The following is a 288,358-nucleotide window of genomic DNA, read 5'->3' on the forward strand; positions in this document are numbered from 1 at the left end:
TCTAAATAAAAGCATAGGTAGAAAAGGTAAAGATCACGCAGATAGATTTATTTTTAATGATTGTAAGTCTGTGTGTACCGAGCTAGCTATACGAGTAGAACATTACATGCTTCATCATTTGAAGCTGACTTCAGTATGCTACGCTCCTTAGTGTTGACCTTAAACAATTGACAGGGATGTCACGTTACCACCAAGTGTTAGCATTCCTGAGGCTAAGGCAATAGGGCCACGAACCCACAGGCTTCAAACAACAGAGCTTGTACTCCCATAGAATTGAAAGTCATGAGCCACACTCCCTCCGAAGTGTCAAGTGAAAACTCTTGCCTCTGCTGGAGGTTGCCATTTGCCTGAGTTCCTGGACTTGTGCAGTGATGCCTCAGTCTCTGCCTGCCTGTGTTTCTCCCAATCTCTTCCCCTGGGAACAACAGTTCAGGACCGACACACATTGAGGAAGACCTAAAATCACCGCAAAATGTACAGTGTTTCAGGTCAGAGTATGAATTCTGATGTCGGTTCCTCTCTATTAGGGACTCTCTCTCTCTCATCTCTCTCTCTGGGATAAATACAAACTCAATTAAAATCTTAAGAGTTTTGTAGGTATTGCCAAGGTGAATCGAAATTCTGTGAGAAAATGCAAAGATTTTAAAGTGGTGAAACTCTTGAAAGGAGATCCTAGAATCATTTTTGATCAGTATCAGATTTAAAACAACTCTGTAGCTATAGTAGTCAGGACTGTCTGATTTGGGTTTAAACAAAGACAAACAGGGCAACAGAACAAGGCAGTACTCAAAAGTGAACTTATTTGTCATGTTGATTTTTGACAGAGATTATAAGGATGTTCCAATTAAGCTCGATTGTTCTTCATAGCAAATGGTGCTGGAAAATTTTGATGCTGATGTATAGGAGTTTAATTTTAAGAAATTATTTAAAAGAAATCATAGACCTAAATATAAAGCCTGAAACTAAAATTGCTAGAAGAAAACATAAAATATATTTTTGGTGACATCAATTTAGGCTGATTACCTAGCATTGACGTGGGTTTGTAAAACCGTTAAAGATCAAACCAGAAAACGCTCTTTGATAGATAAGAAAATGAAAATGGAGATTTTTCAAACTGAAAGAAAACACATTGTAAATCATATATGATAAAAGTCTTATATGCTGGATGTAGAATCTTTCAAACTCAGAAATAATAAAATTGACACTCCAATATAAATGGACACCTCACCAAAGTACATATACAGATGAGTAAGTTCCTGGAAACACAGTCATTAGTCATTATGAGCTGGGATAAGAAACAGTAAAACTATTTTGTAAAACAATTCTGTAATTTCTCAAGAAATTAAGCATACTCTTTCATTTTTATTCAGCTATTCTATTTCTATTTGTCCAAAGTAATGAAAGCTTACATCCACAGAAGAATTACATACTACTGTTCCTGGCAATTTTATACATAATAGCCCAAACGTAGGAACAAGCACATTGTCCGTCAAGGTGGATGGCTCACCACTTTGTCTTTAAAAGTGGAAGATTACTCCCTATTGATGCACACAGCATTGTGGATAGACCTGGAAAGAATTTTACAGAGTGAAAGGGATCAGATTAAAAATGGAGCATGCCGTGTTTTGTGGTTTTAAATTAAAAATGGAGTGTTGTTTTTAATGTTGGGAGGAGGGATTGATTACAAAAGAGACATAAGAAACTTTTTTTTGAAGTGCGGGAATGGCTTATTATTTTGATACGGTGACAGCGTCAGAGGTCAACACTGATCAAAATCCATCACAGGGCACACTTTAAGTACCTGCATGTTATTGTACATATAAATAAATGCATTAACACACACACACATATGTATGGACACACACACGGACCCGATAAGGTGGGAAATTAGGAAGAGGCCTATGGGTTGAGCACTAAAACTCTTACCTCTTATTTCTTCAACAGGCACCTACAAAATAAAATTCTGGTCCGCTTAAAAAAGCATCTAGACCTCCTTCACCCAATCAATTTCGGGCAGCAATAAAAGAATTTGAGGGAAAGGTTTAGTCATAAAGCGCACTTCAGTTTGTGATAGGGGAAACAGAAAGAAAACCAGAACTTCTGGGCTTAAGGGGTTACGAGAAGAAGGTGGGGTCAGCCAGAGAAAGAAAACAAGACTAAAAAGTGCCGCAAGCTCTTGAGGCAGGAAGGAGCAGTAAGCACCCACATCCCATCTCCTGCAACGACACGAATTCTTTAGCCATGTGGCTCCCAGTGGGTTAAAATGCCACAAGGGAGGCTCAATGTAAGCCCTCGCTTCTCCAGGTGAGCCCAGGGAGGCTGGCACTGCCCCCTAGCACCAGCCACCCTCCCTCCCCAGGCGAGGTGGTTTGCTCTCCATCGCCCCCTTGTGGCCATCACCAGAGAACCCGCAGTGACGCCTGGGGTCAGGTGTGCGCAGTAAAGTGGGGGTGCCGAGCAAGCTGCTGCAGCTTCCGCGTCCTGCCCATCCCCAGTCGTGCCGCCCAGAATCTATTTGCCAAACGCCCCGGTCACCCGGGCTGCGCACCTAGTTTACACTACCTTGCTTCCAGGTTTGAAGGACCAGACTTGGGGAGAGGGAGCTAGATTACAAGGTTACGACGTCCCCTTACCCCCATTCCCGGGCCCTAGGGCAGAAACCATCGTTTGGAAAGGAAGAACTGACCTCCCTTAAGGGACCCTCACCTATAGGGACCCAACCCTCAAGTTACAGGGGACGGCAGACGCAGTGCAGCCTCCTCCCTTATAACGCAGCGATTGTCCCAACAGCGTCCACTCTGCCCCAGCTTGCTCCAATATATCGACACGCCCCTCTGCACCCGCTGTCAAAGGCTGGAGGCCATCCCTGGTCCCACCACCCCATCAGTCCAGTAGCCCCAAGTAGGGAAGCCATCAGCTGGGGGCGGGCGCATGTGCCCGGGTCACAGGATGCCGTTCAGTGGGGTGGCCTCTAGCCCACACCTCTGACTTCCATCCTAGAGGAAACGGAGTGACTGGCAGGGGTACAGACAGCCACGGCCCTGGAGAGTATGGGTGTGCGGAGGCTGCACCTGGGGCTCTCCCACTAGACGGCGCGGTGTCCGTCCGGGTCACCCACCGTCTCTGCGCTCAACCCTCAGCTCCTGCTCCGGTGGGTGGGTTGGGGGAGCAGACCCAGTCCCCGCCCGGCGGCTGCCCCGGGGCTGCATGCAGCCCCCAGAGAGCCACTTGCGAGACACAGTAGCGGCTTTGCCAGGACTGGCACGGTCCCCGGATTCGCGAGGAGGTCCGCCTCCTCCCTCCCCTTCCCGCGCCGCCGCCTCCGCCTCCTTCCTCTGCCTCCACCCTCACCCCTTCCCGTCGGTGCGGAGCTCGGCTCCCGAGCAGCGCTCAGCTGGCCGCAGCTTGGTTGTGGGCTCGGGACAAGTGCTCCGCGCCTCCGCTCGAGATGGACAGCCGCTACACCAGCGCCGCGGGCATCGGGGACTTGAACCAGCTGAGTGCGGCCATCCCCGCCACGCGCGTGGAGGTGTCAGTGTCCTGCAGGTGAGGACGCGGCTCCTTTCCCTTCCTTTCATCCGGGGCTTGGTGGCACTTGGCTAGCGCTCCCGGTACCACGAGGCTTGGCGCCGGGATGAGAAGTTGCTTGATGAGCGGGGACAGACACCCCAGTTGTGAGACTGACGCTCCCCGCCTCCCGCCCAGGTCAAGTGACATAGAGTTGGGGGGACTAGAGTGGTGGGCTTTGGGACGGAGTCTTGTTGGTTTCTTTCTGGGAAATGCATTGAAAGTTGGCAGAGCTGTGACTCAGCTACGGGAACCCCAGCCGCCGCCCACTTTACAACCTTTATTTATTTATTTTTTAAACAACCGAAATCAGGGCCAGTAGTTCAGTGATGACGGGAACCCAAGGGTCAGTACTGCCAAAAGCGCGCGTGACTGCTGCGCACATTGGCCTGGGACTCCCGCCCGCCACCCTCCCGGTGGGATCAGCTCCAGTTCTGCGGCTTCTTCCTCTCCACCTACTTCCTGGAACCATCCAACTTCCTCACCCTACACCCTTCCGGGACGTTTGCCCTAAGCCTGTAGCGGTTCCAGGCTCAGTCTTCCTGGCCGAGGCTTCCCTAAGAATTGAGAAGTCACGACTGATTTTCTGCCCGCCAGTAGATAAACATGTGAATGCTTGCAGCAACTCTTAACTCTGGGACTGCCAGTGATGCTCAGTGGACCAGATCCTCCCGTAAGTCAAATAGAGTAGCCGCGCTGCCCCAGTTTTGCAGAATTAAGGATTCTGGAGTTACTGCATATACCCGGGTGCCCACTCCTCGTTTGAATACTTCCACCTTTCACGGAGGAAAACTCCACACATATCCCTCTCTTCCCCGGTATTTTTAAATACCCTCAAACGTTCTCAGTTTTTCTGTAGGGAAGCTTGTCTTAAATGTCTCTAATAAGCATGGGAGATTTTTGTTGTAAACAAACCCTGAAGTTTGAACACCTTCAGCCTCTGAAACAGTGATTCTCAACCTTCCTAACGCTGCGACCCTTTAATACAGTTCCACATGTTGTGGTGACCCCCAACCATAAAATTATTTTCGTTACTACGTCATAACTGTTATTTTGCTACTGTTATGAATCATAATTTAAATATTTGTGTTTTCCGATGGCCTTAAGCGAGCCCTGTGAAAGGATTGTTCGACTCCTCAAAGGGGTCGCGACCCACATGTTGAGAACTGCTGCTCCTAAACTAAAGGATCTTGGAAATTCACATTTCAGCACTCTAACCCTTCCCCCACGCCGCTCCCCCCCCTCCCCCCCCCCCCCCCCGTAGCCACGTTCTTTGGGTAAGGGATAGCCCTGAGACTACATAAGATGATTTGATTAGTCTCGAGGATGACTGACCTCAGACTGTGAAAACGGTAATGGTGTTCGCCACAGCTGACACAGACCCTTGGCTTATTAGGGTCATCCGCCTGTAGTGCTCCCCTAGGCTCCTTTCAGTTAACAGCTGCCTGGCAGACTCTTGCTGCAATTCCTAGGTGCTTTTGTTCTCCCTGGAGCTGGCCTTGGGACTTAGGTGGTTACTGCTACCTCACACAGTAACCCAGTGGGTGGTCAGGAATTCTCCCTTATCAGCATTTTCTAGTGTTCCCTCCTCTGTTCACCCTCCTGCAGGCTTGGGGGGGGGGCACTAAACAGACAAGAACACTGCACACTAATCGTGAAAGCCCTGTAGTTCCTCAGGGTGATGTGGAATAGCACTGGCCTCAGGTGCCAAGCATCCACATGCTTATTTGCTGTAGGGACGCTGGGGATCCTGAAGCGCACTGGCTCATGCAGGTTTGTTTCAGGTTTCTGTTTCAGGTTCCTGCTCCAGGTCCTGGAGACTTTCTTCTCCACTGGGTTATGTTTTAGTACTTAAAAGAAGTTTCAAATAAGAAAAAAAAATTCTAAAAGAGAAGTAAGTGCTTAATGTCCAATATTTCTTCTACGGCTGTTCAGGCCTACTTATTATTCGAGTTGTCTAGAATCAATCGTTTACTTCTTGCTAAACGACATAGAAACTACTTTTGGGCAAGTGTACTTGGCAAGTCCGTAGCTTAAGGCAGCTCCATTTCATTTTTTGTGGGGTTGAGAACTTTGTCTTGCCACCTTGGGAGGTGGTATGGTTTGAACTTCAACACCAGAGTCCTGGGTGCAAATACTGGCCCTGTGACTTTTATTACCTAAGAGTTGGTTCTTATTTAGTTTGTCTAAGCTTGTTCATATCTGATAACGAAGCATATTGTGGCATTTTCTTTCAAGCATTACGAGGGTTTTATGGAAGGATCTGGGGAATGGGCTTGTACAATTCATGGCACTGTTCTCTATGGAATACACACTGTGAGCTATTATTGGGATACAGCATCTTAGTTAGGGCTGCTATTGCTATGATAAAACACCACCACCAAATCAACTTGGGGTGGAAAGTGTTTCTTTGGCTCAAGCAAGGCAGGAACCTGAAGGCAGGAGCTGATGCAGAGGCCATGGAGGAGTGCTGCTTACTGTCTTGCTCTCCATGACTTGCTCAGCCTGCTTTCTTATACAGCCCAGGACCAGCCGACCAGGGATGGCACCACCCACAGTGGGCTGGGCCCTCCCCGTGATTCACTAATTAAGAAAATGTCCTACAGGCCTGCCTACAGCCAGATCGTATGGAGGAATTTTCTCAGTTGAGGCTCCCTTCTTTTAGATTACTCTAACTTGTGTCAAATTGACATAAGATTAGCCAGCACATGCAGAAAATGGCACTTAGAGCCCTGCTAACGGGGTTCTGTAACTACTCTCTATTTGGACTTTAGTAAGCAAGGCCGTGAAAACAGACATAGCTGTTCCCAGAGCACAGCTGTCCCAGGATGCTTGTGGGGAGTTCACTTAGCAAGAAGGTACAAGTCAGCCTTCCTATTGCTGCATTGTCTGAGAGAGCTCTAATCGCTGTTGCTTCAAAAGCAGCTTACAATGGAAGCCCTTTTGATAACCTCTTTCTTTTGCCCCCCATAATCAAACGACTCCTTGTCACTTTGGGAAGGAGAGAAAAATAACAATTGAAGCCAGAAGCTGAAGATAGCTCTTTTTACTGATCAAGTATCTGTATGTGTGTGTGTGTGTGTGTGTGTGTGTGTGTGTGTGTGTGTGTGTGTGTGTGTGTTTTATATATCCAGGAATTAAACTGTGCTCTGTGAGCAGTGCAAATAAGCTGTCTGAAAACATGAAACGTGACTGGTAGATAAACATTATAGGAGCTAGCAACCTGGGATAAGGCCTAGCAAGAGGCTTTTGCATGATCAGGGCTAGGACACTGTGGAGCTGAGGACTCAGCATGCATGACAGGGAGATGGGGCGTGACTAATCAAGGCAGGTGTGCATGGACTGGAGAGATGCCAGCATCAGTTCTAGTGGCTGTGAACTTGTAGTGTTAGTGAAGAAAACCACACTCTGGTTACGATTACCTAAAGGCAGATTCGCAATCCCTGGTTTCTCTTCCACTCACTACCTTATTATTTATGCATTCATGGTTCTTTCTTAAAAGTCATTTGTAGATTTTTTAAAAACTTAAGTTCCCCAATTAACTGAACTTCTCTCTACAGCCGAAATGATGCAGCTTTAGCTAAGCTTTCAATTTCATTCTGAAAACACAGCAAAATAAACTGATACTAAAGCTAATAAAAAAAATAATTTGCAGTAACTAATCGTTTTCTCCAGAGCCTTTGGTTTCACTATTTGAGTGATTTTTGTCATTTTCCCTGACTGAGGGGTTAGTTAACAGTCAGAGCATGGAGTACTTCTGGCCTTCCCATGCTAGCTCTCAAGGGCCGATCCGTTCAATTACTCCTGGAATGTGGAAGGAAGTGGAAATGGTTTGAGTGTGCACATCCTGGTAAACATTCCAAAAGCTGGACCTGATGTGGTTTCCTCGTCTTGTCTCGCACCAATTCTCCCATGAGCTGTCTGAATGTAGCGTGACAAACACGTGCTTACCATCCATCAAGACACTTGGCAAATAAATATGGCGACCAAATATGATCCAGAGGTAGAGTTCCAAAGCACATGGGGTGATCATCCTGGTCTGGGCCAGGGAGGCTGTGCCATGCTGCTCTGTTTTCAGGCTCCCTCCCTTTCTGTACTCCCTCTTCTTGATTAGATTTTTTTTTTTTTTTATCTGTTTTCAAGACTTAGGTCAACTGTCATCTTCTTTCATGACCTCTTCTTTAAACTGGGGTTTTCTTGACTCCTCAAACAGCTGGTGCACACTACTACCAAGCAGGTATAATGTAATTCTTGGACACAATGTAAGGACCATTGTGACTTTCATGAAGATGTATTCTGAGTGGCCAGTAAACATGCAGTGCTAAATGAAATCATCTGGTGTTTGTGAAGTAGAGAGGGTTCCTGTTACAGACTTCTGGGCTCCAGAGCAGATCTCCTGAGACAAAATCTCTGGGAATGTGCTGCTGGATTCCGTGCCTCCACAAGTTCCCGTATGCTGGTTATGTACTCTACTAAACCTGCAGGCTTGAAGATCAAATGACTCGAGAGTCTAGCATGTTGATTGCAACTGATTTTTATGCTGGAATTTCTATCCAAAGTCTCTATAGCCTTTGGGAAATGGAGGTATATGTAATCAGTTTAAGTCTTAGTGAGTTTGTCTTTTAAATTAGAAAGTTATCTTAGAGAATTGAAAAGTTTTGAGAGAAATTTGAAGTGCATTACTTAAAAGATGATTGGTTTTCAAGTCAAGATGAGTCTTATAGTTGAGTGGGTTCAATTTCTTTGCTTCATATATAGCATTTTGCTGTGGGCATGTCACTTGGGAGGTTTATTGCTTCCTTGTGCATGGCATCCCCAGTCCTCAGCTTCTCATCTTTCTCTGACATTATTTCTGTGACTTTTGATGAGACCTTGTAATATACTGAAGTGAAATAGGAGGAAATCTCACGATTGGCATTTGCAAAGTTACTAAGTCACAATTTATGTTTCATAAAATAAAGAATAGTTTTAAGTAGGCAATTATACTGGTATAAAACAATGATATTATATAATTTTTAATAATTTAATCTAACACATGTGTGGAAACAATGAGATATGGTATTATTTGATTTATCTTGAAGAGATTTTTGTTTCTAATTTTATTTTAGATAGGATCTCCCTATGTGACTATCTAGTTGAGGCGGGCCTGAAACTTGTGATCCTCCTGCCTCAGCTCTGAATGCTGGGATTATAGACATGAAGCACCAGGCCTGACCTGGATTTTTTTTCAATAACAATGAAGAAGAAATAATGGGGTAAAGTACAGTATTATAATATGTTTATAAACTGTTATATCTTCCTGCTCAGTGCAACTTTGTTGATACAACACACATTGCCGTCTAGATGGTCTGACCTAATTCTAGAGTCTGAGATTTAAAAATTTATTATTATTATTATTATTATTATTATTATTAGGCATGAGAGGCATGAGCATTCCATGGCACATGTGTGGAAGTCAGAGGACAATGCGTGAATGTAGGGTTTCTCATTTCATGGTGGGTTCTGAGACTCGAACTTGGGTTGTATAGCTTGTGTGGCAAGTGCTTTTACCTGCTAAGCTTTCTTCCTATCCCTGTCTGAGAATTTTTTAGAAGAATTTTATGGTAGGTTATTTCTAGAACCAAGCCCTTGCTATTTCCAAGTCCTTATTTTACTCAATCTTCTCCCCAAACAATGTGAAATTCTGCTGTGGCTGATCTAGATTTTCCTCTCAACAGGAATCTAGCTGGTTTTGTTCATCTTCGAAATGAACAATGTTCTATATTAATAAATAACTGTGCTTTTTCCTGCAGTTTACTTCTGAATTTGCTTGTAATATTTCTGGTAAATAGAGCTTCCAGTGGAGATGGCAAATGGATTCAATCTCGTGTGCTAACTCTGCTCACGTGTTACTGAGTGCTGGGAAGGGAGTGTCGGAAAGGGGGGACCAGAAGGCTTTGTGGAAAACAGTTGGCTTTAGAAATGAAGTGAATCAACACTATCTGGTGTGCACGCTGTCGCTTGTCTATCTTGGGGTCCTTGACATGCTGTGTTTCATAAGCTTTACAAACAGTTTGGGCACATTATATTTAAATTAGCTTACCATGCACCAGGACTCCAGGGCCTGTTATCGCCTTTCTATTTCTACTTCTGTTACTCTGGCTCAGGAAATAGTCATTTGCTCTCAGCATTGGGCATGGTAGGGTGACGAGTTGGTGGCTAAGCCTGGGAAGGATGACTAGTTCTGTTTGTTGAATGATGACCAGGGTTCTTCCTCATTCCACCCAGCCATCGCTCTCCGATCTCATTTGGATTTAGAGACTCCAGCTTTCTGAGTGCCTGAAAACCTTGCCCCGTGGCTGGCTGTAAAGGCTAACTTTACATATAGTTGTCCATGATGTTTAGGTAGGTTCACAGAGGGTGGTGATTAATTGCGCCTTTCTTTGAGTTCTCATATTACTTCACATTTTATTTTTTATGACTTATGGTAATTTGGATTTTTGCATGTATTTCTCTATAACCAATTCTAAAAGCACTTGGTTACCATTGATTATTGTAAAGTCTGACTTTGTGCTTTGTGTATCAACATTTTCAATACAGTCGATGTTTGTTGCTTGATGGACAGGTTGGAGAAATGAACCTACATGTCCGTGAATTTAAGTACTTTTATAATCTTAAAATGTTAATATAAACAATAAAAACATGAAAACAAACCCATTTTACCAGTATAATTAATGAAAGAATAATTTTTTATCTAGTTAATACAACATTCTACAAGTATTTTTTTTATGTGAAGGGTCAAGAAACAGATAATTTTGGTTACATTGTCTCTAAGAACAACACAATTAGTTTTAGAAGTGGACACTATTTCTATATACTGACAGATAATTTGCTTCTTTAATTGGGAATCTTGAGCAAAAATAGGCAATCAATAGAACTTGCATGGGGAACTGGGCAGACAGCTCCTTTGGTAAAAGGTTAAATGCAGTGGTGTGCCTATTGGGAAAGCTGACAAGAGAGTTCCTCGAGCCCCCTGGCTGGGCAGTCTACTGAGTAGCCAAGCTTCAGGTTCAGTGAGAGTCTCCGTCTCAGAACACAAGGTAGAAAATGACTGAGAAATATTCCTGATGTGGACCTCTGGCTTCTACACACACACACACACACACACACACACACTCGCACACACGAACACACATACATACACGAACATACACACACACACACACACACACACACACACCAATGAACTTGTATGTGTGATATCCTACATAATGTATCTAAATAGGAAAACAGATGAATATGACTTAATCTTTGACTCAAGATGGATTTTGTATTGAAGGAAAATATTTCTACTAATTTATTTGGTGAACCAATCAAGTGAGAGACTCATGGTGTTTCAAAGGAATATGGCCAGTCTCTTGAGAGAACAATTGGCTAACGCACTTTCTTACAGACTTTGTTCAATTTTTTTTGTTCAATTGATTTTAAATTTTGTTAATCAATGTTTCAATAGTTGTTCAATTTTAATTTTGTGCCACAAAAATGCAAAGAAAACTTTTTGAAAAGTCAAAAGTCACAACATAAAGCCTCAAGAATAGAACAATAGAAGGAAACAATGTCTAGAGATGAAAGAGGAAAGCAGGGCTGATCTTTACGTAGGCTCTTGATGATATTTATGTATGACAGCTATGTTAAAATAAGCCGACTTCCTTGTGAAGCCACTGTCTGTACATTATGGCCCTTCTTCCATTTGACTGGCTAAGACACTTGGCTGAGTTGTCTGAGAAATGCCCAAAGTGTCCCTGACACAGTAGAAGTGAGCGAACGCTCCATTGATTTTATTTAACGCAAACTCCTGCCATGCTTGATTGTCTGAGGTCTTTCCAAAGACACAGACCTCATGAATGGTTGTAACTGTAAAGTTCAGAGAAACAAAAACTTAACGTCACTTTTCTTCAATGAGGGCAGTACACAAGTGTCTAGTTTCGTGCTTGACGGCGTGCCCAGCAGCTCCCAGGGCAGAAGGAATGCTATGATTTTGCAAGGGAATTATTGCCTGCTCATGTCATTTACTTCTCATTTGGAGAAAATGGCCAAACCTGCTGTTTTCAACAGAATTGTCAGCAGCATCTCCTTAGAGATTTTTTAGACAGCATACAAGCCCACTAGAAAACGCTAATTTACATCTTCATAGGGGACTAAGTCCTTTCCTTTTTTTAAATTTTATTTTAATATATCCTCAGTACATTAGTAAAATTTCTGTCATCTGATATTTAAGCCTCACCTCCTGCTGCTTCTGATTCCAGAGCTACCCTTTGACATGGCTGACTTTGATGCTGATTAGCTCCAGGCCAGTCTGACCAGGGTACAAGTGTTTCTGGAGGTTTTAAGCCTTGAGACTGGTGCTGGCAATCCTAACCAACCAGGCTCAGCTACCCACTCAACACGCCAGTTTAAAGAGACAAGCAATACTGTGAAGCAGAGAAAAGTGATGTGTTAAGTTGGTGAGGGAACACATAAAGACTCCAGTGACATCGTCCCCCCTAGCCACACACACACACACACACACACACACACACACACACACACACTCCCACCCTAGACCTATCTTTGGGGTCCTGATGAGGTTCAGGTTCAAATACAGAGCAAGAGATATGTAACTGAGTAGTCCTCTTCAAAATGTGGTTCTTTCTGCCCATCATTGACTCATCTGAGTTCTGTGAAATCTCCTCCTGGGGTGGGGGCACGAAAGGGCAGACACTTATACTATTACATATTTGTATACAACTCCTCAACTGCCAGTGCATTAAGAATCTTTAAATATTCTGATTATTGGTTCCGGTTTTGGTTGTTTTCATTTAGCACAGATTGCTTGTTAATTCACTGTGTAGCCCAGGATGACCTTGAAACCCTGATTCTCTTGCCTTCACATCTCAAGTGTTGGGGTCTTGACCTAACTGGTGAGTTTCCTGTCTTCTTCTTCCCTCCTCTGCACTGCCCTTATCCCAAGTCTCCCTAGTTCCAAGCCACTTCAGATCAGCTCAATCAGGAGCAAACTGGGAGAAGTTCCTCATAGCGTCCGTCCCTCCTGTTGGGAGTGTGTTGACAGTTGACACCTCCCTGTCACTGTGGAGAATTTCAAATAGAATTGATTGAAACTTTCATTCTCAAATCTATAATGAGTTTGTTGTACGGGTTCCACATTTCACTGGACTGCTTACAAATCTCTTCCTTTAATCAAAAACAAATTATCTAGAGGCAGGAACATAGGGGTTTATATATATATATATATATATATAGTCTCTTACACTACATCCTTTTTCTGGCTCCCAATGACTTAGTGCTTATTGAAGAAACATTTGTAAGACTATCAGATAACCAAGAAATTGTAAGTTCTCATCAAACACCAACTGAATCTTATCTACCATTGTGCCACATCTATCTGATAGTCTAATATCTTGCATAGGAAGTGCTTAATGATTGCTTACACAAGGTCATTGAAGAAAGGAGTGCATTTCATATTATTGGGAACTGTGACTGGAAGACAGAAGGCAGGAACAAATACAGTCTTAGCTGAGTTTTTAAAAAGTCAGTTATATAAAGACAAGATGGAGGAGGCAGGGCTGGGTAAAGGCCTTGGATGAGTAAACCCATTTATGTTTTAGGATTTGTAGAACTAGATTCACAATGGGTTTGTAGATGCTGGGACTGAGTTTATCTGCTTGTTTTAACGAGGTGAGTCCCTGTGATTCAGGAGTGCATTTTTACTCTGGCCACCCATGATGGAGATGATGTCACCTTAGGAAGTCATCTTCAGTCTCTGTGTTGGCTGGTCACGTGTGCCAATGCTCAAACTTTGATTCTGTCTGCTGTTTAAACTCTCTTGGAGAGTCTGCAAAGCTCAGATTGCTGTGAAGTACAATTTGAATTATTCATTGATTTAAGCAGATTTCTGAAAATAGTTTAGAACCTGGAGGGAACCATGAATTTGAAAGAGAGCAGGGAGGACTATATGGGAGGGCTTTGAGGGAAGAAAGAAAAGGGGGAAATAATGTAATTACGTTATAATCTCAAAAACTAAATTTAAAAAGATGAAAGAAAAAGCATAACCTGATATTATAGCTCTGCCTTTCTAGGCTTTTTGTTGTTGTTTTTTGGGTTTTGAGACAGGGTTTCTCTGTGTAGTTTTGGTGCCTGTCCTGGATCTTGCTCTGTAGATCAGGCTGGCCTCGAACTCACAGAGATCCGCTTGGCTCTGCCTCCCAAGTGCTGGCATTAAAGTTGTGTGCCACTGCCACCTGGCAGGCTTGCTTTTATTGGTAAAGGATGTATGCTGGCTAAGGAAACTTGAAGATAATCTAAGCAAAATGACCCACATATACAGGTCCTCTTTTGTAATGTGAAGATACTGAGCTTGCAGTGGTTGAAATGGCAACAGATTTCCCAACAGCTAATGGAGAAAGAAACAAAAAGCTGGGAAGTGCAGTCACGCACTTAACACGTCTTTAGAGTGTCTGGAAGGCGGAGTCAGTGGAAGTGATGCTGGGGCAAGCAGTGTTTGCCTTCAGTTTTCTCGTGTACGGTGGTTTGGGGACCAGCCACGGTCATCAGCGTTCAGTTCTTGGAACAGACATGCTCCATGCCTTGGCTCTGGGAGGGGCAGTCATCTCACAGACTACCAATTTAACAAATTATGTAAAATGCACAGCAGCTCATTGCCACTTAGCTGTTGGTGAGCTCCAATATGGTGACTGCATTTAAAGTAGGCACGAAGAGAGCTTGATCACATGACATCCCAGTGTTGTACCATAATAAGGGAAACATGTAAGAAGCAGAGAAAGAGTTCAGAGCTGGACAGGCATGGCTTTGATTACAGCTCACGAATTCAACTCAGAGAATTCAGTAAGCTTTCTGAACTCTGCTTTTGCGTGTAAATGGGGCAGAAAGTCTTTCTCATATAGTCACTATTTGGACTGTGTGATGTAATATCAATGAAATGTTGTGAAAGCACCTGCTACTTAGCTCAGAACTCATTTGTGTTACCATTCAACCGAGGTAGGAGAACAGTGACTCACAACATAAAGATAGTGAAGACTCAAAGATCAGCCATTTTTTTAGAAAAGTTCTACATAATCGCTGTAAAAAATACATAGAAAACCCAAACCAAATTGTGTTGAAAAGAATGGAACACGCACGCACGCACGCACGCACGCACGGTGTGTTTTCATTCAAATTCATGTTCTGATGGCTTAGATAAGATGAACTTCGCTTTTGTTGCTGCGTTAATTCCACTCCTCTTAGCAGGTTTGTGATCCTTCACCTGGGGAGTCATAGCTGTGATCTAAGCAAACCTACTTCCAGGAAGGGGGTCCTTGGGGAGTCCTTTACCACTGCTGTTGCCATGTTTCTGTGGATGCTGCCACTGAGAAGGAGCAGTGATGCCCTGTTGTGTGGAGTCTGACACATGTGGCTGTGTTGCCTGGGCTCCCACAGTGACTCCAGACATTGTGGTGCATGGCTCTTCATTTCCCAGATCCCGTGGTTCTCTGGGCCCCATGGGGGTCATTTTCAACTCAGCAGCTCCTTTTATCAAGATCTTTCCATCCATATGTTCACAGGTTTTAGTTGTCTGCTCACCTTGCACAGTTCCAGGCTGCAGGTTCAGGTTGTGTGGGTCGGGTCAGGACTTGTCTTGGAGCCTGGCTTTCCAGAATGAGCTCCACTTTCTAGGGGAAGGTTCCACTTCAGTTTCTCTCATGTTCTACCTGCGGGCCAATTATGGCATCTCACAGAGAACCTATGAGCTTTCCTTGTGATGTTTCCAGGAAGCTTCCTGGGCTTTTAAAATTTAACATGGGCACACAGGAATTGGGAGGGCAGTGTGCTGAGCATGGGAACTCTACCTCATAGTGACTGTCTCTTCCCAGTGCTTTTATGTTCTACTATGTGCTGGGTGATGGTCTAGATACTTGGTGTTTACTCCAAGAATTCCCTGTGTGGAACATTCGAGCACTATCCTATGTTTTCTAACACATCCCTTTTGTTTTCTAACAGAGGATGGGTGAAACACAGAGGATTTAGGATGAACAGCCAGGAAATGCCCACGCTGGTGCTTCCCAAGTCTGTGACACCATGAGAGTACTAGGCGGTTTCTTTGATGCTAAAATTTCACTTAAAATCATTCATTAATTTGATTGGAATCTCATCTCTTTAATCAGTCGCTTGATGATTCTTTAGTTTCCACCAAGTGCTCTTAATTATAAGCAACAGTTATGATTATGTTGTAATCGGCATTGTACATAATATATAGTTATATAATTGAGAAGGATGCTAATGTGTGCACATTTTTTAAATTCTGTTTTGCATTATAGACTGTATTTCTAGTTTAGGTATAGGTTGGAATATCAAAAGGAATGCACATTTTTTTTCAACTGTGTGATGTAATGCCAATGAAAGGCTTTGAAAGCTCCTTCGCCTTGGCACACAACTCATTTTTGTATCACAATTCAACTGAGGTAGAACAGTGGCTCCCAGTGTGAAGATAGTGAAGACTAAAAGATCTGCCATGTTTAGAAATGACATCACATTTTCAACTCTGGAAGAGATACTCTGGTCTGTCTCCATTTGTTTTGTAAACCATATCAGTTTCCTCACACTATTTTCTTTGAAAATACACAAGCCTCCCTCTCCCAGACATTATTTTTTTTTTCATAACGCTAACAAGATTTCACCATGAAATTGTGTTACCATGGCCACAAGAGTGAGCACTCTCCCTCACCACTTGATTTCATGTAACTTTCACTGTCCGCTCCGGGCTCAGGGCGTTTGTGCTTCTTGCATTTTCTGCCTCCGACACTGTGTAGCTGGGCCTCTCCATACTTGCCTCCTTTTCCTCAATTCTCCGTTCAAACGGTTCCTTCTCAGACAGCCTTTCTCTGAACCACATCTGCAAGCACGTTCCCATGCTCAATTTGATAGTTTCACTCTGCCCCCTCCTCCTTCCTCCTCCTGTTTCTCTTCTTTATCTCCTCCCTTCCTTCCTGTGGTGCTGAGGATAGACCCCAGGGACTTGCATATCGTGAACAATCACTCTACTGTTGAGCTATGTGTCCTCCACAGCCCTGTCCTCTCTCCTTAATGCTACCTGAAAGGTATACCTCCATCTGTTTGCAGATGGCATCCCTCCCTTCCTCTGTAAAATCAACTCCTTGAAATAAGGACTTCTCTGTTTCTGTATACTACTCTTACAGTATACTTCTGTATAGTGCCCAGACACTGGCTGGCACTTAACACATGTTCAATAAGTACAGGTTGAAAGGAAGAATGAATGTAACCTTCTCCCTTGATTACAAGACTTTAGCTTAATGACATTCGGCTATGAAAATTCAGAGGCTGGAAAGAGTGGCAGAGAGTCATAGGTGCCAGGATTATAAAGTACAGTGCTGAAGGACTCCAGGCAGTTGCTTCCCACCATGTGCAAAGCACAGCCAACATGGAGAGGTAGCTTATGATCGGAGCTGGTAGCTGAGCTATGGGCAGCATTGCTGGTCTTTGTTTCTTTGAGGCAGCCTTGGCCTTGTAGCCGAGGCTGGTCTTCAGTGCACTTATTACTTCTCTTTCAGCCTCCCGAGGGCTGGCATTGCTTGCACAAGCTGCCACCGATGGCTGTCTTGTCATTTCTGTCCTTGCTTTAGTCAGAGTCTGCCGACTGCCCGAGTCTGGAATCCATAAGGCACCCCTGCATTTCATCGTGCCCTTCTTTGTTTTCTGTGACAACAAGAGAAACATTTAATATGTTATTTATTCAAGGGTAGCTAATATTTGACCATTTTACAGGAGAACAGCAGCTCATTATGTACCTCATTTGAATCTCAGTGACCATTATTGATGGTGAACTTTATTTACTATACACATGGAGATGTTGATATTTCTTCTTTTATAAAATATTTCTTTTTCTTTTTTTAAAAAATAAAATGCTTAATAGATCCTTTAGCTTAGAAGCAGGAAGATCTCTATGAGTTTGAGGCTAGCCTGGTCTATAGAGTGAGTTCCAGGGCAACTAGGGCTTCATAGTGAAATGCTGTTCCAAAAGAAAGAAAAAATCGTTAGCCTATGTTTTCTTTGGGATACTTTTATATATTTTCATTAATGCAGATCAATCTTTATATTTTTACATTTTTATAGTCAGATATATTTTACATGTTACATATATATATAACAACTTTTATATTTTAAATTTGATTATTCTATAATTTTCTGGGACAGGACTCTCTGCTTTGAGTGTGGTGACAGGGCTTATCATGTGTAACCAGATGTCCACATTCTGGGGTGGTGATAATCTATATCATCTATAGTTAGTCAGCATCAGAGGAATTGATCTTATTAAATGTTATAAATGACTGCCTTCCTTCTTACTGGTAAAATGTATGACAATCAGGTACATTAGTGGATTGACCATTTTTCACTATTACCTGGTTATCGTACAAAAAGACAGGATTAGGATAAATGGGTACCCTCCTACACGGATGATAGAAACGTAAAATAGTGCAGCCACTTAAGAAAATGGTTGGATGGGTTCATAGGACTCATCAGTTCTACTGCTAGCTATGTGTCCACTAGAAATGCAGCCATATGTCTACCTAAAACACGTGTTCATATAAAAAGAAACTCACGCATTGCACCCAGAACAGCCGAAGTATCCATCAACTACTGGTATGTGGAGCATCTGTATGGCAGGATAGTGTATGGCAGTAGAGAGGAATGAAGTCCTGATTGATACCGCAAAATGTGTGAAAGTCAAACTGTGATGGGCACACATTGTATGATTCCATTTACACGCAATATCTAGACCAGCAAAACAGATGAAAATAGAAAGACTGATGTTACCAAGGGCTGGAAAGAGTAGGGTAGGACGGACTGTTAAAGGATAGGGACATTTTGGTAGGAAAGACATGTTCTAAAATTAGATCGTGGTGATGTTTGTCACACAGTTCTGTGGATAAACTGTAAAATAAATGTCAGTGTTAGAAGGCAGAGTTCATGCTCCATGAATTATATCTGAATATAGCGTCGACCAAAAAGGATAGGTGTAGAGTATTAAAGGGAGTCATGGAGATGTTCTGAGAGATGCACCCTCAGGAAAAATCACCATTGTATGAATACCATATGCAGAATTTACTTACATGAGCTTAGATGGACTAGCCTGGGCTATAATGGTGTATGTATGTATGTGATGTAGCCTATTGCTCCCAGGGTTATGATGAACAAGACAGCATAAAATTGATTCAAGTTCAAGAGAAAATAATGCAGACCTAGAGAGGGCACAAACATGGCATTCATGAGTCTGCTGTTACCCTAAGTGCAGCACCCTGTTTTTAATATAAGTAGACTCTACAGCTCAGGGCAAGAAGTGTAGTGAGTATCCAAACCAGTAAGAGTTCTTTATTATCAACTATTAGACATGTTTATACAGCTGGCTGCACCACCACATTGCCACAAACAATTGAGTAGCTTGTGCCTTTGCAATGTGAGGATGACAGTGGTGTCACTAGAAGATAGGAGAGTTTCAGCTCTGTTAAACTTCATAGGACAATGGTTGCATATATATCCCATAGTTGATGTGATGTATTATGTGGTACCTAACTGTACTTCCAGAGGCTGTGGCTACTTCATAGAACATCTCTGAGTTTTGTGATTTCATCTGGAGAATGAGTCTTGCTAATAATTTCTACTTGTTGGGATCATGTTGAGGGTTAAGGAAACGGCTTATGTAAGTGCTGAGCACAGCGCCAGGCTTGGGGAATAGAGTAGGAGTGGAATTTGTGCTTTGGATTCCTGATCTGTGCTGGCCACATAGGAGGGAGTGGGCAGTGTTGAGAACAGCAGCAGGTAGGAGAGAAAGTTCCAGAAAAACAGAGTGTTGTGGGACAATGTGAACACAGAGCATGAGATAGGAGTAGTTTGGAATCAAACCCATGGTTCTCAACCTTCCCAATGCTGTGACCCTTCAGTACACTTCCTCATGTTGTGGTGGCCATAAAATTATTTTCATCGCTGCTTCATAACTGTAATGTTGCTACTGTTATGAATCATCATGTAAATACCTGACCTTCAGGATGTGTGACCCCTGTGAAAGATTCTTTCAATCCCAACAGGAGTTGCAACTCACAGGTTGAGAACTGCTGAGCGAGATGGACAGAGATGTGAAGACAGAATGTGGTGGGTGATGAGTGCTAGGACAAATGCTGTAGATTTCTGTAGGTAATTGGGTTCCTCCTGGAGGCATCTTGGTGACTGCATTTGTGAGATGGGAGGCAGTAAATTCAATGAAAAGATGCAACATTGGGAAAGTAGCTGAGCTATGGCCAAGGTGGTGGATGCTCCAGGGCTGGGGGAAAAAACACAGGCTGGGCAGCTTTTCTGTGTCAGTAATAAGAAATTTTCACACATTTGTTGCATTCGAGGAACAGACTTTATTTTTTTTGGCAGTTCTGGAACCCAAGAGCCTCAAATCAATATGGCTGGGATGAAGTTCTTCTGTGAGGAATGTCACCCTCCTCCTGCAGACTCTCTCATAGTTTCTGTTCTTGGGCTTCTACTGTCTCAGCAAGCCATTTTACCAAGCTTAACTTGTGGCCCATCTAATGTTCAAGACCAGGATTTACAAACCTGTCTACATAGAGGTCATATGGCCTTTTGAACTCCCTGCCAGTGTCCATACTTCCTGTTCCTTCCTCTTAGGAGGATACATGTGATAGTATTTCTATCCCACCTAAGAACCCAGAATAATCTCGGCAATCCAGTGCATGGCTTAGTCACATCTGTAAAGAGTGCCTCTCTCCTCTCAGATAAGGCTAAATTCATGGGTTCCAGGAACAAGAACCAGACATCTTCAGGAGAGTTCTTACAGTTGTCTTTCGCTGAGATGGGAAGACAGAAACTATGTAATTTCAGAAGGATAATGAATCCCTAGTTGATTATTGTAACCCCGAGATTTAGGGTTTTAAGGAGACCCATTAATTGGTGATTTTTTTCGTCAATTTCACACAAACTAAAGTCACCTGGGAAGAGGGAACTTTGGTTGAGGAATTGCTTCCATCAAATGGGCCTGGGGGCATGCGTGTCTGGGGGTATTTTTTTTCTTTTTTTGATTAATGATTGATGTGAGAATGTCCAGCCCACTGTGAGTGGGGCCATCTCTGGATAGGTGGTCCAGAGTTGTATAACGAGCAGACTGAGCAAGCCATGAGGAGCAAACCGGTAAGCAACATTCTTCCATGGCCTCTGCTTCAGTTTCTAACTCTAGCTTCCTTCCTTGATTCCCCTCAGTAGTGGCCTGTAGGTTGAAATAAACGCTTCTTCCCAAGTTGCTTTTGGTCATCATGGCTTTAGCCCAGCAACAGAAACCAGACTAGAGCCCACACATTCTTGTGTCAATCTGCTGTATTATTATTGTTTCTTTTTTTCTTATATTCACCTTAAAGACTGGTTATGTTTCTCTTCTGTACCTGAAATCAGACTTATGTCCTCCACCATTTCTCCTGACACGTTGCATGCCTCTGAATTAACCCTTTGCTTCTTCAGATCTGTAGTGGTTCTTATTATCTCAAGTTTACCAGACTTTGGATATGTAAATTTCTTTGTGACATGTAAATTTCTTTGTGACACGTACATTTCTTTGTTATTTCCAAGAGTGTCATTTGTAGTATAGTGCTTTAGAAGAAATATTAAAATATTTTGAATATTTTCATTACTAGTTCTCTTCTTAAATATCTTTGGGAATCTGAAGCAAATCTCCCATGCAGAGCTGAAACTATACATCACTGGCCTTTTCCTCTCGAGGATCCTAATAAATAAATACTTGGAATAGCCCAAATTCAGCATCAACTGAAAAGATAAAGTCTTTTCTGTGTGTTTCATTGATTGTTGTGAGGTGCATGAGGTTTATAGTGGTGAGGTTCCCCAAGAGCCTGCTTTTCCTGTGTTGAAAGTCAGGCAGTCTTGGGGAGGGCTGCCCAGGGAGCCTGCTTTTCAGAATTCCTTGTTGATTTAGATTCAAGCTGACTTCGACTTTTTTTTTGTAATTTCAACCTCAGAATATTTTTTTTATTTACATATTTACTTTTTCCTTTTTGAACCTACCCTTTTGCCTGTCTCCAATCTGTCTCTGTTTGCTATAACAGTTATAGTTTGGAGAAAAAATAGATTTTCCTTAAATGTGCATGTAAAATTTCCAGAGATATTTTCCAACCAGTGAAAGAATAAGTGAATCAAATATTACAATCAGATCACTTCCAATGGTGAGTAAGTTTTTTTCCCCTTGCCTTTATAAAAAAGAATCCTGAAAAAAAAAAAAGCATGTTTTTAGATTTAAGAAAATGTGTATGTAAAAACGACTCCCTGATTCTGCTCTGTGGGATACTGTGATGGCAAACCCAAAGGCCCAGACCTGGCCCAGTGAATCTCTGTCACCTCACATCCCCCTGCCTCTGTTCCGCTGCCTGTGGTGAAGCAGCTAACCACAGCTAACAGGAGGGCAGTCAACGCCTCAGATTAAACAATAAAGCACTTGTGTGAGTCCGTGTTTGTCTGCCCTGCTTTGTACGAGCTTGAGCCAGCTCCTGGAGCTGTCTGCCCAGTGTTTGTAGCAGCCTGGCAGGCCACCAGTGCTCCAGAACCCAAGGTGAACGACAGGCAAATATAAGACTCAACAACCAGTGAATTAAGACAGGACCTCTTCTCTGGCAGAAGCAGGACGGTTTTGGGGCAAGGCCCTGTGAAGCAGAGATTCTATCACATGTGGAACGTTTATGCTGTGAGACAGTGTCCAGCTCTTCCTTTACCATTGTCCCCAAGGGAAATTATGTATTTACATAGATCCGTTCTATTGTTTTAGCCATTTCTATTGAAAGCTAACAGAACTGATCCACTCGTGCAGCAGTAGAGGCTTTATTATTGGAGAGAGTCTCCCGGGGACGCTTAGTAATAATGCATCTTCCAGTCCACCCCATGTGTTCCATGATGTATTCCCTAAAACAAGCATGTCATATGCTGTATTAAATTAGCACTTTCAGAACTTACAAGAACTCAAAGTGCTAAGTCTTTGAAACTATCAACTTTGAAATTCATATAAATGCATAGTAGTCTTTTTTTTCCAAGTTGCATCTGTGATAGGATAGATAATGAAATTTGTTTCCTTTTAAAAAATCCTTATTAGTTGAGGCCAGCCTGGTCTACAGAGTGAGATCCAGGAAAGGAGCAAAGCTACACAGAGAAACCCTGTCTGGAAAAACCAAAAAAAAAAAAAAAAAAAAAAAAAAAAAAAAAAAAAAAAAAAATCCTTATTAGTGTGGTATCAGTAGTTGAGGAAGAAAGAATGAGCAATGGAAGTTATTCTCTTAACTTTTAATTACTGTGTGTATGATGTGTGTGTGAGTGTGGGTGTGCACATGGAGTTTGTTCACTCCTTTCACCTTTATGAGGGTTCTAGGCCTAGAACTCAGGCCGCCAGGCTTGTATGTCAAACACTTTTGCTTGCTAAGTCATCTCTGTCTCTACGGAAACCTCTTGTTATGATGTGTGTGTGTGTGTGTGTGTGTGTGTGTGTGTGTGTGTGTGTGTGTTATTTTACTTACGTATGTATACTTCTCCATTGTATTTTTTTTCCTCGTACATTTCTTAAAATAGCTGGAATCCGAGCTGAGAATTAGTTGGATTTTTAATATCTGAATGAGTGTGGCTCTTTTGGTTATAATCTATTATACCGTTACTTTACATAACACTGTATACGGCTGGTTAATTGTCTTGTGCATTCCCGGCAGTACTCGAGGTTCATGCGTTTCAGAACACGTCTGTCCTGTTTGCTGCACAGTTGCTGGTGCACAAGTAGGAGCTGATGTTCCTTATCTGCTTGGAAGCTGCTTGCAGAATTGCACCAAAGTTTAAAGAAATTTGCTAATTTTTCATTTGGAAAAAAACGACCTCAGCTGTGGTTTCCAGAGGCCGGGTCTCGGGATGGCCGTGGACAGTGAAAAATGCAGGAGGCGTGAAAGCTGCTGTCCACGTTGCCTTTCAGCACATCTTTCTGGCTAATAACTCTGGAAGGTGTGCTACAGTCACCAAGTGCTTTTGAGCATGAAGTCAGAGCAGGCAGGGAGAGGCTCTTAGATGTCTGTTTGTTGTCTTCGTTAGAGCCTATGCCTCTACTCACAAGGACTGGGTAGTGAAGGCCCCACGGTGACCTCTGCCCCATGTTAGGGAGGTGTTGGCGACTTCCTTATTATCTACTGTCCTGTTTTGTTTTGTTTTGGAATGAGAGAACATTTACTGAGTGCTGACCCGTGCTAGGCACGGTGCCGTGTGATTCCACCCACACATGTTTTCAGGTTTTAGTGGGATTCCTGTGCTCTGGAAGTTCAGGCTTGTTCATTTCTTTCTTTCCTTTTTATTTAAGAAGTTTTTTTTTTAAATTCATTTTACATACCAACCACAGATGCTCCTCTCATCCATCCTCTCCTCCAAAGGGTAAGGCCTCCCATGGGGAGTCAGCAAAACTTGGTACATTTAGTTCAGGCAGGACCAAGACCCTCCCCCCCTGCATTAAGGCTGAGCAAGGCGTCCCACCACAGGTAAATGGGCTCCAAAAAGCCAGCTCATGCACCAGGGATGGATCCTGATCCCACTGCCAGGGGACTCTCAAACAGACCAAGCTACAGAACTGTTTCCCATATGCAGAGGGCCTGGTCCAGTCCCATGCAGGCCCCACAGCTGTCACTCTAAAGTTTGTGAATTCCTATGGGCTTGGTTCAGTTGTCTCTGTAAAGTTCCCCGTCATGATCTTGACCCCCCTTGCTCATAAAGTCCCTCTTCTCTCTTCGACTGGACTCCCGGAGCTCAGCCTGGTGCTTGACTGTGGATCTCAACATCTTCTTCCATCAGCTACTGGATGAAGGTTCTATGATGACAGGGTATTCACTGTTCTGATTACTGGGGTAAACCAATTCAGGCACCTTCTCCACTATTGCTAGTAGTCTAAGCTGGGGTCATCCTTGTGGATTTCTGGAAATTTCCCTCATACCAGGTTTCTCCTTAACCCCATAATGTTTCCCTCTATCAAGGTATCTCTTTTATTGCTCTCCTACTCCATTCCTCCCCTAGCTTGACCATCCTGTTCCCTCATGTTCTCATCCCCCATCTCCTCCCCTCTATTGCCCCACCTCATACCCAGTTTACTCTGGAGATCTCATCTATTTCTCCTTCCCAGGGTGTCCATGCATCCCTCTTAGAGTTCTTCTTGTTAGCTAGCTTCTCTGGAGCTGTGGGTTACAGTCTGGTTATCCTTTGCTTTTTACATCTAGCATCTACTTATGAGTGAGTACATACCATGTTTGTCTTTTTGAGTCTGGGTTGCCTCACTCAGGATGATATTTTCTAGTTATACTCCATTGTGTATATGCACCATATTTTTTTTTTATCCATTCTTTGGTTGAGGGGCATCTAGGTTGTTTCCAGGTTCTGGCTATTATGAATAATACTGCTATGAACACAGTTGAACAGTGTCCTTGTGGTATGATTGAGCATGTCTTGGATATATGCCCAAGAGTGGTATCATTGGATCTTGAGGTAGACTGATGCCCAATTTTCTGAGAAACCACCATACTGATTTCAAATGTGGCTGTACCAGTTTGCACTCCCATCAACAGTGGAGGAGTGTTCCCCTTGCTCCACATCCTCTCCAACATAAACTGTCATCAGTGTTTTTGATCTTAGTCATTCTGACAGGTGTAAGATGGTATCTCAGAGTTGTTTTAATTTGCATTTCCCTGATGACTAAGGATGTTGAGCAATTCCTTAAATGTCTTTCAGCCATTTAAGATTTTTCTGTTGAGAATTCTCTGCTTAGATCTGTGGGATGAGGTAGCCAAGTGGTTAAGGTGATGGACTGCTACTGTCCTGTTTTAAGTATGTAAAACACACCTCCTCTGTGAATCCAGTCCGATCTCATAAGGGCTGTAACTTTTAGGCTGACCCTAGGCTTAGCTGTGCTATTATTAGTCACCTTCTTTCAAGTTTAGAGACCAGTATTTTAATTGAAACTTAAAGAAGAGAGATCATTAGAATAACTTGGGTACTTCTTTGTACAGTTTACACAAGGTATTTCTTCAGGCTCAAACACACACACATATAAGTGCACATATATAAACATAAAGCATCAATGTTCTTCATGTAATATCAATGTATGCATGAGTATTGCTTGACTGTATAATGTAAATATTTGCAGTGCTGGGGGTGAAACCCAGAGCCTTACTTGTGCTAGGGAAGTTCTCTACAACTGAACTATATCATAGTCCTTCAGACAATATTTCTACAGTGCACCTTTTTTCCTCGACCGCTCTTCAAGAATTTGCCTTCTTCCTTGTTTTGGTTGTATCTAAGTTTCCAAAATGGAGACAGAACATTCAGCAGTTTTAGACTAATGCTGCAGTTCAACATCATAAAACTATTGGCATGAGTTTTTGTTACTCTAGTTCAAGCTAATGACATGCCATGGGAGAGAGTAGCCTTCCCACCTCAAATCCAGAAGGGTACATGTGCATGTGTGTGTGCATATATGTGTATGCATGCATGTGTGTGTTTGTGTGGTGCGTGCATATGTATGTGTGTATATGTGTGTGTATGTATGTATGAGTGTATGTGTGTCTGTGCATGTGTGTGTTTGTGTGTGCATGTGTGTATGGGTCTTTGTGTTCAAGAAGTACCTTGCATAGGAAACAAAGGTGCTTTTGTGTGACGAATGCAGTCTTCTTTGGCCTCTTGCTCTGTTCTCTCATTCTGCAAACAGGGCCCTTCCAATGTCCCTATTGACAGGAGCTTATTTTGTTTTACACTATTTGGCTCAAGTTGCACATTCCTAACACTTCTAAAATAATAAGGCATTTCTTCTGAAATTCTCCAGTGTTTTATTCCATAAAGAAAGAGGACTGGAGTGGGAAGAGTTGGCACCACAAGGCTGTTTGTTATTGGAACTGTGTCTTGTTTATTAACTTACTTTTTTTCTGGGCCTCTGCTGAGTTTCCTTATTTATAAAATGAATTTTAAAAATAATTTCTTTTATTTTTGGATTATAATTCAACCATTTCCCATGTTCCTTTTCCTCCCTCCAAAACCTGCATCACATCCCTTCATGCTCTCTTTCAAATCCATGGCCTTTTCTTCATTAATTGTTGTTACATATATATATATATATATATATATATGCATATATAAAGTATTTATATATATTATATAATATCTTATACATATAATAAGTATAACTTGCTCAGTCTGTCTAATGTTACTTGTATGTATGTATGTTTTCAGGGCTGATCTTTTGGTATTGAATAACCAACTGGTATGCTCTTCCCTGATGTGGAAGACTATTTCCTCTACTCTTGGTGTTTCTCAGTGGTCTGCAGTTCTTTGTGTAGGGTTGATGCCTCATGGGCTTCCCAACTTCCAATTTGACCTGTCCATTGTTGTCCTGGTTCAACTCATGTTTTGACAGTGATGCTGGCGAGACTTTAATAAGCCTGTAGCCTCTGACATTAGTCGGAGACACAGTCTCACAGGAGACTTCCTGATTCTCTGGCTCTTACAGTCTTTTAGTCTCTCCTCAGTGTCCCCTGAGCCTTAGGGGCAAGAGTTGTTCTATAGCTGTAGCCATTGAGACTAGCTAGGTTCCACAACTCTGCTTAGAATTGGTTATGCTTTTTTGTAATGGTCTCAGCTTGTTGCAAAGAAACTTTTTGATGAGGGGTGGGTGAGGTCCACACTTACCTGTGGATATAAGGACAAATATTTAGATGTAGTTAGAGATTATGCTGTTTTAATAAACTGGTGGTTATATGTTCTTCTCCAAGTTCCCTGACTTCACCAAGTCTAGGTAGTTGGCTAGGTTTCCAGTACCAGGCATGATTTCCCTCTTGTTGAACAGGTCTTAAGTCTAACTAGAGAACTGTTGGTGATCACCAAGGTATGTGTGTTACAACTGTACCTTTTGGGTTATTGTTCTATTCTTCTCATTGTTGTGGTTCATAGGCATCATAGCCAGATAGGGCTACCGGTTGCTTCCCTTTGCTTGGAAGTTTTCATGGTGCCTTCTGGTACTATTAAATCTGGGAAGCAGCATTCAAATCAGTTACAGCTCAGTGGTCTCTGGGCCCTGTTTCGGAAGTGTATAGTGTTTTCAATACTAGGGGCTTTCCTTCTACCTCTGAGGGTGGGACCAAGGACAATAGCAATAATCTGTAATGTTTGGGAGTCTCTTCAACAATCCTGACCAATAACTCAAAAGAGGGCTTCTCATAGCTGTTTTATTTTTGTTTTTGTTTTTACTTTTATTTTTTGCTAGATGGTCTTTGGTTCTAGGTGGGAGCATTATCATCTCAGATGAGATAATTTCATTTAAACTATATATGTCTATTTATACACAGACTTCTGTGTATTACATATTTTCCTTTCAGGTAGATAATTAATAATATGATTCCTAATGACTTTTTCAGACATCCTTTACTGTTGCTTTGTCCTTTCTCTATCTTCTGTATTTATCTCCATCCCCCCCTCTCTAATTAGAGACCCCTGTTTTCCATTTCCCCAGTCAAGTCCCTTGTACCCTGCTATTTCCCTTCCCTTCCCCCCTACTGACCACCCAGGCGATGGTCCCAATTTACTTTCCTGGTTTCTGCAGTTCCTCTTGGATATGTACTCACATCTGAAGTTTTGGAGTCAGGAACCTTCAATGTAAAAGAATGCAGTCTGGGTTACCACACTTAATTTGATCTTTTCTAGTCCCACATATTAACACGAGTATACTTTCATTTTAATAAAATATTTGTATAGTAAAATATTTTGTACCTATCTCGAGTAGGCTGTGGGCGGGTACAGTTTGACAATTGTTGATCATTTGCTCTCTATATATAATTAAAAGGATTTGACTTTTCTAAACTTTCAAAATGTGTGAGCATAATAGCCTTCCAGGAACTCAAAGTCAGATGTTCTCTTTTGTATTCTATTCATATGACCACAATAGAGAAGAATTTATTTTTAGAAAGAATTGGAAAATTAAATTTTAGTTGTCAAGACCATATTGAAGAAGTTCTGGAGTTTTATTCTTCATCATGTAAAAACTTTTAGTTTGCTGTGTTCTTTCTTTTTTTTTTTTTTTGTTTTTTTCAAGACAGGGTTTCTCTGTGTAGCTTTGCGCCTTTCCTGGAACTCACTTGGTAGCCCAGGCTGGCCTCGAACTCACAGAGATCTGCCTGCCTCTGCCTCCCGAGTGCTGGGATTAAAGGTGTGTGCCACCACCGCCTGGCTGCTGTGTTCTTTTTTAAAATATATTTTTTAGATTGTATTATAATTACATCATTTCCTCCTTTCCTTTCCTCCTTCTAGATCTTCATATGTATACCAGCCCTTTGTTTTCTTTCAAACTCATGCCCTCTTTTCTTTTTTCTTTCATTATTACACACACACACATACACACACAGATACAAACACGTACACATACTTCCATAAATACAACCTGCGTGGTCTACGTAATGTTACTTATATGTATTTTTTTCAGGCCTGACAATTCGGTTTTGGATAATCAATTGGTGTGCTCTTCCCTGGGGATGTAGGTGGAGTTTTTTTCTTGGGATCACCAGCTCCCAAATTTCTACACAGAGACTTATTATTAATTATAAATGCTCGGCTGATAGCTTAGGCTTGTTACTAACTAGCTCTTACATTTTAAATTAACCCCACTTCTATTCTTTTACTTGCTGTCACATGGTTCATGGCTTAATACTTCATTTTGTACACACTCTGCTTACTCTGCATCTGGCTGGTGCCTCACGAGACTCCCCCTTCTTCTTCCTGGTGTCTGGGTTCTTCCTAGACTTCCTCCTAGTCTGGCTTTCTTGCCCAATCTCTTCATGCCTAGCTATAGACCAGTAATCTGTTTATTAACCAATGACAGTCATCCATATTTACAGTGTACAAAGATTGTTCCACAGCATGGGAAGGACTATTTCTCTTGCTCTCAGAATTCCTTAGTTACCTATACTTAGTTCTTTGTCTAGAGTTTAGGCCTCCTGGACCTTTCCCACCTGTGTCAGCATGCCTATTGGTGTCATCATTGTTTAGCTCATGTGTTAGGCAGTCATGTTGGTGAGAGGCTTTATGAGTGTAGCTTCTGACATTCCTAAGAGACACAGTCTCATAGCAAAACTTCCCATTTCTCTTGCTTTTATAATCTTTCTACAAAATGATTCATTTGCAGAATTTGTGTCATAGATGTATCAGTTGGTTGTGGTTGTTGTTGTTGTTGTTGTTTTGTTTGGTTTTTTTTGGTCACGGTGTTCATCTGTTGCAAAGAGAAATTTCCTTCATGAGAGGTGAGGACTATACTTACTGTGGGAATAAGGATAAATATTTAGGATGTGGTTAGAAATTTCACTGGTTTAGTAAGATGGAGGCTGTATGTTGTCCTCCAAGACCCATGACTTCGCTAGCCCTGATAACCTAGGCAGGTTTCTAGTACCAGGAATGATTTCCCACCTGTTGGTCTTATATCTAATTATAGAGCTCTTGTTTACCCCCAAGGTATGCATGCTAATGCCACTAATGCACTCTTAAGGTAGTTGTGCCATGCTGGTAGTTGTGGTTCTTGATGTATTTTTAACCTTAGCATTATGTTTTAGGATTAGAATGGCTGGAAGACACAGTGTTGAGTAGTCACTGATTGACCACATTAATCTTGCTGGTGAAAATCTTTATTTTATATTTTAAATTTAAGATTGTAGTTAGTCTTATATGAGCAAGGCACTGGAACTGCTTTATCGTCTTCAAGATAAATATCTAGCATACTCTTGAGTCTCAACCACACTGGTGCTTTGGACTCTCTTGTTTCCATGAACTCTGAAAAAAAGAGCTTAATTAACATTATTTTAGAATCTTAATGAGCAGAAATTGGAGCCACTGGAAGCCCAGAGAATTATTTCTAAGTGGAAAACTACCTTCGCAAATGTAATAGCACAGTACCTCCTCAAATGGAAATGTTTTGAATTACAATTTGCCAACCACTGCTGGAGTCTGGGAGTCTGGATAAGGGACAGAAAGGATTGTTTTTCATTTGATTTCTGTGTAACATAGACCTTTTAAAATCTGACTTACTTCCGAATCCAAGTATGTCTGCTGCTTTGTTTCTAGGGCTACTTCACTGTGTGGCTTCAGGTTGCCGCCTGTGCTACATGGTTCAGTCCATGATGAGCATGGAAATGATAGCTTTTGGGAACTGAAATAAGAGGATATATCAGACTAGTGTGGACAAAAGGATTGCTTGGATATAGATCCCATCCGAAATGGAAAAGGAGGTTTCAAAGTACTCTGAGGCTTGAGGGACTGTGAAATAGATTCCAAGTATAATTGTAATGCTGATGACAACACAGTTGGTGTCCAATAGAAGAGTGAAACAGCTTGAACACGGAGTTTTCACTTAAGTGATAAACAGATATGTTAGTGATTTCAAATGCTTACCAAAAAATGGAAGCCGGATCTAAAGTAAAAATTTGAGCTTTGGAACTTTCAGATTATCACCATTGATATCTTGGTTTTCATAAAGAGCTACAGATTAAAATGATCACTTTGAGACTAGTTCGAGATGTAATTTTCCTAGTACTTGCCTACCTTATTAATCAGAGAAGATTGAACTCAACTCTTGTGTGTTGGTGTGTGTTTTGGTGTGTGTGTGTGTGTGTGTGTGTGTGTGTGTGTGTGTGTGTAGGTGCACATGCCTGCTTGTGAGTGTGTGTGTAAGCCACAGGTCAACACTGATGTACTCCTCCGTTGTTCTTCACTTTACTCTTGGAGACAGGGTCTCTCACAGAACTAGGAACTTGTTGATTCAGCAAAACTCCCTGGTCCTGGAGCTTCAGGGACCCACCCACCTGTCTCTGCTTCTGGGCTCGGCACATAGGCACATGGTGCACTACCTGGCTTTTGACATGTGTGATGATGGGGCTCTGATCTCAGGTCCTTAGGTTTGTACAGGAAGCACTTACTGCACCTGTACTTAATTTTTTAATGAAATCCAGTATTATTTTTAGAGAATAATGTATATGATAATATTATAGCTGTTGAAGATAACAGGATACTTCATTGCCCATTTTCTGGTTTCACATTATTCTGTTATAGATATGCAAATACATGCAAAAATTAAATCAGTAGTTGTATCAACTTTGTCTAGTTGTCTGATATTTCCCCCTACTAGAAAGAATGCTTACACAAGGTTTATGTGTTCATCAGAAATTCCTAGACTAAAAGGTTGTTTGCAACAACCCTTCAGGGCTGAGAAGTGTCACTAGAAAGGGCTTCCTACTGGATGCTGTTATATGCACCCACGTGGTCACAAGTTCTGAATCCCAAAGTTTGTCTTAGCAACTGTCTCACATTTCATTTTGGGAAGTGTCCAAGCACCTGCAGGATGAGTTAAAAGGTGACCTGGTGACAAATGCATAGACATTCCAGTTCCACAACATGGAGAGTCATGTCAACGGTCATACAGGACTAGGACATGAATCACCTCATTTCTAGTCTGCTGATAGCCAATCGAATGAAAGAAACAAGACTTTACAAAGTTCACATTTAGTTCTGTGTATATGTTTGCATATTTATGTTTTGTGAAGTTATATGAATCTAAGGATTGGTTTTGTAATTAGTATTCTCTGTTTTATTTAACAGGAATCTTCTTGATAGAGACACGTTTTCTAAGTCTGATCCAAGTAAGTGAAATATTGTTTATTTTACTCAATTTTGCAAAAATTATGTGAAATTTACTATTTCTATTTGTATGCTTGCTTTTTAAATGAAGAAAGACATGGGCATTTATGGACAAAAAATCCTTGTGCCTCATTTGATAAGTGTTAAGATTCTTCTTAATCCATAATTATTAATGTAAATTTCTTAGTCTTTATTTTTTTAGACTTTCTTTATCAATTAATAGAATACTTTACCTGTTTATAAACAGTGACAATGGGTTGTAGATATAAATGCAAAATATGTTTGTCTCAAGTTGTCACTTCCGAGGTTGCTCTGAGCAATTTAAGTATCTTCAAAACCTGATAATTTTTTAAACCCTGATATTTGAAATTATCAAAGTATGGTTTTAAATTTTGTCTACATCTATAGTGTAATTTAAAGGCATTATCAAACAATGGTAATATTCTCTGTATGCTAAAATATGTTCATAATAAAATTAGAAGGTTGACATAATTTGTTTTCTAATTCTTTGAAATAAATTTTAACCTTGAATGATTTTTTGGTGATTTCCTTGCAAGGATAGAACAGGGAATTAAGTATGTTGTTTTGATGTAACCTGTGGACAGTTGAAATAGAAATCATGTACATTCATACCAGACATTTACCTATGTGTGTGTTTTTTTCATCTTTTGTAGTTTGTGTCTTATATACACAAGCAGTTGGAAATAAAGAATGGAGAGAGGTAAGAGAAAAATGTTTTCAAAATCACTGTGCAGAGGCCACAGCATTTTTATCTTAGAGAAGCTGACCTGTTTTCAGTGAGTTTAAGTCTTTCTTAACCTAAAGACTGAATTTCTCATTGTTTGATTTCATTGAATTTTCACTCATGAGTTGCTCATTGCTGTGGGATGGTCTGTATGTCAAATGTGTTGCTGATTGGTCAATAAATAAATCAGTGATTGGCCAGTGGCCAGGCAGGAAGTATAGGCGGGACTAACAGAGAGGAGAATTGAGAGAACAGGAAGCTGGGCGAGGGAGACATTGCCAGCCGCCACCATGACAAGCCACATGTGAAGATCCCGGTAAGCCATGAGCCATGTGGCAAGGTATAGATTTATAGAAATGGATTAATTTAAGATGTAAGAACAGTTAGCAAGAAGCCTGCCATGGCCATACAGTTTGTAAGCAATATAAGTCTCTGTGTTTATTTGGTTGGGTCTGAGTGGCTGTGGGACTGGCGGGTGAGAGAGATTTGTCCTGATTGTGGGCCAGGCAGGAAAACTCTAGCTACAGCTCATGAAGTATTCCAGAGCTGAGACTTGCCCAGTTGACTTGATCCCTTCTGTACATGATGTTTGTAGAGTTAATCTCACTTTCAGAAGTCAATGGTTAAATTTTCATGAAGTGCCACACAAAAGGATCTTAAGTGGGTTACTTATTATCAAATATCATCTGCCTTTTTTTTTTTTATAAGTAGGTAACTTGCTGTTTGGAAATAAAATAGAAACCCAATTTCCTCACACAAATAGGCTTTGTTCAATGAACAAAAGCAAAGAGGGTGAAAGATTTCAATGATCTTATTTTCTAGAGCGTCTCCACATTTAGAGAGAAGATGAGCAGAGGTGGGGCCTTTCACTTTCCTGGTCTTTGCTGGTTTTTGTTTGTTTGTTTGTTTGTTTGTTTGTTTTTTTAGAAAGGCAGCAGATCGTTTTAATGGGGTCACAGTATATGACTAGAGTTCCCTAAAGCAGTTTTCCTACTTGTCATCACAGACTGATTTGCATTAGTTTCCTGATCAATTGTCTCAATGGTCAGGTAGCCAGTTAAGAATAGATCATTGTAGTTTATGCTCAACAGGGGGATAAGCAACTCAAATGTTATAACTATTGGTAATGATGGATTGTTAGTATGATGCTGAACAGCGTTTTTTTTTTTTAATGTGTGTTTTAATAAGCTTTTCATTATTATAATAATTACCCAACACAACTTACCTATAAAGAAAAACAGTTTATTATGAGTTGTGGTTTTAGAAGTTCAGTCCATGCTTGGTTAGCGCTCCTGCTTTGGTTGAGGTAACACACAGTAGGAGATCAAATTTCCCCATTACCAGGAAGTAAGGAGAGTGGAGAGGGACTGGTGCCATTGAATGTTACACCTCCAGAGACTTCAGGACCTCCAGGCTGCACATCTTCCCAATAGTGACACTTTAGAAATCAACTGTTTAATGCATGGTTTTTGGGTAATATTAAACTTATAGGATTCAGCCCCTGACTCCCCCTACTCCCAAATTTCACAGCTGTCTCAGAATGTACAACCCATTTACTCCACACATGAGAGTCATAGAACCTTAATTATTGCAGTGTTGCTTGAAAGAGTCTGTGACACAGGCAAACTGAAGTGTGAGCCCTGTAAAGACAAGAGTCAGCACACATCCCAGACATAGTGGCCAACAGACATGGGGAGAATTCAGGCCATAGAAAGAAATTAGAGCAAAGCAAGGATGAAAGTCAGCAGGGAAGAATCCGTAACATCCTGGTGTGACACCTTGTAGCACACTGTCACCAGATGTGGCCTTAAGGGCTTGTGCAACCCCCCACTCTGTGGTCTCCTTGGTTGCAGTCCATATGACCAGTCCCGTGCACCACCTTTCCTTCTTGCCTGCGGTATTCCCAAGGAACCCTGCATTTCTGCCTTCTAGAATCTCCATGGAAACTTCAGCTCCACGCATTCACCTGTCAGGGGCTGCTTGCCAGGTATTCCTTTGAAATCTGCATGGGGACATTTATGACCCACTTTCAGGGCTTATATTTTGCCTACCTGTAAGAATAGGATCATATAGAGGACACTGACTTTTACTTACAGCCTAAGCTACCTGGTCCCATTCAAACAGTGCAATGAGCTCTTCATGAATGGCTAAACTTGGGGAAATGATTCTCTAATACATCCTGGGTGAATGAAGCATCCAAGAGCTCTCTCTCTTTTCTGACATAAGTGTTCAAACCAAACTTACGCTCAGCCCTCCGGAGCTGTGATTGGTGGGAGCTGAGGTGCTCACAGCATGTCTCTTCTCTTCTGTGTGAAGGGAATTTGCTTCCTTCCTGCTTCTGCTGATCTCACTTACCTGGACTGTGCGTGTAGCTCTTTTTCTAGGCACGCTGCAAAATTTCCCAGTCTTGCTGCTTCCTTTTCTTTGATCCAGATTCTTTCCTGAAATTTGACTAAAAGCAGCCAGTGATACACTGAGAACTGCGTGCTTTGTTTTCTTGAAATTGACTCTGCCAGACAAACAAATCTATTACCTTCAAGTTCAAAGCACCATGATGTCTTATAACATGGGCAAAAAGCCTCAAATTGGTTGGTTGGTATGGTGTAAGAGGGAAGGCCTTTGGTCCATTTCCTGGCGGGATTCTACTTTCCACGTGAAACGTCACCAGAAAAATGTTACTGTCCATGTTCCTGGCTGCACTCAAACCCAGCACCAACCGTAACAGCTCTGCTTATAGAATTTCAGGCTTTTTCTAACTTGTTCCTTCAGGCCCTCTGAATGGCTCCTGTGAGTTCCATAGGCTTGGCCAGGTTGTTAGCATACAACAGCAGCAAAGATCACTCCACTTCCTGGTGCCAACATTCTATATTACCAACATCCTACTAGGAAAAATACATGTTTGAGATAATCATCATAGCAATACAAAAGTTTCATCTGACAGTTGGGGAGATTTGAGTTCATCACTGCTTAACATTACTTCCTTGGCTGAAGCAGTATCCATTGGCAGAAGTGTGTAGTAATGCAGAGCTTTCCTGGTGATGGCTTGAATGAGATGACCCCCCATAGGCTCATATGGTCTTTCATATTTACCTCAAAATTACTCATATCTAGATGTCAAGTTATTAACATTTTTCCATGCCTGCTTTATAGTTTCTGTAATATGCCTAATAACATTTTTTTTCAATTGTCCTGATTTCTTCCCTAGAATCGCATCATCTAATCAGTCACCCAGAGGTGTGAATTCTCTTTCACAAAGTAAAGCAGAGCAATGACTTACTTATCGCTTCACTACTTTTTTAATTCTAATCGTGTGTGTGTGTGTGTGTGTGTGTGTGTGTGTGTGTGTGTGTGTGTGCAGGCATATATGCCTATGCATGAGGAGGCCACAAGTGGCCATCAGGTGTATTTCTTTATTGTTCTGACTGATCCAGAAGCTTGCTACTTTGTCTAGACTAGTGAGCCCCTGGGACCTACCTCTTTGCTCGTAGTTCTGGGGTTAGGGGCATGTGGGCACACCTGCTTTTTTTCTGTGTTTTCTGGGGACTGGCGCTAGGCTCTTTATGCTTGCACAAGTTCTTTTACCCAGAAAACCATCTCCCCAACCTGACAAGTTGTCTTTTGTTTTCCTTGTTGCAATGTTCTCTCAAGTCTGGCTCTACTGTCTCACATTCTTTTATTTGGTTATGCATTTGATCTTTCTGAGAAATCCATGCAGTCCCCAATCATTTGCTCTCAGTTCCCCTTTCCATGTCCAGCTCAATGAAGCATAGAACTCTTAACAGAACATAGGTGCCGGGCTCCATAGGGCTGAAGAGTGCTGTGCTTCAGTAACCAATAAAGCATGGTAAATGCAGAACCAGACACTTAACCAGTGCAAGTTCGTAACGATGACACAGTCAGAATTCATTAGATAAGGGGAATTTGAGGAATGACGTTGTAAAATGCTCAGAACGGTACCAGAGTGTTCTTGTTGGATATTAATAAGCTAAATTCAAAGTTTCCCTTGGTTAAAAACAATCTCATGATTTTTTAATTGCCTAATTAGTGAAGTGAAATATTTTTATATAATTTGCTAGCTCTTTTACCATAACAATGGATCATGACTATATTAAGCCATTCCCACTTATTGGCTAATTTGATTTTTACAACAAACAAGAGGTATGGGCTATTATAATCATTGTAATAGGAAACAGAAGAACAAATGGATAAGAAACTTGACCAGTGGCACTTGGTTATTAATCTAGAGTGGTGTTTTGAATCCTGGCTGTATGGAATTGTTGGTATTAGATTACTTTTGTGGGCACAATTCTTATCCACTTCTAGCTATTATGTTCTGATTTTATAAAGATAAAGAAATTTTCATGTCATTGGGGGTGGGTTGTAATTATTTTTTAAGTGTGATTCTAAATAAACAAAAAACAACAAAAACCGAAAATCATATAGGAAACCAAGTCTTACTATTTAGGAAAGGTGGCATATTATTAAGATAAAATGCTGAGACATAATAGAATATTCTGCTATTCTATTGTTTGTTTTTCAGAGAATAGAAAATGGTGGTTATAAAGACCACATTCAAAGGCAATGTGAAAACCATGACGAAATTGAGAAGGTATTGAAAGGCAGGACCCAGAGCTGTCCTGAAGGGGTAGAAGCCATAGATGAAGACTGGGGGTACACTGGTTGTCTTAGCTTGCTTGTCTTTCCACAAAAGAACACCAAAGTTTAGATAAATTATGAGGAGAGTATCTGTCTCTCCCTATTTTGGAGGCTGTGAAGTTTAGTACTGACACTGAGGGGCCCATGTCTTGTGAAGCCTTGTTATCTCATTCAGCGGTGGAACGCTGAAGGGAAGGTGAGCCCTGTGCCAGGCTGGGGCTGGGCTGAACTCACAAAAGCATCCTTATCCCAGCGACCCATTTCCTCCATCAGGATCCTGCTCCCCTGGAAGTGCCATGACTTCATTAGGAGAGCAGCACACAGTAACCTGTTCAAAACCCTCACTCCGCACTACTATATGGGGATGAGGTGTCCAACACGTGAAGTCCACTCCACTATAGACAGGCCTGAGAAGGTACTTTCAAGTCAATCTCAAAAGAGTTGACCGTGCTAACAGATGAGAGGGTGACATGGAAGAGTAGGGAGGAAGTGCAGATGGAGGAACTAAGTATGCTGGAGCACTTAGCAACGGAAGGGACTTGCTGGGTGGAAAAAACAAAAAACAAAAAAACCAAAACGACAGAATAAACCCTATTTGATACTTAATCCCCCTAGCAATTCTTATGGAAGACGGTTTCCTTAGCTTGAGAGGAAGATAAATGTATCCTTTACATTTTCCAGTGTAATGAGGTGCTTTAAGGCAGGTGCCTGGTTTCCTGGTGACTCTACGCATGTGTGACATGAGGAAGGATTCCAGCTCCTACAATTATTCCAGTAATGAAATATTAGTTGCTAGTTTAAGTATCTGGCATACAACAAGTACTGTACAATTAGGGAAACCCTGGGATTCTAAGAGGGAAAGCAACTTTCGTAAACAAAACAAAACAAAAACGCACGAAGTATCAAGTAATAACTTCCTACACTAAAAAATCCTGTCCTTGGTGCTTGCTCAGCAATTGATGGGAAATGGCATATGGAGTTACCTTGGCCTCAAACCCAATCTGAAAGTGTGGTGCCGCACAGCCACCAAAAGTCTATGCAATCCGAGGTCACACGGATGCATGTGCAATGCTTACATGAAGAAAAATGATGCATTTCTATTGGACCCCATAAAATTGTCCTTTTAATAAGTAAAAGATGATTGTGGGTAGGTAATTTCAGGTGACTCGGCTTAGTGCTATTGCTCTTTACTCCTCTGGGAGCAATTTTGAAATGTTGCCTTTTGATTTATATGCTTTAGTATACAGAAGAGCAAGTATGTGTGTGAGGAGGGCGTCTGTCTTGAAGTGAGAGCCAGCCTCCGTGTGCCATGTGAATAAAGGAAGGTTTGTTCTGAAGACAGTGCAGCGCCTGGATTGTCATGACTGTCCTCGGATTCTTCAAATATTTTCATTTAGAAGTGGGTACCAGTAGAGTAGCCCACTCTAAGGGAGAGCTTTGAAGCAGTAGAGATTGTCACACGGGATTGAGTTTCTGGGGACTGTGCAGAGGCCTCTTGTATGTCTGTAATGGGAAACATCCAATCAGGGCTATGCTGACTCACTAGCGAGAGCTTATTCTCAGTGCTACTATTCTTGCAAGTTTGTGGTTTCACATTGCTAGGGAGTTCAAAACCAAACTTTTAGTAATTTTATCAGTTCTTCCAAATGCGTAGTAGGTATCAACTATTATTTTATCAGGATGAGACACAGCTACCTATCTATTTCAGACTGGACTAAGAAAATGTAGGTATATTCTTAATAACTCCACAAATACTTAATCATTTATTAATCTCACCAGCATTTAGCGAATACTGGTTGTGTAGCTGGAATGGAGGTCAAATTTAAAAACAGAGTATTTTTACCTCAAGAACTGTTTGGGACAGTTAGTTTTCTCAGCAACTTTGGCTTGTTTGTATAAATAACCAAGTTTCCTGGCTTAGATATCAGCTTCACCCCACTGGTATAGTGGTTGTACTTTTATTTCAATTAAGGTGATTTATCAAAAGCTTTAGCTCACTGTGATTTATGTTCTGAGATTTATTACATTTAGTTATCAAGTAATAACTGGCAAAATGCTTAAATCAGAAGCAAAATAGTTCCGATAAATACAAGGTTTTCTTAAAACAATCCATAGTTGAAACCCCAATTTTAAATTGTGTCTGACAATATCCTAGTTATCTTTTCTTCAATATTTTTTCTAATGACCATGAGTTATGAAAAACTCTTGAAATAATGGATCTTTTGATAATTTCAGAGCTATAAATGATATAAATTGTCATATTTAATGGAAGTTCAAAAACAGTATAATGGACAGAGTGAAGGAATCTCCCAAGGAGCTGCATATCAATAGAGAGTTGGAAAATGCTGTTGACATCTGTGAGTTAGAATTTAGTGCTCCAGAATGAATCCATTTTTTTAAATTACTCTTAAACATATAAATTGCAGGGTTGAGTCTGGATTCCTTAAGTTTCAGTGTGAGGAGAGGAAGCAGCTGAAGTTGCTTATAAATTTGAAATATTGTTGCTTGAAATGATTGGCATCGTTGCCATTGTCTCTGGCAGGCTTCCTTTCACCCACGCTTGGTGGTTCAACTTTTACTCATCCCCCTCACTGAGCAATACCCACTCGGAAAGCACTGGGAGATTCTTCGAAGCTCAGCTTTCTCAACCTCACAAATAGGCTGTCTGCCATGAAACAAATGCTGTTTATCTTGTAAGGAGAATTTCCAACACAAACCTTTGAAATCCTGTAATTTTGTTATGAGCCTTGTTACTTTTCACTTCATACAATAAATATCAGACTTTTATTTTATTGGTACTTGTATTAGTCAGGGTTCTCTAGAGAAACAGAACCCATAAAAACATATATACATACTACAGATATATTCATTTATAGACACCCGTACACACACACATAAAACAGCTTAGGAAATAATATCCAGAGAGTACAACAACAGCTGTCACACATCTGAAAGGCTGAGCATCTGGTAGTCACTTGGTCCTTATGGCTGAGTATCACAGGAATTGGAGTAGTACGACAATGGCTGCTCACACCAGAGAGGCCCAGACCCCAATAGTTGCTTAGTCCAGGAAAGTTGGTACCTTAGCAGACTCAATCTAGCACAGCAGGCCTGGAGTGTTCCTGGAGAGATACTGCTCCTCAGTCCACACTGGAATCCTAGGAAAGCTGGTTCTAATGTTAGCCAAGGAATCAGGAGCAGCGGCATTGAGGGAAATTACCCCAATGACAGGAGGGAAGACCAAGCTAGCCAAAAGTGAATAAGTTCTCGCTCCTGTGTCATGATCCCAGACCCTGTGGCCACCACATGTGGAACAGACCCAGGTAAGTTACTCACATGGTAGACACTGCCCTTCTATTGCATGTAATCAAGTCTCATAGGGGCTTTCCAGGAGCAGCTTCCTACTCTTGGCTTGTCTTCCTCCTTTGGTGACTCTGCAGATCCCTGCTGGATCCTTACCAGGTCCTCCAACCATCACATATGACTCAGGGTCCAAGAGCCCTGCCAGCTGCCTGACTGGGATGTTCCAATTGCAAGGGAAACTTGTTCCAGGCTTCTTGACCAAACTGTTGAAAGCACCAGACTATGGCAGAGAAAGACCTGAATAGAGGATGCATCCCCCAAACTAGAAAAACAGAGCAAGTCAAGATCCCAACTGCTACAAATTAGCCCCATCCTGAACATTGTAAATACTCCACTGAAAGAAGAAAGGCAACTTCAACAACAAAAAGAGAAACTAAAGAATGAAAAAAAAAATCTCAACCAACATACTAATTCCAGATGCAGAGATCAAATGCAGAAATAAAAACAATGTGAAACAAACAAAATAGCACGTCTCTTCCAGAGAGTCCAAATCCCACAATAATGGCCCCTAATGAAAGTGACCTGAGAGAATGTATAGAAACCAACGGAGAAAGATTCTAACTATGGTCAACAACTCAAAGAAGACAAAGGCAAAGATAAATGGTATAAGGAAGTTAATCCAAGACATAAAGCTTAATTTTTTTTTGTGACAACCCAAACTGAAATAATGCCAGAAATAAGAAACTCAACAAGTCAATGAAAAACTTCAGTGGCAAGCTTTTTCAACAGAATGGACCATGCCAAAAATAGAGTCAGGGATTAAAGACAAAGCAAAGAAGTTACATTACCCAGGAAATGTCAACAAAAAATTAAAACACACACACACACTGCATGAACAGAACATGAGAAACTTCTTGGATATCATTAACCTTTATCATCAGTAAAATCACCTGGAAAGCGAGATGCCTATCCAGTACACGAGGTTAACAGATCAAATAAAATAGACTAGACCAGAAAAGAAATCATCAATGACATACTAGTTAAAACATTAAAAACATAAACTAAAAAAAGAGTATTAAAAGCTGCAAGGGAGAAAGGTCATATCACTTATGAAGGCAGCTTTATGAGATAGCACCTGATTTCCCCACAGAAACCTTTAAAGCCAGAAGGGCCTGGAAAGATGGACTCCAAATTCTGGAAGAATTTATAATTGTATATGCCACACTTGATATCTTTCTCTTCTGCTGTCTTGAATACTGACTGAGGTATTTTAAATTGTGTGTTGGCTTTTTGTTAACATGAAAAATACATCAGAAGTGAAATATATGTGCTTCAGCTCATAGTTTCTGAGGTTTCACTCTATGGTCATCTGGCTTTATTTCTTTGGATCATGTATGTTGGATGGGAATGTGTGGCACAGTAAGCATGCTCACCTCATGGTGGCAAGAAAGAGAAACAGTAGGGGCATGGGCCCAATAATCCCTTCATGGGCATGCTCCCAAAGACTTAGCTTCCTTCTATAAGGTCCCCAACAGTGCCACAGGCTGCATACCTTCAGCATATGGACCTTGAAGACTGCTCTTTTTTGTCTCTATGTACTGATATGCAGCTTTCCCGCCCTGTTCACAGCAGTAGAACTTTCTGAATTTGTAGTTACTCAAGTCTCCTCACTTGCTAGCATGTATTTCAGTTTTAATGATTTCCTTCAAAGTTTCTTTTGGACCGGCCTTATGGAGGCATGTGATCTCTGCTTTTGTTTTCTGTCCTGTATTTCTAAAGGATAGGACTGCTAGGATTCTCAGCTGGCAGTTAATTTTCCTTTCATTATTTTCATGTTTCTCTCTTATGCTTTGAAAGCTTCCTACTGAGAAAGAAGTCTGCTGTCATGAGTTGGGGCAGGCTTACCTGTTCTGTCTTTATTGCCCGGAGGATATTTCTTTTACATTTGAATGCTTGATTATAATATGTTTTGGGGAAGACTTGATCGAGTTAAAATGTGATGACCTTTAACATTCTGTAACCTGGATATTTGCATCCTTCTCTTGTTTTGGAAAGATTTCTGTTAACATCTCTTTGGAAAATCTTCCTTCTCTCTCCCATGCTTCCATCCCTCTGGAACCCCCAACTACCGGAATATCTTCTACTTTCTGATGCTTTCACCATGTTCCCATATTTTTGTAAATTCTTTCTCCTCTTTTCTCTTTATTCCTCTGTGTATTTTCATATAGCCTGCCTTTGAATTCACTAATTTTCTCTCTATTTAATCTGTGCTAGCAATATCTTCTATTAGAGTTTACTTTCACTCCATCTACTTTTCAGCTCAGTAATTTGGTAGCTTTTTTTCTTTTAATTACTTCCACCTCTCTAAGTTTCTTGGTTGGTGCATTGAGTCATTCCTTTGTTTTGCCTTGGACCATGTGGTGTTTCCTTAAAATGGCTGATTAAACTCTTTTAGATTTTGCCCATACAGCTATTGTTTGGTTCTTTCTTTCGCCTTGTTTTAACTGATGTGATTCTCTGAAAGTTCCTGAATATTGTAGTGGGGTGCATTTTCTGCACATTCAAGAATTAGGGGTTTATTCTGGTCATTGTAGTCTGGTTATCTGTGCCTATTTTTCCATGAATGTAAGCATTCCACTCTCATCTGATATTTTTCTGAGACCCTTCAAATGTCAGCTTTTCTGAAAGTCCATGTGATGGTTGTTTTAGCATTGCAGAGTGACCTAAGCTCAGACTTGTCCCAGATATGTGGTTGGCTCTTGTTCACTATGCATTGGGTTACTAGGGTAGAACCTAAAATGAGTAGACCTTAGGAGCTTCTCCTTGGGCCCAGGGTAGGCCCTCATGCCTTATAAAGTTTCAATTCTGCTGTAATAACTTTAAATATCCAGATAGTGGTGAGATCAGCTGCAGAATTCTATGCCACACTTACAGCCACAAATTTACCACAGCCTGCAATATAGCCCACTGAGGACTATACAGCACCAGGTTTGGCCAAGGCCCATTCTACTATTGGATGTCTAATGCTGACATAGATTTATGACCCACAATCACTGTAGCCACAAAGTGTGACTAGAAGAGGAGTCTGATGGCCTGGAGTGCCATCTCCTAGTGATGTTGGTCCTCTCCCAAAGGTTCCAACTGTGGACACTGGCCTGTGAATGGGTCTACTCAGTTTTAGGTTTCTGTGGCCCATCATAGGTTCCTAGGCAAAAGCCGATGCTGCTACCCTGCCCTACGGTGAGTGAGTAGCCTTCCTTGCTCTTACCCTGCCTTGCAAGTTTGAGGTGGTGTGGAGAAGCTTGGCTCTTACCTGCCGGAGGACACACCCAACTGGGTCATATCCTAATTCCACTGTTACAAGGATCTGTGTAGTGCCCAAGCTACAGCTGGATGTAATATGGGACAAAATGTAAGTGTGTCTTACTAGAACATTTAAGTATCAGCCTGGTGTGGCAAATGTACAACTTCGTTGTGAACACACTTGAGGATAGCTGTAATAACCTGAGGTTGAAGAAGGGTAAGATAGATATAAAACTTGGTCACATCTGAATCTCACAGCATCAAGTCCTGCAGTTTAGACAGGAAAGTGTGTCACAAGCCCACTCTAGAACTGGCAATGATGTGAGCTGGAACTGGAGTCTGCCCCACCAGCACACAGGTCTCTCATGGACGCTGCAGCAGGTCTGGAGGCTCCATCTGCCAGCTCTGTCCTGGACATGGAGCCTAGTGTTGGTTCTCCCTGTGGTGATCCTGCCACTGAATTCTTGCTACTCTTCTTGCTGCCTAGGACTGGGGGTGAGGATGGGAGTCAAGGAAGCCAGTTATTAGATAATGAGGTTTCCTTACTCAGTCCATAATCATTGGTAGAGGAAGAGAGAGATGGGGCTCTGCATAGCTGTAGACGTCAGAGTGGTGGGTCTGATGCTGGATTTTAATTTTATGGACTGTGTGTAAGTCATTCTTCCTCCTCCAAGTCAGAAGCATCTTGCCTTTTACTATTTGGAATTATGGAAGGAGACACAGTGGCCAGTTCTTTCCTTCTTACTTCCTCCATGTTTTCTGAGTCTTTTCTTTTCCTTACACTAAAGCCATTCACTGTATGTAGTTCCTCATCTGGTGTCATTAGCTCTTGGGAAGGTAGTTTGGTAAGTGAACAGCCATTTAAACTTGTGTGTTTGTAGGGGGTAAATACAGCAGGACCTTAGCCATCATTTTGCTTTGCCTCTCCATATTTCATGTTTTTCAAATTTATCATCAACTCAATTTAGATAATAACCTCTTTCCAATAATATATTTTAATATCATGAGCTCATTTCTGCACATTTTGTTTTGCCATAATAACATTTCCCCAAACACTGCATTTCAGGAAAAAAGGCAGCTTTATTTGATTGGCGATTCTGTTGGTTGGATGGTCCAGTCGTGTGAACCTCAGAACTCACAATTCACTGAAAAACATGCATCACATATAAATTAAGATTTAACTGATCCTTCATAAATGTAACTTGTATTCTCCAATAAAAGCTCCTGTGCAAATCTAGTCAATTATTTTCCCCTAGGTGCTAAATTATAACACTAATCCTAATATTGATAGCTAGAAATGACATGTGAAAAGCAATCTTAGGAAATATTATTATTCTTAAGAATATGTTTCACTTTAAAAACATTGTTTTAGGTAAACTTTTAAAATAATGGAACCTGAAAATTGATGGGGTTTCGTCTTTTCTGTATTTTATGTATGAAACTTAAAGAGAGATGATGAAGGTTGAATTTTTTGATGGCTAATGTTTTAATTCCTAAAAATAAAATGTCCTAAAAAACCCAAAGACTGTCCCATATGTAAAACACTGATTTTAGCAATAGTATTACAAGGAAGCCACATGGCTTCTCCTTTTGCATCTCTGTATCCACACCTCACTGATCAATAATAATGTAAGTTCTGAGCAAAGGCTCAGATCTTCCATTTGTCATTTCAGAAGTAAATGAACTTGAGGTTGTTGATTTGTGGAAAAATAAATGCATTGGGTAATGAGCCACAGGACCCACTTTATCTCTTTCCCTCAGAGGAAGAGGGCCATGCATTCTCTGATGAGGCCAGAGTTTGACTTTCCAGAGCAAGAGTATGAGGGTGTAAGCTGAGAGAGAGAGAGCAAGAGCGAGAGTGAGAGCGAGAGAGAGCGAGAGCGAGAGCGAGAGAGAGAGAGAGAGAGAGAGAGAGAGAGAGAGAATGCATGTGCATGTGTGTGTGTTTGTGTGAATGCTTGTGCATGTGTGTCTGTATAAGCATGTGTGTATATGTGTTTGTGTGTAATCAACATTTTCTACATTGCCTGAAAGCTTATAGTCTTAAATGGAATTTTCTGACTGAATGCATCTGACTAGTCTGTCCTAAGTCATTCTGTCCTACAGAGTTTATTGTCAGATAGGCTGTCCTCTGAAGATCACTAAGAATAAAAGTTTCCTATCACGTAGTAGTTGGTATGAGATGCATATGAGTTCTGGTGAATTTTCTATGTGTCACTGTTACTCACCTGACCCAGGCTGCACCTTGACAACATTTCTCTCAGAACAGAGCAGATCTGCCTGATGTCAAGAAAGGGAGCTACTGAATATTACTTCCAATTCTTCTCCTCTGAAGCACTTTAATGATTAGTCATTTTAGAAGTCAAGAGGGAGTATTTTCTTTCCTCCGGTTCCTGCAGCACTTATTTCTAAATAGAAAAAGTAGGTCTTTATTCGATAGTATAATTGTCAAAGAAAGGAAAACTTTCAAAACTTGATTATGAATTGTCTTTCACTTTTTGCTTTAAGTTTTAGAAGAATGGTGTTTTATTTCAATAATTTTTTTAAAAATTTCATTTAAATAACTGACAGAATTTGCAGTTGATAAATAAAAGACAGTTTCCTAGTGGTTATATAATGAAAATTTAATACTGTATTATTATGGCAAAGGCTGAACAAGACACACCTGTACATATTTATTCTGCCTTAGATTATTTTAAGCAGCCATATACACCCTATTTTTAAAATTGTATTTTAATTACAATGTTTCACTGTTCCCTTTCCTCTCTTCAAACCCTCCCATATACCCCTTCCCACTCTCCTTCAAACTCATTGGCTCCTTTTTCATGAATTATCATTACATGCATATATGCATTGCATATACATATATATTCTCAAATATAATCTTTGAGTCCATATGATGTCACTTGTATGCATGTTTTATTGTTCCATAGATCATTATGAGCAGGTGTATACATCTTTGGATAATGTAGAATAGCTGATGTTCAGAATAAGATTTTTTTTCTCCAACACTCCTCCATCTTTCTATCCCCTCATTTTCTCTCTCTCTGAAAGCCTATATATATATTATATATATAAGTATATATAATATATATTATATATAGCCTATATATATATATATATATATATTCCAAATAAACAAAAAGAATAAGACAAAAAATACCAAAGCAAAACAAAAAGCACCAAAAAAAACCTATGAAGTCTGTTTTGTGTTGGCCAACTACTTACTCCTGGGCAGGGCCTTCCCTGCATGTACCCTGTGACGCTGCATTGGAGAAAACTGTTTTTCCCATTCCTAGCAGGTATCAATGGCTTCTTGGGAAGGGGGGAGCTTTGTGTCCACTTCCTCTTCTCAGTGCCGGGCTTTTGTTTTGTTTGAACCTGCGCAGGTGCTGTGCATGTTGTTACTTCTGTGGGAATTCATATGTGGATCTACCCTGTTGTGTCTGGAAGACACTGTTTCCTTCAAGTCATCCATCACCTCTGGCTCTTACAATCTTTCTGCCAGCTCTTCTATGTCAATATCTGAGCTTTGAGGGGAGGGGTTTGGGCTGTGTGCCCCAAAGTCTTTCACTCTCTGCACATCCAGCTGTCAGTCCCTGTTATGATCACCATCTCCTACAAGAAGAAGCCTCTGTGATGAGGGTTGAGAAATGCACTGATCCTTTTTCCATCCTTTTTAGGTCACATATTATAAGTCTTTCAAATGTTGTATCAGAACTTATTAATACTTACCTTTCCTCAAAAATTTAAATACCTCTTATCTGCATAGATAGGCAATTATGTAGTTTCCAGAGATTTAAAACTTTTTATTTAGTAATATTACATTAACTAAGCTCTAAATTTTTCTCTAAGTCAAAACTATTAATAACTTGGTGGCCAGCTGGTATATTCTATCCAAAAAGTAGCAAATTTCAGATGTGCTGAAGTAGTCATAATATATTTGTGAATTCGTATTGTTGTTGGCTTTCAGTTCTTGTAATATGTTGGATGGAAAACAGAACACCAATTTAAAGTTATTTCTGCATTTTAAAGTAAAGCATACTCATTGTAAGGAATTAAGATGGCTGTATTCTGGAGATGCAGGGATGGTTCATGATATGTAGAGTTATAAATGTAACTCGTTGCATAAGTGTTACTCAAAGATAGAAACCAAAAGATCATCTCAATAGATGAAATAAAGACTTTTGGTAATATCTACCATCTCTTGATTATAAAGGCCTTGTAGATATGAGAATTAGAAAGGAAATATCTCAGCATAGGTAATAAATCCATAACGAACATAATACTAAATGGTGAAAAACATAAAACACTCCCAATAATATCATGGGCAAATCTAAAGTATTTACTCCTACTTCTAGTGCTAGAAGTCTTAGCTAGAAAAATATGACATGAGAACACAATTAAATTGATATAATTAAGGGAAAGATGTCAAAGTATCCCCATTTGCGTAAGATATGGTTCTGTACATAAAAGACCATAAAGATTCTACCATAAGACTAGAGGTAATGAATGGTCCACAGAGTGGTTAGACACACAATTAATGTGCAAAAATCAGTACCCTACTTTACACTACATGACTAATATATGGAGAAAGAAATCAGCGAAACAATCCCATTCACAATATTCTAAAATGTGTGTGTGTATGCATGTATATATTCATGTATAGATAAGTAAGCACAACCAAGGAAGTTAACTAACTCTACAATGAAAACTTTAAAATACAAAAGAAAGAAATTGAAGGAGACATTAGAAGATGTAAAGATGATCTTGGTTTGGTGGGATTAATATTGTGAATACGGCCATCCCACTAAAAGCAACCTACAGATTCAATACAATCAAAGTTGGAATGACATTCTTCACAGACATAGAGAAAAACAATTTTAAAATTAGTATGGAAGCACAGAAGACCTCAGATAGTCAAAGCAATTCTGAGTCCAGACAGTGCTACCACCACCATCCTTGAATTATTAGTCATACTAATAAAAACAGCATGAGACTGGCATAAAAACAGAAGTGTGGATCTGTTGGATAGAAGAAAGAAGCCAAACATGAGTCCACGCAACTATAGCCACCTGATTTTGAGAAAGATGCCCAAAATAAATTGAAGACAATACAGCACTATCAACAAATGGTGCTGGAAAAACTGAATATCTAAACACTGGAATAAAACTAGATTATTACCTCTAACCATGTACAACATCAACTCCAGAAGGATCAGTGGCATCAGTGTAAGAACCAAAACCCTGAAACTTCTTGAGGAAAATTAGGTAGATCCTTCAAGATATAGCCATTGAAAAGGGCTTTCTGAAAAAGACAAAGAAACAAATGAAACTTCATGAAAATATAAAGTTTCTATCATCAAAAGAAATTATCTCGTGAAGAGACAGCCCTTAGGATGGAAGAAAAATCCTTGCCAAATGTCCATCTGACTGAGGGTTAACATGTAGAATAGACAATGAGATAAAAATACTGAACATCAAGAAACCAAACAATCTAGTCAATAAATGCACCGTGAAACTAAACAATGAGCTCTTGAAAGAAAAAATACAAATGGCTAGTAAATATCTTAAAAGCTTTCGACATCCTCAATTATACGGGGAAGTTCAGATGAAAACAACTTTGAAGCTGTGTCTCACATCAGTCAGAAATGGCTATCATCAGAACCCAAATTATGCTGGCAAGGATATGGGGAAAGGGAGCTCTTATTCTTATTGGTGGGAGTATAAACTGACACAGCACTTCTGGAAATCAACATGGAAGTTTCTCAGAAACGTAAAAATTGATCTGCTGTGGGAGCCATCTATATCACTCCTGGTAACATACTCAGAGGGCTCTGTGTCCTCGTATATAGATACTTGCCCATCAATGTTCGTTAATGCTCTATTACAATTGCCGGGAAATGAAACTAGTTCAGATATCCCATCAGTTGATGACTGGATAATGAAAATGAGATCACTATACTTATTAATGAATATTTCAGAAAAATAGAGAGAACTGAATAAAATCACACTGAGTGAGGTGATGAGGGCCAGATAGACAAATAAATTAAATAAAATACATCTAAAAATGTACTAATTATCACTGAGAGGAGCCAAGTCCTATAGACCAAAAAGAGTTTATCTTGTGTGCTCTGTGAACCCCTCGGCTATCTTAGTCTGCTGGCATAATGACATAGTATTTATTTTATTTGACAGCTCTGGTTGGATGGGGATAATTTCCAGTGAAAACAGAAGTAAAGGTAGAGATGGGAATTCAAAACCGTTGAGATAGTCCATGATAAAACCTGAATTTAAATTGAAAGTAGGAAATATGGAGAGCAGTAGACCATTGTGTGTAAGCGTCCATGTTTACTTGCCAGGCCGAGGTCCCCTGATATGGCTGCAAAGAATTAAATCAGGCTGGTTAGAGGGGCCACAGCACAACTGGAGCTGTGACAGTTTTATTGAGAGCAATCAGACATTTTATACCTTTATCAGAAACAGAATAAAATGGCAATTGCCAGGATTAATACAATTGTAGTGGCCAGGATACAGTGAAGTTTGCAAGTCATACAAGGTACACAAGATTAATGTCTAAGACCAATGGTCCTATCAAGTTTCCTTACTTCCTTGACTACTAAGGGGTCAAACAGAGAAACACAAAACAATCTGAACACTTTACTGCCTGAGGGAGTGCATCAGTCTCTCAGGAACTGGAAGGTACATTGTGACCCAGGAGCCATGGACTCTAACCTGAGAAAACCTATGACACGTGGCTCTCAAGGCAGCTAGGCTAGGCCAACTCCATGGTTCCCTGCAATTGTAGGAATATGTTTTGGAGTTAAAATTGATAATTTAGGAAGCAGTGATAAAAGAGGCATTGTAGTTTAAAAAGGAAGTTGTTATAGATTACTTTCCTTTATGGTTGGATCATAGTGGAGTATAAAATTACTTATTGGCAGGAGGTAGGTCAAAGTGCCAAGATTAGAGAGGGCACAGGGTAATGTTTACTATTGGGTGATAATTCTGAAGAGCCTGTAAGACTATCAGATGTGTAACTCAAGAGAACAGCTGTCTGCATTAAGGTGACTATGAGCTGGTCACATAGATTTAGAAGTTACCATTAAGTAGGCAGGTTGTAAAGCCCAATGTACAGTCAGTCTGTTTTGTGATGCTACAAAGGAGTACCAGTGATAGTATAATGTATAAAATACTGAAATTTATTTTCTCACTGGAGGCTGGGAAATCCAAGGTCAAAATACCTTTTAATGAGGGCCTTCTTGGTGTATTTTCTCATAGCTAAGGTGGAAGTAGGCAAGTGACGGGCCTTAGTCCCATTTTCAGGGGGAGGAGACTTCATGACCCTTATACCATCACAAGACAACACTTGACTTTTAGAGAGAACACATTTGAATACAACAAGGACAAATGGCACCATCTATCTCCCTTTAGGGAGATGAGAACCTAGAAGTATGCTCTGTGAAGAAGGGATTGAATGCCTAAGGATGTAAGTGCAAGGAAAATGTAGTCAAGTATGGAGGCAAAAAGCTGGGAAAGCATGCTTCAGGAAGGATGGAGTGATCAGCTATTCCAGATAGGCTGAGAGGCCTAGTGAGGTGAGGGCCCCAATGGGCACTGAGTCTAGCCACATGAAGGCTGTGGCTGACATCTCCCCAAAGCAATTTTCAGGGCCATATGTCCGAACATGTATTGAGATAGATATAGTAATGATTTATAGATGATTAGCTGAAACCAGGATTTTAAGATCTACACATTAATCTTCAGTAGAGCAAGCAGACTATACCCAGCCTCCACTGCTCCTCACAAAAACCAGACCTGGAAGGGTGTTAGTGGCTGCTGAGTTGAGGGATTGTGGGCTGCCAATTCAGTGGAAACTCTGCTTGGAAATTTCAGTCTTATCTTCCAGTTTCCTTCTCAGTATAGATTTGGGTTGAAGTCCAAATGAGGGATGGGCATTGGGGAACATGGTTAATGGTGGAGTTCTGTTGGAATGTCATAGTTTTTCTAGCTCAAGACTTTCCACTTTAGTTTGGAAACTGTTTTGTCTCCCTAAGTGGGAAACTGTGTGGGTCCAGATTCCCTTGGACCATGGTTACAGCTGTTTCTGAGCCTGTGGGTGTCTGAACACAGGAGGAACCTGTTCAGATGGCCCTGTAAGGACAGTGCACCCACCCCGGGGACTCTCTCTTCTCAAGGAAACAGGTTTCAAGTTAATTTACAATTATGCATCATGGAGCCTACAGCAAGCAGCTTCTGAGATGCACTCAGGGCATCATTTCAATTGTGCTCACACAAAGTGAATGGCTTGCCATTTTGTTTGGTTTATTTTGTTTTTGCTTTTGTTTTGAAACAGGGTCTCACTCTGTCGTTCTGGCTGGCATGGAACTCGCAGAGATCGTCGGTCTCTCTGCCTCCTGGGTGTTCCACCACACCTGAGTACTCAGCTTCTTTTGAATGATGCTCCTCTCTTTAGCAACCATATTCTGCCCGATCTGAGCTTCCAGCTCACCTCTTTTCTCATAAGAGAAATCCAAATACCAAATCTCTTTGCTCTACTTTTTTCCCACCCTTGGCTCCCAAATAGCCATCAAAGACCATGCTATAGCACAAATGCACAATGTCTTGGGATTTTAGCCACCCAATCAATTAGCTCACTATTTTGAAATTCAGTTTCATTTATGGCATGGGCAAATTATAGATTAATCCTTTTCTAGAATGTAGCAGGAATGACCTCAGGTCCAATTTCCAATGTAAATCTCACAAGAACTTCTACTGTCCACATTTCTGTCAGTGTTCTGGTCTTCTGAGTTCCCACCAGGACTACCTACTAAGCTTTGTTTACAATACTCAAAAGCTTCTCTTCTTGTATATGTCTCCAAACTCTTCCGTGTTCTCCCCACAAACTGGTTCTAAAGGTCTATGCACCCTGTATCAGGCTTAGTTACAGCAAGAGCCCCATTCTCTGGTCACTGTGACCAAAATTCCTTACGTAATCGGCCTAAGGCAGAATTTTTTTCCTAGGGTAGCTGTTCATTGTGGTCGGAAGACATGCAGAGCAGGTAGTTCACATCATGGCAGCCAGTCAGCAGATAAAAAGGACACAGGAAGGAAGGAAGGAAGGGAGGAAAGAAGGAAGGGAGGGAGGGAGGGAGGAAGGGAGGGAGGGAGGGAGGGAGGGAGAAAGGAAGGGAGGAAAGAAGGAAGGGAGGGAGGGAGAAAGGAAGGGAGGGAGGGAGGGAGGGAGAAAGGAAGGAAAGAAGGGATGAGGAAGAAAGGAAGGAAGGAAGGAAGGAAGGAAGGAAGGAAGGAAGGAAGGAAGGAAGGAAGGAAGGAAGGGACCGGGAATAAACTATCCCCAAGGTCTTGTCTCCAGTGACTTGATTTGTCCAATTGATTCACCTCCTGAATTTTCTAGAACCTTTAAAATGGTCCCACGAGCTGGAGAACCTGTAACCATATAAGCCTTTTGCAGGGTCACACTTCATATACAAGCAATAATGGTTGGATTACAGTTTGTCCATGTGATATTGGTCCATGATATAAAATATTGTCCAGGGGCAAATTATTTCTTTGTGAGGGAGTGTTTAGTTGGCATAAGTATTTTATATAATCATTTTAACACACAGTTGAAAGAAAGCCCCTGGCCTTTCATATTAAATGGGTGAGCTTGATTCTTCATTTTCCTATTAAAAAGATAACACTTCCTGGAACTTTAATAAAAATAAGTTCTCTAGCAAGACAGCCTGCCTGCTTGATTGCATAATAGATTCACAGCTAAGGTTAAAATCCCCTCATTAAAATGACAGCTGGAGGTAAAGACTCTTAGCGGAGGGTAAAAGCAATTGTGATGTGTGTGTTTGTGCTGTCTTTAGGAGTACTGTCTAGTGGCTTGCTTTCAGATGTAAAGGAGACAGGCCTAGAGTGAACTTTTGTTTCCTGATTTCTACTTACTCAAAATGGGGAAACGTATTTTTCTAAGCTGAAGAAGTATTACCCAATTTTTAGAAGCATACAAGATTGGTAGATGTCATTCTAACTTGTTGATCTGAATGGGATTAAGTAATGTTTGTGCTGTGAAGTGTAGAATAGATTACCAGAAACTTCTTCCTAAAACAGGGCTAATAGGCCTTGCTGTGTGAAAGGATTGTTTCCTATAAAAGGTGAGGCTTCGAACTATGAATATTTGGCTTCTCTAAGAATACACGTTATCTGTCTGACTTTCTGAAAGTATTTTATTTTAAAAAGTAAATTTAGTGTATACATGGCTTCTTTAGATTAGGAAGGAATTTGGTTTTCCACTTAGTAGAAGGGAGGGTGATGTACTATGACTTGTCTAATGCAGGGTAGCTGAGTTTGGAAGGAACTCAAGTTCATGCTTATTTCGTTGGAGTGGTGGCTTGACCTTTAGGTACTTCTCTCTGGGGCGGTAGCTGATCAAGTCAACTGGGTATTTATTGCTCATTTTTTTAAAAAGGAACTGAGTACTATACTTTGAAATAAATCACCATGTAAAGTTTGGTTTTAACCTCTGTGACTTCTCTGTTTTTATCTATAGTTTGGAAGAACTGAAGTGATTGATAATACTTTGAATCCTGATTTCGTAAGAAAATTTATTCTGGACTATTTCTTTGAAGAAAGAGAGAATCTCCGCTTTGACTTGTAAGTTCAACTAAAACATGACATTATACATGTGATTTTTAGAGACAGCTCTTGAGTAGTATAGTCTGGACTGAGTAGATTGTCCTGAGTACCTGGCTCTTCCTTTGGAAGGCAGCTTTTCTCTTCATCCAGAGGGTGAAGCACAGCAAAGTACCGAACTGTTTTGAAATGTGATTTGTTTAAGTGAGTGGGCAGCTTCGTCATGCTGGGAAGTACAGGTGGGCTTTCTCTCAAACCTACCCCAGTGGGTTCCTTCAAGGTCAGAGTATTCTAAGAACATGTCCAGCTTAATGACTAATGGCAGATGGCTCACTTCCCCCCATGGCATGCTAGCCTAGCACTGTGTATATCTCTGTCTCATGATGGCTTTCCTTTATCACTTGATGCTTCATGTTTATATATATAAACATATATGCATGTTATATATCTCTCTCTCTATATAAAACTATAACTTTTTTCTTTTAATTTATGTGCATTGCTGTTTCACCTGAATGACGGTGTCAGGTACCCTGGAACTGGAACCACAGACAGTCGTGAGCTGCCATGTGGGTGCTGGGAATTGAACCCTGGTCCTCTGGAAGAACATCCAGTACTTGCAACCACTGAACCATCCAGCCTGATGCTTCATGTTTTTAAGGCCCAGGGTGCTGGAGCTAGCTTATATATATATTTATATATATTGCATATTTTTCTATTTTGACACTGGATCAACCATATTACAGTAGAGAACATTACCAAATTCAACCTCGTGTCCACAGAAAACATGGAAGCAGTTTTTTACTTACTTGTTGTCAGTTATAAATGAGCCATTGTTCCACAAAGGTGGTCTTTGGGGACTTGGAGGGTCTAGACATGGGTAAAAAGAAACCCTGGGGGCAGGAAAAAATGTGTACTTATATTTAAGATGCTCTGTGTAATATAATAGAGCCTTTGCCTTGTGTATCAAAATAATGAATACTTATGAACATCAAAAGCATTTTAAAAGGTTAATGCTTTGTTTAAATCATTGAAAACATTATGCCAGCCTATCAGTACTTAGGAATAATTTTAATAACTAAAGATGACATCTTGTTTGAAAGAGTCCTAATTTCCTTCCTAATACAAAATAAGTTCCATTAGCAATTGTATTTTATTTTACTCTAAATATATATGTAATCAAAGAATCTGTAATGCTTTCTTTAAAAGGTATCAAATATTCATCGGATTTAGCAGACAAAATTTATGATGTTCACCTTAGGCTTTTATTTCCACAAGACTTCTTTCCAAATAATCAAATGCAGGTAATGAGAGATGAAAGTGGAGTGTAACAATGGCTTCTGCTCACCCTTGACCATGGAGGCTGCAGTGCCGTTACCTAACATCTAGTGAAGACCCATGAACGTGGCTCCCTGCCCCACTTGCTCAGAGCTCACAGCAACTGCTTTTGACATGTTGCTTCTCCCACAGCATCATGGCAACCCCCTAACTTTTCCACTTTGATTTTGTCCTAAAACCAGTCACCATTTCATGATTCTTTGTTCTGTTTCCCTTTTCTTTGTCCTTTCCACATCTATATGCATTACTTTCTTTTATTTAAACATACTAAGTATTTATTATAAATGTAAAATGATATAACTCTTTGAAAAATAAGAATTTCATTATTCCAATTTAAAAAATCTATAAGTGGTGTAGAGGGAATCTTAGAAGGTCTTATTAATAAAATCAAACCCAGGCAGGTATTGGGGTGAACACTAGAAAATCAGAGAACCAGAACAAGCCACAGCTACTTCACCTCGCCGGATCCTCAGCTGGTCTTATTTCCTCAGACTGGAGGCCTCTGAGTCCTCATCCAGAATGGGTCTCAGCTGAACTGCTGCTTAGAAGCCTGAAAGCTTAACCAGCCAAATGCTTAACCAGGCCAAATGCTTCTAGTTTCTGGTCCTCACGCCTTATATACCTTTCTGCTTTTTACCATCACTCCCTGGGATTAAAGGCTCACTTTCTGGGATTAAAGGCGTGTGTCACCATGCCTGGCTGTTTCCAATGTGGCCTTGAACTCACAGAGATCCAGAGGGATTTCTACCTCTGGAGTGCTAGGATTAAAGATGTGAGTGCCACCATTTTCTAGCCTTTGTATCTAGTGGCTGTTCTGTCTCTGACCCCAGTTAAGTTTATAAGGGTGCACAATATTTTGGGGAACACAATACCACCACAAAGTGGTTCACTCTGTCAATCATCAGAGCTTCTTTAAACATTGATAAGCATGTGGGAATTGAAGTCAATGTATTTTCCTATTTCTTTAAGGTTTCCCTAATTTTTCTATGGCACAGAGTAGCTGTATACTTCATTTCTTTTTAGGGCTACATGATTTTTATTGCAAGAAGAAAATGTATTTTACTGTTTATTGATGCTCATTTCCACCAACTATACTCTTCTGCTGTAGGTAACCTGGAGCAGTATCTCTGTTTGCAAAGTGGTGGGATTTATTATTACTCTAATTTGCAGTTTTGAGGGTCAAATTTCAGGATGAAAGGAAGCACTCAAGACCAACTATTATGTGTTCTGACTTGTTGACACTACCCTGGAGATGTCCAGTCGTTGTTATTTCTGTGAAATCTCATTTTTTAGATCTGATTGTTTGAGTTATTTCCCTGGGATTTTGGTTGCCATCAATTGACAGGCACCCATCACTCTTGCAGGTGACAGCTTACACATTTTCTTCTCCACTGTCACCCTTTGTCCCCTTTGCTGGCATTTGGGTTCATGTCCTGTTCATGAACCTTACCTGGTACCCATTGCTCTGCTCTTTCAGAAAACAGTTACAGCAGTGTGACAGGAAATAGGAAGTAACTAAGGCCGGCTGACTGATTCACTGTCACTTCAACTTCCTGGAGATTACAGGTCTTACAGAAACCAAATAATCCTTGAACCATGAAGGTGTTCTACAAGATTGAATTAATAGCACTTCATTAAAAGCTCAGAATTTTAATTGAAATAACATCTCAATTTTATATATTTGAATAACTAAAACAAGTAGGGCTGGAAAGGGTTAACTGCAGATCTCAAGGAAAGCAACACACACCTTCTCTCTGTTCCTGTGGATCTCTGATGACATTTAATTCTGTTGATTCATTTTATTGAAATGTCTCATATAATACTTTCAATTTGATAGCAGGCTTTTTTTTTTTATACTGTGGTCTTTTTCAAGTAAAATAAGTAAGGGAAGACTTCATTACTTCAAATTAGTTACATATAATACATGTGATTGGCTTTTAAAATTTCTCATATCTATATATTGCTTGTAAAAATGTATGCTAATTTTAGACAATTAGAAAATAATGAATAGACTAAAGTGTCCAATGAAAAATCAAGTGTGATCCCCAACTCCATCACCCAGAGAGCTGAGAATATTGCATCCAATGCAATGATACTGATAACTATTTGAAGGATGCCCATTCTGGGCAAACTAGTGTGTGGTGGCCAGAAAATGGTTGCAAGGATCCTCCCTCCACAGCACACCAGTGTAAAGTGGCCAGCCATCATCCATCCATAGCACACCAGTGTTAAGTAACCAGCTAATAGCTGCATATGACTTTCTGAATGGTTTTGGATTTAGAGGATTTCTACTGATGTATCCTTATTGCTGTGACAAAATATCTTAGAAGGCAACTATGGGAGGAATGGTTGTTTTTGGCTCACCTTTCAGAGGAATGCTGTCTGTCTCGGTGTGGATGGCATGTTGGCACAGGCAACTCAGTCTGCAATAATGACTAGGAAGCAGAGTGAGGAAGTGATTGTCTGTAGTTTCTCTTTTACTCTTACATCTAGTTCAGGGCCCCATGCCATGGAATCAGGCCACCCACATTCAGAAAGGGTCTTCTTCCCTCCTCAGTTAAGCCTGGTTAGACACTCTTAGAAGTGCAAGCAGAGATGTGTCTCCTAGGTGATTGCAAGTTGAGAATGAAGATTAACCAACACAGCTGACTGTGCAGAATCAGAGAAACATAAGTAAAACACAGCCCTGAGCATCTGTTCTCTAGGGCTCTATGGCAGAACTCCTGCTTGTGTGATGGAGTTTCTGGGTTCAGTGTCCAGCACCTCAAAAGAAAGCGTATTATCGTAGCAACTGAATGTTATGAAAGATGGTTCCATTTTTCAGTTCACAGAGAAAATTTTGGGAAGAAGGGAAGGAGGGATGGATAAACATAGAGATAGATAAATGATAGATAGATAGGTAGATAGACAGATAGATAGTTCCTGAATTCCTGATGCCACTGACCAATATTGTTGCCATTCTGACTATACCATGTACCTTTTGCTGTTCTGATTGTGACTGACCTTTTGTATGCGCTTAATATTTATCATTTTGCATCATAGAATCCCCTTGTCTCATGGATTTAGTGTGTAAAGCTTTGATGTTTCCTTTTATTATTCCCAGCACTCTAGTAATAGTTGACTCATAAATACCCTACTAGTGTGGTTGAAAACTTTTATTATCAATAGAATAATATTGATGAGCATGAGGCTGCATGCATCACAGTGACTCTGAGCAAGGCATGCAAGTGTCTAGTCACTGTGTGAGATATGCCAGAGTGCAGGAAAGAGGAGATAGGATCCTTTCTATCCTTTCCTTTCCATGGATCCTGAACCCCCGAGAGAGATGCATGAATCCAGATTTGACTGACCCAGTAAAATATTTCTTGATCTGTCAGATGGTGATAATCTAATCATGAAATGTGAAACATTAACACACCCTTACTTTGAAGGATCTCAACATTTTTGTGGGGCAAATCAATTATTTTATTTGTTACAATTGTTCCACTGTGTTCATTCCAACCTTCTCCCTTGGGTAATGACAAAGTGATGTTCTAATTTCATGGACCTTCAACTCCTTTTGTTTAGTAAACCATCTTGCTCATTTGTCAGGGACCATTGCCTTTGAAACATTCTTTGTTTTCTCTCCTCTGACTTGTTTCAGAATTTCCAGGGTAGAAGGAAATACAGGAAGAGAGAGGGTGTTGGTAGGTAGAGATGTGGCCTTTAATCCTCCAAAAAATCCTGAGTTTACCTAAGCATCAGCCTAGGGACACTGAAAGCCTCTTGCTCTTCCCCTAGTGAGTGACCCAGAATGAAACTGCCTCAGCTCACAGAAAATATTTCCTAGAACTTTCCTTGTTCTCCTTCACTGGTGCCCTAAGGGTGGGTATGCTATCTCTAGCTAGGCAAGATTTGACTTCCACTTGTCACCGGTAGCCCAGATTCTGAAGCCAACTCCATCCCATGATCTTGGAGAGTAGAAGGAAACTCCCCTTCAACCCTGCACAGGAGGGAATGGCCTGTCCCTTTAGGAATACTGGACTGGTCACTGGGTACTAGACTGGTCATTGGACTGTGTACTGGTTTGTCTCCAAGGCCATTGGTAGCTCTTGAGCTGTGCATCCTGGAATACTTAGAATAAGATTTCACTTTGGATGATAGTTGTAGTTCTACAAATATAGAAATAACTATAGCCAACATCTGTTCCTCTTTGTTAGAAATATAACTTTTAAGATTCACTCAAATGAGAGACTGTCAGTTAAAGTTTTCTCTCTCACCTAAGTAAAATCTTTTTACACAAAAAAGCATCACAATCAATGATAGGAAAAAAGAGAAAAAAGAAAAGGGAAATTAGTTCATTTCACTAACGTGCCTTGTACACCTGGTGTGCCCAGTATAAGCATTATGCCCAATATGCCCAGTGTGCCCAGTATACCCTGCATGCCCAATGTACCCAGTGTGCCCAGTATGCCCTGGATGCCTGAAAGTTCATGACTCTCATGGGTATTCTGGGATTAGTAAGTACACTGGACACACTGGGTATATTGGACTCTATATTGGCTCTACTGGGTACACTGAGCACTCAAGGCACATTGCTACACTCAATGAACTCTGGTTTTCTTATCCTTTTTCTTGTTTATTCCTATCATTAACTGAGATGTTTTGTTTTGTGAAAAGATTCTATTAAGATTAGAGAGAAAACTTTAACCTTAAAAGGTGGCCTTGAGCTTGGTTAAGGAGTTTTATGCATGAGTGTGAAAGGGTTTGGTTTCAAGAAAGACTAGTGTCAGTATTAACTTATTCAAGAGCCTGGCACACTGAGGTTGTTTTGGCCATGTCCATAAACTCCAGGCTGTGGAGTCATCCTGGATTCTCTCTTGGAGATCATCTTTGTCCAGTAGCAACTGGTTAAAACCAAAGTTTATCATATTCCCATGTAAATTCCTGTGTACAAAATCCATTTTTGTTTACATAAAACACAGTTTCCCTAAGTTCTGTGATTGGGAAAAGCTGGTTTCTGTTACTCCAGTGAGTTTCCAACCTTTAACAATAGCATTTAAGCTATTAGGTAAGAATTGTAATGTGTATAATGTGCATAGCTTGTTAACAAGACCTGCTTATTTTTGATATTTAGTGAAGAATTTTCCATTTTAAAGAGATTTTTGAAGTCACTTGAGTGGCACTTAGATACCATTGATTCAAAGAAAAGATAAATTTGCATCTTCTGAAACAGTGGAGTTCATACTTGGGTTATGTAGCTTTCAAGTGACCCAAAAGTGTCAATTCTATCATTGGATTATGTATAAATTAAAAATGTGTTACTTTTAATGTCTCACTGGTTATTGTTCAAATTAATTTCTATGTTTGTGTGTTCTAGGAAACATTATTTTCAGCTATATTTTATAGAAATAATTTGAATTTTACACTTTAATTTTTCAGATATGATGTTGATTCAAAGAGTCCCAATTTGTCCAAACATGTAAGTTCATATTTTTATTATTACATATGTTTTATGATTATTTGTTACTATGTTTATGCTCCTTTGACAATTTAAAAGTTATAATGTCCATGACTTTGGATGTGATTTTCATAGAAAAGTAATACTTTTAAGGAATGCCAGAATCCCATTTAGAAGGAGCTTGTTGAAAGAAAGTACCTTCAATAGATAGAATGGATCAGTATTTCCATTTTGTTATGTACTGTATATCTGGTTGAACAGACTGAGACAGTGAACCAGATTGTCTTAATAGGCTCCACTTCAGAGACATTGGGAAGTACATGGGTTCCAGGCAGAGCCATGCCCTGCTTCCCTGGAGTGCAGCTGTTCACCAGAATTTCCTCACATGCCAGTTTCTTCAGAGTGTGAGACATACTTGTTCTCAGGTCAAGCCATGCCCATTTCTTCAGTCTCCATTCTCCAGACCATAACTGTTACCTCCATCGTGGCATGCGGTCTGGGAGCTGTAGAGAGCCAGAGCTTGGCATGTCCAGCAGGATAAACAGAGAAGAGGAGAGTGAGGTACTTGGGCAAAATACTAATTTATCTGCTTGTTACTGACATAAGAGACTGAAATTAAATCAAACCAAGTAACAAGGTCTGTTGGCTATGTTGTAGCAAGGTCTGTTGGCTGTGTGTTTCTGCTGCTGTGGTAAATAGAATGCCTTGACAAACAGCAGCTTAGAGTCTAAAGGGTCTTGTTTTGACTTACAATAGGGAATGGCAGAGAAGTCATGGTAACAGGAGCCTGAAGCAGGCTGAGCAGCCAGAAAGCAGAGTGATTGATGACATTTCACCCACAATACACGAAAGGGAGTTGGGGGCGGGGGGGGGGGGAGTCGGAAGATACACAGGAAATAGGACCAAGCTGTGAAACCCTGGGAAGATGGCCCCAGTGACATACTCTTCAACAAGGCTCCACTTCCCTAAAGATTCCATCACCCTTCCCAAGCAAAGCCACCAACTGGGGACCGATTGTTCAAATATATGAGCATATGAGGGGCATTTAACATTCAAACCATAATATGAGGGCAAAGTGAGGATGGGGTACAGCAACATTCTGGAAAGGGTTCAGCGGGGCTCAAAGGGAAATCTGAGTGCACAGCTGTAGAATTAGGCATTGGGAGGGCAGCTAGAGCATCCTTTGTTGAGTGCTGTAAATAGAGTAGTTGGGCATATAACAACCATTGTAGCTTAGAGAGAGTGCTGTTGTGATTGAAAGGAGAGAGAAACTTCAGAGCTAATCACAATCTAGGCGATGGATTTGGGTAGTTAAAAAATCACTTTTTCTCTAGTTCACTAAAAGAAGTATAACATTTAATTATGTAATAAAGAACAGGGTAAAATCATGTGAAGAAATACAAAAAGAACCATCCAAGTGGTAACTTTTCTATAAATTAGAAAAAAAATGCTCTAATATGCTGTTTGCTCCCCCATTAGTGGAAGTCAGTGTGGTGGCTATACCATCGGCTCTTTCTGATGGGTGTGTAGCATTGTGACTGGGCATTGAAGATGTGTTGCTCTTGGTGATAAATTCGTTGTGTTGTACCTTTGTATTGAGAATGTGTTGTTCTCTATTAACGTTTATAGCATTGTGCCTGGACACTGTGAATGTTTTTGGTCTATGATAGGTTCACAGCATCATGACTGGATATTGAGAATGCGTTGCTCTCTATGATGGGTTCATAGCATTAAGACTGGACACTGAGAATGTTTCTTTTCTGCAAGAGGCTCATAGCATTGTGACTGGGCATTGTGAATATGTTTGTATAGCTTGCTATTGGAAATTTTCTAAATGTTCTTGGAAGAACCAGGAAAAGAAACATGGCTTCTAGGCATGATTGTTGTGTTAGAAAGAAAGAGTAGAATCTACTCATTCACAGGGACGAGGAGAATCTCAAAGATATGAGGCAAGACTTGGATATCTGGCTAGAAGGTGGGAACTGGAGAGTGGGATGGGACAAGAGCTGTTTTCTCTCTTCTTCCTTGTCTATCTAAGGACATGTGATTGCTCTATTCAGCACCTTTTCTATGCGTCTATTCTCCAAAGACCATGTCTGCGTTTACCTAGTATCATATACCTGGGAAAGAGGCCTCCCTCCCTTTTATTGGGCATAAGAATGAGTTACCTTTTACTTGGGAAATAATTTCTGTGTTTCTTGATTGTTTGTTTGTTTTAGTTGAAACTGCTCTTCAGAGAGTGTAATACCTGAGTAGTTAGAGACATTTCCATGGAGATGAATGTTCAAAGTTAGAGACATTTCCATGGTGATGAATGTTCAACGATGTGTTCAAAGATGCTAAAATGTAGTCCCTATCATGGTAGTTGCCTTGCATTCAAAGAAGAAAGTATATGTGCTTCAGACATGACAATATATCTTTCTTCAATCAAAAGGGATTGTTAGACTTTATGATATAAAATATATGCCTTCTGAAACGTGTGATTGAATATATTTTTTTCAAATGTTTCTTTGTATAAAAGGTTTTTTTTTTCCTCTTCACAAAATAGTTTCATGCTTCTCTCATCCTAAAATGCTTTGTGGGATTGAAAAGATGACTTTTCAATCAGCAGTTAAGAGTGTACACTGCTCTTGCAGAGGACCTGAGTTCTGTTCCCAGCACCCACATTAAGTGGCTCACAACCCATTGTAAGTCCAGCTCCTTGGTGATCAAGATCCTCTGTTCTCTGTGGCACCTGTACTCATACACACATACCTCCACACAGATACATGCATGCACACATACATACATACATACACATGTAATTAAAAATAATCCCTAAAATTCACATTTTCAATTTGATACTTCTTTACCCTTATAGTTCCTCTTCTACCCTCTGCTTCTCATTATTTATCTTTACTGGCTATCCTGGACTCCATCCGGATTTCTTTCTTTATTTCCGCTCTTTTCAACTAACTGGATTCTAGTTTTTATTTGTAAAACTACTCTGATGTGATCAAGATAGTGACCACGCCTCAGTTGTCATCATACACATCCTCATCCTGTTGGACAGAACTAATCCTTATATACTGTAAATGTTTATTTTCCCTAAATTGCACGGGAACCTTCCTCTCTAGACTCACCATAACCTTAAGTTTCTCTTCTGCCTCCCAGGTCTTAATGTTAATGTCTTTCATTAGTTTTCTTTTTAATTTTTATCTCAGCTCACTGTGTAAAAGTTTCTTCAGGATAGCTCTCACATTTCTATGACTTATGAGATTTTTGGAGTGTCTGATTTTGAACTCCCAAACAAACTCAATTTTCAATGGCTTGTTAAATATTTTCCGGTAGATATCCTGCTGAAACCTACAATTAAATTCCTAGGGTTCATTATCTTTCTAGTGTTGTCGCTGTTCCTGGAACCTAATTCCTCCTCAATTTCCTTACAATATTTAATGCACTGTTGAGCACTTTCCAACTCATACGTGTTTGGTAGATGGTCAGTCTTGGTCATGCTAGAAGAAATTCTTCTGTCTTCTTGCTTTTTTTTCTGGTTCTCTTTACATTTCTCCTTTAGTATTATATAGCTTCTTGTATTCCCCACAGTTCATATTATCTAAATACTCTTCATTTTTTTAATAATATATTTAAAATATATTCTGGAGCCAGCTGATGGCTCAGTAGGTAAAGGTGCTTGCTATTGGCCTGATACCCTGAGTTTGGTTCCTAGGACCCACATTGTGAAGGAAAGAACCAACTCCCGTAGATTGTCCTTGAACCTCCAACCCATGACCTCCACACATGCACATCCAAGCACATACACATGTGCGCACCTCTCTCTCTCTCTCTCTCTCTCTCTCTCTCTCTCTCTCTCTCTCACACACACACACACACACACACACACACACACACACACACAATAAGTCCAATAAAAAATTTAAAAACTGTATATTCCATAGATAACACAAATGAGTTAATAAAGATAAATGCCTGAGCTTCCCAGTGTGTAAAGCATGTCCAAAGCAGAAAGATATGTGGGTTTGAATTATTATAAGAATTGCTGTAGATGATTACTTTGGGTTTCTTAGAAAAACAAAAAAACAAAAACAAAAACTCTTTCCTATTTGAAAGCACTGAAGTACAGATTACAGGTAAAAAGCACATAGTTCGTTGAACCCCAAGCAATTTATGATGCATTTCGAAGATCAGAGGAGCCAATCAGCAAGCTAGGTCTATCCCCAGGGAGATGATCCCTTAATAGCAGAACTGTCTCCCTGCCAACTGCGCAGAGTAAATAAAACCAGAGTCATTTAGAAAACATGTCTAAGTGCACAAATCCCTAAGTGGAGTGAATTCACTTATTGGTTTTTGCAAAAGAGATTTGATAGCAAATCATTTCTTGAAAACAGATTTTAAAGTCTTTGGTTTTTCAGTTTTAATTTTTGATAATTTTGGAAGAACCTCCTTAGGATGATTTTGTTTAGCATCTGATAGTTAAGGATCTTAGGTTGTAAGTCTTTTTTAGCATGTTGTGGTGGCACATGCCTTTAATTCTAGCCCTCAAGAAGTAGAATTAGGTGGGTCTATCTGAATTTAAAGCCAGTTTGTTTTACATAGCAAGTTCCAGGCTATCCAGCCCCCCCAACCAGTGAGATACTGACCCTAAAAACAATAAAGTCATAATAATATCAGGGAAAATGGAGATAGAAAGTAGACCTGTAGCTTTGGAATATTGTTACATAAAACACCAGCAGAATCTTAATGAGTCTCTCTGGCAGTTGAAAAGCTTTCAGTGGAAATAACTGGTTCCAGGTGAAGGGTGATGAAATCCAGGGTCTCATTTCATCATGTGATTGATTCTCATTATGGTTCTCTGGATAAATACCTTTGCTAAAGTATTTTCTTCCACAGGTGTTAGGTAATGAGAATAAAACATAACATCCTCTGAGGCACTACAAGCCGAGTCATCTTAATGTCGTTTGCAGAGCTACATCCCACACTTTCATTTGCATAATTTAATTTCAGCAGCTCGGCCATCCACAAAAGGGTTAAGAATAGGCCCATAGTTGGTGTGTCTAGGATTCCTGTTGGTGTTCCTGACCATATGACACTAAAACTATACAGTGTGGAGCATTGCATAACAAAGGGGCAAGCCAAAATGATTTGTTCTCTTCCTGGACTTCGAAGGGACCATTGAATTTCTTGTTTCAGATGTGGTGACAGTTCACTGGTCTCCTTTGGCTGTCCATCACTAACCTTCATTGTAGTCATCTGTGGTCTTTATTGCATTCCCTAACTACTATGCATATAAACTTCTTCCTGTAGGTTAATTTTATTTCATAATTTTATTTGAAAATAAGTGCTTGGGCCATGAAATGTCCTTTCTCTTAGGAGTGAGTTCATAGAGGGGATAAGGTTCTTTTGGTAGAATGTGAGGCTAAGTGCAGTGGTTACTTTTCTCAACTCTGAGACTAAATATCTTCCAAAAGTAAACAAATACCAGAAGAAAGTAACATAAGGAGCAGAGTTGTTAGGGGCTCATGTTTGGTAGGAAGCAGTAGCAGTTAGTTACATCTTGACAACTGACCTGGATTCAGACAGCCTGAAGAGAAACAGGAACAGGATATAACTCTCCAAAGCTCATTCCCAGGAAAACTTCAGGGACCTCCCACCACCCCCTCAAAGGTTCCATAACCTTGCAAATCAGAGCCACTATGTGGGGACCAGTGTTCAGACATGTGAGACCTTGGGGAGCATTAAAACCACAACACTAAACTAATCTACATACAACTTAACTGAATTTAATGTGTGCACCCATAAGTCATTTCAGCAGTAAATGTGTTTGAGTCAACACATTTGTGAGAGCAGAGAGAGCTCTGAAGAGTGCAAAGATAGCCCATCCCCAACAGCTGACACTGTCACGGTGGAGGAAGAGTGGGCAGATTGATCCAGTGAACACAGATGCAAACAAACAATTAACATGAGTTCGTTTCCTTATAGCACATATACTGATGGATAGTGGTGGCATAACAAACACACACACACACACACACAGAGAGAGAGAGAGAGAGAGAGAGAGAGAGAAGCAGCAATCTGAGATTGCCCTCTACCAGGCAGTATGGCTATGCTATCATTCTCATGACTATGTACTTGCTGAGTGTATAGTTTATGAGAAAGAGGAAAGGAGCTACTGAAAATTTCAGCAAGACAGCATTCTAGTTCAAAAAGGAAGCAGCAATACAAAGTCACTGAGGCAGGAAGGGTTGTAGTATAGTGCTGTGGCCGTCTGTAAATGTTGATGACAGCCTGAAGATTCCATCTGAAGGGGGCATCTGGATATGGGATGCAGAGATTCATAGGCCATGCTTCTGAAGGTTTCGGGTTTTTGTTGTTGTCTGCTCCCGGAGGGTGATGTGATTTGATTTATGCATTTAGATGATGTGTGCCTGCTGAAGTGAAGAATGAGGTCAGAGAAGCAAGATTGGAATTAAGGATAACAGTTATGAATCTGTTGTAATTTGACTGCATGAGTCACATTTGACAATTAAAGCCACTGAAGTGGTAAAAGCCATCCCATCTGGGATGTATTATGGCTGTTTGATTACAGATGGATTCCCTATTAGATGTGAAATAAGAGACATTGTGTAGCTCTCTTGGGTATTGATGAGAGTGCCTGGGTACACAGTGAAGTCAGCTGCAGAAGTGGCTGAGGCTAAGGCTGAGGAATGAAGGACAGACACGTGGTAGAGATTTTGAGTTGAGAGCACCCAGTAGGCTTCCACATGCAGATACTGGCTAGGTGCTGCTCAAAGACTAGAGGCAGGGGTCTGGAAAACACCAACCAAGAGACTTAGGACTTTGGGTACTTTAAAGAGAATGTAAGTGGAGAAAAAAGATAACAGGTTCTTGAGGAACGTGAGGCCTTTAGAGACTCTGCAGAGGGAGCTTAGCCAGAATCACCATTTTCAAAGCCTGTTACTACATGCCACTGCTAGCTGCAGCCCAGCCAACGCTTTACCCTGCCCTCAGGCTGGAGATCAATCCACTTCCTTGTTTGCTCGCTCCAACCCCCAGCATCCCTGCTTTCCTTCCCTTGAGTAACCATATACATTGAGTCTCATATACATCGTTGTCTTAGGAACAATGATGTTGCTCTTGTTTTTTTTTACATACCAATCCCGGTTCCCCCTCCCTCCCCTCCTCCCACCCCCACATTTCCCCCAATCCCACTCCCCATCCACTCCTCAGAGAGGATAAGGCCTCCCTTGGGGAGTCAGCTAAGTCTGGCATACCAAGTTCTTGATCTATGTGTGAGACATGGTCAGATTTCCCCAATTCAAGTTGGCACGTCATCCCATGTTGTCATTTTTCGGGTTTGCAATTGGAGAGGTAGCTGTACTGTTGAGATTTCATAGGCGTGGCTTCCCCGTCGTCTACAGAAGACACAGTCTCACAGCAGACTTCCTGCTCTGTTGGCTCTCACAATCTCTCTCCCGTCTTCTGCAATGTTCCCTGAGCCTTAGCTGTAGGAGTTGGGAGATGCACTTGGGGTGGGGCACCCCAGGATCAGTTGGCCCCTGCATTTTGACCAGTTGTGGCTTTCTGTCATGGTCTCCATCTGCTGGGGGTGGGTGGGGAGGAAACTTCCGTGATGAGCTTCGGGAGCAAACACATAACTGCCACTTTCCTAAACCAGCATAACACCTAACTCCATTTTAGTTTCTTACCTTACACCCACAGATGAGTGTAGCTCTCGGATACTTTCTTTATGGTCACCGTTAAGAGTCCTTGTCTAACTGTCCCCTGTGTTATCCTCTGATGCCTGCAGGATAAAAACTTTCTGATTCATGTTAGATGATGAGATCTAGCCTTATAAACATACTTCAAGTATTTGCTGTTGATTTGTGGGTTAGGTTTCCTATCCCCATATCTAGAACCTGCCCTAGACTCTTGAATCATACATAGAATTACCTTCTACCTGATCTCAGCTTCATGATTGTTACTTGATTACTTATTAATGTGCATGAGATGGGATGGTTTATGTGGAAAATTGGCTCTTATTCAGGACTTAGTATCAATAGAGGTTCTGATAATATTACATAATTAATATTATTACTTAGTAGCACTAAAGTTTTCATACTTAACCTTTATTAGTATTTCATAGTATTCTTATTCTTCTAGTTATTTGCATGTCAACTGTCTACATGTTATATTTCCAACAGCCTTGTTGAGAACTAGTGTTTTACTGAAGATAATATGTTTCTAGGAGTTATCATTTTACACATGAAGTTTCTTCTATTTGTGAATTGTGTTGTTTTTAAAATTGGTATTATATATGTCTGATGATTTTAGAAATGATTTGGCTTTAATCAGTTATTGCCAATTTGTTGAAACCTTAATTTTCATTCAGTGACTTAATTAATTGCCTTAATTTGCACTCTTAGAATGACAAAAATATGTTGAAATCATCAGTAGCCCTAAAAGAAAATAGATAAAGTTAGTTGAGGAAATTTTTCAAACTTTTCTTTGTTAGTTTAGAAGGTTTTATTAGAGCATTGGAAAGAAGATTAACTTCTGTGGTTCATCAATGTTCTTCTACTATTTGTAAAAACCAAGTGGTTGAAGAAAAAAAAAAAAGCTATCTTGCTCTATCGTTAAACTGTGACCAATTATTTCTACTGAAATATTGACTCTATGTGTTCAGTGTTGAGTTTTCTCATTTCCAAAATGATATGACTGTGCCAATAATCATTTAAAAATTAAGAGGCACTAACTGAAATGATGGAATACTTGGTTTGGTTATTAAAAGTTGTTTGCCATGCTGAATGCAGTGTATGATATAACTAACACATCATTCTTCATAGTAATTGATGTGATTTCTAAAAGTTAAATAAATAGAAACAAAGTCTGAACTATTAGGGAGACATTGCAGCAATAGATGTTATCAGGGAATGACAGTGATATAATCTTTATGGACAGGAGTTTTCATTTCCTCAATTTTACCACATTAAGTTAAAATACTACAAATTCAAGACCTTTCTATCATTCATTTTTTTCTTTCTTTGACTATTTGTAGAGATGTGTTAAAAATTAGCTAAATGAGCTCAGAAATGGATAAAAGCAAATCATGACTCATGTGAAGAAATCTAATGGTTAAGTCATGAACGGATGACTAGTCCCAGTTATTTGGTTGAATTAAAGTGGATTATCAACACAATTGAATGTCTTTTAAACTAAATTACCTATTAATTAGGGAAATTATGTATTCAGATATGCATCAATCATTGGTAAAGTAGGAAAACCATTTCCAAGTTATCTTTAGTAGAACTTTTGAGAGAAAGATGTCATTCTGTGAGATGCTTATGAAGTTGCTTATTATTAGGTTCGTGATATGTTATGTGTGTTAGTAGTGTAAAAATCAGAAACTTTTCTTTCAGGTAGTACTTCTGTGTTCATTGTCCTACTGTGCTCAAAATGTCCTTCCTCTCATTCCTGCCTATATGTACACTATGGGGTGAGTTGGTGTGTAAGACACATCTGCATTGCATCATAGCACTTACTGTGACCTTCCATGTCTGCAGAGTGGAACTGGAAGTGAAACTATTTTATTTAGATAGTTATAGTAGCCTAGTGTTGGATTCTTGTGGCAAGTAATACATTATGAGTATATAATAATGTTTTATTCCCAGGGATAAGAAAGTTATGTTTCAGACAGCTATTCCAAGTGCTTTGCATATATTATCTACAGATATTTTCTTAAATAATCCTCCTAGGAATCCATGAAGTAGGAATTATTATGTCCATTTTGTAGATTGAACTACTGAGGTATAGAAACATGGTTCAGTTGCAATATGAGTGCAGACAACAAAGACCTTCATGATTCTATTTGATAGTAGTATGTTATCCATTATAAACTCATTGTGTGTGTGTGTGTGTGTGTGTGTGTGTGTGTGTGTGTGAGAGAGAGAGAGAGAGGGGGGGGGAGAGAGACAGAGAAAGTGTAACAAGCTTTGTTGTTGGTTACCAGCTCACAAATAACAACATGAAGACTTCTTTTTAATTTTGAAAGCTGAGCCTTAGATTAGGCTTGTCTCACTAGCTCTTATAACTTAAATTAACCCATTTATATTAATCTATGTTTTGTCTCGTGGCTTTTTACCTTTCTTTCATTCTGTATGTCCAACTCCCTCCATGTCTCATTGGCATCTGACAGGGACCTGGATTCATCTTCTGTTTTCTCTCTTGCTTTCTCTCTGCCCAGAAGTCCCACGTATACCTTCTGTCTAGCTATTGGCCGTTCAGCTTTTTATTACACTATTCACAGCGATATATTGTCACACAGTGTACAAATATCCCACAACGAGAGAGAGAGAGAGAGAGAGAGAGAGAGAGGGGATTCAAATAAATCACGCATAGGAACCATTAGTATTTGTACCTGAAAAGACAAAAATCAGCTCTTTTACTGCCAAGTGAGTTTCTCTTTAACATTTAAAAATTTATGTATTTATTTATTTATTGTGTGCATGCGTGCCATAGAGTGCACGTCGAGCTTGGAGGAGAGCTGACAAGAGTCATTTCCCTCTTACTACTACGTGAGTCTCAGGGATTTATTGGCAACAACCATCCTCTGAGCCATTTCATTGTCTCCCAAGCTTCTTTCTCCTATTTGTAGAATTCCTAAAGCTCAGGGCAGTAATGTAATAAATGTAGAATGTAGACAAGTATGAAGGTATAATACAAAATAAAATTTAGGCGAACAGATCAGCCAATATTCATACTTCAGAAATAATTAAAATAATAAATCTAAAGAAATAAGAATGTTATGCTGTGTCTAGACCTTAGAAAGAAGAGAGAAACCAATATGTTTGTGTATAATCAGCAGGACCTTGGTTGCAGGGACTTGGGATCTTTTCGGTGTAACAAATCTAGATGCAAATTGCTGTGGGAATAATCTGAGCATGCCCACGGGCTATCTGCTACTTTTTATTCTTATTGGTATTTAATCCCTCCTGCTCTCTCCCCCCTGCTTCTCTTTTTATCGCTCTTTTAGCTTTGGCACCAGCCACATTGAGTGTAATAGCTGGATACACTTTAAGTTTCAATGAATCCTAGGTATGAACAGAATGGTTTTCCTACATTATGAGACTGTGATTTAAACTATAAAGAAGAATTTAACAGACATTGACTGTTTTCATGGCCATTTGGGGGAGAAAGCAGTAGCCATTATTATATTAGATATTAAAGCGTTTCTCAGCTGCCTGAGATTCTCTAGGCTGGATTTGGTCTGTAGGGGGGCAGAGTGGTAGAGGGACTGCATTTATTCCTAGAAATATCATCACAACCTAATTATAATGATTCCACAACTGGGTCACAGCACCAGCACAAAAAGCAGTGAGGAAGTTTATGGCGTAGTTTGTTTGTATTCCTATCTCTACATACAGCCCCCAATACCTAAAAATACCCACTGAAAGACACTAATTATTTACACATGAGTGTACTGTAAAATGCATAGCAGACGTGAGCCATTAAGTCAGCTAAAACACAAACTGAATAGAACTTTCCCACCTCGTGACTGCTTAGTAAATACCATGCACTGATTTTGTGCTGTGAGTAGTGAATGTGTTGCTTGGTACAAACTGTACATACCCAGAAATGCAGAGCAAACCCAGGGATGCTGTGAATACGGGGCAAGATAAGGAAACAGGGAGGATTCTGATAGATTCATGTTGTAGCGCACATTTTACTGATTTGACTATTTTAACTTTCTGTGAAGCAATAATGGTGCCTCTGTGTTTGCTAGTAGATGTGTAGGATGGTACACAGTTATATTCTGTTCTTTTGTGCAATGGTATACAGCTTTTACTGAACCTAAGTATTCCATTGACAAAATCCATTTAACATGTTTTTGCAGCAGCTCACTGGCATATTTTTAGTAAACAGTTCTAGAATGCTGCATAAAGGTTTTTCTGCAGCTATTCAGTAGAGCAATGATTTTTCCAAATACCAAGCATTTGGAAGGCCAAGTATTAAGCTCTAGGTAGTTTGGGGTTTGTTTAAGTCCCATATTTTAAATATATATGCTAATGACTTACAATTTAAATATGGATTTAACTCAATAATTGCAATAAGGATTTAAGTTGTTTTGCATGCTTAGAAATCAATTCCAAAGGACCCGCATTTTAAAAAGAGTACAGCCCTCTGTCAGTTACCAAGTTCTAGATATAGAGTGAGCTTTGGAGTATCTGGGCGGCTCCCCGCTGCCACCAGCTCCACCTACCATACACAGCAACAGTTCACCAGCTCTGTTTCCCACCGCACACTGCAACCTTGCCTTGGGTCTTCACACTTTGCTTAATCTTAGCCACTGTCGTCTCCTGAATGCAAATTCTTTCCTGTCACGAGCTCGTTGAGGCAAGCTGGTACTGGAGCAGATGCTCCTCTCTGATTGTGCCCATGGATGACCAAAGCTGTCTGGTTGCTTCCAGTTGTTGAGCCAAGAGAGTTCCTCAAGGTCCTGGCTCTTCATCTACACTTCCTCCCTTTACTTGACTTTCTTTGCTCACTTCCTGCTTCCTGATAGTCTGATATTTTCTCTAGAACTAGCAGTTCAGTCTGTTCCCAGCTACCTCTCAAGGCTTACTTCCTAGTCTACATAGGGCTTTTTCTCCTGTTTGCGCTTAGGGCACTATCCACCTCACTTTCCCTGTGTTGAATAATGAGGGATTTTATTTCTTGGCTAGCTGGCCTCGTGTGTATCTGAGTCCAGCTCCTCTCACTGGCTAGAAGTAGAGGCAGCATGGCTGGACCTAGTACCTCAGTGAGCCTTGGATTCATCTTCCGGGTTTTCATTATGGTTCTGAGCAAGTTGCTTTCTTCAAGCCTCAGTCCTCTTATCTATAAAGTGGGGCCAATAGTAAGTAGCTCCCAAGCATGAGTTGGCTTTTTTTTTATTTGAGAAGTCATTTTTCTGAAACTCTAGTGAACTCGGTAACGCACCTTGTACATTTAACAAGTAGATTTATTGACTCTTCTTTTCATAAAAATGAAGCATCATGTTTGATGTCTGTACATCATTCACTGGGCTTCCCTTGGGCTATTCAATGCACGGAGCTCCTCCCTGCAGAGCTTTTAGGATAACACAGACTTCTGAAGCATCTGGGCTATCCTGGAGCACAGGGCTTCTTCCTGATAACCATTCTGCTTTCTCAGGGCATGTATCCAGATGGTGGCAGAGCTCTTGTTTTATGGTCTTGGGACATTGCAGTGTCTGGAAGTTCAAAATAACAAACTGGTTCTGTGACTAAAGTGTGAAAGTACATGTGAACTTGGAGGAAAGCAGCGTGGTAAAATTGATTCACATTGGGCTTATTTTTGGAATTGGGAATTCTGTATTTTGGGAATGAAAAATTGCAAAAGTGATGCATAAGATATCTACTGCACAGTAGTATGGGAACTTATGAGCTTTAATCCTTTTATCTATTTTAGGACTTTCTGGGACAAGTGTTTTGTACATTGGGGGAGATTGTTGGTTCACAGGGAAGTCGTCTGGAAAAGCCAATAGTGTAAGTACTTTTTCATTCAGACAGTGACACGTCAACTCTGGTGTTTCTATGTTAGCACTTTGAAACGTGTGAATATATGCTTGTAGAACAAAAATGAGTTTTAAAATTTTTACTGGGATTTTCTCTTCCAGTAGCTAGTTTTGACAGTTTAATAGAATCTATTTCAGCTGTCTTATGCTATGCAAAAAAAAATGTTCAAAAGACAAATTGATCAGCTTTGAAAGGAAATGTATTGTATTCTTTTTGTTTATGTTGTTAGGTTTAATAGTTTATAGAAAATAAATTTACTTCAAATCAGGACATAGGTGTAGCACTACTTTCAAGTCCTTTGGTCAATAAATGTACTTTCGTTTATTGAAATTGTAATAGCTAATTGCTGCATTACTTTCCCAGGGTGGGGGAGATGCAAACAAGTATGGAGGGATCCAGTAGAGGATCAATGACTAACCAAAGGAGTGGTCGCATCTACATGCACTATGGTGAACCAAGGAGTTTATTGAATGTATAGAATCATGGCTAGGGGTTACTTACAGATTGTCAGTGAGCCTGAAACAGCTGCACCACTTTGAAAATTGTAACTGCTCTAATTTCCTCCATAAAAAGCATTCATAATTCTAATTTTAGAAAACCTTTTAATTGCAAAAAGTTTCCTCTAGTAAAAGAATTCTGCTTTTATTAATTTTTAGGCATCTTTTAAAAGTGGAGATTATTATATTCATTGGGGTGGGTGTGATAACTATAGCATAAGATAAGACTGTGCCCTTGACTCAGCTGATTCAGAATTTCCTTGGAAAAGGCAAAAAAAAAAATGTCAGCTCATGCTAAGAGGTAACAGTATCTAGGGTAATGATGGGAAGACTATACCTACATTAGGAGAATTTAGTAGTTACTGAGTTGGACTGGTTTTGCACAACTGTCCTTTGGGTTTATCCAGTGGTGCTGAGGCTAGGCAGCTAATGAGACAGAGCCTTAAAAACCATTGACATGATAAGTATGGATTCCAAGTATTGTGTTTTATCTATAGGGTGTTTTGAAAATCTAGACGACTTTGTGGTTTTGATATTGTATGTATGTATGTCATAGAAAACGATACACTTCACTCAGATGTCTAAGTATGCGTGTGTCGTTACTGAAGAGTTTTCTCAGGCAAATAAACACTAAGAAAATGTAACCCCGTAGGCTGCTTCTTCTTTGAGAGTGAGATTTTTGAGAGCACCTTAGGAAAGCGTGCTAGGCGACAAGGCCCAGCGGAAGTGGGTAATGAAATGCAGAATTGGAATATCACAGAGACTAGTCACGAAAGAAAGAAGACATCACCTACAGAGATTGCAGGAAGGTAGTGTCTGAGGTGAAAATGTTAAGTGCTTGAGACAAACGGAACAGAAGAAAGGCAAGGGAAGTCATGGTTAAGAGAGTAAAGCCAAATGTGATTAGCTTGCTAGTGGAAAGATACTTTGGTTTTGTTAGAGAAGTACCAAGTACCACACCCACATTCTGTGAGCTCAGTAATTGCTTCAACTCCAGTGTAGGGGATTGAAACAATCCCAAGTAGTCATCAGTCCTCCTGCTCAAACGCAGGCTGTCTTTCATGAAAAACTCCATCTTTGAGAGAAGCATGTGCCTGGAGGACACAAATGGACTGAAAAATAAGGCCCACAGGCTAAGAGTGAAGTTCAGGTGATGATGCAATTTCTAGGCAGACAGCAATTTACTCCATTACCTCAGCCTCAAATGAAAATGTTTCTTGTTTGAAAAAGTGCGGTTGTGTTGAGAAAGCCAGGGAAACACTTTCCCGAAACGCTCTCTTGGGGTGCCTGCCTTGTCAAGGCAGTTCTCCAAAGGAGCTGGCCTTTCCATAGAGTCTCCCAGCTTCAGACCCAGCCCTGCTGATCCCCTGACATCATTTCCACATATTTTATCATTTCCCAAGAGTCCATCTAACAGGAAAGCAGTGGGGAGAAGAAAAAGGGTGGGGCATGTAGACATGCTCCTTTCAGTAGAAGAGAGAATGGCTGTGGATGAAAGGATGAAGGCAAGAAAATCTTAGTAATGCAGAATCAGAAAGCTGCTTCCCTGATGGGAAGTTCAGTGACGCACAGAGACTCCTGAGACTTGAAGTGTGTATCTGTTCTCCACAGTGCCCTCTCTCTTGGCCCACCTTCCCACAAGCGGACCAGGCATCCACTCATGGAAAATCTTGCAGGCTGTTCCCCAAGGCTAGGGATGGAGATGGGAGCTGCACGTTCTCCTGCTTGCAGGCAGTACCCTTGCAATGGTGTTAAGGACTCTGGCAATCTTCCCCCAGCCTGCTGAGCATGCACTTCTGAAATGCAGCCTGAGGTACCTCCTGGGGTAGGAAACACACCCACAGTAAACAAAATTGATTCATCTTGAATTTTAAAATCCTTCCTGTGTCCCATATGTTATTTATCTTAAATGGCATTCCTGACTGATTTAACATTTATTTACTAATTCATTTAGATCAGAGACTTATTTTCTAATTAGTTTCCCTCTTACATTCTAAGTTATTCAAAGTAACCCCTTGTTCCCTTCCCTCTAAATGGCCTGGTTCATATTCTGGTAAGATGTTCAGAGGCCTCTTTCCCGGCTTCCTAATTGCAGCTGAGTTATCATATCTCATCTGCATAAGCTTTTAAATGAGTAATGGTTGTAAAATTTGGGGATTTAGAGAAAACAAAGTAGCAGCATCCTAAATTATTCATTAATCAAACCTTGGACAACTATACCAGGTCTGTCACAAAAAAAAAAAAAAAAAAAAAGGCTTCTCGTCTGTAGCCATGTCTATTAAATAACCATAATTTGAATTTAAACGTAACTAGTGTATGTCTGGGTTTCAAGGATAGCTGTTATTTAAAGACTTAGGTTTCTATTTTCTTATAAAAGCGATTATTTAAAAAATGGTCTACAGGAACTAAAGTGAAGCAATTTGAAGTGGTATCCAAAACTTGGTTTTTCATTTTATCAGCATTTCAACATTTTTGCAGTTTCCTGCAAGTCCATTTTGTTGGATATGATCTATTTACCAAATATTTATCACCATGCATTTTTTTGGTGTTACGCTGCTTGCTTTGTTGGTAGCTTCAGCTGGATCCCTGCGACTCCTGGCCCCTCTCTTTAGAGGTCCCATCATTCTTTAGCATGGCTCCCACTCAGCCCTGTTTTCTCATACTGTGAGATGCGATGCAGTTTTTTGTCATACGTTCAGAGCCTTCCTTCATCTACCTTTAAAAGAGTTCACTCTTGGATTCAGCAGAGTCTCAAGGATATGAGATTCAGGTCCAGTTTCAGAAAGACTGCCGTGGTCTTCCATAGGGGAAATTAGGATTATGTTCCTCAAGCAATAGGCTTTCTGGTTTTGTCCCTTTCAGCCAAACACAAGGACATCTGTATAAGAACTTGGGGCCGGAATGCAGGGGTCAGTGACTAGAAAACAGGTCCTCAATCTAGAGAGGAGCAGGAGCCCTTATGGTAATGTACCAACTGCTGTTTAGCTGAAGGAAAGGGAGGGGAAAGGTCATGGAAAGCAGTAGCTCATGATGTCGGCAGTTGATTTGGGGTGGGGGATAAAGGGAGGTTCTGAGAACGGCTAGTGGGCTGTGGAGGGCACAGGGATGTAGACACAGAGGTGAGCAATACTTGAAGACCGGACTAGGGTGTCAGTTGGACACAGCACTCCTAGTTGTATCATACATAGGACTCAAGGCAGCGAGTGGCACATGGGTGCTGAGGTTCACCAGCAGGAATATGGGGAGAAGGACAGAGCTGAAGGGAAGCCGAGGGATGAGAAAACCAAGACAAAGAGGGTCTGATGGCACTTGTAGTTCAGCTTGTCAGTGTTGGCGTATTGATGACTCATCCATGTGTTGTTTGTGAATGCCTATGGAGAGCACCTATCACTGTGGAAGGAGGCGGGGTGGCTCAAACAAGAAGAGCTTGTCTAGAAGGTAAAAAATATGAGAAATTTAGGATTTCTCCTAAAGACCACACTTGTACTGTGCAGTTTTCTGCAGATTAAAATATAGCTAGCTTCAACATAGTTTGGGCTGTAAAATTATCTCAAAAATGTCTGGGACTATATTATCTGATGGTAGTGGTTTGAATGAGAATGGGCACTATAGACTCATGTATTTGAATGCTTGGTCCACAGTTGATGGAACTGTTTGGGAAGGATTAGGAGGTGTGGCCTTGTAGGAGTAGGTATGTCACTGGGGGTGGGGTTTGAGTTTCAAAATTCTATGATATCTCCAGTGTATCCCCAGTCTCTCTCTCTCTCTCTTCCCACCCCTCTCTCTGTGTCCCTCTTTCTCTGCCTTTTACACTTTTGGATAAGATTTAAGCTCTCAGCTACTGCTCCAACTCCATGCCTGCCTGTCAGCTGCCATGATGGTCATAAACTCTACTACCCTCTGGAACCATGAGATGCAAATTAAAGACTTCCCTTTATAAATTACCTTGGTCATGGGTGTCTTATAAGAGCACTAAAGTAAACAAGACACTGACTATGAAAAACAATTTCATTCAATGTTTTAGATTCTATAATTTACTCCAGTGATATGTATTCTAGAATCACGTTTGACTACATGTACTAGTGGCATATACTAGAATCAGAGCTGTTTTGTCTCAGCTCTGCTCCTAACGTGATGTGTCACATGGTGTCTTTATGATGTAGCATGAATCTTAGAGGTCTTATTAATAAAAACAAACCTGAAGCCAGGTATTGGGGTGAATGCTGGAAGATCAGAGAAGCAGAACAAGCCATAGCTACCTCACTTCACAAGTTCCTCAGCTGATCCCATTTCCTCAGACTGGAAGCCTCTCAGTCCTCATCCAGAATGAATCTCAGCTGAACTGTGCTGCTCAAAGCCTAAAAGCTTAACCGGCCAAATGCTTCTAGTTTCTGGTCCTCACGCCTTATATATCTTTCTGTTTTCTGCCTCACTCCCTGGGATTAAAGGCTCACTTTCTGGATTAAAGGCATGAGTCACCATGCCTGGCTGTTTCCAATGTGGCCTTGAACTCACAGAGATCCAGAGGGATTTATGCCTCTGGAATGCTAGGATTAAAGGCATGTGCTACCACTGCCTATCCTCTATGTTTAATATTGTGGTTGTTCTCTTCTCTGACCCCAGATAAGTTTATTAGCATGCACAATATTTTGGGGAACACAATACCACCACATTACATCACTACCATTAGCTTTGCATCGCCACAGCAAGCAGCCGAGGAAACACGGGGCTCCTCTGCCAAAGTTCCATTCTGTGATGGATTGGCTGAATTGCTTTGGTTTGTGTGAAGGCAGAAGGTCATGGCAGTAACACAGAGCCCTTCACTGTAGAGCTGACAAATGAAAGAAAAAGAGGAAGGTTCCAAGACTCTACTGTCCTCCTGAGGGCACACAATAATAACCTAAAGACCCTTAGTTGGTCCCACTTTCTAAATAGTGTTCCCTAGAAACCAAGCCTTTTCAATTAGTGGACTTTGCGCAGACGAGAGCTCAACTGTAACATATTATATTTTTACAGCTGTGGGTTATATTAGTGGCAGGAGCAATTAATTTGCTGTAGAGGAAAAAATACAGCTATTGTAATAGAGAGGATATGCTTAAGCTTTGGAGATAATCAGAACTTGGTTTCTCCATTTGCCAGGTTTGTGTATTGGAGCAAACTGCTTTAAATTCTTCAGCTCCAGTCCTTTTTTAGGAACACTCTAATAATACACTTTTAACAGAGTTTTAAGAAATAGCAATGCTTTGTATGACAAATTTGTCTTGAAGAACACTGTGTTCAATAAACACTAGAATAGTGGCTATTGTTAATACCATTGTTAAAAGTATCCGTAACTTTTAGGAGAAACTTCTGAAGTCAATCACTTAATCTCCTCTCTCTGCCTCCCTCCCTCCTTACTTTCTTCTCTTCCTTGGTTTTGTCTCTTTCTGTGTGTTAAGGTAGATATACTCAGCAAACTTAGGAAAAGGACAGCCAGAAACCAAACTTGATTTTAATATGTAAATTGTTATCTAAATATAAGTTGTTGTTGTTGCTGTTTTTTTGGTTTGTTTGTTTTGGTTTTTTTTTTTTTTTTTTGGTTTTTCGAGATGGGGTTTCTCTGTGTAGCTTTGCGCCTTTCCCAGAACTCACTTTGGAGACTAGGCTGGCCTCGAACTCACAGAGATCGGCCTGCCTCTGCCTCTCGAGTGCTGGGATTAAAGGCATATGCTAGGTATTAAAATTATTTCATCTGTACATATGTGTATGTACCTGAATACCAGATTGGAGTAAGGAGAGGAGTTCCACTTTTTATGACGTGTGTTTTATATGACAATGTGGTTACTGTTAAGTGTCCTAAATTTCTGTACGTCAGATGTATGTATGTTCTTACATAATTGCAAGGCAACCAATCTCAAGTTCAGTGTCAATTGAGAACCCTGGTGTTTGTAAAGAGCCCGTGGATGCATATACATATTAGTGACATTCGTGTGTGACACAGTCTAGGGTCACCTGGGAGGAGGGCCTCTAAGAATGACCGAGAAGTTATCTCTATCATAGTACTTGATGTGGAAGGGCCTGTACACTCTGGACAGCACTGTACTTTGTGCTTGAGGTCTTGGGTTGTATAAGTGTAGAGAGGGGAATGAGGAATGCTCACAGGCATGCATTAATTCATTATTCTTTTAGTGTAATGTGATTAGTGGCTTCAAGTGCCTGCTGCTTTGACTTCTGCAAAATGGTAGACTGTAATCTTATCCGTGAGCCAAACAGACACTTCCTGCCTTCAGTTGCTTTGGTTGGTATATTTATAGAGGCAACGGAAGTAACTAACACAATGCTATTCAATATATCAAAAATTAATGCATTTCAGAGGGACATCAAGTATTTGAATAACATAGAATAAACAGAAAATTTGTCTCCTTCCATGGGCTGGGGGGCAGTATCCCCAAACCTGCACATCCTGTAAAGGCCAAGGGTAGTAAATTCTACTGCTAATCCTGTATGTGTCTGCCACAAGCTTGTGAACTTCGTGAATGACAGAATTGAATACTTAGCTGAAGCAGTTTCTTCTGCTCGTTTTTGTGCATAAACTCTGGAAAGAGCTCCAGAAATATAATTGTTTATTTCCAAAAGGGAAGGTCTTTACAGCAGGCTATTCACAGCAGCATTTGACTCTGTGCTGTTCAGAAATTCTAGCAGCTACAGCTAGTGTCATGTAGATGAGTTCTTCTGGATGGAAGGGTGTAGAAGAGACAAGGCGAGTCATGCAAAAATTGGACTAAATGAATTTATTTTCATCAAAATATCTTTGAATGCTGCCAACAGACACAAATCCCAGAATGGTGAGCCTGTCATTCTGCAGAGAGCTGACATTTCCTAATTCATATGAGGCTTACGTGTAAGTCCTGTAAACATTCTAATATGAGAAAAATGAAGTAATCTTCACTGTCCTGAGCAAATAATACACTGGTGAGAGTTCTTATTTCTCTATCAGATAAAATATGGGTTTAATAGATGTCTCGGGGATTTTTTTATTAAATACTAGTTTACCTGAAAAAATATTTATTGGAAATTGATTATGGTCAAGAAAGTGTTAGAGTCATGTATTAAAGGTGAAAATGCATAGTTGTTTCTGATCTTGCTAAGTTCCCCATTTACCCTTTAAATGAACAGCTACAATTCTCTATTTATATGAATGGGGATTAGATTAGCTGAGACTGTTAGGCCAGTTTTATTATAATGAAGTTTATCATGAATGTGGAAGAGAATTCAGGAATTTTTTTTCCCCCAAAGAGATTCATTCACTTTGGTTTGGAAACTGATTACAGGTTGTTAACAGAAGCATAGTACAAACCATAGAAATGAAAAGGAATATTTAACATTGTGTTCCTGAGGTTGGCAGATTGATAATGGGAGTCGAAGATGACTTTGAAAATGACCTTCAAATTTCTTGTGTGAATAACTGGATAAAGCCAACATAAATGAAGGTAGTTTGGATAAGAGGAAGGTATCCCCTTGGGCTTGCCATACTGTTCAGCAAGCTGTGGAAGCAGGTAGAAATTTGTGTGTTCTCCTAACCTCCTTACTTTTGAAGTCTTGCTGCCAATGTTGTGGCTGAAGACAACAAATAAGACATGATCTGTAACATTGGAAGACAAATTATGAGTTAATCTTTGTGTACTGAATAAAGATCAGAGGTATCGGCTGGGCGGTGGTGGTGCATGCCTTTAATCCCAGCACTCGGGAGGCAGAGCCAGGCGGATCTCTGTGAGTTCGAGGCCAGCCTGGACTACCAAGTGAGTTCCAGGAAAGGCACAAAGCTACACAGAGAAAAACCAAAAAAAAAAAAAACCAAAAAAAAAAAAAAAAAAAAAAAAAAGGTTGGAGGTATCAACTGGCTTTAATATCATGACTGTCTTAAAGGCTACTGTTTTACCAGTGTTTGGCAATCTAAGCGGAAAAACATTTCCTAGACTATAGTTTCCTTCCTGTAGGCACCCACAGCTTCTTCCCTCAGCCCTGCCCTTGTATGTGTGACGGAACTTGAAGATTTTTAAATTCAATATACAGGTAGAACCATCTTAGTTCTGTGGTTAAGCAAACTAGTAGGTGAGGAAGTTTTTATGTTTTGGTTTGGTTTGGTTTTGGTTTTGGTTTTCGAGACAGGGTTTTTCTGTGTAGCCCTGGCTGTCCTGGAACTCACTCTATAGACTAGGCTGGCCTCGAACTCACAGAAATCCGCCTGCCTCTGCCTCCTGAGTGCTGTAATTAAAGGTGTGCACCACCACGGCTCGGCAGTGAGGAAAGGTCTTTATGGGGCAACCTTGGAACCTAAGCCACTCTGTCCTGTAGTAGGGGACACAGACAAAGAAACCTGTCACTCCTTAGTATGTTAGGAAGCAAGTCGGTAGAGCAAACTGGACCTGCCAGAAGAACTCCCAGGCCCTGTTCGGTAGCAGTGGCACAATTTTACAGGGGGGAGAGAGATGCCAGGTGTATAAACTGACAGTATCACTGCTCGAAGGTCTGGTGGAAGGGAAGGTTTTTATCGCAGAGATGAGGGAGAGGACAGCCGGAGGCATCTGGAAGATTCCGGAGCAGGGAGGGAAAGGAGTAGACTGAACCTGGCCAGCCATCTGGACCAGGTCACCAGAGGAGAGAGGAAGAGAGCGAGAGAGAAAGACAAAGAGAGTGTGGGCAAAGGAGACCAAGGGAGGGCATAACCAAAATAGCAGGGTCAGAAGGACAATGAGAAGCTGGGGGTAGGGAAGCCCATGGTCTGGAAGGAGTTTAGGGCAAGGAGCATGGTGTGAGCAGAGCCCACATGCAAGCATGGACTCTGAAATGTGTAAAGGGCACTTGCGATGCTGAGAGAGCCTGGAGGCCAGCATGTGCTTTGGTATGTTGATAGTCACCACAGACACCCATTTGTCCTTTCTGCCAGCCATACGGAAATGGCTCCTTCGGAAGAGGGCAACAGGGTTTCACAAGCTCCCAAGGGATGCTAGCTTTTGTCTAACTGCCAGAATTTGGACTTGACACCAGGAAATACACATGTTAATTTGTCAGAATTGTGTGAAATCTGTCCCTAGCATCGAACTTTCTGCCTTCCCGGTCTCCCAGTGTGGAATGCCTGGGGGCAATTTATAATTATTTGGAGTCCGTTGTTTTAGAAGAAAGAGGCAGGAGATTCTCGTAGAGTGATCTCCAGCAGGGATTCCTACAGCCACAGTCTGAGCCAGAGGTACCTGAAGAAGGGAATGTTTGCAACAGGCAGCAGAGATCACCTCTCTCGCTCTGATACAGTCAGCAGATGGAGTGAAAGGGAGCCATGAGTATTTCTACCTCAGTTGTTGAGTGAAGGGAGTTCTTACAATGTCTGCTGTTGCCTTTACCTCCCTCACACTTAGGAGCATCTTTAACTGCCAACACCCCATGGGCCAGGTAACAACTGTCATCATTCTGTGTATCAGGAAGCAGCCAAGAGGGGGATTCTAAAGGACCGAAATGTAAATGGATGCCTTTGGCTTCCGAGCTCATGCACTTAACCATGACACTCTACCGTCTCCAACAAACCGTGTTTGTTTACAGCTTTGAAAGAAGTTATAAAGCCCCATTTTATTTTGGTGATAATAAAAAATTTCATTAGAAAACCAAGGGCTTCTGCTGTGTAAGAAGAGCTTTCAAGGAACCCCGATTCTAACTCCCAAGGATGAGCCTCACTCCCCTCCCATATCTCTGCTCTCTCTTCTTCAAGCCCAGTCCATTGCCCCATCTTTCCTTAAGGTGAACAGGGCTCACCTGTGGTACACGGAGCCACCGCAGCATATGGAAGACAAAACCTAGGGAAAAAAAAAATCCTTCCAGTTTGGGAATGAATCAGACGAGGAGTCAGGATCTTCCTGTTAGAAAATTATCACTTCAATTTTCAGTGTGATGCCACAAAAGGTGACACTTTATCATTCTGGTACTGTGGGGGTCCTTACTTCAACTTTTTGTTTTTGTCTTTCTTTTGTGATCCCTCTATGCCTGAAATAAGGTGAAATTTATGGCTTTCCTCAGTGTCAAAATATATTGAACAACAATAATTCACAAAGTTCAGTGGTTTCAGTGGAAGCAGTTTGTTAGATAATTCCACCTATTCCAATATCCTGGCTGAGGCAAATGCAGGTTCTTTTATCCCAATCTTAATTATTAATATTAACTCTAATGTTAATAACTAATATTAACTCACAGCACACTGTAAATATGTCTGTGCACCTCCATGCATCTATATGCCTTTTACAGAATGAAAACAAATTAGAGAGGGCTGCTTCAGAATTTAAAAGGCTTCCGAGCTGGGCTGAGACAGAGCCTTATGGATAAGAAGGAACCAGCCCAGTGCCTGGAGGAGCCATTGCTGGAGCTACTGAGGTGACATTAGACAGCAAATCTCTAGAGTCCAGCCCCAGGGTGGAAGGTTGAACTGGTGTCTGAGAACAGGAAACAGTGGGTTCAAGTCCAGACAGGTGAAAATATACACGGGCTGTCTGTCGAACAGGCTGCATCAACGGCTAGGGACTGAGCAGAGCTGAAGCTTTAAGGACAGCCTGTAGATGAATCTTTAAAGGTCTTATTAATAAAATCAAACCTGGAGCCAGGTATTGGGGTGAACGCTGGAAGATCAGAGAAACAGAACAAGCCACAGCTACCTCGCCTTGCCAATTCCTCAGCTGATCCTGTTTCCTCAGACTGGAAGCCTCTGTGTTCTCATCCAAATGGGTCTCAGCTGAACTGCTTCTCGAAAGCTTGAAAGTTTAACCAGCCCTAGTTCCTGGTCCTCACGCCTTACATACCTTTCTGCTTCCTGCCATTACTTCCTGGGATTAAAGGCATGAGTCACCATGCTTGGCTGTATCCTTGAACACACAGAGATCCAGGCAGATATCTGCCTCTGGAATGCTAGGATTAAAGGCGTGTGTGCCACCATTTTCTGGCCTCTATATTTAGTGGCTGTTCTGTTCTCTGACCCCAGATAAGTTTATCAGGGTGCACAATATTTTGGGGAACACAATACCACCACAACAGCCAGGGACTCTTCTGCTTATTAGTACTTGATGCCCACGCCAGGTATCAGAGGACAGTTTGGTGTGGAGCCACGACACCACAGTGGTAGACATGTGTACTTCAAGAGGTCCACGCAGGAGAGTTGTACCCTTTCCTGGGTCTGTGTGTCTGATAAATTTTGGGGCTTGGTTTCCCTGATTTGATCTTAACATGCCCGTGTGCCCCTACAGTCTCAGTTCACCCCAATAAGCTGATAGGGTGACTTCCTTTCTATTCCCCCAAATAAGTCATTTGTAGCTTGTGGGTTCACATAGGGGCTGCAGTCATCCTCCTGCCGAAAATGTAGTCAAACTGCTTATAAAGTGGAGTTTCCTTAGACAAGGCAAAACCTGAAAATCCACCATTTAATACAGTATTGAGTAACTTCTAGTAAGGAATGCCTGATCTCAATCTCATCCTTCGGAAGCTTTGGTCAAAGTTTCCACTACATGGCTCATATAGTCCTTGGAGGAGGAGACTCAGATATGGTGTTAGTTTTTGTTCATTTCTTTAGTGGCCTTTGTGGATTTAGCCTTCACTGGGGCACAGTGTCATTCTAGGACTAGGTAGAGTCAAGGGATGTCAGTCTCCCAGAATATGCTGCGGTAAATGAAAACCTTCAGTGTTCCAGAAAACCCACTGTCTGCTTTGAGAGTGGTGTCGATCCCACGCTCTGTAATCACAAAAGCAGAGCGATTGGATCTTAATTCAGACAGAGTCAGTCCAAGGCAGGATTCCAAACACAGATAACTGCTCATCAACTGGTGTTTCCAAAGAAAGTCCCTTCCCATGTATGCTTCCAGTCCTTTGAGTAAACGTATTCAGTTGTGGTTAAAAAAATAAGCATGCAGTTTGTACTGTGACAGCATCAGCTTTTCCAAGCATCATATTAAAGTCTGCTCCCTGCCTCATACACCATCTTTGATTGTTTGTTTGCTTGTTTTTAAATTCTCTATTGTCTTTTTTTAAGCACAAAAACCCAAATGTTGAATAAAATAGGACAACAGAGAAATGGTTATGGTTCTCAATATTCTTCATTCTTTTGTAAAGGAGGACACACATAGACCACTGGGGCAAAATGAGAGCATCCTTTTAGCACAGGCTAGAGGCTGAACTCCTTCCTATCCCATCCCCAAATAATAATTGCCAAAAGCCTTTAAAGGAGAAAAATCACACCCCTGTTATTACACAGACCTGTTGTGTCTTATGAAGAATAATAGTTCAATATATATTTATTAAAATAAATAATGTGGAGTGAAAGTCATATTTATATGCATTTCTTGTTACGAATTTTACATTTTCTGGTGGTGGGGATTGTTGTGGACTATTATTTTAAGGTGTGTTACTTTGGTTTATGTTGCATTTGTTTAACTCCGTGAACCTGTATTAATGTGCCTGTCTAAAACACCTGATTGGTGGAATAAAGAACTGAACAGCCAATAGCAAGGCAGGAGAGAGAGATAGGTGGGGCTGACAGGCAGAGAGATTAAATAGAAGGAGAAATCTGGGAGGAGGAGAAAAAAAAGAGATGGCATTAAAAGAAAAGAAAGAAGTAACCAGAGAAGGAAGAGGACTCCATGAGTCAGCCACCCAGCTTCACAGCAAGCCATGGAAGAAGAGTAAGATTTACAGAAGTAAGAGAATGAGAAAAGCCTGGGGCAAAAGATAGATGGGACTAATTTAAAGTTAAGGAAATACTAAGCTAAGGCTGGGCATTTAAGTAAGAATAAGCCTCTGTGTGTGATTTATTTGAGAGCTGGGTGGTGGACCCCCAAAAGAGTAAAATACCAACAACGACAGGGGATCAAACTCAGGACCTTGTGCCTGCTGGGAAAATTCAGTACCAGTGAACCACACCTCCAATGTCTCTTCTGCATGTAAAAGCCTTACCTTTGTTTCTCAGGGGTTGGGATGCAATTTGTAGGTCATAAAACCCTTGCTATAAATGGAATCACTACAATACTAAAACAGGGAGTAGGTTCCAGTAGTATTTGCTTAATATTTCTATAAATAAGTAGGTAGTCTAGCTCACCAAAGCCACATAAAATAACGTCTTAAGTACTTTTGACATAGGAGGTGTTTAAGGATTGCCGTTTTGTGCTACTGCGCTGGCTGCCCACTTCTCTTTTCAGTGACACTGTGTCTATAAAACATCACATTTAGTTCCAATGTTAAATTTGCAGGGTGACAAATGAATTTCTTGATGAAGACAGTAGTGTAAATTTTAAACAAATGTTTTAGTTTCAGTTGTCTGGCATATGATATATTTTAAGAGAGAAAAATTTTCATTCTGATAACCAATTTACCACAATTTTGGAAATGAAATTTTGTTAGTAATACAGCATATCACAGGGAAAGATAAACACATCACAAATTCAATCCATCACTAGTTTTAAAATGCTGTACTTACTTGTATGGCTCTTTTATTTAGAAATGATGTGCCTCGCTCTATAATTATACTTATGAAGAATACAGCAATACATAATAAGTAAGTTTCTTTTCACGCAAGTGTTTTCATCTGTTAGACTTTTATCTGAATGTGCTTTTGTGTTGGTTTAGAAAGGTGTCAGAGGTCTCTGGACCACAAGAAGCTGTGCTGCTGGTCAGTCTGGCATATCTCATAAGTAAGGACTTGTCGTGAGCAGTATATATTTTGGATCCTCTGTGTTCTGGCCTAAAGTGCAGGTGCACCGAGCATAGCAGCATCTTTTTTTTTTTTTTTTTTTTTTAGTGTTTCAAGACAGGGTTTCTCTGTGTAGCTTTGGCACCTGTCCTGGAACTCACTCTGTAGCCTAGGCTGGCCTCGAACTCACAGAGATCTGCCTGCCTCTGCCTCGGCCTCCTGAGTGCTGGGATTAAAGGCATGCACCACCACCACCCAGCTATGCAGCAGCATTTCTTATCCAGTGTCCTTTATAAACCTCGGCACAGTCACACTGAGCTCAAAGGAGGCAATCTGGTTTTACCAGGAATTGTAACAAATTTGCGTTTGCATGTATTAATCTCTTTAGGCACACTGGTATCAAGTTGGAGGCCACTTAGTTTCCATGTAGCCTAAAAGAAAGTAGGAAATAGAAATTGGATTTGTTACAGTTTTTCCAAACTGGGTCTCCCCCCACTCCCCCACCTCCATTTTGCTTGTAGAGTGCTATAATTTTCTAGAAGAGAGAAGACAAGAGACAGGGAATGTACCAGGGTAGGTGATCAGTCATAAGCTCTAGGAACTGTGGAAAGGCTTTTTATATGAGGCAGGCCACTCTTCTGGCTGGTGCCCTGATACTGGGGACTTTTAGTCCCTTCTCCAAGCCTGGGGCTCCTGGAGGAAGTTTTATTTTTAAGAACAAACCAATGTTGTATGTGTGCCTGAACATACGTGGTCATCCTTGCATGTGTGTGTGCGTGATGTATGTGCATGTGTCTGCAGATGCACGTGTCTGTGTGCACATTTGGAGACCACAGAAGGTCAGTATTTTATTCCATCTTTGCCTTATTCACTTGAGAAAGGGTCTCTCACTGGAACTTGAGTTAGGTTGGCAAAGGGCAATTCTCCCGTCTCCATAGCAGGTACAAGAGGCCAAACTCTGGTTTTTACCTGGGTGCTGACATTTGAACTCAGGCTCAGGCTTGCCCTGAAAGTACTCTTTCCTGATGAACCATCTCTCCAGCCTGGAAAGTTTTAATCATATGGGATTCTTGGTTTTACTGTCCCTGGTTTGGTAATGTGACAGCCACGGAATCACAGTCACATGGCAGGAAAGGGCTGAAGTACCTGTCTAGAATGTTGAAACTCCTACCAGGGCTTCAACAGAGGGTCAAAGTGACAACATGAGGTTTACCATACCTATGACTCACTCTGCCCTGCCTTTTTTACCTTCAATCTAGTTAGAAACCCATTTTGTTTTTCTTTTACCCCTAACTACACCATCCATGGGGCACCATGAGCCTCATCCAGTTACCATCTCTATTCCTACAACAGCATGTGGTCTGGACACAGTGTATCCCTGGGGCAAATCCAATCAGGTTTTGCCTACATCAAATTACATCCTTACCTCAAAAAAGAATAAGCTAGTTTATTCTGGATCCAAGTATGAATAGCTGTGCCCCAAGAATATAGATTTGTGTCACCCCAAGACCCCAAATTCCATGTTCCAACATGGTTAAGAGTTTCATTCAGTTTTTATAGTAACAGAACAGAGCTATAACATCAAGGCACTTTTAAAATCCTTCGGTGGGAGCATCAGATAGGCAGGTTACAGCTAGACAGGAAGATCTGTTAGAGGCCTCCAATGTTATCTGACAGAATTCTCAGCCTTAGGGTAGGTGGAAGTTCATTTCAGAAGGATTTATCTGATAATCACAGGATGATAGGTAAGACTCTGAGGTGGGTAAGGAATGGAATGGCTATAAAGGGACCTGATGAGCTGGAGATAATTTGGCTCCAGGCCTGAAATAGTCCAAGGCTTCTTAATCACTAAGTTCTAATCAGTTTATGGCCCTTGTAGAATCCTTCAGTTTCAAGGCTACCATTGACCCTTGGTGTCCAACCCCAGGGCTGTGACTATCATGAGCGTATTTGACCCTTCTGTCATAAATATTCTTTCACTGCATATCTTTTCCACTTCTCACTCATTCCTAGCTTCAGAGAAAATAACTCTGTAATAAACACTAGCTCCTGCTGATACTTATTGCTTAGCACTGCCACACTGTGCTAAGAGCTTTTCATGCTTTGAATCACCCAACGTTGCTTCCTTCAATCTAGCACAGTGCAGACTTCTGTATCTAATAATCACTTTAAAAATTCATTGTATGTATTTACCATGCATAGTATTTTGTTGCAGAAAGATAGTTTATTACAAATATGTAATGTACATTGAGTGTGTATATCTTCCTCACAACGCAGATTTTCACTGGATGACATGAGTGAGCCCATAGATAACTCAGTGTCATGACCTAAATTAAAAAGAAGTGAATTTCGCACTTCAGCTTTCCATTATTTGGAGTTAACATTTCCCACTTCAATCCTACAGTTGGAATTAACAGACAATTTTAAACAACATATGTGAACACACAATACAACTATTATGTATTGAACATTTGGCCCGTGCTTTGTTTGATTTGGTTTGGCTTTCATTGCTTGACAGTACTGACAAAGGTTTGAACTCAGGCCCTTGCACATGATAGGCAAGCACTTACCATTGAGCTGTACAGCCTATTCTGCACCATTACTAATATACATATGATTTTTAAAATTATATCATTACTTTGAGTTGTCAAGTGAAGAAACACTAAGTTTCAAAGTGATTAGGTAGCTTGCTTAAGGTAGCAGTCAGTTGATTTAAACTGAATTGCTTAAATAACAATAATACAATGCATGTGAATGAAATTATGGAGTCATAGAGCATGTTCAGTATGGGATGGAGAATTTTGTCTGTGACTTTTGTAGTGTGGCGTTATGTCCAGAGCTTTGTGTATACTATATACTATGTAGTATGGGTGTAGCATGAGTGTAATAACTGTATAGAATGCGTGTACTATGCATGTAACATGTGTATAGCCCACATTTATGTGTTTAACATGTGTGTAGTATATGTAGCATATGGAATAGAGGATTTTGTCTCCTGTGACTTTGTGGTATGGTATCACATCCATAGTGATGCTACTTTACATATGGCAAAAGGGGCATTTTCATACCGAGTCAACATCACAATATACTGCTGAGGGTAGGTTATAAATTGACGACATTGAATGTCATCGCATGGACCCTTGAAAGCAGGAGAGAAAGGCAGAAGATGAAATCAGTGATACACAGTCATGGAGGTCGGCTATTCCAGGCTTGAGGGTCATGCCCAGCCTGCTGGCTTGATGTTCCAGTTCAGCTATGAGGAACTGTAGGCAGAGTGCCTACCCAACCCTGCTGAGAATTGGATCTGCAGAGTTAATCAACAGTGAATGTTATTTTAACTATTTATGTTGATGAGAATTCATTATAAAAGCATGAGGAAACTAAAGCATATTATAACTAGCTAAAAGTGGGTGTTAGTATAATAAGTTAGTTGTCTGAAAGTAGCTTTTAACTCTAGGATTGCTTGAAGAATAGAGGGATTTTAAGGAGCTTGTTTAAAAACAAATAAACAAAAAAACAATGTAGACTGTTTTGAACAGATTTGGTGAGTTGAGAAATTCATTCTGCTCAATCATAGGAAATACTGAGAAAAGGCTCGGTGTCAGGCAAGTGTGGGCAAGAAGAAGACTTGCCATGTACCTCTCGATAATCCTCAGCATGTGATCCAGATATCACAAAATACATTTCAAGGCCATCATTGATGCCTGGTGTCTGGTTCCAGGGCTGTGACTATCCTGAGCACATTTTACCATTCTGCTGTAAATATTCTTTCATTGTGCATCTTCCTCACTTCTCACCACACAAAAGCCTCCTGGAAAACAGTCTGTGACTGTTAGGTCACTCACTTATCTCAGCTGGAGCCAAAATATAAATGTGACTCATCCAGGAAGGATCTGGGTAGGAGCCTTATGCCTGCAACATAGCAGGATAGCCACCAAGGTTTTCAGCAAATTGAAACACCACTGGTGAGAAGGAAAGACATTGCCTACAATGAGAGACTGGTAGGCTTCTAAGTCCTGCTGGTGAGATGCAGGTGCACTCAGACGCCTTTGTTGGAAGAAGCTGGAGTAGTCTATCCGTAAAATTTTTCCTAATAGAAAGAAGGCACAGTTTCAGAGCAAATATAACTTATATTGATATTTGCACAACTCCTAAGATTTTAACTGCCCATTTCCTCACATTTTCCCCCCATGAAGATAGTAAGACTCCAATTGGTTGCACATATACCAGATTATCGAGAATGATTTGTTCTTTCTAGGGCATAAACCATCCTTGGGCTGAGTCTACCTGTGTCGTCCTTAGGATGCACAGAAGGATCTTGACTGTATGGTTTGTCATAGGATACATGTTTAGAGCACCAGGATGGCTTTCTGGAGGATTGGCAAGGATTCCTCTCTTTTTCCTTGCAGGCAGAGAACTGTGTAGTTCAGCTGCATCTCAAAATAGCTGATGCAATTACTTTGTAAAAAGACAAAGTTTCTTTTGGCATGCAGCTCTGGAGATTCCAATCTAAGACCTTGGTACTGGGCTTTTTGGCAACAGGAGACAATGAAGGTGGGTTGTCTTGTCAAGGAAGCCTCTACTTCCAACCTATATCTCACCAGCTAGGAGGCAAGGAACTGGAGGGATTTTGGTCCCACTATCCTTTTTGAGAATGAACTCTCTATGACCTTTACTCTCTCCACATCCCAGCTCTAAAAACTCCTCCCAGTAGTGTATGGATCAAGCCTATAACAATTGGAATTCAGGGGAACATTTCTCCAAAGCATAGCAGGAGCCACGTATACATCCCATATATTCCTAGTTGGCATTGCTCTTGGTGTCCTTTAAAAGTATATGAACATAAATAAAATGGAGAACTGTAGAGAGACAGTTTGAGTAGAGATTTTATTTTGCTGAATTGAGCCTATGCATTTTATCCTTGATTATGTATATTGAATGCCTGGTACATATAGCTCTTAAACTGTGGGTTGACCAAAACTTTGTGTCAAGTTTTGCTTTTATAGAACCTAGCAGTTTGAAAGAAAAAGCATAAAAATTGTTTTTAAAAATAATTTAAGGATGATTATATGCTAATCCACATGGTTCAGACTTTAATAGTACACAGCAGTAACTCTGACCTTGCAATAAATGTAATAAATGGAACTTCACTGAAAGGTGTAGGCAGTTCGAAGCAAAAGAGTCACAACAGACAAGCTGTAATCTGTTGAACTGGGAATGGGCAGGCAGAGGAGACAAGGACAAATGAATAACCATTTGATGAACGGAGGGGAAAATGCTGGGAATCAGGCTTTCTGATGGATGGAAGCATAGACTTTGCAAGAGAAAGCTTTGTTGTATTACATTATGTTACTTGTATGTTAGACAACAAGAGGGACGTGAAGATTCTGAGACAGACGCCTGACCTATTACCTATGACATTAGGGGAAGTGTGGATCTGAGGACAAACTAAACGGTGAGGCTAGGACTGCATTCTGTAGGGAAGAACTCAATAATAGTGGGCTCTTTATGCGATTATATGAAATAAAGATATAGTAATTTATATAATTCCTTACTATAAATCTAAATGGGCTAACTGTGATTTTTTTGTTGTAGAGGAATTCCAGGCAGGAAATGTGGCACAATCATACTAACAGCAGAGGAGCTAAATTGCTGCAGGGTAAGTAAATATTTTTTTTATTTAAAAATATCTTACTAGTTTTTGAGAATTCCATGCAATGTATTTTGATCATATTCACTCCCTTACTGATCCACATCCTATTCTTTACACACCCAATTCTATGTCCACTTTAAAAAGAAAAAAACAAAAATCAAACCAAAAAAGCATCCAGTCTGATTGGTGCTGCCCTTATACTTTCAGTTCCGTGGCCACCCACTGGAGGGTGGTGGACATACCAACAGTCGCATCATTTAAAAAAATAAGATTGTTGGTGTCTCAGGAGCTATCAATTGCTCTAGCTCCTCAACGAAGAGTTGAGACTTTGTGCCAGTTTTCCATGTTTAAGCTGGGATTTTGTCTGGCTTGAGCTTGAGCAAGCCTTGTGCATGCTGCCACACTACTGTGAGTTCATAGGTGAAACTAGCCTGTTTTGTCCAGAAAATAGTTTCCTTGTAGTCTTCTATCACCTCTGGCTCTTATAATTTTTTGTCCTATCTTCCATGGTGATCCCTGAGCCTCGGGGAGGAGAGGTTATGATGCAGATGTTCCATTTAGGGCTGAGAACTCTATAATCTCTCATTCTCTCTACCTTGATCATGTGTAGTTTCTATATTAGTCTCCATATCCTTCAGAAGGGAACTTTTCATGAGATTTGAGAGATGAAGTAATCTATGGTTCTAATAATAAGTTGTTAGAAGTTAAATACTATGATTATATAGCAGAATCATAGTGGTTCTGTCACCCCCAAGGCCTATACCTGTCTAGCTATGGGTTTTGGGCCCCAGTAACAGTGCCAGGAATGGGTTTCTCCTTGTGGAGCAGGCCTTAAAGCCAGACATATAGTGGTTGGTTTTTCCCACGATATTCTTACTACTATTGCACTGGAGGACATGTCTTGATAGGCTGATCATTATTGTAGCTTTAGAGTTCATAGCTAGGTAAGGCTGATGATTACATCCATAGTACCTTCCATCACTATGAAAGCTAGCCAATAGGGATGAAGTCTCCAGGAGAGCACCAGCTTCGTTACTCCATGTATAACTTTAGTGGGTGGCATTTTTGCAGTAGGGTGTTACTGTCAAGTTCCGGGGCATAACCAAAAGCCCTAGCAATACCTTGCAATGTACATGGGTCTATGGGACCTCACTAGATAAGCACTCCAAAAGAGGCAACCCTTTTCTTTATTTTTTATATTTATTTATTTAGTTTTGGTGATGGGCTTTTTATTTGTTATCCTGTTGTGTCTAGTGTGATAATCTCATTTGAAGTTTTTTATGCATGTGTATGTGTACATTTTAAGAAAGTTTAAGTATGACTGTTATAAGAGGACTTTAGTGTTGATTGTCTTTTCCCACGTTCCCTTCTCTACCTTCACCCCATTTAACCCTTCCTGTGCCATTTTCCCTGCTACCCCTTTATACAACACATTCTGTCTCTCATCCCTTGAAAGCTCCTCCTCATGGCCTCTTAGTAATTCCCTGACCTAGATGAGTATTCCAGATAAAACACACATATCTGAAGATTCAGTGTTAACATCCTCAGATGAGAGAAAGCACATGACATCTGTCTTCCTGGGCCTCTGTTACCTCATTCAGAATGACCATTTCTAATTCCATTCATTTGCCTGCAGATTTAATGGTTTCATTTTCCCTAACACCTGAATAATATTTCATGTTGTAAGTATACTACATTCTCATATCTATTCAATAGTTGATGGTCATTTAGAGTGTTTCAATTTCTGGATTATTATAAATAGAAAACTCCATGCCCTTTCTTTCTCTCTTCTCTTTAAAAACAAAAACAAGCAAACAAAACCAAGAAACCCAAACACACACACACACACACACACACACACACACACACACATACACACACATACTCCCAAAACCACAAAAACACAAAATTGGAAACCAAATGCACAAACAATGACCAAAAGACAAAAAATGCCCCAAACAAAGAAATAGAGACAAAAAGTCCACACAAATGCCATTGGGTTCATTTTGTATTGACCATCTACTGCTGCGCATGGGGTCTGGCCTTACGTGTAGTTAGTATACCCAGCAGAGACCACATTGTCCAGTTGTGGGTCTCTGTTAGTTCCCATCTACTGCAGGAGGGGGCATCTCTGTTGATGGCTGAGCAAGGCACTGAACTATGGGTATAGAAGAACATCACTAGGAGTCATATTGTTGCTGTGCTCCTTTAGCAGAAAAATAGTATTTGTTTTCCTCCGAGGGTTATGGCCCAACATGTCTCAGGTTCTTGTGTATGCTAACAGTATCAGGGATGGGTTCTATATGAATGGGCCTTAAATCTAATCAGAGAATGGTTGGTTACTCCCATAACATTTATGGCACTCTTGGCCCCAGCATATCTCACAGGCAGGTCACCATTGTACATCACAGCATTTGTAGCTGGGTTGATGGTTACCTTTGTTATCTGGTAGCTTGAAGAGTACATTCCAGTACCATGAATGCCAGTCAGTAGGGGGTGAAGCCTTTAGTTAGGTACCAGCTCAATTTCTCCATGTTCAAATGTTATTTTCAGTAGTAGGGCCTTGTCATTAGTTTCTAGATGGCAACCAATAACCTTGGCAGTAGTCTGTGATTTTGGGGAGTTTCCACAGGGCCCTTTGGCCAACAACTCAATTAGATGTAATCCATTCCTGGCACTGGAGATTTTACTTGGTGGCATAAGATGTTGAGTTTGGGCATTCTCTCTCTCCCATTATTTGGTGATTCCATTTACATTTCTTTCACATACATATGTATGTTAGGAAGCTTCTTCAGTCTCAGATTTTATATGGCCCCTCAAATAGCCTTAACTGTTAGTTGTTTCTCCCCATATTCTCTCCCTTATTCCTCTCTTCTATCCCCTTCTAAATCTTCCCACTCCAGTTACTTGCCTGTCCATTCATAACAATATATTCTGTTTCTCCTTCCAGAGGAGATCTCCTCCTTCCTAGTCCCCTAATATGCACCTAACCTCATGGATTGTAGCACAAATATTGATGGCTTAGAAGCTAACATCTACATATGAGAGAAAACAGACCATATTTTTCTCTTTGAGCTTGTGTTACTTTACTCAGGATGACATTTTTTTTTTTGGCTCCATCCATTTACCTGTCAATTTCATAATTTCACTTTTAAGTTTTAATTCCATTGTATAAATGTAGTATGTTTTCATTATCCATGTATCAGTTGATGGACATCTAGACTGTTTCCGATTTCTGGCTATTATGAATAGAGCAACAGTGAACATTTATGAGCAAGTATCTAGATTTATTTTTATACATTTTAGATACTAAGCCTCTATCAGACATAAAATTTGTAAAGATCTTTTTCTATTTCCTAGCCTGCTGCTTTGCTTGAATGATAGTGTTCTTTGCCTACAGCAAGTTTTTTCAATTTCATGAAGTCCATTTATTAACTGTTAGTGCCTGGGCTATCATTGTCCTGTTCAGAAAATTTTCTCCTGTGTAAATGAGTTCAAGGCTACATCCCATGTTCTCTTCTATCAGATTCAGTATATCTGGCCTTTGATTGATTTGGAGTTGAATTATGTGCAGGGTGGTAGGTATGAATCTATTGGCTTTCTTCTACATTCAGTCATCCAGTTACACCAGCATTTGTTAATTATGCCCTTTTTATCCAGTGTGTATTTCTGGCTTCTTTATAAAAAAAAAATCAGGTGTTTGTAGGTTTGTGGACTCATGTCTGGGTCTTAGTTCAATTCCATTGATCAACATGTCTGTTTTTATGCCAACAGCATGTTGTTTTTATTGCTATATCTTTGTAGTAATCTTGAAATCTGGGTTGGTGATACCTCCAGGAATCCTTGTATCATTCAGAATTGTGTTAGCTGTCCTGTAATATGTATTTTTTAATGTATATATTTCCTTATGAATCTGAAAAGCATCCTTTCAACTTCTGTGGATAATTGTGTTGGAATTTTGATGGAGATTGCATTGAACCTGTATTTGCTTTTGCTAGGACAGCCATTTCCACAGTATTAATCCTACTGATCCTTGAGCATGGGTATGTTTTCATATTCTGATGGCTCCTTCAATATTTTTTAATATCTCAAAGTGTTTGTTTGTTTGTTTGTGTGTTTGTTTTTAATATGAGTCATTTACTTGCTGGGTTAGAATTATCCCAAAATATATTTTTTTTCTTTTTGAGACAATTGTGAAAGGTACTGCTTTTTTGTTGCAAGTTTGTATCAGCTGTAGAAGTTTCCTGGTGGAATTTTAGGGTCACTTATGTGTACTATCATATCATCAAATAATGATACTTTGACTTCTTCCTCTGCTGTTTGAATCTCTTTGATCTCTTCCTTCAGTTGTCCTTATGCTCTAGCTAAGACTTCAAGTACTATGTTGAATATGTATGGAGAGAGTGGAATTCTTATCTTGTTCCTGATTTGGTGAAATGCTTCTAGTTTCTTTTGTTTCAGGTTGATGTTAGCTGTAGGTTTGCTATAAGTTGTCTTTATTAGGTTGAGGCCTGTCCCCTGTATTCCTAGTCTTTCCAGGACTTTTATCATGAAGGTATGTTAGATTTTTTTCAAAAGCTTCTTTTTGTTCTGTACATTTAATGTCTTTTTTGTTTTTGTCTTTCAGTCCGTTTATGTGGCAAACTGCATCTAGTGATTACGTATGTTGAATAATCCCTGCATCTCTGAGATTTAGCCAACTTCATCCTTGTGAATAATCTTTTCGATGCATTCTTGGATTTTTGTTTACCAGTATTTATTGAGATTTTTTTCCATTTATGTTCACTATGGATATAGATCTATAATATTCTTTCTTTCTTTCTTTTTTATTTCCTTTTTGATGGGTCTTTGCATAGTTTAAGTATCAGGTTAATAGTGGCCTCATAAAAAGAATTAGGAAATGTTCCTTCAGTTTATATTTTGTGGAATGATTTGAGCAGTATTGGTGTGAATTCTTCTTTGAAGATCTGCTAGAATTCTCACTGAATCCATCTGATCTTGGGCTTTGTTGGAAACTTCCAATAACTGCTTCTATTTCACTAGCAGTTATGGGTGTGTTTAAATTGCTTATATGATCTTGACTGACTATGACAAGTTGTACATATCAAGAAATTCAGCTATTTCTCTTTGATTTTCCAATTAGGTTGAGTACAGAGTTTTAAAAATGTTCTCATGATTCTCCGGATTTCTTCAATGTCTATTATGACATTTCACTTGTCATCTCTAATTTTTCTAATTTAAATCTTCTCTCTGTGACTTTTAGTTCTTTTGACTAAGGATTTGTCAGTATTGTTGATTTTCACAAAGAACCAACTCTTCATTGATTTTTGTTGTTTGTTTGCTTGCTTGTTTTGTTTCTATTTTATTGATTTCAGCCCCTAGTTTGCCATCTACTTCTTTGGGTTGTTATTTCTTCTCATCTTTCTAGAGCTTTCTGGTGGACTACTAAATTACTAATATGACATCTCCCAATTTTTTCTTTGACATAGACATTCAGTGCTAAGAACTCGCTTCTTTGAACTGCCTTAACCGTGTCCCATAGGTTCGGGTATACTGTGTTTTCAATTCTAAAATGCTTTAAATTTTCTACATGAGTTTTGCTTTGGTCCATTCTTCAGTCAGTAATGAGTTATTCAGTTTCCCTGAATTTGTAAAATTTTGTTGTTTCTGTTGTTGTTGATATCCAGACATAATGTATGGTGGTCAGATAGGATGCAGGGTATTATTTCAATTTTAATGAATCTCTTGAGACTTGCTTTCTTTCCCAATATGTGGTGAATTCTGGAGAAAGTTCCATGAGGTGCTAAGAAGATAAATTCTTTTTGTGTTTCAGTGAAATGTTCTATAAATATCTGCTAAATCCATTTGATTTATGACATCATATAGTTTCAGCATTTCTCTATGTAGTTTCTGTCTGGATGACCCATCTATTGGCAAGAGTAGGATGTTGAAGTCACCTACTACCATTGTGTGAGGTTTCATATGTAATTTTAGCTGTAGTGGTGTTTCTTTTATGAACTTGGTGCCCTTGTGTTTGGTGCATATATATTTATAATTGTAATATCCTCTTTGTGAATTTTAGTTTGATGAGATGTTGTGTCCTTCTCTATCTTTTTTTGACTTGTTTTGGTTTTAAGTCTACTTTGTCAAATATTAAAATGGCGACACCTGCTTGTTTCTTGGGTCAATTAGCTTGGAATACCCTTTTCCATTCTTTTACCCTGAGCTGATGTCTATCCTTGATGGTAAGCTGTGTTTCTTGGATGCAGCAGAAAAATAGATTCTGTTTCTTAATCCAATCTGTTAGATTGAGTTTTTTATTGAGGAATTGAAACCATTAATATTAGGAGTTGTCAATGAGCGGTGTTTATTGATTCCTGTTATTTTGTTTTTATGGTGTTTCACCCCCTCTTTTGTTTTACTGTTCTGGGATTATTTATTCCTTGTATCTTCTTGGGTGTGATTAATGTCTTCATAGTGAAGTTTTGTTCCTAGAGGCTTCAGTAGAGCTGTACAGGTAGTTAGACATTGCTCTGGTTTTATCTTTGAAAGTTTATCTTTTTTGGTCTATTTTGATGGGTAGTTTTGGTGGATTTAGTAGTCTGGGCTGACATTTTTGGTCTCTCAGTGTTTGTAGACTATCCATTCAGGTCCTTCTGGCTTTCAGAGTCTCCACTGAGATATCAACTGTTATCTCAATTGACCTGCCTTTATATATTACTTGGTCTTTTCCCCTTACAGTTTTTCACATCTTTTCTTGGTTCCATACAGTTAGTGTTTTGATTAGTATGTGTCGTGGGGAATTTCTTTCTAGTCCTGTGTATTTGGTGTTCTGTCTGCTTATTGTTCCTTGACAGCTACCTCTATATTTGGATTGGGAAAATTTTATTCTTATGATTTTATTGAAAATATTTTTGTGCCTTTGACCTGGATTTCTTCTCATTTCTCTTATGATTCATAGATTTGGTCTTTACTTAGTGCTCCAGATTTACTACATTGTTTGTGCCTGCATATTTTTAGATTTAATACTCTTCTAACTGAAATATCCATTTTATCTACCCTGTCTTCAACACCTCAGATTACGACCTCTGTGCCTACTGTAGTATGTTGGCAAGGCTTACTTCTGGGGTGTTTGTGTGACTTCATAACTTTTTAAAAAATTTTTACTTATTTATTTATTTATTTATTTTTGGTTTTTCAAGATAGGGTTTCTCTGTGCAGCTTTGCAACTTTTCTGGAACTCACTTTGTAGCCCAGGGGGGCCTCGAACTCACAGAGATCCACCTGCCTCTGCCTCCCGAGTGCTAGAATTAAAGGCACCACCACTGCCCAGCTACTTCATAACTTTTATTTCAGGTTTTATTTCAGTTTGAGTTTTCTTTAGTGATTCTGTTTCTTTGTTAAATTCTACTTTTATGTCTTGAACGACATTCATTATTTCCTTCAGCTATTTCTTTGTGCTTTTGTGGTCCTCATTAAGGGGTTGGTTCATATCCTTGTTAAGGTCTTTGGGCATATATTAATTGCTATTTTGAAGTTCTTGTCTCGGGCTTCACTTATATTGCATTTCTCAGGGTGTACTGTGATGAGGTGTCTGGGTTCTTGTCAGGCATATTGTCATGCCTGTTCATGTGCATGTTTTGGTGTGGGGGTCTAGGTTTCTGGAGCTTTTGTTATTGAGGTGTTTCTAGTTGTTGATATTTGGTCTTGTCTTATTGGTTGGGTATTCCATTCTTTGGTTCTTGATGCCCTTTCTGGATCCTAGGCAAGTGCAAAGATTTTGGGTTTCTATAGAGAGTACTTTCACAGGTCTGTAGATGGCATAGAAGAATGGAGATGGGTTAGGCGGAAAAGGTGAGATGGGCTATGGGAATGAGATAGAGATAATGGGTCCATATACTAAGTGGTCAGTTCCCCAGGGATTAGAGGTGTGATGGGAGGAGGGACTCCTACATGCAAGGTGCTGTAGGACAAGGAGTAAGTTTGGTGAGACAGGAAAGAAAGGACCATGGAGACTCACTCTAGGTCTCCAGCAAGAGCCAGAGGCTCTAGGGAATTCAGTTGGGGTAGGAGGAGGGGCTCCTGAAATCAGGCTGCTGTAGGACCAAGAGTAAGTCTGGTCAGAGTGTAATGCAGAAACTGAAGAATGGTTAGAATCACCCACACAAGTCCCAGCCCAGTGTGACCTCTGTGAGTCCTTGGTAGAATGTGTTTCTGGGTATTGGTGGTTGAGATAACAGAATGAGGATGGGCTAGAAGGGAGGGCTGAGAGGGTCAGCAGGACAGAGCTAAGCTGTATCTGCACCAAGAGGTGGAATCTCTGGGGAATGGAGGTATGGTGTGAGGAGGGACAACTGAAAGCAAGTATAGACTTCTGCAAGACTTAAGGTGAGACTGGAGAAATAGTAATGAGTGGCAGGAAGGATGGGGAGTATTACCTACCTGTGTCCCAGTCCAGTATGACCACTGGGCAACCAGGTAGAAGGTGTGCCTGGGGATTAGCAGCTGATACAAAGGGAAGGAAATAGCCTGCAAGGGGAAGCTAAGAGGATCAGTCAATGCAACATTTTTTTTCTGCTGTTCATGAGACTGTGTTTAGTCAAACTACTGAAATGCCTAAAATTGCTTGCCTTAATTTGAACGTCTCATAATTTCATTCTCATCAGTACCCTGTTATAGATGTGAAGCTTTTCTTCAACTAGCTGATTTTCACCTTGAAAAGACTCATGTTTAATTCATCTAAATAAGTGGTTGCTCTACTGAAGATGTAAGCCACTGTAAACTGGTTTTCATCGTCAAGTTCTGGCAATAAAATAAATTTTGGTTTTGGAACCTCAAATGATTTGTTAACTTGTCACAAATCTTAATTATTTTTCACATGTGATCCCCACCTAGGCATTTTTCAGCCCCCAAATGTATGACATTATCATTGTTAGCATCAACACTTTTAAAGAATTTCTGGAATTGGTGAGGGTTTAATCTGATGGTTCTTATGGAATTCAGTGTTGATGATTTACATACTCCTGTACATTTTTAAGACGTTTCTGCATAAAGGTTTTTTATATACTATGCAAGGATGCTCCATTAAGCTTGAGTTTTGTACAGCAATTGAATCATCTTCTATCAGTTTTACAAGCCCCTTTCTTTTACCTGCCATCACTGAAGCAGCATCAGAAACTACACCAGATATGTTAACAATGAAAAAATAAATAGCTTTACCATGATTTTACTACTTTATGTAAATCTTTTGATTTAGTTGTGTCTTCTAACAATACTAAAAAAGTCATTTCTTCAGAGACATCATATTCACCATCAACACTCTAATAAAAATAGCAAAATTAGTCATTTTTGCAGCATCAGACCTCTGTTTACACAAAAGTATAAAATTTGACAAAATGGCTCTGCTCTCCAAACATCTTTCAGTAGATTTTCCAATATACTTGACTCACTTGCTATGGTCTAGTGAAACAAACTGGTTTTAGAAATAGTCTCCCCCCGCCCTTTTTTTTAAATCAAGACTTGAAGATAAAAAAGAGGATTTAGACCACTCAGGCAAACAAAATAAAAAATTACATAAAAGAATATTCAAGAACTTTGGGACACCACGAAAATACCAGATCTATGAATTACATGTATAGCTAAAAGAAATTAGTTATGCACCAACGGAATAGACCAAATCTTCAATAGGATCGTAGAAGCAAACTTCCCCAAATTAAGGAAGGATGCAAGAAACATTCAGAATATACATCAAACACTACCAGAAAAGAAACTCCCCATGTCATATTGTAGTTAAAATGCCAAATATACAGAACAAACAGTAAAGACTGAAAGTTATAAGAGATATAAGTCACATACATTGAAAAAATTAGCAGACTAACAGATGACTTCTTAATGGAAACTTTAACAGCTAGAAGAACTTATAGTAATTTATACTCCAAGTGCTTAAAACAATCTATCATTTTATTATCTCCAAGATGTCCACCTTCCCTCTAAGGATAGACACAAGCTTAGTGTGAACAGAACAGTGAAGAAGTAATTCAAGCAAACGGGACCAGGAAACAAGCAGGTGTTACCATCTTAATGTCAGACATAATGGATTTCAAAAAAAAAATTAACCAGATGTGATTAAGACAGGCATTTCACTGTGATCAGGGCCCAGTTAACCAAGAAAAAATTACAATCTCGAACATATATGAACCAAAATTATGCATGTTCAAGTTCATAAAAAGCATACCAATAATGACAAAACATATATTAATCCCAATTCAGTATTAGTTGATGATTTCAATACCCCAGACAGGCCTTCTAGAAAACAAAACAAAACAAAACAAAAAACCCAGAAATGTTGGCATTACGTGGCATCATTTATCAAATGTTCCTAACGGAAATCTACAGACTATTCTATCCAAACACCAAAGAATATACATTCTACTCACCAGTCAGGGTGTTTCTCAAAAATAAACACAGACTGAAATGTGAAACAAATCTCAACAAATAAAAAATAATTTAAAATAATTCCATGCATTCTCTCTGACCATAATGCTATAAAGCTTAAATCAAAAGCAAAAGTATCTTTAGTAATTACGTGAACTCATGGAGATAAGCAACACATTTCTGAAAGGTGAGTAGATCAATAAAGAAATTGAGCCAGGTGGTGGTGGTGGTGGTGGCGGCGGCGGCGGCGGCGGCGGCGGCGGCGGCGGCAGCGGCGGCGCACGCCTTTAATCCCAGCACTCTGGAGGCAGAGGCAGGCGGATCTCTGTGAGTTCGAGGCCAGCCTGGGCTACCAAGTGAGTCCCAGGAAAAGGCGCAAAGCTACACAGAGGAACCCTGTCTCGAAAAAAACAAAACAAACAAACAAAAAAAACAAAAAAAAAACCAAAAACAAAAACAAAAAAAGAAATTGAGAAAGAAAAAAATATCCTGAAACTGAACAAAAATGAAAACAAAACACCCCTCCCCCTCCTCTCTCTCTCTCTCTCTCTCTCTCTCTCTCTCTCTCTCTCTCTGTCTCTGTCTCTCTCTCTCTCTCACACACACACACACACACACACACACACACACAAACACACATGGGACACATTGAATGCAATCATTAGACAGAAATTTGCAGCTCTAAAAGCCTATAAAAAAGATTTACGGGGGCTGGAGAGATGGCTCAGAAGTTAAGAGCACTGTCTGCTCTTCCAGAGGTCCTGAGTTCAATTCCCAGCAACCACATGGTAACAACCATCTGTAACGAGAGCTGGTGCACTCTTCTAGCCTGCAGTCATACATGCTGTATACATAATAAATCTTAAAAAAAAAGTCACTTCAAAAAAGATTTACTGACTTATTTAATGATACAACCAATATGACTTCTAGCTGTATTCTAAATATGTATCTTTATGCCTTTGGATAAGTGTAATTCTTAAATCTCATCAAAGAAGCTTCCTTTTACAGCAGACAGAGACTATTAAAGAGACAGACACCTCATCAAATGCAGAGAACCAGTGGCTGTGTGGTGCTCAGCCCCAAGTGATACATCAGAAACACAACCCCTAGACTTAATTAAGCTCAAGGAAAATTGAAGCAGAGTGGGTGGAAATATTGTAAGAGGTAGAGGGTCTGGTCACCTGACACTAAATAGTCTTCCTTAGATGTGACAGGAAAAATGCTAACATAAAATTTCAACAATATGGTAGCCTGAGCAAGACTGGCATACTGATAACATCAGTTGACATGCCACATGGACAGTGGAAATTCCACATGGTCCCACTGCTAGAAGAAGAGGTACAGATGGTCAATGACTGCTGAGAGAAGGAGAATCATTTTCTCCTCAGGATGAGCTCCCACATAGTTTGTCTATTCTCAAGTGGTCAGCCCTGGACATATGTGCATATGCTAAATAGATTCAGTAAGTTATACATACACATGAGCATATATATATATATATACACATATACATATATATTTATACATATATGCATGTGTATACACTTGTAACAATAATTAAAGAAGAGATCATAAATTTGGGAGGGGGAGGTGGGACACAGGAGAGGTTGGAAGAGGAACAGGAGTTATGTAGATTCACTGCTCATGTATGAAGTTCACACACCATAAATTCCCAAAGTATTGATTTGAATTTTAAATAACTATGCATTTTCTGCCATTAAACATACTTAGTCTACTCAATTTAATAACTTCCTTGGTATGATAGCCAGGTAGCACCTTGAAATTACTCAGAGTGTAAGTGCCTAGGTAAACAAATCAATTGCAATGATTAGTCTGGAATAGTTATAGATGTATAATTATGTTGCACACACAAAGGAACCCAAGCACCAAAGAAATGATTTAGTTTTCAGACATTGTTCTCCACTTCTTAATAATAACAGACTTCTCCCAACTAGATTGTAATAAAGCCTTACCAAAAAAAAATCCTGTGTAATAGATGATCATTAAATATACCCCAAATAATCAGAAATTGTAATAATGTATGTGACTGAAGATACTGTTGTGTGACATTAAAAATCCAGAGTCATCTGGCTCATTATCATTTGGGGGATAAGAGCAGGTACAGCTTTTTGAATACTAGTCGTCTGGCATTTGAATGAAAATTTCCAGGACATTTTAAAGCCTCATAATCCTCCAATAAGTAATGGCCTTTTGTCTGCAGCTCCCAACACTTGGCCTGTGGCATCAAAATAACAAACGTGTTTTTCTTGTCAAATCTTGTTTGTGATCTGTAGTTTCTAGTTATTCCTGTTCCAGATTTTGAGCTGTATTATTAATTTTGTTTTCAGGATGCTGTCTTGATGCAGTTTTGTGCAAATAAATTGGATAAGAAGGATTTCTTCGGAAAGTCAGATCCTTTCCTTGTATTTTATAGAAGTAATGAGGATGGAAGGTGGGTATGTCTTCTACTCTGCTCAGGACTATGGTAATGCTGATGTTTGTGTTATTTTTTCTTTCAGACATCAAGTTAGTAAATGGAATAAAATATAAGATATTCTAAAGATGATGTGATCATTTCCATTTCCATTACTAGTTTCATAAGCATTTATGTTTAACACATAAAGTAGTTTCTTTTTTATAAAGTTTGCTTTCTTTTAGCAATGTAGAATGATGCTTTTTGTAGAAACCTGAATTAGCAAATGTGTTTTCCATAGAATTGGATGGAAACCATTTGTTGTGGAGGGGGGGGGGGCATGTATTATTCTGTGCTACAGTGATTTTCCTAGAAATCTTAGAATATAAAGTTCAGTGAAGTGTTTCAGTGTGGTGTAGTGTTTACCAGTCTTGACTAGGTGAGTGTGTACCGAGTTCACTGTGCCTGGCTCTACCTCCGATTATTCATTCCTGTGGTTCATATCATGCTGTTCATACTTATGAAAAAGTTAGTAGCTAAAAGTATGACTGAGAGTCTGTTGCCAAGAAGCAACTCATGTCTGATACTTAATGACTCTGGTAACATGTACTTAGAGTTTTCTGTTCTATAAGTGGGTTGACCTACCTCACAGAAGTAAGGATTAATCAGTTACTATACAAAGTCACGTCAAAGTCTCCAACACATCATAGTACAACCATTATCTATTATTAATATTGTTTATACATTTTTGTTTGTCTTAACAATGCATAATGAAATATTATCTAAAGAGAAAATGTTGCTTAGAAGATGAAAGTGGAGGAAATGGAGTTTAAGGCTAGCTCTTCCCCACCTAGGAAGAAGTTAGCAGGCAGACAGAATTTCTTCAGTCTTAGTGTTCTGTGTCCTGATTGAATTGTGTGTTCCTTGAGTTCTCTTACTTATTTTCCTAAAAATGTTATACTCATATGATTTCAGCTTATCACACATTTAATGAAGTTTTTGTTATGAAAATATATTATGCTTATTAAGTCATATTTTTTAATCAAATGAAATCTATTTTTTTTAAAAGTGAAACTATTCCAAATTTCCAAATCATTGAAACTGAGTTCTTAAAATTGATACATCTTATTTCAGACATATTTTCACATTTATAGAAAACTAGTTTACCATCTGTATCAAAACATATATTAGTGAATATATATTAAAGCATTTATATATGATTTTTGTTTTTTATGAAATTTGAGTGAAAAGTAATTTTAATACTGCTCATTTTTACATGTATTTTTTCAGTGCAAGATCTTTTCCTTTGTTTTTAACATTATTTAAATATGAAGCTACTTCTAAATTTGCCTTTCAGCTAACAGATTAAAACAATCTGTGCTGGAAACAGTGATTAATATTCTAAATTTAAAATTCTAAATATAAATTCCAATTTTCTGGATTTCCTATTGATTTTATCACACTCCATTTCATAACTAGGTAATAATTTTTCCTTTACAAGTAGCGTGTTTGGTAAGGAGCTTCACATAAAGGTTACTTATTAAGAATGTTTTTGTGTGACTCTGTCAGTAGTATACACATATACACAGCCCTATATTTACACACCAAGACTCCAGACTAGTAGGGAAGTTGCATCAGAATCCAGTCCAAACTTCTACTGGTCACCCTAGCAGTGGGATTCTTACTAGTGAGAGTTTTATGTCTACAACTTCACATAGTGTGCTAGACACGAGAATGACTAATAAAGGGAAAAAACAATTCCTGGCTTATGAACGTCTCCTTGAGCAGAGGAGTCACTTCCTTAGGAGGAAAAATTCCTAATGTGAAACTGTTTAATTCCACATCTGGTGACTCCAAGATTGTAACATAAATTTTGACTTTACCTTAAACAAATTTGACAAACCCAATGACTATTGAGTACCTCAGGTTTTTATAAAATAGCATTAAGGTTTATTGACTTTGCAGAAAATTATTTGGGGTAACTATTGCCATATCTCATTTTTTTATATTCTAAGGGGCAGATCTCACAAGTTTACAAATCTATGTTTGTATATAAACTCAGGCGGTGGTAGCAGCCAGGGATGCACACCACTAACTCTGCCCTTGGAGAGGAATGGCTGATAAAATAATGCATCACAAGTGGATCATTGATATAATTTTATGTCATTATATCTATCTATCTATCTATCTATCTATCTATCTATCTATCACTTCATAATTGAAAACTCTTTTCACAGTTTTACAATTTGTCACAAGACAGAAGTTGTCAAAAACACTCTGAATCCTGTGTGGCAAGCCTTCAAGATCTCAGTCAGAGCATTGTGCAATGGGGATTATGACAGGTAAGACAGGTCAGACTTTCAAACTGAGGATGCAGAACATTCATGGTCCATGGAACTGGGATCTAGTCCACATTGTGTTTTTATGAAGGTGGCTTCTTCACCTTAGTAAACATCTATATTTTCTACAAAAGCATGGATGAATTATTCAACAAAATATCAAGCAACTTGGCTTTAATACAATGCTTTGGAAAATAGATATAATTTTAGCTAGTTAAAGCTTGATTAATTGGACTGTTTTTTTTACCCAAGATAAACATGTGTCAAGTGCTAAAAATACATTGAATGTTAGTTAGCTTTTAATGTACTATTTAAATGCAGTTCCTAAATTCTCATTGCCCTAAGCTGCCATTGCCTCAGCACTTAGGTGCTGCACTTAGGTGCCCACCATGAACAGGACATTGGCTAGAGTGCTGTCACTCCTTGAAATTGGGTGTAACTGTGCTCATGGGCTCATAAAGGTCCTAAAGCTACAGAGAAGGCATTTTAACAAGGTCCACCCAATGATGCTGATCCTTCAGCTTACTTGAAAGTTCATAAGACTGAAGTTTTCCTTTATTGGAAGCTTATGGTAGACTATTGTGTAAAAACCTCTACAGAATCCAAACTAAAAGTATATAAATAAAAATAAAATTTCAGTCTGTTTGTTATTTTACAAGTCTTACTACTTGTGTATTAGCAAACAAACAGAACATTGTCTTTTAGGGCGTGTTGAGACAGGGCCTTGCTGTGTAGCTCAGGCTGACCATGACTGCCTGATTCCAATGACTCAGCATCAAGTACACCACTGCATTCCAGGGTGGTTTATTCTATTAACCAATCTCATGCTAAGAACTGGAAGTAGTGTGCCATCATGTTTACTTTTAAACGTATGATATTATTTGGTGGATGGGGCTACTTTATTTAATGGGTTCATTCTTACCCTAAGAAAGCAGTTCTTGTATGTTTTCTGATTAGCAATGTTAACACTACCTGGTCACCTCCTAAAATTAAGGTTCCCAAACCCCAACTCAGATCTGTTGAACCAGAAGCTCTGTGGAAGTGGTCTAATAAGCTACATTGTGATAGCTTAAGGTGACTCTAATAGATGTAAATTTGAGAAACATGTGCCAAGACACTGGTCTCCAAGAGGGGAGATGTGGGTCTATCATCTACTGAGGAGATACGTTGTCCACATACTTTCTCCACATACTGAAGAATTAATATAGATTCTTGAAGCTGACTTTAAGATGTAAATTTAATTGTAGTAATGAAATTAGCTAAATCAACTTCAATTTACTTTGTGAAACTTATAAGCCTATGTTCTCTAAGAACAACTGACTGAATTTTGTTTTATAAATTCAGATCATATTATTTTAATATTATATTATTGGATCATATTATTTAAACCATTTTCATGTGTGTGTTTTTCCCCTGGCAGAACCATCAAGGTAGAAGTGTATGACTGGGACCGAGATGGGAGGTAAGGTTTGTGTTTGTATTGATCCTGCTATTCAGACTCAATGCAACCTAAGCAGACTGCGTGGAAATGACTATGATGTTTTCTCTAGTTTCATGTTTTTCTGCTTTAAAAATACGTTACTGATAGGTTTATATGTGATTTTAAAAGAAGTATATATTCTTCAACTTTGAGATTACAATGAAGTGTTTCTTCATTTACAGTAAAAACTTCATGATTGGCTTTGATGCTTTGATAATGTGTTCAACATACAGGCATCTATTTTTCATGGTTGTAGAGGAGAGATTTCCATTGCTCCAGCTTGGAGTTTCTGTGAAGGATGCTATAAACCTTTTGACATGCTACTCAAGGGAGTGCAAACACACACACACACACACACACACACACACACACACACACAATCTAAAAAAATAGTTTAAAAAAACCACACTATTCTTTTTATGATGGCGGCAGTAAGACCAGACCCTTACACATGACGAGCACTGTTGAACTACATCCTCAGTAACTACTGACTTTTGAAGATCAGATTTAAAATCAAAGAAAATATTTGATCCCAAGAAGACTGGAAATAAAAGCACTGAGGTTAGAAGAAGAAAAGATCTTTAGGGAAAATTTTAAATATTCCTTGGAAATGAATTATGTGAACAGACTGGTAAAAAATATTGCAATCTTTTGAGGATTCCCTTTCAGTTCTAGGACAAAGCGTCTTTACCTTCATTTAAAATACAGTTCAATATTTTGAAATAAAATGTTAATGCATATTTCTATATCATATATGTACCCAGAAGCAACTGCTTAAATTTTAACTGAATATTCAATTTGTGGATGAATTTCAAAAGGCTTAATAAAATTCTCAGTAATACTCTCAATTAAATAACTAATGAGATTTGAAAAGCATTTAGGTTTGAGCAGAAAATAATACAGATAATATAACTCAGATGTTAATTTTATAATTTAATAATAATCACCATACAGGCCATTATGCCAGTCAATAGCCTGTGTTCTGTGTGCAGTGATAACATTGGTACTACATGTGTGTTTATTTATCCCACAGATTCCAAATATGACATGTACTCCTTAGAACACAGTATAATTAATGATCAAAAAGAGACTGTTGTGTTTCCTCTCTGCCATCTTTGATGTGTGAAATTCTGTGCCTCTCTCATTTTGTACTTCCTGCAATGCCAGAAATTTTGATGCTTCTTTTTACAAAAGGATGATAATAAGTGGTTTTGTTGTTGTTATTTTTCTTTGTTTTTGAGACAGTATATAGTTCTGGCTGATCTGGAACTTGCTATGTAGGCTTCTCTGGCCCCAAACTCACAGAACTCTCCTTGCCTCTGCCTCCTGAGTACTAAGATTAAAGGTTTGTGTCACCTTGCTCAGCCCAGTGGACCATCTTTTACTTTGAACAGTCTGTACTAGCACTGTTCAAAGAAAATAATTCAAGGGTCTTAGTCTGGGTTTCATTCGCTATGAAGAGACACCATGACCACAGCAACTCTCATAAAGGAAACATTTAATTGGGGCTGGTTTACAGTTTCAGAGGTTTAGTCCTTTATTGTCAAGCAGGGCATGGTGGTTTGCAGGCAGACATGGTGCTGGAGAGTTAGCTGGGATTTCTACATCTTGATCAGCATGCAGCAGAGGAGACTGTATGCCAGTCTCCTGAGCATAGCTTGAGCATATAATACCTCAAAGTTCACCTCCACAGTGACACACCTCCTCCAACAAGGCTGCACACCTCCTAATAGGGCCACTTCCTATGGGCCAAGCATTCAAACACATGAGTCTAGGGGGGCCATACCTATTCAAACCGCCATACCAAGTCACATGGATAATTTTAAATTTTCTTTTGTCAACACTAGTAAGTAAATATAAACCAGCAACATCTATGTGATAATGATTCAATCTTAGGTACATAAAATGCTACCTTTTAATACAGTTACTATAACAATGGTTAAAATAGGAAGTGCACCTTTTATTTATTTATTTATTTGAATTTTTTTCATTTTACATACCAACCCCTGTTCCCCCTCCCTTCCCTTCTTCCATTCCCTGCCACATCCCCCTATTCCACTCTCATCCCCTCGTCATAGTGGGTAAAGCCTCCCTTGGGTAGCCAACACAGACTGGCATACCAAGTTGGGGCAGGACCCGTCCCCCTGTATCACAGCTGAGTAAGGCATTGCGCCATAAGGAATGGGCTCTAAAAAGCCAGTTCACATACCTCAGATACGTCCTTGTCTCGTTGCCAGGGAACCCACAAACACATCAAGCCACACAACTGTCACTCACATTCAGAGGGCCTGGTGGGGTCCCATGCAGACTCCCCAGCTGTCAGTCCAGAGTCCATGCGTTCCCAACTGTACTCAGATTGGTGTCGACCCTAATTGTCACCATAGAACTTACATCCAGTGACTGGTGGCAGCAGATGCAGAGACCCACAGCCAAGCACTTGGCCAAGCTCCTGGAGTTCAGTTGCAGAGAAGGAGGAGGGATTATAGGAGCAAGGGGGTTCAGGGTCATGATGGGAAAGTGCACTTTTGAACACCTTCTTTAAAGTCTGACATGCTTGCAGTGCAGCTCAGTTCAGACTCATTGTGTTTCAAGTGCCTTACAGATCCACATACTGGGGCCGCCTCATTGCACAGCATTGTTTTGGCTGCGAGGTCATCTATAGGATGTGAATTGTAAGAAATATTATACCACTTGGGCATGGCATCCGTTTCTATAATCCCAACTACTCAGGAGGCTGAGACAGGAAGATGCCAAGTTAGATGCCTGTCTGGGCTATACAGTTATTTTCAAAGCCAGCTTTGGGCAATTAAAGAGATCCTGTCTCAGAATAAAAAATAAAAATAAATAATGTGCTTGGGATTCGCTTAGAAATAGAGCAATAGCCTAGTCTTAAGACCCTGAGTCTAATCCCCAGTACAAACAAGGATATCTGGGAACTCTCTGTCTGTATTAGTTTGTGTGGACATTTAACCATTTAAGCCTAGTGCATATAGTCTAGAAGGAATACTTCGATTAAAGGCTTTCATGGAGGACGCTTGATCAATTGGTTGCTCACAATCACATGTTTCAAGGGAGCTACAGGTGACTGATGCTATAATAATGTCCCCAGAATGGGAACTTCAAGTAATCCTGTGACCTGGGATTTCCTTCTGTGAGAAATGCCTTGTGGGTATGAAGCGTATGAAAGAATATTGTAATGCTGTTTAACAGTTAACTACTTCACATTGAATCTGCTGTCCTGGACCAGACTAGAATAGGAGAAATGTATGTACGTGAGTATTTTTATTTAAACCCAGTGACCTGAGAGGGCAAGAGTATTATGTCACCTCATTATGAGGAATCAGTTCAGATGTACTCAATTTTCAACAAGTTAAATCACCTCAATGTAGTGCTTCTTTCAGTCTCCTAAATGTCATGCCTTTCAGGGATGTGGAAGAATATTTAAACTTCATTTTGAAAAGTGAAAGTTAAAATGCTAAGAACAGGCTTGTCTGGCTCATAAAACCACCAGTGGCGATGTCCTTGAAAAGCCTCACTTTTCTAGAAATTACTTCAGCTGAATTTAGTTTGACTCAGAATCGGGACCCACTAATGGAATAGTTCTGCATAAACTCCGCGGGGCTGTAGTGCGGGACTGATTGCCATAGGTGACTAAGTAGGCAGTTGCTACCTCAGTGTGATGGTTTGATGAAAAGACCGAGCCAGTGATCTGCCAATCATCACATCCCAGCTTCAGACTGTTAAATAGGGGGTGTTGAGTGCCATTGTGGCCACCGCATTCTATCAAACGCCCTCATGTCACATCACGACAAGTACAAACTTTATCTGTGAAATGCTAGAGAAATGCCAGGTCTTCTAGTCTGTTCCCTTTAGGGAGTTTTGTTAAGCCTGCTGAAGGTTGCAGTTCTGGGATTCTGTGTCAACTTAAGCCCAGGGCTTAAGAATTTACTTGTGCTTAACATGAGATGTGAGACTTCATTTAGGAGATCATTTTATAAGCCTTTCATGTTTTCCTCATTTATTTTCAATTTCCTCACTCACTGTCGCTAATCTTCCCCTAAAATTAGCCCATTATTTGCTTGTGGTTAATCCTACTATCCTGTGTATGCAGGCCACAAGCTTCGAGGTCTTTTTTTTTTTTAATGTTGGTAAATCGAATTTCATAAACTGAATGTTACTCAGGCATATCTATTTTTTAATTCTATCTACTTAGGTCTTTTTTTTCCTTTCAAATGTAGCATGTGACTTCCTGTCCCCCGACCTTTTAATTTGTAATTATCATGCTCAAGATGAGTCATTTTAATTAGGAGTGCATTAGATTCTTAATCAATTTTTAACTCTCGAACATCTCCACATATTTAGATGAGTCAATAAAAAAATCTGTTCAATTAATCTTGGAATAAATTGCCATTGAGTACTTACATTGACCTGGCATAGTGACTTAACTGAAGACTTTAATCTTTATGTAGAATGTTTTAATTATACTTAATTTGCTTTTCAATCTTTCTGTCTACCTCGAAAGACTTTGGAGTCTGTAGATTTTAATGAATTTTTTTCAGAAAAGTACATAAACACATCACACTGGTGTTCTGCTAAGATGTGTTAGCAGATTCCTCGGCCATTTTCCACTACATGGTGCCCTGATTTGCTGTGCCTCGCTGCCATCTTTCCTAGTGTCTTCCCCATCAGGAAAGGCTTGCTCAGCTCATGCATAGGTTTTCCATCTGGCCCGGCTGAAATGTCATTAACCACAGGAAAGCTTCCCTTGGACATCTAGAGTCACTTGTTTCTCTGTTTATTAGCACATTTAGTGAATTCCTTCTGCTGGGTCTTGCATGCTAACTGCAAGCTCACTGGGTTCAGGGAACTTTTTTATCTCACTGCTCACACAGGTCTTTACAGTCAACTGCCTCAGCATGCTTACACCTAGTGGTTGTGTCAATTTCACACCTGCAAGGAACATCTGTATCAGCTGAGACCCTTCCTGATGAATGCTCAAACTTCCTGGATGTTTGTGCATCCCCTCATTCTCCTCTTCACTTCCAAGTGTGAAATTATCTCATATAACTTTAACAGGTTGAAGTTTTAGCTCTGGAGAAGCTTCAGCCATGATTAACTTGGCTGTCACATCCCCATTCAGGAATTTTGTAAGCATTTCTTTCTTGATTTCTTCTTGGACCCATTCATTATTCTGTGTCGTGCATTGTTTAATCTCCCTGAGTTTATGTGACTTCTAGAGATTCTTTTGCCACTGACATCCAGCTTTGTTTCACTGTGGTCAGACAGCATCCATGGAAGTATTTCAGTTCTTCTGTACTTGTTGAGATTTATTAGTACTTAGTGTGTAGTCTGTTTTAGAGAATCTTCTGTGGGCTTTGGAGTAGAATGTACATTCTCTGGTGCTGGGGTGGAATGCTCTATAGATACCTGAACATTCATTAGAAATGTGATGTCATTTAATCTGGTTGTTTCTCTATTTTTTTCCTAATGATCTGTCTGTTGGAAAAAGGGTGGAATTGAACTTGCCTATTATGAGCTGTGTCCATCTGTGTCTTGAAGTCCAGAAATATGCTTTTTATAAAACTGCGTGTTCAAGATTTTGGTGCATATCTATTTCAGATTGTAGTATCTTCTTGGTTAACTGCTCTCTTGATTGGAACAGAGTGTCCTTTATCTCTTCTGATTAATTTAGGTTTAAAGTCAGATAATATGATGGTGCACCTGCTTGTTGACTATTCTCCTTTCTTGGGATGCTTTTCTCCACCCCTTCACTTTAAGATGCGTCCTTGTCCTGGAAGATAATATGAGCATCCTGTAGACAATAAAATGATTGGTTTTATTTTTCTTAAATCATTTAAGCAACCCATGTCTTTTGATGGGTGACTGAGGCCACTAATATTTAAAGTCATCGTGGAAAGGTGTGCACAGATTGGTGTCATTGTTATTGTCTTTGATTTTTTTGTTGTTTGTGTTCTTAGTCCTATTTTGTGTTTCGGGATTTACAGTTTGATTTAGTTTCCTTCCTTCTCTCTTGGCTGTGCCCATTCCTCTCTCACTCCATTTATTGCTCCCAGTAATCTCAAGAACGGTGATTTAGTGGACATGAATTCTTTCAGCTTGTTTATATCATAGAGAGAGTTTATTCCTCCTTCTTCTACGGCAAGTGGTTTAGCTGGGTATGGTAGTCTGGGTTTGCCTCCACAGTCTTCTAGAACTTGTAGTACTTTATTCCAGTTTCTTAGGGCTTTTAAAGTTTTGATCAAGAAATCAGTTATTATTCTGATAGCTTCATATCCTTTGTATATGGCTTGTGTATTTTTTCTTGCAGCTTACATTATTATTCTCTGTTTTTTGTTCTCAATAGTGAGTATTTTCACTGTAATATGCTACTGGGAATTACTTTTCTGTTTTTAGTTGGTGTTCATTGTGCTTCTTATATCTCTATCGGTGTGTTTTTCTTAGTACAAGAAGTTTTCTTCCATGATACCATTAAGGATCTGGTCTATGACACTGACCTGGGATTATTCTTCTATAGCTAGAATTCATTGATTTGATGACTTAATAGTGTTACAAATTTCCTGCATATTTGTTTTGTATGTTTTTAATTTCTTTTCATATTCTTTGTTTAAATGGTCCAGTTCCTTTCTTCCTTCAGGATACGAATGATGTGTTGTGTAAGTTTGGAATGGGGATTGAAGACGGTATGTTTTATTCTTGGTACATTTTCATCCTTTCTCTTTTATTTTCTTATCAAAATATAAACATTGGTTCTAAAAGTTATGGACTACTTGATTCTACATTTAATCACTATGAAAAAAATAAACTCAAACAATATTATTATCTTTTAATGGCATACTGGTAGTGAATTTTGACAAAAAAGATAAAACTAGAAATATAATGTAACATTCATATAGATTACTACATATAACTTTATAAAGTCGCACAAATTTGATCACACAAAATAAAAAGTAAAGATGTGTGAATTTGTATTCCACAGTAGCTCAGAATTATTCTGGTGCATAAAATGCACAAGGCAGAGCTAAGGTGAAAACGACTAAGTGTTGAATCATATTTATCCTTTTATGATGAAAGAAAGTTTATTTATTCTTGAACAAATATATTACTTGCAAATATCTGAGAAAGGAACTGACGTCCTAGAGTTGAATTCCTACAGCTATGCACTAGTGATGGACAGAAAGGAAAAAACTCTGGAGCAGGGGCTCCACAGTTGGCTTCGTTTGTTTTTGGTTTCCTTATTTTTTTTCAGTCCTTTGGTTAGCATCAAAGTTGACATTTTATAATAAAGCTACTGGTAGCATTTTGTTTTATGCTTTATAAAATAGTAATTACTACTGGCTGATATTTTCAACTTTTGTAACCATGTACCGAATCATAGAAATTTACCTTTCTGTGTACTAATGCTCAAGCTTAAATCCTGAATTCAATTACTTTATAGCAAAAAAAAAAGTAGGTGAAACACACAGTATTAATATTTTAATGTCCTTGAAATTGGTGAAGATTTTAAGTTCAGATATGAGCTCCATAAGTTTCCAATCCACGTAATCCAAGATAAATATCCAGAGTCCCGGGCGGGATGAACACAAAACAAACCCTCTCTGTTCTACCTTCTGATGGAGGCTATTGCTAGGTCTATGTCATTATCACCTTGACTGGATGCCATCTCTGTAAGTCCGGGAGGGCATCTTCAGAGGTTTCAACGAGGACACCACTGACAGAATCCATTGACTAGGTACTTAGTCTGTATAAAATGGGGAAAAGGAGAAAGCTGAGGGTTGACAGCGTCCTCTTCTTCCTACTCCTCTGCGATGTGAGGTGAGGAAATGCTCCCACCATAGCCCTCGGCTGCCATGTCTTCCTCGCCTTAGTAGACTAACCATGTAAGTGAGGAGTCCAAAACAAATGCTTCTCTTGTTCTTCTTTTAGGTATTTTGTCAATAGCAATCAGAAAAGCGATAGACTGGGTGAAGTCTATTTATCAAAGGTTTTATTTTTTAATCTTAAAATATAATAGGATTGTTATTGAGGAAGGAATTTTTGATGTGGGATGTTTTTGCTTGATTTAATGATTTTAGATAGAGACCATTGGCGAAGAATTAAAGGTAATTCACAGAGGAACAAAGACAAGAGGTATGCTAGAATCACTTAGTGTTTGCCCAAGGTTGCTTATATCCTAAATATATGTATATACATTATTTATACACATACACATTATATATGCACATATGCTGTATGTACATATATACTATATATACTATATACATACATAGTAATTATATATTACTAGGTAAAATATAGCTTGTGAAGAAAATTTTACTTCTGTCAGAATATGCTTATAATCTAAGAACTGCATTGTGGGCTAAGGTTGGGGCTCTGTGGCAGAGTGCTTGACAAGTACACAGATTTGGGTTTGATCTCTGACATCTCCAAGAAAAATAATCATGCTTACTTAGCAGATTACAACACAGAGCACCATATAGCCTGGGAGTGCTCAAAAGCCACAGTGGAACTTTTTTTTTGGCGGGGGGGTTAGAGAGTCTTTACCAGACTTTCATAAAGTTGCAAAAAACAATCAAACAAACAAAAACATTAGATTTTAAATAGAACTTTAAAAAAAAAAAGTCAGTGTTTCTATTGCTGTGATAAAACACCATGACCAAGTCAACTTATAGAACAAACAGTTTATGTGGTGTGGTGCTGTGGGATGGTCTGTATGTCAAGTGTGTTGCTGATTGGTCAATAAATAAATCACTGATTGGCCAGTGGCCAGACAGGAAGTATAGGCGGGACAAGGAGGAGAATAAAGCTGGGAAGTGGAAGGCTGAGGCAGAGACACTGCCAGCCACCACGATGACAAACAGCATGTGAAGATGCCGGTAAGCCACGAGCCACGTGGCAAGGTATAGATTTATAGAAATGGATTAATTTAAGCTGTAAGAAAAGTTAGCAAGCAGCCTGCCACAGCCATACAGTTTGTAACCAATATAAGTCTCTGTGTTTACTTGGTTGGGTCTGAGTGGCTGTGGGACTGGCTGGTGATAAAGATTTGTCCTGACTGTGGGCCAGGCAGGAAAACTCTAGCTACAGTGTGGCCTATGGTTCCAAATGGTGGGAGTTCATGATGGTGGAGCATGAGCATAGCAGCTGGAACAACAAGCTGAGAGCTCACATCTTGAGTCTAAAGCATAAAGCAAAGAATGCACTGAAAATGCCATAAGGCTTTGAACTATCAAAGCCTTCCCCTAGTGACAGACTTCCTCCATCAAGACCACCCCTTCTAAACGTACCCAAAAAGCACCAGCAATTGGAGACCAAGTATTCAAGCACTGAAGCCTTCAAGCACTGAAGCCTACTTACATTACCACAGTCAGTGAAAGTGGGAGTTATCTCATTTACAAACATTCTTAAACACTCAAAGGAGTGTTCAAGTTAATAAATTATGATTATAAGAAAAACAAAATCAGCAGAATGGGGAACAAGCTAGGAAAGATTATTGTCTGAACTTACTAAGACAGGTCTTTGCTACAGTCATTGCCAAGCAAGAGTCCAGTGTGCATGTGACTTGCCATCGTGGAACTGGTTGTACGGTTTTATTCACCTGGGAATAAAGACAACTGCCATCCAATAAATATGGGTTTATCTGGGAGGAGGACTGTCTGCAGCTGTGGATCTACTTCCCTACTTGAGTGGGAAATGTCCACCGTTGCTGTGGCTGCTCACTTTTCAAGCCCTTGTTGTTTTCAAAGTCTATACAGTGCTTGCTGGCACTGGTAGAAATTAAATGAGACAGAAAACCATGGGAAATATAAATGGAGGAAGAAGAACGTTAGACAGAGGCTACCCTCCTAGGAAAGATGACTTAGTGACCGAAATACCAAACAAAAACAAGGAAGGAAGCATTTATTTGGGCTCAGGGTTTTAGAGAATTTCCATCCACTAGTCAGGGAGGGCACAAAGGGACAGCTCCCTGCTCACAAGAGGATGTGGGAACACAATTCTTCATGTCACAGGGGGCCAGCTCACAAGGCTGCTGGAACTGGGGACTGAATTGTGATTTATCTCTGCCAGCCAGGCCACAGTTCACCTCCTAAAAGTCCCACAGTATCCCAAATAGGAACCCCAGGATGGAAATAAGCAAACATGAGTGTGTGTGTGTGTGGGGGGCATTTTATATTCAAACTGTAACAAGTTGTAACAGGTTTTGTTTTTTTTTTTTGCTGAATTCAACATGTAGACATGTTATTTTCTTTATATGAAATTCACATACAAGCCTTCATTTGAAATTCCCTTCCATACACACCTGAAGCCAACACACTTTGCTACACCCTAAAGGGAATGTTTGCAGATTCCCTTCCACACACACCTGAAGCCATCATAGTGTGACATACCCCAAAGAGAAGGACTCCCGAAGTAAGTATCCTGGAATTGATGCAGACTTCATTTGTATATATAACTTCAAAATGTCATGCTGTATTATATAGTACTTCAAATTCGTAAGCTTAAGATGTCTCTATAAATGATTTTGATTAAACCTTTTTCCTGGCTACATGAATAGGTGTTTTGAACTACATTGCTAAAAAGTAGAATGCAATGTATTAAAGTATTTTAAAAATAAATACCTTTGATAGAAAGAATCTCGTTATCTGAATTTAATTTGGAAATAAGAAATAGGCATTGCTTTCAACATTTAGGTGAAAACACACACACACACACACACGAATCCTGATGTTGACAGTGACTCAGGACCACAGCATGGTAAAGAAATGAATGGGGTGGTTTGGGGTATATCTACCAGCTGTTATATCTGTACAAAGTTCTTAAGTAACAATTATGAAACTAAGCATGAAAAACACCCAAACTGCCAGCAGAAGGCAGTACTTCAGTATGATCACATAGGCACATAACATGTGGGGCAGTAACAGTCAGAGATATGTTTAAATTGTAGGGCTTTGAAGATTAACACAATTGACACTTTTGCTGTTATGCTGAACTCAATATAATCCCTATGAGGCAGAAAACACTAATAATCTTGCAAAGTAATATCACAGATCAGCTGTGTCAGTAATTTGAACACTGACATATTTGAACACTGAACCCTGAGCTACTCATGGTACCCACTGTGTGCCAGGCACTGACAGAGATGTAATCTGAGTACCCTGTGCCATTCATGGTATCCACTGTGTGCTGGGCACTGATGTAGATGTATGGGACTACCGAGGTGGGATTTTAACCTTCTTGTTTTCTAGACTAATTCAGGCTCAGAGAGGAAGCATATAAACACACATGTGTACTCTGTGTTGGGGAATGTAATGACAGGGTCACACTGGGTTCCTTGAGCCTTCCTTTTGTTTCTGAGAGCTAAGTGTGAGAGTATGAAGCAAGAAAGACTTCTTGGAGGAAACAATACGTGATGTCAATACGTGATGCCAAGGAGAACATTCTAAAGTACATGTAGGGAGGTGATGTCTGTATTCATGGACATGTGTAAACATAAATCACATGTGCAGCATGGCGCTATCTGCTGGAAATGGAACATAGATATGTTTGTGATGTGTGAATTCCCTTCCACACTTGACTCAAAACTAGTTTCTACAGTGAAACTGAAAGTGAACGTAAGTCATCAATTTGTTCTAAATATCTCTTACTTTATTGACCTCAAACTTCCCCTGTGTATTATAAAAATGTGAACAATCAGCATGTAGAGAGATATAACTCATACAAAAGGCGCCGAACTATACTTAGAAAATGCATTCAGAGAACAAAATATTTAGTTACATTTAAATGAATAGAAAGTATTGAAAACATTATTGTTAAAATCACAAGGAAATTGTTGCTTGTGATTTAATTTCAAATACCTTCCACCATATTCCTATATGTAACAATGTTTTTTTTCAATATTATATTGAGCACAATGAACAGATAAATTATTAAAGCAAGTTTCATTTTCTTTTACTCTGATAGAGTTCAGTGATAGTAGATAGAAAAAAGGTAGAGAACACTAAATATATGCACATGGGAGGCGAGCAGACGGCTCAGCAGTTACAAGGGCATGCATAATCACGAGGAGCAGACTTTGGATGCCAGTGTCTAGGTCACAGTCCAGGCTTTCCTGGAATCCCTGGAATCCCAGCCTTGATGAGTAGAGACTGGGGATGGGTGAAGAGGGCGTTAGCCTTTCAGTCTAATGCAGGAAACAGAAGCCTTGGGCCCAAAGAGAGGCATCATCTCAAAGGACTAGGCAGAGAGTGATATGATGGACACCCCACACCCTTGTATGGCCTCTACGAGCACACAGGCATGTGCACCCAGGCACATGTGCATACAGACACACATACACACCAACATTTCAAAAGTAAATTTAAAACAATTTAAATATTTTTAAAGTGTTTGTAGTTTAACATGCAGTTTGAAATAGGACAGTATGTAAAAGCTGGGAGTGAGAAAAACCTATCTATGCATTTAAACTAAGAATATTCTGGTATATTCTTCAGGATTAGTCTTGAGACAAGCTGTGCTTGTATCTAGGTTTGGCAATTTTACAGCTATTTTTTTTTATGAAGTGTGACAAGTCTTCTATTCTTATTCAGTCATTTCTCTGGAGTAAAATGATGTGTTGTCTCTATCATGTAGATACATTGTCTTGGGGGCTGCCATGAAATTTCTGCTTAAATGTGTGTTATCTACTATAATAAAAGGATATTTCAGTTACACATGAATTTGGTATTTCTAAAGTAACTATCTTGAATCATGTTGAGATGGGGAACAATATTTTATTCATTATTTCATTTCCTTATGGTCTATTTTGTTCTGAACAAATATGAGGCATCCTAGAGAGGTGCATATAAAACAACAGATTGAGTCAGGACACTGGAGTCAAGCAGGAGGAGTAGGCAACAGGATTCTGTAGAGGACAGCATAGGCTTCATTTTGCTAGAAATAAACCACGAATTTGGCTCTACCTTCTCTAGTAAGTAATGCAAAGGAGAAAATTTTCTCTTCATTTCAGAATGTATGGGCATCATTCAGAACAGGTCACCCAGTTCAGCAGCTTCAAAGATACATTTCCATCACTAAGAACAAACGGGGTACCCCCCATTGTAACACTCCTCAGTTTTGTAAAGTATTGGTGAAATTATTAAGGCCACTCCACGTAGTTAAAAGGGAGGTTTATTTTGTGGGGTAACTCACAAATGAAGGGATAGGCTACAGGGTCTGGGGAAGACGTAGTGCAGTCCGGCGGTGTTCTCTGGAGAACTCTGTTCGGTCTACCTCTAGCGTCCAGGGTCCGGAAACCAAGTGAAGGTGGCGCATCTGGATCTTGGGTCTTCAGGGCCCTCTCTTGGCCCCGCCTTGTAGGTGTGACAGTTACCGAAGCCTCAATGGGGGTTGAAACTTCCAGACCAAAGCTGGAATGGCTACCCACTATAGTAAAGAGTAACAAATATGTGTAGCTCAAAACACCCAAGTATTAGAAACACCCTTGTTAGGAAGTTCTACAGTGAGTTCAGTATAGTTGTATCAGAGTGAGCTCAGATAACCGGACCCTGTGGTTGGATCCAAATGTCCCACTCTGTCAGAATGACTCTATGCAGGTAGATGCTCCTGAATTTGATTCTGGATTACCTAATTTATGTTGTGTGATATTGTGTTTGTGTTCTGACAAATAAAGCTTGTCTGGAGATCGGAGGGCAGAGCTAGCAATTAATTAACCATAGAGGCTGGGTGGTGGTGGCTCATGCCTTTAATCCCAGCACTCAGGAAGCTGAAATGGGAAGTGATAAGGTGGAGCAGAGACAGGATCTCAGCCCCTTTCGGTCTGAGGATCCAGAGAGGTAAGAGTCACGGGTGGCTGCTCTTCTGCTTCTCTGATCTTTCAGGTTATTATGCCAATATTTGACTCCTGGTTTTTATTAATAAGACTAATTAGGTTCACACTTCATCTTTCATTTGCTTGCAACTAGTAGACATTGCTTCTCCCTGTCAAGTGTGTGATAAATGTTGGATGGCAGAAATCAAGATCTGAATACTGAATTTTAAGCATTTGACCAAATGCAGATAGACCCACACGGTCGGCCTTAGGTCTCTATTCTCCATTCCCACCACATCAGGGAGAGCTCAGTATTACAGGTGGGATTGCACTTATCAGTATGACAGCATTGGAGGTGCTTCGGGGCATCTCCATGGTTACTGTTTAAGATGCCTGAAAGTTGCATGAGGAAGAGGCTGGGTTCTCAACAGAAACACTAGGTCTCAGGAGAACTGCAAGGTTTTTGAAAAAGACATTGTGAAAATGAGACTGCAGTTCTCGTGGTCAAAAGAATTGTTGCATTTATCCAAATAACACTCTTGTGTACTTTTTCAAGTGTAACTGGAAAGACTGAGTTCTAGGGACCTGGCATCATAATGATAACATACGACTAACTCCAACATTCCCCTTTGACATCTGCATGTCTGTACATCCAAATCTGAACATTCATCACAGAAGTGAAGATTGGAGTCTCTAAAAAGGAGATACCATATAAAACATTGGGTTGTTTGTGCAGGAAGGACCTTTCAGATAAGGGGAACTGGGACACTGGATATCAGAATGAGTTACACCTCAAATAATTGCAAAGGAAACATTTTCCTGTGATAAAAATGTTATGTAATTGATAGTAGTTAATTGTTTTTTATTCAGAAATTTTACATTCTAAAATTAAATTTTTGGTTTGTTAAACACAGCTTATACATTGCTTATTACTGGTCACCAGGGAAGGTTCGTGACTTTTTAAGAGATTCACAGCTAAACATTAAACTCGGATAGGGTTTATGGGACATCCATTTATGACAATGAACAGCTTGGGAGTTCTGTGACAGAAAACCAAAAACTACTTTTTGTTTGTATTTTAGCTCCTGTCTTAGATTCCTTTCCTGTTACCATGATAAAATACTCTGATGGAAGCCACTTAAGGGAGAAGGGGCTGATTTTAGCTTGTGGTGATATTGTGTTCCCCAATATATTGTGCATCCTTATAAACTTATCTGGGGTCAGAGGACAGAACAGCCACTAGATAGACATAGAGGCCAGACAATGGTGGCACACACGCCTTTAATCCTAGCATTCCAGAGGCAGAGATCCATTTGGATCTCTGTGAGTTCAAAGCCACACTGGAAACAACCAGGCATGGTGATTCACACCTTCAATCCCAGGAAGTGATGGCAGAAAGCAGAAAGGTATTTAAGGCATGAGGACTAGGAACTAGAGCTGGTTAAACTTTAAAGATTTTGAGCAGCACAGTTCAGCTGAGATTCATTCTGGATGAGGAGTCAGAGGCTTCTGAGGAAACAGGATCAGCTGAGGAATTGGCAAGGTGAGGTGGCTGTGGCTTGTTCTGCTTCTCTGATCTTTCAGCGTTCACCCTAATATCTGGCTCCTGAGTTTGTTTTCGTTAATAAGACTCTTTAAGATTCATGCTACATTAGCTCATAGTTTAAGGTATAGTCCATCATGGCTGGGAAGTCAAGGTGTCAGGGGTTGGAAGCAGCTGGTTACATGACCTCATCAGTCAGAAGTATTGAGCAGTGAATGCATGCTGCTGCACAGCTCCCTCTCCCTACTTACAACTCCAGGACATGCCTAGGGAATGGTTCCCCCCACAGTGGATGAGTCTTCCCACTGCAATCTGCACAATCAAGATAATCCTCCTTAGGTGTGCTCAGAGGGCTGTCTTCAGGTGTTTCTAAATTCCATCAAGTTGACCACACTCTCCAGTTCCTCTAATGTACGTGTTCTTCCTTTGGTAAATTACAGTTGCCTGAGGACCAAATGTCAGTAACTAATTTCTCAGCAGTATATTTTATACTTAGTAAAATAATTAATCATTTAGATAACACAGGATTGTCATTTGCTAAAGATATGAATATCATTAAAACTATTATTCCTGTTTCAAGTACTAATTTTGGTGGATAGGTTAAATATTTGAATATTAATGAAATATGATTGTTGATTATGAATTTTAGATTAAGGGACAAAAAGTTATCAGTTTCTCAAAAAATTGTCTGAATTGTAAAGTTGTGTTCATAAAGATATTTAACACTTTTCATAACCAATAAATAATTCCTATGTAAAATGTTTTGAAATATGAATGAGAATTGAGCAAGGCTAATGCCATGTACTTTTTTCACCTCTCAATTTCAGTCATGATTTCATTGGGGAATTTACAACAAGCTATCGAGAACTTTCTAGAGGACAGTCACAGTTCAACGTCTATGAGGTAAGAAGCATTTGTCTTTACTACTGACCTCCTGTGGTAAGTGGTTTTTACTTTACACTGCTTTCAAAAGATAATCACCAAAGATTAAATGAGAATGTGCAAGTGCATGTGTATGTGAGAAAGCATATACAAACGTTCATTTATAATCTTTAAATTCATTGAGTCAACTTGTTCCCTTAATTAATATCATTTGACTTATTTCTTTAATTAAATGATTGTTTTAGATGACCTATCATATTAAATGAAAGTATTTGTGGAGAGCAGATTCAGCCCTGAGTGAATATGTATTGTGGAGGGGTGGCAAAGCCTTCCTCTTGGCCTAGTGCAAATGTTGACAGTGTGTGTAGAAACTTTCAACCACAGCTTCCTTCTCCAAGATGACTGCAGCCAGGGACAGCTCCCTCCAGAGACCTTCTCCCAAGATCAGCTACAGCTGCCTCCTTGTTCAGTTCATACCATGAACCTGTCTCCTCGATTCTCATGTGTAAAACAAACGTGCTGAAGCTTTTGGGTTACTGCTGCAGTTGGTGTCCTCTATCAGAGCAAGCACAACCCACCTCATCCCACCCTTCTGTATGCCTGTCTGTGTGTCTGTCCTTCCTTCCTTCGCTGTTCCAGTTAGGTTAATCCCCAAAGCCCTGTAGTGCTGCAGACAATTGGTTTTGTTTTATTCTTGCTCTTAAGTCACATGGTCTATTTATTTTGAGCTTTTAAGATTTTACTTATTTTGAATTTCTATGTAAGCATTTGCCTCTGTCTGTGTGTGCATGTGTGTGTGGGGTGTGTGTGTGTGTGTGTGTGTGTGTGTGTGTGTGTGTGTGTGTGTGTGCATGTGCCTGCAGAGGCCAGAAAGGGCTGTCAGATTCCCGGGAACTGGGACTACAGGTGGTTGGGAGCTGCCTGATGTGAGCGCTTGGAACAGAACCTGGATCCTCTGGAAGAGCAGCAATGCTCTTAACCACTAAGCCGTCCATAGGAAACATTTTTCCTTTTCTCTTTTGAAGTTAAAATATAATTAACATCATCCGCTTCCTCACTCTAATATCTACCGTATGCCCTCACCCTTACTCTCTCCCAAATTTGTAATGTCTGGCCTCTTTTTCTTTACTTTTTGGTGTGTGTGTGTGTGTGTGTGTGTGTGTGTGTGTGTGTTCCTAAATATATAAACACAATCTTCACAATCATCTGTATATTGTTACTTGTATGTAGCTATGTTTGGGGTTGACTGTGTGGTATTGCAGAACCCATTGGTGCCCTCTTCTCTGGGGAAGACGATTTCTCCTGCTCTCTGCATTCCCACACTGCATGCAGTTCTTTCCGTAGGGCCGAGGCTTTGGGAGCTCTCTCCACTTTGTGTCAGCATGTCCGCTAGTGTCATCCTGTTTAGGTCTTGGGAAATGTTTCCTTGTTTTATACACAAATCCTAACCTGCTGTGTTTCGGCGGCCAGGCTTTGCTCCCCTGCCCACCACTAATCAACCAGTTCCTAATCAGAGAAAGAAAATGATTCATTATTCTCCTATTGGCGTAGTATTATGTAAGTGAATACGTTCGGCATAGTGTTCCTGATCACCTTCACTTTCATTTAGGTAGAGACTGAAGGGAATGCCAGGGCACTGTGCAGTCAACGAAAAAGCCCAGATTTACCACACAGACTGAAATTGCATCTGCCCTCAACCACCTAATCTGGGATTAGCACTGCTGGCCCTCCATCCATCGCTATCATGTGAACATTCTCTATACTTTTTAAAAAAAATTCATATATGTGAGTATGAAAAGAGTGTATATCAGTATATAGTGGATGATGGTACCTCTTCTCCACCAGGATACCTCTAAAGCTGACTTCTTTTGAGAGTGGAGGATTTATATAGGATTGTATCCCACTCCTACTTAGTTCATTCATTCATTCATTCATTGGCTGATTAAAATAGTTCCATTATTCTGCATCCCATGTTCTTTACTAGGCTCTGCATCTCTCTGGGCACACAGAGATGAGATGAATGAAAATTTCAGTGTGTGATAGCAAGACAGGCAGGGTGTTTGCAATGGTCATTCATTCATATGTGCTCTGGACAGACAGTGTGCTGACTGACCTATGAAATTATAGAGAGGCTAAACTTAGCCCAAGAAAGATTCTAGCTGTAGACAAAGATGGAGTAATAATCTTTTCTACTTAAATCTTTCAAAGAAAGGATATTAAGACTATATGGGTAATGAAAACAGCATCAGATAGTCTGTGCACATATAAATGCTTAGCCTGGGTGTGACAGTTGATGATATGACAAGGAAGCTGAATTGGGTTTTTTCTTATTCAATGTCCTGGAGGGATATTGGTGCCATTAGTTCAATGTTAATATTTTCTTATTTATAAACATTATCAATAGAAAACAGGCTGGAGGAAGTTAAACACAATGTATTGTACACAGTTTTAAGATGTCAGGGGACATCTGGGCATGGTGACATATAGCTGTAATCCCCACACTCAAAAGGCTGACAGAGAAGAATCATAAGTTCAAGTCCAATGTGTGCTGTATAGTGAGGCTGTATCGTGAGATGTCCTCAGTGGTAAAGGATGGCCTAGCATGTAAAAACTTTAAATTCTGCCAGGTGGTAGTGATGGCACACACCTATAATCCCAGCACTTGGGAGGCAGAGGCAGGTAGAGCTCTGTGAGTCCAAGGCCAGGCTGGTCTACAAAGCAAGTTCCAAGACACACACACACACACACACACACACACACACACACACACACACACGGGAGGGGGGAAGTGATCCCAGAGTTTGTCTTTACTTATTTAGTGACTGATGAATTAGATCTATAAAGCATGAATTCTTTGTGTGGGCTATGGACATCTTGGTTTTGCTGGCTTATCGATCAGTAGATAGTTTTGTGTACCTCAGGACATACATTACATGATCTAACAGTGTAAAATACTTCTTTAGCTTTCTCTTGCTTTCTGAGTAGAGACTTCTATCAGCTCTTTCTGGATTTTCCTGTACGTGTAAATACCTATATACCCCTCTTGAGCATATACCTGATAATAGCATAATTTTTCCTTTGGAGGTTGGTGGGTTTGTGTTCTCTCTATCTCTCTCTGTCTCTGTCTCTGTCTCTTTCTCTCTCTCTCTCTTTCTCTCTCTCTCTCTCTCTCTCTCTCTCTCTCTCTCTCTCTCTCTCTCTCTCTCTCTCTCTCTCTCTCTCTCTCTCTCCTGCTTAGGCTGACCTGGCATTTTGGCAATCCTCCTGCCTCAGCCTTCCAACAGCTAGGATTGTAAGTGTTCCAACCCATCCAGCTTGAGCTCTCTGAGATTTTATTGGTTGAACATTGGTACACAGATGTTTCAGTTCATACACCATTCTTAACACATGTACCAAAATTCTAAAGTCATGCATTGTGCTCAGGTACCAAAACTCTCCTGAAGAGCCACATATTGTGACATTTTGAAGTTATCCCAGTGATGGTTTAGCCTCAAACTTGGCAGCAGATTTTCCTTAAGAAGACCTCACTCAGCAGAATCAAAGCCTCATGCTTTTCCACTGATTCCTAAATTTTATGCCCTATATAGCAATACTCAGATTTCCCATCTTTCACAGCACATTATTATAATTGTTAGGAAAATGGACTACTATGACCAAAGACATTACAGTCCTGACAAGGCAAGAACCAAGGAGCGGATTTGTAGGGAACTGTTCTGCTAGAAACAGGAGGCTGGATGTAACTGAAAATATTCCAGACATCAATGCACTCCTGAGACTCCAAACAACAGTTAAGTATACTCTATATTGTAGGATATAAAACTAGCCCCCTATATGGGTTGTTACACTAAACCCCTAGACAGCCACAGCCTTTCCTAATTCAGTATCCTCCTGTTTTCTGGTTGTATCACAAAATAAACAACCAGTGAATGATTTCACCTCTTTAAAAATATCATCTACACTTAAAAGAAAAGTGGGATGAGGTAGGACCTGCCCCCATTTAAAAATGTTTCTAAAGTTACTAAAAAACTCCTACTTACTGAATAGTTGATAAAAAAAAGAAAAATGTTCCTCTGGATACTAGAAGAGAGACAGACTCCATGCATGGTTAGTCCTGTGTGTCTTCTTTCACTTCTACGTCCGAGGCTGGACTCTGGTTCTCCATCTCTCTGTCTTCCGCAGGCAGGTCTGTAGTTCAGCTGCATCAGCTTACTTACCCTTTGCTCCCCTCCTCCCTTTTGCCTGCACTTTTTCTGTCTAATGGATTATCCTTTCCCATGGCCTTATCACACTTGCCTCCACCTTGGCCTATTCGGGCGGCTCCTTCCCTGCCTTTCCTCTTCAGCATCCTGGCAGGCACAGCGGGAGATGCATGTGATGCCTAGAGGGGGGGGGGGGTCAGAGAGCTGTACTGCCTGGCTGCTTCTTGGTCTGCTCTAGCTTGAGCTTTTTAGAACCTTCTGGGGCTAGAGAGATAACTGGGCAGTTCAGAGCATACTCAGTTTTTGCAGAGGATCTACCTTCAGTTACCAGCACCCACATCATGCAGCTCACGACTGCTTTCAACTCCAGCTCTAGGGTCGAACTCCAAAGGTACCAGCACTCACATGTGCATGCATACACATAGACACACATTAGTATGCATAGTGAAATTAATAAATTTTGCAACTTAAAAAAAAATCCCTCTATAGTAGTGGTTCTCAACCTTCCTAATGCCGCAACCCTGTCATACAGTTCCTCATCTTGTGGTGACCCCCCAACCATAAAATTATTTTGCTGCTACTTCATAACTGTAATTTTGTTACTGTTGTGAATCATAATGGAGATATCTGATATGCAGATGGTCTTTGGCGACTCCTGTGAAAGGACCATTTGACCCCTCAAAGGAGTCTTGACCTAAAACAGCAGTTGAGAAGCCTGCTCTAATGCCATCTCATATCCCAGATCTTCCCCCTTGGTTTCTATGTCAGCTCTGCTTTTCACCTTTGGCAGAGGTCCAGGTGCCAACGGTCACTACTGACTATTCTCTGTTCTTTCTTTTTTATAATTTTTTTTGGTTTTTTGTTTATTTATTTACTTACTTTTTTTTATTTACTTTTGTTTATTTATTTTATATCCCAGCTGCAGGTTTCCCTCCCTCCTCTCTTCCCAGTCCCCCCCCCCAGCAACACACACTCCCTCTGTCCCACCACTGACTGTTTTCAGTAAATGTCCTGGAGATAAGTCTTTTCCCAGCTCCCACGCTTCGAATTAGGTCAAAGGAAGACGAGCCTAACAGTGTTGAACCAAGCTTTTGTGGAGAGCTCCTAGACACGTCAGTTGATGCTAATTCTTTGTAAGTGACATCTTTTCAGGAGCCAGTGTCTGTTCTGTCAGTGGCTTTTAGACTTCGGTTTTTTCCTTCTGTTCTGATTGCATGACTGATGTTTCTGTGCTTCTGAGCTGTGAAAGATGAGCTTTAGTAGGGCTGTGCAGTGAGATTCACTGTTGTGGTTTTTTTTTTCTTGAATGAATGAATGAGCCTCAATTTTGGACCAAGTCTTAGTTTTTCCAGAGTCTTTAAAAAAAAAATGTTTCTGATTTTTTCCCCAGCTTCTTGTTCCACATTTTAAATAAGTTTCTGGTCCATTTAAGTGTCTGAAGTAATAAATGTGATCATATTTATATATGATACCAGGTGTTTTCTTGATTGTTGAACCTGCCATATGTGGCTACATGACCAATCTAGTAACTTAATCCCTAAATCACATTACTCCCCTGAACTAATCCCTCTATATCTGCAGTTCATCATGATGTCCTAGGAGCCAGAGAGATGGAGGTGACTGAAATAACACTAAGGTTAACTGAGGCTTCTAATACGCTTCCCAAAATCTAGGGAAATGCTTTTCTCCTAAATGCTGAGTGCTAGATGGATGGGTTTAGACACAACAGTGCCGATGTACCAGTTTTCAAAATGTTTCAAATTATTTATTTTTGTTTGATTTCAACAATTTTTTGATTTCACATTATTCTGGTTTCCCATATACTGCATAGTCCTGTTTGCTCTAAATAATTTTGAGGAACTGCAGCATACTTGAAGCCTTGAGATGAAACCTGACCTCCTCAGACTTGAAAACTGTTGAGTTCATAATGGTGGCTTGTGCCCTTATTAGTGAATTCTTGTTTATGTAAAACCTGATCAACCAAGGGATTTATAAAATATGTGATAAAACAAAAAAACACATCAAATGAATAAATAAGCCAATTCTCATTTTATGATCTCTACCAAATCCAGACTGTTCTGAGTTTCATTGTGAACCCCTACATTGGCAACAACTCATTCAGCGTTTCTTGTTTCTTGTCTTGTTACTTTAAAATAGAATACTGATTGGTGATTTCACTCCCCCCCCACCTGAAATCCTATGCTATAGACAGAGTCATGATAGAAAGACAATGATGGAGCCCTGGGAAAAGAAATGATTCCCACACTCCTGAATCTGATGTTTCTAGGCAGATGAGAAGCAAGAATTCCAGAGCAGCTAATTGCAGTGAGAAGTGAGACTGTGTGCACTTGGTGGGGCATCATGGATATTGTAGGATAGAGAAATGGGAACTTTGGGGGATAGAAGAGTTTGTCTGCAGGTCAGTTCCCCTGCACTCTGGAAGGGGTTGGTACCAGCAAGTGGGGAAGTAATTAATTCTTCATTCCAGACCCAAGAACAGATAAAAAGAAGGGGCAATTTACCCTCTCATTAACCACTCATTAACCTACAGAAGGGAGACTACAATGAGGGGCAGATAGGATCTGTCCCCAGCATCTAAGTGGATAGGTTGGGTTGACTTAATATTGCAGGAGGAGGACTTTAACTCATCAGCTGCACTAAATCATGTTAATGCCATCATCTGCATTCCTAGAGAAACCTCTAAGAAGTTAGGAAACTGAAATGGATGATTTCATGACAAAGTGAAGCCGACATTACCCAGGAAGGCAAAGGTGGAGCAAGAAGAGTAAGGGTGGGAGAGGCAGAGAGGAGCTGGTGAGAGGAGGTGGATGTTCATAGATAGCATAAGGGAAGGATTCATATTGTGTCTCGAAGGGCTGAGGGCATTTGGCAGGGATGAGTAGGATCAGAATGGGAAAGATGCTAATGGAGTTGTTAAGCTGGAGGAGAGCAATAGCTCACCACTTAGGACTCTGGAAATAGTAGGTGATGATAAGAGCCTGGGAAAAGTGAAGCTGTCTTGGGAGCTCTGTTATGGATATGGGAATATGGGATCTGGGAAGAGTTGGGTCATTGTGTAAGGATGTAGCATGAGAGGGCTGTGGATTCACAGTGATGAGGGGGTGAGGTAGGCAAGGAATGCTGGACCTTAGTGGACAGTCAGGCCCAGAAGTTAGATGATCTGATGAGTTCTGTTTAAGATAGGTACCCAGCTCTCTTATATGGAGATTAAGGGGAAAGGTAAGAGTAGAGTCCATGGAATGATCACAATGGGGTTTGTGACCAGTGAAAAGAATATTTCACTTTGAGTTCAAGATGAAGCAGCACCCTGACAGAAATAAAGTAAGAGTGGCAGTGCGTGAAGCCAAGGACTGTAGTACAAGTGAGGTCAAAGAATGCGGTTAGGAGAAAATTTTCCTTCCAAGTGAAGTCATTCAGATGACAGTGAGTACTCCCACTGCCAGGAGTGCTGCACCAATGTAAGCAAGCAGAAGTGACATGGGGATACAGAGCGCTGAAGGGAAGGACCGGGAGAGAACAGAGGACCGATGTAAAGAACTGTGTCTGGGTGTGGAAGGCTCCTTGCAGCCAGACCTCCTCCACGGCATCCAAAGGTCATCTTGCAGATGTACCAGGAAGGAATAGAGCTGTTGTAGGGAGTGAGCCACAGGGAGGCTTATGTGGAATATTCCTGTTCATGTATGGGGGAGTCTGGTTATTTTAGGGGAGGTGGTTCCAGTAAGTAAAGCAGTTAAGAAATAGGGCAAAACCCTAAGTATGCAGATAATAAGGATCAGGTGCTCGAGGCAGAAGGGGAGGCAAAGTGGGAGGGAACCAAAAGCCATTCATAGGGGAAGGTTTGTCTTTGAATTTTTGTCTGGTCTCTGCATCTTTGAGCCCAATCTTGAACCAGATAGGATTAGTTGGTGTGGAAGAAGCATTGTTCTTGGAGGAGGGCCCAAGTCCCACCCTTAGCAGGAGTCAGGCTGTCTAGTCCACCTTCACTTCAGAATATTGCAGTAGCCAAAGAATCGAGTTGGTACCAAAGGATGTTAAGTTGATCTGAGGTTTCTCTAAGGTTTCCCAAGAGCTTGTGAGACTGAGTGGTTATTGATACAAAGAGGCTTTCAATTCATCTGTTTTAGTTCTGAGTCCTGAAAAAGAATGCCCAGAGTGTCAGGAAGAGGGATGAGATGGATGGCCCATTAGCCATCTTTTCTGAGGTCACCCAAACTTCTTTTAGGGACCTGGGATACAGGTCTCTTTTGAGTGCTTCAAGCTTACAGAAGGGGAGGTTTAGAAAGGGCAGCAGTTAAAGAGCCTCAGAGGAAGGTCCACCTAAGGGGCCATGGCAAAACTTAACAGATGATAAAAATGCGGACCATAATACTGTGGTGATATTTTATTTATGCTCTAACAAATAAAGCTTGCCTGGAAATCAGAGGGAAAAGCCAGTCACTATATTAAACACAGAGGTCAGGCAGTGGTAGCACACATCTTTAATCCTAGCATTCAGGAGGCAGAGATTTATCCAGATCTCTGTGAGTTCAAGGCCACACTGGGAACAGAGCCAGATGGAGAGGCACATGCCTTTAATCCCAGCACTAGTTAACCAGAGAGGTCTGGAGGTCTGTATAGACAGACGGGAAGTGATAGAGCTGTGCAGAAAGAGGAAGTGATGTAGCTGTGCAGAGAGAGGAAGTAAAGATGGCAGGGCACAGAGTATATAGGTGTGAGTATATGGGAAGTAGCTCTCTCTAGGGCTGAGGATTTCCTAGCAGTAAGAACTTGTGGCTTGGCTTGTTCTATTCCTCTGATATCTCAGCTTTCACCTCAATATCTGGCTCCAAGGTTTTTCTATTAATAAGACCATTTAGCAATTCATGTTATATAATACAGCCATGTGATGACAGTATGCATCCGTGGACTGTGTTACATGAGTGAGCTAGCACTGTAATATATAAAATTGAGACTATTGGGACTACCATAACCCCACTACGAGTATAGTTAAGAAAATAGCTTGGGCAGTTTTGCCCTTATTGGAGAACAGGGAAGAAAACCATCTTTGTCATAGATGTTACAGGCAAAATGGTTGATTGTTGTCATCACTGTCCATTATAAACTGTGACATTGGTTTGGTGGAAGAACTTGAGATATTTTTCAATGGCCAGCATAAATTCAGGATCATCAATTGGGTTTCCTCTATTACAGCCTCGTGGGGAACATGAAGATTTTAACATCATGATTAACATGAATTTTGTTTAGTACAGTGAAACATAACCAGACAGCTGCCTGGACCACATACCAGGGCCCTATAGATAGGGCAACTGCCATCATCCTTATGTTACATCAGACTCTTGCATAAGGAGCAAGCATTTGGAAGCTTTGTAAGAGAACTTAGTTAAAGTGTAAGAGAAATAGAATTTTTGTAGGATTGTCTAGAAAAGTTCCAAGGATACAACTTAGATATCCTGAATCATTTCCTAAACCTGTGAGTTTGCTAACAGGGTATCCACCAACTTTCTTGGATCAGGGAATGTGCAGTTAGGGTGCATAATTACATATTCTATGAGTAATTGTGATAAGTGCTCTTACAGAAAGAGATAGTGTTCTACAGTTGATGAACACAGCTTTTAGAGTTGGCCTCGGTATTTAACAAGATAGGCAGGCCTGTTTTTCTCAGGTATGCATAGATCCTGTAGTTACTGATGTAAGCCAAGGTCTTGTCCTATATCTGGTGTGTGTGTGTGTGTGTGTGTGTGTGTGTGTGTGTGTGTGTGTGTGTTGTCAGAAATAGGACCATTAGTGAGAACTAGTTCAAGTAACATTTCATGTGGTTAAGTGTAATGACTGAGGACTGTCATCCTTTGAATTGTTAGGAAAACATAGTGATCATTTTAATCTTGGTTATACTTTCCTGCTGGATGTTTAAGACCATATATATAGGTAGCCAAAATTTATTTTTGTTTTTACACTGATAAGGCCCATTAAGGGTCCCAGCCTTGGGAGTCACTTGGGCTCATAAGGAATCTCAGATGCCTCCAGCCTTTCTTTTTACCAGTTGTCCATCTATGTGAGGATAGGGCAAAGGCTTAGCTTGGCCTGGCTGTGGCTTCCTGTGAAAGCACTGAAGACATTTCTCCTGTGTGATTACCTGTCTTTATGTAGACTGAACGCTAGGTTAGAATTCATTGAGTGGAGTTCCTTGGCCTCCCTGAACAAGTGAGCAGGTGACTCTTCATAGTTTCATAACACTTCTAGAGATGACCACGGTCCCCTGGGACCTCATTAACCTTAGAGGGCAAAGGAGAAATATTCTTCCTTTCAGTCCCTCTGACCACATTAGAATAGCCTCCAAGTATGGTTATTAAACACACAGATCAATACACTTGCACTTTTCACTACTGTATAATATTTGAACAGCCAAATAGTTGTAAACAAACTTTGATTTGACATATTTTAGCCAGTTTTTGTATTATTGATCATAGACCTTAGAAACCTTTATGTCATACATATCATCTCTAAGTCTCATCTGTCACGTACCTTAAATAACTTACTCAGACCTTAATAACTTGCAAAAGCTTTTCATTTTTTTCCACTTGGTAAATATTCATCTACCTTAATCTTCATACATAAATCCTTCTTTACTAAAACAACTTTCATCTTTACATCATTTGATATTTTTCTTTTTTAATACCAGCATTAACAAATGAACTTACTATCTGCTGTGAGAGTTATCTCCCTGGGGGAGGTTAGAGTAAGCAATGTCTATCCCCTCTTTATATGGTCCTAATGACAAATCAAAGTTCAATTTCATCAAAGTTTACCCTGAAGAACCAAGGAATTTCTTGGGCTTACTTACAGAGAGTTGGTAAGGGGTTATTGATGGGACTGTGGATGGCCCAGAAGCAGTCATACTGAAAGTCTTTGCTCAGTAAGTATGAGGACATTTTAAAGTCATGTAGACTTTATGTAGATATACAATTGACTGGGATGGAATACTTTAATAAACTAAGATTTTAATCATTGTTGCTTGTTGAAATTATGTTCATATAATTTTTCATTTGAAAATTAACAGAAATTTTTAGTAAACATATTGTTAGATTAGACTAATGAAGGAAGAGAAAAGCCCCAAAAGGGTTGCCACCAAGAGTGACCCTTTATAGGACATTTATTTTTTTCTTAGCTCCCTCTACCTCTGTTTGTACATTGGAGGTTTGTCTCACACATGATATGTTCCTCAGATCAAGCCCCAGTAGAAAAGGGCTTTGGTTCTTTCTCTGCTTCTATATTGTAATTTTGCTACAGTCTTCAACCCAACGTTCATGCCACAGTATGTGCATAAGTCTATCCTTATCGGCTACTGTGTAGTGGATTATTAGCATTATAAACAGTAGCTTTGTTCCTAAGTCTCTGAATATTCATATATTAGGTGATTTGCAGTTTACTTTTAATAAAGGGCAGGTTACATCTTTCAGTTATACTTTTTTTTTTAGCAACCTATGACTTTCCTTCCTTTTCTCCCTTCTTTTCCTTTCTTTCTTCAATTCTTCCTTTTTTTGTGGAGGGATAGCTCCCACTTTGTGTAACCCAGACTGGTTTCAATTTCATAATCCTCCTATCTCAGCTTTCTCAGGTATATGCTACTACCATTACATTGCAGTTTATGTATCTTTTCAAGGAATTTATTATTATTCAAATACTTTGATCTTAAAGGCCTCATTTAAATCCAGAGGATGTGTCTGACACTGTAGAGAGGGCTCAGTGGTCAAGAGCACTTGCGGCTCTTCCGAAGGAACTGAGTTTCATTCCCTGCACCCACAACTACCTGTAACTCCAGCTCCACGGGATCCCATGCCCTCTTCCTGTCTCTTCGAGCACTCTCATTGCAAAAGCACGTTTCCCACCTCAAAATGAAAAGAGATAATTTATCTGGAGCCAAATATAAGTGGCTATGACCTGGGAACCCCAGATTCTATGTTCTAAAGTGGAAGATGTTTCGTGATGTTTTTATAACAGGGAAAGTCATAAATAAAGACTTAAAAAAAAGAATATGTTGGTAGACTTGATATTAATGTAAATGTTAAATAATATTTCTATAAAGTTTTTTTTCATAATTACACTGAACTGGACCTCCCACAATGTGCTAAAACCCAGTGTTGCAAGTTGACTCACTGAAGAGTAGTAAATTCTGTTAAAAAACAACAACAACAACAACAACAACAACAACAACAAAACTCTTACTAAAAATCAGGTTTGAATATACAGTAGAAAGAAAATATGTTGGTAGAAGCATCGGAGAGGTGGAGTACAGGCAAATGGAAGACATCTTTGTTGTAAACCTCAGGCACTGTTGATAGAACACTTAGTTTTGTGGTTGCTAGAAGGTAGAGGTCTGAAGAGTTAACACATTCCAAAGGATAAGTAGTGCTTTGTTTATACATACCAAATGATTTACCTAATGTTCATGCAGCTGTTAGGTCAGGTTCAGTGGGAGCTGGTAAACATCTGTTGAGAGGACTAACGATTGCTCAAGGCATTTTGGCTCTGGCCTTGCAACATTCCGACTGTTATGGGGAGCCCACCAGAGATGACCATTCAGACACAGTCTATAGTCAATTGAAAGTCTTTATTCCGGCCAGCTGGGACTATACTTAGATATTCAGGGACCCAGGTATAGCCTCAAGTGTCCAGAGAAAATGGTCTCTGAAGGCAAGAACTGCATCTTGCCTACAAATGCCTAGGGTCTTACTCAGCAGCAATAGAGTTCTTTAAAGAAGCAAGCTGTTTAACAGAAGCCAAGTTAACTGGGGCATCTTGGCTTGGGTCTTAGAATACAGGTGTAATTTTCCACAGATTCTCCATCAAGGAGATTATATTTCAGTTAAACCTGAAATGGCCTCAGCAAGAATACAAGATGAGGAACCTCTGTACTGTCTTGCCTTGTTACACCACCTCTCCACTATCAGTGAAATTCTGATCAGCCATGCAGGAGGTTCATCTTGAAGGTACAGCTTTTTTTTTCTGGGAACTTTGTCCACAGCACCCCCGTGCATGTAGCAGACAGCCTCTCTCTCTCTCTCTCTCTCTCTCTCTCTCTCTCTCTCTCTCTCTCTCTCTCACACACACACACACACACACACACACACACACACACACAAATACATACTCATACAATCACTCTCACATACATAAACACATACATACACATAAATAAATACACAAAATAGATACTTATAAAAATATATACATGATCCTAGGTAATCAAAACAAAGAGAATGAAATCTATTAGGAACAAAAGACTTATTTTAAAGATGGCCACTAGAGATTTTAGTGGAGAAGTTAGCCAAATGACTACCCGAGAGTTACTGTAAAGGTACTGTCCTGGGAGTGTGCAAGAAGTGAACGTGGCAAGCTGAAACGCATGTGTTTTTAATGTGGGGGAATCTAACATCTTAATTGCTTTATTTGCTTTTCAAGGTGGTGAATCCCAAAAAGAAAGGAAAAAAGAAAAAATACACCAATTCAGGAACAGTAAGTCACATTTAATGATATTGGTTAAAGTCACGAATCAGAAAGGACTTAACAGTTTGGAGCATACTGAAATGATCTCAGAAAGAGATTTACTTCACTTAGCATATCAAAACAAAGGCATGCCGGGCGGTGGTGGTGCATGCCTTTAATCCCAGCACTCGGGAGGCAGAGCCAGGTGAATCTCTGTGAGTTCGAGGCCAGCCTGGGCTACCAAGTGAGTTCCAGGAAAGGCGCAAAGCTACACAGAGAAACCCTGTCTTGAAAAAACAAAAAAAAAAAACAAAAAACAAAAAAAAAACAAAGGCATGCGGTGGGAGCATCATCTTCCTAGGGAGGGTGGTCCTGGAGAAGAGATGATGGAGGCAGTGGCTGGGCTCCCTGCTGGCTTCTGTCAAGGGAGGCTGAGGGGCTGTTCTGACCTCTCTATCCAGCGGGATTCAGTGCTGTGAATCTAGCAAAGGCCTAGCTCAGAATGACTGCAATACTCAGTGACTCCTAAGCTTGACCTTGGAGATCAATGCTCTCACTGATAGAATCTCAAATATCAGTTCTGGGGATGCTGGGGGAGGTCAGGACTGGGTGGCGGGGCAAAGGCAGTCAGAAAACGGAAAAAAACAAACAGCACCCAATTTTCAGATATAAAAAAAAAAAACAACAAAAACTAAGTATTTTTTTTTTCTAAAATTAACTTTACTTAGAAGAAACAAAGCCTTAAATTGTCTTCATTTTCTTTTAAAGTTTTGTATTAATCATAACGATTCAAATACTAGACGGCCTTATTAGAGCACAGTAGCAGGAATGGCCATTACTTGCACAGCTCAGCTTGGTGAGTCCACATGTAGCTGTAACGGCATTGTGTCTCCGCAGGTGATTTCCCTGCTATTCTTCAGTCAGAGAGAGGAATTAGATAATTAACGCTGCCTTTCATCCCTTTCCTTCTGATCACCTCAAATGCGTGTCCCAACAGATTTTAATAAATAATAATGTCTTTAGTTACTTTTTAAATGTTAGGGAATATTATATTCTGTTTAGTAGAAAACTGTCCATGTCCAATCCATGTTGGGACTACAATCAATACTGATGAGTAATATTCTCTCTCTCTCTCTCTCTCTCTCTCTCTCTCTCTCTCTCTCTCTCTCTCTCTCTCTCTCTAGGTAACCTTACTGTCTTTCTTGGTGGAAACAGAAGTCTCCTTCCTAGACTATATTAAAGGAGGGTAAGTCATCTTCTAAAACTTGCACAGCATTTCTTTGTGTGTAGTTTGTTTCCATGACCACAGAAGCAACTGATTGTTCTATATACATATGTATGTACATATAATAGGTATGCATATATAACTAATTTTAGCATGTGTACTGGGGCAGAGTATGCATGTCACACACAGAGCCTGGGTGGATGAACTCAGAGGACACTTTGCAAGAATTGGTCCTTTCCTTTCCCACTGTGGACTCCAGGGAAGGAATTCAAGTTCTTAGGCTTAGCAGCAGGCACATTTACCCACTAAGCCATCATTCTGGGCTCCACTTCTGAATATTTTGATGGCACTTTTATTTCAGACCTTCACAGAAACACAAGCTGCACATGCCATTGCGTTTTGTCTTAGCTGGGGTTTCTATTGCTGTGACAAAACACCATGACCAAAAGCAACTTGTAGGGGACAGAGTTCCCAAAGGAAATTGGGTAGAGACCTTAACCTGGAGGCAGGAGCAGTTACAGAGGCTAGAGAGGGGTGGTGCTTACTGGCTTGCTCTTCATGGCTTGCTCAGCCTGCTTTCTTATAGAACTCAGAATCAGCAGCCCAGCGATGGCACCACCCACCATGGGCTGGGACCTCCCTTATCAATCACTAAGAAAATGTCCTACAAGCCTGCCTATAGCCTGGTATGATGGAGGCACTTTATCATTTGAGGTTCTCTCCTCTCAAATGACTCTAGCTTCTGTCAAGTTGACATAAAACTACCAAGGACAGTTACTTCAATTAAATGAATATAAAACTGTGGTGAACAGCACTGACTACACTTCAACAAGAACACCTTTAAGTTCACTGCATAGAGAAGACACTGCAGGATCACATGGAATATGTTCTTACCATTCATTCTGTATTAATTACATTGCTAGAAACATGTCCTGGTTCGTACTCCTAACATCTGTGCATGAATGTTTGCCAAATTCTAACCCTTACTGAAGAGTGTCCCTTCTTTTAGTTTTGCAAATTTACTAATTAAATAGGTCACTGTCTTTTAAAATTTATTTTTATTTAATTTATTCCTTGAGAATTCCATACATGTATACAATGAAATAAGATTATATCTAATTACAGCCTCCCCCTCCCCCTGAAAACCTCCCCCGCATCCCCTGCTCAACATGTCGCCTCCCTACATCATGCCCTCTTCTTTTTTAAAAAGAAATATAATAACCTCAGAAGTGCAGTTAGTGCTGTATGTATGTGGGGGTCATCACTAGCACATAGACAGCCTACTGGTAGTCACATCCCCGAAGATAAGTGAGTCTCCTTCCCCCAGCACCGATCATCTGTCCTTTTAGTCAGTTCCAGGTCTCTGCAAAAGCCTTTCTTGAGAGGCATTGAAAAAAGAAGGCTTGTAGGACCCTGCATCTTCCTCCCACTCTTCCTCTAGGTCCATTGAAGGGTTGGGGATTTGCACTGAAGACAGCCTTTGAGGGTAGCGTGGAGCGCAAACCTCACAACAACACTTGGCTGCCCTTTGCAGGACCTTCTACCCTGGTCTAAAGCCTTTTCTGCACACATCAGAAGAATTTCTTCTACAGTTAGCCCATGTGGCCTGGCCTTTTATTCACAGGGTGACACTAAAAGCAGTAAAATAAACCAACACTCCAGGCTATGATCAGATTCTAAACCCAGTGAGCTTACTGTTGGCTGAATTATAAACTCCTGTATCCACCTTTACTCTCTATGTCTTATACCATCACCAAAATAATTAAAGAAAAGGAAATACAGAAGAAGATAAAAAGAAGATGTAGCAGGGTTGTATGCAGGGTTTCTAGGATAGTTAAAAAAAAAAATGGGCCAAGGAGATTTAAGCATGCTTTTTAAAATCTCAGAGCAATATAAAACCTGATTATGTACTGACTGACTACTGATGCTTCATGAAGTACAATTTATAATGCAGCCAGAGCATGAAAAGTTAAATGTCAGAGACCGTGTTCCTTACCAATATCACCTGTGGTTGAAGGAAGAGAGAAATACTCTATTTGGTATTTCTCCAGTATTTCGGGGTGAAATGTACTTCAGACTGTATGTTATCTTTGTTCACATTAAAACTCCCAGAAAGTTTGTTTTATAGATACTTGATATTGAAATCTGTATATTCTTAAAGGCAATAAAAGTTAAAAAATATTAAAGTGTAAAATTTTTTTTTTGCTCTCTACCAGAAATCACTGTTCCTGGACTTTTATTCTAATGTTACTTGGAGGATGAAATACTGAGATCAGAAGCATAAACTGCTAATTTTCTTCCTGTCATGATAGAAGGAGTGGGAGAGAGTGGCATTAGAAAGATACTATGTGAATAAATTCTGGGACATAATTTGAATATTTCAGCAGAGTTAAGAGAGGGTTGCTGAGGCTTGCAGCAGTGCATAATTATGGCCATGAGTCTCAACTTAACCGCATGTTTCAAACAGTAGGCCTGCCTGCCTCTTCCCACCAGAACCTGTTTCTGTTTCTAATAAGTAGGAATAAAAATAATGATGCCTGACTCAAAGTAACTGTGGGACTGGATTTTGTATAGTTCTAACCCTCAGTAAATACTAGCCACTGTTTCCTGAAACCTTCAATGGATTTAAAATATCAATATACTTTATCACATTTGCTTTCCATAATATTAGTGGTAGTAATTTTCAGTTCTCAAAGACAGGGAGAGAAAAGATAAATTTATATGAACAAAGTTAGTGAGGTTTATCTTTTAGTTAAGCTCCTCTTAAAAGTAACTACCGCTTTCAGACAGTACTGTTCACCCTACCCACATCTTGATTCTGACCCTAAACCTTGTTAAGATTATAGCTAAATAGATTATAGATAAAAAGATTATAGATAATTCTGTCCCAGTTACAAGTAATAAAAGCCTGTATGGGAGAAGAGAGAAGACAGGGATACCCATGTATCATCAGCTCATTTTAAAGACCAATGTGAATGTCTTGATTTTGCTTATTTGAAAGTCTAGCTAACTATCAGAGAATTTACAAATCAGCCCCATGGTAGTTTTCCTTAAAAACACTTAGAGCTGTTTCAAAAATGCAAAATGTTCACCTGGTTTTATAAAATGTATGGCATTACTTTGAATGTTGCCTCAGGGAGCGTGCTTTGCCAGAGCAGGCAACACTATAAAGTTTTTCTAATCTGATTTCTTGTTTGAATATTCATGATTAGAACTTTTTTTTAAATAGGGTTTCTTGTAGGGGCATCTAAGTGCTTTGTACTCATCAAAGCAATAGAGAGCTAAACACTGCAGCTCTGAATGGAGATAAATCTAATAAAAGCTAGCCTTCTTTCTGTAAACTAACAGGGAATGCTTTCCTGTCTCATCTAAACCAACACATAGAAAAGAGACCTTTACACATATTAAAAGACATCTCAAAACTTGTTTTTGTTAATTCTTGATCCTAAATTTGTTTGTTTGTTTGTTTGTTTGTTTATTGTTTGGGACAGGGTTTCTCTGTGAAGCAGTCCTGACTGTCCTGGAACTCACTCTGTAGAACAGGCTGGCCTCGAACTCACAGAGATCCACCTGCCTCTGCCTCCTAAGTACTAGGATTAAAGGTGTAAGCCACCACCGCCTGACTAAATTCGTATATTTAAAGGGAAAAGTTGGGAGGAGGGTCAAACAAATGATATATGCATGAAAATCCGATATGGAAACCCATTTCTTTGCATGCCAATTTGAAACGAAAGTAAAATACTTGAAGTTAACAAAGTAAATAGGCTTGGAAGTCAAGAGATGTCTAGTCTCTCATTCACCCTCCCTTGTCTTTCTGCCGATAGCATGCTCAGTACTGTCTGTTTCATTCTCGGGGAAATGCTAGAGATGTTTCTTCATAAGAAATAATGCTAATCATGTTTTTTTTCTTTACTAAGAAATTTTCTACTCACTCCACATACTGTCCACAGATCCCTCCTCCTCCCTCTTCCCACCCACCCCCAGCCCTTTTTCCCAAGCCACCCCACATCCCCACATCCCCCAAATCGAGGTCTCCCATGGGGAGTCAGCAGAGCCCAGCACACTAAGCCTAGGCAGGTCCAAGCCCCTTCCCACTGCACCAAGGCTGTGCAAGGCGTCACACCACAGGAACCGGGTTCCAGAAGCCTGCCCATAGACCAGGGACAGACCCCGATCCCCCTACCTGGGTGCCCCCCAAACAGTTAGAGCCAAACAACCATCTTCCATATCCAGAGGGCTTAGTCCAGTCCCATGGGGGCTCCACAGCCACCAGTTCATAGTTCATGGGCTTCCATGGGCCTCCCATCATAAACATTGATGCAAAAATACTCAATAATCATGTGTTTATGTTGGCCAGTTTCTCAGTCATGGTGCATGATAAGAGTGTGAACAGCCGAGCAGAGAAAGGGAGGGGGGATCCAGCAGAGGGCTCTCAAAGCACTGTAAACCTTCTCCTGCTAATTGGGGGGGGGGGGGGTCAATCATCTCTCTAAAGAGGAATTCTCTTTGAAGTATGTGAGCTTCTGTAGAAGGGGTTGTAATCATCTATTTGAAAGAACAGCTGTGGAAAGCATGCTTCTATCTCTAAAGGACTTGCACTCTGGAGAGCAATTAGAAGTTGAGGAGGGAAAACTGAGAGGAAACAAGGGCTAATTCAGGGTGGGTGGAAAAATCTGTCCTTGCTAGTGCTTCTGCGGATGCCACCACACAGACTGTGTGTTGGGAGGTCACAGGGATGTGTTGTTTGGAAGTTCTCCACAGCAGTTCATCCCCTGATGAATGCAGTGGTTCTAATTCGTTGCTCGACCCTGAACACAAGCCAACAAGTACGGAGAGGATTAAAGAAAAACACATCTTAAGGCAGTATAAAGAGAGCTGTCTCTCCTGAGAGGAAAGGGTTAGTTAGCACGAACCTGGAAAAGCCTGGCCTTCTGGGTGGGGGTGGGTGTTCTGCAGCTTGTAGATCTGTTGATTTATCACACACAGGTACTCAGTATTCTGTTTCCTTTAAAGCAGTGGTTCTCCACCTCCCTAATGCTTTAACTCCTTAATACAGTTCTTCATGTTGTGGTGACCCCTCCAACCATAAAATGATTTCATTGCTGCATCATAACTGTAATTTTGCTACTGTTGTGAATCATAATGTAAATATTTGTTATGCATGACATTTGATATTTGACCCATGAAGGGGCCACAACACACAGGTTGAGAACCCTGCTTTTAAGAGCCTGGTACCTATTTATTATATGAGAAAACTGTGCCACGGGGGGTTGGTAGTTTGGGCAAGGATTTGTGTGCACAACCTCTAGCTTGCTATGATTCAGGGATTCAGGCTCTGCTCTGTGATGGACAACCCAATGTTTTTATACTAGGCAAAATTTTCTCTCCATCACCTACTTCATCTTAAATGGGATTTTTTGAGCAGTGCTTATGTTATAGACCAGGGGTTCATTTTTATTTGTTGTTTTGATATTACTTACGGGATTTTTTTTTAAGCTATCAGTTAAAGAGAAGGTGAGGTAATGCCTTGTGAAATTATACTTTGTGGCCCCTGTATTGTGTTTAAAACACTGAACGCTACGATGTAGCCCTGACACTTAAGGCTCCTATCCAACATCATGAAAGAGGGATCAGAAAGACTGTAAGAGCCAGAGGACCAGGAAGTCTACTCTCTCCTACAAATAACTGGGGAGCTATACCAATGATGTCATAACAATATGGCTCCTTAAACAAGACCTGAACAATGATAGTATCAGTAGAGACTCTAACACAGGAGAGGGAAATATCATGGGGTCTCCCCTGCCTATAAAAAGAACTACAAGTATCTAATCACTGCTGAGAGAGGGGGAATTGACAGGTTGTATTTAGGTATTTATACACATATACATGTCACAACAATAATAAAAAGGAGCTATTGATTTGACAGGGAGTGAGAGGAGACATGGGAGGGGTTGGATGGGGGACAGGGAAGGGGGAAATTAATGTAATTACATTTTAATTAAAGCAATTTTAATTTAAAAAACAGTGAGCTCAATCCACAAAGTCCAGAAAAACCAGAACAGCTGTTAGTTTATGAAACTGCATCTTTGTGGGCAGAGAATGACATCATCCCTCACTGACAATTCCCTTTCCATTTGAGGGAGGCAGCACCTAGATTTGTTACAGACCATTTTTGGTGCTGTCTTGGGTTGAGCAGGTTCAGACCCTCATAGCTGGAGTGAAGGAAAGGAAATCTAGCGGGAGAGGTCAAATTTTGAGGGTCAACCTCTAAATCTCTGGTAGGACCAGAAACTTGGTCAGCACAGCACACTCCAGTGTTCACAGAAGTGTGTTAGATTAATCCAGATCCTGAAAACCAGCATCAGTGACAGGGATATTAATGAATGAAATACTTAATAAATTCCTTTCAAGGGTGAGTACAAAGGAGGTACTATGCTCTTATGAGGAGAGTGTCCAGAAGTAAAGTAGCCTTCCCAAGTTACATTCGAATCTGCATGTGTATGAAAACCTGATCCCTATGGGCCAATCATGACTAGCACATGGGAAGCAGGGGTTCTCAATTTTATTTTATGTGTATGAATGAGTGTTCTGCCTGCATGCATGTCTGCACCTCACTTGTATTCCTGGTGCCCACAGCAAACAGAAGAGGGCATGAAGCACTGTTTGAATCAGGCAGTGTTCTGTTTGTCAGTTAATAGTTGATTACTTTAAAGAAAAAGGAAGCACTGAGGCAGAAAAGGCTTCAGGGGTTAGCTCATATTAAAATGGTATCAAGGAGGACTAGTCTGGGTACCAGTGCTCACGGCAATAAATCAGAGGGTCAGAGCAGACAACCAAACTGCAGTGTAAACTAGATTGCATATTAGTTACATCAGGGCAGAAGCATGGTCCTGATAACTCCATGCCTAGAGAGGACTGCTGAAGGTGGGTGGGTCTGGATTCCACCAACTACAGAATGTGAATCTGTATTTAACAAAATTAAACAGGGATGGGAGGCTCCACTTTCAGGATTCCTAATGTTTAGTTTGTGCAACTAGACAGGATTTGAATTGGGGAATAAGTGAAAACAGTCCCGAACATGCCCATATTCCCTCCTGATAGCTAGCTCACAGTAACAACTACAAATATCTGAGAGGCTGGGTCATGTGCATAGCTCTCTTTTCATGGCTGTGCTGATAACCTCTGCCACCCATCATGCTGGAGGATTTTTCAGACATTCTCAGCTTCAGGAAGGTGGCGAAATAAAATAGAGACACTTGTTAAATGCATGCCCCCACAGAGCTACAGCGTGGGCGATGTTAATACGAATGGGCACACTTTGCCAGGCGAGCTTGCTTTGTGTTCCAGAACAGCACCACCAACAAGGTTTCCTGACATTCTGCTTTCTCTTGTCTGTTTCTTAAGCAATTTCTTATATTGTATGTATTTATATGGGATATGTTCTATGCATACAGTACTTCCCTTGTCTCTTTCTGTTACTGAGCTACTGTGACCCCGCCCTCTAAAAATATTGAAATTTGGCCAAGGTCACAAGCAAGTTGCTGAGACTCAAATCCAGTTCTTTCAGACTCAGCCCTACTCTTTCTGTGCTGCTGCCTAATCACCCTGCATTACAGTCCAGTCTGCAACCACGACATATCAGTGGGGTGGGGGTGGTTGTTCTTTTTAGCCCCTCAAAGGGAGTGAGTTATCTGGAATGTTCTTCCAAATGTCGTACTGTATTGCTTCTCTAAAACTTGTACTCGTTTTGATTCATGCTGATCAGAATGAAGCTCCCTGTGAGCCTGGATTCCTAGCCTCAAAACCCAGTTTCTACTCTGAGTAAAATGTTACTGAGTGGCTAATAAAAGGACTCTACATTGACTTTGTTACATATAAATACCAGAAGTTGATTCTTCCTTCGGGAGGGGTGTACATTCCAGTTAATCCCAGGATTGCATGCGGGATTTTTGAGGCTGAATCTGAAAAGGGAATGCTTGTTAGTGGAGTGTGATGGGGCTTGATGATTTAGTTCTAGAGTTGTAGCAGGGTCCTTTGCTGTTGTTCCCTTTGGGGGTGGGGGTCAAGTAGATGCAGAGTCAGGGAGAATGTCAAAACAACAAGCTCAGTTTATTCAGGAAGAGGCAAGCCTTATATACCCTCCACCCCACCCTGGGGGGAGGTCTGATGAATATGCATCTGCTGGTGTGACATGGTGGCCTCTCATTGGTCCAGGTCATCTCCAGATCATGTCTCAGCTGCTGTTGCTAAGACCTTTAGGCAGACCCAGGCTGTCTCTCAGAAAGTATCTTTTTTACTTGGCTGGGCCTCAAGCCTGCTAAGGATGAGTCATCCCACATAGAGTCAGAGACCATTCATATCTAAATCTCATCCTGGCCAGGATGGACATCAAGGTAGGCACCACTGTCATCATCGACATCATTGGTATTGGAAAGTTTCAGACTTTGTTCAGTTTGTCAAGGGTATCTTTTTTTTTTTTTTTACATGAAATAGTTTAACTCTTTAAAGTATGTTAAGCGTGTCCTTAAAGTAGACACTTACTTTCCTTTAATGAAGTGCTGTTTAAATAATAACACAAGAAAGGGAAATTCACAGTGGGCTTACACTGTCACTGCAATAATGGCCCTGCCACTTACTATGGCTTTTGTCTTTGGAAAGAGAGGAAGGGTATCATAAATACAAATAGTCATGAGTGTCCCCAGAGTGAAATGCAAGTGCTTAGTTTGTAATAGAGCAAAAGAATTGCAGGAGGAGCAAGGAAGGAAGGAAGGAGGGAGGAAGGAAGGAAGGAAGGAGAGAGAGAGGGAGGAAGGAAGGAGGGAAGGAAGGAAGGAAAGAAGGAAGGGAAGGGAGGGAGGGAGGAAGGAAGGAAGGAAGAGAAGAGAGGGAGGGAGGGAGTAAGGGAAGGAAAGAAAATAGCTAACTCATTTAAAAGAGAAACTAAGCAAGTAAAGCGAATTTATGTATTGACTAACTGCTGAAAATTAGAATATATATACTCCTATCTTATCACTATATCTATCAGTAACAGGTAAATAGGCGGAGGTTACCATTCCAACCTGATGCAGACTGTCACTTGAACTATTTCAGTTCTCAAAAACAGAGAGGAGGGTCCTATCTTCAGGACTTTTGAAAGGTAGTTTAAGGGCTGATGTTGTAGAGGCGTGTGACTGTCCCACTGGTAGTGTCAAAGGCAGCGGTTAACCACGAGTGCTGGACTTGAACTCACAGCTGCTTGTGTAGACTCTTCCCTCAGCCACTTGCATGGTTCCTGAGCTCAAAACTGAGCTAATCTTGTTCAAATGACTGTTTGTTTTACAGTATCATGACAGCAAAGACATTCTAAACACACTCTTACCTAGTAAATCTGCCTATTTAAGGCTGTCTACTAGATGTTATATTTGTTCAAATGTAACACTTAAGGAAATTTGTGACACTGAAAATGCAATGAGAATGGACAATAACCTCCTGGGTGTGCGGCTGCTTACTTGGTGATCCCTTTTTCTTGTGCTCTAGAACTCAGATCAACTTCACAGTGGCCATTGACTTCACAGCATCAAATGGTGAGTGCTACCACTGTTCCCCAGTAAGAACTGCTGCCAATGAAGTGACAAATTTGCCTTTTCATCAAAAGTCCTAAAATTTTGTCTTTATTTTAACATTACACAACAGTTTAGATATACAAAAATGTAGAACTATAACAAAAATCTATGACAGATTAACCACACACCGAAACATTTTACTATTTCATATTTCTTTCCAAGGATTACTGATTTTAGATGTAGTTAAGTCCGTTGTGTATCTAAGCCATTTCTGAAGTGTGTCTAATCAGAGACCCCATTCTTCAAGTACCTCTGTGTGAATGTACTCCTGAAAATGGGATTCCATCATAATTTTACTCACTTATTAACATCATGACACCTAATTCATTAGATAGGATTGATGTGTGATGTTTTTGTATGGATATTAATGATTCATGTAAAATTATTTTAAGGAGAAAAAATAATGGAAATTTAATCTTATTGTGAGCCAAGTTTATTTGGAATGGAATGACCATTTGAATTTGTTATATTATATCCTAAGAACATGAGCCTTGCTTTATCTTTTTCAGTTTTATTCTGTTTATTGCTATTTATGCATGTGTATGGTGTGCATGTATGAGTGTGAGCAGGCATGCATCATAGCTCATGTATGGAGGTCAGTTGACAATTTCCAGAGGTCAGTTCTGTCATTCTGCTGTGGATTCTGGGCTTATGCACTAAGTACTTCTAACCACTGAGTCATTCTTCAAACCGTTGATATTTACTTTTGCCCAAAATTGCCACGAGTTTATATTTACCCACAGGTAATTCCCAAACTGCAATAACTCCCAAACTTCTTAGAAAGAATCAGCTTTGCAAGGCAAGAGGGCAGAACAGCCTCATTAGAAGCCATGCCCAGAACTTTTCATTTAATCTTCCTCCTGAACTTGTGGTACTGTGTGATACTCTCTCCTGATATCAAACAGCTGCAGCAGCAGCAAGCCACAGCTCCCAAGTTATACAATAACAAGGAAAACTGAGGCTGCTCCATGGGTTCTGGAGTTGCTGAGATCTGTTACAAAGTTAGGAGCGTGAAGTGCACTTTTGATTGACAGTACTTTCCACCTTCCCTGTGTTTACGAGGACGATGCCTGTCTTAGGGTTACTGTTGCTGTGACCAAACACCATGACCAAGGCAAACTGGAGAGGAAAAGGTTTATTTAGCTTACACTTCCACATCACAGTTCATCATCAAAGAAAGTTAGGACAGGAATTCAAGCAGGGCAGGAAGCTGGAGGCAGGAGCTGATGCGGAGGCCATGGAAGAGTGCTGCTTACTGACTTTCTCTTTGTGGCTTGCTCAGCCTCCTTTCTTATAGAACCCTGAACAATCAGCCCAGGGATGGCACCACCCACAATTTGTTGAGGCCTCCCACATCAATCACTAATTAATAAAATGCCCTATAGATTTGCCTATAACCTTATCTTATGGAGGCATTTTCTCAATTGTGGCTCCCTGTTTTCAGATGGCTGTAACTTGTGTCAAGATGACATAAAACAAGCCAGCACAATACCCCAGTGCATGTTGAGAGCCTCTGCAGATTTTTCTGTCCTATTACTCATTGTGTCTACAACTCTCATATTATCTCTTTGCATTTCTCTTGCACTGACCCACATTCCACAAATCACAGTCCAAAAAGCGCTTAAATCCAAACTTCTTCTTGTACAGTTGAGCAAACCTAGTTCTATAAAACTTTTTACTAATAAGATATGTTGGCTTATTCCTAGAAGAGCTAGAAGTACAGTTAATGAGACCCAATTCTACCAGCTCACTTTTTTCTGTGGGTTAAAGTATATGTGTTAGCATTATGCCTTCAGACAGTAATCTTGATTCATATCTATCAAATATGGCTCATAATAAGTAACTCAGCTTATATCCAACTAGTTGAAATAACTATTCATTGTTCTATTGATGAATTTTAGGCCAACTAAGAGAATTAATTGTCTATTCAGTAGAAAACCAGAAGCAACTGAAACTCATTTAAGATACTGACAATCTGAACAATGTGTAACAAGAAACTGAATTAGCAATGAAGACAACTACCATCAAAGTTTATCTACTGGACCTTTGTTCTAGGAGACTTCATTGATGAAGTCTACCAAATATTTAAATTGCCAGCCTTTCACAAACTGTCCCAAATAACAAAGAGAAAAGAGCATCTCCTGGTTCTTTCTGTGAGGCCGTTAATACTTTGATGCAAAAATGAGACCAAAACATCACACGAAAAAACTTAGAAGTCACCTTTCATGTACATGTATATATAAAAATATTCAGTAAACTATTCAAAACCAATAGCATATAATGGCATATCATCTGCTCATTTGTTTTCTAATTTTCTGCTATTTATATGACTGTTATATTACTTGATTTTTGAATATTAAAATTTTGAAAATGAATAATATCCCACATGATGCTGAGAGATCATGTGGCAAAGTTCTACATGTATTTGTGCTGTACACTTTCAAACCTTGTAGAGGGAAACTATAAAAAAAAAAACCCTACTCAGCATTATGCTTAAGAATGAAAGGCTGGATGACTTCTGAGATGGGAAACAAGAGTGCTTCGACATTTCAGGTCAACATTGTACTAGGTGTTGTTGCCATGGAAGTTAGAGAAAAAATTAAATATTGATATTGTAAATAAATAAGAGTGAAATGAAACTACTTTTGAAGATATCCTGTAGGATGCAAAATCCTGAGAAATCTACTAAAAATTACTACATTTAATCATGAGTTGTCAAGACTACAGGAAGGAAGATAAATACATACATAAATTCTTTTCTATATTTTTGCAAGGAAAAGTATTCATAATGAAAATAAGATAATTGCATCTATAATAATACTTTTTAAAAATGAAAAAATTGGGAATGCATTTAACACAAAATATATAAATTTTACAAACTGAAGACTATTCTGAGAAGAATGTCAAGAGAAATTACATAATAAAATTTAAAAGTTTTGTTTTGGATTATAAGAGCAAACATTGTTAAGATAGCCATCTTCCTCCAAGTGATTGACAGAGTTGATACAATATCAAAATCTGAAAGGTTTTATTTTAGAAAAGGAAAAATTCATGTATAAATTTAGGTGGTATTGCAAAGGATCAAGAAATGCGAAAGCAAATGAGAAAGAAAGGTACCAAACACAATTTGATGGGGGAAAATGTTCTTTTTGGTAAGAGTGCTGGGTCAAGTTGTTAGCCACATGCAAAAGGATAAAATTAAGACTCTTAAGACATGTACAAAACTCCACTAAAACAGAAATGCTTCAAATGTTAAACTGTAAAATGTTCAGAAAAAAAAAAAACCAATAACAACAGAATAAACTTTGATGGCTGTGGATGTGGCACCTGATCTATATATGTGATATCAAGGGCATGGGCAATGAAAAAAAATGAAGTGAATGCTATCAAAATTATATTTCATGTTTCAAATGAAACTATCAAAACAGAAGACAAGTCCTAAATGTAGCAAATATGTCCAAAGCCTACAGGCTATAAGACACTTGTGTCTAGGATACAAAAAGAACTCTAACTACTCTGTGAAAAAATATTCAAAATTTAAAAATAGGCAAATGGATACAGGAAGATGGCTCAATAATGAAAATGCTTACTCCAAGCTTGATGACTTCAGTTCAATCTTCAGGACCTTCATGATAGAAGGAGAGAAGCAACTCTCGTATGTTGTTCTCCAACCACTCCCTCCCTCCCCACACACTATGGCACATGCAAGCTCACACACACACACACACACACACACACACACAAATAAATAAATAAATAAATTTTTTCAATGAAATAAATTAAAAGAGTAGGCAAATGATCCGAACAGAATCTTTTTCGAAATAAAATATGTAGATATAAAATAATAATAATGTATTCTTGATGTACTTAAGACTACAGGAAACATAAACCAGAACTATGGACAGATACCATCCCACATCCATGAACATGACTAGATAGAACCAGTCTGATGACTAGAGAAATTCAAACCTTCATAATACTGTGGATGTTGATGGTGTAGCTGCTTTTGCAAGCATTTTGGCAGTTACTCAAATTGTAGTATTCAGAGTCACCATATAAACCAGCAATTTCTCTATTAAGGTATATGTCCAAGAGAAATGAAAACACGTAGAAAGAAAATTTGTATGTGAATATTCTTAGACGCATAGTAGCCAAAAGTCAAATGTTTCAGAAAGAACTTGTTGAAAGGGTTGTAAGATATGAAGTCAGATGTTCAGTCTGTGATAATTCCTTGTTATTATAACCATTGCTGCTACTAGTTAAGTTCAATGTCATGGAGCAACTACCATTTCAATCTTCGTTGGCATTGTTGAAGGCAAAAGGGAGATTCAGATAATGTCACAGACTCAAGGAGTGGGAGTTGATTTTTTTAATTGCCAGTTTTATGGAACAGAACAGAAGAAACACAGGGCAGGGGAAAAAAGACAAGAAGAGCCAAAAGAAACAAGAAATGGTGTTTGCTGTGTCTGAGACATAAACTAAAGGAAGAGAGTGAATTCAGTACAAGGTGACAGTTTGAGAGGTATAGAAGAGAAAGTACCGTTGGTGTAGAGTGAAGATCCAGGTCTAGACAAAGACCCTGGGTAGGGAGAGGCAGAACATGATAATTTTGAATCTTTGAAACTGAAATAAACAAAAACTACCTTACTAATACAAATCTGTGGCCTGACTATGTGTGTTTTAATACATTTTCTGTCCTTAGGAAACCCTGCCCAGCCGACTTCTCTCCACTACATGAACCCTTACCAACTGAACGCCTACGGCATGGCACTGAAGGCTGTGGGAGAAATCGTTCAAGATTATGACAGTGATAAGATGTTCCCAGCCCTTGGCTTTGGTGCAAAGCTGCCTCCAGATGGAAGGGTATCTCACGAGTTTGCTTTGGTAATGACACATTAAAATTATTAGACAGTTTGAAAACAAGTAATATGCCAGATACTTCACTGTTGGTTTTTCTGTGTCTACTGTACTTGTTTATGTAGCAAGTCTTGGTGACTATCACTCATTTCAGTTTCATAATAGTTCACTTTTTATATGAAGGAGAAGGAACTTCATATAAAAAACAGACTATCAGTAAATCTGCCTAGAGAACCTCCATTTATACACAATGGGTCTATTCTGGGTACCCACTATTGCATAATAAATATTCCTATAATAAATAAATTAAACTCATAGTCATAAAGGAAATCACAAATATAACTGGATAAGCATATTTGTTTGTTTTAAATATCAGGCCTCGGCTCCGATGTTTTAATAGTTAAAGAATAATTTGACTAAGGTGATATTTCAGAGCCTCCCTTCTAGACACTGCTCCAGTTCCTCAGGTAGGGCGTGCATCATGTGTTTTGTGTAACATGGACACTATGATCATTCCCTGGCCTGCGCTCATTATCTGATGCCTGAGAAGAGATGGCTGAAGTAGGCAAAGCTTCCTCTTACACACAGGTTATCGTTGACTCGACCTAGTATGGTAGACTCCTGGTGTTCATATTCCCCACCCATAGCCAGTTTTCCTGGGTATTCTGAAGTCTGAGATGGAAACTCCAGATCCATTAGATCACAGGCTTCGAAGTTCTAAAATGCAACATTATTTTTACTAAGTGAGTTTACTATGGTCAGCACAGGTTTCAAGGTAGAGGAATTCATTTCGACTTCTCTGTGTAAAGGCCATCAAGAAATGTGCAGCTGTCTTTAGCTGACCATCTTTCATTATGCCTGCTAAAAGGAATGATTTGTTACACTAAATAAAATTATTAATTTACTTTGAAAATGTCCCCTCTCCTTTTATGTGCTGTTACTCATCCCCCCCATTCATGCCTTCTCTGCTTTTCCCTCTTTACATTTATTCCACATAATCAAACCAATGTTGTCATATAATGTTAGGGATGGATATAAAAAAAGATTGCACCTAAATCAGATCCTTGAACATCCATTTTTTTTCATGTAGAGATTGCTATGATCTGAATGTATCTTGTCTAAAGTTCTGGTGTTGCCAGGACTAGCAGAAATAAAAGGTAGACCTACCAAGAGGTGACTAGATGTTGGTGACATGGCTCAGTGGGCCACATGCATGCTGTGCAAGCATGAGGATCAGATTTCAGATCTCCACCATCCACACAGAAAGCTGGGTATGAGGGTATGTGCCCATGACATCAGTGTTGGGAAGGCAAAGAGATGAGGATCCCTGAGGCTTGGTGGCAGGTCTGGCTGAATTAGTGAGCTCTAGCTCTGAGGGAGGAGGGATCTTGTTCAAACAGTAAGTTAGAAAGTAACTGAGGAAAACCCCTGCTGCCAACCTTTGGGCTTCACACACAGCACACGTGTGCACGCACACACACACACGCACACACACAAGGTGATTATGTCAGGACGAAGACATAGGAATAAAACCTTTTTTAGCAGAGGAGCCACACAGCAGTTGCTCTCTCATCTAAGGAGCCAGCAGCCCTCCAGCCTGGAGCGAGCATCGGTCCCGCTATTCGATCTTAGGCTTCCTCATCTCCAGAGCATTGAAACGTCATTTCTGTGGATGACAAGTGACACACCCAAGCGTGCTCTTGTGCAGCGTTGAGCCTAGAGATCATGTCTCTGTGACCAGTGATGAATCGTCTCCCAGCTGATGATAGAAACTGTTACGCCAGTGGTGGTGCTGCCTTTGCCCTAGCTGCTTTTTCACAGCTCCAGTTTCCTTGGGTAGGAAGACAGACCAAGACTGAGGGAACATTATTAGAATCAAAACTCATTTATATTCATTATTTTATATAATGACCAAAAAATCCATGAGTGGTAGATACACCATGACAGACACACTCACTGTACTACTTATACTTGGTGTGGTGAGACTATCTCCAGGAGCTATATGACAGTTCAGAGTCCAAAAGACAGGGTCAAACCCCAATCTTCCTTTTTCTTAACACCTCTGCTCTTAACCATTATTAAACTATGGCTCACAAGAGCATCCCATTTGTCTCTGTAAGTATGTGCTTTCTCAACACACACACATGCACACATACATACATGCAGGTGCGTGTATGCACACACATACATACATGTGCAATACACATATGTACATGTACACATACATGCATATGCAATACACATGAACATGTGCATATACTTGCATGCACATATATACTTGTGTACATGTATAGAAGCACACATGTGCACATGCATGTTCATATATACATGCACATGCAAACACCCATACATGCACACACCCATATATGCATGCACACATATGCCATACACACATGTACACATATGTGTACATGCACACCCATGTACACACACGTATATGTATCACACACCGACGCTTTTATATGAATAGATTGTGTCTTTCCCGCATATTTTCATGAGTATTTGTGCATTGCTATTTCTGTATTCAGTTTTGCTTCTCCATTCCATCACCCACACAGTCTTAGGAAAGGATGCTGTGGGGAGGGGATCATTGTTTTCTTTATGAAATCATTTACACACATCATACTCCTAAGTCATGTAAAAGGAAGTATCTGTTGGGAATTCCGTGCATCTCAGAGAACTAAAACCTTCCAGAAACTTAAAAAGCCATGAAAATCCCTTGTGTGAGCCTCCGGGGAGCCTGGATCTGTTTTAAAGCCCCCAGAGGGAACGATAATGTTCACCCCAATGAGGTCAGTAATTTCTCTCTGCATAGTTCTCATAGTTTGTACATAGATTTTGCCTTTCTATCTCCCTTTCTGCTTTTTCTTTATCCTCATTCACTCCTGTTGTCAAATTTATTAAACTGCCCACTGACTAGAATGAAGGGTTTACTATTTGACCTGTAGGTCCTTCTTAAAATCCAATTCAGAACTGCTAAGAGTACTGTCATGGCCTGTGAAATCTATGGAAACTAGCCCTGTGCACTGTTAAAGAAACAGGATTACATTGGTTCTGATGGTAATAAACCAAATTTAGTTTGGTGCCTAATGGTTATTTTCCATTTTCAGAGTGCTTTTGTTTTCCTGACTATGATGAGTACTAGCTACTAGGTCTCCTCTGAGATAACATTGGCACACATCCAATGCCATTCTAATTGGTTTTAAAAGACAAAACTTGCTTTCCTGAATAATTTGTTGAAGGAATTAGTTCTAAAATCTTATTATAACCCATTGCAACTTTGTCATTCAAGGGGAAGTCTAATTTTGGTAACTGGAAAATGTTTTAAATAATCTGACTAATACAAAGCATATATTCTTAAAGAGATAAGACTTTGCATTACAAAGCATTCTTATCATCCCTGACTGTGAGGAAATCTTAGCACTACTTAGGGCAGGAGGACTAATTGAGAAATCAGCCTTTCAGCAGCCCACAGTGATAAGCAGAGCACACAGTGCCTGTCTTTCCACTGCCAAAAGAGGGAAAATGGTGACCTTGTAATTTCATTTCCAGAGGAGGAGAAAGAGTTCCATAGACATGCAAGCCCCCAGTGAAAACGTTAACATGCTGATCAGAAAAGTAGCTTATGACTATCCTAGTTTGTAACTGTTCCCTTAAGGCCGATATATAATATTGTTTTTCTGTGCCTAAAATCAGTAATGAGTTTTAATTTTAATTAGCTTACACCTTTCAAGGGAAAAGAGCATCATAAAATCTTATTCAAAAAGAAGACGAAATAGGTCAGCTCTGAGCTGGAGAAACAGCAGAGTTAGAAAAGTGTTTGCTGTGAATGCTCAAAGACCTGAGTTCAAATCCCTAGGTCCCATGTAAAAACACTAATAGAAGGCTGGGCCTTGTGGTGCCCCCATAACCCCAGCACTGTGCAAGTGGAGACAGAAGGATTCCTCAGACATTGTAGCCAACCAGGCTAGCAAAAATGGTCATCTGCAGGTTCATCAAAAGACCTTGTCTCAAAAAATAAGGTGAATTGCTACTGTAGAAGACAACCAAGGCTATTTGGCCTCACACACATACACACACATACATACACACACACATACACACACACACATATACACACACACACACACATACACATACATACATACATACACACACACACACACACACACACACACACGTGCACACACATGCACAATCTAGGCAACCTCCAATTAATACCAAAACTAACATTTTTGTGTTAAATGTTAGACTTCTAGATTTTTAGAAACATTGTATTCCATTTCATAATAGAAAGAGGTTTTTTTATTTTCTTAATACAACATTTTCATTTGCTCTTTGATGTTTACATACATATATACAATATATTTTTATCATATCTACACCCACTCCCCTCTCCAGCTGCCCCCACATCAATATTCCCTTCTCAACACTGAAGAAAACTGTCTGTCCGTCCCTCAGCAGCCACCAACTACCAACTGGCTTGATCAGCTTAATTTCTCCATGTCCAATGACCCATGTGTGTGGTATTTTCAGCAATAGAGTCTTACCATCAAGTTCTATTGGGCAACCAAAAGTAAGGAAAACTGCCTGTATTGTTTGGGGATCTCTGGGACTCCTCTGGCCAACAACTCTATGGGAGGTATCCACATCTGGAACTGGGCTTTTGTTTGTTTGATAACTTATGGCTTGTGGGAGGAACAATATCCCCATGAGTAAGGTAACTCCATTTATACTTCTACCTATCTATCTATCTATCTATCTATCTATCTATCTATCTATCTATCTATCATCAACAACAAACCAACCAACCAATCATCATTTTCCCTGTATTTTATCTATCCTCAATTTCTCTATTATATCTATCTGTCATCTATCTGTCTGTCTGTCTGTCTGTCTGCCTGTCTATCTATCTATCTATCTATCTATTTATCTCTGTATATATATATATATATATATATATATATATATATATATATAGAAGCTTATAAAATAGGTTTCCATATGGCTTTATCAAACAACATTAATATTAATTATCTTTCCTCCCACCCCTCTGGCCCTGCTCTCCTACACCCCTCCACCTTTCAACCATCCTCCTTCCATTATTCCCATTTCCCACTTCATACCGCTTGTGTTTTGTCCTTACTTCCTTAAGATTAGCCTGCACCAATGGCACCTTTCTTTCTACATATTTCTGGCTTTTATAGACACTCCAAGCTAAGTACTTACAATTACCTGGCAGGGGAGATACCATGATCACAAAGGTCGTTTTTCCCAGGGCCAGGCTTATCCATTGCATTCCTGATGTGTGCTGATCCTTGTGATTTCCACAAGCGTGAGATACTCAACTGCACAATTGGTGGTAGTAGGGGACTGTGTTTGTGCTTTCCTTTATATGAGACACACAAAATTCTAAAGACCCAAAGCCAGCGTCTCCATATTGGAGAGAACTGGCAGCATTTCTTTTTCTGGGTGTCATTTTCTGTTTGGGTTTTTTTTGTTCATTTGTTTGTTTTTGGTTTCTGTATTAGTTACTCTTCTGTTCCTGTGATAAGACACCATGACCAAGGCACCTTGGAAAAGGAAAGGCTTACTGGGGGCTTGCCTTTCCAGAGGGCTAGGAGCCCGTCACTATCATGATGGGGAAGCATGACAGTAGGCAGCTCACATCTTAAATTATAAACAGGAAGCCGAGACAGAAAACTGGGAATAGCATTGTTTATAATCCTCAAAGCCTACCACAAGTGTCAGACTTCCATCAGCAAGGCCACACCTCCTAAGCCTACCCAAACAATGCCATGAACTGAGGACCAAGAATTCAAATACCTGAGTCTATGGGTGACATTTTCATTCAAACCATCACAGTTTAAAAGTGTTGTATGGGGGTTAATTAATTAAAATATTTGAAAAAAATATAATACTGAAAGGGAAGAGTTCAGTATAAATCCCTTGTTTATAAATAACAAGATTGAAAGCGTTGATCCTTCTGGCTTAGTTTCTAAAATCCCCAGTTTTTCAAAACATTGGCTGTGTCCTAAGTGGAGACATGAAGGGATGAAGGGGTCAAGTGCTAAGGCCAGACTTCCTAGAGTCATAGTTTACATCTGTCTTGCGTTGTGTGACCTTGGATGAGCTAACAACTCAGTATTTTCATTTCTTTATGTGGCAAGTACAACAGCGTTCTTCTGACCATTTTAGCTATTAACATTTAGATACGTTGACTATTCAGTACAAAACTTACTACATAGAATTCAACAAACCTCAGCTGTAAATGATCAGTTATGGTGATTGTTTGGGGATAAACATGTACTCTAGAGTTATTGCTGTTTAAATGTAGTTATAGTTATTATGTCTTTAAATATACCTACAGTTTTTGTATGCCCTACTTCCAGAGGAGAAGCCTAATTGTCCTTACCCTGAGAAGGTGGCTCTTTGTGGCCCAGTCTTAGCAGATAGGGTAGAGGAGAAACAATGGTGATCAGCTACTGAAAGTCTCACATGAAACTGTTGGGCTCTGTCCTCTCTGATTACTCATTCTGGGGAAGCTAGCCGAGATGCCATTAGAAACAAACCTATGACACATCCATTTGGCTTCTTCCTCTAGCCCGTGTCAGGCTTTCAGATGACTGTAACTCACTTCAGCATCTTAAGATGTCAGAGCCTCACGAGCTGGCCCGCTGCAGACCAGCCCACCTTAGCTGTTCTGGAATTCCCCCACATACAGGAGACAATGTAGAGTACTGTTTGATGCCAAGATACAAAGTGGTAAAACATTAGGGATGATTAGATGGACAAGAAATCAACAACTAACATTGTCTCACTTGAATAACATAAAATCTGGACCAGGAGGATTAACCTTGACAGTGCCATGGCATAGGCAGTGTGAGAAAGGAAGGGTGTGGTGTCCATGTGGACACTGTTCCCAGAACAGGGACTTATTACTAATCAACTCCATTCACCCACACTACATGGATATCCTCTTTGATTTTTTTCTCCCCTTTTTCTTGTTTCAATGTTTCTCACTTTATATTCTCCAATTATATTCCTTGTGACCCTTTCTCTAGGCAGAGTCAGACATCCGTGACTTGAAAAGTGTGAACATAGCAAATATTTTGCTTTTTTCCAGTTTTCAAGTAAAACTGAATCGAAAGCATTTACTTTTTTCGGATTGTAATTCATGCTTACTACATATATTAAATTGGGAAAATGTAGAATATGTTCAGGATATGGAGTGAAAAGCACTAAACACCTAACCACCCAGAGATAAACACTACTACTATTAATTTTCTTCTTTCCAGATTTTTAAATAAAATCTCTATGTGTGCACAAATCAATTTGGAATTTAGATACCTGTAGCTGGAGATTTTTTTCTCCAGCTCCCACCGCCAAGTCCCGCCAGTCCCGGAGCCCACTTATAAAATAAACACACAGACTCTTACATTATTTAAACTGCTTGGCCATTAGCTCAGGCCTATCATTGTCTGGCTCTCACTCTTATATTCAGCCCATTTCTATTAATCTTTACTTTGTCACGTGGCTTGTGGCTTACTGGTACTTTACATCTTCTTTGTCTTGGCAGTGGCTCCAGCCAGTCCTCTTTTCTTTTTTTTTCCTCAATTCTCCTCTCTCCTTGTCCCGCCTATACTTCCTGTCTGGTCACTGGCCAATCAGTGCTTTATTTATATAGAGTGATATCCACAGCAGATACCTCTGATTTTAGAATGCTGCTGTGGTTCTCAGATTATTTTAAATTTTTCTCAGATTATTTTAAATTTTTACCCTTTCTTTTTCAAATTGACTATATATATTTATACATATATACATGTATATATATATATATATATATATATAGTCATTATATTATGATCTGTGTAATATCTATTGCAGACCAGTTAATTCATCAGTGTTGGAGGGGTTGCTAATATAAAACCTTAAGTTCAAATTATCTTTATGTATGTCGGTGTGTATTAAATTTTTTTAACTGGTTTTCATGGAGACTAATTTTTTTAAAAAATTTTTGCCCATAATTTTCTACAAGAATGGCAACCCTCAGAATCCCTACTGTGATGGCATTGAAGGGGTCATGGAAGCTTATTATAGAAGTCTGAAATCTGTGCAGCTGTATGGGCCAACCAACTTTGCTCCTGTAATAAACCACGTAGCAAGGTAAGTAGAGAGCGGGAAATTTGCTTATGCTAGTGCAAGCTGATATATTGGATCGTGCTTAAAACTACCCATCACTGCACCATAATTCCATGGTCAAGGTGTTTTCTTCTCATTGCCTCTGAGAGAGGTAGGAAGTAGATGCAGAGTGGTCCCCACCAAGTAATCAACAATACTTTATACAGAGAACTTTAGATCAGTTTCAAGTGAAGAGACATGCATTAGGCTATGTTAGGACCTGTCTTTTTCAACCAAGGAAAGCCTTCTCTTTGAAAAGAATACATGAAAACAAACAAGAGTGATGGCGATCGTAAAATGTTGGAGTCATTCATTTCAAAGTCAGGTCCTGTGGTGGCATAAAAATAATGAGACAATCCCATTAAGACAAGTGCTTTCTTTCTGTGATATATAGGGCACGTTCTTTCAACCTCTCTGAGGTTAATATAAAAGCTAATTTTATAAATTCCCAGAAGTCTGCTGGTATATAGTACACAGGCCTGAGAGGAGAATTTGCTGATGACTCAGACTGCACGTTCTGGAGAAAATGTTAAAACATAAACTCTATTTATACATATTGATGTTTCATTCATACATAAATGGATAAGATATCACTTTACAAATCCCTGGAAAAAAAACTGGCTTCATGTTAGTGGAAAATCCTATAAAACTCTGTCATAGTTTGAAATTGGCTAAGGAGGTCCAGTCCTATACCTTTTTGAATATATAGTTAGAAATAGAAATTAGTCTGCATTCAATATAAAAAAGCAATATAAGACCTTGAGACTTAGAACATTCTGATGTTATACCATTCTCCCTGTTGGATGTGACCAGAAACTCAATGTGTTCTCCTTTACATGACATGGCATGTGGAAGTCTGTAAAACTGTCTTGGCAGTCAGGGCTGACCTCAGGATGACAAAGATTTAAGAGGCCACTTCTCTATGGTGACTCTTGGTTTTGGATTTCTCAAATATGTCCTTCTATAATTTATGCTAGCGTATGAATTCTGAATCTCAACATTATTTATTCATAACAACAAACATGATTTTTGATAGATGACACTTAATTTTGCCTCCTTTTCTCTCTCTTTCTCTATGGTGTGCTGTTCTCTCGGTCCCCAAGACATTCGTTTCACAGTCAGCTATTTGGTCATTATTTATAAGTTGAAAAATCATATTGACTTTGTAAGTTTCCTACAGGAGAAATGTTTTGTTTTAAACCGTTCTAGTTTATTGATGGCTGCCAAGAAAAACAGAATCAAAACCACATTAATGCAAAACAGTTCTACAACTACCATACACATCACTTTTTAATAAGAGACACATAAAAGAAAAACGACAGAACCTATTTTGTATGGATTCATGCCCATTGTTTTAAATATGCTAATCAGTACTTATGAATCAGTTCTGTGTTTGTTGTCCCAGTACTATAAAAGTTAAATTTATATAGAAATTTCCTATATGCTTTTTTATTTCTATTTAAAGCATAGTATTGGACGTGGGGGAGGAGGGCGGGATATAAAGTGTGTGCTGTGCACATATGTAGACCTGAGTTCTAATCTCTAGAACCCAGACTTAGTGACCCATGTCTACAGTCCCAGTGCTGAGGGTGGGATGGAGAGGCAAATAGATGCCCAGAGTTCATTGGCCAGCATCCTAACTAAACCAATGAACTCTAGGCTTAGTGAGAGATCCTGTCTCAAAAACTAAATGTGGAAAAGGATTGAAGATGACACCTGACCTCAGTCCCTGGCCTCCAATTCACTTCCACAGGTGAGCACACACCTTCACACACACACACATATGCCACACACGTGCACAACAAAATGAAATAGATGAATGAAAGTAAAGCATAATGAAATAGTAAATCTGCAGTCCCTATGGATACTCTGTTGCCCTTACTACATCACTCAGCATTTTCTAAATCTCAAATATAGATGTCACTGTTGACTAAAGCTTTCAGATACTTCCAAAAAAGCCACGATCTAATAATTATTTATTATTATACTTCAAATGGGAGAAAGCAGCCAAAGCTAGATTTATATCACTTATCTTTTCTTCCTAGGACATTAAAAAGTTCTATCTGATGACCTTTTAATATAAATATCTCTAAAATAAATGCTTTTCCCATTTTCTTTATTTTAAAATTATATTTAATTTTAGTGCTAATATTGTATTAAGATAGACAGTTTCTGGCTCATTTAAAATCACCAACCCAGAACTTCAATTGTAATATTCCATATGTTTCTTTATCCAAAATGGCAGCATAGTTAACATGTACATATACTCTGTTTATATAATTTCTTGAATATGTCATCTCTCATGAATGTATTTCAACAGTAGACAATACCAGCCTCCCATATAACAAATAAACACTCTATAAGTAGACAAGTGCTGACATGGGTCTGGGATGGACTCAGTTACTAGAGTACTTGTCTAGCATAGATGAAGTCCTATGTACATCCCCAGCACCCCATAAACTGAGTATGAGGTACATGTGTGTAATCTCAACACCCAGGAGGTTAAGCAATAGGTTCAGTAAGGTTAAGGTCATCCTAGGCTGCTTAGCAAGTTTGAGGCCATCTGAGATACATAACACCATATCTCAAAAGCAAAACAAAAAACCTATTTGTACCTAAGTCAGATCAAGTACAGATCCATATTTTTCTGTTTGCTTATTTTATCTTTCAAGGGTGTTTCCTACATGAGTGAAGTGTAGGCTGTTTGTTATATACCTATCGCATTTCGATCCTCTTTAGGAATAGCAATCTTGTGCACATCCTCACTTTTGACTGATTTCTCGGTATCAACTTGACTTTGAGATAATAATAATGGGTTGGCAAAAAATGTGAAATAGACAAAACACAAAGCCTCAGATTTGCAGCATTTATGGTTCTGTATTTATTTTTGGAGACTGCACACACACTGCTTCCAATTCCTTGCATTTCCAGTGGTATCTACTCAGTATGATTCAGTCAATGTTTCAAACACTATAAAAAAATGCTTCTCAACATCTGTTGACACCTTATGTCTATCTAAATACAAGCAGCCTAGCCTGGCACCCGGGTTTCCAGTGTCTAGCTACCACCCCACTCACCTAGCCCTGCTTCCAAGGTGAGAACGGCTATTGTGGTTTCGAATTTGCCATCTCCTTCACCACACTTGTTTATAAGTGGATAGTTTAACCCTGATCCATTTTCAACTTGGCATGTCTCCTTTTGTTTGATTTTTTTTTTTTTAACATTGAGAACATTCCAGGATCTAGACGACCAGTTAAAATTAGTTTTAATGTGCTAGAAACTGACATTTTTATTTTGGAGTTTCTGTAATTAATTTCAAAATAATTTGAAGAGTGCATGATGTTTGATCTCTTCCATCCGTGTGATCAGTCAGTGAAATTATAACAGCAATCATTATTGAGGCTTTGACATCTCTGGCAGTAATCTCTGTGCTGCAGCGTGGATTAATTCTTGTTCTTCACAGTAGTCCCACGAGGTGCCAGCATTGCCGTTATAACTATTTTTCTGGTGGATGCAACATGCATGTGTCAAGTGACCATTAGAATAGACTAAAATTCAAACCACGATAGCCACACTCAAAGTCGTTGTGTGGCTATACCTCGTACCTTTGACTGTAATCTCTGCCATGAAGGTTAAAAACATGCAGAAGGTTAGGGCACTGGCTGCTCTTCCAGTGGACCTGGGTTTGATTCCCAACAAGAGCATGGCAGCTCACAACCTTCTCTAACTAGCCCCAGTAAATCCGATGTCCTTTGCTAGCCTCCTCAGTGCACAGATATACATGTAGACAAAACATCCATACACATAAAATAAATAAATAGATAAACGGAAAAAAGACAACAAAAAATAAACACAGAAGGCAACAAAACACAGCTCCCCACCTCTGCGGGGTCTCTTGCTCACATCATTACACAGTTAGAAGCAGTTTGAGCTGGCAGCTTCACAACAAAATTTTCTTATCTTTGTGATGAAATGTTTAAATATGTGTCCCTTTGCTCAATATTAAGATGCACAATCCACTGTATAAATGATAATCTAATTATTTAAATGACACATGCCTGAATTGGCCTCTTATCTTTTCTTCATTCCTCTGTGTTCCTGTGAGCTAATGAAATGCTAGAAGAATACTTCACAAATCTGAGCAAACCATTCCTGAATCTTTAAGAAAAATAGGCTAGGAACCATCACAGAAATTCCAGGCAAATATATTTGAGTTCTGCAACCTTGAGAAAGTTAACTTTTCTCTCACATTTATCATAGTAATATTAACATATTAATTATAGATTGGCTATATTCCAGAATAGGTAGTGATATGGCTTTTAATAAGAGTTTTAATTATGCAGTTCACTGAAGGTTCCATTAAGAAGGAAACTTCTGTAATATAATTTGATCTATAAGTCTGTGTCTCATTGTTACTTCCTGAAAGGAACCTGAAGTGTGCCCCCCCCAGATATGTCATACTTCATACCTCCTGTAACATATTAATTATTTTGATCACAAGTATCATTAATACTTTTATGAAGAAGCTAAATTAAAAGAAATAGTAGTATGAGATTGATTTTATCTAAAATGTAGATTTACTCTCCAAATAAATGATGCAATTATAGAGTAAATGCTTCCAGAAATGGAATAGTTTGAAAACATTAATTTTCAGTGCCGATAGTAATTAAGCACTAGAATAGATCGGTCAGCTCTTATGCAAAATGCAATTTACAATAATTTTAAGTATATAAAACTTTACAAACATACTTTTATAGCATTAATTAGGAAGCATTATTAAAAATTTCTAAAATTATAAGCTGCTAGGTTTCTAAGAATTTTTAAGACAAGTGAGAAACTCCAGAGAAATTTTAGGGTTGTTGTGATCTGCTTCAATGCCCAATCTCCTTCTCTACATACTGTGAACATAGCCTCTCCTCTGAGGCATGAGATCGAGACTGCTAAGCCATTCAAGGTGGGAATTTTCACTCATAACACTCAACTTCTGTGATGTGCTGGAAATCTTCCATTTTTAGCAACTGACTTGTCTAAAATAGCATGAAGGTGATGCTAGTGCACTTCTAAGCGCTTTCCTATTACTATTTTTAGTCTTATATTAATCACACAATATATAAAACCCTGCATTGAATTATAGTCAGTAATAGATGCTTTTTCTTTCTTTTTTTTTTAAATGACTGTTCAGATATTAAAAAACTAACAGCTGGAAATTGCAAGATTGCTTTCTTTGAAAGTGAAAAGGATAATGGGTTTCTCTGCTTGGGGTTGTTCCTCAATGACTGTATAGCTGTCACGTTCATATGGATTCCTTGGTGTTCAGGTTCAATTGTTTTGAGGTGTCATTGTGGAACTAATCCAAGTGTCTCTGCTACACGGGTAAGCGAATGAGCCATGTCAACAGCCATCTCACCTGTAGTATGAATACTTACTAGTTTCTTTTGTACCTCAGAAACTTGCAAATATTTTTATTCATGCGATTTCTAAATCCACTTCAATATGATATGTCATTTGCACCCAACCTGTTCAAGCAGGATCAGTTAGGATCTTTCATGTTGGGATCAATTTCTTTAGATGGTTAACACAATTATTTTAAATCATTTTTTTCTGTGGTCTGATTGATAGCTTTAGAGATGGCATGACCTTCTTGTTTCCTGTCCTGTCTCCTAAGAGATGTGGAAGACTCACTCATCACTGATCACTGGACATGAACTAGCTTATGTGGCCAGCTCTAGGCCAGTGAGAGACCCAGCACATATAAGCCAGCATGCTCTGTCTCTGTCTTTGTCTCTCTTTCTCTCTCTCTGTCTCTGTCTCTCTCTCTCTCACACACATACACACACACACACACACACACGCACATGTGCATACACATATATACACAAGCACACATGCACACATGCCACATATACATACTTGCTCATGCACACTCACACACACCCTTAAAACTGTGGATATATCATCTATTTGCTTTTATTATTGAGGTAAAAATCACTATAATTTATAAAAGGATTGTTTCAGTGTGTACATGCCAGCAGTGTTTAGTATACTCACAGTGATATGCAACATTGCCTTTGTAGACTACAAAAATAGAATTGTTTAATCATCACTTAATTTACAGAACCCTGTTTTATATTGAGTATCATACAATAATTTATTCATATAATAACACAAAGACATAAATATTATTGTCTCAATTTTCAAGATAAAAAAATCACATTCTGATGACTTAAATAATTTTTGAAGGGCTTACTCATAATAAGCCAGAACAGGTCTTTTTTAAAAATTTATATACAATCCTTTCTTTTTATGAAAGAAGTCTCTATTCTGGCAAATTTTGTTAGCAAAAAACTTCTAAGAAAGCTAATAATTTCTGTGTCCTGGAAGGCACTAACACTGCAGTTAATCTGGTTGGTTATTTCAGAAAAATATGTACTTAAGTTTGTATATAGGAGGCTTCTGGTATATGTGTAAATATTTTCTCAATATTAGAAGGCTTGTTGGTTATGCCTTGTAGCTACTCTGTGAATGAAAAAGAAAGAAAGAAAGAAAGAAAGAGAGAGAGAAAGAAAGAAAGAAAGAAAGAAAGAAAGAAAGAAAGAAAGAAAGAAAGAAAGAAAAAAGAAAGGAAGGAAGGAAGGAAGGAAGGAAGGAAGAAAGAAAAAGGAAAGGAAAGCAAAGGACATGACTACTCCTAGGTATGGTGAAGGAGAAAGTATATTGTAGACATGTGGGAGAGCATAGCCAGAGGCAGGGACATCTGGCAGAGTCCAGAGTGGACATGACCAGACTGAGCTGGGCCATGTGGAAGAGAGGGGGAGGGAGGGTGGAACCACGTGCAGAAGTCAGGAGGTCAAAGGTGCAAAAGGGGAAAGGTAACCAAAATGTCTGGATTATATAGGGAAGAGCCTCTCAGGGAAGGGCAGCCCAGCCCCTGGGCTGAAGAGTTCAGGGTATCCTGAACCAGGGGTACCCCAACCATACCAAGTACCAGGTAGTATCTGAGGAATGCTGGAAGAACCTGGCAGCCAGGTCTGCTTTGATATGATAATAGGCACCTCAGGCATTTGTCCCAGGTTCCAAACCTAGCACTCTGCAGCCCTCTTCTGGTGTCCCTCCTGTGCATGCTGTTCTTACCTTCCTGTTCCTTTCCAGGTATGCATCTTCTGTAAAAGATGGCTCCCAGTATTTTGTGCTCCTGATTGTGACGGATGGTGTGATCTCAGATATGGCTCAAACTAAAGAATCCATAGTTAATGTAAGTAGGGCCAGGGTTTCAGTGACACCACAGGTTGAGAACAAAATCTATTTTAGGTGACTGCATGGAGAAACAGAATGACCACATCATTGCAGCTGATCTCATCCTGAGCATATCCAGAAATCATCACACATTTGCGGCATAAGGACCAGGAGATGGAGATTACCTTCACATATACACGGTTTATTTGGTTTTCAAACAGTAGACTAGTTTGTACTCATGTACACTCTTAAGACAAGGACCTATCGTGTCCTAACATTCCAGTTCCGTGAGAATGAGCTGGTCAAGCTCTACTTCTACAGTTGGTTTAAAGCCATCCTGTGCATTAGAATCCCAGTTGTATGTTTTGTTTGTTCATGATTTTATTATCTTCTTTTGAAAATTAACTATAAAAATCTATGTTTACCAGATGGTGATCTACAAATTATACCTGTTTTACCAATCTTTTCTGTGCCTAAGCTTGGCATTATTTGGCATAGAGTAACATTTAATTAAGAATGAGTTGAGTGGGTGAGTTTATTTGTCAAGCCTCACAATTTTAGTAACAGAAAAATATTGTTAGTTATTTAGTGTGAGAAAAAGTAAGTACACATAGGGAATGCTCAAGTGATTCATAGATTATTTTTCTTTGGGGGACAACCCAATTTCTTTATATATCTTGTTTTTACCCTGACCCTTGAATTTCTGTTTCCTTTCTAGTTAGTACTAGTCACAGTTAACATACTGACTTAGTAGTTCATGATTAACTAAAAAGAGACGATGCACTAAGAGAGATTCGTAGTTCGTTGACTTCCAGCATCAGATGTCCTTACTTTGCATGCTGCGAATCTGTTGCATTTTTAAAAAATTATATTTATTTATTTTTGTGTATGTGTATGTGTGTGGCCAGGCATTTAGGATGCACATGTGGAAGTACCTGCAGGAGTCATATGGGTCCCTGGGTTCATCACGTCATCACGCTTGGTCATAAAAGCCTTTATCTTCTGAGGCATCTCCCCAGCTCCATTTAATAACTTTAAATAGAGTATCACTTACGTACTTCATATGATGAAAACCTTCAAATATTCAATCTCAATACTTCACAGATATCTAGTGCATAAACAAGTCGTGTTAAACTTACCTTAGTAGCCATTTGTTTGCACTTGCTAATTCACCGTGAAAATAATTTCCGATAACAATTCACTGTGATAATGACTTAATTTTGAGCATGTGATTAAAAGCTATCTTAATGAACATCTGTGCAAATGTCAGAGAAAATCAGGAAATCATTTTCTTTTTGTCTTTAAGTTCTAAAAAAAATTATTAAAATTTCAAGGACTTGCAAATAAAAGGAAAAAACAGTCAGATCCAAAGTCTGTACAATGTTTATATGTGCCTTCATTTTTCTTGAGAACTTAATGTCCTAATTGAAATCTAATTGTGTTATTCTTCCTAAAGGCCTCAAAGCTTCCAATGTCAATAATTATAGTAGGTGTTGGACCTGCAGAATTTGATGGTAAGTAGCAAGATTTCCGTGGTGTTATGGTGCTACTACATTTCTGCTGGCCTCAACTGTGTAAAGAGTGTGATTGAATTTGTGTGTAATTTCATTGCCGGCATAAAAATAGCTCACACTCAAATTAAAAGACTGTCATTGGGTAAGACACCCTCCCTCCAGCTTATACATTAATTGAACATGCACCTTTTGCCATTTCATTAGAGTTTGCATCTTGAAACAATATGTAAGACTGACAGAGAACTAAACTGAGATCTGGTTCCTAAGGCAAAGAACACTCCAGGGAAACACACTGTGTGGGGGAAGAGTGTTGACAGCTTTTAAAGAACAGTACTAAATTAATGAATCATTAAGTTGTGAGCGGAAATATTAAGAGAAGCACAATATGCTAATTGAATGTGACTCCGGCTTCTGGCTAGTTGATAGCATTAGCTTTATAAACAAGGAGCTCCATCACGGGGAAGAACAATAACAAGGCGACTGAGCTGACCGCATAGATGATACTGGACAGGATGTCAGGGGTTCAGCCTTTTCAAAGGCCAGTTAAGTGACAGCTTTGTATGTAACTAGTGACCCGAGTAAAGTTCTTTAAAGATGGTTTGTTACTGATCACCTGACTAATTCCTAATTTCATGAATGCCACTGAACTGCGATTGAGTGGCAACTTTTGAATTTACATGGTTAGTTATTTTTACTAACAGTGGCCGTGTATTTAGCTTGAGACGTGTCCTTCCTGTTTCTATGAAGTGTCTTAGTTCTGACTGCTGCAGCTTCTGCTACTGTTTTCTCTGGCCATTCACATCTGTCCAACTGTGGACATGTCCACCTCCTGATAGAGTTGCATGCAAACACTAGGACATCTTCTTCACACTCTGACTCATGATGATCTGCATTGGGTAGTGATGACAGATTGTGGTTGCCCAAATATATCAGTGCAAGCTAAAATAGCTCATACATTCTCCCTTGGTACTTGTTTTTTCCTCTGTTTACCACTCATGAGTGCGCTGCCGTCTGACAGGCCCCCTGGAAGTTACATTGGTCAGTTTTTGTTCTGTGAGAGCCCATTACATGATACAAAGTGCAAAGCCACTGGTCACTGCTGCTGTAAATTTCTGCCTATGTCCTTCCGTGCAGATCAGCACACTTGTACTTAGACCCTGCCTTTGCTACAAAGCCAAGGCTACTTATTTTCTCTATTTCTTTTTTTTTTTTTCAGTGAATTTGTAGGGAGCTGAGAAATGATAATTCATCATTTCTTTACTTGATATTCTGAAGGAAAATATTCAGGAATCCATCAGACTGAGATACCAATTTCTTAATAGAGTATAGTTAAGAATATATTCTAAAAAAATAAAAAATAAAAAAAAATATATTCTAACCTAGTGGTTCTCAACCTATGAGTTGGGACCCCTTTGGGGGTCGAATGTCCCTTTCACAGGGGTTGCATATCAGGTATCCTACATTTAGATGTTTATATTATGATTCATAACAGTAGTAAAATTACAGTGATACAGTAACAAGGAAAATAATTTTATGGTTAGGGGTCACCACAACATCAGGAACTATAAAGGGTTGCAGCATTAGGAAGGTTGAGGACCACTGCTTTAACCTGTGGGTGGGGCCAGACTCCCCACTCCTTGATGTTTCCCATCCTCTATTAGGCTTCCCTGATACGTTTCCTAGGAGCAGAAAGAGCCTTGAGGCACTGCATTCAGTCTGGGACAAGCTGCTTCTGCTCTGATAGGCACATGCCTCCTGGGGTCCAGCTCCCTTCTGTGGAGCAGTTGGGGTGTTATGAGGAAGTGAGTGAAGAGTGTAGACAAAAAGGGAACTTGCCTTCCTAGTAGACTCCCCAACTCCTAGAAATTGGAATGACATCATTCTCTGAAAAAAAAATGTAAGTCTGGAGTTAGGGTCCTGCAACACCTAGTTTCTATTTTCCATCGCAGACGTTTCAACGAAATAGAGATGTTTCCTGGCCCACTTCTTTTAAAAAGATGATTATCTGGCTAGGATACAATACATGCTTCTCTAACATAGTTTTTTTTCCCCTTTCCTATCAAATCTGTTTCTCCCCTTAACTCCATGACTAAGAAGTAGAAGAAAATTGCTGGTGGCTGAGATAGAAAAATCTCTGGCATACAAATTGCTATTCTCTTGTCAAAAGTCCTCCTTTAGTACTTCCAAAAGAAAAGTTGAATTAATGCAGTAATTCACTTTGATGCAAGCTGGGGAGAAGGGATGTAAGTTCATCATTCACCCTGTCTCCTATAGCTAGAGAGAAGCACAGGATTGTTCCTCTGGGACAGATAGACCTGAAATGTGGATATGATCCCTCCATCATTATCATCTTGCTTCTATCGCTCTCAAAAGCTTGCCTTCCAGTTCATGCTGTCTACAACCTTTAAACTTTAAGCATACTGAAGAGTGGGAGGTAATGTCTAGAACCTCTCCTGTATGCAAGATTATTCATTTTCTCCCTGGATGGTAATGAGGCACAACAGAGATTGTAGAGATAATAAAGACAATGTCTCTTTTGCACCTGAGTCTTGTTCCCATTTTAGAGAGAGTTCAGGGGAATTGTTGCAATTTATGAGCATAGCAGGGAGCATGGCATGTCACCTGCAATGTATAATTATATCTTGAAGTAATATGAAAATTGCAAAAGCAAACCCAGAGGTAAACAGGAGTTATTTGTTTCAAATATGTGTGCATACATACTGTTTAAAGTCCCAGGAATAAGGCACTGGCCTTGTTATTGCTAGAACATACATTTTGTAAAATGATGGCATATATTGTGTATGCAGGCAAATCTGTTAATCATATTTACCAGTATTGCTTCAGCCAAAACATTGACTCATGAACATATGTAGGAAGACAAATTTGAAAACAGTGTTTTCTAATGCAAACACATTATAGGGACTGAAAAAAGGGGTGCAGGATGAGGATCGTGCTCCAGCTGAGCAGTGCTTTACCTTTTGGGGTTTCTATTGAGGTCTCTTTCGAGTCTGTTGATTGTCCTGTGTACTGAAAATGAATTTTCAGTAATAGAATTACACTTTAAGCAAAGCCAGTTCCCTCATACAATTAATTATTTAGAGAATTCTCACAGCAAAGCCTAATAAACTCTGGGAAATGTTTCTAATTGCAGCATCAGATATCACCAGCTGCTTTGTTCGGACAGTATTTCTGAATACCAGCTGTTGCAGGCAATGTTGAAATGATTTCTCAACCAACAGAATTACCATACTTCACAAAAAAATCATACTTTATTAAGGATTGAATAAACGCCACTTTGTTTTGCAGTGGTCTGTGAAGGAAAACTTGGGCAGTGTGGACCTTGTAATGTCAGTAAGAATGAGGTTCAACTTGAAGATGATAATTGTTGCTGTTTCTTAAATTAGAAAGAAACACATTAAAATGGATGGGTTAATATCCCATGCCCATTCAGTCATTTAAGCATGTAACCCAGATTTAGATCCGATAGGATGGTAAATAGGAGGGAAAGATGGGCTCAGAGAATGCTCCCCAATGCTTGACTCTGGCTGACTTCCAGAGGGTCGTTCACTCTCAAGGCTTCCTTTAGCTTTAGATTGTGTACTCCATCAGGCTGTTTGGAGAAAATGATTAAAGAAGATTGCAGCTGCCTTCCTGTAACTCCAGTGGGTGCACTATTGAACACATACATAGTGATATCTTAGTTCACACAGTCTTATTTCAGCACATTGTATTTATTTAATGACTTTATTTCATTTTCAAGCAATGGTTGAATTGGATGGAGATGATGTAAGAGTTTCCTCCAGAGGGAAATACGCTGAAAGAGACATTGTACAGGTAAGGATTTAAATAAACATTATCTGTTTCCTTCTTTGTGAAGACCCTGTTTCTACCTGATATATATAAAAAAAAGCAACTTAAATTGTAATCAGGAGCACTGGATTCTGTTAGTTTAGTTGACTCCTTCTCCATACAATGTAATTTAAGTAATAGGGATTACAGTCTGCATGGAATTGCTTTTCCCTTTGTCTTACATTGACTATATGTAAAGTGCAAGTGTCAGTAATTGTCTTTTCCTAGTTTAGTCTTATGAGAAACTGTAGCTGGAATCTTAAAAGCTCTTATTAATAAAATCAAACCTGGAGCCAGGTATTGGGGTGAACACTGGATGATCAGAGAAACAGAACAAGCCACAGCTACCTCACCTCGCCAGTTCCTCAGCTGATCCTGTTTCCTCAGACTGGAAGCTTCTGTGTCTTCATCCAAATGGATCTCAGCTGAACTGTGCTGCTCAAAGCCTAAAAGCTTAACCAGCTAAAAGCTTCTAGTTTCTTGTCCTCATGCCTTATATACCTTTTTGCTTTCTATCATCACTCCCTGGGATTAAAGGCTCGACTTCTGGGATTAAAGGCATGAGTCACCATGCTTGGCTGTATCCTTGAAACATGGATTTCTGCCTCCGGAATGCTAGGATTAAAGGCATGTGCTACCACTGCCTACCTCTATGTTTAATATTGTGGCTGTTCTGTCTGTGACCCCAGATAAGTTTATTAGGGTGCACAATATTTCGGGGAACACAATACCACCACAAGAAACTATCATTGTGATTGTTAGAAAAATTAGAAGCTAGAAATATAATGGATGACTTTTTAATCAGTTCAATTATTAGTCTTCACATAAACTAAACATATTCTAAAACAAATGATTCATACAAAAATAATAAATGACTTAGTGCATCATATAAAAAAATTATAACTATTGCCAGAATCTTACCAGATTATGGTTGGAAAAATGAAAACATGTATGTTAAAACTATATATAATAAATAAACTATACATACATTTTATTATGATACATGGTATATAAATTATATGTTGCCTATAGATTTTATATATAGAAAATGTTTGAGAAGAATAATGGGCAAATTTGAGGAGCTGCCTGCTATTTGAGGAGCAATAAGAAAACAATCAGTTAAATTTTGTCACTGAAAGCAGGGAGTTAATTCAACTATATTGATGCATGTTTTACTTAGATTATGTATCTTTTATGAAGCAAAAAAGAAGGAAAAAGTCTATGATACATACCTTTTTTAGTAGGAAGTAGTCAACGGTCTTAGTAACACTTAAGGACGTGATATGCACACTTTAGGGGCACAAAAAATGGGCATCAATATTATTTCCAAATAATCTCCTGTTAGTACTCCTAACGTAACTACTGTAAGAATATAATTTGGAATCCTACAGAATTGGGTTCAAATTCTAACTTGTGATAAGTTAGACAAACTTTCTATGTTCTAACAGATAAGCAGCCTTATGAAGTAAAGTGAGGCAACCGATATTTTATAAAATATGTCCCAGAAGTATAGCTCAGTAGTAGCCAGCAAAATGCTGATTAGAATAATTGAGGCTGGGGGATGCCCTAAGTTGATAGATAAAATATAGATCACAGTATAGCTCTGTGGTAGAGCACTTGCATGCTAAGCACTGTTGAGTGTGATCTCCAGCACTACAATACAGAAATAATATTAAAAAGGATTATAAGAAACTCTTCCAAAATCAATAAAATTATCTTTTAACACAGAAACAATTTTATAGCAATTATTTGAAAAGATAGATAAATATGATTTAAACCTCTCTACAAGGCATAATGTAAAAAGCACCAACACATACAGTAAATGATTTGGCTAAAAGTAGCTGAGAAAGAGGCCACGGTGATGTCATCTATTAAAGTGTATCATGGTGCTCATTTCCAAAATGAGACACATAATTACTCACCTTAACCTCATCATCATAATTATGGGTCTAAAAGATCCACATAATATCCTGCCCACACTTTGCAAAAAATCAAATTACTGAAAGGAAACTCATGAGAAGGACTTCAGAATGTGCTCTGTTGCTATGACGATGCTTCTTTATAAAAAATAACAGAGGAATCTCATAGCTCACTCCATCCAAATGAATATTTAAGGGAAGTAGCATAACACTATCCCCAGGGAATCAAGGTTGCTCACATCACCAAGACTTCTTTTCAAAGGACCATGGCCCTAGACTATTACCACAAAACCATGCATATCGACATTTGTGGAAACAAGAACCATCTCGTCTCTCAATAGATTGACAGCATTAGGAAGTATACTGAGATGGGACTCAGAATGTCCATGAATGCACAGTCTCCCACTCTAGTCTTGACCGAGTCAATACACTGCCTTAGCCTCTCATTGTTTGTAGAGTCCAAGGCTGTTCACCCTTGTTTTACTCTGATGTTATGGAGGCAGAAAACTCTTTGTTACCCATTGGCATAAGTTTATACAGATACAAGCTAACATATATGGGGATTTCTTCTTGGAAGTCCTAGTCTCAGAGATAAGTCTTTCCTAACTGTGGCACTGGGGCCCCCAGAGAATTCAAACACACCTAGAGATACAGGGAAGCCCTTGGGTTTCTGCCACTTAAGCCCCAGCTGAAGGGATAAAGGGGTCTTACAGATACTAAACAGGAAATTGACATGTACCAGAGATGAGTAGCCCCTGGATGACAACATCCTGTCTCTTATCCCTGTGTTCAAGGGGACTTGACCTACTTTTCTAATTTCACAGAGAAATTCCTAAATTCACGCTTGCAAAATGTGAGCAGCTTGGCCATTTACATCCCAGTCCTGTCCATGAATCACCTCTCCCTTATCACCTTGAATCTCATTAGGGGCCTGCCATCAAAATTCTCCATGTTCTGCTGAAATATTTGTAGATTAGTCATTTTCAAGAATGTAAACGTTCTTAAGTGTTGCAGACAGTAGGGCAATGTTGTGTATCTTCCAGTGTTCAGAAAATATGTCTGAACAAGCCAGTAAAATTGCATTAGAAAACAGAAGAGAGGCTGTGTGAGCTCTGCTTTTCTTGTAATCTGTTTCACTTTGAAGCTAAACAAGTTATTAAATATGTTACTATTGAATCCCCAAATTTCTCAGGTTGGAAAAAGAAAAACTGTAGCTTGTAGAATATAGTTGGGAGCAGTAGGTTGAGTTTTCCTTTTGCTATCAAGTATTGAGGAGCTTTTCTGCACTTGCACAGGATGATATTTGAGTCTGTCATATGCTGTATGTGCTAGGCAGGCTAAGAGCAGTAGCAATCCATCACCGACCCCTTCATTAACGTTATGACAGACACTTGTTTACTATATTTTTAAAAAGCAAGGCTCAGTTCAGTTCCTCTTGCCCATAATCCCCAGCTAATGAAAAGTGGAAGCTAGAAGCTAGATGCAATCCTAAAATGTCATAGAAAACGCTTTACGGGCCATCTGGACCACTTAAACATCTCTACAGCCTCACTCCAGTTTTCCGCTTTTACTAAACACACTCAAATGTACACTCTATCTGTCATTACCACACATACTTTCATGATGCTTACTTCTAGTTAACCTTGTCATTTACCCTGGTCATACTTCGCTGGTGCAGGCAGAAGTCTTCCACCTTGAATTGTGGCCCTTTCCTCTTTCTGTCACTCTGTTCCCTTACCATCACGTATAAAAGAACTGTGATCTGAGATGGAGAGTTAAGTAAGCTGCACAGAAGTATTTTGAGTACGAATCAAGTTCTGATTCCAAAAACTAACCTTCTATTATAGTAAACCTTCCCTACTTGATGTAAAATTCTAAAGATTATCAGAATCTAGCCATCTTCCTATATGACTATAAAATCTGACATGTCAGAGTCAGATCTAATAATGACTGGCACTGGACACTATCTAGCCTTGCCAAGTTAAACTTTCTAAGCTTCGGTTTCCTCTTAAATCAAGTCAAAATATGGATAAGATACCTATTAAATTAAACAAGGTACTATATTTAGTCCCTTAGCAGAAAACCTTCCATTGCTCAGCAACAGCACAATAATATCAGTGTTGGTAGTTGTCAATTACTATCCCAGCACCATCTGGTGGGAAGGCATTTTGCATGTCTTTATTTTATAGTAGCCGTACCTTGATTTGATCATCTCATGTATGATTATGTCCCGTTGCCTGAAGCTCCAACCTTATATTTGCATGATGAATTCCTGTGGTGTTTATTTTCTGGGGTCAGTACATGCAAGGTGTGTGTGTTTGTTGTACTATAGATTGGCCATTGTGTTTAAAGCAATACCATTCTCCCTGGCTGCATGCAGCTGCTGGCCAGCCTATCATTTCCTTAAAAATTACATTTAAATTATATTTTCCATTAAGAGGAGAATAATAGCCTTGAAGTCTTAGACTTGGAAACTCACTAATGGAGTTCTGCACAGTAGGAACAATCAAACACGATTGAGCGAACAGCAACTAAAAGCCAATTTGCCCGAACATATTCGAATTTGTTTTCATAAATAGGCAAAACCATCCATCAGAGCAGCCATGAAGAATGTCCCTTTACACAGGAGTTTAGGGGAAGAGCTCAAAGAAGATGTGGAGCACCACACGTCATGTTTTCTATAGATCAGAACGCATCCACTGTATTCGTTATGTGAATATGTTACATTAGTGCACTGTGAATATTACTTTCTTCTTAATGTAACTATTTAAGAGTTTGAGTTCAGTGATGACAGTGTGCCCTCACCACATGTGGGGATTGGTCTTTGTTTATTTTTTTTAACCAAATATCCCTAGCTGCAGCATTCGAAAATGAAAGATTAAGTGAGAAAGTAGAGGGTGATCTGAGTGATAAAATGTCAGGTTAGGAGGATGTGTGCCAAATGATTAAAGGATATTTTGTTCAGAAAACTGTCAAGTTGATAGAACCAGAGGGGATGACAGTGAGGAGCCATTGGCATTTCCCCACTCGTTGGTAGAACGCCTGGTGGCAGGACTGAAGAATGAATGCCACTCAGGGAAAAATTTTAGATAATTCAGGATCAGCAAGTAGAAAGTTCTCAACATTTTCTACTCCCAACCTATTCCTGTGATAAGTAAATCCCTGTCGGTAACAATGACGTTCTCTGACAGGGTTCCTTTTGTCGTCGTACTGTCCATTTATTTACTTACTTATAAAGAGGCTCAGAAGATGAGAAGAACTCTGGGTATTATGACTTTAGTTTTGATACTTCTAGAGTACAGAAAAATTCCCCCAAATTAATTATAATGTATTTCCATTAAGAAAGTACTAGCCAGATCTATCTCTCCTCTGTCTCTCATTAGAAAATAAACAGGCCTCTGAGGGATAATAATAAAATGTACTATACTATACTAGATTGTATAATAAAACTACAATAAAACAAAAACAGAGACACTAGAGTAGCCTAAAACAAGCAAGCCAAAAGGAAAGAGCCCAAGAAAATGCACAAGAAGTAAATGTAGATGCAGAGACTCACTTGTTTGCACACTCAGGAATCCCATGAAAATACAAAACTGGAAACCATAACATATATATGAAAAGGACCTGTAGGGTTAAAAAAATAGATAAATAAATATTAAAATAAAAAAGAAAATTAAAAGAAAAAGTGCCCTAGCATGACGTAATGAGACAAAGAACCCCCAAAGATGCCTTTGAACTCCTTTTCTGTTGGCCATCTACTGCTGAGCATGCAGCCTTCACTTAAGAGTAGTTTGTTTCCCCAGTGAGATTCCCTGGGAGAAAACGAAGTTTTCATTTGCAAGTGGTTGTCCCCTAAGAATCACTTCTAGGTTAGGGATGGAGACATTGGTCCACTTCTCCTTTCTGTTCTAGGACACCACCTGGTGCAGACCCACACAAGCCCTTGTTCACGCTGCCTCAGCCTCTGTGAGTTCATATGAGGAGAAGTGGGGAAAGCTGGGAGGAGTAGATGGACGGGGAGACAGTAATCAGGATATATTATATGAGGAAAAATTAATTTTCAATAAAATAAAAATAAGAAACAATGCCAATAAAGCGTGTCATGCATTAAGTTGCATGTAGATCTTCACTGACATAACAAATAGAGCATGCATAAGGAAGCCCATGCTAGTAAAAATGTACTTTTATTTTAAACACAAAAAGAATGAAAGAAAGAAAGGCATAAGCCTATACAATGCTTACTAAAAAGGTTTAAAAAGTTTAAAAAAAACCAGTAAATTCTTAGAACTACTAATTTAGATTAAATGGGAGAAAAACAGAACTTGTTTCTTTATACCTCTAAGTTTTGTTTACAATGCTGTCTTGCCTCTAGTGAAGTAATGCGACTTTGCAAAGTTCATACCCTCCCTATTCTCTTCCCACCTGAAGACTGTACACACTGTGAGCTTTCTCCTTCCTTGGCTTAGCTGCCTTCAGGGGTGAGTGATCATTTTACCTGCCATCACACATCTGAAAGCCGATCCGTTATCTATGGTAAACAGGTATAGGTTAGAATTATAGAGGAAGAGGCTTTGGAGGAATGGGGCAAAAGAGATGACCTTCACTTCATTAAAATTACACCTGCTATTTAGTTTCCTATATTTTTAACTTGTTTTCTAAATTGGTAATTAACCAGGCAATTCCACATAGTTTATCTGGTAGTTAAAAGAGGTTTATTTCAGAGTAACTTATAACCAGTAAAGGAGCTGGTTACAGGATCTGGGAGAGGTGAGATGCAGTCCAGCATGGTTCTCTTGAGAACTCTGACTTGGTCTGCAATCCAGCATCCAGGCTCATGAGGAGCCAAGAGAGTGGGCACATATGCATCTCGGGTCTTAAGAGGTCCTGTCTTGGCCACGTCCCAGGGGCAGTTCATAGGCAGATGTGGCAGTTACCTGTGGCCTCACTAGGGGCAGTGTTTCAAGGTCAAAGCTGGAACAGCTACCCACTACATCTCCCCCTTTTGTCTAAATAAGAAAGTTCTAAGCTAATACAAAATTATATACAATAGGAATGATTATCAAATATTGTCCAGGAGGAATAAAGGATAATGACCTAGACAAGACGGAACTACAACCAACAATAACAACATCAAACAATAGACACATACTAAAATCTAGAGAAGTCTGGAGGATAGGTAAATGGCACATTACAGAGATCATTCCAAAAGGTATCCTATCATGAAGAACCTGAATCTAATATTTAAAATGTTCTAGCTAACTATAACTGTTAGTCTTAAATCCCATCAAAGACCTGAGAAGGAATATAATAATACCTGAGAAACGGGAGAAGGACGCCAGCAACTTTCAGGAGTCTTGCAAGAGTGGAAAGAGACAACTGGCAGCCTGAACAGTCACTTAAAATTTTTCAGCATCATTGGTGCATTCAAATTGGGTACAGACCTCGAGTATCTGTCAGACCATTTTCAGAAGCAGGTATTTTGAAAGACTATCTTATCCTGTCTTGGGAGAGTTAAGTAGTCACTTTTCCTTGCATCCCACTCATTCAGAAGGGACAGTATTTGTACTGTCAGAAGTCAAGGCAAGGGCAGTTCTTTGCCCTGCAGGCCATTTTGTGCCAAGAAGAAGACCAAACTTCCAAACAGAAATGTCTCAGAAGCCCAACATTCTCTTGGGATCAGATTGGTGCTGCCAGGAGCAACCATGTCTCACGTCAACAGAATTCTAAGTGATAAAAACATTTAAGTGCCATTTTCTCTAGGTCTATGAAGTGTTTGAAGACTACCTATCCATCTGACATATGTTCCTGTAAGTCTGGAGAACCTAACTAACATAACTATAGAGATTACAAACATAGGTGACTATAAATCTGTAAGTCTTATCTACCTAGATAACCTAAGGACTAAGAATTCACATAAACAAGGTTAAAAGTCTTTAAGCAAATGTATGGTAAAAGGACAATGACCTCAAAAATTCTGACAATACACAAAATAGCTAAAGCAGAGGTAGGAATGTATAGTGCAATGTGCAATATGACAATAATCCTAATTATGTATCAATATACCAAGTACCCTAAAGAGCTAGAATATCCATACAGTATGACAAATATAATTTTACATTTATATCAATATACAAACTTTTTAAATACAGTTTTCTCTGTAGCAACTGGATTGTTTCAGTTGTACCAATAACAATTGGTTTCTAAAAGTCCATTTTAAATAATCGTTTAAATTAAAAGCAAGTTTTCAGAATAAGTTTGTAACAGTTACAATATGAAAAACAGAATGTTCTTGGTCACTCTGAAAGAAAAACATTAATATAAACTTTCAAATCCTTTATGCAGAAATTATTCTACATTCTAAATTAATGTCTTCCCTCTTCTTTTTTCTCAAGACCAAAGGTTGTTGTGCTCACAAACTATCCACAACATTAATGATTTCAATCATTTCCAAGTTGCTTCAAGAATCATCCCTTACAGAGAAACTGAACTGATATATCCAGCAGGAGAGTGTTTACTTACTAAGTAATCATTCCAAATGAGAATAGACGCAGACAGCCTCTTGGCAGAGTGCATGGTGTAGACCTGATAAGGGATGCTGTGTAATTGCTAGATAAAGGCAAGGCAACCATATTTAGTTGCCAAAGTAATTATAACATTTCAGTAGGAATGATTCCAACATCTCACACTGAGATCTTTTGGTTTCACAAATAACAAATATATAACATCAATGTAGGAGCACACTGCCTCTGCGTACTGTAGTTCAGGCCTCCACCATAGGAACTGTGAGTTTTTCCTATTCAATAGCCATGATTTGATGTCCTAGTAACAATTAAAATTAGTATGTTTAGGTCTCACTAATCATGTATGCTATTTTCTGTGCTGAATGGTATAAGATTTATTCCTTGTTCTGCATTAGTTAACTTTCATATCAAAGCTGAATTAAACATGTACTAACTCAGTTTTGACAAGAAAAACAAGCCCCATAAAGGTTAAATGCCCCTGGTGTTTGGCATCAGCTAGGTAGTGTCACAAAAGAGGACACAAGAGCAACAAGGAAGAGAGTTCCATCCCTTTTGATCACTGTAATAGTCAACTGTAGTGACAAATACATTTTAAAGACAGGATTTGTATGTATTCATAGTACTGTTACTCTGGGCATTTGTGATTCTCCTTGTTGCTATGACAAAATACACAGACAGAAAGCAAGTTTGGGAAGGAAAGAGTTTATTTGGCTTATACTTTCAGATCACTTCCATCACTGATGGAAGTCAGGCCAAGAATCCAAGCAGGCATCCAAAGCAGAACATGTGGTAGGATACTGCTTGCTGGCTCAGTGTCCGACTCACTTAGCTAGCTTTCTGATACAGCCTAGGAATAGTACCACCCATAGTGGGATGGGTCCTCCCACATCAACCATCAATCAAAACATTCCTTTACAGACACGTCCAAGGGACAGTCTTCTTTGGGCAATCCCTCATTTGAGACTCTCTCAGATGGTGTTAGGTTGAGTCAGGTTGACAGAGAAGCTAACTAGGATACTCCTATAATCAGTTGTTTGTAAGCCAGGCATAGTAAATGCATACCTGAAATCCCACTGCTGTTTGAGGCAGGAGTATCATGAGTTTGTGGCGATATTAGTCTACGTAATGAGATCCTGTCTCAAGAACTATCCATGAAAGTGAAAGGTTTAAAAAAAAAACTATTTATATGTTCTCATTTTGTGTCTGTTAGGTGGATAGCTGAAAATTGTAATTTTTCTCTCTGTTCTAGTTTGTGCCATTCAGGGATTATATGGACAGAAGTGGAAACCACATATTGAGCATGGCTAGATTGGCCAAAGATGTCTTAGCTGAGATCCCCGAGCAGTTCCTCTCCTACATGAGAGCCAGAGGAATCAAGCCATCACCAGCGCCTCCCCCATACACCCCGCCTACACACGTGCTGCAGACTCAAATATGACTACGTCCAGATGCTGATGTTCATCACACGTCAGTCAGAACTGCTGAGCCTATGCGTTGCACCTGGTGCTCTGCTATGAACCAGGGAATGAGACACTTTCTCAGTTTGGTTTCAGCAGTACTCGATAATGTGCTTTCTTGGATCCAAAATTAATTCTCTTCCTAAACCAAAACTGTAAATATGGTGGTTGCATGAGCAACAGAAAAATTGTTTAAATGCTTGAAGCAAAGTAGAGATGTCTTCTCTAATTTTCAAATATTTTTGTTTTGTTATCAACAGAATAGTGAATTTCCAATGTATTATTGGGAAAAAGCACAAGCTACATTTTTAACATAAATATTGTCCTCGACTGCTATATATATATATATATATACACACATATGGGACAGCAGTCTCTGTATCAATGTTTACATGTTACTACTTTTTAAATTTCAATACTTTTATAACTGTTCTTAAGAATAAGTTTTGAATATTGAATCCTTTGTCTTCTAAATTGCAATAGTTATAATCACAAGAGCAATATCTCTTTGAATGAATGACTGGACACTCATGGTATGAGTGAGGGAAGAGTAGGAGGAAGAAAAATCTATTTAGTGATTAAAATCTGTCCTCAGTTTTGGCCAATAATGGAGTTTAAACATACACAGATGTGACTCTGTAAGAATGTGCATTTTTCATGGACTTTGGGTTTAAAATTAGACTGCAGTAAACATGTTTTGTAATGCTAAGTAGGAGCAATGAAAAGGCAAACACAGTACACTGTCAATGCACAGAATATACTTTGTATAAAAACTACCATCATTATAATGCCATTTAACAAGTAAAACCAAGACTGTAACTCCGAACCATGTAGCAGGTATTTTGAACTTTGTATTCAGTTGTATCCTGTCTAGATATTTTAATTCAAAGGGATACTGGCTCTCTTGCTTGGGGTTTCTTGTTCTCACCATTCCACTTTGCCACACGGGTTGCACAGGCTGGAGTCTCTTGTGAATTCTCAGTTCAACGTACACAGCCCTGTGACTTAGCACATAACCCATTTGTGAAATAAACTCGTCTCTGTCCCCTGGTTGTGAAAGAACCCATCCCTGTCCCCTGGCTTGCCTGCTCACAATCAATTCTAAACAGTTTTCACTGTACAGTTTTTATACGAATTACAGTTTTGTGAAGTTATGTCTAAATTTCTTTAGAACAAATGGCCTTAAATTCTCACAGAATTCCTGGAAATGATTGTGAATTGCCTTCAACATTCAGAAATGTGTATTTATTTATTGTTCTTCTGTGTCAACGGTGTGACCGCTTTATAACCTCTCTGCCTCCCCCTCTTTGCTACTTGGACTATTCCTACTGTGAGTTCTCTTGTCACAACTTGATGTACAGTGACTTTTATAAGCATGAAACTGTTTTACTGGAAAAATGCATAATCCTCACAGCTAACAAAATCACAGTTACGTAACTGTGATGCGAGTTGTCCATTTTTAAGTACACATTAAAACCTTTAAAAGGATAACTGTGTTCTGAACATTTCATGGTCGTGATGGAGCCTCATAATTTTCTTTGCTGATCTTAAACATTTATGCCAGTCTATTTTTTTTTAGTGTACAGATTTATTAAAATTTAACTCTACTCTTCAATCCAAAAGACAAAAGTAAATAAGATCAATATTCATTCCCTCTTGTTAAACATCAGTTATTTTCCTTGTACTGACAAGCAACACACTCCTGCCTGGATAATAGTGCATTCACATAGAGCAGGACTGGATTCCGGGCATGAAGTGGCCTCTGTGATGCATCATCCTTGTGGCTGAGAAGAACAGTTGGGAAAATATATAGCCTTAGGTATCTATGTAAGATTGGGAAAGTCTTGTCTCCTCATTAAGAGTGAAGACTGCATAAATAATCAGTTGCAGTGACTCATACAACGTTGGGCTCATGCTCACGATCTTTGTGAAACATCTGTTGTATCTACTTGCTTTTTTGAGTTACTGGTAGGTATGGTGCAGTGGGAAATCCCAGGAACATACTGCATAGATTCAAACCATGTCAACAGCTGCATGGACAAATGCACATCAAGGCCATGCAGACCTTAGACAAGAAGCTTCATGAGGGTATACACTGAGAGAAGAATGATAGAACCAAGTCCCCAAACCAGACCTGGAGTGAATGCCATGGGAAGTCCCATGGCTCAGAGTGCCGTCCTCTTCTAATCCTATCCCCTCCCTCTCTGATGAAAGCCTTCAGTTACCATTTCATCTCCATAGTGAACTCTTGGGCTACTGTCACATTATTCCCAACATCCAGGCTTAACAAATTATGTGCCATCAATCTCCACTGCTATCCATAGGAGTATTAAAACTACGCAGACCTGTGCTTCATTTCTCTTACCCTTCCAGTCTGTCTGGGGTCTCAGCCATAGTGCTGCACTCAGTAATTGACTTGTATCATTGATAAACTACTTCCTAGAACATCTTGTTTCCCTTTCCTTAGAGAATAAGGCTTGAATGGCACCTGAGTAGAGATGAAGTTTTAAGGATTCCAAGTTTATTTTGCAGCTGCTAGAATGAGAGAACACTGGATATCCTAATCTCTACTTTTAACTCTCTCTTCCAGTGTGTAATACAAAGATAAAAGGAAATAGGTGCAGAGAGGTCAGGACCTTCAATCTTGGTTCACAACCTATTTGTTCTTTATACTTAATTGAGGTTATTAGTTGGATTGTACATTATTCTTTAATGCTGTAAAGGGTTAAATTATAACATGTATTTACATATCTATTTGGCTTTTGTTTTTATAATTCACAAATCTACGTAGCCTCCATAAAAATAAAACAGAATGAGAATTGAGAATTCTGGTAATACCAATATTTGATTTTATAATGGGGACAAGAAAACAAAACAAAAAAAGAAAGAAAAGAAGTAAGGAAGAAAAGAAAGAAATAAGGAAGGAAGGAAGGAAGGAAGGAAGGAAGGAAGGAAGGAAGGAAGGAAGGAAAAAGAAAACACCACCAACAAAAAACTCAATTGTCTAACAGCAATTTCCTGAAAGATAATTTCCTGACCTTGATTCAGGGAGCTTCAAATCTCACAGTTTCTGGAAAAGTTGTCTATCTTGAGATTTGTCTCAGTTTCAGTTCGATTGTGCAGCACTGAATGTGAGTGACCACATGTAGGGTTTGTATGAAGATGCAAGCTCCTGAAGGAGTTCAGTCCAAAGCCACAAGCACCATCATTTTGCTCAGCATCCCTGGGACCTGTCATCAGCTTATCCATAAAGAGACTTCTCACAAAAAATGAGGCAGTTTCTCAGAAGACCTACCATTGCCAACCAAGCTGTTGAAGAGCCTGCCTGTGCCTACCAGCCTGTGGTCTTTTCACTGTTGGCCTGTGTTATTTATATCCCATACAAAAGAGTAATAAGAGATTTATTCAAAACTCTTTCCTAGTCAAGACAGTTGAGTTGAAGACCACATTAGTTTCCTGTCAGTGTCAGTGTGTGTGGTTTAATGAAGAGAAGAAGCTTGGAAGAGAGAACTCGACATGTGGACAGCTTCCTGTACAAAGCATGTCATTGGTGTGTGACCTGTGACTTGCAGAAATGCACCCAAGAGTCACATTGGGCAGTGAGGCATCTGGAGTAGTTGGGCCTCCCGCATTTTCATTGAGTTAACTAGGATATCTTGCATGTATTCCCATCGGCAAGTAAGGCTACTTTGACTTCTTTCCTACTTGTATTTATTTTATTGCCTTCGCTTGTCTTACGCTCTGGCTAAGACTTCAAGCGCTATCGTTCAGGAATGGAAGAAGTGGACAGACATCCTTGTTTTGATCTTGATTTTAGTGGATATGTTTCAAATTCTCTATTTAGTGAGATATTGGTTGCTGACTTGCTGCATATTGTCTTTATTATGTGGAGGTGTGTCCCCTGCATCTCTACATTCTCTAGGACTTTGATCACGATGGAACATTGGGTTTTGTCAAAGGGATTTTTGTGCATCTAATAAGATGATCATGTTGTTTCTGTTTTTGAGTCTTTTTATGGAGTAGATTATGTTTATTGATTTACATGTATTGATTCTTCCCTGAATCTCTCAGAAAAAGCTGACTTGATCATAGTGGATTGGGTTTGAAAATATTTTATTGGTAATTTTTGCATGTATGTTCATCATAGAGATTGGCTGAAAAATTTGTTGTTGCTTTTGGATAGCTGTCTGGTGTTAGGATACAGGGATAATACTAGCTTTGTAAAAAGAAATTAGGAGTGTTCCTTCCACTTCTGTTTGAGAGACTAATTTGAAGAGTATTGGTGATAAGTTCTTGTTTGAAGAGATCTGGTAGAATTTTGCACTGTATCCACCTGGTACTTGCAATTTTTTAGTTGAAGGTTTTTAAAGACTGCTTTTATCCCATTATATGGATCTATTTAATCTATTTAGGTTATTAACTTCATCTTGATTTAACTTTGTTAGTTTAGTAGTACACACACACACACACATACATATATGCAATTACCAAACACACACACACACACACACACACACACACACACATGTATGTAGGCATGTATATTTGGTGATTGAATTTATTTATTTTATGTGTATGGGTGTTTTGTCTGCATGTATGTCTGTGCACTAAGTACACGTCTTGTGCCCAAGATGAACAGAAAAGGGTGTTGTGTCCTCTAGGACTAGCATTACAAATGACTATGACCCACCATGTAGGTTTTAGGAATCAAATCTGGGTCCACTGAAGAAGGGCCCATGCTCCTAACTGCCAAGCCATCTCCCTGGGTTCAGAATGTAGATGTTTATAGTATGTTCTTAACTCACTGAATTTTCTCAATGTCTACTGTAATGTGTCCCCTTTCATCTCTGATAATATTGAGTCCTTTATCTCCTTCTTTTTTTAAGGTTCCATAAGCTACTGAGAAAAAAAATGTGTTTTTTAGTGTTTGAGTAAAATGCTCTGGAGATGTCTGTTAGATCCTTCTGATTTATGATCTTATTTAACTCTAGAATTTCCCTATTTAATTTTTGTCTGAGTGACTTATCTATTTGTAACAGTGAATTTTTGAAGTCACCCTCTATCATTGTTTGGGGTCAATCTGTAGTTTAAGGTCTAGTAGAACTTCTTTCATGAACTGGAGTGCCCTGGGTTTGGTGCATGCGTGTTTCAGATTGTAGTATCCTCTAGGTGAAATTCTCCTCTAACGAACATGAAATGCCCTTTATCTCTTCTGTTTAGTTCTGGTTTGAAGTCAGATATCAGTACATCTGCATGTGCTTGTCATACTTTTTCACATAGGTACTTTTTCATTAATACTTTTTGTCTTAATGTAGTAACTTGTCTTTGATGGTATGTGTGTTTCTTACAAAAAGATAGAGCTTGTTTTCTAATCCAATCTGCTAGCCTGAGTCTCTCTATTGGGGGAATTGAGACCATTAATGTTCAGTTATTTTTGAACGATGTATATGACTTGCTATTATTTTGTCATTACTGTCCTGCTGTTTTCTTAGACATCCTTTGACTAATTATTCTGGAATTATTTGTTCTTTTGTACTCTTGAATGAGTTTAATGATGTCTTCACACTAAAGTATTTCTTTCTTTATCATCTTACCTTAATGGTATGATGATAAAGAAATTTATCACAGAAAATTTCTCTAATTCAATGATTTTTCAAAGGATACAGATTATATCACTTTGTCTCAGGACACATGCTTGACTTTCTACAACATGTCCGGGGTCATAGGTTCAGTTACAATTATTGAGTACAGATAGAACAGATTTTGTTTTCATCATAGTCCCATGACCCTATTTCAAAGAATCTGTAGACTATTGTTATGGCAAGCATATCTAGTATATAACATTCTGTTTCCAGGCTGACAGCATTTATGGTTTCAAAGAGCCTGGTGAATAGAAAATATCTGAGCAGGTTCATGTGAATGATCATGCCCTGAATAGTGCACCATCAATCCTTAGAGTACAAAGTGCTATTCATTAATCAGCCTGTCACTCAACTTCTAATTTTCTAGGGTCATACCCTACATAACCCCTATTTAGTATGTTACTTATTCAGCAAATTCTAAGCATAACATAAGAGGAAGCCTCTGATCTGTTGCCAAATTTCCTGGTCAGTTGGAGCTTGAGGTTCAGGGGGTGTCATGTATTTGTCAAGCAGAATACTGGTAAAGTGTCAGGAAAACTGGTTCTGGGGTTCCTGCTTGGGGTGTTGCTTATAAGATGACAATTGATTCCCACGTAGGATTGGGAGACTGGTGAGTAGGCAGGCAAACAGTCTCCTTTAAGTTTACATTGTACTAATTATCCTGATTGCTTAGGGGCAGGTGTACCAAGAAGATCCTGAAGTTGTGGCCTTGTAAAAAAGTTTCTAGCATCTTTGTGCTTACCACAATCTCCAAGGCATAAGGAAGATTTCTGAATAGGGCCAGATAACATGATCTCCCTAAAAGCAGGAGGGGTAAAAAGTTCAGTACTTTCCCAAAGAGACTCAGATATAATTTTCTCAGGGAAAGACATTAAATGAATTATAATGTAGAAAGCCTCCCAAACATGCAACATGTAGGAGCCTGAACCAAAAGTGAGAGACAGAATGACAGCTACTGTAGCATTCTGCTCAGCTATGCTGGAGCTGTGCCAAACAGCTGTGCTGGCTTCATGGCTCTTGATGTTTCCAGTGGATATGGCTGTGCCAAATCGGGGCTTGTTTCCACTTCACCTCTCAGCATTGGGACCCCATCTGACTTAGACCTGTATAGGCCTTGTGCATGCTAATACAGTCTCTGTGATTTACATGAGCATCAGTCCTGTTATGTCTGGAAGGCTATGTTTCTTTGGTGTCTTTCATCCCCATGGACTCCTAAAATCTTTCTGCCTCCTCTTCCACTTAGTTCCCTGTTCCCCGGAAGAAGGGATTTGATGGACATATCCCATTTAGAAATTAGTGTCCGAATGTCTTTTACCCACTGCACATTGTCCAGTTGTGGTTCTCTGGTTTTGTTCTGATCTACTGCAAGAGGAAGCTTCTCTGATGATGGCTGAACAAGACACTGATCTATGAGTATAGCAGAATGTTGTTAGGAGTCGTTTTATTGCTACAGCACTATTTTGTTTTCCCATAGATCCACGAATTACTAGTTTCAGGTTCTTGGTCACCCAAGCAGCATCAGGCATGGGTTCCATCTCATGGAGTGGGCCTTAAATTCAATCAGATAGTGGTTGGTTACTCTCACAACTTTTGTTCCATTATTGAACCAGCATATACTATAGACAGGTCACCAATATAAATGGGAGATTTTGTAGCTGAGTTGGTGTTTACCTTTCTACTCTGGAAGCATGCAGAATATCTTACCATACCATGAACACTAGTCTGTAGGGGTGAGGGCCCCTTGACTTCTTCATGCTCAATAAGATACATATTGTCTTCAGCAATGGGGCCTTACCATCACTTTGTGGAGAGCAACCAATAGCTTTGGCAATAGCATGGGTTGTTGGGATTTCCATGGGCCCCTTTCACCAATACCTAAATTAAATGTCACCCATTCTTAACACGGGAGTTTTCATTTGGTGGTGAGAGGTGTCTAGTTAGGGCTCTGTCTCTTCCATTATTTGATGATTCCACTTACAAGACAAGTATAATTAAAAGCATTAAGTACAACTTTTGAATCTTTAAAAACTACTTAAATTTTACTACACTTAAAGTTAATAAAATTACTTCCCTATTACTGTCAGTGATAGGAAAAAGTAAATAATGTACTCAGGGTTTGGCTAACTTTAGATGACTTAGAGTTCTGGGCGTGGCCATGAGAAGACACAGCACCGTCATAGAAGAGTCTTCTTTTCCTTTGTTCAGAGCTAGCTTCTACATTCTTAAATCTGTTTTATCAGTTGGCTCTTGACTCTGGTCCCCATATGGAAGCTTGAAAGATGAATAACTCTAAGTGATTTTAATTTTTCATTCATTTCATGAGGACAGTTTGGCATTTTATATCAATGATTTGAAATCTAAATCCAAAGAATTATTTATTGTGTTTGGTGTCTTTATAGGCTGATCACAAAATTCCTACCAGGTTCAGTAAGAGAGTGGCATATCATCATGCCATGTATGCATCGATGGCCAAGGACCTGGATTTCCATCTCCTTCTACAAATATTATCCATTTAATGTGATATTTTCAAGGATTCTTAAAGCATTCTTCTGCTGGGCTCTCAAGGACAGATTTTGCCTTCCCTGAAGGCTGGCTCTTTTTAGTTAGATGGGGTTATTGGATAAACTTGAGTACTTAGCTATGAAAAGCACCCTCTGAGGGTTTGTACAAGTGGAAAATCTTGGCTTCTCATTTACAAAATCAGCTGTGTATCAGCACGATTCTTTCATGTCTCAACTCAGAGGATACATGACAAAAGGGGAAAGGTCTTTGAGTTTATGTGCATGTGTCTTCCTACTTCTGACATTCACAAAGAGGGCCACTGGACACAATTCCTAGTGATCTTGTGTATAATTCACAAGATGCTTTCTCTCTATTCAAGGACTGAAAAAAAAAACAGTCTTCTGAAAACAAACAAGTCAGATTGATGGATTATATATCTTCCTTTCCCCAAATGATCATCAAACCTTATCCAGCTCCCTTGTGATGAGGATTCACAGCTCCTGTGTGGGGCCTTGCACGTACTAGCCTAGTGATCTTCATCTAACCCTTTTACTTTGGTAATCATTCCATTGACCTCTTGCCACCATTGAGCAGTTACAGGCTTTCTCTTGGACCACCAGCCAGCTCCCAAATAAAGACATGGAGACTTATTATAAACTATGAATAATCAGCCTCAGCCTAGGCTTGTACCACTAGCTCTTATAACTTATTTTAATCTGTTTCTCTTCATCTACATTTTTGCCTCATGGCTTTTTGCCTTTCTTTTACTCTGTATGTCCTACTTTCACTGCTTCCTCCATCGCTGGATGGCACCAGTGTCTTTCTCTCTTTCTCCTTCATTCTCATCTCTCTTCAGCCTAGATTTCTCTTACTACCTATCCTCTCTGCCCACCTCCCCCGCCTATCCCTCTACTGCCTAGCTATTGGCCATTCAGCATTTTAATTAGACCAATCAGGTGCTTTAGGCAGGCAAAGCAACACATCTTTAAATCACTAAGTAAATACGTCATAAACAAATGTAACACACCTTCACATACTTAAAGTAATATTCTGCAACAGAAGCAAATGTACCACCTCTTTTCATAGTTAAAGTAATGTTCCACAACAATGAGCTTCACCCTCTCACTTAAACCTCCTCTGATGACAGCTGGGGCAATCACTTTGCCATGCCCCACTGTTCTCCTCCTGCTTTTATTGTCTATATCCAAGTTTCCTGTATGAATTCCATTAAAGAAAGATGCAAGTGAGACTTACACACTCATCCATCTCTAGCACATAACACATGGCCTCGTTGTTATGTAGAGGGTAGTTGAATTCTAAAAGTGTACTGAATACAAAGACTGGTGACTAGAACTATTAGATCACTAATTTATTATCATAAAGTGAGCCAGAATCCAATGTCTTCAGACTGAGAGGAAAGACCTATAAAGTCTAATTGGATGTAAGGCTTGCAAACTGTAAGGGAGTTCACATTTGGTATATCAACCTAGCCAACTCCCCATGGTTGGAAAGATCGTAGATCCTAGAGGAGAAACTACCATTGCCATTTTCCTAAGCCAATATCATTTTAGTATATGCTAAAAACTTATCTTTATAGCCACAGATAAGTACAGTTTTTACCCTTTACTAAAGAGGCATCTCTTTTAATCAAACAGAGAGGTTACAGAGATCTACAACTAGTCAAAATACAGAGGGTAAGTGATCATGAGTGCACGACCCCAACTGATACATCTGCAATACAAGCCCTATACTTAAGGATCAGAAGAGCATCTCAGGAGAGAGAGGGAAAAGACTGTAAGAGCCACAGAACCAGGACAGCTGCTGTGACACATTGTCTTCTAGACAGGACCCATGAAGTCACAACAATATAGCTTCCTAAGCAAGACCTGCTTAATGACCATACCGGTTGGCGTGCCAGCATAGGAGAAATCTCACAAGACAGTACCCAGAGAAGAGGAGTTGCACTCAGTCATTGGATACTGAGAGAGGGCCATCCAATTCCAAGTATATGCAAACAAAGCTAAACGGTCTCAGTAGGTTGTATATCTACACACACACACACACACACACACACACACACACACACACACACACATGTAACAGCAATAAAAAAGAATGGGTCATCCATTTGTAAGGGAGTGGGGGCATGGGAAGAGTTAGAGGGGTGGAAATGAAGTAATTAGAGAACTCACATACAACATTCTCAAAAAAAACATAAATATGTAAATAAAACAATAAGTATCTAGCTATAAAGCAAGTAAATTTTCTGAAAAGGAAGGAGAGAGTGTCAGGCTTATTTTTAGCAGCAGCCATGATCCTCTGTAGGCTCCCTGGAGGGATAATGGTGGGCGAAAAGGGAGGAAAGTGTGTTGGTTCTACTCTTAACAACAACTGTCCTCCTTCGTGGGCTTCACACTCAAGCCAATGGTAGGCAAACTGTTCTGTAAAAATGGATTAAAGTGAACTAAAGATCCAAGTCAACAACAACAAACTTAAAGTAGTTCATTTCTCAATTTTCCAATTTTTCTTCCTTTGCCCTGGTTCTTTGGGACTAATTGGCAATGAAATGTTCAAAAGCTGGGCAGAGTGCAGGAGAGAAGGAATCCTGGAACCTTTGACACAGTCTGATGGCCACTTGGACCTAAGCTAGCACAGATTGGGCAGAGGCCATCGTAAGATGCAGGCTCATTCTATTGCATCTCTTCTGAAAATTCTTTTGAGCAAAATCTTGAACATAGCAACACAAAATAAAATGTGATAAGTGAAATGGGAGGCTGTATTCAGCAAATACCCAGGCTTGCCCTTAAAATGGAAAAGTAGCATGAATTTATTTTTTATACTGCAAAGACATTAAATCCTCTTCTCTGTGTTTCATCTCTGTCTTCCTGATGTGTCCTTGGCTGTGTAGATGGGGTGGATACATGTCTCATTGGTGTGTGTGTGTGTGTGTGTGTGTGTGTGTGTGTGTGTGTGTGTGACATAATATGTATGCTGACAATAGTAAAAATGGACCCAGTAAATGAGACACGGATCTTGAAGGGATGAAAGCTTTGGCACCAATTTTCTACATTTCTTTACTTCTCTATCCTGACGGAAGTATTTGTGGCCTCTGTGGGACATGGTCATTCTCAAATCATACTGTGCCAAAACATATGATTTTTAAGGTATTCTTGTGTCTTTTGCTCAGCAACAATGGTGAAGTGTTTAATGCCTATGGATTTCACTGTGGTGTAGAGGATTTTAGGTTTTACATTGGCATTTTAGCTCAGCATTCCACCCACCCACCCATTGTCAAGACTGAATCCCATTAAACTTTCTGAGAGGGGTTGAATAAACATTCTAAATCCTACCAGCATCCCTCATCATGTGATCCACTTTCTCTAAGCAGCAGTATAATCATGACTGTTAGTCTTTAATCACTTAGGAAAAGCTGCTTCACGGGAAACCTCACAACTATGGGTTTTTCAGTCCTCAGGTCAAATACTTCTTTGAAACACGGCTTCCTCGCCACCCTTGATTGCTAGGATTCGTTTGCTCTTTCTCCTAAACATGAATAGAGATATTCTCAGCTGTTTCTTCTGGGCAGCCTCTGTGTTTGCACTGGGTGGTTTTGATACTGGGAATCAACATCCAACTATGGTTTATTTACAGAAATCCCATCTGCCTGAAGATATGTTTCACTGGCAACAATTTCTCCAATAATTCCATCTTCCTTGATAGATATGGCCAGGCAAACACAGGCTCTTTTATTCCAATCCTAGTTACTAATATAATTCTCACATCACACATAATACATCGCACAGTAAACATATCTGTGCTGGTTGGTTTTTGTCAACTTGACATAAACTTAGACATATATAAAAAGAGGGAATCTTAGTTGAGCAATTGCCACCATAAGATTGGCCTGTAGTAAATTTTATTGATTAGTGATTAAGTTGGGAGGGCCCAGTCCATTGTGATTGTTGCCACCCCTGGGCATGTCCTGAGGTATACCAGAAAGCAGGCTGATCAGGCTATGAGGAGCAGGCCAGTAACCTACACTCTTCCATAGCCTCTGTATAAGCTCCTGCCTCCAGGTTTCTCTATCACATCCTTCCCTGACTTCCATTCATGATGGATTGTTGCCTATAAATGTAAGAAGAAATAAATCCTTTGTCATGTTGCTTTTGTTCATAATATTTTATCACATCAATAGAAACCATAACTATGACAATCTCTCTATCTATATTCATCTTTATTATTTATACATGTAGGTTATGGAATGATGGCAAAGAGTTAAAAAGGCAAAGAGTTTTGGAGAGGCATATGAAGCCAGAGCTGGAAAAACTATAGGAATAAGAAGTGTTCTCTGTGGGGGGTGAGATAAGAAATCAAGCCAAGCTGGAGAATCTGCTCAGGCTGCTGGCTACAAGTTGTAGATTCAGGCTGTAGGGTCAGAGTTAAGATTAAGGAGCAAGGTCAAGTGAAAGAGAGTACTCTGAGCTCCTGGATGGATGGCAGGTCCAGGTGGATTAGTGGCTGGCTGCCTGGACTGTACATCCAGATGAGAGGAAGGATGGCTGATGTTAATTCTAGGAGGCTTCATCAGCAGTGAGTTCAAGCCAAGCTGAAGTCTTTGAGATAGTTAGGATTTTCCTGCCTGATGGTCCCTGGATGTCCACATCAGATGGTCAGATGACAGCTGGGTGGGGTCATCCTCTTTGCATTTTCTTAGGGTCCATATGTGGGAGTTACATCCTTTAATCGGGCTAGTATGCTCTATAAGTTCTTGGGACTGATTTCCCTGATAGGATCTTAATAAATGCTTAGACTTTCAATGATCCCCTATAAATGCATAGGGTGGCACTCTTTTTACTCCCAAGAATGTCATGTATCAGTCCATGCTGGATCAGTGATGCCACAATATTCATATGTCAATCCAGAGGCAGAGTCCTTCTTTGTCCTCACAGTGAAGCCAAGCTGCTTGCAAAATGGAGTCACTCAGGGCAAGGCACAGCCTGAAAAGCAATGTTTAACCTGGGGAAGGGCACAACCCCATCCCTTCTAGGTGTAGAATTTGCTGAACTTTGTACTGCTTCTCTAGACACAGCCTCAGCTAGTCCTGGGCTTGGATTCAACCTGCCCATTCTGAAGCAACTCAGGAAGCTTGCTGCCAAAATTATGTTCTTGAAAGGTTGACAACTTTACCAGCAGTAAAAGTGTGCCTAGCCATCAAGGTTTGCCAAATAAAACACGGATTTGATTAAGTTTCCATTCCAAAAACACAGTGCATAATAAAGAACATTAAACATTATGGGTTCTTCTGAAATTCAAATTTAGCTGAAGAGTCTGTGATTTTCCTTGCTAAGTCTGATATCCTTAGTTATCTTTGTACAATAAAATTTATGTGTTTGTCCAAATGAGTTGATGTCATTACTAATATACGAAGGTAATATGTACAATATCAATCAGTTTTGAAATTCATCACCTCACTCATCTTTTTTCTACTTTGTTGAAACTGTTATTAATTAGTATTTTAATTGCTATGATTACCAATCTATTAACCTATTCTTGTCTGCTGCTTTACTATAGTAGACAATATAATTATATACTTGATTTTTTACATTTTACTACATATAATACTTCTCAGACAATGCCAAGACCACAGGCAGGGTTTTGTGTTTGTGTTGGAATATATTTCAATCCCACATATATGTCAAACTCCTTAGGAGACAATTCTTATTTTTGTGAAATTGATACTAATTTATTATTCACTCACATATTTATTATTTCTATTATTCTTTTTTACTTCCTGCATTTCTGTGTTTCTATCTGGGATAATTTTTCTTTTAGCTTGACAGTTTTTTACTTCCTTCCATCCTTCCTTCTTTCTTTCCTTCCTTCCTTCCTTCCTCCCTCCCTTCCTTCTTCCCTCTGTCCCTTCCTTCTGGTGAAGAGTCTACACATAAGAACTTCAATGTTTTGCCATCCTCACCCCCACCTTGAGACAGGGTCATGCTGTTGTATTCCAGGCTGGAGGCCTGCAACTAATGAACCTCCTGTTTCACCCTCCCAAATACTGAGATTGCAAATGTGCTTGCTATACCTGGCTCTGTTCATACTTTGGGAGGATAATTTGCTCTGTGCAAGTGTTTTAAGTTAGCTTTTATTTTTGCTCTGTCTCTCTGTGGTGGTTAATCTTGGTTCCAATGTGATGAGATGTATAAGCATCGCACGACTTCTGAGTGTTTCTGTGAGGATGTTTTAACTGAATGTCAGTATTAGCCACCCCAGGAGCTAAGGTCTGTCTAGAATAAGCATCAGTATTAATGTCCCTCTCCTTCCTGACTGCAATGCAAAATGACACTACCTTACACTCCTGCTGCAGTGACATCCCTGCCATAATGTCACTCAAACTGTGAGCCAAAACCAACCCTTTTTATATTTAAATTGCTTTCATCCTGTACATCACAGAAACAAGTAAAACAGCTAAACAGAGATATCTTTTCATTTTCTTCCCACTCTCACTTTTATGAACTTAATGCTCAAGAACTTACATTTGATCCATAAAGTCTATACTCCTCCAACAAGTTTTTATTTAATTTGGTTGTCAGCCAAGTACTAGTTTGTATTTAGTTATGGGTTTCCTTATATTTGTTTTCACTTGAGTTTATTTGGGTGGCACAGATTGGTATTTTCATTAATTTTGAAATTTTCTTACATACCATTTTAATTTAGACTTCTACTATTCTCTCTTTTTTCCATCTTCAATTTTAATTATCTTTCTATGCTGGCTGGTTTCAAGTCAGCTTGACACAAGCTAGAGTCATCTCAAAGGAAGGAATCTCAACTGAGGAAATGCTTCCGTAAGATCTGGCTGTAGGGTATTATCTTAATTAGTGATTGATGTGGGAGGGCCCAGCCCATTGTGGGTGGTTCCATCCCTTCAGCTAGTGGTCCTGAGTTCTATAAGAAAGCAGGCTGAGCAAGCTATGAGGAGCAAGCCAATGAGCAGCACTCCCTCATGACCTCTGCATCAGCTTCTACCTCCAGGTTCCTGCCCTGTTTGAGCTCCTGTCCTCACTTCCTTCAGTGATGAACAGTGATATGGAAGTGTAAGCCAGATAAACAGTTTCTTCCCCAAGTTGCTTTAGCCATGGTGTTTCATCACAGCAATAGTCACCCTAAGACAGAAATTGGTACTAGGATTGTAGGGTATTGCTATGATAGACCTGGTCTTGTTGTTTCAGGGTGGATTGTGGAAGTACTTTGGAACTCTGGGTTAGAAAAGTCATTGAATGTTGAGAGCTCAGTGGGCTGGCTATTCTGTAGGGGCTTGGGAGATAAGAATGTTGAAAACAGTGCAGACAATGGAGGATTGGTTTGTGAAGTTTCAGAGGGAACCACAGACTCTACTAGGCCCTGTGTATGAAGAATGTGTGGTGTCTGGTCAGCTGGAGCTGAATATTTGGCTGTGATTAACAAGAGACCAGAACCTCTAAAGTGGTTTTGCTTTGCTGGGACAGTGGATGCTGGTCAGCTGAAGCTGAAGAATCAGCTGTGATTTTAAAAAGACCAGCATCATTGAGGTAAGTCTTCTGGGAAGTGTTTCCTCAAGGTCAGTACACAGAAGCTGTGTTCCAAGGGTGGCCATAAAATGATTGAAAGAAAGCATGTGAGATTTTCAATTTTTTGCAACTATTTTTGGATTCACTATAACTCACTTAAAGCCAATCTTGCCTGGTACATTTCTTTAGGAATGGTTTGATGACATTTCAAATTCTTAGATTTGTGTCTTCCTTGAATAAATACATAGAATTACTAGAAAGCGTTGATTAAACAAGCCTACAGCCTATGTTGAAGACAAGTAAGCTCACGGGGATATGTAAATGCCTCCATGAGTATTAAAGAATTTCCTCATCTCTCAGTTATAGCCTGCCTGAAGCACTACTAAATAAAGCTTAGCTGTTTAGGTATTTGTATTGCAAGACAGAAACTGGAGAAAGTAGCACATGTAAATGTGTCACATAGGCAATTAAATTTGAATGACCTAAAATAAAAAGTAAAAGAAAAGCTTCTTATACCTTCAGTTTTTCTTTCCCAGGAATCTGAGATTAACAAGACTGTGGGGAAATCTGCTTGGCATCAAGATGTAATTACAACTTCAAACCGTTTCCTCAAAGGACTTATACCTTGGCTTTAAACCAAAGAGAGTTTACAGGGGCCCTCAAATACACACACACACACACACACACACACACACACACACACACACACACACACACTGTATGATGTTACTTGTACATATGATCCCAATGACCACTCACTTGTTCTTTCCCGCATCCTATCACTTTATCTGTCCTAACTATTCTGTATCTTTTTTTTGTGTGTGTGTGGTTTTTCGAGACAGGGTTTCTCTGTGTAGCTTTGCGCCTTTCCTGGAACTCACTTGGTAGCCCAGGCTGGCCTCGAACTCACAGAGATCCACCTGGCTCTGCCTCCCGAGTGCTGGGATTAAAGGCGTGCGCCACCACCGCCCGGCTACTATTCTGTATCTTAAATGCCTTCCGAATCTACCAAGTCTTCTTCTCCGACATGAGTCCACCATTATTGATGACAGCAGCCTGTCTTACTGCCTGTCCTTCTATCTCCGCTGTTACAACCCTTTCACCACTGCAGTGAGTGACCTTTAATCAGTCAGAAGACGCTGTTCTCTTTCACTAAACCTGTCAAAGGTACCCCACTGCTCTTCTGAAAAAATTCTGTGTTTGTTATCATGATCCATGAATCCTAACATAGCTGTAGGTGATTATTACCCTATCTATCTTTCCTAAATTCAATTCACACACACACACACACACACACACACACACACACACACACACACACACACAGAGAGAGAGAGAGAGAGAGAGAGAGAGAGAGAGAGAGAGAGAGAGAGAGAGCATCATACCATTTTTAATCCTGTATTAGTATTTATGGGACATACATTTCAACCAAGTCAGAACAGTATTAAAGATCTCCTTCATATAAAAATATCCCAGAAGGTCAATATAATTTGATAAAATAAATACAGTTGTCTTCTGCTGGACTTTTGGTTTTGAAACAGGACCTCACTATGTAGTGTTATCTGGCCTGAAAATCTATGTAGACCAGGCTGGCCTCAGACTCATAGAGATCCACCTACCTCTACCTTCTGAGTGCTCAGATTAAAGGTATGCACCATCACATACAATTTTAGGAAACCTTCGTTTCTTTGTGGGTATCACTTATGTAGTTTTGATCCAGAGGCATGGTCATGCTTTCAATTTCTGTAGACACACTATTCTTTTGATAAATCCATCTTTTCTAAGTTCCTTGGATATGGCTTGCTTTTTGTCTTCCCTCTCTTTGACAAGCTTCTCCTTTTCATACAGTGTTTGCTCTTGAGAAGTCTTTCTGGCTTCACAAATCATCAGAGCCTCCAACAGCACAAGGATAGATGTACCTGGAGAACAATGTATTCCTACATTATATTGCAATATAAGAGCTTTTACTTTAATGAGCTGACCTGTAAAACTGTGGAAGGCCTAGTTCTGATTAGGAATTCAAGCACTCACAGAATTTTTAAAAGCTAAATAATCCATTCAGCACTCAGAATCCATCCTGATTGGATGGCTTGATGTAATAAGCTGTGCTTTATGTGCTAGTTTGCCTTTAGTTGAACATTTGAATTTATTTTTTTCTATTGCCATACAGCATTGGTTTTTCATCAGCAGGCACAGGACACACAAACACAAATAAATAGGAAGAGAGCAGTTAACAAGAGAATATTACAATATTGTCACCTAGCACCATGAAAAGACTTCTGCTCTCAGCATTTTAATTTAAAGTTCAATTTCTGTGATATTTTTTACCATATATCATATAGTATATGGTTTGGCAATGTTCCAAGTAGGATTGACTTGTCCAAATAATGTCCTGATTATAGAGGTCAAAATTTGTGAAGTTTTAGATTAACTTAAACTGCCCTGGGTTACCTCGATATAATAAAGTTAAATGAAAAATAGTAAATGATTGACTTTTCCAATGTAAGTGAAGAAAGGGAAGTAACAAAAGTGAACACAAAGCTTTAACAACAGAAATAGTGGAAGATAAGCAGGTGCTCTATCCTGTGCATCTTAGGTCTCTGGCTTAGGGACAGTAGTTGCTCAACTAATATTTATGAAGTAAAGGTCACAGTGTGTATCAAAGGTGAGTTCTTTCTCAGGAACACTCCTGGCTTTGTAAATAGTATATATTTTTATATTCGTGTGTGTGTGTATATATATATATATATGTATTATATATACATGTAATTTATTATACACACATACATTTCATTTAGATATATAGATATATTTGAGTGTCTGGGTTGTGCACACAGTGGACATTAAATGTCTTCCCCAATTGTTCTTCACTTCTCTCTCATTGAACCTGGAGTTCCCTGACTAGCTAGACTGACTGGCCAGCAAGCCCATGGGGCCCTCCTGTTTCCACTGCCCAGGGCTTATATTACCAGTGTGTGCTGCCGTGTCTGGGTTTAACCTAGGTACCCAGGATCTGAACTTGGTCTTTACAGATTCAACCATATGCCAAGCTGCTGAATACGTACATTTGTCCCAAACAATTTGGCTTAATCTTCTGCAATGCATCCTGATAAAATTCTTTCATGCTGCTCTTTTAGAAACTGCACAATTTTTCAAATGATATACAATGTAAAAATTATTACTGTGCAGATACTATGTGTTCAGAATGTCCTGTTATATTCTGACACTTTTGAATAGCTTAAGCAGGCTGTTTCTGGTTAGTCACAATGATTGGTTTGATTTTTTTTTCCTCTTAACCTCCATACATTTTCTCTCCAAACACTACCAAATATTGAATGAGAGTCTGTGAAGCGTCACAAAACAATGAGGATTCAGTAGTAAAGAAAATGAATGAAAATCGTATTCTTTCTCATCTGCCATTTTTAATGGGAATGGCAGCTAATTGTATAGTTCCTAAAATTGGTTGATGTTCTGATCTGTTTCAAACATCAATGGTTTCATTGATTGTTTGCTAATTAGATTGGGAAAGTGAATGTGGAAACCATATACTTTGTGGGGAGGATTTGGCCAGCTTCACATGCCCCATCATTCCTTTTTAGTAGATTCTTTTCTTCCTGAAGCATTGTTATATTGATTTTAATTTTGTATTTCAGACATTACTGTGCATATATTTTAAAGTAACTATGCTTTATGTGTTTCAAGGAATGTGTATCTTTGACTTTAAAGGATCCTACCCCATTTTTTGTCAGCGAAACTGAACACTGCACTCCTACTAATGTGCCTATGCTTTACATTTATAAACCCCAGAGCTGTTTGCAGTTCCTTCATTTTTCCAAGCAGAAGAGGGGTTATGTGCACAGACAAGTGGTCCTTTCGGGTCGAAGCAGTACTGCACAGAGCCTGTAATGGCACACTTGCTTGTAAGGTATTTCTTCTTCGTGTAAGTGATTTTCTATTCCAAAATAAGCACACAATTATCTTCCCAAGCCTCTTGGGAAAATAAAAATGGATACATTTAACTCCAGTGAATGAAAAAAACAGTCTTCAAATTGTCAGCTTTGATAAATTTGTGTCGAGGAGACAACAGTAAGCATAAAAACTGAGAGCAATCGGGCTCTTGCCAAAACATTGTTTTATTGCTAAACAAACTCTATTTTCTTTTATTGCTGCAATATAAGATAGCATCAACTTGTCACTCACGACTATATATGAGAGATATTGAAAATTAGGCATACAATTGAGGCACCAATGTGATTATTAGAATTAGTTTATTCTACATCTCATGAATGGTCCAGTTTGGACTATGAAGGATTTAGAATTGGACCTTTCCTCAGGAGTATCTTTTGTCTTGTATAATCTTAACACATGCAGAGTGATAAGAAGCTGGTTGGTACACCTGGAGAAATATAAAGCTTCCTCTATAAATCCTAATTCCTACCATTCATTCATTCTTTGATAAATTTGTTCATTCAATATGCAATTCAGTTAAGTGTCAATGTATGCAAACAAGTGCCACCAGAAAGAAATCTTTTAACCTGCCTTAAAATAATTGAGCCAGACCCTCCACTGAGCAAAGCTATATGAACACTTCTCTTTCCTTTGGAATTTCACCATAATTCTTGTTGCCAGCACCACACTGACCTTAGTGACCTTCCACTTACTAAGGATGCATCACAGTAAACAGAGATAAACAATATATAGTCCCTATCTTCAAGGACCATGAAGAGGACAACATCAAGAGAGCTGATGATTTCAGCAAAGTATAACTTGTGTTGTAAATGGATGTTCACAGGATCCAAGAGCCTATTATACACATGTGAAAATAAAATAGCTTCAGTGGCCCTGTGCCTCCAGAAGGTTTTGCTTGATCAACTTAAATCAAAAGATGTCTCTGTTTCATTGACTTGCCTATACATAACTAAAAGAGACTACTGTGAATAAAGTGGATAACCTAGAAAAAATACATTTCTAGACAAATTGTACAAAGACAGAGTAATGAAGAAATAGAACTCTGAACAAACAAAACAAAAGCTAAGAAGATTAAGTCTCTAATAAAACATTTCCCATTAAAAGAAAGGCCCTGGACCTAATGTTATCTACCAAATATTCTACCAAATAATTAAAAAACAAACACCACCCGCTTTCAATTCCTCTAAACAATGTTGAATGAATATTTCCAGACTCCTTTGGCAAAATCAATACTACCTTGATGCCAGATCCAGAGAAGAATAATATAAGAAAATAAAGTTTAGGGTCAACATTCGTAATGAAAATACTTATAAAAATGCCAACAAAATACTATCAAACTGAATCACCAACACATTAAAAGGGTTATCCATCATGATCAAATTGGATTTATTCCTAGGATACAAAGATGGGTCAAAATATGTAAATCAATTAATATGGTACATTACATTAGAAATTTGTAAGACAAAAGCTATATGATCATCTCAATTGATACAGAAAAATTACTTGACAATATTCAATATACCACTGTGATAAAATCCTCAGCAAATTATATACACACACACATATATGTGTGTGTGTGTGTGTGTGTGTGTATATATATATATATATATATATATATATATATATATATATATGATATTGGATATATCAAGATGGTATGATCATAGAACAATTGAGATATAGGAGTAAAGTTTTTCAGTGGAATAAAAGTCAAAAATATTAAGCCCATTGTATGTTATATTCAGTGGTGAAATCTGAAAGCCTTCCCTGGAAGACACAGAAAAGATAAATATGCACTTGGCTTCTACTGAACATAATATCAGGAGTCTTAGAGCAATTAGACAAGAGCAAAGAAATAGTAGACATCTAAACAGGAAAGATACAATTGTCACTGTTTAGGGCATGATCTTACGCATAGCAAACTATACAGTGCATACTTTCCTAGTCTGCCCAGCTCCTGCCACCAGTAGAGAAGGGCTATTCATGACCCAACCTAGATTTTCTTGGTTCATCCAGCATTATCTCACAACACAACTTTAAAAAAGAAAGTAAGTTTAAAGATGGTAGTTTTGTAGAACACATGAGAAAAGAAAGAAGAAAGGTTAACTGAGGGTTAAGGGATGAAGTACGGACTGGGTCAAGGGACTGGAAGAGAGAAGAAGGTAGAGAGTGGGTTAACTAAAACTAAGGATGCATGAAAAGAGTCTTATGGAAACCTACTCATCAGTAAGCTAACTGCAAAATACAGCCGTGGTGGCTTGAATGAGAAATGTCCCCCACAGACTCAGATATTTGAACATTTGGTCCACAGCTGATAGTGCTGTTTGGGATGACTGTGAAACCTTTAAGAGGTGCAGTCTTGCTGGAGGAAGTGTCACTGGGGGAAGGGGGTTTCTGAAAGTTCACAGCCTCGCCCCACTTTCAGATCGCTCTCTCTGTTGCCTGATGTGCTGATAACATGTGATCAGTCAACTTCCTGCTTTGGAAGCCTGTTGCCATGTCATCCTTACTACTATGGACTCTCCGTCTAAAAATCATACACCGAAATAAACCTCTTTCATAACTTGCTTTTCTTTGTGATATTTTATTGCAACAATGATAAAGTAATGAATACAACAATGTTTAAAAGAGTTTGAAGGTAATTACCCTGCATGAGTGCATAGTGTTGTTCCAAGAATATATGAGATATTAAATGAAAATTACAGTACAAGACACAAGATACCTCCCTAAGTACCACTGGTCAGGAAGGCCTGAGATCCTTCTCTTAAAGAAACATAAGCTATGGCCATCCTCATGTTTACCCACCAAAATTAGATGGGTCGTCTTATTCCTGATGATACAGCACACCTTGGCTGCAGAACAGAGAGACATTAGTTAAGAAATTTCCTCCCTGCTGTCTAGTTTTCATAACACTAGAAGGTGGATACAGGCTGCTGTGGGAGAAAAGATATTTGTGTTCGTATTTAGCACTGGACCCTACAGACTGATACTAAGTGCCCAGACAAGGTGTGCCTATCAGTAGTGGTGCAACAGTAGCATGACTGTTAAGAAGTAACTACTCAGTGATTGGATCTGAGTTTGCAACACAGAAGGGAATTCCATGCCTGGCACTGTAATCTCAGTCACAAGCCCATATCTGTGAGGTTTTCTGATAGAGTCTGCTATTGTTATTTTGATAAGTTTTTTTTTTTTTGTCAAATTGTCTTCTAAATATTTATGTACATCCATAGACATGGACTGTTCTCAATCTTGGTCATGGAAGCTTGGCTTTGTTGTTGTTGTAGTTGTTGTTGTTGTTAGTGTTGCTTTGTTTTTGCTGTGGACGGCAGTCAATAGAGAGAGAGGCATAATTTGTCAAAATAACAAGAATAATCGGCTGAGTGTTCAGCTCTAAATTGGGCATCTATATCAGCCCCACCGTGACCAAGGTTCAAGGAACACTGCAAAAGCAGAAGTCAAAAGAGTGTAATTTCTAGATGGCATGTGGCTCTGGATTACATAGGAAGTAAGGTAGGGGAGTAAGCCAAGAGGAGCGAGGCTGAAAGCAATGTTCTTCATGGCTTCTACTCCAGTTCCTGCTTCTTCCTTTGGCTTCCACCAGTGATAGACAGTAATCCAGACATGTTGGCAATAAACCTTTTCTTCCCCAAGTAGCTTTTTGTCATGGTGTTTTCCTCACAGCAATAGAAAGCAAACTAAAACAGAAATTGTTATCAGGTCCATGGGACAGTACTCTATCAGACCTCACCATGCTGTTTTGGGGAGAATTGTGGAAGGACTTTGAGATGAAAAGGTCTTTGAATATTCAGAGATTAATGGGCTATTCTGTGAAACTTGGAAGAATAGAATGCCAAGAGAAATGTAGATAATGAAGACCTGACTTGTGAAGTTCACAAAGACGTTTGAGAGTCCCTCAAAGATTCTATCAGGGGAATTCATGGATAAACTTGAATTAGGAATCAAATTAAGAATCTGTGGTGTCTGCTTGGCCACAGAAGCAGCTGTGATTAACAGGACAAGAGTACTACTAAAGTGGACAATTGATGCTTGTTAGCTTTGAGAGATCAGCAGTGACTAAGAAGAGACCAGAATCATGGAGGTAGAAGTCCAAGGGTATTTCCTCAGGGTTAGCACACAGAAGCTGTGCTCAAGAGGGGGCCAAGGCTGCATCTCACACCGGTAGCTGAACTTAATAATATGTAAGAGTTCCCCATGCAGCACTTGTTTTGAAGGCATGAAGGGGTCATGGAGAGCAGTTGAGGGTTGGTACTAGAAGAGGACAGGAAAGGCTACTGGTAAAGACACAACCACAGTTGCAATGGACATTCCACCGTGGAAGGACCATGAAAAACAATTGAAGCTTGGTACTATGAGTGACCAGGAGAGGACATTAATGAAAGTAAGGCCTTGGCTGCAATGGAATCCCCAGGATAAAGGATATCATGGAGAAAGGTTGAGGCTTGGTATCGTATCAAGGACCAGACCCCCTAAAGAGGGGCCAGGGTGTTGTTGGTAAAGGTGTAGCCTGTGGAGACTCTAGCATATTGTAGATGTCAGAACCATGAGATAACCACCAAGCATAGCAGGAGTTGTGGGGTAGAGTTTTTGTGTTTGACTGTGATGTGATGTGTGTGAAGGTGAATGTGTGCTAAGTGCCATATGAACTGTTTATATATGCTTTGAGGACAGTGTCCCTGGTGCAAGTGTGGTAGATGCAATATATCTAAATATTTTAATCTTTAAGAAATACTAACAATACTTCTGTTTTGATTACAAGTTTAGTCTGTACCTATGATGGGAATTTTCTTTAACCTACAAAATGTAGGAACATGTGCAGAGGGAGCTGCTAAGCTGCCAGCACCAAAGGGTTAAACCTTTTATTAGCACAGTAAATGAATCTGAGCCTAGCATAGACTCAGCTGAACATCTGCAATTACCTGGTGCACTTGGAAAGAAAGAAATGGGAATGTAATCAACATAATTATATGGCCAAGCTCTGGAGGAGAGATTTAAGGGTTGATGCAGAACATGTTTGAGAAAGAATAAACATAAAATAACTTAAATTTACAAGAAAGGTAATTCTGAGAACAAGCTATTTGAAATAAGTGTTGACTAACTTCCAAATGCTTCTAGAAAATAGATGTTTTCGTGGGGTCATTTTGAGCATAGAGACTATAAAGTAAAGGGATGCATTCAAATGCCAACTAGGGACCTAAAGGGTGTGCCTACAAAGCTGCTCTGTCAACTTGAGCAATCTTCAAGTGTGTTCTATATGCAGGGTACTACTTAATTGACATTTGAAGCCAACTCCTGAAGAAGATATATAGTGATTGGTAATATGGACAAGAATAAATAGAAATGACTCAGGACAAAGAGGACAACAAACTGGAAGCATATTGAATTTTAATAAATTATGTACAAAAATGAATCTAAGAGAGTCATGATGTATAGTTTGAGCTTTGTGCATTGTTTGATTTTTACTTTTGCTGAGGCTTTTTCTGTACAGCTTCATTCACCTTGATATGAGGGGAGGAAGGGTGATGGTGAATGGGCAATCATAGACACTTAGATGGGTATATCAGCTGGTAATGTTTAGTAGGTCCATAATGAACACATGAGCAGTGGGTGCAGAAGCTTGGAAAGAAGTCAAGTAGTGTTCCAAGTGACAACTTCATTGAGAGATCCTTGTTCACAGGGACAGTATCTATATCAAGTATCTCAATAGAAGAAGTCACGAAATGTTAAAGACATCAAAGACAGAAATGCAGCATTGTTGATGAGAGATGATGACAGATACTCTTCTGGTTCTGGCCTGCAAGGCCCATACTCTGCTCTGCATTTTATTCTTATTCACCTTAGCACTAGCCAACCTTTATGAGTAAGATTAAGTTGTACCTCTTCAGCAAAGTCTTTGATGATGGCATAAGTCTGCAATTCAGGGTTGACTGTACGGTGCAATCAGTGGTCAGGCTTTTGATATTTGCTTTGATTTTAATGCCAATATCTCCATCTGACCTGAGATAAAATCAGGGGATATTATCTGGGCAATTTTATACTAATGCATACTTAGAGTTTTCTATAGTTACAACTTCTTCAAAACTTCTATAAACTATAAATACATACTGTATAATCTGTCCTAAAGGTTCATTTTTTTAGTGCCTTCTTAAAGGTTTTAATGCCTTCTTACACTATTTGTCAACTAATAATTTCATTTGTTCTAAGTCAACAGTAATCTCCTTTCATTTACTTAACAAATCACAAAGTTAGGTATGTTAAATATCAACTCACTGACTGTAGTCATGAATGGCACAAACAGGGAGTATTATTAGCCCTATTTGAAGATCCTGATCAAGCAATCTTTTTTATAAAGGAAAACAAGTATATTTTAAAACTATATTCCCTTCTATTTTATACAGTCTTATAGCATGTGGTAGAGACTGTTAATTTTCTGCAGCTGCCCTAAGACTGGGTAATATGTAATTAATATTAATATTTTCTCAGTTCTTAAGGCTGAGAAGTTCAAAAATGCAGGAGCTACCACCTGGTCAGTACTTTCTGGTAGCTTTACCTCAGGAAGAGAAGAGGTGAGCTTGCTTCTTTACAATGGAAAAGTGCTTGGCATCTAAGAACATCTCAAAGGCCCAAAATTTCAATGTTGTTGAGAGAGCAATTACATTTCAAGATTGGTTTCGGAGGGGCAAATATTTAAACCCACACATACAAACTGACACACTCTTATAACTACAAACACTTTACCAGGTGATAAAAACTAAATTAGAAACCAAAAAAATAACTTGCCTTCCTAAACAAGTCTATGGTTTCAGATGACTTTAATACAGTCTCAATTTCTTTCTTTTTTTTAAGTATTAAGAAATATTTTTACAAGACAAGATTATAAATCAAATTTCACATACAATATTATTCATATTGGTAGTGATGTCAACATTAACTTAGAAGAAACATTTTGAAATAAAACACAATAATTACATTTGAATAGCTTTTCCTATGCAGTCTATATTTAAAAATTCATGATACAAATGTAGTATTGATTTAATAGGACCTTACACTGAGATGAACATGTAAGGCTAACTTTTTAAAGATTTTCGTATATGTCTCTTGTTTGATATTGTTCTTGTTGGTTGTAGTTCCATCTTATCTAGGTCATTATCCCTTATTACTCCTGGATAATATTTGAAAATCATTTCTATTGTATACAGTCTCAATTTCAATGAGTGTGGAGGCAAAGCCCACAGTCAAAAATTAGACAGCCTGATCAAGGATAGTCAGTTCTCTCTGACGTGTTTGGGTTTGTTTGCTCACACATGGAACTGGCCACAAGAGAAATCAGTTGCATACTATATTTTTTATTTTAATTTAATGTTTATTATTTATTTTATCTTTTAGATTATAATTACTTACATTATTGCCCCTTCCTTTTCCTCCCTTCAAATACTCCCATGCACCCCTTGCTCTCTTTTCAATTCATGATATCTTTGTTCATTAATTGTTGTTACATGCTTATATGCATATACATAAATATTCCTAAATGCAACTGCTCAGTCTGTGTAATGTTATTTCTATGTATGTTTTCAGAGCCTATCATTAGGTATTGGATAACCAATTGGTGTGTTCTTCCCTGAGGAAGACTGTTGCTCACTTCCAGCATTCTTTGATTACCTGTAGATTTTTTGTTTTTTGTTTTTTGTTGTTTTTTTTTTTGTGTGTGTGTAGTCCTCACCCCTCATCAAGAAAACGTTCCTTTGCAACAGACAGAGACCATTACAGAAAACCACAACCAATGAAAACACTAAGTTGTGAGTCCAGCCCCAGCACATATACCCAAAAAACAATACCTCCTGCACCTAAGGCTCAGGGAATATTTCAAAAGAGGGGGCAGAAAGACTGTAAGAGCCAGAGGATGGGGAAGTTTGCTATGAAATTGTGTCTCCAGTAACAATCGTCATGCCAATGTGCTCAGGGGAAGACCACAATGCTTATAATATTTTTGAGGAAGTTGTTTTGCTGAAGAAATGCTTGCAATAGTATTGCAGGGATCTCTCTAGAACAAGCACTCTGATGACAAGAGTGGAAGAAAGGAGATTTATTTACCATACGACTAGAGCCAGGACATCTGAAAGACTTCAGATCTGGGTCCAGTTTACATTCTCATTTTATACTCTAAAACCACATGGTGGGATGAGCAGGCAAACAAGCAGGACTCTTTTCAGAATCATCCATGGCAGTTAGCCTTTTGTTTTCCAAAGCATACATTACAGTTGACAGGTGAAAACTTGTGTTGTCAGGTTGCTAAGGGCAATGGTTGCCTTGGGGCTGAGCCTTTTCAATGCCTGGTCCCTGTCCAAGTCATTCTCTTTCAGCTAGCAAGGTAAAATGGTATCTGTCAATAAGCAGTACAAGCAGTACTTTAAATAAACCAACAGACCGGTATCTAATAATTGGTCTTTTCTACCTTGCCCTAATTCAAACGCTTTTTATTTTCACTATTAAAGCAATCACTCATTCTTCAAGTATCCATTTCTACCACTGGATTCCCAAACATACAATTTCTAAGAATAACATCTAAGAAATTTCTAGATACAGATTCAGGGGCCAACAGAGAAGGGATTTTATTCCAGAGCATGAACCAAAGGCCACCTTGTGAACATTCTGAGGACCTTGTGGATACAATAAAAGGCAGTTTTTGTGGTGAGTATCCACAGAAATTGAAAATGCCAAGAAGCACTGACTGAATGCTTTCCCTTACACACTTCTTCACTGCAAATTTTATTGCATTTTTCTATTCTTATTAATCCATTATGTTTTAGTGGAAACCTATATAAAGGCAGTGTTTTAATTTATAGATTAGTAAAAGATGGTATTGAACTACATGGAGAAGGATACCTATCATCCTAAAATCCTCAGATTTAAGGTGGCTGCAGATTGAAGAGAGATGGTACACTGGGGTGTCTTTCTTCAAGATGAGGTAATGTGCTGTGGAGGAAGGAGCAGTACTACTGGACCCTTGAGAAGCCAAGCAGCTGGTTGTTCCATACCTGATTTATGTCTTACCATGACACTTGTTCCATAGAAGTTTAGGACTCATCTTTCTGTTTATTTTTAATGGTTTGAAGGATTGACTGTCTTTGAAAGTCTGCTAGAGTTCTGCTGTGAATCCACCTGTTCTGGACTTCTCTAGCTAGAAGGCTTTTTATTACTATTTCAACATCTTCCTTTGTTGTAGATCTCATGAAGTTGTTGATCTTTCCTTGGTTCAATTTTGGTGGTTTGGCTGAATCTAGAAATTCATCCATTTCTTGTTAGTTTATCTAACATAATGGAGTATAAGTTTGTAGAGCATTCTCTTTTACTATTCTGGTTTTCTTTTAGTATATTTTTATATTTCCTGTTTTAATGTTTCTTGTTCATTTCTGACTCTGTTAATTTGGGTCCTATCTTTCTTACTTTCTTCTGCTTAGTTGGGCCAAGGGTCTGTGGATCTTGTTTAATTTCTCAAAGAACCAGCTCTTAGACAAGTTGATTCTTTGTATTGTTTTATTTCTATATAATTAATTTCTGTTCTTATTTGTTGGGGTTGGGTTAGGTTTTGTTTTTCCAGGTTTACATCAGTAAAATTGTTTATTTGTACTCTTACTGATTGTCTGCATGGGACTGTTTTTTGATGTGTTGCCTTTTCATTTTCATTTAGTTACAGAGATTTTTTAAAATTTCTTTCTTATTTCTTTAATGAGTTCTTTGATCTCTATGATTTTGTGTGCTTAATAGATATTTGTTTCCTGTCTAATATTAAGTTTTACTGTGTTATCCTCATATTGGAGCCATAGAGTTATCCTAGTCTTTCTGAATTTGTTAACATTTGTTTTGTGTCCCAGAATGTGGTCTATTTTAGAGAAGTTTCCATGTGCTGCTGAGTAGAATGTATATTCTTTGGTGTTTGGGTAGAATATTCTGTAGATAACTTTTAAGTCCATTTGATGTATGCTGTCATTTAATTCTGATGTTTCTCTGTTGGTTATGAATCTCTATCTATCTATGTATCATCTATCTATCTATGTATCTTCTATCTATCTGTCTATGTATCATATATCTATCTATCTATCTATCTATGGATAGATGATAGAAAGATAGATACAGATATATCTATATAGATAAAGAGAAACTTGACTTTGAAAAGATGTTAAATTTCATTTGTTCTGTTTACAATGATCTGTTCTTTTTAAAATTGCATCCTTCTAAGATAGTAAACATGAGTCAAGATTTGCCTTCTTCGTGGTAAATTCCATGAATAACCTAAGAAAATAACCTGGCAGTTAGTTCTAACTTAAGCAAGCCATTTAATGTGTCTCTGATTCATCATTCAAAATCAAACATAATATAAAATTGCTTGTTTTGCTTTTGTTTGTGCTGTGGCTTAGGCAGGGTTGTATTTCATGTAGCACCCCAGGCACAGAATTAAAATGGAATGTGATCAGGGTTGACGGAAAAACCTGCTGTCCAGTTGAGAGAGGATAACAGTGCAGCTTTTCTTACCTATGAGAAGAAAAACAGGACCTTCGAATAGAAATTCCATATATTATCATCTGCTTAAAATTTATAAGACAGCTGCCTTCCATGGCCTGTAGTGAGCAAAAAGGAAATATTAGGACCCTGAATCTACAGCTAGTTTGTGAACACAAGTTGTATGGCAATGATGATGCGATTGCTTTCCAATGGCTGCCATGGTCTTCTTCCAGGAGAAATTACTTTATGAACCAAATCATTCTGCTCTTTTGTCTCTTCCATCATTTTGTTTGCCCTGAACGTTGTCTGTTATTCATATTTGGTATGCTACTTCCTTCCTTGCAGCTTGCTGTGCTCTATTATTTTTAAATATTATATTTTACTTCTGGAAGGTTTTAGTTATATTTCTATTGTTACTCTTTTATTCAGAAATGAACAACTGAGATGGAAGGGAAGTCTGGAACCTTTAGGAGTTGGAGCCGTAGTTTTGATAAACAACTTCAGTTTTAATAAGGCTGGCAGCAGTTTGGATGATAAAAGCACCACAGTTTACCGTGGTTTCTGATGAGGCATTACCACACTGAATAATGATCCCCTGACAGTCTGTGTTCCCACTAGCCATGAGGCACCTAAAACAGAACAAAGAGGCATGCGTTGGGAACTCTTCTGTGCAGGTGTGAAGCGAGATCACACAACTCCTGCTCTGGTGTTTTCCAGACAAGCAGAGCAGTTCTCGTTCTCAGTGACGATCTTGGCAAAGAAATTTGGTTTGGGGTTTTCCAGGATTCTCTTATGAGCCATCAATTATTGTAAAAACAGAAATGTTTCAAACGAACAAAGCAAGCAAACTTTATCATTACGGAAAACTGCCATAGGAAATGGAAAATTTTGGCATTCTTAAAATTCATTAACTCTTTTCTTGACTGTTGTTATTGTCTTTTACTAACCAGAACAGCAGTTCTCAACCTGTGGGTCATGCCCCCCTTGGAGTCAAATGAACCTTTCATGGGGGTCATCTGAGATCATCAGAAAACATAAATATTTACACTACAATTCGTAACAGTGTCAAAATTACAGTTATGAAGTAGCGATGAATTTATGGTTGGGGTCACCACATCATGAGGAACTACATTAAAGGGTCGCAGCATTAGGAACCACTGGTCTAGAACCTTATGTTCATTTTGGCTACTCTATTATTTTATATGCCTTTAGTTTTGTACTGCATTGTGAAAAAATTAGTTACATAGAAAAATATCATTCATTCTGGGGCTTGTGAGGAAAACCAGAATTATCTGGTTGGTACAAAAATAGGAGTTGGTTTGGACAACTTGGGAGTCAAATATATAGCTAGAGTGTTAAGCAGCAAAGGATGAAGCAGTAGAAGTTAATGACATACACATGCATCTGTTAGCTAAGTGCTGAACAGGCTCCACGTGGTAAGATCAACCCTGCTCCGCGGCTCTTCAAACACGGCGCTGACATAGTAAGAGCGCTGAACTCCATGGAAGCACGTATCAGGAAGAGTTCCATCCAGCCTCACTGATGGGAAGGGGGCTCTGGCACAGCTACCAATGAAAATAGTGCACACAGGCCCCTTGATAAGCTTAGAGCTGTGGAAGAGGAGCTGAGATTGGTAAGTCAGGGAGCTGGTTCTAATGCTGGAATGGGGACTATGGCTTTGGCTTTATATGGTGTCCAACCACAGTGGCAAAATGATGAGACGCCACTGTTGGCTGAGTGTCTATGGAAAAGGGATTAGGAATAAAATGGAAAAAGACTAATTAGTCATAAATGGGGCAGGGGGCAACCTTGGAGGACGGAAACAGTGTTGTAAGCAATGTATCATCCAGGAAAGAGAAAGCACATGGGGAATTTCAACAGCAAGCGATCCTGTAAAAGGAATAAAATTGCTTATAACTGTAATTAAAGAGGCAATTCCACATAATTTATCTTGTAATTGAGAGATGTTTCTTTCTGGGGTAACTTACAGGATCTGGGAGATCCTGTATAGGGGTTGCTTACAGGGTCCAGGAGAGATGAGGTACCATCCAGCAGAGAAATCTGGCTTGGTCTACTATCCAGCTTCCAGGACCACGAGGTATCCAGAAGGGGCAAGCACGTACACACCTGGAGTCTTAAGGGGCTCCCTCTCAGCCACGCCCCAGGGGCAGGTCATAGGCAGGTGTGGCAGTTACTTGCTGTCACACTAGGGGCAGTGTTTCAAGGTCAAAGCTGGAACAGCTACCCACTACAATTGCTAATGGGCATTTGGAAATATAGAAGAAATATAAGCCTAGCTTGCAAAGAAAATGAGTTTCTAGATGACAAGTGGACCTGTGTGAGATGTTTCCAAACAACAAAACAGGAGGCTAGGGATATAACTCACTTGGTAAAGTGCTTGCCTAGCATTCATAAAACCATGAGTTTAATTCCTAACACCACTTAAACCAGGTATAGTGTCAATAACCTGTGATTCCCATACTCAAAGGTGGAGCTATGAGGACCAGAAGCTCAAATACATAGTGAGTGCAAGATCAGTCTTAAGACCTTGTGTCAAAAACCTGGAAAGTCCAACAAAAAAACAAAACTAAGTATAAGCAAGCAAGTGAGCAAAACAAGCTCAGCTGTGGTCTAGAGGTGAAGCTGTGATTGGTGTCCGTGCCATGATGGCATCACAATCACCCCACACTTAGTCACATCCCCCATATACCATAGCACTGTTGTCATTTGACCCACAGTAAGATCCTCTCCATCTCGTTTCCGGATTTCCAACCTGTAGGACTAAATCTTGGTGACAAAACTAAAAGCCTTATCCTTAATCCCAGATTCAGGGAAAGTCCTTTCATGTGTGAGCCCCTGTAATGCAGAGGAGAGCCAGGAAGACAATGAGAATCCATGTGCCCTTATTACACAATACCATCAGCCACTTGGTGTGCTGACCATGTGTACTTGTGCTTCAATCCATTCAGTTTTCAGTATCAACTATGGAAAAAAAGAACTAACTTTCCTCCCTAACACGACAAACTTCTCATGTAACATATTTTATGGAAAAATTCCATCTATTACTAATGGTGTTTATTTTTTAAAAAATAAATTCACATAATTTTAAATTGTTAGAAAACACTTAAATAAAATTTGTTATTCTTATGGCAGAAACATTTAATGTAAGTCCTCTCTTCTAAAATATTTAAGTGTACAACAAATTAATGTTGACTCTAGGACAGTGTTGCCCAGTATCTCTAGGGTTTGTGCATCTTGCTCAGAGGGAATCTGATGCTCATTACTTGGTAGCTCTATTTCTTGATTCCTTCTGCCCTGGTGGGGTCCCATTCTTCTAGTCCATGAGTCTATTTTACATAACTGACATAAACAAGTATATATCTTTCTATCATTGGCTTATTTCATTTTATCCATGTTTATCCATGTTGCCAGTTATTAAAGAATTTTCTTCTTTTTTGAGGCTAAAATCTATTTTGCTATATGCATATGCTACACACTTAAAAATACTCATCTGTTAAAGAATTTGGATATCTTGGCTACTGTGAATGGTAATGTAACTGAAATGTGAGAGGAAGTAGTGGAATCTCTTTTAAATGCTGATTGTCAATTTTTTATTACTACCCCAAAGCAAGTGTCCGGATCCTACAGTAGTCATATTTTTAATTCTTCAGGAACATCCATATTGTGCTGCATGTGACTAGTGGGTAACTGAAAGGAAAGTACATGGGACTTGCTGGTGTTGCTTTTCCTCCTTATCTTTATAGTCACAGTGACCTCTTTGGCTAACTTGTAACCCTCTTCATTCAGATGGATGATAGAGGGGTTAAGAAAGAGCTAAATCAGAAATTAAACTTTATATTTTTAAAAGAGACTGATAACAATCAATAGGTCCAGAGACAATACTCAGAAAAAGGTAAGGCAGAGGGTTTGGAGGGTTCCAAGACTCCCTTCAAATAAGAGCTTGATGCCTAAGGATGGTGGTTCTCAACCTTCCTAATGCTGCCACCTTTTAATACAATTTCTCATATTGTGGTGGCCCCCAACCACAGCCATGTTATTATTTTTGTGTTACTTTGTAAAGGTAATTTTGCTACTGTTATGAATCGTAATGAAAATGTCTGATATGCAGGATTTCTGATATGCTACTCACCCCCAAAGGGGTCATGACCATGGGTTGAGAACCGCCACCTTAGGAGGAAGACAAGCTCAGTCCAAACCTAGGACTGTGGGCTCCAGCTTCAAATGCCCTGCCACACTGGCACCACTGTAGAACAGGGAACAGCTCTCTACTTCCAAGCTACGAAGGCATCCAAAGTGTTTTTCCCCAACCAAGAAGCACACCCCCAGATGGCATCACATTTGAGACACATCTGCTCCCATCACAGACAGAAAGCCATTCTTGATTCTGGTCAGTATTGGTTGAATCTCCTCCGAAGCTGACAGAAAATGAACCCATTGATTAAAGGATAAGATGAAAATCCAGGAGGTAGCTTGAGCCAAGGGCAACAGAGGAAGATAAACGTGGACAAATGGCTGCTTGGGGGAGGGGGAACACATTCTGTGAGACATAAATGCAGCTTCATTCTATGAAAAGTAATTCTTAGATGTGGAAACGTTGGGGTAGAGAAATTTGATGCGATCTGCAAGGGCATTAAGAATCTGGATGGGTATGTTTATGTAATAAAATGCCCTATGGAAACTTTCAAAGGCTTATCAAATAAAAATTTCAATTTACAAGAAGTTTTTGCTTAGAGAGTACTTGGGCCTCACCTCCATCCAGCTTGGGAGCAGATGATCACGTGATCACTCAGAACAAAGACTGCAGAGGTGGGAGTTTGCAAACTCCTGTATCTGAAAACTCTACATCTGGTAATTATTTCTAGAGGCTAACACTCAGACACCCTTCTACAGATTTCCTTGGGGTTCAATAACATCTGCATTTCTGAAGTGGTGCATGCAGACTTCCAAACCAGTAACCTATTCATTTATCACGTTGCAGAATAACTCTCCTGGAGGCCCAGAACAGTAAAAACAAAGCCAAAATTGGTTTCCTCAGCTACTGTTAAGAAGTTCAAGTTTCCATACCAAGAAAGGAGAGGGGTCACAGAGACAAGGAGATTGAAGAGAACTCTAAGAATTTCCACACAAGAATGATATATATTTTATGCTCTCTGAGTGAAGACCACCCTGGGTAGAAAGATATCACCAGGTGCCTAGGCACACACCAGCACATATGGGCCACACACAGGCAGGCAGAGAGAGGGACACACATGGACTGGTACATAGGCTTCACAGAGGTGGGTAGACATACTAACAATGGACTCAGGCAGGCTAGAGAAGGTAAAAGCAAATGGCAATCATCTTGAGGCAATCACCTCAAGTCCAAATTTATACAGAAACACACAAAAGAAGCATTCTGCCAGGGATAGTTATATAACAGATGATATCACTGTTTACCTTTAAGTTCCTTACACATTGCTTGTCAGACACTTTGTCTTGACTCACAGATGCCTAGACATCCAGCATTAGCCATCTTGGCTGTGCTAGATAGTCACACCAGTGCTGGATTATCCAAATACAAACTGGCCCCCCAGCTTTCTGTTTCCTTTAGGATGTATAAAATTGGTAATCTGATGGGACATTGATAAGCAAACCCAAAGAGGAATAAGATATTTCCTTGATTGATAAAATTTTGCCAGAGAGTTATCAACACCTTCCCAACGCAGACAAATTTGCTTTGTGGTTCACAATTTCAGTGGCTGCAGGAACATGTCATTACCAGACTGGAGACATGTGGTATCATGTCTTCACTCTCTTGTACCCAGACAGATGCTTTATGGGTAGGCACCTGTGGCATCCGGACATGATAATATACTCCTTATTTATCGGAAACAAGCTAGATATGTACAGACACATGGCAGGAAAGAGCATTCAGCTCTTGCTTGCTGTCTTCAGGAAAAACAGGCAAGCACTGAAGCGACAATCTCTGGCTCCAATTACTCACAATTTGTTGCAAATAAAGAGATGTGAGTTTCACAAGTAATAAAGGCAATCATCAATTTCTTCACACATCTCAAAAATGAGAAATATTGTAAAATGATGACTCTCATCAGGGAACCATTCTGGTACTGATGAGATATTCTTGCACTTCCCTTATTAGATCACTGCACTGATTTGACATTATCAACAGCCTTTATGCAAACAGTGCTAGGCACATTATGTAGTAGCAGAAAAGCTGTGGCTTTCATGACACCACTCAGAGCTTTATTGATAGACTGTACATGTCACATTATAATACCTCTTCTAGTTCCATTGTTTATACTTCCCTTATCTTTAAGTGATGCAACTTTCCCAGCTGTTATAATTTTTCAAGTCTTAGAAATGATTGGATCAGAGAAAGCAAAATGCAATGATGTGGTTAATAAACAAATACACACTTGGCTAAAATGAATCTTAGCTAGATGTATAGGTGAATAAATAGATACATTTGATAAAGAGACTGTAGAAATGTTAAATTAGCATTATTTCTATAGACTAACAGTTAAATTATCTTAAGAAAAGTAGTCACAAATTATTTTAAGTGAATAATATTTACTATATGTGTGTGAGTGTTCTGTGTACATATATGTACATGCACCTCATATGTGCCTAGTGCTCGAGGATGCCAGAAGAAGAAGCAGCGTTACAGATGGTTGCGTGCTGCTATATAGACACCAGGAACCAAACTTGGGTCCTCTTCAAGAGAAGCAAGAGCTCTTTGATGCTGTGCCATCCATCTCTCTTGCTCATCCCTCTGTTTCTTAATAATAGAATCCTCAAGTTTCATCTGGACTCGTGGTTGCCCAGAATACTTTTTTTTAAGATTTTAATTGTTTGTTTTAGCTATTGTGGTTAAATGAAAAGTTTTACTGAACAGTGTTAAGCAGAGGTGCATCTCTCACTATGTCCTGCAGCTCTACAAGTGCCCTGCATCCCTATATGTGTCCTGCATATCTCTATATGTGTCCTGCATCTATATATGTGTCCATCAGCTCTACATGTGTCCTGCATTTCTATATGTGCCCTGCATATCTCTACATGTGCCCTGCATCTCTATACATGCTCTGCATCTTTGTATGTGCCCTGCATATCTCTACATGTTTTATGCATCTCTCCATGCGTTGTGTGAGAGAAGGGAGGCCTTGTTCTGCTTCAGTGCTGTCCATCTACCTGCTGACTGGACCAGTGCATGCTGTTAGCATGAAGGCTCTTCCTTCATTATCACCATCACAGACCACACCAGTCTGTGAAATAAGAAATTTCTCTTAAGAAAGACATGGAGTTCTGGCTCTTGTTTAAATTCTGCTTACTCTGGATTAAAACTAAATTATTTTAAATAGTTTAATTATTCTTACTCACAGAAAGCACACTAAGTGAAAAATTTTTCAGTGTATCTATCATTTCTTTTTTTTTTTTTTTTTTTTTGGTTTTTTCGAGACAGGGTTTTGCTGTGTAACTTTGCGCCTTTCCTGGAACTTACTCTGTAGCCCAGGCTGGCCTCGAACTCACAGAGATCCACCTGCCTCTGCCTCCCGAGTGCTGGGATTAAAGGCATGCGCCACCACTGCCCGGCTGATCTATCATTTCTTAAATGAAATCTGTCTATGTACCTAGAAGAGAATGGAGATCCCATGTACCCTCCAGGGAGTTTAAACGGTCAGTAACCAAAAACATGATCATAGAGTTCACCTGATTGTTGAGTTGTCCTCTAAGACTACAGGGTTCATTTTTACATCCTTTAAAAATGTTAGTTTTGAAGCAGATGACAAGAGGACTTGAATTGTATATGTAGAGGAGTTTAAAGAAACCTAAAGGAAGAGTGAACAGAAGAAGGACTGAAGTAGACTTCAGGCTAACAGCAGAGAGTCTTGGATATGCTGCTGTGAAAACATTGCCCATTGAAAAAGAGGGTATTGGGGATGGCTATAACCACCTGACACAAAAATCCCCATTCCAGAGAAGCATGAATACATGGCACAGGAAGATAAAGGCAGTCTCCAAAATACAAACAGAGAAACCACAGAAACAAGTCATGAGGAAGACAGCAGAAAAGGGCAAAACAGGGAGATGTAGAAGTAAAGAGAGAACCTTAGAGACTGCCTCAAGATGGAAGTGTGTGAACAGGTTTCCTGGGATCTTGTAGGTCCACAGCAGTGTTTGAATCACTGTTAGTCTAGGGTGTGTTTTAGAGTTTTGTGATTTCTAGATAGGCAAGTTTGAAGTCTGTTCCTTCAAAACCTTCTGACAACAACATATTTGGAATGAACTTAGTAAGAGTGTTACTTGGTTATCCTGGTTTGCTTGCACATGTGTTTTATATTAATTATATTCTCCTAGATGTATTGTCTCTGGTGACATTATTAAGCTTTATGATTTTCATACAAATGGAGAATCAACCAAGGTATGAACTTTGTGACGGTAATTAACAAGTTACTTTGAAACATGATATGTAATGTTTTTGTTCATTAAATTTTTTCCTCTTGGGGATCTGTTGCAAAGGAAATATTTGAAATATTTGATATGAATAGCACATTCCAACTGAAAGGCAGCAATTACTTCAATTAGATAACAGATATTTTGAAGTCATATTTTATTGACATTTAAAGCCTTATCAGGAGACACAGAATTTGCTCTCTGACCCCTTCTTCTATTCTCTAGAACTTACTGTATTATGGCTTTCAACCTTAATTGTGATCCAACACAGCTTGCTGTCCAGAGTTCTCATCTTCTCAAGATTCATGACATCACAATGAATCCAAAGGCTAGCACTTATGCATGCCTTAAGTTCCTTTTAATAGTGTTTATAAAATAAAGGATTTTTCATGTTTTAGTCATTACTAAATACAGCAGTGGGTTTTAAATTGAAACTAATAATGATTCAAAGTTAATATTTTTTAATTGATGGCCTTGTTATCACATAGTATACATATTGGAATGGTTTCCAGTCATGAAAAAGAATGAAGCTTTGTCCTTTGTAGAAAATAGATGCAAATGGAGATCATCATATTAATCAAATTAAGACAGTATCAGAAAGACAAACACTTATTTTCTCTCATTTGTTTTTGTGGGTTCTATATAGTCACAAAGATCATGTGCATGTATATATTAAAAGAAAGGAGAAGTGAAATTATCCCAAGGGAATAAAGGGAAATAAGAGGAGAGGTAGTGGAAATTGGGCTGGATGTGAATATGCTAAGCATATAATAGATGACCTGTGATAAAATTAAAAGGAAACAAAAGAATTGAAAAGAAAGATGAGAAGAAATGAATCTATGGAGAAATCTTGCTGTGTAAGTATGAAGATGTGTTAAGATCTCTACACTATGTAAAAAGCTGAGGTGTGCACCTGTAGTCCCAGTGGTGGGGTTATATAACATATATGATACATGTTAACCATATCTAACATAGCATCCATTTTTCTGTTGTCAGACACATTGATTGGTCCTATAATTTCACTGTAGTGAGTAGTGTTGCAATAAGCATCAGTGTGGAAGTGTGCCTGGATATGTTAGCCTGGTATATTCTGGGTAAATACTCAAGACTGGTATTACATCAGTTTGGATGAATTAATAATAGCCTCAGAGTACCCAAACTGCATCACTGTAACATTGAGGAAAAGAAATGAAAAGTCACTTGCCTTGGTATAATTTAGCCTCATGCAATCCCATATGTAAATTATCTGTTTCTCTCTCCCTGGGTCTTTTATTGTCCCTTGACTGTCTATTGTATAAGTATGAATCTGTGCCATTCTGAATGCTGTCTTGTGGCTGTCTGTCCCTGTCTCTTTGTGTGTGTATGTGTGTCTATAACAAAGAAGCTTACTTTCTCTTTTGTTGAACAGCACTAAAAATATCACATAGGGAAGGAATAAGGGATGTTTTATAGAAACCTTTAACAGAGTTTTACAAGAGAACAAGTCACATACCCCAACTGACCCGAATAACAACTGACCCAGATAAACACTATCAAGCAATATCCATATTTTATCTTCAACATTTATGGCATATTCATTTCATAAAGTTGGTTTTAACCTGTATTTTCTATTTCCAGCACTTATTTCCATAACACACACACACCTACTCTGGGCCAGGGGTATAGAAGAGTACATAATTGAAGATTACAGTCACATACTACTAAGGTTGTAAAAGTTGATTAAATGGGAAACCCAAGGCAAGTAATGTTGGTTGATACACTGTTCTTTTCAAGGCAGGTTAAAGAGTGAGGTTGGATACACAGTAGAATACCAGTCTTAAGTGACCTCACGGTGCATTAATAACTGGTTTTGAGGTCCAACAAAAGTTCCAGCCTCCTAGCATGTAAGAGATATTTTCATAATAATGGATCACCGTATGGTATAGCTGGGTCCTATGGTAATGAACAATCTATTTCTAGCTGTTTTTCTTTCATTTTGTTTTTTTAAAGGAAACTTAATATTGAAGGGCACTCTCTTAACATTACTGGCTACCTCAATATCTTATCATTTTTCGGGCACTTTGTTTTGATTATTGAGAATAAGCAAGGTTCTTTTACAGATATGTGACATAGAGTAGTGGCTCCTACAACCTGCACACCCTGTAACACAGAATCTATGAGTAAGTTAGGATACATGGCAAAAAAAAAAAAAAAAAGGATCAGAGTTTCAGAGAGATTAAATCTGTCCATTGCCTGACCTTACAGGGAGACTATTGCAGATCGCCTGGGGAAGGCGGGGCAGTGATGTCATCACATCAGAGGCAAAGTTGACAACCCGACAACAGGGGTGATTTCTAGGAGCTGGACAAAAAGAGAAGGGAGTCTTTTCTCTCTTAAGGTCTCCAGGTAGTTTATGTCTCTTTCAATACTTTTTTTTTTTTTTGAGACAAGTTCTCATTGTTTAGGCTAGCCTTAAACCCGTGATCCTCTTGCCTCAGCTAGGATTTATTAGAGGAATAAACCACCATATTTGTTGTCTGCTAACACTAATTTTAAACTAGTGAAATCTATATTTGACCTCTGACCTACAGACAGTATATACTGAAAATGTGTGTCATTATAAGCTCCTGAGTTCCGAGTATTTTCTTATGGCAATAAGTAGGAAACTCATATACCAGGTAGAGCAATAGGCAGGTAATGCTTCATGTGGTGTTGACTTATTCTATTCTTCCTGATGGAAGTGAATTTTGAGTACTAGTAACTCAAATATTGAGATTAAAAAATATGCATGGTTATTGTTAACAATGAATAGTCTACCTGGAAATAAAAAATAGGAGAACTATGACAAACTCAATTAATCGCTGTAGCTTGGTCAGAGCCCACTGCATGAGAACTCACAACCACATGAGAGCACCCAGCACATGCTGGCCTGCCTGGCTGGCTGGCGCTCTCTCTCTCTCTCTCTCTCTCTCTTTCTCTCTCTCTCTCTCTCTCTCTCTCTCTCTCTCTCTCTCTCTCTCTCTCTCTCTCTCTCTGCCTCTCTCTGCCTCTCTCTCTCTCCTTTCTTCCTGTCTTCCTTCCCTCTTTCATTCCTTCCTTTTTCCTTTTTGTTCTTTTGTTGAGATGAGGTCTCACTATATAGCTCTGACTGGCCTGGAACTTGCTGTATAGACCAGATTGGCTTTGACATCCCAGAAATCCCAGCTGTTTCTTCTTCCTGAGGGCTGGGGTTAAAGGTGCACCACCATATTCAGCCTACTTATATAGCTTCTTGGCTATACCAAGTTACTTTCTACTTTTACCCCATTAGATCTCATTATTCTAAGAAAAATATTTTATGAATTGAATACTAGGCTGTTGAGAAAATCCTTCCTCTCTTTAAATTTTGGAGTTATCAACTCTTTTCTAGCTGATTTATTTGGCCTCTCTTCTCAAAGGCTCTTCTTTCTGTATACCCATTGGACACTTACAGATGTAAATAAATCCATCTTAAACCATTCATTCAACATTTCCACAAGCAGTAGGAAGTCACAAAGCCAGAATCAGTATGGCACACACACTATCACAAGGAACTGACAATTCAATGAAAGTGCCCCAGTGGCCAGGGACACAGCTCTAGCTACCTGGGGAATTCTTCTATGCTGTTCTCAGGCTCCATCCTGCTTGTGCTTTTGTGGGCTTCCAGCACCCACTTCACTCTCTAAAGAATTTCTGCTCTTTCTCCCTACCCCACCAAAGTTTGTGAGAAGCTAGCCCACTTCTATAACTTTTAAATGTAACTTGAATCTGATTTGAGGTAGGTTAGAAAGACCAAGGATTGCAGGGGTATGAGCAGAGGAGCCTGGGAGAAGAAAGGGGCTCATTTCCCAGGACCCAACTGCTTTTCCTGCTGAAAAGGACTCCAGATTCACTGATAGGGGATAAATGGCTCACCAAGACAACCTGTGTTTTCCAAAAGGCATCTTATCAAAGATAACAAATTGCTCTCACTTAGAGCCAGGTGATCCCCAGACAGATACATCCAAATCAAGATCAGTGGCAGTAATTAGGCTGTACTGATTATGTAGGACTGAAAGGTATAACCTGATATTCCTCGCACTCCCCTCTCCTAGACCAAAATTATTCCTCTCATAAAACCATCAATTTCATGTACTGAAAACAATCTTTTAACATTTAAAACTCGTGACAAATTATATTCTTTGAGAAATGTTGAAAAGAAGGAAGATTTCTTAGCAACCTTTAGAGATGTAACCTTAGAGCCACCCAAAGCCCATATGTGTCATTTGCAAAGAAATGTATTTGGGACTGTGTAGAGAGAAGGCCTCACTTCTCTTAGTGGTACGTTAGAGCATTTGTTTCTGTTTTTAATAACTATAAATGTTTTATATTTGGCCTACCCTGAAAATAATTTCTTTATTGCTGGTGTAGACATCTCTGAGAAGCGTTTTGGGATTAAAATAATCCCACAGAATTCTAATAGCCACAGATTTTTCACTCGTATGATCAAAACCGTAGGCAACTAAAAGAGATCTAAATAGTCCATACTAAACAGAAATGAAGTGACATCACTATGAAACCCTTTTCTGTGTTCTCCTGACTTAAACATCTACTACTTTCTTCAAGAAATCACCATCCAAGCCAGGCAGTGGTGGCGCATGCCTTTAATCCCAGCACTCGAGAGGCAGAGGCAGGCGGATCTTTGTAAGTTCAAGGCCAGCCTGGTCTACAGAGTGAGATCCAGGAAAGGCTCAAAGCTACACAGAGAAACCCTGTCTCAAAAAAAAAAAAAAAAGAAAGAAAGAAAGGAAGGAAGAAAGGAAGAAAGAAAGAAAGAAAAAGAAATCACCATCCATCCAAGATGTTCCAGGCTGCTGTTTAATACATAACCTAGAGATTCAGCAGGTCCATGGACATGTAATATTCTTTTGCCAATGTCTATGCTATGGCAGCAGTAAAACTATGGGTCAGAATCCAAAGGGCATCTGCTGTGATTTCTAGATGTTTGTGTCCCAGAACAAGGGACAGAACCAGAGATATAGAGACAGTGGTAGAGACCGCCTGTTTAACTGTTTGTTCTGGAGACAGGCTTTGTGTGTTCACCGCAGTGAGAGGGATTTTCTCTCTCATTGGTTTCTTTCATTTCCACCCCCTCTCTCTTCTTTCCCTCTTTGCTGCCTCCCCTCCCTTTTCTATTGCCAGAGGTGAACCTAATTCCCCTTTGGTTCCATTTGGAAATGCTTTGTAATTTCTCCCTTAACACTGGGAAGGTTCTGGTGGATAATGTGTAACATGCTCATGATTCCTGCTTCTAAATCATCTAAACTACATACAGGAGAGAAGTTGGGCTGTGTTTGGTATTCTTTCAGATATTTTCAAACTGTGCATCTTCACAATTATTTATAAATCTATTAGGAAAGTTTCAATCTTCTCAGAAAGAGAGAGACAGAGAACAGGTGGTACCAAAAATCCAGAGAAAGGGTCGGAGGAATGATTAGTGGTTAAGAGGGCTTATTGCTCTTGTAGAGAACCCAGATTCAGTGCTCAGCACCCACATGGAAGCTCACACCTGTCTGTAGCTCCAGTTGCAGGATATTCAACAATATTTTTCTGGCCTTTGTGAGCACATGTATGTGGTACACATATACATGCAGGTAAAACACCCACACACATAAAACAAAACTAAAGAAGAAAATCCAGAGAGAAGGTTAAATTCGTAGTCAAAATTTTTCTTTAACTTTCCACTGTTTCTTGGCTATATGAGCACCCAATACCATAAAATGTTTCATAGTTTTTGATGTGTATTTATATAAATAATCAAATAACTATGACTAGACCACACACTGAAACTCAATACAACTGGACCATAAAGATGGCTCAGTGGTTAAAGGTGCCAGGCCTGATGGCCTAATGGCCTCAGTGGGACCCCTGGGACCCACGTGGCAAAAGTAGAGAATCAATTTCCAAAAGTTGTTTTCTGACCTCCATGTGGGCACAGTGTTGTATTCATGTGCCCCACACAATATACAAACAAATAATATAATAATAAAAAGTCTCAATCTAAAATCTAAATCAAATTTCTATGGTTCTGACAGCTTTATGTTAATGCATCTGTACATGATATTGCTCTTGATACAGTTATAACTTGATTTTCTGGGAGTTTAAATCCTTTCTTCTGTACTGTAATATTTTACTTTTTTGCTTAATAAATATCTTTTCCAAAAATATTCTAATATTGGTGTAGTTTATAGTAATCTTTGGTTAGAGTTTATCTGCTGCTCATGGGGCATCTTTTCAAGTTCCTTCTACTTCTTTCGTAGGTGACTGAAGACACACACACACACACAAAGACAACCAGGATCAGAGCTAACACATATATGGTTTCCTTGGTAACACGTGTGAAAGACTGTACAATCTCCTCAGTTTTCTTTCCTGCCTGCACAGACACTGTTCAGACCATGGCCACAGGTGTGCCTGACACACAGGCACAAACTGGCTGTTTTGCATGAAGTACTTATAAATGACGGGAGAGCGCACAATAATGTTTAGTCAAAAGCGAGTATGTAAGAGAAAAGAACCCTTAGCAACGATGATGGGAAAATAGACAAGAAACTGAGAGATCCTTGATGAGTCCTTATTAGTGAGATGAAAGAAAAACGTAAGTGAATATAACAATGCATGAAATGAGATCGTATCATTTCTAATGCGCAGGTCTCAGTTCAAATCTTTGTATTTGTGTTGTGCTGTCTAAAGCAGTGAAGTCACACAGAAGAAACTCACAAAACTCTTCTCCAACTATGGGGTCAAAAGCTCACACTATATTAATAATAGCTATGATACCTGCATCTGTCTGTGTGCTGGTCATGTTCCTAGAACTTCACGTGTGTTATTTCAGCTATCACAGTAGGTGTCACAATAGTATCAAGAGGAAGATTTGCCTCACACACACTCACACATACACTCATACACACTAACTCACACAGACATTCACACAGTCACACACTCACACACATACATACTCACACGCACACTCACACACACACACACACACACACTCAAGCACACTAACACACTCATACACTCACACACACTCGTACACATACACACATATGCACCTAAACCTTAGAGCAGGTAGGAATTGTCATGCAATGTTGCCCAGCCAGCTTAGAGTGGAGCTAGGCCTTGAATCCCAGTATTTGACAACACAGACACACTGTTAACCAGGGAGCCATACCATTGCCTCTAAGTCATGAGCAAGAGTAGAACCAACCTAAGAGAATAGCAGTGCACTTGAGTTCTCTCTGTGAGATCTTTGTTATGTTTTTCTTGTATATTAACCAAGATCTTACCAAATCTTTGGACTAATATGCAAAACTTGTAGCATGATTTGGAGTCAACACACCACAACAGAGCAGGCTTTCAGTAAGATGAGGACTGTACAGACAGGCAGGCCATTCAGAAGGTAGTGGCATACACTATTTGTTGAGCTATTTGAAAGAACAGAGGACAAGGCAGAGTAGAAAGACCTTTTTTTGTAACAAAAATGAAAACCAGACAGTCAAATGGAAGCTAAGCATTAATAACTGTAGCTTTTGATATAATCCTGAGACTTATCTTTTTGGTCTGGGTATGAGGACCAGTGTAGAGATAGCCACCCAACTGACCAAATTGCCTTCATTAACTGTATGTCAGCATTTTTCAGGTAATGTAATGTTAGTGTTCCTAAAAGAGATATACGTATATCTTATAAAACAACACATTAAAAATGAGAATTCATAGAAAAAAAATAAGATGGTACTGGACCACTCAAAACCCATAATTGTTAAATCAACCAAAATAATCATTTCCCAGTGAAAATAGTAGTTAAGAATACATGTGTTTGAAGATGCATCTTACTTTTCAAATAAACAAAAACTCCATAGTAAATATGGAACTTTACATCAATAAAATTGGGGGCATTATTTTGCAATGGAGGGTAGCAGAAGAGGGTGGAGGCACAGAAATAAGACTTAAAAGCACAAAACAGTCCAGTAGTAGAGCAACCACCTAACATTAAAGAGAACTGTGGGCCCCCGGCCCGCGTCGGGCGGTCGTCCGGCGGGAAGGGGTGGCCGCTCAGGCAGGATGGCGGCGGCGGCAGCCGCGGGTCCCGGCGCGGGCGCGGGGGTCCCGGGCGCAGGTGGCGGCGGCGGGGCGCGCGAGGGCGCGCGGGTGGCGGCGCTGTGTCTACTGTGGTATGCGCTGAGCGCGGGCGGCAACGTGGTCAACAAGGTGATCCTGAGCGCTTTCCCGTTCCCGGTCACCGTGTCGCTGTGCCACATCCTGGCGCTGTGCGCCGGGCTGCCGCCGCTGCTGCGCGCCTGGCGCGTGCCGCCCGCGCCGCCCGTGTCGGGCCCCGGACCTGGCCCGCACCCGGCGTCCGGCCCGCTGCTGCCGCCGCGCTTCTACCCGCGCTACGTGCTGCCGCTCGCCTTCGGCAAGTACTTCGCGTCGGTGTCGGCGCACATCAGTATCTGGAAGGTGCCGGTGTCCTACGCGCACACCGTCAAGGCCACCATGCCCATCTGGGTGGTCCTCCTGTCCCGGATCATCATGAAGGAAAAACAGAGCACCAAGGTGTACCTGTCACTGGTCCCCATCATCAGCGGAGTCCTACTGGCCACGGTCACAGAGCTGTCTTTCGACGTGTGGGGGCTGGTCAGCGCCCTGGCAGCCACACTATGCTTCTCCCTTCAGAACATCTTCTCCAAAAAGGTGTTGAGGGACTCAAGGATCCACCACCTGCGGCTGCTCAACATCCTGGGCTGCCATGCCGTGTTCTTCATGATCCCCACGTGGGTTCTGGTGGACCTCTCCACCTTCCTGGTGAGCAGCGACCTGGCCTATGTGTCTCAGTGGCCCTGGACACTGCTGCTCTTGGCGGTCAGCGGATTCTGCAACTTTGCACAGAATGTCATCGCCTTTAGCATCCTCAACCTCATCAGCCCACTCAGCTACTCTGTGGCTAATGCCACCAAAAGGATTATGGTCATCACTGTGTCCCTCATCATGCTTCGCAATCCAGTGACCAGCACCAATGTGCTGGGCATGATGACTGCCATCCTGGGTGTCTTTCTGTACAACAAGACCAAGTATGATGCGAACCAGCAGGCTAGGCGCCACCTCCTTCCAGTCTCTACATCGGACCTGAGCAGCAGAGAGCACCTGCGGAGCCCAATAGAGAAGCCCCACAATGGTGCACTGTTTCCCCAGCAGGGTGACTTCCAGTATCGCAACATCCTCCTCACAGACCATTTCCAGTATGGCCGCCAGAGCCACCCGAACTCCTATGCCCTCAGCCGCCATGATGTGTAGGTGCCACCAGGCCAGGTCTCCTGCACCACCTCCCTAAGCCCAGCAGCCTGGCTGAGCACATGGCAGGCCAGCAGGGGAGCCCTAGATCCTGATGGGCTGTGGGATGTGACCACAATATGGACAGCCACAGGCTCTGGACAGAGGAAGAGCCATAGAGAGATCCTGGTTCACTCTTCTGCTCAGAGGCCACGTTCTGCATTGGTACACAGGGGTGCCCTCAGTACATTGCAGAGGTCTGGTCTGAACTTCTGGTGACAACAAGGACCCACTCTGCAGAACTGGCATCACTGTGGCTATGGTCCTGGAAGCCAGCAGGAGGTGGCATCTGGGACATCAAGAAGAGGACAGCGGGGCTGTAGCCCAGAGGTATAGAGAGCAGAAACAGGTACCATTACCTGTCCCCAGCCACAGTGCTCCAGGATGTCCCAAGGCAGTTGGCCTCTTGCAGCCAGTGCTGACCTGGGGCAGACTTACGTGGCCATCGGTTCGTCAGCCATTGGTGTGACCTTCCTCTGCCTTGTGGGTGTTAGAGTAGGACACAAGCCTTCACTCCAGGCCTGAGTGGCCCTTGGACTCTAGAAGAAGTGGCCAGTGTTAACCTTGGTTGCATCCCCATCCTTCTGATGCCACAGAAGGCCAGGTGATGGTGTTGACAATTTCCTTAGGACCTCAAGTTTCTTTGGGGAAAATCTTATTGGCTATGGGAACTTTGGAGCCTAGGTCCTGGCAGGCACTGCACCAGGGCTAGCCAATAGGTGAAAACAGTCTTGACTCATTTCAAAATATGGGATGTTTGTTGTTGGAACAGTCCCTTGGAGCTCAGTGGTAGCAGGTGATGCTGAAGGGTCCTGAAGCTGCAGCTGGAGTAGCAGAAGGTGGAATCCACACACCAAATACAGCATCGCTTGTCAGTGAGGGGATGGTATGTGGGTCGGGATCTGAACTGTCCCAGTGGATGGGACAGCTGTGTCCCAGTGGTTGAGACAGCAGGTTAGTTTTTTAGCTAAGAGTCAGTTTAAGGCTGGGTTGGTAGAGTGCCTGCCTCGCATGCATGCGTCAGAGGCTTCTGTCCCCAGCATCACAGAGAGCAACATAGTGGTACAGGCCTGCCTTTCCAGTGCTCTGGAAGCAAGGTCGGGGTCCTCAGACCAGCCTGGACTACATGAGAGCTTATCTCAAGAAAAAGATCAGTTTTAGGGACCTGGCCTGGTGGCATACATCCAGGGGCTGAGCCAGGAGGATGACCATGAGTTTGAAGCCAATCTGGGCTACATAATGAGGCTGTCTTAGAAACAAGTAAAAAGTTTGGAGGCTCATCCTGGTGACCTCCACCTATGGTTGGAGCCACTCAGGAAGCCAAGGCAGGAGGCTCTTCCAAGCCTATGAGTTCAAGGCCAGTGTGGCAACACAAGGAGAACCTTTTGGTAAGCAGAGGTGTGGGCTCTGGTGTGGGCACAGCAGGTAAATGGTGGGACCCAAGGTTTGTGACATGTCTTCTTTGGCAGTCAGGGGCATCAGGCTTAGTTTGGGGTATCTGTAAGTTTGGGTTTTAGTTTGTTTGTTTTTGAGACAGGGTCTCAAAATATAGACCACACTGGCCTCAAACTCATAGAGATCTACCTGTCCCTGCCTCCTGAGCCCTGGGATTAAAAGCATGTGCTGCCACGCCTACCTGGAGACATCCTCACTAAGGCTCCCAGACAGACCTTCAACTCTCAGCATTCTTCTTAGCATTCTTTGTGCCTCTGTCTCCGTCTCTAAGCCCTGAGCTGACAAGTGTGTCATGGCACCCCAGTCCTCAACTCCTGGTTTGTTGGGTCCCTCTGCTTTTGATGAATTAGAGTTTTGTGTCTAAGGTTAGTTCATTGGCAATGCCAGCCTTAGCAGTCCCATCTGCCCTGCTTGCTGGTTTGCAGATGTTCAGAGCCCACACTGCAGTGGGAAGGAGCACCTTGGTAAGGTGGTCTGGTGGGTTTTCCTCCCTGGGGAAGACACAGACACCTGACACTGCAGAGGTCTCTCTGAGTGTCCCTGACTGCGCTGAACTCAAACTGAATTATGTCTTTTTGGATTTCCATGATGTTGCTGTAATATGTACATTAATGCATTTTTCCTTTTCCCATGTGAGGTTTGCCAGGGAGGGAAAGGCTCATCTCACTTTTCTTACGGTTTATAAATTAATAAATGGGATATTTAATTCTGTTCCTAGGCTTACAGTGGGTGTGAACACAGGAATGGATGAGACAGTCAGGTAGACCAGATGGCTGTGGCTCAGTGGCTGCAGTCCTCAGCATCACATGAACCGGTGGTGCATACCTATTACCCTACACTCAGGAGGCTGCGGCCGTTAAGAGCGGAATTCACGGTCATCTCTGGCTACACAGTGAGTTTGAAGCCAGCCTGAGCTACATGAGACAAACAAAACAAAACAGACTTGATGGTCCATAGTTTGCCTTGGCCATTCAAAGTCACATTAGCCCCAGTCTTGCTTTCTACGCCATGTTTCGCCACTCTCCAGTTTCGCCCCATCCTACCTCTCTGTTGGGGTTCATAGTAGAGAATCTTTGTTGCTCTTTCCATATACCCTTTGAAATGGCCTGGCCAAAACACTTATCCTGACCCATCCAACTCCTTCACTTTGCAGAAGGGGAAACAGGTGTAGAATAGTTTTGAATGTCTGTTCACTATTAGAATACTCAGAGTGGGCCTTCTTTTAGTTATTTATTTCTTTGAGATGGTATCTGCCTGTGTAGCCCAGACTGGCCGCAGGATGGAAGGCAGTCCTCAGCCTCAGTCTTGGTGCTGAGGTGATGCAGGACTGCCACACCCAGCACCCTATTTTATACCATTTATTCTAGGGAAGGACATGAGCCAGATGTGTTGAGGCAGGGAAGCACTTGAGACTCAGTTTCCCTCTGTGTTGGGAGGACTCTGGGCACTCAGCTCTTCAAGACCAGACTCTAAGCCCCAAACCTCAGGGTCTGAACCGGGAGACTGTCATGTTCTTGTTTTCCATTGGCATCATCCCGGGGCTCCGGTGTCGTAGGCCGTTCTGTGGGAATAGCTGTGTTCCTGGTCAGCATTCACCAAAAATAAATGATGGTCTCCAGGGAAAAAAAAAAAAAAAAAAAAAAAAAAAAAAAAAAAAAAAAAAAAAAGAGAACTGTGGTCAGTCCTCAGTACTGCTATCACCCTCCCACACCCCACACACTCCCAAAACAGGTCACTTTCAGGACTGGGGCAATGGTCAATGGGTAAGAACACTTGCTGTGGAAGCATGGAGGACAGTGAGAAGGATAAAAATGGTGACCATGGCATAAAGGTCCAGGGGAAGAATTCTGGGGAAAAGGAAGGAATTCTGTGATTTGATCAGCATATTCTGCCAGGAAGATGTGAAAAATGAATTTCTGCATAGGAAGGGTAGCTGGGTCCAAGCCAGGCATTGAATTCCGAATTCCCTAAAAACAATGAAGGCTTTCTAAGCCTCTTCATGTTTATGATTGTTGTTTCCTTTTCTCAGCAGGTGAGGAGACGTGAGGGGAGGTAAAAATGTTAGTAGATGACAAAGAAAGCCACATTCCTCACTTCTGGGTTTGCTTCTGTCTTGTTTCTCCTGACAAAGAGACGAGAACAGAATAGAAAAAGTAGAATACAATTTAAGAATTTAAAAGAACAAATGCTATAAAACAGAAATTGAAACCCAAGTTAGCTGCAAAATTGAGAGGCCTGCTTTCAATGAGTTCAGTTGTGTAATCTCAATAGGTAATGTGGGATACTTAATAAACCAACAAAATTGATGATTTAGAGTTGTGAGTTGAAAAAGACACTAGAAAACTAGATAAAGGGGTAGGCTCATTGTCCAAGCCAAGAACAAAAAGCCATTGATGGACGACAGCGTGATACCGTGGCCTTCCAGCTTCAGTGCTGTAACAGGAGTTGGTTTCTCTTCTTCTCTTCTTGGAAATCATTCATAACTTAAAAGAAGATGTGAAATGAAGCTATCATTCTCAGATAACTGCCGTGATGCTCCATAGACAGACATAGAGCAGGTGAGCACGTGAAAGGGAAAAAGGGGAGAAGACTCAGTTAGGAGGGAAGCATCAGCTCTAGAATCTAGGAAGAAGCAGGAAAAACATCTGCATTGAAGCTGAAGAGCAAACACTGAAGTGGAAGATAAAGGATGCTCACATCAAGAACAAAGTGGCATTGTGAAGTTCCACTATGAGGGGGAGGGAGAGGTATGAAAGCTTCTTGTTGCTATGGAGAAGTAATGACAAAAGATAAATAACCCCCAGGTAAATTGTGGTCGCTGGGTTTTTGCCCCCATTGAAGCTTATCAAGATCGAAAATCTGGAAAAATCAAAGCAAACTTCCCTAGATGAACAATAATGTTTCAAAGAGCAGGATGTGTGGGGAACAGGAAAACAAAATGTTAGATTAAGAATGGCCAGCTAGGTATGACGTCATATACCTGGAGGCTGAGACCAAAAGAATCACTTGAACTCAAGAGTTAGGACAGCCTAAACAGTATGAACAGAACTTGTCTTTAAATCACTTCAACGAGAAAAATCTTTACAGAGGCTGCTCTGTGGAACATTATCACATCACAGCTGCAGCCCACATCCATCCAGGGCTCTCCAACCAGACCGTCTTTGACCTCCATGCTGACTCTAATTTGTCACTTGAAGTCACTTAACTTTCCATTTTCTAATTAATATTTTTATTATTGGAAAATTCCATGTACACACACACACACATGGAATATACATGGAATACAAGATGTAATATATATACTCTGTATCAGTGTATCGTGATACACTTACACACCTTTCCTCCCACTCCCCCAACCTCACCCCCACGCTTTTCCCAACTTCACATTCTCTTTTTATTTATTCATTTTTTGAGGAAAAAAATAAGTTGAGCCCATTTAGTGTTTCCCATATGTACATGGATGAGGAGTCTAGATCATTCATTGAGTTATAGCAGTGGCTGCTTTCCCTAAAGATAAGGATTTACTTAACTGTTTGTACAAATGCTACATCCAAGAATGTAGCTCAGAACCCAACTACCTGGGTAGATTCTCTCTCCACTGTTTTTATTGGCTCTTCCAAATATGACAAAAATGAACTGCAATTGAATCTTCATTTGTAAGCATATACCAAGACCTACATGCTTTTCTTTTATTTGGGCATACTTGGCATACCACAAGGCTGTGGGTGTCATCGAGAGGGCAAGTACTGATGAAAACATGTTGATTAACATCGAGGGCTCTCAAATACCTGCTAGGGAATTTTATTTGTCTCTTCTAGTCTAGTCTAGCCTAGTTGGGTTGAATCCTAAAAAAAATATGGTGTTTATATCATACCAGACTGCTACTAGAATGACCTGAACTTCTGGTTCAATGGGTCCAACAGAAACCAGTTCATAATAGGCAGCTTGGAATGCAGGGATATGTCCCTGCCTGGCTTCTGTGATGCCAGACTTACCATTTCTGTCATGGCTGAAAAGGCTGATAATCTGTACTGGTATAAAACCCCTACCGAGCTTCCCAGATAAATTTCCTTTCCCCCTTCTCTGTAAATTTTTTTTTTTTTTTTTTTTTTTTTTGGTTTTTCGAGACAGGGTTTCTCTGTGTAGCTTTGCGCCTTTCCTGGAACTCACTTGGTAGCCCAGGCTGGCCTCGAACTCACAGAGATCCGCCTGGCTCTGCCTCCTGAGTGCTGGGATTAAAGGTGTGCGCCACCACTGCCCAGCTGTAAAATTTTTTTTAACATTACCATCTATAGGAGTCCACAGCAATTAGACTACAGCCCTGAGCCAAGCATTAGCCACCTTCAACTTATGAAACAAGATGGCTCTCTCTGGCCACTCAAGTAGGAGAAAACCAGAGCCCAAATACCATCTGACTCTCATTTATTGGAGCACTCCTAGTAAGTGGTAAGTTACACACAAATCTGTGAAAGTCAAGTTCTCTGAGAAGCAGGTGACAAGATGGATTGGCTTGCAAAAACTTCATTGGGGACGGGGACATCTATTAAAAGTAAAGGTGCAGAAGCAGAGAGAGGCTTTGCATTGAAAGGCAAATACTACTGGTGGAAAGAGGAAGGAAAGGAAAGGAAGAAAGTATATCACACTTCAGGAGAGCTCTAAGAAAGTGGTCAGAAATGGGGAGCATTTTTGTGCAAATTCTGTTAGCAGTAGGACTCCTATTCCCATTGTAGGGACCTAACTTGAGCGGTCTGTGATCAGCATGTTCTTCTTATGAATATATTAGTAGATCCATATGGGTTCTCCATTGCAGAGGGTCTCCATGGCACATTTTCATTACTATCACACACACCAATGGACTGTAACCTATAAGCCAAATGAATCATTTCTTCCCCAATTTGCTTCTGGTCATGGTCTTCATCACAGCAATAAAAGCTAGCTGGAGCAGTAGTCACACTGAAAAATTAGACATCAGTACCAATAATAAAAAATTGGAAAACTCAAACAAATAATCAGATAACCTTCAAGGATGTATAAAATAAAAAAAAAAGCCAAATCCAAATGTAAAAGTGAGCAAGGAGTGGGATTCCCATAAGCCTTTCCATGACGAAATGCTGATGGGCACAGTGTTGTGCAGATCATGTTTAGGTAATCACAGCTGCTGTGAATTCATCAGTGCAAGTGTCCATGTCATGTCTGGAAGATGCCTTTTGGTAACACGCTTCCCTTCTATATGCACTTCCATTCTTTCTCCTCCCTCTCCCATGGTGTTCCCTGAGTCTTGGAAGAGGTGACCCATTGCTGAGCAATCTATCATCCTTCATCTACCTTAGGACTTTGATCAGTTATGAGTCTCAGCATTAACTTCTGCTTGGAATAAGAGGAGTGTCTGAAGGCAGCTTAGAGCACTGCTTCCAGTACCTATAGATGTTTATTTATATGGGACTCAGCGTAGCTATCGGCTAGGATATACATTTGAGCATGAGAAAAGAAAAAGAGGCTTTAAGAGATAAATGCAGGGGGATTTTGTAGCATATGTGATTTGAATGCTGATGTGGGAAATATTGAGGGGGGGGTGGAAGTGTACAGATGCAGACGAGGGGGCAAAGACATGAGAGAGAGGAGTGAGTAGCCATAAGTAGAATAAACAAAAATTAGGCATGTAAAAATGTCATAAGGAAGCATGTTACTTTGCTAATTAAAATGAAGTGTTTATTTAATTTGAAAGACAATAATATGCTCTGATGTGATCATTTTCACACAAAACCCAGTGTAAGGTGTACTCAACTTCACACACAAACCTAGTGTGAAGTTGGGTACAACTGCACAACTTCAAGCTTCAAATCTGAGTGACTGTGTTCCCAAGGCTGGACACACACTGTTCTGAAGATCGAAGTCCTTGTTTTGGAAGACAATAACAAAGGTAAAACAATAAAAAATTAGATAGTGATATATAATTAATTCCTTATTGATTTAATTCAATATGCATAGAATTACATGTTTTCTGACAGTTTCTTTTCATTTGTCACTCTGAGACAAATTGTAGGAACAATAAAGGTGGCTCAACACATGACAATACAGGCATTTAGACAATGTGTGGTAGTGGACAGTTCTGTGAGAGGAAGTCAGAAATCCCAGGAATGTCTAATTTGTAGTCTTTGATCCACCAGTATCCCTATACAACTATGAATGTCACGCAACTCAACATCATAAAATTACTTAAAACATTGTCAGTTCTTTTTCTTTTTCTCTCTCTGCATTTTTTTGTAACAGGATCACCTGGTTCTTCAGCATGAACCTTGTGGAAGAGATCATTTCTACAATGTCAAGATTGGGCATGATGCCTTGTAGGTTGTGGATGCAGCTCTGTATTGAGTAGATGATCATTGATCCACCATGAACTTCCCTACTTCCCATATTAGTATGGAATGAGGCTTTTAAAACAGTGTTAGTGGGTATCTCCATTCAAATAATAGACACATATAAGCTGATATGTTATCCAGAAGAGGAAAGTGGGCAGCAGGTTCAGGCACTCTTATTTCCCAAAAACAGCCTATGGAATGATGAAGAAATTGGAACTGGACACCAGAATCCTGAGGCATCTCTAACATTCTGTGCCTTAAAGGATGAGATGCATGAGGGCTTTTTGTAAATTATCAGTTAAACCCAAGGAAAGATATGTAAGTGAAATTTCTATAATAGTACTACTAGGCATTTATATTCTAAAGCTGTTTTGGGGAATAGCAATTCCCAGCTATATTCTAGATTCCAAAATACCCCGAGGAAAGTTACTTAATTTTCTATCCAAGGCTGTTAGTCTTCCTTTTAGAGATTGGCAGGTTTCCCCGACCACCGCCTGGGAAGCAAAAGCAGCTGGTAGTATGAAATGGGATTATCTCTATAAAAACAGATTATTTCTATTATGTCAATTTCAATATCAAAACTAGAAGGGAACTCCAAAAATGAAAATCAGTTAAAAAATAAGAAATTTAGTCAAAATGAAACTCAACCTTCAGTCACTGAAGAAAAGCCACAAATTGAATTCTTAGAATAACTAGTATAGATTGACTTCTTCATATAAATACAAGCATTATGATATATGTGATTTTGAAAGTTATATTCTTCATTTATTTACTTATTAATTAAATTTTTATATAATATATTTTGATTAAATTATTTACCTTCCTCTAGCTCCTTCCTCCCTCCCTACCAACCCGACATCATGTTCTCTCTCTTCTCTCCAAAAAAAAAACCCAAATAAAAATCAAAACAAACTTAAAAACAAAACAAAACAATAACCATGCACACCTACATAGAATACCTAAAACCATGGAGTTTGTTTGTGTTGGCCCACTACCTCTGAGCATAGAGCCTGCCCTGGAATGTGGTTTATATATCCAGTGACACTCCATTGAAGAAAACTGATAGTCAATTTCCTGGTAGGTATCAGCTGCAAACCGCTTCTGGATTAGGAGTGGAACATGATGTCTGCTTCCTCTTCTCAGTGCTGGCTTGAACCTGGGCAGGTCTTGTGCATGCTGTCTCAGTGTCTGTAAGTTCATAAGTGAATCAGTCCTATGGTGTGTGGAAGATGCTGTTTCCTGGAAGTCATCCACATGCTCTAGTTCCTACAGTCTTTCTGCCTCCTCTTTTACATAGAACCCTGAGTTGAGGGGTTGGATGAAAACATCCCATCTGGGACCCGGTGTTCTCACTTCCTTCACACTGTCCATTTGTGGGTCTCTCTAGTAATTATTATCTACTGCAGGAAGAAGCTTCTCTGATGAGGGTTGAGCAATGTTCTTATGTATGAATATGACATATGTCATTATGAGTTATTTTGTTTCTATGTTCCTTTAGCAGAATAATAATTGTAAATTTTCCCCTAGAGCCCATGCCCTATCTAATCTCAGGTTCTTGGCCAGATATGGGTTCCATATCATGGAGTGGGCACTAAATCTAGTAATATAGAAGTGTTTACTCCCATAGCCTGTGTACCACTATCGCACCAGCATATCTTGCAAGCAGGTCACTGTTGTAGGTCACAGGGTTTATAGAAGGGTGATACTGGAGATTATTTTTTTCTCCAGTCACATGCAAAGTGTGTGACTAAGAACACTAGTTAAGAGTGAAGCTTCAATTTGGATATCAGCTTGATTTCTTCATATTTAGTGGCATAAATAAATAGTATCCTTTGCAATAGGGCTTTGCCATCAATGTACTGAGAGTTAGCAATAGCCTTGACAATAGCCTGTGATATTTGGGGGAGTCATGGGGCCCTTTGGTCAATGACTCTACAAGAAGTAATCTATGCTTGACACTTGAGGTTTTACTTTGTGGCGTAAGCAATAAGTTTCCATATAGCATTAATGTGGGTTTAGTCTATTTGTGGAGGCAACAACTTTCTGAGTTAATAGGTCTACAGTACCTCCCAATCCTAACATACTATTGTCTCTTCAGGGGAGAGGCTGTGTCTAATTTCATTCTGTGTGAGAAGTAATCCAATCCTTACATTTCTGTTAATTGTACACATGGCTTAGGGGCCCTGGATACCTAAACAGAATGATCTCTCTCACAAGCTCTTACATCTTGCATCTCATTGCCAAATTAGGGCAGTAATACTCTGTTTGAAATTTGCCGGCATCTTGTTAACTGATACTTTTCCACCAGTTGTGTGGGTTTCCTACTGGGAGTCCTGGGGGATACTATACACTTTTGACAATCATACTAAGTAGTACAAGGAAGTAGAAAGTTCTTTCACAGTAAAAACTGTCACAAAGTCAGGCTGCATCATTCAGACCTAAAACCCAGGGTAGAATTAGCCTTTAAGTTTGTTACTTTGGGTCTGACTTGATCATACTTTTAAGCATCACTTATCTGTGTCAAAAATAAGTAAGACCCTCCCCCCAAAATGAAGCTATGTTAAAATTGTGATAGTCAAGTTTTTCTTTATCCAAATGCTATACTGTGTGTGTTCTATGCTCTGGCAAGATCATATCAGCTAGTCAGTCATCAGTCACTGTTTACAATATTTTAGAAGAACCTCAGAATGTGATGCCCAGGCACAGAAGTGAGTTTTCTTTGTGAATAGCCAACACAGATATACTACACTGATATTTTATACATATGATTTACATTAATGTATTTATTTGCTTCTAAAATTGATTTTTGTTTCTTGCGCTTACAACATTGATGAAGATTTTGACACCAAAAAGTTGTGACTTCAAAGCTGTTAAGACAGCTCAGTGACTAAAGGGAGAAGTCATACCCACAGTTGCTCATCTTTGGAACTTATCTTCGAACTTAGTCATGGCAAATGCTTTGTAAACATCTACAATTATGTGATTAAATGAGATAAACCAATATAATTAAAGACTTTGTGATAAACAATATGAAGTCCTGTTAAAACTTATGAAAACCAGTAGCTTTTGGCCAGAAGTGTTTTAGAAGATTGAGATTCTATATATGCAGCAACCTTCGGGGTGCTTAACAAGGGGGCAGAGGGTGGCCCATCAGACTAAGTTCAAGGACCTGAGTTCAATGCCCACAACCCACAAGGTGGAAGGTGAGAACCAAGTACTGCAAGTCATCCTCTGACCTCCACATGCACACTATAGTATACACACTCATACAAACATGCCCCACCCCACCCCCACTCAAATAAATTTATGTAAAAAGTAAAACATTAAAAAAGGAATGTCTTAACCAATTTTATTATTATATATAGAAATAATACACAATTACAAAAGACTAAAATAGTTATTTTGCAAAGTAGAAGTAATTCAAGCCTTGTACCATTGACAAAGTATGTTAACTTTGCTTAATGACACAGAAAATAACGATGACTATAAAACAGAAAATATTCTCATGATCTTTCCAAAGCTGTGTGCCATAAAGAACTCAGAACCTTGGGTTTTATATCTGTACGCTATGTAAGTATAACTATGTAGCCTTTAATAAACATAAACATCAATAATGTGCTAAGGATGTTACCTGTACCTCAAAACAGAACCTATTTCTACCATTTTACATGGGCAACAGCTAAGACTCAGAGAGATGAATGCTTTGTCTACTTTCCTGTAGCTGAGTGTGTAGTAAAGCTATCACTCAAATTCAGGACTACTGAAATTGAAAAGCTACTCCACACTAAATAAAAAGGAGGGGGAAATGGAAATAAAAACAAAATGAACAAAACCAAAAATGTTTAAAATTTGTGAACAATAAGAGGTCAAGGAAATTGGTTTGAGCAAACAGGGGATTTGAGTGCGGTGGGTACCTGCTGGGATTTCCAGGATCCTGTGTTCCCGAATAAGGTTTTGGACAGAAACACGTGAGTAATAGCAAAAGAAGAGCTCGTTTACTGAGAGAGAAAAGCTCTTCTGAGAGTGGAAAAAGGGCAGATACGGAGAGAGATCAAGGGTTCCAATGTGATGGCTTACAAAGGATTGAGGCTTTACATTCCAGTGCCACAGACTCTGGAGTCTTATGCATAGGACATGTTTGTCTTGTTTTGTTTTTCATTTGTTTGTTTTTGTTTTGTTTTCCCTATATATTATGTATTCTCTATCATCTTTAGTGTAGAGTCTTTCTCTTTGAACTCTGAGATTTTTTAATATGCTTATTTTTACCCCACCTTCTACTTTACCTCCTATAGGAAATTTATCTACTTTAAAAGTCACTTCTAGAAAAATAACAGTGTATATGAGTGATCACACATTGAAATTGTCTTGTATGCATTTCAAATAGCTTTTTAGCCAAAAGGCATGAAATTTCTTTATGAGGAATAAGTTTAACAGAACTACTTATGCAACCGTGACTATAGTTAATAACAATATATTTTATACTTGAAAATTGCAGAGAGTAAATTTTAAATATGTCACCACACTCACACAAAATAAATTAAGTGCTTTTTACTTGGCATTCAATAGTCTACACATGTCATATACATCAAAATTATATTTTACTTTGTGAATATATATAATTTTTGTTAATTAAAAAATTTTAAATTTAAATTTAAAACCCTTTGGGATAATATGTATAAAGCCTGGGTCAGCAACCTTGCAGAGGGTTCTGAGGAATTTGTTTATCTAAAAGTCTCAAGGGCAAATTCAGCAAACAGGTTTGAGAAAGCATTTCCTGATAAGTTGTGAGATGAGAAAAACCAATTGAATCAGGTAAATCCCATGAGCTGTGGAAAATGACAAAATGAGATGAAGAAACAGAGTGGAAATACCTATATATAAAGAAATCCTTCAGGGTATACAGGAGATCTCCCCTGGCAATGTGCCTCAGTTGGTAGAGTGCTTGTCTAACAGGCATAAGGCCTACACAGTTTGATCCTCAGCCCAGAGAATACCAGATGTGGTGGTACACAGTTGTTGTCTTAGTTAGGGTTTCTATTAGTGAGATAAAACACTGTGACCAAATGCAACTTGGGAAGGGAAGGGTTTATTTTGGTTCTAACACAGCATGATAGAGGACTGAGGGAAGTCAGAACAGGACCTCAAAGAAGCGAGGAACCTGGAGGAAGGAATTGATACAGAGACTATGGAATGCTGCTCGCTGGCTTGCTCCTTCGTGGCTTGCTCATTCTGCTTTTTAATAGCACTCAGGGTAACCATTCCAGCAGCGGTATCACCCACAATGGGCTGTGCCCTCCCTCATCGACAACCAACTAAGAAAGTGCCCACAATCCAGTCTGGTGTGGGCATTTCCTCAATTGAGGATCCCTTTTCTGAAATGACTCTAATTGACAGAGGTTAGAAGATTATGATCCAAAGTGGTCTCTTTGAGAATCAAGTTGACAAAGGGTGGAGTTGTGAAGGTTAATCTAAATTGGTAACTCTATATGATTTTTAATAACTTTGGAGATAGGTCTCTAGGCAAACCTGTGAGGATTATCCTGATTACATCATTTGAACTGGGAGGACTGACCAACTGGGGGTACCAACATCTGGCTGGAATTCTAGACTGTACGAAAAGGAAAAGGGAGCTGAGCATTAGCATTCATTGCTCTTTGCTACTTTGGCAATGAAAGCAACATGGCCACCTACCCTAAGCCTGTGACACAGTAATGTGACTAATATGATGCACTGAACCCTTGAACTGTGAACCAAAATCAACACTTTATTCCTAAGTTGCTTTTTGTCAGTGTTTTATCATAACACTGGAAAAGTAACTAAGGTGAGAAGTAGGAGATAGATGGTGACCATAGCCTCATGTCTGGGACCACTCTGTGGGATCTCTGTGTTATTTGTTGAAAAGGTAGAAGAGAGATACAAGGGTATGGTAGTCCAGTAGTCAGAAATTTAACAGTGAAAGTTTGAAAATGTTTAATGCCTTAAGGTTTAAAGGATATGGGAGGCTTCAAGGAACATTGTTGGGGTCCTTAGGAGGAGTTGTGACGGAAGAGATTACTAGTGAAGACCTAGGGATAGCAGTACCTGTACCTCAGGAGACACTTGTAAGGTGACTCAGGGTCTATGAGGTTCCAGATATCTCTGGGCTGTAATGTGACCAAGGACTTGGTGTTAAGAGTGCCATTATAGTCTCTGTGGTCTCAAAGAAAATTAAATGGGTCTGAAATTTAGATGTGATATCTCTTACCTAGAAGCAGAATGGGGAAATTAGATAGAACAAGAAAAGAATAAGTGAAATGATACTTGTCTATCATACGTGATGAAAAGGATGTAAATGAATCTAATTTGGTTTGCTGTCAGTACCAGAGAGGAGGATCAGGGACTACAAGTTCCAACTAGAGAAGGTGGTTAGTGCGGAAGGGGTCTAAAAGAAGAAGAATTTCGTTCCCTGTCGCATGTAGGGTTGTCCAAGTCTTGTCCATAGAAGTAGATAATATGGAAGCCTGTATACTCACAAGGCCCTTTTAATCTGCAATAACCAAAAATAAAGTCAGGTTCATTTGCCTTTTCCAGGTGTGACCTGAATTTGACGTCCTTGGATAGATGCTGTCCTTCTCTTTTCATGGAGAGAGGACTTTTCTCACTCCAGTCAACTTCCACTTTGCAGATTGGATGTCTTCCTTGGAAGAGGACTATAACAAGTAACCTTGGAACTGCCCCATGAAACACATAGCAAGAGTCTTATTCACCAGGGCTAGGTTGGTTCCCTTAGACTGAACGGGGTGGCTACCAGATGAGCTACAAGATGTCCTGAGAAAGATAGGAAATAGGCTCCTGCTTTTTTTTTTCATTGAGTGTCACATATCTCTAGTTTCTTTCTTCCAGTGTGGTCCCTTGGACTCTGAAGGTCTCCTCCCAGTTACTAAGGACCATGTTTTTGAGCTTTCATCTAATAATCTGCCAAGGGTTGTCTTATTAAATGTACATGCAGGGGTTTGGTCTTCTGGACTCTGAGAATGCACACAAAGTATAATTCCCTGTGGTTTCAGCTGGCTTAGAAGGAAAGGGGGCAGGGTTTGGGGAAGCCCCTGAATATTTCAGAGAGGTTATTACTGTTAATGAGTTTGATAATGTCCTTTGTCATTTCCTCTAATGGGCAGGTAATTATATCATTTTAGTCATCCCTTCATTCTTCATCATCTACGTTATGGCCTGATATGGCTGCCATATAGTGAGTGTGCATCTCATCTGGTGCCTTTCCTCATGTATGCAGCAGATGTTGGGATGGCATAGATACACTGCTGGGTTGGTCAAAAGTCATCGTGAGCCCTTAGCTAATAAAGGTGGAGGGATTCTCTCTAAACAACACTACCTAGATTATAATTGGGACAGGCAAGACAAAAACAAAAGAAAAAAGAAGAATGGGTACTTGGTGTGTGCCGAGTACTTTCCATCTTGTGGAGAGGACTGTTTTCCACAGGAGAAATAACTTTTAGCTGCTCTCTGTGTGTTGCTCTCTGTATTATCTGCAGTGAGCTCCCCGTATGATTTCCTTGTACAAAATCCTCAAGCAAGGCGTGAGATGAAGAAGCTGCTTCTGTGCAGAGTTGGAGAGACTCAAGAAAGCTCTGTGGGTGGAGGGGAAGAAGAAAAGCCCAAAGAAAAGAAACATCAAAGAGGGAAAAGCAGTAGCAGTATTATTGTGCTAAGGCATGGTTAGAGGTGTGGCTGCTGGTGACTGTGCCGCAGCTGATGGAGCAGGGACTTGTGTGTGCAAGGAGGTCTCATGGAAGTGAGCATGGAACATATAAGTAGTGCCACATCCTTCCCACAGCTGAGGGCCCTGTGACAGGGACATGAAGGCTTAGACATAAGGAATCTTGACATTTTTCCCTGGATTACAGCAAAAGAGGCCTAACTATAGAATATAGTTATAGTTTAAATGTGCCATTAGGTAGCTAACGGTCTGAGAGCTAGTATGAAGGCCTGTTTTATGACAATACACTTTTTTTCTTATTTTTGACAGTCTGGAACTCAGACTTAAATGAGGTCTTTTTTTTTTTTTAATACATCCTAGGCAGAGCAGGATGAGGTGGAGGACATGGGATCCACCATAAGACTTAGAGGAAGTTCACAATTACCCACAAAAGCTTCCTTTGTACAGATTGGTCCCTGTTATGCATCAATGATGACTTGCCATAGGTGTGCTGTGAGTCGGGGAATCTCTCAGTATTCCCAACTTAGAGAGACAAAACCCAGCTACACTCCATGGTCAAACCAGTTCCATTAGTTGAATCATACTGACCTGGAAAGGATGCTTACAAATTGAAATTGAATATAGATTAGCAGTGAGGGAATAGGGAGCTCTCTGCCCTAGAGAAAGTGAAAACCTGCTTATGTATAGATCCCTCAGTTCAGGAAGTCTGGTTGGGGATAAAAACCACCATCATAACCACCATCAACCACGTGCTCTGGCCCCTCCCCTTCTGAAGAATAATGCCAAGTACCATTCAGGGATGAGTGAAGTGAGAGAGATGTGCACATGTTCACAGTATGAGCTGTTACTGTCTGTGTACCACAGATTGACAGGGAGTGGCGGCTCCCAGGAAGAACACATGTAGTGTCTTACTTTTACAGAGGGGATGAAAGGAACTCCTTAGCTCATACTCTGACAGGAAACAGTGGTCCATCACAGCCCAGAGGCCTTCAGACTCACTGGAGAGCTGCCCCAGCCACCCAGCCGTACATCTTCAGTTGCCCATTTTCCACTTGGCTGAGTACCACTAACACCAAAATAAAAGTAGGTCAAAGGAGGTAAGGAGGAAGTTCCAAGCCAGAACCCCAAATGTCATGCCTACAGGATGTGTCTGTATGGGGGCAGATGTAAAACTATTTGCCAAGGCTGAATTAACCATAAATGTCTTAGTAAAGAATAATACCGTGGACTGAAACAGCAAGACAGTTCTTAGAGTGTGAATAGCCACCTTGGGGAGGGGAGTGAGGTTCTTTTACAGCAGTTAAGGGAAGTTAGATGCTCTTGCTTCCTGGACCATGTGTATGGGGTCATAGACTTTCAGAAGGCAGCTCGCTGTCTCGACGCAGTGAATTTTTTAACATCATTTGTCTCCCATACTGGCAATTTGGGTGCAGCACCAGAGACCAGTGGAAGTTATGCTAAAGTAGTCTGTACAAAGCATGGCCAGTCACTGGGTCAGAACTAAGCCATTAGAGCCTGACTGTGACAGAGTGGATGGCTTTGTTACGTTGTTGTTTGTCCTTTCATCTGGGGCCACGTTGTCCCTACATTAGGATAAATTCTGATGAAATGGCTCAGACACAGTGATGATAGCTAAATGGAGCTGAGCACCGGAGTGAGAAGAGGGTGTACTGCACCCAGAACAAAGGCTGACATAGATGCACCCGTGATGGTTACATGATGGACCTAGGAGCATCACACTAATGTAAGCCAGGTACAGGAAGACATGGTGCAGACTCCCTCTTAAACCGTGGCATTGAGGCTGTTCAATTCAGTATGAAGAAAATTCAGGGTGACAGGGAAAAGGGAAAATGGAAATGGTGACAAGTTCAGTAAGAGATAAAGACTTTCAAATATAAAGCAAGTAAGTTCTGCAAATTGAATATATGCATAGCATGACCATTATATCCAAAAGTGCTTTTGTGTTTACATGAACACTCCCTGATGAGACTTTAAGCTCTATTTACTTGTACACACAAAAATAGTGACTATGAGCGATCAATGCAAGATTGTGCACCCAAAGCCCCAAAAAGAAACTGCAGCTTACACTAAACATTCTGGTGACCAGCTGATTGGAACTTCATGGATTGTGCAGAATTGGAATGTTGCAGGTCTAGAGTTATTTGGAGATTTCTTGGCCCCAATCAAATAGCTATTTATTGCTCACTACTGTGTATAACCCAGTGTCCTTGCGACTGTTAGGTAAGTCTTTGGGGAACATAAAGATAGCCCTAGCTTCCACCAGCCACTAGGAATGTCATTAGATAGTGTCTGAAGCATTATCAGTGGGATCCGTTTATAATAGTTGGCTTCTCTATTACTAGGATAATAATAACAGAAAAAACTTAAGGAGGAAAGAGTTTATTACATCTTTTAGATTAGAGTCCACTACCAAGAAAAGCCAGGACAGGAACCTGGAGGCAGAAACTGAAGCAGAAACCATGAAGGAATAGTGCTTTCTAGCTTGCTTCCAGGCTTATGGTCAGCTGTCATCATCATCATCATCATCATCATCATCATTATTATTATTATTATTCAAGACAGAGATTCGAGACAGAGTTTCTCTGTGAAGCCCTTGCTGTTCTAGAACTCACTCTGTAGAAGACCAGGCTGGCCTCAAACTCATAGAGATCTGCCTGCCTCTGCTTCCCAAGTGCTGGGATTAAAGACGTGTACCATCACCACTCAGGGTCAGCTGCCTTTCTGAGAAAGCCCAAACCCACCTGCCCAGTGGTGACACTGCCCACAATGATCTGGGCCTCCCTCATCAATCATTAATCAAGAATTTACCCCACAGACATGCCCACAGATCAATCTGATGAAGGCAATCTCCAGCTGAGGTTCCTTCTTCCCAAACGTATCAAGTTAACAACAAAACAAATCAGGACACCCTGCTTTGCTTGAACAATGTACCTTCCAAAATATTTGAAACTTGTGTTGATCTATGACTTTGTTTATTCTGCTACTATAAAAAAACCTGTAATACTATTACCACATTGGAATATGGGAATTTGGGGTAACCTTGAACCAGGCCATAGTTACTAATAATTGACTCCATCATGAACTATCTCTCATCCATTCTGAGGTGAGGACTGAGTTTTGTCATTTTTCAATGAGTTATAGTGTCTAGCATGAGACCCCCAAGAACAATCCACATTTTGGCAGAGGAATTGCCCTGATTGGATTCAGGGACCAGGTTAAGACAGACCTTGTGCCCAACTATCCATCACTGCCTCCTCAGGTGGGTGATGGTGCTTTCTGGGACTCAGGTCTCCCTTTCTGTGGTTGGTGATTTATTCTGGCTATTTAGGGTTGTATTCATTGGATAGTTTTTTTCATCTGTTTGCTTCTGTTGACACAAAACCATAGCTCTCATTAAAGGGAATAAGAGCTCATTTATTCAGGGACATTTTGAGTGACCGTTGGTCCAGGAGCACAGATTTAGGTCACCCCAAACTCCACATTCCAACATGGAAGCAGTTTAATGTAGTTTTTATAGTTTTAAAGAACAAAGAAAGTCATAAACCAAGGAAAGTTTTAAAATCCGTTGGTGTGTTTATCAGAGAGACAGTTGCAACCAAAATGCTATCTGAGGACATTCTTAGCTTTCATGTTGGTGGAAGCTGATGGTCTTCTGACTTATTAGATTCTAAAAGGTTTTTATCCATTAGTCACAAGATGTTAGTTCCTAACAGCAGCAGACAAGAAATGGCTATTATAGGGCCAGAACCAGCCTAAGATAAGATGATTAGCCTCTGGATCTGCAACATTCCGAACATCTCCAAGTACTGAATCCAAATCAGTTGGTCCATCTCTACAGTTGCTTTCCAAGAACTTGTCACACTTCCAAAGCATTCGGTTTCAGCTGTCCATGTTGTTTGTTGGCTCTGAAAGCATTCCTTTTTCCTACTTTCAGTTTCTGTTTTATTTGCTCTCTGATCTCTTAAAGCATTAGGTTTCTGAATACTCAGTTTATTAGTTTGCTAGCATTCCATCTTTTTTTCCTCTGGACACTCTTCAATGTCGAGTTCAAGAGAGGAGAAAATATCTGGAGAAGTGTACACAGGTATTTAACACTACGGGGTGCTTTCTCTTTGATACATGTGTTGATTCAACTTGCAAATTTTAGGGGAAAAAATCTAACTAAAAATAACTTGGTTTTACAGTCCCCTCCATTTCATATCTCTGAGTTGGTTTATTTTGCACACTTACTAGAAGTCTTAGGCAATACAATTTTTAAATCATAAATAGACAGCCTGCCTTAACTGAATGAAAACACCTAAAATGATAAAATTATAAAGAACTGCAGAAGCCACATCTCAGTGAAAAGAGGTTGTGAAAAATAAACAGAAAATTGATAAGAAAATTTCAGCTATTATGTCCAAACTGAAGATGGATTCTGAGCAATCTAATCCATTCCTTCTTCCTTACCCTCATCTATCCTCTGACTTCGCATTTTTCATTTATATCTCCTAACTGAACAAGTTCTATATCAAAGGAAAACATTGTTATGACCTGTTTTAGGATGAAATCTAGAGAGAAAGGAGCTCTCAGACTGTGTTGAACATTCCTATTACCAACGGTGACTCTTTGAAGCAGCTCCCACACTCTCAGATGTATGTATATGCCTGACTTGTGAGTGTCCCTACCACCCCATCTCCTACCTTGTGCTTAAGCTTACATTCAAATATCTGTAATGAAATCTCTCACTCTGCTTCAAACCGGCTAAGCCTACTATTCATTTTTGTGTTGAAGCCAAATCTCAATTTGGCCTTAGCCGCGACCCATCAGTGATTAGGAGAACTCATCAGGCTGCTAGGATTGCTAGTATAGAGCCCTGTGTCTGGCCCCTTGAGGCTGATCTCTGTGGACTCATGCTGGGATCCATCTGAAGCGTTTTTTTCCTCAGTTTGCTTGACTGTCCCTTGGCTGATCCACCCTGCTAAGAAGTGTGGTTTGCATCTTATCTGGATTTCTTTGTTTCTGTTTTCTGGCCAGATCCACGTAGTGTTTGAGAGGTACTGAAGATCGAAAATAAATAGAAAGACATATCTTAGATACAGAGTCAAACCCGATTACTGACAGACTCAAGCAGTGTCAAATCCTGATGTCAAGCTACCCCTGCACAGCTAAAGCCATAGCTTTTGTTTCAAGAGCTAGCCAGCAGAGGAAGAGACGCTTCACCTGATGGAGGTCCTGTCCTCAACAGCTCTTTAGACCAAAGCCTTGTACTCAGTCATTCATAATGAAGTTAAACAATATTGCCTGTGCTTATCTGAAAAAAAGAAAAGGAAAAGAAAAAGTAAATAGAGAGATAAAAGAAGTGCAGATGCCTATGCTAGGTACCATCTAACTGCCTAGAGACAATCCCTGATTCTTGTCTCATTTCCTGTTGTATATGATGATCAGAGATGTGTCTATTGATTGAGGAGATGGACTGTGTTTCAAGGTTTGATTATTCCCTTGGTGTGATTTTTTTTTCCTTAGTGGATGCTTATTGTTATGCAGGGAATTCATCTGCTAGACTTGCTATCCCCATGACTGGAAATGTTTTCTATCCCTGTGATTTTCAACAAGAAAGTTTCAAAGTGCCTATTATAACTACTTAAATCTTTAAAAGACATTCATTTTTAATTTCTTAAGAAAACATGGCACTATTAATAGGTTTTATCTATATTAATGACTGTTAGATATTTTTTTTTTACATATGTATGCTCTGTGTTCCAGATATAGGTTCCTGGGTTTTCATTTCATATATAATTTTCATTTTAAGAAAGAAGTGTTTTGTAGAAATAATACTGGTTAACACATACAGGAATCATCAAGTAAGGAAAAAAGGTGAAAGGATTGTAGACATTGAAGGGTTAAAGACCTAAAAGCCTCAGGTGGGCTGAAAAACTCCCAGCAGGAAAGTAGATGAGCTCTCAACATCTACAGAAGTTCTGAGGGGCAGGGAGCTCCTGCCAAGGTCAGAGTACCATCCTCCCCTGTTGCTATTGACAATGACTTTGAGATTGCTGGGGAACAGGTCTACAGATGGACTCTCCCATCCCACAAGTTCCCCTTTCTGCCCTATAAACCCCCCAGTACCTGCCCTGCCCCTGAACCTCAGCACACAGTCTCCCCTCCCGCAGGCAGAGGCCATTGTCCTTCTCGGGTCCCATTAAAAGATGATCTGCCTCTGTTGAGGTCTCCCTTTTATTTTATCTTCATGTCTCCTTGATCAGTCCCAGTCTACCAGGCAGGAAGTATATTTTTGGTAATGAGATTGAAGAAAAAGGAAGTGCCTTGGGATGAAGAAAAAAGAACGCAACTTCATATGATAAGAAAATACTGTTTCCAAGTGGAAAGATGATTGAGGACAACATTAGGTTAAAGAATATTGTTAAAAAATGGTTGTGAGAGTTAAGACTTGAGGAAAGATGATATAGTTAAAATTAAATTAGATAAAATTAAAGGTTATTAAAAATTCAAGGTCACAGTTCAATACCCTGAGATAACACTGTTTTCTTACATAGTGATCTGCTTTTAGTAGTGTTTACCCAAAAGGAAAATTGACTCAGAAAAGTGATTTGCTTTATCCCTTTATTAAATGCAACACTTAAAAGGTGTGAGCAGATTGCATCCAGCTAAGTTTGTTTTCCCAGGGAGTAAAGCCTCCATTGCTGGGGAATGAAGGCTCCCTCAGCAGGAGGAAACTTCTGTTAGAATTATTCTTGCTTGGAACCCTCCTGGTGGGTTACATAGTGAGCAGAGAACACATTTTAATGGACAAACGTATAAAGCTATGTGTAAAAAAATTAGCCCGTTATCCTTTTCACCACATTTACCACCCTCAATCCTCCACATTTGGTGAAGGAATGAACGGCAATGTTAAAAAACAACGATGAGTTGACAAAATTAACTAAAGCTTTTTTACAATTTTAGTCTAATACATTTCCAATATCTCTTTTAAATCTAAGACTTACTCTTTGAAAATGACCCACTATATCCTTACAAAATAAGTACTTGACATCCTCTAAAAATCAAATGCGCCATCTTTGTTAAAAGGAGACATATCCTATTATAAGAGACTTTCAGTATTGTAACTAAAAATGCATGTTTGATTACGGTTTCTCCAGGAAGGTGGGAAAAAAAGAGCAGGTGGTTTCATCAATTGGAAAAAGATACTACAGCAGCCATGACTTGCCTCTGCCCAGAGTGGAAGGACTCTGCTAGGTATTTCTAACCCAAGTCCTGTGCTACAAACTTCAGGACAGAATCTCTTAGATTCACATTCCTCACCTAAAACTTGTACCAAGTTCTGAGAACAAATCCACATGGATTTCAGAAATTCTGGACAATATGCCTCTTCAGTGATAGGAATTCTAACCATGCCCCCAAGACCAGGCATGCCCTGGTGAGACACGTAGTCATTTCTGCCGAGTCCTTTCTGGGGCAGTATGTCCTACATAATCTGTGCGCACCATGTGGTCATGTAATTTTCGCGCAGTGTGATCACATAATCTCTGTGCATGTGTGGCGTAGCCACGAGGGCCCATATGCACATGCACAGGAGTAGTCCATAAAAGGTGTATCCCATGTACCCTCCCCCTTCTTTGCACGTGTCTTTCAAACAGGCCTGATCACACCCTCTCCTGTCCCTCCCTTCTCCTAATAAAACTCTCATAGTGGGTTTTCTTGTGCCTCATGACTTTTCCTCAAAGGGTAAAAGCGCCACATAAAACTAACATTCAGTATTTCTCAAATTTTGCTTCTTGAAACCATTTATAATTAGGTGTTTTTTTAATTGCTTGATATATTTAGTATTTTGGTATATAACTAAGTAATTCCAACCTTGAGTGAAATTAGAAATGAGGATGATATTATGTACTTTAATTATGTTTTAGTTATGACTGCTTAGCCAGACCCTGCCTCATTTGGGCCAAGTTTCATGTTTAAAAAGACTCAGGGACTTTCACTATCTTAAAAAAATTCTCTATTTTTAGTATTATTTGTATTTACAAAACGTAGTTTTCAATTGATTAAAATATATTTGTAAATCTTAAAAATAGTTTAATAGTTTAAACCCAAATTCTGATGTCCTAAAACAAACTTTTCCGTACTTGAAAAAAGAAAGGATATTAACTATCCAGCCAGTTGGATTACTGTTCCTCTTAGTAATAAGAATGTTAAGATGCTTCAAAAGTCTAAATACATATGTGGATTTCTGACTTTGTTAAAATATCTTTAACTGAGATCAGGCAAGATTGCTCAGTGGTTAAGACCACATGCTGCTCTTGCAGAGGACCTGACTTCAGTTCCCAGCACCACACAGGGTGGATCTTCATAACTGAAGCTCTAGCTTTAGGTGAGACCATGGCTCTGGCATTCAAGGGCACCTCCACTCAACATAGACATACCCACACACAGACACACACACACATAATTAGAAATAATAACAATAAATCTCAAGAAAACATTTTCACTACATTTTCCCTTGCTAGTGATAATCAATGGTTTGGGTTAATGCTTTTAATCCAAATGACACAAAAGACACAAATCTCTAATAATAGCAGTGTTCAAATTGTTTTATTTGTTAAGAACTGATGTTTCTTGGTTAAATTATTATGTATAGTGTCCTATGGTACAGTTAGAGAAGAAATTTAAAAAATATTTACATTTTGTTTTAAAAGGCTAGACAATGTTGATTGTTTTAATTTGAGACATGATATTCACATTAAATACTATATGTAAATATTATGTCAAATACAGGGAATTAAAAAAGTACCTCAGACGCAGATCCTGACAGCTAGTAGATGTTGATGCTATGACCCAGGAGTTTCTTCCTTAATGGCTTTAGAAGCAATTATTTGATCAATACTACTTTCCTGCATCTATATCAGATGTAGGAAATGCCTTCATCTATATCAGATTCCTGGAATGAGTCTTCCTAGAAAGATGGGACCTGAAACAATGCTTATGTAATTATATTTAGTTTCCTAATACACAAAGTGCAGTGCTTGGCCAACAGACAGATCTGTGAGCTCAGGTTCTCAGGACCCTGGATCTTACACTGGACCTTCTACAAAGGCTGAGGAACTGAGGAAAGCTTCAGTGACTGGGGAGACGGGACCATTGTCGGTCCAGATCCTGATCACAGCTCATCTTGTGCTGTCTTTATGTACCTTTAAATAGTTATTTAAGGGCCACCATGTGTGTGACCCGACCACCTTGTAATTGTTAGCCCAGTCTTTGTAGAACCTATAAACTGATCAACCGAAAGCTAAGAATTCCATTGCATAGCATGTGAGGCCTACAGCAGAGATTTACCTACTCTACTGGAACTTGATGTCCTCATTAACATAATTGAAAACCATGTTGGTTTATAACTTTCCTTGTCCTGTTGCTAGAAACATTTTGTCAAACTGCTAACCACATTGGAACGTGGAATTTGGAGTTACCTAAATCTCTGTCCCTGGGTGGCGGTCATTCATATTTGAATCCGAATTCAAATATGAGGTGAACGTTCTATTTGTTTTTGAAGTGATCTGTGTGTGTGTGTGTGTGTGTGTGTGTGTGTGTGTGTGTGTGTGTGTGAAAGAGAGAGAGAAAGAGAGAGAGAGAGAGAGAGAGAGAGAGAGAGAGAGAGAGAGAGAGAGAGAGACGGAGAGGGAGAGAGTCATAATGAGACCATATGGGAAAGGCTGGAGGGGTGAGGAGGAGGGAAGAGGGGCATCTGTGATTGGTACGTAAAATGAATAAAAAAACTTCTTAATTAAAAAAAAGAGAAAGGCAGGGAAATTATGATGACATGAAAGAGGAAAGAAGTCCCTCAGCTGGGAGCCTGGTTAATGTCTCTTGACAACCAAAAGGTAAGAATTCCAGTACAATCAATATGTGCACAATGGCTGTCAGCATAAGGTTGACGTTCCTTCCGTGTATATTTTATACAGCGATAACAATGCCCAGGCTTAAAGCCTGAATATAAGTAAATGACCTTAGAAAGGAACTCTTTCCTTTTGCAAGGCATTATATAAGTTTCTCAAACAAGGCTGTTAACTTTGTTTCCAGTAACATTATACTACACCTTATTCCATACCAGGCATTTTAAATCAATTGTAATCCTTTTGAATAGCATCGAGATCCGGGACAGTATAAAAAGACAGGGAATTTATGGTGACATGGGAGAAAAGACTGGAAAATAAAAGAAGCTCAGCTCTAAGGCAAGAAACTTCAGAGCCCACCGAGAAGGACCTAATGGCCCCCTGAGACAGTGTGTTTCCAAAAGACGCCTTGTCTAAACCAACAAGAGGGACTCTGAGAAGAACTCAGGCAGCGGCCTGCAGGGTATGGAGTCATGTTGCTTTTGTTGGTGACATTTTGGGGCGGGGGGGGGGGGGGGCTTGTGTGAGCTATGTGAAGTGTTACTAACAGTCACTCCTCTTATCTCCCTGCTAAGTGTGGCTTGTATCTTGTTGTATGTTATTATCCTTACTTCTTTGCTTCTGTTGTCTGGCCAAAGACCCAAAACTGCAAATTCATTATGAACACCTACCTCTTTATTTTCTCTTAAATCAGGAATCATGTTAACACACTCCATATATGTTCCACTTAACTGCAGCTGTTAAATACACTTTTCTTTTCCTACCTACTTCATAAGGACTTCCAGTGTAGACATTTTATTTTCTGTAACACGAATTGCTAAATGATCTATATATATATATAACTCAAAGCCTGATATTGGGGTGAATGCTGAAAGATCAGAGAGACAAAGGAACAAGCCACCTCTTACCTCTAGGACTCCTCAGACTGAAAAGCCTTCCTCAGTGGAAAGACTTTCGTTCCTATCTCCTCATGCCTTATATGCCCAACATATCACTTCCTTTTTAGTGCTGGGATTAAAGGCATGTGACTTCCCAAGCAAAGGCATGAGATCTCAAATGCTGGGATTAAAGGTGTGTGCCACCACTGCCTGGCTCTGTTTCTCTCCTAGACTGAGTCAATCTCATATAGTCCAGGTGGCTTTGAACTCACAGAGATACAGACAGATCTCTGCCTCCCGAGTGCAAGGATTAAAGGTGCATGCCACCACTGTCTGGCCTCTATGTTTAATTTAGTGGCTTGTTCTGTTCTCTGATCTTCAGGTAAATTTTATTAGGGTACACAATATATCACCACAGTTTGTAAAACTAACATCCTCAATTAAGAGGAACTCCACCCATCTCTTCTTCTATGCTTTATCAGTGGCTTTTTACAGCCAGTTCAAACGTTTTCAACTTGAGTTTGGGATTCTGGCTTCTCACTAGATGATTTTTTAGAAAAACAGGCTTCTTCCACAGCCAAAATAAGTAAATTTAAACTTTATGTTTTTCTCATTTTATGAGTGTTTACATTCAATTGTGAAGAAATGAAATTTACAGGTAAATAGATAGAATTGGAAACAATCATTCTAAGTAAGGTAACCCAGACCCAGCAAGTCAAGATCACATGTTTTTGCTCATCTCTAGATGTGAGCTTTGTGTCTTCTGATAGGCATGTTCCATTTGGGATACCCAGAGAAGTCAGGACAGGAATAGACTCATGGGAGTAGGCTTCCAAGTCAGGAGAGGGAGAATACAGTGGTATAGAAGCCATGCTCTATGACTCAGTGGCACCGAGCTCTACCACATGTCAGCAAGCAGCCACATGGCTGGGAGTGGGGCTTCAGAGAAAAAGCAAGGATGCTCACGATATCAGTAAATGCATACTTACATTTACAGCAGCATCAGAAAGAAAGACAGAAAAAGAGAAGGTTGCACAAGACTCACAAAAGTGGGTAGACCCAATGAACCTCATGGTAGCCTCAGGGCAGCTTGTAAGGACTGTGTCAGGGTAATAGTCCTGGTGGGGGTGGGAGGTAAAGTATAGCATCTCTTGAAATGAATAATTACCCCCACCTTTCTCTTTGGTTTGGCTTAAGGTGAGCCTACTTTCTTAGTTGTGGTCTAGTCTTTCCTGCCAAGGGCTGTACCTTAACCAGTTAATTGACATGCCCGAATGGAATCTATCCATGCAGAGGTTTTACTCTCTTGACCAGTTTTCCATTATATTGCTGCTCTAATACTTCAAACACATTGCAGGCCAAGCCAGTAAGAGACCCAAATTGCCTCAGCTCACCCAAAGAATGTGTACTAGTTCAGTCCCTGGGGAGTGAATCTGAGTCATGCTCAGCTTTATCTACTTTCTCCCTTCACTTATTTTACTCATTCTGTAGATGACTGATCATATCTTTCTTGTTTCTGGGATATGTGACTAAATTATAGTATGCCATGGGTGGTGACCTTACTTCCTTTAGGAAAACAATCCAAAGTTCCTTACATTGCAGCATATCTAAATCACCTCAGAATGAAGCAGATGTAAACCTACAAACTAAAATTCTGAAAAAAAAAAAAAAACTAGGAAAGTATTTGTGGCTTTGCATTGGGCAACAGTTTCTTAAACAGGTCACTGAAAGTGTGATCAATGTAACTTTATCAATATTATTTTCTTCTATTTAGAAAGCATCATTGCAAGAATGAAAAGAAGAACATACAGGCAAACTTGTGTTGGTAAACACTTGATTTGTGTCAGTGGAGAACACAGCATTCGCCTGTGTTTTCCTAGTTGTTTATATATCTCAAAACAACTAGGTATGGCATCACAGGTCTTTTTGACCAGCACTGGGGAGACAGAAGCAGATGGATCTCTCTGAGTTTGAGGATATCCTGGTCTACATATCAAGTGCAAGGCCAGCCAGGGCTACATATTGAGCCTCTATTTCAAAAGACAAAACAAAACAAGCAACTTCTCTTCAAAACAACAACAAATAAAAATCAAGAATTTAAAAAGTGATTCAGAAGAAAACTCAAGGACAGTCTTACTAGAGTCTGAGGCTAATTAACAACCAAGGAAGCTGTAGATCTGGGTAGCTCTGAGGAGGAAGGAGATGGAGAGAAGAAAGAGAAAGGGCCATGCTTTTTGACTTAAAGCTGAAGAGAGCAGACAGGCTCCGCAATGGATGTCTCAGACCAGCTGCATGGTGCAACTGGTCCAGACTGCCGATCTAAAGAGAGACACTTGTGCCTCTGCCTTTGGCTGTCTATCTATTGAAACAGTAGAGGGGCGTGGCTCCTGAGAGGAAGAGCTTTTGGTCAGTATGTGAAAAGGGGAGCCAGAAAGAAGGAGGATTAAGCAAGCTACACTTCCTGAGTGGGACCTTAGCAAAGTGGGCGGGCTTTGCAGTGAGAGCTGAAGTGATCGTACTGAAGGCAGAGGCAACAGTCGTTCTCCCCATCTTTTACATGGGATACTATATTTCTTGATGCTAAAGCTTTTTGAGTTGTGTATTTCTTTCTAGTTGGTTGACAGGCCCATTTGGATTAACTTTTAGAGGAGAAGAGAATGCATTTGTGATCTTACCATCCACTGGGTAGTTTAGAATGCTATGTCTTTATGCAGAGACCCAAGCACACCTCAGATTCCATTCATTTGACCAAACTTTATGTGACAGATTAGATTATAACCAATTAAGGGGAAAAATCAGCAATAGATATATATTACCAAAACAGCCTTCCCTTAGTGGTCCACTACAAAACCCTGGCACCTTCCCCTTCCTCCTTTGCCCATGATATTCTAAAACATAAGGAAGAGTGAATGTGTTGTTTCTCCCTCATTTCATGTGGCATTTCAAATCCTAAGGAGGAAAATTGTGATGTTTTCCCTTTCTTAATTTTGGTGTGTTGCCAGGCAAGTGGGAAGTGGGACCCAAAGTTAAATATGAATGGCAGGGTCAATCCTCATTGACCTCCTAGCCTGCTGGAGGTCTGGCCAACCATCTAATGTCTAGAATATAGTAAGACTCTCAAAATTCAATAGGAATATAGAAGCCCCATAAAAACAGAAGTATTTAATAAAACATTTCTCCAGGAGGATAGGCGGATGGCACATCAAGTTTGGAAAAGATGGGCATCACCATTGGATTTGAGGACAACACAAGCAATGACAACATGACATTGAACTTAGAACATCTAAGAGGAGTATGATAAGAATCGTGATGGTTAATCTCAGTTATTAACCTGCTGAGATTTAAAATAAGGGTGTTGGCCTCTGGGAAAGCCTGTAGGAGATAAACAATTTTGATTAGGTTAATTGAAGTGGGAAGATCCATATACTGTGGATGACATCTTTTTCTAGGCTAATATCCTAGACTTTATGAGAAGGTGAACTAAGTGCAAACATTTGTCATTCTGTTTCTTGACTGTAGATATCATGTGACATCAAACTCCTGCTCCAGTGACTTCTCTGCCATGATGGACTGGAAGCCTGAACTGTGGGCCCCACTTAACTCTTTCTCCCTTGGTTTGCTTTTGTCAGTATATGTTGTCATAGCAACAAGAAAAGTAAGATGGATGTAGCACACTGGATGCTCACACATTGCTGAAGAGAATGATGGTTAAAACCAAAGCACACTTACAATAGGATTTTGAAATCAGAAATCTTGGAAACTGGATAACAGATAATAAAATGGTTATTGATTATTGTATCTAAGGTAGATATCTTCATGAAAGTAATTAACAAGGACAATATTCAATGTAGTTTAAGAATTCTCTGAAGATTAAAATATAGTTACTCCATGTTCTACTGGAAGAAGACATGAAGGGATAGAGTAAACACAAGGTATTGGTTAAAGGATTTAAGAAATAGTTGCTTGGTAGGAATCTTTCTCTGACTCCTCATAGCCTATAGATTCTCCACAGCCAAGACCACTAAAGATCCACCTTAGCAGAGAGTGGTAGCTTCTTGTTGCTTACATTTGAATTTATTGACATCAGGCACATTTGGGTTATTTGGTTCTCAGAGAATTAGGAAACAAGATTCTGGGAACTACAGATTTCTTATCTACCACAATAATGGAAGCCATGATTTCATTTGCCACTCAAAGCATAGAAAGTATTGCCTAGGTAATATAATCCTTATAGGACAGAATATTTTAAGAAATTAGCATCACAACTCTGTAGATTAAATAAGTCAGGCTAACTTTCCTATTACCACAGGCTCTATCTATCTATCTATTCTCTCTCTCTCTCTCTCTCTCTCTCTCTCTCTCTCTCTCTCTCTCTCTCTCTCTCTCTTTGTGTGTGTGTGTGTGTGTGTGTGTGTGTGTGTGTGTGTGTGTGCATTCCATGGGTTCATGGTGCTGATTTTCTGGACTATAGTTATAGGCAGTTTTGAGCCAGCTGGTGTGCTACTGGAAATCGAGCCCAGGTTCTCTGCAAGAGCAGTGACTGCTCTTAACCACTGAGATATCTCTAGTTTTTGACCTTGGTTTTTATTGTTTGAGAAATGGACTTGGGAAGCACAAAGTGAAAAATTAAAAAAAAATGCAACATATTTCTATCTTAGAGCATCTCAAAACACATTTAATTATCAGTGGGAAGAGAAGACGCCCACAGGCGTATGGGTAACAATGCTGCATCGGGTAGCACTGAGGTGACTTTCCTGGCAGGAAAGTCAAGAAGATGGGAGTCTAAAGCAGCCACTCACATCATGTCACAGTCAGGAAACTGAAGTCACAGGCGTTCAGGCTTTCTCTTTTTTATTTCGTCCAGGACCCAAATCCATGAAATGGATATGCACACAGGTAAACTGAGTCTTCCCATCTCAGTTAATCTAATGTACATCTTCCCTCACAGGCATGACAAGAGGCTTGTCCCCTAGATCATTCTAGGGCCTATCAAACTGGCAATATTAACTATCAGAATGATCTCTTCCTTCCAGCTCATAGCTAGAGTAGGCATTCTGCTCTACCGAGGAGGTGTGGAGCCTGCACTTCAAATGGCTCTCTCAAGCCTGTCAATGCTGTCAGGGAGAATACTAAGACTAAAATCAGGTTGTTTCATTTGATTTTAATCTCCTAAATTGACTGTTTCCGCACTGAGTTACTCTGTCTCCCTTTAAACGACAAAAATCATGGGTAAGGACTCATGAACAAAATGGCCAATGGTATATATTTAATCTTCAGCTCTGGTAATGTGAGCAACCACCTCCAATGATCTGAGCTTCAGTTTTCTGCTGATAAAATGAGAGTGTTTCCACAATCAATCCTGAAAGGGAAGAATCTGATTCTCTTTAATTAGCTCACTAATTAAAGATACCCTCTTCCCCCAGCCATCCCTGCTGGGTAGATGACTAGAAAAATACCGCGAACCAAATGAAATGAAACTATCAAATTGAATCACACACCCATTTGCAGGACTTGTTTCTGATAGACTTTGTTCATTTTTATGTGAAGGCATATAAATAAATATGTAGTTGTGGATGTTAGACATAGCCAAATGGTCAGACAAACCCTTGCCCACATTTCCCACATGTGCACTATGTGATTCTATTTATGTGTTTATGTCCAAGGATTTTAAATGCTAATCATACAGCAATTCTTATTTAAGACAAATACACACATTTCCTGAACTATAAGAGAAAATTTAGAGCACTTGGGTGTACATATCCCTTGTATAGACCCAGGTATATACTACTTTTCAGGAGGATAGCCCTTCTGTATTTAAAAACGCACCTGGGTTACTTGTGTAGTTAGTGATGAGACCTTAAGTGGTAGGTCAGGTTGCCAACGGCAGAGTCATTTGGAAGCACCTTGCCACTTCATTCACAGTAACCTTAACACTTTACCTTCAGTTCTGAGAAGCCCATGGAGCCCAAGAGGAAGTCATCCAGCAACTCTTTCCTCAGCTTGCCAACTGAGCATCTTCTCTGTGTGTATGGCAAGTGAAACATGAAATGAAAGCAGAACCCCTCCACAGATGGGAATAGAGAAAGATACCTCAAGCTGACGAGAAATAATGAGATGGTAATGCCCCCAAGGAGACTCTGCATGCAGGGAAAGGTAGAGCCAGCCAGCCCTGCTTACTGCTTCAGAACTAAGTGCTAATTAGGAATGATTTCTTTGCCAAACTCTTCAAACAAAGATACTTATTCAAAGGAAATTGCTTCCTTGTCTTTTAGAGATTATTTCATTTAAAAATGTTGCTAAATATATGTATTACCAAGAGAAAGCACTAAGGACTACCAGATATTGGAAATCATTCACATTCCTACAGATTTTTATCCCATGCCTTGGGACATTAGATACCCAAAGAGAACATTATTTTAACAGATGCCTTTTGACATCTTGGGGCCCAAGTGATAATAATTCATCCTCTGTTTGTCTTCTAACCTGGTCTACCCATTATGTTTTATCTACCTCCTTCTAAATAGCTGTCCTTTTTGCTAGCTTGGTCTTTTAAAACAAACCAATAACAAACTGTTTCACATCCTACTATTATATAAGCTATCACAATGTTATCTAATTAGCTAATGTTATTAAATCTCTGCAACTATTTATGTCTGGCTAGACAGTATAACTAGATGTGTGTGTACATATGCATACATGCATGTGGGGGTGCATGCACTTTTATATGGATGTATGTGCATGCGGGGAGGGGATGCTGCATGTGTGTGTGTGTGTGTGTGTGTGTGTGTGTGTGTGTGTGTGTGTGTATTAGTAGAATATAACATTTTCTTTAAAAAGTTATAGATTACTAATAAGAATAAAACAAGTCCTCATTACTTTTAAATTCTATGTTAATTCAGTGTTAAAAATGTGCTGTGGGATGGTCTTTCTGTATGCTATTAATATGTGTTGCTACCACTGGTTAATAAAGAAACTTTTTGGCCTATGGCAAAACAGGCTATAGCCAGGAGGAAAAGCCTAGCTGGGAGACAGGGAGAAGAGTGGAACCAGAGAGATGCCATCCAATAGCCCAAGGAACAAGATGCCAGCAGACCAATAACACCACGGCCATGTGGTAAAATATAGATTGATAGAAATGGGTTAATTTAAGATGTAAGAGCTAGCTAGCAAGAAGCCTGAGCCATAGACCAAACAGTTTGTAATTGAAATAAGCCTCAGTGTGTTTACTTGGGACCAAGCAGCTGTGGGATACAGAAAAACTTCCATCTACAAAAATGTTTTTTTTTCATGCCTTAGTCAGTGATCTACTTCTGTGAAGAGACACTATGACCAAAGCAACTATTACAAAAGAATATTGAAATGGGGGCTTGCTTACAGTTTCAGAGTGTTAGTCCATCATCATCATGGCGGGAAGCATGGCAGCATGCAGACAGACTCTGGAGAAGTAACTGAGGACCACATCCTGCTTCACAGGCAGAGAGAGAGAGAGACTCTGGGCTTGGCATAGGCTTTTGAAACTTCAAAGCACACCCCCAGTGACACACTTCCTCCAACAAGGTCACTCCTAATCCTAATCCTCCTAATTCCTTCAAACAGTGCCACTCCTTGGTGACTAAGCATTCAAATGTATGAGCCTATGGGGTCCATTCTCACTCACACCACCACATTTTGTTTGATTCAAGGTGATAAATCCAAACACTGAGCTGAACAGAAGAAACATGTATTTGCCCACTCACTCTCTCCACAGCCCTGGAACACTTGATGATGTGCAGGAGTCAGCAACTGCGACACTTTCAGAGTCTGGAGAGCAGCTGTGAGAAAGAACAGTAAAAGGCAGTGACAGATGACTGCAGCAAGGGCTGAGAAAGGATTTTAGTGGCTTGCAGGGAATGGAGTGCACAGACAAGTACCCCAGATTCATTTGGATTCAGCTAGGCTCTTCTAGAAATCATGGCGCTATAACAGGTTTTGGCCATTCCTCTAGCCTTGGCTCCTTGGCTATGAAGTGCTACTTCATGTGGCTGTCTGAGGTATTACAGGTCCAGTATCTGACAGAAATCCAGAGCCAAGTTATTTAAGCTGGGTTTTTGTTCTTTTTTTTTTTTTTCTTCCTAAGCTCTATCTGCCTTTAAATGCTTTATGTCAGCTTTTAAGTGTCTGATATTTTTTGAGATGAGCAGCTATGTGCAATGGGCCAGAGAAAGACGCAGCAGGAAGCAGAGCAGGAAGATCCCAGGGAATAACCCATCACAGAACCATTTTGTCTCAAAGTGAAGGTGCAGGTCTCTCAGATCCTGGCTAATTTTAGAAAAATAATAAATATTCATAAGCTTGGTTTATTCAGTTGACTACAGCCAAATAAAAGCAGGGAACCTAGGATTGAGAAAAAAAAAGAAAATTAAGTGTTCTTCCCTTTCCATCAAAACCGTCATTAATAAACATTTATAAAGGTCCAATTACTCCAAGAAAATAAAAGATGTTAAGGAGTTGGTGCCGGTCACTTGTTTTAATGAGGTGAGTCCATTGAAGGAGACAGAGGAAATGAATAAAAGGAGTCAGTTTGCTCATGTTGACATTGGGCACAAAAACCTGATGTTGCTAAGGTTCTGAATGGAATGAAAATTGCCACCAAGGAAGAACAAAGGGACACAAAAGCTTTATAGTTTCTTTGATGATATTGCCAGCTCAGCTTTTTGGAGGAAAGAAATGCATTTCTTTTACATTGGGTTCACAGAAGTGAGTAATGTACAGAATAATGAAAAGACCTTTTTAAAAGAATTGCATCCTGCTTCTGTGATCACATTGTAAGTTTCTAGAGAACAGGGCATCAGACTTCTTTCCTTATTCTTCTGCTATGTTTGGAACACGGCTGACACAGAGGAAGGGCTCGTCAATAAATATGCCCCTGCTGAATGAAGATAAGGAGAGCGTGGGTGCTGAACAGTATTTTAACATGGATTTACATGGTCATTACTTTTTCTTTCTTTCTTTCTTTTCTTTTTTTTTTTTTTTTTTTTTTTTTTGGTTTTTTTGAAACAGGGTTTCTCTGTGTAGCTTTGTGCCTTTCCTGGATCTCGCTCTGTAGACCAGATGGGCCTCGAACTCACAAAGGTACGCCTGCCTCTGCCCTCCCGAGTGCTGGGACTAAAGGTGTGCACCACCACCACCCAGCGGTCATTACTTTTTCCATAGGGGAGAAATGAAGGAAGAAAGAAGCCATTCTGGTTTATAACATTTCACTTCAAAGAGATGGAGGAAAAGAAGTAGGTGGAGTACTTGTTGCCTAGTAAGAAAAGCAATGGCAGAGGGAGGGGCCACAGGTGCTGCCTTCTGTTTCTATGGTTACAAGGAAACCTCCCCCCTCTCTCTACCTCTAGCAGGTGCCCTGTCAGGTCAGCAGCAGGCAAAGGAGAGGTAAATACAGCACCACTTCCTAGAATGGGGCCAGGAGCCAAGGCAAGAGTCCCCTACCACCCAGTGGCTAGCACCCTGTTGAGCCGCTGACAGCTGTGGAGTTTACGGAGCATCTGACTGCCCCTTCCTGATTGTGCAGTTTCTTCATAGTTACTGAAATTCCTCCACACATCACAGTTCAGCTGTTTTGACATTCTCTCTTTTAGACTTGTTGCTTACCTTTTCTGCCTTAAAAAGGCAATCTGTCCAAGATGTGGGTTTAAGATGTGTACACCTTGGATGTAGGCTTGTCTGGGAGTGTTGGGGGGATTTCTAGAGAGATGTTTATAATATTCCGAATTTATTTGGTGTCTGTCGTAATGCTTTCCTCTTCTTTTATGATTCTGCTAATGTGAGTTCCCTCTTTCTGTCTTGGTAATTGGCCTAAGGCTTGATTACTCTTTTTGTCTTCTCAAAGAACCAGCTCTTAGCATCACTGATTTTTTATTATTATTAATTTTGTTTGTTTGTTTCTATTTCACTCCCTTTTGCTCAGTTTATACTGTGTCTTGTCAACTGGGTTTGGATTTGGTTTGTTTTTACTTTCAACTTTTTGAGTTGCATCACTAAACTATTTATTTGTGCTCTTTCTGACTGTCTTTAATGTATGAAACTTAGTGCTATAAATTTCCCTTGCAGGACTGCTTTCAATGTGCTTCAGGCGTTTTGTTGTGTTTTCATTCAGTTCCAGGATCTTTTTCTTTCTTGATTTATTCCTTGACACATTTATCAATCAGCAGAGAACTATTTAATCTCCACGAGTTTGTGTATTTACTAGAGATTTTTCTGCTGCCAACTATCCTTTTATAGTCTTTCCACTACCCCTTAAGTGATGTTACCTGAACCCTGGAAGGGGTGATATAGATATAACATCTAGGGCTCAATGCTAATAATCACTATTCCTAGCACTTTTGGCCAGTTGCGAGTCTCGGTATTAACTTTGCCTACGACAAGCAAAAGCATCTCTGACCAAGGCTGGGGGTAGCGCTAATCTATGAGTGTAAATACACGTAAGACTGTTTAACAGCACACACATGTACAAAACAACAACAGTAGATTTCTGCTGTGGCTTATGACATCCCCAGCCTCGGGCTTTGACCAGGTTTAAATTACTGGGCATGGGTTCCTTCTGCAGACTGAGCTTTAAATCTAACCAGAAAGTATTTGATAGACAGTCATGTCACTATTGATCCAGTGGGCACATCATCCCTTGCTGGTTATTTTCGCAGCACAGAGTGTCTACTGCTGTGTAAGACCGCAGATAACCTTTGACAGCCTGCATACAAGGGTCTAGTTTCCTGAAGTCTAGGAACCAGGGAGGAAGCCTCTAGCCGCTTTCTAGCTTGATTTCTCTATACCTTGCAACTAATGTGTGTGATATCTACAGCAACAGGGTCTTCTCATCTAGTGCTGGCAAATAACTGGGAGCAATGGTAAGAGCCTGGCTCATGTCCTCTCTGACCAGCAGCTCACGAGGAAGCATTCCTACCTGGTGTTGGGACTTTTGGTTAAACGCCAAGCCTTCTAAGAGCAGCATTATTGAACCCGCAGAATATCTCCCTTCAAAGGCTTTTTAAACTTATCTTTTTAAATGGACTTATAAAATAGTAGATTTCCATAGGGCTTGTTCATATACGATCTGGATTACCCCTTTCCCCACTCTCTACCCTCCCCCCATCCTCCATCCCATTCTTAATAATTCTACTCCTACCATTCTCTCCTCTTATCTGCCTATCGTCTATATTCTACTACGTCCCTTCCATTAAGGCATCCCTCTCACAGCACCTTTCTAGCTTCCTGACTGCAACAAGTATTCCAAGTTAAACAAGTAACTATTAAATCCAAAGCTAAAGATTGTAAGAACATGCAGTATTAGTCTTTCTGGGCCCAAGTTACTTCACTTAGTAGAATAGTTTCCAGCTTCCTCAATTTACCTGCAAATTGCACGATTTAATTTTTCTTTACAGTTGAAAAAGATTCCATTATGTTTACACATTACACCTTCATTTACTCGTTCATCAGGTAGAGACATACGGCATGGCAGTTAGTTTTCATTGTCAGCTTAACACAATCTAGAATCACCTGCAAGGAAGTCTCAATAAAAGATTTGTTTTATAGGAGAGGATAGGGAGGGTATGGGGGAGGGGGGGGCTGAAGGAGTGGGAGGAGGGAAGAGGGGAATCTGAGATTGGTATGTAAAATGAATAAAAAATTAAAAAGATTTGTCTAGATCAGACTGGCCTGTGGACAGACAGCACTCTGGGGGATTATCTTGGTTATGTTTACTGAGGTCAGAAAACCCACCCACTTTGGGTGGCACTATTACCTAGGCAGAGATCTCTGAATTGTCTAAGAGTAGAGAAAGCAAGCTGAGTGTAAGTGTGCTTATATTAATGGATTGCTTTCTGTTCCTGTAGAGGTAATGTGGCAAGCTGCTTCAGGTTCCTGCCACCTACTGTGGTGGACTGTGGCCAGGAATGAGCTAAAACAAACTTTCTCCCCCAGGTTGCTTTTATCAAGATATCTTGTCACAGCAACAGGAAATGAGACTAACATTTAGGCCGGTTCTATTTCATGGCTATTGTAAAAAGGTCAGCAATTAACATGGTTGACTAAGTATATCTGTGATATCTTTGGGTAGATGACTAGAGTAGTTATATAGCTAGATCATATGGCAGTTTCATTCACAGTTTTTTGAGACTCCTCTCACTGATTTTCATAGTTGCTACAGTAGTCCCAAAAACAGTGAGTAAGGATTCCCCTCCCCTCTACTTCCTGGCCAGTATTTGTTGTCATTTGAATTCCTGATGATGGGCTGACTAGTGAGATAGAATTCAAAGTAGTTTTAGTTGGCATTTAGCTGAAGGGTAATTATTTGGGGCATTAAAAAGAAAGTATTTACTAGCCACTTATATTTCTTCTTTTCAGAAGTCTCCTAAGATCTATAATCTATTTTGGGATTGCTTGTTTGATTTCTTGATCTTGAATTTTCTCAAGTTCTGTAGGCTGCTTCTTCACTCAATTAACCATTTCCTTTGTTATACAGAAGATTTTTAATTTCATGAGATCGCACCGGTCAATTGTTGACTTTATTTCCAGAGGGTTCAACGTCCATTTAGAAAGTCCTTATCTATGCTACATCTTGGAGCAGGCACTCTACTTGCTAGTTTCGGATATTGCATTTAGGTCTTTGTTCCATTTAGAGCTGAATTTTGTTCAGGGGGAGAAATAGAGATCTATTTTCATTGCTTTATGTGTAGGCATTTAGTTTTCCCAATCATTTTTGTTGAAGATGTTATATTTCCTCCAGTGTCTATTTTTGACATCTTCGTCAAAAATCAAGTGTCTGAAATTGCAAATACTTGTATCTGTGTCTTCTATTTTATTCCACTGGGTTACATAACTGGTCTTAAGTGAGCACCACGCAGTTTTTATATATTATGGCTCTGAATTAAAGCTTGAAATTAGAAATTAAATATCTTAGCAATACTCCTTTTGCTGAAGGTTGCTTTACTGATTGATATAGATATGCATATATGTATGTCATGTATATATATATATATATATATATATATATACATATATATAATTCCTTATGAATCTTAAGGTTGTTTTTTCTATTTCTGTGAAAAAAACGAGGAATTTTTCTTGAATTTACACTGTCTATGTAGATTGCTTTTGGCATGATGGTCATTTTTATACTATCAATTCTTCCAACCTATGAGTATAGGAGTCTTTCCCTCTTCTAGTGTCTTCTTCAAATTTTTTCCACAGTTTTGAAATTTTTTTAAAAGTTTTTATTGTAAAGGTTTTAATTTCTTGTATTACATTTACTGTAAGATATTTTTGAGGCTATTGGAAGTGGACTTGTTCTTTAACTTCTTTCTCTGCATATCCACCATTGGTGTATAGGAAGGCTACTGACCTTTGTTACTCTACCACATTGCTGGAAATAGTTATTAGGAGGTTTGTGATAAAGTCTTTAGTTTCCCTATGTATGGCATCCTATCCTACAAATAGGAGTAAATTGACTTCTTCCTCTCCTGTTTGTATCCCTATTGTTTCATTCTCTTGTCTTGTAGCTCTAGGTAATACTTCAAGCACTATAATGAAAAAGAATAGAGAGAATGACCCGCTTGTCATGTTTCAGATTTTAATGAGAACACTTTGACTGTATCTCCATTTAGTATCTGTTCACTGTCAAGTTTTTAATATATATCCTTTACTGTGTGTGGTGAAATATATTCTCTCCAGCTCTAGTCTCTCTGAAGTTACTACCATGATGCACTATTACATTTTGTCAAAGGCCCTTTCTTCATCTACTGAGATGATCATATGATTTCTCCTGACCTCAAGGGCATGTGATGAACTACATTTTGATTTATATATGTTGAACCATCCCTGAAACTCTGGAATGAAGTCAACCTAATGATGATAGATGATCTTTTTAATGTGTTCACAAATTTGGTTTACCAATTTTTTATTGGAAGTTTTTGTATCTGTGTTCATCAACAGGATTAGTTAATAGCTGTCTTTTCCTGCTATGTCTGTATCTGGCTTTGTGATCAGTGTAATGCTTGCTTCATAGAAAGAGTTTGAAAGCTTTTCTTCCTTTGCTCTTTTATGTCATAATTTGAGAAGCATTAGTTTTAATTATTTACAAATCTATTAGAATTCCATAGTGAATCGTGTGGACATGGGCTCTGCTAGTTGGGGGAGTTTTATGGCTGCATCAATCTTGTTGTCTGTTTAAATTATTTATCTCATCTTGGTAGGTGATATGCATTTTGAAATTTCATCCATTTCCTTCCTATTTTCTAATTTGGTAGAAGATAGATTTTTAAGTTTTATTCTTTTGATTTATTGAAATTTATTGATCTCTTTAGTAATGTACCCAGGTGCTGTGGGATGGTCTGTATGGCAAATGTGTTGCTGATTAGTCAATAAATAAAACACTGATTGGCCATTGGCTAGGCAGGAAGTGTAGGCGGGACAAGGAGGAGAATAAAGCTGGGAAGTGGAAGGCTGAGTCAGACAGACACTGCCAGCTGCCATGAGAGAAACAGCATGTGAAGATGCCGATAAGCCACGAGCCACGTGGCAAGGTATAGATTTATGGAAATGGATTAATTTAAGCTGTAAGAAAAGTTAGCAAGAAGCCTGCCACAGCCATACAGTTTGTAACCAATATAAGTCTCTGTGTTTACTTGGTCGGGTCTGAGTGGCTGTGGGACTGGCAGGTGAGAGAGATTTGTCCTGACTGTGGGCCAGGCAGGAAAACTCTAGCTACACCCAGGCTCATCTTCATTTTTCTAATTTGATTTCATTATTTTATGTGTATTGATTGGTGTTTTGCCTGTATGTGTATCTGTGTACCTCGTGCATGCCTTGGTGCCTGCAGAGGCTAGAAGAGGAGGTCAGATCTCCTGGAACTGGAGTTACAGACAGATGGAATTCTCTGTGGGTCCCCTAGAAGAGCAGCCAGTGTTCTTAACCACTGAGCCATCTCTCCACTCCCTCTATTTTCAACATTAATTTTATTAATTTGGGTTTTCTTACTCTTTCTTTTGGCTAATCCAGATACAGATTTGTCGACCTTATTTATATTTTTTGGAGAGTTAACTCATTTTATTGAATTTTTGTGAATTCTCTATTCTCTTTCTTTATGTTACTAGCTTTGTTTTGTTTTGACCAGATAGAATATAGTAAGGTATTTTAATCTTTTAGGTCAGTTGAGACTTTGTGTCTTAGGATGCAATCTATTTTATTTTGTATTTTGAGACAGAGCCTCTCTATGTAGCTCTGGCTATCTTGGAATTCTCTACACATAGACCTGGCTGACCTTGAACTCCCAGAGATCTGCCTGCTTCTGCCTCCCAAGTACTAGGATTAAAAGTCTGAGCCATATGCCTGGTTTATGTGACCAGTTTTAGGGTAAGTTTTATGAACTGCTGAGGAGAATGTGTATTTTAATAGTGTTTGGGTGGAGTGTTCTGTGGAGGGCTCAAGTTCATTTGCTCTATAGTGCCATTTAATTCTATTGTGTCTCTGTTTATTTCTTGTCTGAATAACCCACCCTTTGGTGAGAACTGGGGACTGAAGTCACCACGGTTAACTGTGTTGTGGTTAATTTGTAACTTCATATCTGCTACTTTTTAAAAGAAATTGGATACACCTTTGTTTATCTCTCTGCATATACAATTCTACTTCCTCCCACTTTATCAAGTATTTTTAAACTTTTGTATGCATATAGTGCCTATCAAAAACCTTTTCATTGACTGTAAGTTAATATTGTAATGTCAACAGGTGATGATGAAGGGCAACAATTTTAATGACACTTTTAAGGAAGAGTATGGCAAACTTTATGCTGGGAGAAATCACTGTGAGGAGGACCATAGCTACCACGGTGGGGCTCTGAAGCTGGGAGAGAGAATGGGCTCTACTCAACTACAGCAACAGAAGAACGAAAATTGATAGCCGAGGAATGGAGTAGATGTCCATGGTGAAAATGTCTTAGGGTCAAGGATAAGAGGGATTCTGGTTAACTGAGCTTCAGGACTCTTGCTGTAGACGTTCCAGGCTGAGCAGACACCTTTGGAGGCTGCTGGAAGGTGAGTGACTCTCAAGGTGACTGCATGGAAAGGTTGAGGAGTTCTGATTAAACTGATAGAAAAAGCTTGATTACCTGATCAGTCCAAGGAAAAGCAAGCTCTAGTTAAAAGAAGAGCTCAAAAGAACCTCATCAAAAATAGGTCAAGAAAAAGAGTTTATCAGTAGACAGAAAGGCAGGGCTAAGCGAGACTTCTAAAAACACATGTGGAGAATTAGTTGCACATGTGAAGTGATACCATTTGCTATGGTGTATTCATAATGTAACTGTTAGGGTGTGTTTCTTTGATGTGTGCTGTTCTTTAATACTTAGGAAACTGAAGCCTAAGAGATTTTTGTGTGTGTATGTGAAAGAGTTTCTTTCTGTTAGTGTCATTAAAAACTATATTGGTATTTTTTTCAGAGAAAGCATATGCCATATCCTGAACTGTAGTAGGTCACACACATCAGCAATTCAGGGTCAACCAAGAAGAAAATTTATGTTGTATGAACAGTGTTGTCAAAGCCACTGAAACTAGTGAAGGAGAAACATAGTTCAGGCCTGAGATGATTCTAGAAGTGGCATCCCTAGGGCATCTTGCCAGAGAGAATTTTACCTGAAAGACTGAGTGCTGTGATACAAGAAAAACATTAGTCAGTAATGTCAACTGATTTATCCCACTGAGAGGTGTGAGCTGTGGTTAATAGCTGAGCTTCATTTGCAGTGGACTGAGATTTAATGCTTAGCACCCAGACCAGGGGGCACAGCAGCAGGGGATCTGCTGTCCTCTTCTGGATTCCTCAAGCAACTGCCCTCACCCTGCACAGACCACAGAGAGACACAGTCAGACAGACATACACATAAACACAAAGACACAGACACACAGACAGACAGACATACACACCAAAAAAAAGGAAATGAATTCTTTTCTAAAAGACTTTTCAAAATGAGTACTGACAATTTATTTCTTCCAACTGACTAAACTTAACACATCTCAGACATTTATAAAGCCCTTAGGAAGCTTGATTAGTAAAAACTGTCCTTGATAATCTTTTCCTGTAATTTCTTTAATAACAGCAAAAGGAAACTGACTAGAGAGGTTTAGAGAAACAATCTGATACCCAGCCAAGGGGCTCCACATTTTTTCCTCTGTATTTGTTTTACAGTTTCTGGAAAATTAACGCAGCAATTTACCAAAGCCATAAGCTCAGTAAGAATTTTCAGAAGTGCAACCACAAAAATGAGTCTTAAAAGAATAATCAAGTTAACAGAACATTGGACACATCAGTTCATGGGAAAGATTTCCCTCTGTGAATTTACCTAATTGAGTACATTGCCCAGACTGTAATAGAAGAGAATAAGAGAATTAAGTACAGAGATGCCAGCTTAGGACAAATCGGCTAAAAAATCAAACATATCACATAGCCTATGACCACAAATACAGGCATAGGAGTTCAGACATTAATTCCTTATTTAATAACATTATTAAAATTATTTTAAATGCTTTGAAGAAAGCATCCCAAATGAGCTTTTCTGTGAGCCAGAGATTTCTTAAAAGTGAATGTTGTTTTGTTTTGTATTTTTTTCCCATTGAGCACATTTGACTTTTGTTTTTTTTTTCTTTGTAAAACAGACTCTTGTTATTTAGACCAGGCTAACTCAATCCCTGAGATCACTGACACATGCCACTGCTTCAAACTTTGATTTTGTTTTTGTTAGTTGAAAAGAAAGTACCCAAGGCATAACCTAATAGCATGTACCACATAGAAAGTAAACAAGAAAAAAATGCTCACCAGTTTAACAAAAATTGTAGGAACACATTAGTACTTTGGGTTTGTTATGAGTGTTTTAATATAAGATTAATGCCTATCGAGATGTATATATAAAGAATTAAAAATAAACGACTATTAGGAGATACAAGTTAATATAACATATGAAATGGATTTTTGAATTAAACTTTCTTAAATTATTGAAGACAGGTCACTCTGGCTGTATAATCAGACATATTATACTGTAAAGATGGAGTCCTGTATACTCTGGTGACTCCTGCTTATAAATATAAATAACTATAAACCTGTATGAAATAACAACAGCGCAGATGATGAAACACACAGTTCATTCCATGAGAGACAAATACTGTTTGTTTTCTCTTACATGTGGATGTTAGCTTTTAAGCCTTCAATATGTGTGCTACTATATGAAAAACCACAGGGGTTAGGTATTAAGTAAAGGACTAATGAAGAGCAAGATTCTCCCAAGGAAAAGGAAATAGGATATATTGTTTTGGAGAGACAAAGGAAAAATTAGAATAGGAGGATTAAATAAGGAGAGGGATGGAAGAAAAGGGTAAAGAGGGAATATGGGGAGGAACAACTAATACTAAAGGACATTGAAAAACAATATGGAAACCTGCTACTATAGAAATACCCTAACATATATATGTATGTTAGAATTGCTATATATATGTGTGTTAGGATTTCACATATGAAAGCAATCTAAATGGAACCACCAAATAATAGGAGAGAAAATGTTCCAACTAGACATCTTATGTTACCAAGTTAAATAAACCTCCTGTGTCAGATTTGAATTACATCGTATGGGGTCTTTGGTACCCTGGACACCCCCAAATAGCACAGGCAATTGCCAAAGCTATCAGTTACCCTTTGCAACCTAATGATTAGACCCTTATGCTGAAGACAATACTTTCATATGTCATCGAACACAAAGAAGAAGAGCTGGTACTAACTAGAAGTTTTACTCCTACTGACCAGCATTTGTGGTATTAGAAGGTCCTCTGCATGCTGCCAGAAGAGAAAGGTAATCATCAATAGTTTTCAGCTACAAACCCTGGTCACCTAGAACAAGGAGTCACCTGTAAGATACACTGATGCCATAGTGGCACAAAAGTTAGGGGAGTAACCAACCACTGTCTTCATTGGACTCAAGGGTACACTCCATAAGATGAAACTCATACCTGACACTGCTAAAGTGTCCAAAACACCTGAGATTACATAGGTCATGGGCCTCGGGAAAAACCTCCTACTATTATTCTGCGAAAGGGACATAGCAATAAAATGACTCCTAATGACATACTGCTGTACACATAGATCAATGCCTTGCTCAATCCACATCAGTGAAGCTTTTTCTTACAGTAGATAAGAATTAACATAGAGACCCACAACCGGGTGATGTGCAGACAGCGATAGACTTTGGAGCACTGAATTCTAAATGGGATGTCTTCATCAAAGTCCTCTCCTCAAGGCTTGTGAAAGAAGAGGAAGAAAGCTCCATAAGCCAGAGGTGATGGATGACCCCAAGGAAACATTGTCTTCCAGATACAACAGGACTGATGTACATATGAACTCACAGAAACTGTAGCAGCACACAAGGCCTGCACAAGCTCAAGCCAGAGAGGGCCCCAACAGTAAGAGGGAAAGGAGACACAGGATCCTACCTTTGGCCAAGAAGCTACTTGTGATTGATACACCTGGTAAAGAAAAAATCAGTTTTATTCCAAGGAGGCTCACTTTCATGAAGGGTATATTAACCACACTCCAAGGCAGGCCTCATATCTAGGAGTAGCTGGCCAACACAAAATGAACTTAATGGCATTCAGTAGACTTTGTGCCTCATTTTGCTTTATTTGGGTGTAATTTTTTTGTCTTATTGGTCTTTTGCTTGTTTGTTTTTATTTTGATTTCCATTTTGTATTTTTGTGGGGTTTTTATATTTTTTTTTGTTTAAGAAGTAGCGGAACAAAGTTGGATGTGTAGGGATGTTGAGAGGATCTAGGAGTAATTGCAGGAGGTGAAAATACAATTAAAATGTGTTGCATTAAGAATGTTTACTTAAAAACAAGTTTTTTTTTTTTTTAAAAAAGAAAAATCCCAAGAAATTAAAAACAGAAAAGCTTGGTCAATCAGAAATTTATTTAAAAATTTTCATCATTTCCTAGATTAAATAAATACACTGAATTAAAAAAATAAAAACCGATACAGATTTTGATATCTCAGAATTTCAGTTTCTGCAGTGTCAAAATTCACCAAACCAATACTTTTATTGAATAAATTTTCTTTGCAAAGCTAATAACATTTTCTGCTTAGAATAAGAAAATAAAGATGCTCAGTGATCTTCCTTGACCACCAATCAAGTGTTCACCACTAAGTCAGTGAAGTCTCTCAGCCACACTGCTGAGCTCACAGCTTCATTTCTTTCAGTGATGGTCAACATTTGTTCGGTTTGCTCTTGGGTTCTTCCACTATCCTCACTCCTACATGCTTTCATGTACCTTCCAATGCCCCTATATTTTTAAGATAAATGGAGAAAGTCCTTTCAGAGTGGGACAAATAGAACACTGTTCTGTCTATTCCACAGCACATAGAAGTTGAACTGCAGGATACAGATAAATACAGACTCAAAAAGAAGCTTGAGCAAAAATTTTAATAGATAGCCACATTGATTTTCAGAAAAGCCAAGATATGTTTCTAGCTTATGTGCATATCTGTGGACTATTAACTCTTGAAATCTACTGCTCTTTTTTATAATTCAGAAGGTATTAAAGCCCATCTTTAGCTTGTGTAGAATGGCATACTTTTATTTGTGAGCCCACACTTTAATTAGTCAGCTCATAATAAGTAGGTGAACCAAGAACATTTGGGGGAAGTTCATATTGTTGATTTCCAAGATGCCGGGGAGTATAAAGATGATTCAATTTGTTTCCTGGGACTAAATTTGCCAACCTTTCCACTTAGTCAGACAAAGGATTTCATAAACTCATGGGTGTTGTGTTTCTCCAAACAAAGTGGGAGTTTAGTTCCAGAAAGAGCAAGTGTCCTTGGGGAAAGGCAAACAGGCTGATGGTAAACAGTGCCAGAATCTGATCCAGGTGAGAGGGCAGTGTTCTTGATGGGCTTCCATTCTCACAGTGTAGTGGTTTGGTGTTAATTAATTAAACAGTTCTCAGCCCTAGCCATAACACATGGAAAATCTAGAGATGAAAATATGTGTCTTATTCTACGTGGAAATTAAGTCGGTTTGTAAGTGCCAACTCTACTCCAAAGACCTTACAAATGCTTGGTGACAAGCAAGATACAACAAAGTGATAAAATACAATTAGCATTCTGAGGCCAGAAAAGGGAACACAGAACTTTAGAAGTACTGAATCAAATATCCATTGAGATCAGGAGGCCACATATGACGGCCTCATAGGGAGACAGACAGAAGACCTCATTCCTAACCAGACACAAAACCAACAGCAAAGCAAAATGGAGCTTAGTGTTAAGCGACTTAAGTGTTTGACAATCCAGTCTGCAGGTGAAAGGAGCCTATTGCACCACAGGAGAAACTTGCCTGAAAATTCTTTTAACTTTATGGTATTTTTATAATGTTATTTAATTAGAAATTCACGAAAACTGACCAGAAAGAAAGTAGTAACTTTTAGATGTGTGAGGTGTAGGCAGATGTTGCAGGGTGTGCTATGGAGTTGCTATAATTACTGAAACAAAGTTCACCTACTCTTGATCATAGATAGAGTCACACATTTTAAAAGCCTCTGTCTTTTGCTCAAGTGTTATGCTGCCAAGTCTTCTTCCAAGTCTTATTTTTATCATAAAGCATGTGCCAAGTCTTCAGTGGGAATTGTATGAGGATTTAGGTACAGCATTCTTTGTAATTACTAAATATTCAAACACTCCAAATGCTTGCAAAGGGGAAAATAGCTGCAAAAGCTATGATATATATATATATATATGTGTGTGTGTGTGTGTGTGTGTGTGTGTGTATTTATATATCACATATATAATAGTTATAGTTATATGTATTACATATAATTGTGTATTATATAATTACATATTATATTATACATATAACATGTAATAAGATGTAATATATAATAGTTATATAAGCTACAATGTATACATCATATATGTAACCATAACTTTAAAATTTTTAATGTATGACCATTTAAATAAAACAATAAAGCCCCAAATATGCCAATAAAAACAAATATAAATGGGTTTGAAGAATTAAGAAAATCACAGATCAAGTGATTAAGCAGCTATTTAGAAGATGCAGAGGGTAGAGAAATAGGATGAAGAGACACGGTCAGGCTTCCACAACTTACTACACATCCACACAGTTCTATACTGCCTAGAGTTTTTACGATGATTTGCCAGATCTTATTGTGTGATAGTTTTGTGATTCAAAATGAAACCTACAGTATCCTCTTCACCATTAATGTTTTAAAATCAGTGATAAAAGCATCTGGTGACAGCTTTAGTGGTTCCATCTTTACATTAATAGTATAGTTTGATAAAATTATGGCGTTTATTAAAAATTTTGTTTGAGACCGGGAGGTGGTGGTGGTGGTAGTGGTGGGCACTTTTAATCCCGGCACTGGGAAGGCTGAGGTAGGGGGATCTCTGTGAGTTAGAAGCCAATCTGGTCTACAGAGCTAGTTTTAGGACAGCCAGTACTACATAAAGAAACCTTCTTGAAACCCCCCCCAAAAAAAAAATTGTTTAGGATGACACCCTTTCCAAATGTTCACACACATACACATACACACACACACACACACACACACACACACACACACACACACATACACACACAATCACACATGATTTCAGTTAATTTCCTAAACGTCTGTGCTGCTGTTGTTATTTTTTATAATGATGAGAATTCTGCGGCTGTCAGAGGCTTGATTGCCCGTGCCAGTTTTCGGAGCGAGCGAATGACAGACTAAGCCGTGAAGCACATGCTTCCGTGCCTTTTATGTTCTAGAATACTGTCTCCTTAGCTGCCCTAGTTCCTGTCACCTTGTTTGGAAAGATACCCCACATCTTGTATAAAGTCGTGCCCTGTTCACAGTAGAGCAAAGGAGAGGTCTGTAGATGTTGATGTGACAGGCGCATAGGCCTGTCTATGCCATCTTGCTAGGTGACTGTCCCACACATTGGTTACAGGCAGACCTTTCCCGGTAGCACAATTTTCCCTCTTTTGAGAATGTCACTACAGAGATCAAATAAAGGTCACAGCTGCCCAGTGCTGCTGGCCTCACTCACTAAGTTCTGTGTTCCTACCTGTAGCCCCAATAAAGGACCAAGGTGCATGCTTTTGAATAACAATGAATTTTGCTCATTGTTCTAGATGAATCAAGACTTACAGTGCTTTAATTTTCACAGGAAGTTTTAGTTGCCTGTTCTTCATAATGACACTTTAGTCATCACTGGAACCCCAAACTCTTCATATTACCCACACTTGCAGTACATATGATCTGTTCCTTTTCATCTTCAATCTGTATATCTCTTTAGAAAGACAATGAAGCAATATTAAAAGCATAAATTAAGGCAGACACTAGGCTCTGGAGGACTTTCCAGTATTATATTTGATCACATTTCAAGGGAGAAACATGCTTCAGAGTTTGAGTAAAAGCAGATACTGGAAAGGGCAGAGCTAACGTACATTCTCATGTGGCCTCCAGTGAGGTGTAAATGTTTTAGAATACAGTGGGAGGATATGGCATCCACAAAGACTCCAGTAAGATTTCTCTTCTAGGAATCTGCCCAAGAAATTGTTGATTACTTCAAAACGATTGAAAATAGTCCACATTCCAATACATTGACTACAGAACTAACACAGTACACACATGCACACAGTTCTTTTTTATGGACCCCTGGTATCTACTGAACTCCGAGTTTCCAGTCTGCAGAGAGGGCCTGGATAAGAAACTAAACTGGATCTCAGGTTTTCATGAATGACTTTGGTCTCATGAGTTACAAACTAATACCAAATCTAGTTACTGACAACATGACTATTGATAATGGGGAATTTTCCACTTCAAAATGTTTTCCCTCCTCTGCTCTTTTTTCTATTTCACCTTGGTGAATGGGAAATTCTCATTCTTCCTCTTCTCATTCTTAGGCTGAATTAAATTAAAGATTAAAATGAAAAACTTAAAAGTTAAACTTTATATATATTCATGCATAGTGTATATGTAATATATAATATGATTATATATAATATATATATATATATATATATATATATATATATATATATATATATGAAGAGAGAGAGCTTTCCATGTATTCCAGGTTGGCCAAAAACTCACTGTGCAGCTGAAGATACTTTGGAGCTGCCAGTCCTCCTGCCTCTACCTCCCAAGTGCTGGGACTGGTTTGTGTGGTGCCGGGTTTCAAGCCCAAGGCTTTGGGCACACTAGACAAGCCCTCTACTGATGGAGCTACTGTGACTACAATAAAAATTTCAGGAAGTTCGTATCTGATTCTGAGCAGCAAATGTTTCTTCTAGCTGGGAAAAAAACAAAACAAAAACAAATTTAAAACACCCAGAGATTAAGATATTTCCCTTCCTATTCTCATGTGGTCTTCATTTACCATGGTCTCCTATTCCTTGTTCTCCCTCTCTGTTGTTGATCCAGCTGGGATCTCCCACTCACCCAAGCTCTCTTTCCCTCGACCCTCGCCCTTCACTACCCCCACTCCTGTCCAGGCTGTTCATGTAGATCTCATTCCATTTCTCTGTCATTGGGCGATCCCTGTGTCTTTCTTGGGGTCCTGTTTTCCAGGTAGCCTGCCTGGTGATGTGAGTAGCAGTCCAGTCATCCTTGTTCCACATCTAGTATCCTGTTATGAGTGAGTACATACCATGTTTGTCTTTCTGAGTCTGGGATACCTCACTCAGGATGATTTTTTCTAGGTCCATCCATTTGTCTGCAAACCTCATGATGTCATTGTTTTTCTCTGCTGAGAAGTATTCCATTGTGTATATGTACCACATTTTGTTTATCCATTCTTCAGTTGAAGGGCATCTAGGTTGTTTCCATGTTCTGGCTATTACAAACAATGCTGATATGAACATAGCTGAACAAGTGCTCTTGTGGTGTGGTTGAGCATTCCTTGGGTATATGCCCAAGAGTGGTATAGCTGGATCTTGGGGGAGATGGATTCCCAATTTTCTAAGAAATTGCCATATTGATTTCCAAAGTGGTTGTACAAGAAACAAAGTGCTAGAGAGGCCCACAGAAATCCACAAAGATACCCCCACAACAGACTGCTGGCAATGGTCGAAAGACAGTCCGAATTGACCTACTCTGGTGATGGGATGGCCAAACACCCTAATTGTCGTGCTAGAAACCTCATCCAACTACTGAGGGATCTGGATGCAGAGATCCATGACTAGGCCCCAGGTGGATTTCTGGGAGTCCAATTAGCGAGAATGAGGAGGGTTTATATGAGAGAGAATTGTTGAGACCAAGGTCGGATAAAGCACAGAGACAAATAGCCAAACGAACCGAAACACATGAAATATGAACCAATGGCTGAGGGGTCACCAACTGGATCAGGCCCTCTGAGTGGGTGAGACAATTGATTGGCCTGATCTGTTTGGGAGGCATCCAGGCAGTGGCACCGGATCCTGTGCTCATTGCATGAGTCGGCTGTTTGAAACCTGGGGCCTATGCAGGGTCCCTTGGCTTGGCCTGGGAGGAGGGGACTGGACCTACCTGGACTGAGTCCACCAGGTTGATCTCAGTCTGTGGGGAAGGCTTTGCCCTGGAGGAGATTGGAATGGGGGTCGGGCTGGGGGGAAGGTGAGGGGGGCGGGAGGGGGGAGAACAAGGGAATCTGTGCCTGTATGTAGAACTGAATTGTATTGCAAAATAAAAATTAAAAAAAAAAAGATATTTCCCTTTCTCCCTCCAACCCATACCATCCTCCACCCCCTTTCAAAGTCATAGCCTCCTTTTTCTCTAATTGTTACTGTTATGCATACACACACATACTAATATATAAATACAACCCGTTGAGTTCATT

General features: G+C 39.7%; 2 protein-coding genes and 1 non-coding gene across 3 annotated transcripts; all 3 read left to right on the forward strand.

Moving 5' to 3' along the window:
- Positions 1–3,448: 3,448 nt before the first annotated feature.
- Positions 3,449–189,644, forward strand: Cpne8 (copine 8). The gene is made up of 21 exons (XM_059247993.1): positions 3,449–3,546; positions 4,217–4,240; positions 32,305–32,345; positions 33,018–33,064; positions 54,908–55,011; positions 61,747–61,786; positions 75,230–75,306; positions 95,119–95,182; positions 107,959–108,062; positions 110,261–110,365; positions 111,783–111,824; positions 128,038–128,113; positions 141,772–141,825; positions 142,980–143,041; positions 152,537–152,583; positions 157,325–157,506; positions 165,518–165,645; positions 172,810–172,912; positions 174,350–174,407; positions 178,168–178,241; positions 187,946–189,644. Exons 1-21 carry the CDS (start codon positions 3,449–3,451, stop codon positions 188,132–188,134), a joined length of 1,719 nt encoding a protein of 572 aa, XP_059103976.1. The 3' UTR covers positions 188,135–189,644.
- LOC131897255 (U1 spliceosomal RNA) lies at positions 162,707–162,873 on the forward strand. Its single transcript, XR_009375616.1, has one exon. It is a non-coding gene; the product is annotated as a U1 spliceosomal RNA (small nuclear RNA).
- Positions 189,645–234,903: 45,259 nt separating the features above from the next.
- LOC131896469 (solute carrier family 35 member E1) lies at positions 234,904–236,918 on the forward strand. Its single transcript, XM_059247106.1, has one exon. It carries the CDS (start codon positions 234,904–234,906, stop codon positions 236,131–236,133), a length of 1,230 nt encoding a protein of 409 aa, XP_059103089.1. The 3' UTR covers positions 236,134–236,918.
- The last annotated feature ends 51,440 nt before the right edge of the window (positions 236,919–288,358 follow it).

Source organism: Peromyscus eremicus, chromosome 20 (assembly GCF_949786415.1).
Source record: "Peromyscus eremicus chromosome 20, PerEre_H2_v1, whole genome shotgun sequence".
NCBI classification, from domain to species: Eukaryota; Metazoa; Chordata; class Mammalia; order Rodentia; family Cricetidae; genus Peromyscus; species Peromyscus eremicus.

Bases quoted from the DNA above. Each gene is read 5' to 3' on its own strand.
- Cpne8 (XM_059247993.1), top strand. From the start codon at position 3,449: ATGGACAGCCGCTACACCAGCGCCGCGGGCATCGGGGACTTGAACCAG. The intron at 33,065-54,907 runs GTAAGAGAAAAA...TTTTATCTATAG, and splicing joins GAAATAAAGAATGGAGAGAG to TTTGGAAGAACTGAAGTGAT. The intron at 110,366-111,782 runs GTAAGACAGGTC...TTCCCCTGGCAG, and splicing joins TGCAATGGGGATTATGACAG to AACCATCAAGGTAGAAGTGT.
- LOC131896469 (XM_059247106.1), top strand. From the start codon at position 234,904: ATGGCGGCGGCGGCAGCCGCGGGTCCCGGCGCGGGCGCGGGGGTCCCG.